This window comes from Ixodes scapularis, unplaced genomic scaffold, assembly GCF_016920785.2.
Source record: "Ixodes scapularis isolate PalLabHiFi unplaced genomic scaffold, ASM1692078v2 PGA_scaffold10__122_contigs__length_95168666, whole genome shotgun sequence".
In the NCBI taxonomy this organism is placed as follows: domain Eukaryota; kingdom Metazoa; phylum Arthropoda; class Arachnida; order Ixodida; family Ixodidae; genus Ixodes; species Ixodes scapularis.
Genome location: NW_024609836.1, coordinates 36,753,671 through 37,042,028, shown reverse-complemented (window position 1 = coordinate 37,042,028; position 288,358 = coordinate 36,753,671). Strand labels below are relative to the sequence as shown.

The 288,358-nt window shown below is 46.0% G+C and overlaps 3 protein-coding genes and 28 non-coding genes across 31 annotated transcripts in view; 6 read left to right on the top strand and 25 right to left on the bottom strand.

The window, feature by feature from the left end:
• LOC120839771 overlaps positions 1 to 2,302 on the bottom strand; it is a gene marked incomplete at its 3' end in the record, with an annotated part of 8,947 nt that extends 6,645 nt beyond the window's left edge. The window contains exon 1 of the mRNA XM_040210149.1: positions 1,955 to 2,302. Coding sequence (XP_040066083.1) covers positions 1,955 to 2,223 — 269 coding nt within the window. The remainder of the gene's footprint in view (positions 1 to 1,954) is intronic.
• Positions 2,303 to 6,232: 3,930 nt separating this feature from the next.
• Positions 6,233 to 6,314, bottom strand: Trnal-uag. The gene has a single exon. It is a non-coding gene; the product is annotated as a tRNA-Leu (tRNA).
• A 12,041-nt stretch (positions 6,315 to 18,355) lies between these two features.
• On the bottom strand, positions 18,356 to 18,437 carry Trnal-uag. Its single transcript has one exon. It is a non-coding gene; the product is annotated as a tRNA-Leu (tRNA).
• A 30,663-nt stretch (positions 18,438 to 49,100) lies between these two features.
• On the bottom strand, positions 49,101 to 49,182 carry Trnal-aag. Its single transcript has one exon. It is a non-coding gene; the product is annotated as a tRNA-Leu (tRNA).
• Positions 49,183 to 49,252: 70 nt separating this feature from the next.
• Positions 49,253 to 49,334, bottom strand: Trnal-aag. Its single transcript has one exon. It is a non-coding gene; the product is annotated as a tRNA-Leu (tRNA).
• A 7,090-nt stretch (positions 49,335 to 56,424) lies between these two features.
• Trnal-aag lies at positions 56,425 to 56,506 on the bottom strand. Its single transcript has one exon. It is a non-coding gene; the product is annotated as a tRNA-Leu (tRNA).
• Positions 56,507 to 60,120: 3,614 nt separating this feature from the next.
• On the bottom strand, positions 60,121 to 60,202 carry Trnal-aag. The gene has a single exon. It is a non-coding gene; the product is annotated as a tRNA-Leu (tRNA).
• A 5,861-nt stretch (positions 60,203 to 66,063) lies between these two features.
• On the bottom strand, positions 66,064 to 66,145 carry Trnal-uag. The gene has a single exon. It is a non-coding gene; the product is annotated as a tRNA-Leu (tRNA).
• A 5,034-nt stretch (positions 66,146 to 71,179) lies between these two features.
• Trnal-aag lies at positions 71,180 to 71,261 on the bottom strand. The gene has a single exon. It is a non-coding gene; the product is annotated as a tRNA-Leu (tRNA).
• A 70-nt stretch (positions 71,262 to 71,331) lies between these two features.
• Positions 71,332 to 71,413, bottom strand: Trnal-aag. Its single transcript has one exon. It is a non-coding gene; the product is annotated as a tRNA-Leu (tRNA).
• A 70-nt stretch (positions 71,414 to 71,483) lies between these two features.
• Positions 71,484 to 71,565, bottom strand: Trnal-uag. The gene has a single exon. It is a non-coding gene; the product is annotated as a tRNA-Leu (tRNA).
• A 5,251-nt stretch (positions 71,566 to 76,816) lies between these two features.
• Trnal-aag lies at positions 76,817 to 76,898 on the bottom strand. The gene has a single exon. It is a non-coding gene; the product is annotated as a tRNA-Leu (tRNA).
• Positions 76,899 to 76,968: 70 nt separating this feature from the next.
• Trnaq-uug lies at positions 76,969 to 77,050 on the bottom strand. The gene has a single exon. It is a non-coding gene; the product is annotated as a tRNA-Gln (tRNA).
• A 70-nt stretch (positions 77,051 to 77,120) lies between these two features.
• Trnal-aag lies at positions 77,121 to 77,202 on the bottom strand. The gene has a single exon. It is a non-coding gene; the product is annotated as a tRNA-Leu (tRNA).
• Positions 77,203 to 86,044: 8,842 nt separating this feature from the next.
• Positions 86,045 to 86,126, bottom strand: Trnal-uag. Its single transcript has one exon. It is a non-coding gene; the product is annotated as a tRNA-Leu (tRNA).
• A 70-nt stretch (positions 86,127 to 86,196) lies between these two features.
• Trnal-uag lies at positions 86,197 to 86,278 on the bottom strand. The gene has a single exon. It is a non-coding gene; the product is annotated as a tRNA-Leu (tRNA).
• A 70-nt stretch (positions 86,279 to 86,348) lies between these two features.
• On the bottom strand, positions 86,349 to 86,430 carry Trnal-uag. Its single transcript has one exon. It is a non-coding gene; the product is annotated as a tRNA-Leu (tRNA).
• A 4,899-nt stretch (positions 86,431 to 91,329) lies between these two features.
• Positions 91,330 to 91,411, bottom strand: Trnal-aag. Its single transcript has one exon. It is a non-coding gene; the product is annotated as a tRNA-Leu (tRNA).
• Positions 91,412 to 91,481: 70 nt separating this feature from the next.
• Trnal-uag lies at positions 91,482 to 91,563 on the bottom strand. Its single transcript has one exon. It is a non-coding gene; the product is annotated as a tRNA-Leu (tRNA).
• Positions 91,564 to 91,633: 70 nt separating this feature from the next.
• Positions 91,634 to 91,715, bottom strand: Trnal-aag. The gene has a single exon. It is a non-coding gene; the product is annotated as a tRNA-Leu (tRNA).
• A 70-nt stretch (positions 91,716 to 91,785) lies between these two features.
• Positions 91,786 to 91,867, bottom strand: Trnal-aag. The gene has a single exon. It is a non-coding gene; the product is annotated as a tRNA-Leu (tRNA).
• Positions 91,868 to 96,407: 4,540 nt separating this feature from the next.
• Trnal-aag lies at positions 96,408 to 96,489 on the bottom strand. The gene has a single exon. It is a non-coding gene; the product is annotated as a tRNA-Leu (tRNA).
• A 70-nt stretch (positions 96,490 to 96,559) lies between these two features.
• Trnal-aag lies at positions 96,560 to 96,641 on the bottom strand. The gene has a single exon. It is a non-coding gene; the product is annotated as a tRNA-Leu (tRNA).
• A 70-nt stretch (positions 96,642 to 96,711) lies between these two features.
• Positions 96,712 to 96,793, bottom strand: Trnal-aag. Its single transcript has one exon. It is a non-coding gene; the product is annotated as a tRNA-Leu (tRNA).
• A 20,139-nt stretch (positions 96,794 to 116,932) lies between these two features.
• On the bottom strand, positions 116,933 to 164,966 carry LOC8027919 (calpain-A). The gene is made up of 18 exons (XM_029986613.2): positions 164,751 to 164,966; positions 160,094 to 160,163; positions 154,281 to 154,539; positions 150,847 to 151,015; positions 149,209 to 149,274; positions 148,387 to 148,475; positions 146,970 to 147,047; positions 143,075 to 143,250; positions 142,067 to 142,230; positions 137,280 to 137,497; positions 132,482 to 132,524; positions 129,917 to 130,127; positions 128,453 to 128,511; positions 122,459 to 122,527; positions 121,015 to 121,093; positions 120,022 to 120,135; positions 117,202 to 117,260; positions 116,933 to 117,104 (listed from the first exon to the last, which is right to left on the bottom strand). Exons 1-18 carry the CDS (start codon positions 164,964 to 164,966, stop codon positions 117,078 to 117,080), a joined length of 2,166 nt encoding a protein of 721 aa, XP_029842473.2. The 3' UTR covers positions 116,933 to 117,077.
• Positions 164,967 to 169,146: 4,180 nt separating this feature from the next.
• On the top strand, positions 169,147 to 169,228 carry Trnal-aag. The gene has a single exon. It is a non-coding gene; the product is annotated as a tRNA-Leu (tRNA).
• A 2,892-nt stretch (positions 169,229 to 172,120) lies between these two features.
• Trnal-aag lies at positions 172,121 to 172,202 on the top strand. The gene has a single exon. It is a non-coding gene; the product is annotated as a tRNA-Leu (tRNA).
• Positions 172,203 to 175,672: 3,470 nt separating this feature from the next.
• On the top strand, positions 175,673 to 175,754 carry Trnal-aag. The gene has a single exon. It is a non-coding gene; the product is annotated as a tRNA-Leu (tRNA).
• Positions 175,755 to 180,828: 5,074 nt separating this feature from the next.
• On the top strand, positions 180,829 to 180,910 carry Trnal-aag. The gene has a single exon. It is a non-coding gene; the product is annotated as a tRNA-Leu (tRNA).
• Positions 180,911 to 185,278: 4,368 nt separating this feature from the next.
• Trnal-aag lies at positions 185,279 to 185,360 on the top strand. The gene has a single exon. It is a non-coding gene; the product is annotated as a tRNA-Leu (tRNA).
• Positions 185,361 to 236,121: 50,761 nt separating this feature from the next.
• On the top strand, positions 236,122 to 267,831 carry LOC8042046 (lactosylceramide 4-alpha-galactosyltransferase). The gene is made up of 6 exons (XM_040210112.1): positions 236,122 to 236,127; positions 236,299 to 236,508; positions 248,540 to 248,627; positions 251,635 to 251,891; positions 257,614 to 257,817; positions 267,388 to 267,831. The coding sequence occupies exons 1-6, from the start codon at positions 236,122 to 236,124 to the stop codon at positions 267,829 to 267,831; spliced, it is 1,209 nt and encodes a 402-aa protein (XP_040066046.1).
• The last annotated feature ends 20,527 nt before the right edge of the window (positions 267,832 to 288,358 follow it).

Below are 288,358 nucleotides of genomic sequence, written 5' to 3'. Positions count from 1 at the left end.
AAATCCCACGCAGTCAAAGTGCCGTGCGCTTATGTAGCCATCGACGAAGACACGTGGTGTCCCTTGCTCGAAGAAGATTGGCAAATCCAGTACGACGATCGACTTATCGAAGGAGCCGTCGCAGTCGGTGATGACTGGCAGATCCTCTTCGGCGATGCCCGGCGGCACGTGCAGTCCGGTGATAACCGTCGTAGAAGGTTCGGGTACGTACGGAAAAGCATCCCCTTTAGTGACCGCGCCGAGCGGAGCAGTTGCTCTGAGGGACGTAAGAACCTGCGTGAACAACAGTAGTGTTAGCTGCATGTCGCCAAGCGTGACGGCTCCAAATCCCACGCAGTCAAAGTGCCGTGCGCTTATGTAGCCATCGACGAAGACACGTGGTGTCCCTTGCTCGAAGAAGATTGGCAAATCCAGTACGACGATCGACTTATCGAAGGAGCCGTCGCAGTCGGTGATGACTGGCAGATCCTCTTCGGCGATGCCCGGCGGCACGTGCAGTCCGGTGATAACCGTCGTAGAAGGTTCGGGTACGTACGGAAAAGCATCCCCTTTAGTGACCGCGCCGAGCGGAGCAGTTGCTCTGAGGGACGTAAGAACCTGCGTGAACAACAGTAGTGTTAGCTGCATGTCGCCAAGCGTGCCGGCTCCAAATCCCACGCAGTCAAAGTGCCGTGCGCCTATATAGCCATCGACGAAGACACGTGGTGTCCCTTGCTCGAAGAAGATTGGCAAATCCAGTACGACGATCGACTTATCGAAGGAGCCGTCGCAGTCGGTGATGACTGGCAGATCCTCTTCGGCGATGCCCGGCGGCACGTGCAGTCCGGTGATAACCGTCGTAGAAGGTTCGGGTACGTACGGAAAAGCATCCCCTTTAGTGACCGCGCCGAGCGGAGCAGTTGCTCTGAGGGACGTAAGAACCTGCGTGAACAACAGTAGTGTTAGCTGCATGTCGCCAAGCGTGCCGGCTCCAAATCCCACGCAGTCAAAGTGCCGTGCGCTTATGTAGCCATCGACGAAGACACGTGGTGTCCCTTGCTCGAAGAAGATTGGCAAATCCAGTACGACGATCGACTTATCGAAGGAGCCGTCGCAGTCGGTGATGACTGGCAGATCCTCTTCGGCGATGCCCGGCGGCACGTGCAGTCCGGTGATAACCGTCGTAGAAGGTTCGGGTACGTATGGAAAAGCATCCCCTTTAGTGACCGCGCCGAGCGGAGCAGTTGCTCTGAAGGACGTAAGAACCTGCGTGAACAACAGTAGTGTTAGCTGCATGTCGCCAAGCGTGCCGGCTCCAAATCCCACGCAGTCAAAGTGCCGTGCGCTTATGTAGCCATCGACGAAGACACGTGGTGTCCCTTGCTCGAAGAAGATTGGCAAATCCAGTACGACGATCGACTTATCGAAGGAGCCGTCGCAGTCGGTGATGACTGGCAGATCCTCTTCGGCGATGCCCGGCGGCACGTGCAGTCCGGTGATAACCGTCGTAGAAGGTTCGGGTACGTACGGAAAAGCATCCCCTTTAGTGACCGCGCCGAGCGGAGCAGTTGCTCTGAGGGACGTAAGAACCTGCGTGAACAACAGTAGTGTTAGCTGCATGTCGCCAAGCGTGCCGGCTCCAAATCCCACGCAGTCAAAGTGCCGTGCGCCTATATAGCCATCGACGAAGACACGTGGTGTCCCTTGCTCGAAGAAGATTGGCAAATCCAGTACGACGATCGACTTATCGAAGGAGCCGTCGCAGTCGGTGATGACTGGCAGATCCTCTTCGGCGATGCCCGGCGGCACGTGCAGTCCGGTGATAACCGTCGTAGAAGGTTCGGGTACGTACGGAAAAGCATCCCCTTTAGTGACCGCGCCGAGCGGAGCAGTTGTTCTGAGGGACGTAAGAACCTGCGTGAACAACAGTAGTGTTAGCTGCATGTCGCCAAGCGTGCCGGCTCCAAATCCCCACGAGTACCTCAATTCAAAGAATTTGATTGCTTCCGCAATTTCTTTGTAGAACCGGAGGCACTTAGCTGCTTTCGGTTGCTCCAATGTGCCAACCACCCACTGGCTAAGGTGCGCACTCCCAAGACTCTGGAATGAACACCGCGTGATCGCATCACTCGAGTCTCTAAACAAAAGGAACCGACTTATTTTTACTTTGAGGGCCACGTGCACCAAGGCGAATCCCCCAGCCTGAAGGCTAAGAAAGAGATTTGTGCGCCGTGTTTTCTCCATTGGCGACTGCCAAACAAATGTTGCGAAGAGCCGATGGGCCTTTGACACCGTGCTGGCGTCGATTGGAATAGCCTGGGCTGCGTACATCAAACTAGGAAAGGGAACAGTGTTACACAAAAAGCTTCTCTGGATAAGATGGATTTGTCTCGTGCGCCATGGCAGCAGCGACGCTCTCATCTTCTGGAGTTTAACCGACCACGTTTCATGGCTAGGAGGCGTCAACGTGAGCGGCACGCCAAGGTACTTTTCCAGGGAGGACGACCACTTCATCCCTAACACACTTGAAGGCTTGCAGACCCAGTTACCCAGCCACGTACCTGTAGATTTGGCTAGGTTAAGACGAGCTCCTGACACGGCACAAAACTCTCGAATTATGTCCAAAGCCCTCAAAAGCTCCTTCTCTTCGGAAAAAATAATAGAAACATCGTCTGCGAATGCCAGAATTTTTAGTTCTTTAGTTGGCAGTTGAAGCCCTCTAATTCCTTCATCTGTTTTGATAGCCTTGCACAGTGGCTCCAAGTACAGCGCAAAGAGCAGTGGGGACAGCGGGCACCCCTGCCTGACAGACGATTGTACACTGATCTTTCCCGTTTTTTTCCCATTTACTAATATCTTGGTGGATATGTCGGTGTAGCACAGGCGCACCCAATCGGAAAGAACGTCGCCTACGTTGATGCGTTTTAGGATTCTGAACAAGAATTCATGGTCCACCCGGTCGAAGGCACGACTCAGGTCAATTTGAAGGACCGCAAGGGGCGTGTTGAACGCTTCTGCCGCTTCGCATACTGTTCGCATGGCGTGGAGGTTGTGCGTAATTGACCGTGACTTGATCGCATAGGTCTGGTGATCTCCGACCACTTCCGCAATACCTCTCTCCAGCCTTCGAGCTAAGATTCTCGTCAAAACTTTATAATCTGTACACAAGAGACTTATTGGCCTAAAATTGTTTACTGAAGGTATGTCATTGCCGGAATGCGGCTTGGGAATGAGCACCACAAGGGACTGGCGCATGGTGGGTGGTAAGAGCTTTCTTTTGAATATATCTTTGAACACTTTCTGTAGGAGAGGTGTCAACTGGTCTAGAAACTTCTTATAAAATGCCGAACCTATGCCATCGGGCCCGGGTGACTTGTTTGACGGCATTTTCCGGATTGCCCACCGAATTTCGCTTTCCACAATTTCAGTGTTAGTACGTTCGCGTACTTCTTCGCTTGCTTCCTTTTGAAGCTGCTGTAGCATGCTTTCCGCAAGACGGCCATCGCAGGCGTCTTTCTTTTGAAACGTTCGAACATATTCCTCGTAAAACACGTCTGCAATTTCCTCCTGCGTGGAAAAGCTCTGTCCGTTTTCGTCTCTTATCTGCCGGATAGTGTTGCACTTGATTCTTTGCTTCTCAAAGAACTGAAAAAGCTTTGAAGGTTGTTCGTCTCGCTCGACCAGTTTTTCCCGGCTCCTCACCACAGCTCCCATGTACCTTTCTTTCATCAGAGTCAAAAGCTCGCATTTTATGGCTTTTATGTCTTCTCTAAAATTTCCAGGCGATGAGTCGTCTGCCGCAATGAGAGTTTTTAAATTATGCAACAGTTCTTTTTTCTTTAAATTTCTTTCCCTGGCCTTTCTTTCCCCATATGACATGGCTTCACTTTTCACTTCCACCTTCAAAATCTCCCAGCTTACAGCATCAAAAACCGAGTTTTCGGCTGCTAACCGCAGTTTTTCTTTTATGATGGTTGAAAACTCGTCATCTTAAAGGAGGCTCTCGTTTAGCTTCCAGTGTCCGCTAGTATGCGGAGTTGAAAGATGGCTTGTGCCAGCCCTCCACTCAAAAGTTACTAAGCCGTGGTCTGAGAAAGGAACAGGTGAAACATCGTAGCGGGCGTCTTTGAATTCAAATTCGTCCGATATATAAATTCTGTCCAAGCGCGCGCTGGAATCACCCTGCCAGTGGGTGTAGCGTTGCGTGTTGTTAGGACGCGCAAGTTCAATTACATCTATTAGATTGTTTTCCTTTAAAACCGAACGCAGAACTTTCACACTATTAACTGCCTGCGCCCGCCTAGGAAAGCGATCTTCGGAACTGTCAACACAATTGAAATCCCCGGCTAGAATGACCTTCGCTGGCGTATCAACTACCGAGTTAATCAGCTCAAAAAAACTTTTCCGCTCGCTCATGTTGTTTGGCGCGTACAAGCATATCACCCTTATCAAAGTGTTCGCTAAATTGCAGTCGACATAGCTGATTCTGCCGCAATCGTCATGTCCTATATCAGGGCATACTCTCAAGAAATGTTTCCTGCGAACGAACACCGCGCATCCGCCGCTCTTTCCGCTCGAGTGCGAAACAAAAACCTGATAATGTCTCTTGAAAAATTCACGCGTGCTTTCTTCTTGCTCCCTTGTTTCGATTTTAGTTTCTTGGACACAGGCTAAATCGATCCGCTTTTCTAGCAACAAATCTAAAAGCCATTGCTTCCGCATGGAAGCGACGAGACTTACTACATTAAGCGTACCAACGACTGTCATGATTAAGTTGTGGGATAGCCCATCCCGCCTGCCCGGGGTGCACAATAAGCCTCCCTAGAGTGTGAGCTAGCAAACAAATCAGACAATTTTTCCTACCGGTTGACGTATTTCTGGGAAGTCCTGGTTTGGGATCACGTGGTGTTCAGGGCAGATGCGTTGTCAAGAAACGACGCTCCGACTTCGACCGGCTTAAGGGAAGATGGAACAGTGTCCGTTTTTTTCCATCGCTTGCCACTCACGATGGTGTAGCGTTGGTCGGCTGCGTTGTTTCGCACGGTTTCCTTCACCTTGCGCTTGATTTTCGTTTCGCTGCTTGAGGCCTCCCCGAGCTCCATCTTGTCGTCGACCGGTACCGGAGCCTGGGGCTCCGGCTGCGTTTGCAGGACGGCTTGTTCAGAGTGAGGCGTGGTGCTGTCGTCCTGGAGTGGAGCCTGTCGCTCCAGCTGCTGCTCCGGTTGCTGTTGGGAAGGTGGGTGCGTGGCCACAGAGGATGCGTTGACTGAAGCCTCCTGACCTCCCGGAGTCCCCGAGCTCTCGGGGCCGCCAGAGATGCCCGTCTCGTCCATGTCGCCCTGATCCATGTAGTGCTCGAACTCGTCCTCTTGAACTGCCATTCTCGTTCTGGAGGCGTAGCTCTGGACGCAGTCGTCCTCTTCGTGCCCGAACGTGCGGCACACTTTGCACCATGGCGTCCGGCATTGTTTCCGCAAATGTCCAACCTTCCGGCATCGGAGACACAATGGTGGCCGACCCGGAATTGACACCAACGCAGGGCCTCCCATGACGGTGACTTGGTGGGGGATGGAATCCACCGTGTTGCCTTCCTTCAGTTCGATCGTAACGGTTCTGGTCGTTGTCTCTATTTCTTCAAAACCAGGTCGGCGCCATTTGTCCCTTGCGGCTTTCTTCATTTTGCCGTAACTGGTGAACGCTTGCACGACTGCTTCATCCGGAACGTTCGTAGGCAGCCAGTGTACCTTGAAGGTCTTCTCCCTGGTGTTGGGGTCGATGACGACGCACGTTTTTCCCTTGATGACGAGTTGCCGCACTTTCACCATTTTTTCCTTCGCCAACATGTTGTGCAGAGTGAGTATCCAGACGTGATTATATTGGACAGCACCAAACCCGGCAATGTCCTTGAGGTTGATGGCTGACTTCAGTGCGTCGGCGAAGTCGTCGATTTTTTAGGGTCTCCCCGACGGGTCGCAGTGCAAAATGACAGCATTAAAAGAAGACCGACCTGTTGGCAGCGTGGGCAGAAGCATCCTGTATTCCTGGTGGGCGTTGTTTCCTGGCTGAACAGTTGATTCCCGGCTAGTGCTAGCCGTTATCGCCGCTCCGACGGAGCTCATGATAAGACGTCCGTTGCGCTCGGCAGCCGGAAGTCGAATCCTTAGACCACTCGGCCACGCTGCCGACAAGGGTGGTATAAAAGTACGGTGCTGCGGTGAAAGTACATTCGTAACGAATTCACAGGCAAAACATATGGCAGCGATGGGATTCGAACCCACGCCTCCGAAGAGACTGGTGCCTAAAACCAGCGCCTTAGACCACTCGGCCACGCTACCGACGAGGGTGGTATAAAAATATGGTGCTGCGGTGAAAGTACATTCGTAACGAATTCACAGTAAAAAAAAAATGGCAGCCGTGGGATTCGAACCCAAGGCCTCCGAAGAGACTGGTGCCTAAAACCAGCGCCTTAGACCACTCGGCCGCGCTACTTTTTTTTTCTTCTTTATTGCCAGTAAGATTTATTGTAAGGACAGAGGATAAGAGACACTGAACAAGTTCTGAGACACCTCAGCCGAGTTTCGGCTGACACAGAAATATTAACAGGATCTTATTTCAGATAGTGCGTCTAGGACAGGCAGCCAATCGGGGTCGTTTCCTAGAGCCTTATACGTTTCCTTTAATTGCTTGATACTTTGTGTAAAGTACTGGCACACTGGTCGAACGTCCAAGTCAGCATGTCGCACTGCCATGCGGCACTTCCATATGCTGTGCAGTGCAAGAAGCATAATTAAATCGCACGGCACACAATGCGCATTATCTAACGGTAGAAAGCGTATTCCGTGCGCGGTTAATGGAAGATCTTTCTTTCTTAAGAGTTCCACTGCAAGACATCCCAGTAAAAGACAGCATCCCAGCAATACAGGAAGACATGTTCTATGGTCTCAGGCTGTTTGCACAAGAAACAATTTATGGTCCAGGGCACAAACACGCCCTTCTCATGAAGCCGCGTTTTAACGGGAAGTGTGCCGGTATGAAGTTGGAAAAAAAAAGGTTTTTGTGTTCGCAGGGACCACCATTTTGTTTTCACTCGACTAAGTACATCGTTACCGGGTAGAGCACAGTACAACGTGCGATAGATGGGAGGCGGACGAGACGACTCGGTCAAATCTTTCGTCAATCTTTTTCGCGAAACAGTACCCAGATATTCGAGGGAAAACCTCGCGGCTAGGAATTTGTAAGCAGCGACTACTTCTTTTAAAAAGGGGCTCAGTGGTCCATTTGCACCATCAGCGGACGAAACAATAAATTCGGGTAAAGCGTCACAAAGCTGCACCTGAATGACAGTACGCAAAAAGGGATCACTTTGATCACGCAGAAAAACAAAGCGATTAACAACTTGTCGTACGTAGAAAAATGTGCGCAAATGATAGGCCACCCTTCCGAGCACGCCGAAACAGGTTTGTTCGGCTGATGCGCTCCCAGGAGGAGGCCCAAATTACACGGCAAACACCTGGTGTATCTTTTGCACGTGAATACGCGTGCAGTACAGTACCTGAAGCATGTACCAGAGGTTTGCTACAAATAAATAAATTACACACAGTTGCGCGTGCAAAAATCGACAAGTGGCGTCTACCGCATTGTATCGTTTTTTCACGTAACTTAGTTGTCTCAGTAGTCCACAGCTCGTTGCTGTTTCGATAGTGATTTAGCGGGACTCCCAAGTAACGGGTCGGCAGGGTTGACCATTCAATGCTTGCAAATACATTTGGATTCGACGCCCACTCGCCATTGCCAGAACCCTGAACACTTTCCCCAATTCACGACACAACCTGTTTGAGTACAAAACGTTTTAGTAATTTTGACTACTCTTCTTAGACTCTCCTTGTCGGCGCAAAATATTGCGATGTCGTCTGCGTATGCAAGCACGCGAACTTCGCATGTATTTAAAGTAAACCCACGGTCACAGCGATCATCAATAATACTAAGACAATAGGGTTCGATGTACAACGCGAAAAGTAATGGTGAGATCGGGCATCCCTGTCTGACAGATGAGTTCACCGGTATTCGTTCGCTAACCCGCTTATTTAGAATCAGGTTCGTCGTACAGTTGCGATAGGCCATTCGTACCCCCTCTAATATGATTGGCCCTACTCCAATATGCTCCAAAATGTTGAAGATTATGGCATGTGATACACGGTCGAATGCTTTTTTCTAAATCCACCTGCAACATCGCAACCTTCCGTAGCTCGGAGTCGCAGCATTCCAGAATGCTGCGCGCTACATGAACGTTAGTCACACTGTTAGCAAGTGCCGTGTATTTGGTGAATATTTGGGGTGAAAAACACGCTATTTACACAAATTACCATAAATTTACACGATGAGTAACGGATAATACGTTCAGATATCATGCGAGGTTCTAAAAAACGTGTTTTGGTTCGGTCATACACGCATAACCGTGTAGCCGACCTCGATAACACGCATCGCCTCCGGCGACGACCGCGGCATTGCCGGCTATCGAAGCACCGGAATGCTTGGGGACACACTTAGAAAGGACCGTCGAGACAAATGCCGCGGAAAGAAACATGTTTCGGAAACAGATATGCACCAAAAGCAATTACGCCATGTCGCGGGACGTTGGCGAAACCCACGCTTACCGTGGCTCGCCGCCATTTTCTGGTCGATGGCAATGCGGCTTCCCTCATGTCGCCCATGTTTGCATTTAGTTTAGGGCTCTTGATAATAGTTTCTTACACACCACAAATAAAGTCATGGGTCCAATTATTCGTTCAAAACAGTTAAAATGGATATAAAAAGCGTGTCTTCGATGTGAACACGTGACATTGCAGTTGGTTTCGTTTTTGCTTCAACCTTCAACTGCTTCAACTGCAAGCGATCTGGCCGATCTGGCCATGGCAAGCGCAACGTCGATGTACGGTGGAAGCAAGAGCCGGTTGGCTTTCGTTCTTTTTTGACCGGAGAAATTTCTGGCAGCCGCTATTGTTTTGGTTTGACGGGACGCGAGAAGCTTCGCAGTTTGCGAGCACATAGTGAAGACGTGACCGGAGAAGTGCCCCTGTGATGTTCCCGGAAGACGGAAAGTACCATTCGTCGTGTGTGCTTTGAAAGCGAGGGGAGTCACGGGTCCACGAGTGCGCAACCACAAGCCAAGGTTCACGACAGCGCTGCGTTCTTCGGCGATCTCGTTCTGTTTGGGGCAACACGGCGATGCGAGAAAGGGCCGAAACGTTCGTGGTGTGTGGTGCGGTGCTTGTAGGTAGAAACCCGCACTAACGCGGAGCTCATATTGGTTGTTGTGGGGTTGCGTTTGACGGGTTTAGCCCCGTCGTCGTCAGCTGATCCGGTCCAGCTGGTCGGGGAGGACGCAGCGAGCGCTCTTAAAAGTAAATCTTCCTTCGTTCCGTTTCAAAATGTGGAAGATTCCCGACGCATACCGTGAGTAAAATGCTGCGGACGTTTTCAACAAAATTACGTCGTTTTAATTGAACAAGGGACTTCGGATAGTTTCCCTAAATCTGCCGTTTCTATGCTTCGTGTCGTTAGACTGCATTTGCACAGCGACGTGTTCGCACAGCGACGCACACCGCTCGAGTAGATGATTCGGTCCCGCAAACGACCGGTTATACAGAATTTCAGGGAAACTTAAGTCACCACCGATGTTTTCCTGTAAATCTCGTGTGACTCGTGTGAGTTTCTTGCGCTCATCATGCGGTGTGAATAAACTAGGGCAAGATTTTCTACCTGCCCACAGATGCATGAACTGAGACCAATTTTTTACGTAGAGAACATAGTGGTTTTTCTTTACGTTGGGAAGAGGCCCGAATTTGTCTCTTTTCCCTCTGGCACTGCCTCAAGTTTCAAGTTGCAGTTTCAGTAGACATACCTACTAACAGGTACAAACTGCTCTAAAGCAGGTAAAAGACTGGGAAGTCAGGACGGTGCGGACACCGTGTTTTGCGCTTCTCGCAAGGTGACTGACGCTTTTGCGAGGTATGCGGAATATGCAAACGATTTTGTTACGCCCTTCGTTTGCGTCTCCAGAAAAAAGAATAAGATTATTTACAAATTTAGGCGCAATCACAAGCCAAGATTTACGATAACAGTGCGTTCGCTTCGGTGGTCCGTGTAGTGGTATTATACGCTGCTTTCTGCAACACCGCGTCATGACGAAGAGCTGGAACGGTCACGGTCTGTGCTGGCCTCCCGGTTGACAGAAACCCGCATCGCCCGCATCGGCACCGAGTGCACTTGGGCTGTTGATGCTCGAGCATTTCATACGCGGCTTGTCGCCAGCTGATCCTGCTGCTCGACGGTGAGGAAGCGGCGAGTGTGACCTCTGAAGTAAATGTAAATCCTCGTTCATCCAGTTATCCAGTGTCAAAGTGTGGAAGATGTCCAACGTGTACTGAGGGCGGGAACTACGAGCGTTTTGCCTTGCTTTTATAACCGAAACCAGAGCAGCGAGATAATTGCCTTGCGTACTCCAAAATGACGCAAGCAATATGTTTCAACAGGTCGAGTACGTCACCGCGGATGTAGGCGAGACTGTGCACTGTTTAAACGCTTGCAGTATCCACGAGTGCTACCAGAAAAACGACGTCAACAGAGAAGGAGCTCGCGATTTTAGCATAATGCAGTGCCACGGGCTCGTGAATTTTCATGTGGCTATATAGAAATATTAAAAAAAAAAAAAAAAAAAACGCATCAGCGCCACATTAATGATCACGAATAACACCGGTCACAAACTCCCAAGCCTCACCGCTTCGCTCGACACCAACACGACATACGACAACAATCTGCATCAAAACGCCCCAAAAGTGAAGGCGTCTGCTCCCGTACGCGTACTACAACTAGCGGAAGTGAAGTGTTGGGCGGATGTCCTTCACAATAATATATATAAAAAATGCCTTGCGCAAGTATAATTTCCATTGATTATTGAATACGTACTGATAAAATCCCAATCATTTGTTTTTCTATCTGATTCAAGCGAGTCGGACTGCTCATAACACTGGTCGAGCATGAAAATAACAAAAATTTGAACTTTTTTCATGGCCGGTTTAAGATTTATTGTTAGTACATCGTTGTTTTTCGCAAAGGACTAATTTTACAGATTTTGCCTCCATACTTTTTAAATGCAAACAGTTCTTACATACAGCTGTCCATTTTGCCGTGTTTTGTGTCTTCTTCTATAAATCGGTAACGGTCAGCGACCAAAGAGCTCACCCGTACATGTCAAGCATATATACGCCGCGGGGAGAATCCGTTGTTAGTAGGAAGTGTCGGGCGTAGTGTCGGTGTTGTGTTTGTTTATGTGTCGCTGCTGTGTCCTACGTGGTGCTCGTGTTGTCTGTGATGTATCTAGAGTAGCAGTCTACTCGTGTAGTTCCCAGCGAATTAACCGACTCCTGCTTTTTTTTTCATTGGTTGCTAGAAATCGCACTAGGTGGCGCAAGTTACCGTCCGATTACAAGAGTTTGCTTGAGCAATTTATCCATGTAAGTTCAATATTCGTTTTTTTTTTTTGTTTTTGTTTTTGTCTAGCGGTTTTGTCGTAGCTGCCGACGCCACCGACCGCCGACGATGCACGTACGTACCTTTGCACGTAGCTACGTCCGCCGCTCGGAGACTGTTTACTGTGCATAAAAGACATCGAACGAGAACGAACGCGTCCTGTATGCTTTCAGTTCGGCTGAAAGGCGCGGCTGGCTGGGCTCGTCCCTCGCCTGTTCTCGGCTGCTGGCCGCCATGTTTCATAAGGAACACGTTGAACCGTGCTTCTCGGAAGGCAAACACGGTGTAGCGTGTTAACTTTACACAGCACCTCATGTGTAGACGAAAAACACAGATGGCTCCGTGTAAAACGAACACGTTTCGACGTGTCCGCTATGGGACAACGGTTTACACGTCTGGGCGTGTTATTTTTGCTAACAGTGCAGGATAGTGCGACTTTTATGCTACACGTCTGATGCGGCCCTACAACACTCGTGATCACTCGCTGCAGCCTGCTGGCGTGGACTTTCATTAATATTTTATAATCAACGTTAGTCAGACAATAGGCCGGTAAGAGGTCACGCTGCGTAGTTTTACGGGGTCATCACTCTTCGGGATTAGAACAGTGTGGGTACGCGAAAACGAGGGGGGGGGGGGGGGGGGGTAGGATTTTTTGTTCGTAAGCTTCAATAAAAACGTCAAGTAAGATGGGAGCAAGTTCAGATTTAAAGGTCTTATGAAAGAGCGCAGTCAGCCCGTCAGGGCCCGGGGACTTATTCGGTGACAGGTCGTCCATCGCTTTTGTTATCTCCGACAGACTGAGCGGCGCCTCCGAAAACTTTTTATTATCGCAACTAACAGTTGGCATTAAAGATAAAAGTCCTCCATCTAAACCTCCTGATTGAGGGGCGTGGGAACTAAACAAATCAACATAATGTTCGACAAACGCCTTTTCGATAGCGCTTGCCGTCGAATGACACACCACCTTGGTATTCAATTTCTACAATGTCTTTAGAGCATGAGTATTTTTTTTCCGCAGCTACCATTCTTTTTGTCAGCGCTTTACCAACCATTAATTTCTCTGCACGTGCACGAATTGCCGCCCCCTTTACCGCTCTTGCTCTAAAACTTCAAGTCGAGCTTTCAGATTATTGATGTCTTCCATTAATTTGCCGGGAGTGCGACACTCGTCTTGTAAAAGCTTTTTCGAACACAAGCGCATTTCACCCTCCTGCCTCCTTTCCTTGTGCTTCATAGCGCACGAATTCTCGATCGCGCACATTTTAACTTCCTGTTTAAACATTTCCCACCTCTCGCCTGCACCGTGCCCCCTACGTTCCACCGCCTGCCATGTTGCCTTAAGTGTGCTAACGAATGATTCATCGCGCAAGACCTTGGCGTTGAGTTTCTACAAGTCCCACGTAAATGATGACGTCTTTTTTGATTCTCCTAATCAAAAGCTGACAAGGCAGTGATCACTAAATGAGACATAATTAACAAAATAATTACAACATAAAGAAACCAGTTCAGACGAAATGTAGACACGGTCTAATCTAGCGTGACTGTCACCCTGAAAGTGAGTATACGACATAGCCTTCGCACTTGGTGCACAGCAAGCAACACCCTCGAGCACGAAATCCTCAGTAATTTCGTTTAACGCGAGAATACTAGCGTCGTTATACCGCACACGGTTCTACCGGTCCACTGCTCGGCACACACAGTTGAAGTCACCCAAAAAGATAATGAGACGATCGCACTGAAAATGTTGATAAGCGTTCTAAAAAAAAAAAACAAAAAAAAACAGACGGCGTTCGTCTGACTTGTTTGGCGCATAGACATTGATAACTCGCCACTCGTAGGCTAGGACAGTAAAATCACACAAAACAAAACGCCCAGATGAGCATGTCATAACTGCTTGCACAACTACGCCTTAAGATTTCTTCAGAAAGAGGCAACAACCTGCAGAAAGACCAACCGCATGACTTACACAGACGCAGTACCGTGCCAAAAAGGGCTGCACCATGTAGTTAGTGCTTTCCTCACTTTCTACTTTCGTCTCTTGGATGGCGACGATGTCCAGTTCTTGTTCAGTCATCAGCCGGTAGAGCTGTCGTTGCCGACGTCTAGCCACCAGTCCCCGGCCGTTGAGCGTGGCCATACGCAGGGGACCTCCGAGAGTGACTATCGCAAAAGGAAGGTCTCACTACAGCACAAGGCACTCACCCCTTTTAACACGGTATATGGGAACACAACCGGGTTTTCATTGCGACCGTGCGTCTTCCCGGGGGAGTGGGACAAGCGTCCGCGGCCGGCTCCTCGTCCTTTCTTGGTTTGCCACCCACTCTTCCTTCTCTGAGATTGCTGATGCGACTCGACGTTTCTCAAGACCACTTCGCAGTGCCTACGCTTGACCGACGCGCCTTCTGAGTCCATGGCCACTGCGTCCTCACCGTCCGAAGCACCGGCCACGCCCCCTATAGCTGGTGACGCTGGCGACGGTGTCTTCTCAGTAAGCTGCGTGCTGCCCGTTGCCCCCTCCGGCTTAGGGGCAGGGTTCGTTGTTTGGTCCTGTGGGGCACCCCGCTGCACCGTGGTGATCTCAGAGGTAGGCGGGGATTCCTTAGGTGCGATATGCCAAGTTGAAGGAGTCGCCGCCGCCTCTGCTTCGACCTCATTCATTAAGTAGGTCGCACCCGGGTCTTCAAGGTTCTGGCCAGCGACAGCTCGCGCGTAGGACCGCACACAGTCTCTGGACTTATGCCCGAAGGCTCGGCACTCTTCACACCTTGGTATCTTACAATCACGTCGAATGTGTCCTGTGCGGCGGCAACGTAGACAAAGCGGCGCTCGCCCTGGAACTACTACCAGCACATTCCCGCCATTGATACGGAACTGGTGTGGTAGAGACTCGGGGGTCAAGGAATCGCGGAGCACTATCCTCACGGTGACGGTCGTTGAGTCGACGTCCACGAGGCCTTCTATCTTCCATTTTTCTCGAGCGACACCCTTGACCTCGCCGTATGGCTCAAAGGCCCTCCGGATGGCATCGACGGACACTGCAAAAGCCACTCAGTGAGCCTTTACTCTCAGTTCCCGCCTGACAGGGTCGACGATCAGGCAAAGCCGATTTTTTACCTTCAAGTTTCTTGCGGATAGCAGCTTTTCCTTGGCCTCACCGGTACGCAGCTTCACCAACCACACGTGGCCCATCTGGTAGGCTCCAAGTCCTGTTATGTCCTCCCTGACGCCCACCTGGTTGAGGGGCCCGACGAAGTCCTCGACTCGATGCGGTCGACCGCGGGTGTCCGCGTGCAGCACCAGGCTACACTTCACTTCGTCGCCTGTTGGCAGTACCGGCAATAACACGGCATAATCGTTGGGCACTTCGCCGTGTACGGCGTCACCACGGCTGGCCTCAGCCGTTATCGCTATCGCAGAGGAGCGATCCGTCGTGCGTCCGCTCGCTATCGCTCACTCAAGCCGAGCACTACCAGACCAACCAGTCGGCCACGCTACCTTTTTTGTCTTCACTACCTTTATTTCAACAGAGAGTACAACACATTGCCGACAATGACAAACTACATCAACCAGATAGTCCCTGGACTGCGACTAAGTTTAAAATGGTTTCATTGATACCAGCCTTTTCAATATAGGCACCCACTCAGGCTTTTCGGTTAGCGTTTCATACACTTCTCTTACATAAATAGCACTCTCAATTAAATATTCCCTTCCTTGACGGGGGTTAACATCAGCATTTCGTACAACCCTCCTAGTCCTCCATAGGCCGTGGAGGCCCAACAGCATAAACATGTCGTAAGGCACACCCCCTTCGTTGTCGACAGATAGGAATCGAATGCCATAATTTGTTAATGGTAGGTCCTTTTTCAGGGTACGTTGCAGAATGTCCCACAAAAAAACAGCATTTCATCAGTCTAGGAAAATATGTTCTACAGTTTCGGGTTTTCGACATAAGAGACAGTTGACTGACCATGGCACAAAAAGGCCCTTTTCCTGCAGCCAGGGCGTAACAGGAAGGGTGCCACTGTGTAGCTGGAAAAAGAAAGTCTTCACAGTTGGCCTAACCGGCATTCTTTTAAGCCTTTTTAAAACATCTTTTCCTGGGCCCCCTCAATATAAGGAGCGGTACAAAGGTATTAGCAGCGCAATGTCAACCAGATCTTTATATAAGCGCTTCCGATTCGACAACACTTAAATACTCCAATGAAAACCGTACTTTTAAAGACTGAAGGCTCGGACCACTTCATGCAAAAAACAACGTAGCCCCACACGTTGAACGGTACTAGTAGATACAACAAACTCAGGTAATGCATGACACAGTCTGACCTGCAAAACAGTTCGCAAGAAATCATCTTTTTGATCCCGAAGAAAAATAAAACAAGAAACCACCAGCCGAAGCAACAAGTGAACAATCCGAAGTCCACCGTTTCGCTCAGAACGAAAAAAAATTTGTACGACTGCTTCCCTCCCAACCCGAACCCCATACGAAAACTGCAAACACCCTATGAAACCTCTGAACATTCACTCTCGACATCGACAGCACCTGTAGCGCATACTATACTTTTGCCACAATAAACAAGTTGCAAAATAATGACCCTGCAAACATTGAAAGATCTTTACCACCCCACTTTGCTGTTTTTGCCCGAACTTGCTCAGTCTGCTCCCTCCAATAGTCTCCGGTATCACGATAATGCTCCAGAGGCACGCCAAGGTACGTGGGCGGCAAAACAGTAAAGTGAATGTTTTCAAAACTATCTGGTATGGATTCCCAACAACCGTGCCAGAATCCAACGCATTTGCTCCAATTTATGGCACTACCTGCCATCTTGCGAAACAAGGCAGTTTCTTTTACCACCTCACTAACACTTTCTGTATCCTCACAAAACACAGCTATATCGTCAGCGTAAGAAAGGAGCTTGACTTCACTTGAAACCAGCCTAAAACCACGTATCCTTTGACTATGAAGGATCTTTAAACAAAAGGGCTCGAGATAAATGGCTTACAATAGAGGAGATAAAAGGCACCCCTGTCGGACCGAGGACCGAACTTCCAATTTTTCACTCACTTCCTATTGACGATTAGGCTTGTAAAACACTTTGCATAGGACATTTTTACACCATCTAAAATAACTGAACCTACATTCACGTGTTCCAATATGGAAAAAAGTGTATCGTGTGCTACCCTATCAAAGGCTTTTTCTAAATCCAGTTTCAGCATGGCCACTCTACCGCCGAAAGCGTCACAACACTCTAAAATACTTCTGGCCACGTGAATATTTGTAAAGATTGTGCGCCCTTTAATGCAACACGTTTGGTGAAGCCCAACAGTGGATGTTATTATAGTTTGCACTTTTCTCGCCAAAACTTTCATAAAAATCTTATAATCTACGTTGGTAAGGCTTATTGGGCGATTTGACTTAACCGATAACTGTTTTACAGGGTCTTCACTTTTGGGAATCAAAGTGGCATGAGTTCTCCGGAAAGATGGTGGCATTTCTTTTACCTCGTACGCTTCTAGTCGCACACGGTGTAGAGCCTCAACGATAGGTTCTTTAAAAGCCTCGTAAAAAGCTGCCCCCAAGTCATCGGGTCCGGGAGACTTTCCTGTGTTTAGATCATCAATTGCTCTTTTTATTTCTAGCACACTTGTCGGCACTTCGAGGACTGTCTTAACCTCCTCATTTAATTTTGGCAATAACGGTAAAAACTATTTCGAAACCTCCCTCAACACGTATCTTGTGCCCTAAAAGATCTCGATAATATTCACAGAAAGCACGTTTAATAATTTTTTTATCACGGGTGATTTCCTTGCCGTATTGTATCTCTTTTATTTCGTTTTGTATGGCATATTTTTTTCACCACTCAGTGAGCGCTTAGTCGGTCTTTCTCCCGCCCACAATCGTTCGGCTCGAGTTCTTATCACCGCTCCTCGGTAGTTATCTGTATCGATAAACTCTAGTTTGCTCTTGACTTCGCTAACTTCTTTCGCAAACTCTCCCGGTTGAGCGCTCTCCATACATAAAAACTGGAGCTGACATTGCAGTTCTTTTTCTTTTGCCCTTTCTTGCCTTTTTAAAAAACTCGCCCATTCTATCGCATTAATTTTAACTTCTTCCTTAAATAGCTCCCACGATGTTCTAAAGCTTCCAGTCTCAGCCTCCAGCAGCTTTTGTGTGCTTTCCTTCACTCCGCTCACGAAGGCATCATCTTCCAAAAGCTTATCATTAAATTTCCATAAATCCCAGTTAAAGGCCTTTTTATTTTGTTTAGTTACTAGCGTGAACATTACCAAGCTGTGATCACTGAAAGATACATGTTTAACGTCATAGGTCTGACAGAGTGGGGCAAGTTCTGCTGATATATAAGCCCTATCAAGCCTGGCGTGGCTTGCGCGTTGGTGATGTGTGAACTGGCCAGGTACATTACTTTTCGACAGAACCCACCCAACGTCCTCTGAGTTACATTCTTGCGCTAAGGTATTCAATAACATCGCGCTCTGATCACGTACCGGCAACTGCTGTACTCTATCTCCGGCAACGCACACACAGTTAAAATCTCCCAGGAAGGTAATAAGTTTATCAGAGTTAAGAACTTAAGATAAAAGGCAACTTGTTCAAAAAAAAAAAATACCATGCTCACTTTGCTGATTTGGCACGTAGACACATATCATACGCCATTGCTTACCAGGAAAAAAAATCGCATACAATCGAACGCCCATTCGTACAAACAACAACAGACTCTACCACAATTCCTACGGAATTGCGACTCGGCCACGCTACCGACGAGGGTGGTATAAAAGTACGACGCAGCGGTGAAAGTACTTTCGTAATGAGTTCAGAAGGCAAAACATGTGGCAGCGGTGGGATTCGAACCCACGCCCCCGAAGAGACTGGTGCCTAAAACCAGCGCCTTAGACCACTCGGCCACGCTACCGACGAGGACGATATAAGAGTACTGTTCTGCGGTGAAAGTACATTTGTAACGAGCTCAAGGGCGAAACAGTTCAAGTTTAAAAAATAAACAAGAAGCTGTTGAAACATTTCTAAATGACCTAGATCACAACTTCGATATCTTAGCTTTTACTGAGACCTGGTTTTCCGATTACTCCGATATTGTTGATTTTACGAGATACAGATGTACATCGCTATCTGGGAAGATTAGGAGAGGAGGAGGAGTGGCGGTATATGTAAAACAATGCCTAGGTTATGATGTGTAAGCCGTATGTGTCAGGAGGAGGTGTGTCCTGTACAGGCCTCCTCAAGGCAAAACACCTATGTTTCTCAAATACCTTGAAGATACGCTAGAGTTTTTTGTGCAGACTGGTATACATGTTGTTCTTTGCAGTGACTTTAATATAGTGATATTTGGCATTACTTTGGCCTAGAAAATGCAGTGGAAGTAGCTACCAGGGTGACGGACGTGTCTGAAACAATGCTTGACTTGTGTTTGACCAACTACCAAATGAATGAACAAGAGGCAGGTGTACTAATATCGGGCCTTAGTGACCATTTACCGATTTTTATGTTTTTCACACCTTACTCGACACAACGCAAAGAATCACCACCATGCACACCGATTACTTTTAGATTGATAAACGGGAATAAAATTACTTTTTTTCAGAGGTTAGTTTTAAAGACAAACTGGAACAGTATTCTAGAATTAGTTGACCCCAATATAGGATACGACGCATTTATAACGACTGTGAAGGAGCTTTACGAGCGAGCGTTTACTATGACGGAGTTCAAAAGAAACAAGAAATCAAGAAAACCATGGATTGACGCCGCACTTCGCAAAAGAATGCAACATCGTGATAAGCTTTACGGCTTATCTACTAAAACGAGGTATCCGAATTATTTATGTAAATTTAAAAAGGAGAGGAACAAATTATCTCACGACGTTAAGCGAGCACGAAGCAATTATTATGAGAACAAATTTGCAGACATCTATCATTATTCTAGGAAAGTCTTGGATACTGTTAACACCCTTATGTCAAAAAAAAAAAAAAAAAAAAGCGGTATTACCGAGCTTACTGTCGCAGGCATGCCATTCACTGGGACTATGCTTGCTGACGAATTTAACAAACACTTTTTGGAGTCTGGTGCATTGAGTAGAAATACTTCAAACATTACTGATTACGAACGTTATATCACATCTAGCACAGAAAGTTCGATTTTTTTGTTTCCAACTGTGGAATTAGAAATGGGCAACTAATACAAAAACTAAAGAATAATAGCGCTTGCGGTGAAAACGGCATAAAAGCCAGACCTATAAAATCAGTTGCCAACTTGATTAGCCAACCACTATCCCATATATGTAACCTAGTCTTGGGCACAGGTGTATTCCCAAGTAAATTAAAATTTTCTAGGGTATCAGTAATACATAAAGGAAAGGATAAAAATGATTTAACCAATCATAGACCAATTTCTGTTCTATACCAGTGTTTTCGAAAATTATAGAAAAAGCTATCAATGAACGATTTCTAAACTACTTTAAAAAGACAAATCTTATATCAGAACAACAGTACGGCTTCCAGAAAAAAAAGTCGGCGGAAATGGCACTGTTAAGCATAAAAGATAAAATAATTGCTAATTTCGAACACCAACCGTATACACTAGGCGTATTCATTGACTTAAAAAAAGCGTTCGATTCAATCAAGCACGACATGCTATTGGGAAAACTTTATAGATGTGGGATTGGATGGAATTCGCTTAGCCTAATAAACAGTTATTTATCAATCAGTTGCAATATACAGACGTTAATAACGCGAAGTCAAATATGGGTAAAATAAAGTATGGTGTCCCGCAGGGCTCTATCCTTGACCCGCTGTTATTTTTAGTGTATATCAACGACATAAGTAACATACCGCTTTCTGGAGATATAATTCTTTACGCTGATGACACTAATATATTTTTTTCTGGGATTGAGCACCATACCAATAAGTGGCTCAGGAATGTATCGTTATGGCTCACAGCAAATAAGCTAGAATTGAATACTCAAAAAACTAAGTATATTATTTTTTGACCACGCAATAAATGTGTCGAGCAAGAAATCCTCATACAATATTACGGCGAAGTTATTGAAGGGGTTGTTTCGCAGAAATTCCTTGGCGTTTTGTTTCACGAAAACTTAAGGTGGTCTTTTCATGTAGACAAACTAAGAACCGAGATCTCGCGCTCCATTGGTCTTATCTGTAGAGTTAGACATTTATTGCCACGTCAAATAAAGAAACAGTTATACTACGCATTGGTTTATTCTCGTTTTAACTACTGCTTACTTGAATGGGGAACTTCAACAAAAACAAATATAGACAGCCTATACACACTGCAAAAACAAGTCTTGCGTTTAATAGAAAATGCACCGTACAGGAGTCATACTGCTCTGCTTTTCAGAAAGCACCAGTTATTAACATTGGGAAATGTTATAAAAAGATTATCTTTAATCATCCATATTCAAATGAAGTCCGAGCCAACACCCTTCTTTCAACAGTACCTTTGGAGAGAACATACTCACTATCTTAGATCCAGAAACTACACAAGAGAAAAAGTACGCACAAACTACGGAAACCAAAATCTATCTAACCAAATACCCATCCTTCTAAATGACCATCCTTATCTGATGGCTATAATCGAAGACAGTGCATCAATTCAGGCTTCAAAAAGAAACATGAATATGTACCTTCTGTCATATCAAGAGTGACCGCGTTCTCAGTTTTTTTATTTGTTTTTTTAAAGTGTTATGATATGCGCTGTGTCATGTTTTATGCTTCTTTTTTTATCAAAGCAAGTTATTTGTTATTTTCTTGACCTTTATGCAGTACTATCCTGTGTGCACTGTCGTGCTTATGGTTTTCATATGGTTGTTTACGTTTCGCAAGTTTTCATTATTCTGCCTTCGTGTGTGCCACGCTGAGAGATGTGCGGCTGCGGGGGGGGGGGGGGGGGGGGGGGGGGGGGTCGACGCCTCGTCAGGGATTTAGTTGCCTTCTGCGACGGCCCCTAGACAACTGTCTGATGTCTGTTGTCTGAATAAAACATTGAATGAATGAATGAACATATGACAGCGGGGGGATTCGCACCCAAGCCCCCAAGGGACTGGTGCCTTAAAGGGATATTTCAACGAAATTTGAAATATACCCGCCGTGTTAAAAAGTAGGTTGCATATGATTTACAATATCCGTAAATGACGATCGCACGTTTGTATTTTGAGCCTGGTGGCTGTATTTTTCGTTATAAATGGCCCACTCTGGAAAGCGCTCGGAGAACGGCCAGCGGAGAGCATGTGACACCCAACGCAATCGTGATGTTGTTCGTCTCGGGACGAACAAAGCCACGGCGAGGCTAACGTCGAGATGATGGCCTAGTCATTCCAGCCACCGAAGTGGCTGCTTTTCGTACGAATTTTGAGTGGCGGGTTCTTCTATAATCTTGTAGGGGGACAATAGCGACTTCTGGGACACGCAAAAGGCATTCTCGGGAAGAGGGGAGTTCCTTCTCTCGTCGTTGCCGGAGGCGAGACAGTTACCGTCATTAGCTGTCAAGGTTCCTAGACGGGTATTACAAACGAGGTGTTAGTGACATCTACCAAATACTCATTCCTAATCGTTTAATTCGTTTTAAAATTCCTTTTCGTGACTTTTTAAACAAGGTATTGGTGTCTTCGATATGATACTTCTCCTTTGAATACATATAAACCAAAAAATGAGCGCCGAAATTCCGTGGTAGTATCCCTTTAAACCAGCGCCTTAAACTTTTCGGCCACGCTACGTTACTATTATTTTTTAATTACTTTTATTGGTTTACACAACAGGTACTAGCTTCACGGCTAGGTCATGCAATACATTCCTTGCATCACTTTTTAACACTCACAAATCACTGTATGTCTGAAGCAATGCACATCTAATTTCAATGAAGACCCCGGTGACAGTACATATGCCTTCGAAAAATTTCAGATCTATACAAGCTACAGATTTTTAATTCACCAGACCGGATGCTCTTAGCAGCGCAGCCGCTTACACATTTTCCGCTTAACATCGTTGCCTGTTCTCTCTTTCTTCTTCCGGTATTTGGTTCACAGCTCTCAGTACCCATTCTGCGGGCTCTCTAAGAAGCAGCCAGGCTGTTATCAAGCGCGGAGCAGCCTGAACCATAAGTGTTCTACATATCCACAAGGCGTGTAGCGCCATATCACTACCAAACCTTGAAATTCTTGAGAGGTGTCCTGTTCAAAATGTAAGATATTTAAGGATGCCCAGCATGGCGCGAACGCAATTTCTATAATACCGAATATCTCCCCAGAAGCAGAAAGTGTTTTTGCAATCTAGGTGGACATGTTGCAGGGTTTCCCTCTCTCCACAAAAACAGCAGTCGATGCCTAATGGCATGTAGAAGCCCTTTGCTTCCAGCCACACTTTCACCGGCAACGTTTCGGTGTGGAAATTGATGAAGAACTGTTTCGTACTTGTGGGCATGCGCAACCTCCTGAGGCTCTTGAGGACGTCCTTTCCCTCGCACTTACCATACACACCCTCCTGTACAACGGTAAAAGAAACACACTCTAAAAAAAGGGTGTAAAGGGGTGTATCGTTACACCCTTTGTCCCATATAATACATCCCAAAATTTCATTTCGACGTACTGAGCCCTATAGTCGAAAAGACGGCCCCAAATTTGACGAGGGGTTTGATAACGGTGCGATATAACTTATTAAATAGCTTGTATTCAGTAAAACGTACATTAGTTATTTTAATAAGTTTTTTTCACACGGCTATCAAGCCCCTCGTAAAATATCGGACCGTCTGTTCGACTGTAGGGCGCTGTACGTCGAAGTGAAGTTTTGGGGTGTATTATATGCAGACTATTACGTAGTTCAACTACTCTGCTCAAGTTACTGTAGTTTAACTACTTTTCCAGGTAGTTGAGTAAGTTTCAATTACATTTTTTTTCGGTAATTAGTAGTTTAACTGCTTTTCTGAGTAACTTCTGCTCATGTTACATATTACTTTTGAATTTTAGTGGTTGTTTTGCCTATCAACAAACATTCCTGCACAAAGGAGATAAGATGTTCGAAGATCAGCTGGTATTTGCAAAGAGTGGGAAGCATGTGGCGTAGGAAGGAGGGGGGGAGGGAGAAAATGATTTGGAGACTCCTAAACCGCCCAAAAATGTTCATAATATCCCCCCCCCCCCCACACACACACACATTGCAACAACAGTGCTACGAGGCCCGGGGAGCGAACAGACACGACGCAAGAGAAGGCCGAGTAACTGCGGGATTAGCGCCGAAGACTGGCGTTTCTCTGTGTCCCAAAGCTCAAGGAGACTTCATCCATTTGAAGAAAGGGCTGGTCCCCGGTTCTGCCTAGCGCAGAAACTCTCGCCCAGTACAGGAGGTGCACACACTGTGTCTTTACCCAAAGGCGGCAACAAAATGCAGCACCTTCTCTGGAACTCGTCTGGTGCTCCCGCAGTTTGTGCTGTACTTGAAGAGTCGTGTGCTAAAGGGCAACATAAAGATTACCTTTCTGCGTTGCCTTTCCTCCCAAAACTCAGAATATGCAGATCTTCAAAGATTCAAAGATCGTTGGAGAAACCTGCAGTAATTCCCCCAACGTTTTAGAGCGCAGCTCTTAGGGGCCCGTTTCCGGCTTGAGCGGCGTCGGCGTCGGCGTAACCGCGCGGTGCATCATGGGAAATGTCCCATAATGCACCGCGCGAGCCCCCCACCGGGGTCACGTGACCTCGTGGGGGGCACGTGACCCCCCCGAGGTCACGTGACCCCGGTGCATAATGGGAAATGTCCCATAATGCACCACGCGAGCCCCCCACCGGGGTCACGTGACCTCGTGGGGGCACTGACCCCCGAAGTCACGTGACTCCCCTGAGGTCACGTGACCCCCGAGGTCACGTGACCCCCCGAGGTCACGTGACCCCCGCCGATGTCGCGTGACCCCCCGATGACGTCATCGTCACGGATGACGTCACCGGCATCCACATCGTCATCATCACTGATGACGTCATCATCACTGATGACGTCACCGGCATCCACATCGTCATCATCACTGATGACGTCACCGGCATCCACATCGTCATCGTCATCACTGATGACGTCACCGGCATCCGCATCGTCATCATCACTGATGTCGTTACCGACATCCGCATTGTCATCGTCATCATCACTGATGACGTCATCAGTGACGTCACTGATGTCACCGGCATCCACATCGTCATCGTCATCATCACTATGACGTCACCGGCATCCGCATCGTCATCGTCATCATCACTGATGACGTCACCGGCATCCGCATCGTCATCGTCATCATCACTGATGACGTTACCGACATCCGCATCGTCATCGTCATCATCACTGATGACGTCCTCAGCGACGTCACTGATGACGTCACCGAGATTCGCATCGTCATCGTCATCATCACTAGTGAAGTGATCAGTGACATCACTAATGACGTCATCGGTACCCGCATCATCATCGCCACTGATGACGTCATCAGTGACGTCAGTGATGACATCATCGGCATTGGGGGTCACGTGACCCCCAAGGTCAACTGACCCCCCAAGGTCACGTGACCCCCCCCCTGGTTTGTTTAACCCCCCCCCCCCCCAGTGCCCTTCCCTCCTCCTCAAGAGCTGCGCTCTAATTCGGCGTTACAGGGAGTTGCAAGCGGCTTTCACTTTTTTATATGAAAAATAATAAACTAGCAGTGTTGGGAAGTATTCTATGTTACATAGTACTTAACGTACTACTGTTTAGGAAAATTTTACTTTACTTGAAGTCAATTTTCTGAACATGTACTTGTATTTTTCGAGGAAAGTAAAACTCCCGACTTCAATGTACATTCCCCAAATTAAAAAAAAAGAAAGAAAAGAAAATGGCGGTATTGTTGTGTGAAAACGCGCTCTTTCAAGGCGTCGCCTGGTCATTTTTCTGAGTGAAGCAATGGCGGCTGTAAGACCGATGGAAATAAGTGCCTTATAAGTTGATTGTGTCAAATAGCTCGTCAGCGAAAGTAAAACAACTACTCTCCGACGACTTGACCTTATACAATATTTTCTGCCATTTCCTTAAAAACCTGATGCACCTCCGATTACTCCTGGAGCAATTCATATCAGTTTGAATAAAAACAACAAAAAAACACCATATAGAGAATGAAGGGAATGCTTGTACTTTACCTTAAGATATATTGTATTTTAGAAGGGTGTGTACTTGGGCTAGTTGGTTATTCATGAATAGGAGGTAAAAGCGCTAAAAAACGACGGACAAGTTGAAGAATAGGTTGAAAAGCGCTCTGTGGTGTTCGTCATTCTTCAACTTGTTAGCGCTCTGTGGTGTTCGTCATTCTTCAACTTGTCCGTCGTTTTTTAGCGCTTTTACCTCCTATTCATATATTGTATTTATATACGTTACTTCAAGTACGTTGCACCCGGTATACTTACTACTTTACTTGAAGTACATAACCTCTAATTCACTTTGTACTTTACGTAACACTGTAACGAAGCAAATACTGTCTAAAATATCAAGCTCAGGCAGTGATAAATAAACCTCAAAGTAGAAATGACACATTCGCAGTACATAATTGACCAGACAAACAAAAAAATACAAAAAAATTAGGCACGCAGAAGCAGAACCAGCAACCCTTTCTTGAAAAAAAAAAAACAAAAAAAACAAGCCGATTCATATTTGGCTAACACAATTTTGCTAACGAATCAAAACCTCTGTACTTTCTTTTTACCATACAAAACATAAAAGCAACTTAAAAGTAACTTCAAAAGTAATTCGCTACTTTTCACGGTAATTAGTAATTTTCTCAATTACTTTCTATTTGAGTAATTTCTACTCTGCTCAAACTTCTTCTGATGTCAATACTCAGTAACTTAATTACTTTTTTTGAGTAACTTGTGCATGTCTGAATATATGGGACAAAGGGTGTAACGATACGCCCTTTTACACCCTTTTTCTTGAGAGAGCACGGTGTTCATTGCGTCCCATTAGGGTTTCTTTCTAGTTACTTGCAACAGGCATTCCCACGAAAACCTTGCTTTGAAAAAAGATATTGCTTCTGCGATCTCCTTGTAGAACGTCAACTGTCTCGACTTCTTCGGAATTTCTTCCGCGACAACCACCCACTTGCTTAGGTGTGCGACTCCGTACCGCTTTAGCGCTGTTTGCGTGATTCCTTCTCGGCGGTTTCTTAAAAAAAACCAGAAGCGCTGCTTCATTAGTTTCAAAAGAACAATACCCAGGCCGAAGCCTCCATTCATAAGTTCCAAGCATAGGTTAGATCGTCGGATCTTTTCCATCGGTGACGCCCAAATAAATGTGACGAATAGGCGATGAACTTTACTGATGACGCTGTTGCTAACTGGGACTACTCGTGCAACGCAAAGTATGACCGAGAACTGGACAACGTTGCAGACGTAGCTGCGCTGGAGTGCGTTTATCTGCCTTTTTCGCTAAGGAAGAAGGGACATGCTCATCGCTTGAAGTTTTGGCACCCATGCCGTGTCAGTCGATTTGGGAGACCCCGGCTGTACTCCTAGGTACCTATTCATGCACGGGGACCACTTTAGTCCCAGCAGCACTTCTGGGTTGCACGGCCAGTTGCCCAGCCACGCTCAGGTGGTCTTCTCAAAGTTGACCTTCGCTCTAGATGCAACACAGTACTATTCCAATATCTTGAGTACCTTGGGTATTTCGTCTGACATTGTGATAGCAACGTCATCCGCATAATCTAGCACTTAGAGCTTCATGTTGGACATCTGAAGACCTTTTATGTTCCTGTCGGAGCTGAGCGACCGACACAGAGGTTCTAGATAAAGGGAAAAAAAGTGAAGGGGACAAAGAGCACCCTTGTATCACCAAAGCTTCTACTACAATTTTGTTTGTTTTTGTCCCATTTATCAAAAGTTGAGTTGAAATATTCGTGCGGCATATCCGGCTCCCTATAGTATGAACTGGGGCCCACAATGTCGAGCAGTCTGTAGAGAAAGTCAAGAGTTCCCCTATCAAACGCTCCACTTAAGTTAAACTGAAGAACCGCAAGTGGTGTGTCTGGCTGGACCGCCAATTCACAAACCGTCCGCATCGTATGCAGGCAATCTGCGATTGACCTCCCCTTCTAGCCGTAGGTCTGGTGATCCCCGATAACCTGTCCGAGCCCTATCTCTTGTTTCTTTGCAAGAATTCGCGCCAGGATTTTATAATCCGTGCATAAAAGACTTATAGATCGGCAGCTGCCCACTGTTGGAGTTTCTTCAGCTACGTGAGCTTTAGGAATGAACACTGTCAAGATTTTTCGTTTACTTGGCGGTAGCAGATTGAGCTTCTTGATGTCCTGAAAACCCCTCTGAAGTAGCGGATTTAGCTGTTCCGAAAACTTTTTTTAGAAGCCACTGCCAATCCCGTCTGGCCGTGGAGACTTGTTCGATGTCACATCTGCTATTTCTCTTACTTTTTCACTTTCAGTGTTTTTGGAATTCATCATTTCCAAGAGTTCTTGCTTTATTTTTGGAACCTGACTAAGGAGGGCGTCGAGGTGCGATGTCTACGTTTTTTTTTTTTTTTTTAAACAGCGTCTTGTGTTTTTTGTGAAAGGTGTCTTATATTTTCTGCTGTGAATCCACACACCTGCCGTTCTTATCTGCGATTTTTCAAATTGCGTTTGCACAACCTCGTTGCGTTTCAAACGTTTGAAACATTTTTGATGGTTGTACGTCTCTCTCGAGAATTTTCCCTCGTGACCTTACCATCGCACCTCTATATCGCTCTTCCAGAAGCGATAGAAGCTCTTTCTTCAAACTTTTAATGTCCCCTAGGAAATTTTCCCGAAAGGACTCGTTCGCCTTAATCACGGTTACTAAGTTCGTAATCAGTTCTCGCTTTTTCGCTTGTCGTTTTTTACCTTTGTATTCGCTGTACGCTATCGCGTCATCCTGGAGCTGCTGCTTTAAGATTTCACAAGAGACTGCATCAAATGCAGAGGATTGCTGCTCCTTGCACAATCTTCTTAAGTTTATCTGCAAGCTCTTTATCTTTCAGAATGCCCTCATTTATTTTCCTGTGTGCCTTTGCTTTCTTTTGGATGGGGCGTGATCCATTCGGAACGTTTAGTAGAAACATAACCAAAGCATGGTCAGAAAACTCGATGGGGTTCACTGCGTAAAACGAGCGAGAAAAAATGAACGCATTTGATATCAGTGTTGCGGAATGGGCACCCCCATTCCATTCCCATTCCATTCCCGCGAATTAGAGTTTTCGACAATTCAATTCCTTTCAACTCCTAGGAATGGGGAAACTGGGCCCATTCTCACTCCTGGAATGGCTGAATCGTTCCATTCCATTCCTCTAATTCCTAAACGTAAAAATTGGCACTTGACAGCTACATTGTGTTGCCGGCATAAGCAGCATAAATCTGACATTATTAAACGCAGAGCCAATGGCAAAAAAACAACAAAAAAACTATGTGCCTCAAAAATGCACCGATTTTACTAAGCCGAGCGCTGGTGGCACAAAGTGTTTGTTTACCTTGTACTAGAAACATCGAAAAAGCCCCTTGATATGTCGATGCTTGTTTAAGACATCGGTCTCGCGACCACGTGGCTCGCAACAAACAACAAAACTTAAATCCACTAATTCTTTTTCATTTTTTTTCAACCTTATATTGCATTTGACTTTTAGGGCTTACGCGGCCTGCGTGTTTGTTTGATAAGACCATAAAAATATCCAGTTCGTGCGTGGCGCAGAAATAAGCTATATTACCGTATTCTTCAAATACCTTCACAACAACACGGCTATAAGGAGTATTCACTGGGCGCCATAATTGTGGGTGCTGTCTAGAGCGCATGCTCAGAACGAGCCCCCATTAATAGGCAGCTAAGACCGGCCATTTTGACGGTGTGGAATGCACGTTGCCAAAGAACCGTGGAAGCTCGCCATCAGCACGCGCTCAGCGGTCGCGCACACAGCTATGGCCGCCAGTGAATACTTCCTATACTTCATTTCACCTTATGATGTACCGCCAGAAATGCTACAAGTGCGAGCTCCTTGCTCTAGGGCACATCTCGACGGCACAAGCTCTCGTGCATTAAGGACAGCTGTCAACGCTATGGGCTCGCGCTTCTAGCCTTCGTTGCGGTATAACATAAGGTGACACGGAGTATAGACAATTGCAAGCATGGCGCCACAAGTGGTGCCCCATGCGTGCAAGCGCGTGCAACGCGCGGGTGAACGTAGCTTTGGCAAGCTCGTAATCGCACGGGCGTGCCTGCTCGAGCAGAGACATGGCGGCGGCCAGTCGCTCAGCTTGCAATCGTCTATAGTACACTACTGGAAGCGACTGTCCAGGGTAACGGGATTGAGTGTCGCGTGACCCTGGCGCGCAGCAATGCGCCGTGCGTGTAGTCCCGCTCGCGGTGCTGGATTGCCTGGGGTAACTCGTAGCGTCCACAGCGGTCCATCGCAAGGTGAAACAAAGTATGCAGAGACCCTACACCGTGGCAGAGACTAAAGTCAAAGGAAACGAGCGGGAATCCGCTACCTTGCTTGTAGCCTTAACCCACTTGAATGTAAAACATATAACACAGAAAGGAAGATCAAGTAAAAGGTAGATTTACGCGTAAAATTGCAGTCTGTATATATAAAAAAAAAGCAAGCTTCGGAGGAAAGCGCAAGAAGAGAAGTGAATCTCGCTTTGTTTTAATGCCCAAGCAAACCCACATTTCGCAGTTCAAAGGAGTGCGCGCGAATGAGCGTGGAAGGCAGCGGGGTAGGCCGCCTGCTAAACAACGCTCCTCGAACTATAACAAAACAGTAGTAACTGATCATATTTCGGCTGCGCGCGAGTCAACAAGTTATCACAGCTCTGCGTGCGAGTTATGAGTCGCCCCCCCCCCCCCCCCCTTCCCCCGCTCCCAGATCTCAGTCTGTGCGCGCGTGCCTTCTTCATGCCGCCAAAAAAAAAAAAAAAGTACGATGAGGATTCGCCCATGGCGGTTTCCTCCTTTGCTTCTCCCTTCGTTTCTTTTGCTTCTTGCTTAGTTTCTTGTTTCGCTCTCATTTAACGCCACTGAAGACCGCCGCCTGCGCGTCTGTAAAAGGCGCCATTGCCGCCCCCCCCTCCGCATCCTCCGCTCTCTGCCCCTTGGTTTGCGCTTGTATTTGGTATTAAATTTTTTGCGTATAAGTCTGTTAGGGCTCCACGTGGGCTAGCAGTTTCACACTCATTTTATTTCTGAGCAACTGTCTCGCTGACTGCTACGTAACCGTAAAAAAAAAAAAAAAAAAAAAAATTGATTGGGTGTTTATTCTATTTTCATTCCATTCCGGGCTAAAGGCATCCGATTCCACTCCCATTCCATTCCCCTCTACGTTGCTGCCATTCCATTCCCATTTCATTCCGCGGTCGCGAAAATGCAGAATGATTCCGGAGTCATTCCAACTCCGGAGTGGCATCTCCGCAACACTGTTTGATATATAAATTCGATCTAAACGCGCTTGCGAGTCACCCTGCCAATGCCTATACCGGAGTGCGTTATATGTACCATCTCCCCAGCATCGACTAGATTGTGCTCTTTCAGCAAGTCACGCAAAGCAGCCGCGCTAGCGTCAGCAAGCGCTCTTCGAGGCAGTCTGTTGTTAGCTCTGAGAGCAGAGCATGAAGTCGCCGCATAACAAAATGCTTGCAGACGTGTCAAGCACCTGATATAAAGAGAGGAACAAATTATTTCTATCGCTTTCGTTATTTGGAGCGTAGAGGCAAACCAACTTTATCATGGCTTTCGAGACTAAACGATCAACAAAATTTATCCCACCATCCGTGTCGTAGCCGGTATCGGGGACAATCTGCGCAAATGACTTCCGAAGTGTAAATCGATCCAGCTGGAACCAGCTGGGAATAGATTATGAAACTGGAAACTACTTCCACCTGGAAAAAAATCCAGCTGGAAACAGCTTCATTTTCAGCTGGAGTTGAAACTGTTTCCAGCTGGAAATGGAACTGTTTCCAAACGGAAATGGAACTGTTTCCAACTGGAAAGTGAACTATTTCCAACTGGAAATGAAGTTGTTTCCAACTGGAAATGAAGGTGTTCCAGTTGGAATTAGTGCAGGATCCAGCTGTAAAGGGAGCTAGTTTTGGCTGGAAACTCGGATATTTTCAGCAGAAATATTCACAAGTATTTATCAATTATATTTTAGTACGAGATACAACCAATAAAGTGATTCCCAGTTTAATGTGAATGAACTACTTCAAAACCACAGCGGCATTGCACTTGCAATTAAATGTCACACAAAGCTGTGTTGCATAACCAAACTCAAAATATGCACTCAAGACATTCTGTATTCCCTTTCATGTTTATTGCACATCCCTTCAGTGTTCACTGCACTAGTAGGAATCCTTGAGGTCCCTCCTGAGGTCCTGGATCTTCTCTCCCAGGATTTTAGGGACGTCCTCGTAGCACAACATTAGAACTGCATACTTCAGGTGCTTTTGAAGTTGGCTTCACCATCTTCTTGGCATGTATCAGGTGCTGGCTAAGAATTGAATCAAACTGGCGCTTCTTTGCCAAGGCCTCATTGTTTTTCTTCTTCTTTAGGCCCTTCTAGAACAGGTATGCACATTGTTCTACATATATCATTCACATTTTAAGTTTGAAAGCAATGTGGAATGGTCTAAGGGCAGATAAAACTCTTAGACTAAAATTTAATCACAAAACGTACGTTCAGTTTGTTATAAACTAAAAAGCAAAAATATACAGTACATCCTTCTCCTTTTGTGTTCAGCATGCTGCGTCATCCTCGCTATCGAGATATGAGCCATTCAGACGTGGGACTGGCACGCTTTTTTGTCTCGCTATTTCTTTCAATTGTTTTGGTCTCTGTATGGGGAAATTTGGGGATCAAGAATACAATATGTACAGAGCTTCTATAAGAACAAAAGAGATTTCTCCGAAACCCCTAGTGTACTAAAAAGTGCTGATCTAGAGCTTTAATCTAAGTCATGAAAAAGTTCCTAAACAATATTTTACTGAAATAAATCGCATAAGGGTAAATCGTACTTTCCGGCAAACAACGAAGAAAATGTCGTTCATGACTAGATTAGGAAATTTAACAGACGTGTATATGGGCTGCAGTTTCGATCGGTTTAAGCATCATATCGGCGTGCGTTCGCGTATCCCTACTGCGGGGGTACGTTAAAGACTAGAGGTGAGCAGTACTGCATCGCCTGAATTACTTTTCTGCAGCGTGAACAAGTGACGTCTATTTCTTAAAGGTTGTCCAACCTCACGGTGTCTAGCACTCGCATGTGCTTTCTTTTCAATGTGCACATTATGCAACTATTGCTCTAAAATTCTTTCCTACTAGTAGCAGTGTTCGTATGGTGTAAGGACCGGTGTTTAGGGCATCCACTGGATCACTCCAGAAGCACTTAAATGTTTTTTTTTTATTTTTTAAGTCCGTGTAGTTCCGTGGATGGAAATCGTAGATGTCGGACACAGGAACCGCATACTCCCATGATTGTCACTGTCCGTCACAAAACGAACGAGGGCATACATATCACACGAACAGTGCGTCCCGGAAAACGAAACTGTTTCACAATACTATATGGAACTGATGAAAAGCTAATATAATTCAAGGCAGCGATATAGAAATAAAACAAAGAAAACGCGCCACACGGATGTTACGATACATGATCGCCGAGACAAGCCATCCAGGCAGTTCAACAATGGATTGGAATGATTTCTAGTTTTGGCTAGCTTGCGACACCTGGCGGGAAGGTTAAGATACAAGAAGAGCCGTTTGACCACCGTATATGCAAGCATAAAATACGGGAAGTTAGGCACCTGATATGTTGAACTGTTATTACAAAACTATTTATGATTTTTGTTTGTTCCGAGCTATAATCACCATAAATATGAAAGCGAATTTCGGCACCACTGGCACGGCATAAACATGTGCATAGCGGCTAGTTTGGTTCATAAGACCGACTGCAATCCAATCCGAGAGCTGGCGTGCTGTGATCGTGGCGAGTGTGGTCCGTGTGCAGAGATCCGCGTGCAGAGACTTTTGTGTGGACTACGTGTGCGGCAGCCTTCTAGAGATGCTTCCACGTAAGCGTCGACACAAGCAGTACATGGAGCCCGGCTCGACGAGCCCCGTCCCGAAAGGTACTGCATCCTATTTGCGTGATGAGCCTAATGAGTAGGCCCGGAGCAGAGCCTCTGCAAACCTCGCCGCCTGTGTCAATTTCGAGTAATGTGTCGGCTCTGGATAGAAACTCTGTTGAAGATGAGGAGGGAAATGCAACTGCGCACAAAGCCAGTGCAGTCGAGAGGAGCTCGCGAACACGGCCGTACAAGACTCCTGCGAAATCGGGGCCTGCAATGAGCAGCAGCAAAGTTGCGAAGAAGCCGACGCTGAAGATTCCTTTTCTCTCAGGCAGATTTTGGTATACCGTTTCAAGACTCTTGCACAGTCAGCGTAGGTGATGCATACATAATGATACTTGACCATATGATTCGAACAGGCATGAACTGGTCATAGGTCGTTGATTTGCAGCAGCTGATAAACAAGCTCGTACAGCAGAAGGTGCTTCCTGAGAGCAAGTATATCTTCACAAAATTTTTCGGAGTGAGCTCTTCAGCAATGATCTTCCGTTTCTACTGCCAGAACTGCATGAATCATCATCATCATCATCATTTATTATCCTTGAAGGCCCTTACGGGCATTACACAAGGGAGTGGTACATTTGTTATTATTTTCCTTAATCGAACACTTCCGCACACAATTTTAACACAATAGAAGAGGAAACTAGTCGGATAATGAAGATATGAAAGTGGTTACAGAGGCGGCAAATTTATGTGTGTCAGTTATGGTAACAATGTCATTTGGTACTGTGTTCCAATCGTTTATTGCCAGCGGTAAAGTTGAATTACTGTATGAAGTAGTTGACGAAAAAATGGGCCGCAACTTGCAGGAGTGGTCAAAGCGGGGGAAAATCTGCCACGGGGGTAAAAGCAGAGATTCACGAAGAGGCATGTTATAGTGAAAGATTCGGTGAAGGAGAGAGAGACGGGACACTCGGCGCCTCAATGAAAGCGTGTGAAGGTTAGCTGCTTCGCGCAATCCAGATATGCTCGTGAATGGTGAGTAATCAGAAAAAATAAAACGAAGAGCCCTGTTTTGGATGGATTCAAGTTTGTTAGATAGGTAAGATTGCCAAGGGCACCACACAGAAGAAGCGAATTCAAGCTTAGACCGAACCAAAGTTGAGTATGCTAATTGTTTTATCTCTGGTGTTGCGGGTTTCAGGTTTCGGCGCAAAAAACCGAGGGTACGGTTTGCGCTAGCTACTATATTACTGATGTGAGACGTCCATGAAAGGTCAGATGTTAAATGAATACCGAGATATTTATATGAACTGCAAACGGTGATGGGGGACGCGTCAAAATGGTAAGAAAAAGGTTGAAGAACACGACGAGAAAAGGAAAGGGATTTACATTTGTCGAAATTGAGAGTCATCTGCCATTTATTGCACCATTGAATGACTTGTGAAATATCTGTTTGCAAGGTATGGTGATCGCCGAGCGAGAGAATGGGCCTGTAAATTACGCAGTCGCCTGCAAATAACCGAACTGATGAGGAGATGTGCTCATGAATATCATTGATGTAGATTAAAAAGAGTAAGGGCCCGAGTACACTACCCTGAGGGATGCCTGAGGTTACCGGGCACGAGGGGGATTTAGAGTTATTAATGGTCGTGTACTGGGTGCGGTTAGTCAAGAATTCGGATATCCAATTTACGATAGTGGGATGGATCTTAAATTCGTTAAGTTTTATTTTAAGACGTCGATGAGGGACCCTATCAAACGCTTTAGAAAAGTCGAGAAAAATGGCGTCAGTCTGAATGTTGGTATTAAAAGCTGCGTGAATGTCATGAAGAAACGCCGTTGGGTTTCGCAAGAGTACGCTTTCCGAAAGCCATGTTGGTGATTAAAAAGGAGGTTGTTATCTTCCAAATAATTGATTATATTGGAGTAAAGTATGTGTTCCATGAGCTTAGATGATACGCTAGTTAGAGAGATGGGCCGATCACATCGGACAAACGTCTGGTGACATTGAAGAAAGAAGAAATGTGGACGCCGAGTGCTCACTCTGCATGAAAAAAAATATACTCGTATAGAGCTGATCCGAAAAGGTAGCTTCCTTGTTTCCTTGCCATTGGAAGATCAGTTGAAGTCTTTGCTTTCAATTGCCTCAATAAGTTTAGCACTCCAACTTGAGAACCATTGCTGCACGAAGGGAAGGTGAGAACAGCACACTGATTGACATCACGGATAGTAAGCTGTACAAGAAAAACTAGAGCAGCTCCAGATGTCGTCTATGGACGTCACTGTGAGTGTGAACTCGCACAGAAGTCCAATGTTTAAGTCTTCGAAATACTCTATCTGGCCAGTGCGACTAACTTTTAACGAACTTCCACCCTCCTTGCTCTGGAGTAATGTGACGATGCCTCTGTTATGGTACGGAAAATCCCGTCCCAGCGTGACACTGTTGCTGAAAGCATTCTCGGACCAGCTGGACAATCTCAACAAGAATGGACTCGCCTGGAAAGCAGATGAAGAACGTATGCACTCCCAGGTAAAGAATTGTGATGTATTCAAAAATAAACTACAATGATGTAATCCATAATAGAGACAAGAGGTATATATTGCCGCGCGCTGTGCCGGGAAATCAACGCTCGGTCACGGAGCTCTAGAACGTTCTCGTTTATTCTTGTTCCGGCGCAACTTGTATCCTTTATTCCTGCTTTCTTGTTCTAGAAAGTGCGTATTCATTCTCGCCCCGAGCGCGCTACGCTCGAACCTTCTCCGCCGAATCTTCGAGATAGTGACTCGATCACTCTTCATAAGAGGCCGCCAGCGACCTTGTCGAGTCAGTTTTCGCCTCAGCGTTCGATCGTGCTGCTTCGCCGCCTTCGACGCCCGCGACGCTCTGTTACTATCATTCTTTTTCCTTTCATTTTCGGGCACAAGTTCGCCCCATTAAACGTTCAGTTTACTCGGTCATTCACCGCCTCGTCACTTGTCATCCATGACAATATGAATGGAAAGGGATTTATAAAACTAGATTTGAATTCCTTCTGGCAGCCATTATTCGGATTTGATATATGAAAATGCTTTGTAAACTCGCTTCTAATACGGATATATAGTTAAATACCCGAATTCCTCATAAAGCTTCCAACTTTTATAATTATGGCATAGTACTGTCAAGGTTCCAATAAAGGTATCTTCTATTTCATTCTTTTTGACGTTTGCTTAAAAAAACTTAAAACAATTTTTCCATGACTGCCATTTGGCCATGGTCAGTGTCCGTTTAAAAAAGACAAAACTTCCGAGCTCAGCACAAAGTTTCTAATCTTGATGACAAAGATATGCACACACAACCTAAGCACAGTGGAAGGCAAAGAGTGCATGCTGGACTTAGCTTCTACTTTATTTTTATCCTGTCACAGTTTTATATGCAACGGAGTTACGGAGCTTCGAATGAATGAGGCTATTAAACATTTAACATTTCTTCCCAAAAAAGTTTTTTTGTCTTTGTTGCTATGCTAATGCACCAGCCAGGGCTTCAATGCAGAATGTACGACAGTGCAATGAATATTTTGGTTGCAGCAGGTGGTATCACCCAAAAGGGTTGGTGGAAGGTGAGGAAATTAATTTAAAACAGTGGGGCCATTGACTGCACTGTAAACCTGTGAAGTTCGCAACTTGCTAAAGGTTTACTGCATTCCTTGCATACGCTATCAGATTTAATGGAAATTCCAAATTTCTATAGGGTCGTTTTACAAAGCACCATTTCGCTTTCGGAACATACTTTCCGAATGAACTGGTCAATTTCTTTTGCCAGATTTCTTATTCATTTGCATGTAAGTGATTTTTTGCCAGCATTGTTTTCAGTGTTTATAAATCTTAGAAGCGCACAGGTTCATGTTTACATGACTTGAGCCCATGCTTGCATGGTTCTGTCTCTCATCGAAGACGAATTGGTTGTATCTGCTGGGGCCATTTTGCCACAATCGAGATTTCTATTCGTTCACCGTCTCATCGTATCTTTGGATAACGACTGGCCCGTACGAGACTCGAATATCAAGCGATGCTCCTTAGTGTCCCTGACCACACCGGGTGACGTGGTTCGTCACAGTGTAAAAGAACTCATGCGATCTTAGAAACTGAATTCACCGATTGAAAAGTACAGGGCGAAGGTTTGAAAGCATGGAGTCCGGTGAGATTTTGAGTCAGATGTTTTTCAGGAGAAACAGCCCTTTTTGGTTTAATCCAATTGCAACATTTAGTTTTATTACATTACAGAGACTGTGAAGTACCCCGTGGATGTTTGGCCATCTCCAGACAGAACAGAACATGCGGAACAGAACATGCGGAAAGCATCACACAAGGATGGCCATGTTCGTAGTGTGAACGGCCCGTCTCCACTGATTAATTTGCAGGATTTTGACACTGTTTGGCCGTTCTCTGCAGAATGCCTGCATTGGGTACTTGTGGGCGTCTCGAGGCAGCTCACAAAGCTATGGCTTTTCTGCCCTGGGGAACCATAGTACATTGGAGATCCAAAGAAGCTTGCTTTTATTGACAGCAAACTTTGTAGTATTCGGTCTCCACAATGTTATAGCCGCCTTCCAAGGTCCCTGATGTTTAGGAAGTTGTGGAAGGCTGCAGAGTGGCAGCCCTGGCTGCTTTATTACAGCCTCCTTTGTCTGCGGGATGTACTTCCTGCTGCATATCTAGAGCACTGAACACTGCTTGTGACAGGAATATTTCTTCTCCTGAAAGAAGAGGTAACGCGAGAAGACATTTCTATAGCTATTTAAACTCTCGTTCAGTTGGTTGTTAAAATGCAGTTCCTCTACACAAAGGTTGCAATGGCATACAACATACATCTGCTGCTTCACCTTCCAAAATGCGTTGTGTAGTTTGGCCCCGTCTGGGCACACTCGTGTTTCAGTTTTGAAAGTAACATAGGAAAGCTTTTGAAGCTTGTAACTTTGTTAAATGGAGTACCCGTTCAGATTGCATCGCGAGTTTTGCTGAAGAGTAAACTGAATATGTGCAAAACAAATGGTGATATCAAAGATCTTCTTTCTAGTATATAACAGCCACTGCATGAAGGCACCAGGCCTTTGGGTAAAGCAAAAATAGTGGAAGTTTCGTTCAGAATATTTTTTGAGAACAGCACTGGCTGTGAAGGCAGTCAGATTCGCGATTATGAAAGGATGGTTGTGAACAATGAAGTGTCTCGCAGCAACAAATACAGCAGGCCAACGAAAACAGGCTGTGCAGCAGTGCGGCTAGGGGATGGAACGTATACTGAGATAGACAGAATAATCTCTTTTCATAGATGCAGCGGTGAAGTGCAGCTCTTAATATGCTCGAATGAGTATACGGTGCTGTCTTCATTGCCACCAGCTCAGTTGAAAGAAGTGGTGCAATGTCCACAAAAAGAATTCTGAGAGTTGATAAACACATGCGTCCATGCATATTCATGGACTTTCAACAAAACTACTTTTGTAATCTAGTGAATCAATACGAATGGTCAAAATTTTCCTGTCATACGCTGTTTCTAGCTACTGGTACAACTTCCACAAACAAATGCATGAAATGACTTACTCTTAGTGAAGACCTAAGTTTTTGTAAACTTAGCAATTTGAAAGAATGTGCAGTTCATTGATCATGCAAATAAATAGCCCTACGGTAAAGAACACAGAACATACCATGCTCTATAGCAAAAGCTTTCTGAAACTTGCGGTTTTCAAAATTTGTGAAATATCTAGCACACAAAAATGAGGTTGTTTACAGCATCTTAAAGACAATCTTGAAATAATACAAGTCAAAGATTAAAACGTAGTTTATTTTATGTTTATAAAATGTCAAAGATTAGAATGTGGTTCATTTATGTTCATTAAAATCACAGCACATTCGAAATCAATGCAATTTTAAAATTTCCACAGCTAGCTCTGCAATAATGTCAAAGTGATTTGCCCTGTGTTTTTTGTTTCCTAAACATTTTTGCGTTCATGCTTTATCACCGGCGTAGTGATTTTTTTAACCGGAAGAACACACCTCTAAAACAAGTGTCCAGTGTTTGAGAAAAGTAGCAAATGTAAACTGCAGGCAGGATATGTAGAGCTGCCAGTGCTGCTGTTCTGCGGTGGAGGTCATGTTCTACTCGTTTTGGTGACAAAAACACCAGATTTGTTGAGTCATAGATCAGTGGGAACATATGTGGTTTTTTGCCTGTGTTTTTGAACTCGCATGACTTGATGTGTTCACCAGCAGCAAACTTGCACCCACGGCATTATGCTTTACTAGCCTTCAGTATGTTATCCTGAAGTTAAATTTTCATGAGCTTTTTCTGTAACCGTGTGTACGCTGTGGTCGAGATGTGTATAGTTGTACTTATGTCCATTATATTTTATCAATTACACTTGTAGTTGTGAAAAAGGATTGGGCACGTCGGCACACGTTCATTTTTTGCCATATTGTCTATAAACATGAATATAATGGAATTATATTCTTAGGTCCATCCTAGTAGACTGGTGATATATGTTATGGGACGAAAGTTTTATTTTGTAGAATAAATCGTTAAACACTGCCACCCATCTGTATAAAGATTTTTTTATTTATGACCTTATTAATAAAAAAAATAAATTGTTTAATCAAATATGTCTTTTATTTTCGTTTGGATTACTGTTTCAGGAATGAAACCTATTATCGAAAACTATCCCACTTGTCCTTGGCCTCTCTCTATAAATATTTTGGGCTGATATAGTCTGCAACTCTACGTTTTCAAGGGCCGTCAACCAAAATTTGTGTATCCCAGCTTAAACTGGAGTTGGTCGAGCTGGGTCAGTACTTCAGCTGGAATTTGGGAACTCCAGTTGGAATGTTTCCTACTCCAACTGGATTCAATACTTTTCCAATTGGAATGTTTCTAACTCCAACTGAATTCAGTACTTTTCCAATTGGAATCTGTGCAACTCCAACTGGATCGAATACCTCTCCAGCTGGACTGTTTTCAACTCCAACTGGATCCAGCTGGAACTTGACGACTCCAGCTGGAAACATTCTTTTCCAGCTCTTTCTGACCGGAACCATCACACTTCCAGTTGGGACCAACTGGTTCAGCTGAAACCAGAGGTTACATTTTTGCCTGGGCTAGCTACGACGTACAAACACTAGCCACCCGCCGCTTTGGCCGACTGCCAGGGATGCAAAGACTTGAAAGTGCGTCTTAAAGAATTCTCGCGCTTCGCCCTCCCTTTCGGGCGTATCTAGTTTAGTTTCCTGTACACAGACAGCATCCAGTCGTTTCTCAAGCAAACTGTCTAACATCAACTGCTTCCATTTGCGGGACTCCAAACTCACAACGTTCAATGTTCCCACCAACAGTGTTTGTGTTCGTTACCGCATTTCTAGATTCTCACAAATTAGAATACCATTCAATAAAGAAAGCTGCAGGGCAGCCACAAAGCCGACCACAAGAAAGTTATTGTTCATAATCTGGAAAGCTGATCGATCGGCACACTGTTCTGCTGTCTATCCATCATTAAGAGCAAAGTCCTCCAAAGCCGACGCTCCGACCTCCGTCAGTCGGAATGGCGGCTGCGGGCCCTCGGTCTTTTTCCAGCGTTTGCCGGTCACAAGCTAGAAACGCTATTCCGACGCGTTGGCCTTTGATGGATGGTCCGGCCGCTTCGCAGCGCCTTTCTTCGTTCCTGCCTCCTGGTATGCTTGACCGCTTTCAGCTTCCATTGCGTCGTCTGGTTCAAGCTCACTTTCGCGGCACTGCACCGAAGCTTTGGCCGCCGCAGCCTTTCGCGGCTGACAGTGCTTTTCCGATTCACCTGCCTGACTGTCGGCTTGCCCCCAGCAGGCGTTCCCTCGGTGACCTGATGTTCATTTTTCTGCTTGAAGGGTTCTGCAGTAAGCACAGGCTTGGACCTCTCCAACGTTTGAGGACCCTGAGCTGTCGCTGCAGGTTCACCGATAGTTTCTTCTATTTCATCTCGGTCCATTAGGTTCTCAAGATCCTCGTCAAAGCTGGCAGGTATTGTTCTCGCTGTGTAAGTTTGGGCTCTATTCTCCTCCTCGTGTCCGAAGGTGCGGCACAGGTTGCACCACGCCGCCCTGCACTGTTTCCTCATGTGTCCCACTCTCTTACAGCGCATGCACATTGTTGGTCGGCCTCGGCTAGAGACCAACGCTGCATTCCCGAGAATATTCACCTGGTGAGGAATGGCGTCGAGTGTTGTGTCCTCGCTGAGAACCATGGTAACGGTCCTCGTTGTCGTCCCGATGTTATCCTACCCCGGCCGGCGCCACCTTTCACGCGCGATGGCCTTGACCCTCCCGTAACCTTCAAATGCTTTTTCACCTATTCGTCCGGGACATATATGGGAATTCAGTGCACCTTGAACGACTTTTCGCCCGGGTTTGGGTCGGTAACGAGACACTTCCTTCCCTTGACCTTCACTCCTTCCACGTGGACGAGTTTTTCCTTTGCGGCAGCATTGTGCAGGGTGAGCATCCACACATGGTTGAAATGGAACGTCCCAAGGTGAGCAACGTCCTTCGTCATGTGAACCACGCCTCTCAAGGCCTCACCAAAATGGTCGACACAGTACGGTCTCGCTGAAGGGTCGCGGTGAAGAAAAATTGAGCTGAAAATTTATTTACCTGAAGGCAGCGGAGGCAAAATACTCCTGTAGTCCTGCGAAGACGCGTGTGCAGTTGGGACAGAAGAAACCCGGCTGAGGCTAGCTGTAAAACTCGCTCCACTGGAGCCCATGATTCGCACGTCCGTCAGCGAAGAGTGTCGGAAGTCGAATCCGCCTTAAGGGGTGTCCAAACAGGACACTACAAAACGCACGACTCCGACAAATCGTAAAAATTGAAGCGGACGCTTCTATTTTTACGATTTGTCGGAGTCGCAAAAATATTTGCAGGAGTCGTGAAAATTTTCACGATCACGGCTTCTCTCCTCGCCTCCTCCACTTTTCTCTGACGTCACACGCCACCTGCATCTGGCTCACCTCGCCAACGCCCTCACGTACCGCCGTCGCCTCGGCTCGAAGGCCGAGGCGACGGTGGTGGATTTGGGATATTCCTGCGTCGAAGGGTGCGTTTCGACCGCCTCGGAACAGCTTTCTTTGTCGAGATTCACTTTCGTCGTGATGGCGTCCGACGGGATTCCGTATTGTGAGCGGAGGACTTGAGCGATTGACCGACAGCCAACAAAGCGTGTGAGTGGCGCCCCGGACCCACGTGATGAGCAGAGCAAGGCCGCCGTGGAGGAAGCGAGGGGGACATTTGTCGGAGGGAAGTTTCCCCCCGGGAGCTTTGACGGAGGGAAATTTACCCCCGACGGCCGGAAGCGGAGCGCGGCACGATTTGCCGGAGTCGTGAGTTTTGTAGTATCCTGTTTGGACAGGCCTTGAGACTGCTCGGCAACGCTACCGACGAGGATGGTATAAAAGCACGGTGCTGTGGCGAAAGTATTTTCGTGACGAGCTCAAAAGTTAAACATATGGCAGATATGGGATTCGAACCCACGCCCCCGAAAAATCCGGTGCCTAAAACCAGCGCCTTAGACCGAACGAGGATGGTATAATAGTACGCTGCTGCGGTGAAAGTACTTTCGTAACGAGCTCAAAGACAAACGATATGGAAGCGGTGGGAGTCAAACCCACGCGGCCACGCTATTTTTTTTCCCTTGCCTTTTTTTTTGTTCTACAGGTTTACTTCTTCAATAAAAGGTTAAAACATAAGCCAACTTGGCTAACGAGGAAAGGGACACATGGTTCAAATCGTCAGAAATCTTTGAGGGTCGCAAGCTTATCAACTAGTGAAAGCCTGTCAGAAAGCGGCTGCTGAACCTTATAAATTTCTTTCAGGTAGCACATGCTTTCAACAAAATACCTATGCACAGGACGCATATTAATATCTAAGCGCCGTAGCGCCACACGACGCTGCCACAGACTGCAGTGCAACGAGCATAAACATGTCGTAGTAAACTATGTCTCCACCTTCCACAAACAGGTACCGTATGCCATACGGCGTTAAGGGGACAGCTTTTTTAAAGTTCTTTAAAGGACGACCCCTCTCCCCCTCAAAAAAAAAGAAGACAACAAAACAAAAACAACAACACAAGAACAAAGAACAACAACAACAACAGCAAACACCACATCCCTGCAATCTAGGAATACATGTTCTATGGTCTCAGTATTTAACACTGCAAACAGTTTGCAGACCATGCTAGTGGTATGCCCTTGGAGACTAAGCAGGCTTTGACAGGGAGCGTTTTACTGTGCAGTTTAAAGAAAAACATTTTTGCAAACATGGGGACTATCATTTTCTTGACTCGTTTTAAAACGTCTTCTCCTGGTGCTGCACTGTACAAAAATCAATACAAGGGAGCGGGAAATAGCGAGTCGATCAGACCTCTCGACAGCCGTTTACGGGGCATTCTTAACAAATATTCTAGCGAAAACCGCGCTCTTAAAAACCTATATGCGTCGATGACTTAATTTAAATACCCTCGAATCAGGCCGAAGAAGCCACTAGACGCCACAGTAAATCGGGCAGCGCGTCTCATAATCTCACTTGAATCACGTTACGTAAAAAAAGGTCCCTTTGGTCTCGAAGGCAAATAAACCTGTTCACGAGCCGCCTGATGAATAAGTGAGAAAGGCAAAGACCTTCCTTTTGAGTCGGCGGAAAGTATTTGTTAGAGTAGTTCGCTCCCAAACTGAATTCCTTATAAAAACCAAAAACACTCGGTGCATACGTTGAATGTTATTTTGTGAACAATGCAGCACCTGTAGCACGCACCATAAATTCGCAATAGAAAAAAAAAAAAAGGACTTGCATATTGTGGTTCGAGAAAACAGACAAACAGCTTCAACCCGATTGTCCCCCTTGAGCTTAAGGCTTCTGTTTCCTCGCGCCATTACTCCTCATTGTCTCGGTAGTCCTCCGAAAGCAGTGTTGTACACGTTCCTCAAAAAAAAAAAAAAAAAAAAAAAGGAACGAAAGCTTGTTCCTCGTTCCTTCTGATATTTGGAACGCGTTCCCGTTACAAGTTTCATATCTAGAAAAGAAACTCGTTCCCGTTACAGTTAAAAAAATGGAACGTATCGTTACATATACGTTACGTTTGTATTTTGCTGATTACCATATTGAGTTGGATCGAACCAAGTTTTATATTTTTTTATCTATCCCATCAAATGCCAACATAAGAATTTGAATGCCGTGATGGAAAGGCACCTGGAGAAGAAAACAAGCGGAAGCCAGAGATTTATTTCATGATATATTAACCCCTAAAAATCTCAGCTTTTAACCATATTCATGTTTGTGGTGGGCTCTGCAGGCGAGCCAAATGTACCGTTGCATTGCACGAGCGTTTTAGTACAGCCTCGTACGTTTCAATCAAACAAAGTCCTGTGTTCGAACTTAACAACAGTTGCTGATAGATGTTGCTGTCTGAAAGACGAGCAAGTGCAGAAGAGGGTAGGACTATTAGGAGGTCAGTCTTTAAAACTACAAGTCCTTTTTCGTGAAGGTTGGATTCGTTGTTCAGTTTGAAGGAGAAGTTTGAAGAAGGGGAGAAGGAATAACGGTAAATTTTTGTGTATTTCTTGAGTGACTAATGTTCGGGATAGAAGAGTGCATTCAATGTCTAGAGACTAGCAACCTGTTCTTTTGTTTTAACTGTGGTTCTCTTTGTGCAAGTTCAGTGGCGGCTGTAGTCAGCCTCAGGTTTCTTCGTGTATGAGGATTTGTGGAAGCAAAGCAAGTAGCTGACTTTGAAACGTCCGTCTTTCTGTGCCTTTCCCTTTGACTAAAGGTTTTAGGTTTTTTTCTTTGGGCTGCAGCCGTGGGCGCTAAAAAAATAATTAATATCCACTAGCTTTCATGTGCCCAACTGTTACCAAGCGAGGACCACACAAAATAAACCCTAATAAAAATAACCAAAATGTTAACGAGATTTGGCTCTTCGTAAAGACATTGTTTTTATACTTTTAAAATTTCCCTCTTAGAAATAAATTAAAAACTACCCCAGTGGAGAAAAAAAGGAACGCCGTTCTTTTTTCCGTTCCAGTTAAAGTGTAACGAGTTCCCGTTCCAGTTCCACTGATGCCAAATGTAACGGCGGCGTTCCTTCGTTCCTCCTAAAAGGAACGCGTTCCAGGAACGCCGTTCCGTACAACACTGTCCGAAAGGTACGCCAAGATAAAGCACGGGCGTGGCGGACCAGACAATACGTTCAAACACCATCGGCGCTGACGGCCGGTCGCCGTGCCAAAAACTGGTACACGTATGCCAGTTCACTGAACTACACGTGTGTTCACAATAAAACCCTAGTTAGATCAATGGATCTTTTCACACTTTCCTTGTCGGTACAAAAAATAGCTACGTCGTCCGTGTATGACAGCAGACGAACTTCGCTCGCTTGCAAACAAAATCCTTTCACATAACTATCCCGTATAACACTTAAACAAAAAGGCTCCAAGAAGATACAAAAAAGCAGCGGCGAAACCTTGTCGCACTGATGAAAAAAGGCGAATCCGTTCGCTAACACGCTTGTTGATAACTAAACTGGTGGCGCAGTTACGGCATGCCATGCACACGCCATCACACATAACTGATTCAAAGTTAACGTGCTTAAAAAATATTTGTGGGGCTTTCGGTTAAAAGCTTTTTCGAGGTCTATTAAAATTTCGTAATCAACATTGTTCAGTGTTATAGGACGATCGGATCGTACATGGGGGGGGGGGGGGGGGGGGCATAGAAAGGGAGGAGGCAAAGCTTTAAGGCGGTACGTTTCAATAAACAAACGAAGCAATAAAGGTGCAATTTGGTTTTTGTAGGATTTATAAAATTCCGTTCCCGGGCCATCCGGTCCAGCGTTTTTCCCGATTGCAAATGCTCTCTTTTTCAACATCGCACAAGAGTATTGGCTCTTCTACTTTTTCTCTAAGGTCATCGTCTAACCTCGTCATTAAAGGCTCTCAAACCTTGTCGTCTTGTCGCGCGATAACTGAAAAGATCCTGATAATATTCGGCGAACGCGTGTTCCATGGTCTTTTTTATCACTAGACAGCACTCCTTGATACAAGACTTCGCTCATTTTATTCTCACGTGCGTACTTCTTTTCCATTCCCAAAGCTCGTTTCGTTGGTATCCACGTCAAGCAATAACCGTCTCAAACGCGATCGCACCATGACTCCCTTATAGCGTTCGGTATCAAGAGCTTCGAGTTGTTTTTTCAACCTGATTATGGTCTTCTGAAAACAGGCCTGATGAACGCCATTTTTGGCGCATTAACTCCTGCAGCAAGCAGCTCAGCTATTTTATGCATTTTGTTTCCTCGTGTTTTATACAAATCATCTTTCGAGGGCACTTTATCTCTTGTTCAAAACGCTCGCATTTTGCACTGATACCACCAACTGTTCGAGTCAAAAAGCCGAGATTTTCTCGAACACTACCTACGAAGGTATCGTCACCTAATAACTTAGAATTAAATTTCCACAACTTCCAACTGAATTTATTGTTAGCTTCCCCGGAAGAATACAACATAAAAAAAAAAAAAAAAAAAAAAAAAAAACAACGAGGCATTGATTACTAAAAGACACGTGATCCACTGCGTAATTTTTGCTTATCGCGATAAGTTCGAGGGAGACGTAGGGCCTGTCTGAACACGTGTGGCTAGCTGATTGGAAGTGTGTAAACTATAGACACCTTGCACTAGATGAATAGTGAGCAACGTCTTCCAGTTCAGGCCGCTGCATCATATCGCAGAAGTATTCAGAACTGGCATCTTTATATCGTGCTCCGTTCAATCTATACTCTGATGCCTAAACGCTCTTAAAATCCCACAAAAAAGGGACTATGCGATCGTTTTAAACAAATTTAGTAATATTTAAAAAACAAAAAGGAAAGTTTTTTTTTAACCCGGTTAGGAGCCTAAATACACACAACGCGAAAAGTGGAACTACAATAAGAAAAATCACAAAGTACCATACTACCAGACTCAGAACTGATAACTTGTCCAACCGTTCAAACATACTTTTTAAGCAAAACACCCTCCGGGCATCCCAAACGCGTGACTAACGCATGCCTTGTACTATGACCCTAAAACCTGTAGGATGCAGTTATCCGGTCTACACTTTCTATCTTTGATTTGTGCACAGCAATAATGTCGTGGTCTTTATCGGCAAACACGCGGCTCAGCTGACATTGCCTGCGTCTGTATAGTGCCCACACCTAGAGATCTTTCAAGCATAGGCGTTAGGTGGAAGCCCGGTGGGGAATACAGAACAAGGTCATACAGTGACGTGCCGAGGACACTTACCGCATCTGCTCCTTGTTACGCGTTAAAGGCCCAGACTGGGTCTTGAAACGTCCTATCTTGCCACACCACTCGCGTTCCAGGCGCCTCAGTCGAGCCTTCCGCCCCGCCTGATGGTGGGCCCTCCAGCGCCTGTTTGGCGCTCCCTGTCTCGACGTCCATGGCGTTGCTGTGGTCGCCGTCCTTAGAGGCCACGGTGTCCTCTCGCTGAGCGAGTCCCGCCTTGGAGCTAGAGGTCCCTTTGGTTTGATCGGGCAGAACGTCTTGGCTCGCCTCGGCGGCCATCTTTTCTATCGGTGCTCTCTGGCCACTGCCGCCTCGTTTCGTGGTTCCTGCGAAAGTGAACTCGACGGTCGGCTGCCATCTCAACTCGTCCTCGTCCTCGTCCATCAGCAGCTCGGATGCTACAGTGTCGGTGTTTCATTCCCGAAAGCCCGGCACTCCAAGTACCGAGGCGCTCCGCAGTCCCGACAGATACGGCCCGTGCTCCGGCAGCGCAGGCGTATCGGTCAGCGTCCGGGGTCGACGACGAGAACCGCACCTTCGAGAATTCGTAGCTGGTGTGGGAGGCTCTCCAATGGTACACCTTCGTTCAACAGACTCGACGTCCATGTAGCCTTCAAACTTCCAGGTCTCTCGAGTGATATCCTTGACAGACCCGTACGGCTCTAAGGCCCGCCGCACGAAGTCCTCGGGACGTAAAAGGTGACCCAGTGGAGCTCTATGCACAGCTCCCTTCGGCTGGGGTCGTCGACGTGGCACAGCTTGCCCGATACCTGCAGATTTTCGGCCTCTAGCAGTTTCGCCTTCGCCCCCGGCGTGCGCAACTTGGCAGCCAGACGTGGCTAATCTGGTAGGCACCCAGACCCGCCACATCCGACAGAACGCCCACCTGGTGCAACGGCTGCCTAACATCCTCGGTCTGGTAGGGACGTCCTTCAAGGTCAGCGTGGTATTTCACGCTGACCTTGAATGACGTTTCCACGCTGTCCTCGCCGTTTCCCCTCCGCCGGGCAGGGCCGCCTCCGCTGACGGAGAGCGATTCATATCACGTCCGCTCGCTGCCGCGTGGAATCCCCCTCGGCCACGCTACCGACAACGACGGTAAAAAAGTATGGTGCTGCGGTGAAAGAACTTTGCAACGAGCTCAAAGGAAAACCATATGGCAGCAGTGGGATTCGAACCCACGCCCCCGAAGAGACTGGTGCCTTAAACCAGTGCCTTAGACCGCTCGGCCACGCTACCGACGAGGATGGTAAAAAAGTACGGTGCTGCGGTGAAAGTACTTTCGTAACGAGTTCAAAGGCAAAACATATGGCAGCGGTGGAATTCGAACCCACGCCCCCGAAAAGACGGGTGCCTTAAACCAGCGCCTTAGACCGCTCGGCCACGCTACCTTTTTTTTTTTTTTTTTTCTTTATTGCCTGGTTTAAACAGAGCATGAAACACCAACACATACACTCAGAGCATTGCTAAAATCGCCGGCCGCTCCTTGGCTGGCGTGGGTGGATTAAAAAGGTTTTAAAGCAACCAGCTCGTCCAAAACAGGGAGCCATTCAGGCTGCTCCCTCTGCGCTTTGTACATCGCCCTTATATGCACAACACTCTCCACGAAGTACTCTCGGACTGGACGCGCATCCACGTCCGCGTGACGCACAGCCATCCGCGTTCGCCAAATACTATGGAGGCTCAAAACCATGAACATATCATAGGGCACGCTGCCGCTCTTGTCGACCGGAAGGAAACGAATGCCGCGGGGTGAAACAGGAAGATCCTTTTTTAAAGTGCGCTGAAGGATGTCCCAATGGAATATGGCATCCCAGCAGTCGAGGAATATATGTTCCACGGTTTCAGGTTTACGGCATAACAGGCAATTGGTCGTCCAGGGAACAAAAAGACCCCTTTCCTGAAGCCAGGTTTTAACGGGTAGCGTGCCGCTATGTAGCTGGAAAAAAAAACTCTTTGCGGACGGCCGAATCGGCATTCTTTTGACCCTTTTCAGCACATCGCTACCAATGTCCGCACAGTACAATGAACGGTACAGAGGAACAGGCAAAACCGTGTCCACCAGGTCTTTGTACAAACGCTTTCGCGGCACCAAGCTCAAATATTCTAATGAAAAGCGCACCTTCAGAAATCTAAAAGCCAAAACTACTTCACGCAGAAAACCTTGGATCCTCCCGCATTTCACATTGTCAGAAGACACAACAAATTCAGGCAATGCACTACTCAACCTTACTTGCACAACATTGCGTAGAAATGGATTTCTCAGGTCACGCAAAAAAATAAATCTAGATACCACCTGCCGTAAGAACAAATGAACCAGGCCGAGACCGCCACTTTTAACTGAACGAAACAGGTTTGTACGACTGGTGCGTTCCCACACCGAACCCCAAACAAAGACCGCAAACACTCTATGGATTTTCTGAACACCGGCTCTCGACATGCACAACACCTGCAGCACATACCATATTTTAGCCACAATAAACAAGTTACAGACCGTTGCGCGAGCAAACATCGAAAAACCGTGTCCCCCCCACTTAAGTGTCTTCGTTCGAGCCTGTTCCGCTTCGTCTCTCCAATACTGTCTTGTGTCTTGGTAATGCTCGAGTGGCACCCCGAGATACTTAACAGGTGCACGAACCCACTGAACATTCTCAAAGACTCCTGGCTTGCTTTCCCAGCTACCGTGCCAAAATCCCAGGCACTTGCTCCAGTTAATGGTGCTTCCCGACAGCTTACAAAAACAAGCAGCTTCTTTGACAACCTCACGTATACTATCGGTGTCATCACAAAAAACGGCGATGTCATCCGCGTAAGAGAGAACCTTGACCTCACATGAGGTCAAGCGAAAGCCGCGTATTTTCTCGTTCTGAATAAGCTTTAAACAAAACGGTTCTAGGTACATTGCGAACAACAAGGGTGACAACGGACACCCTTGCCTGACCGAGGACCGGACTTTAAAACTTTCGGTTACATTTTTGTTAACAATGACACTAGTAGAACACTCCGCGTAAGCCATTTTAACACCTTCTAAAAGCACTGAACCAACATTGGCATGTTCTAAGATGCAAAAAAGAACCTCATGCGAGACACGGTCAAAAGCCTTTTCTAAGTCCAGCTGTAGCATAGCAACGCGGCCTTCAAGTGCGTCGCAACATTCTAGAATGCTTCTGGCCACATGAATGTTGGTGGCTATCGTTCTTCCCTTGATGCCACATGTTTGATGGGGGCCTACAATTATTGTTATTACAGCTTGCAGTCTCCTGGCCAAAACTTTCATAACAATTTTATAATCAACGTTAGTCAGGCTAATCGGTCGATAAGCCCCTACCGATAATAGTTTTGAAGTTTCATCAGTTTTGGGCAGGACCAACTTGAATAGGGGGGAGACCTGTCTATCGCGCGCCCCTCCTAAGGGAGAGCTACTGGAGCTCTAGTTGGCGTTGCGGCTACGAGGCGGCGCGCAAAGCCCCCCCATCGATTTGAACTGGAAAGGCTGCGCGATTCACGGTGCGATACTGAAACCGATGATTTTGTCTTACAGGCGTCTATTATTTAGCACTGGTGCAGCTTATGTGCGCAAATATTTCATTTTATTAGATTCACACAGTAATAATTAAAAAAATATATATATATAGCTTTTTTCACTAATTACAAAACAAATTTTATGCGTGCTTTTTCATAGAAGTCCTACACCTTCAACACAATTCGGGAAGTCGGTTTTTCCTTTTATGACCTACTTTGCCTGGAGCTCCTCCATCATGTTTGATGCAATGATCGTCAGAAAAGGCCTCGTGAACTTCCTGACGACGACTGCAGCCAGGGCCGGTTCTGTGATCTTGTCAGTCGTTGACTCCACAGGCAAATAGCAGGTTGCTCGCAATTGCCGGCAGAACCCTTTTAGTAAACGTCAGCAGTGGCTTCCTCGGTGCAAATAACCCCGCCTGGGCAGAATTGGCTGCGCTCTCAAACGTAATCAGAAAGTTGACGAAGCGGGGGCTGGGGTTGCGCGGTACCCCACGGTCCAGGTTGTATGCTATCGTAACGGTTGTGCTGTTGTGTAGAGGGGACTTGAGCTGGTGCAAGCACCTGTCGCTGGCAATGTTGTCTTCAGCCGCCCTCACGAGGAAACCTCCGATGTGTGCCTCCGCGCTGGTTTGCAATCCTGGAGCTGGAAAACCTACCAAAAATTTTGTTTTGCGTTTTTTTTCTAGTTTTAATTTGTTATAAACAATAAAGTGGTTCCTTATCTGTTAACGTCTGAAGTTCCTTTAAGAAGTGTTGCAAAATATTCTTCATATTTCGTGGCGGAGCAGCAGGCTGCAGTTCTGGCTTTTGCAGCAGCGCACCGATATCGAACTGTGCCGCTCCGTTGTGGAATGCCCGTGAGAACCTACAAGGATAATAAATGATGATGATGATGATGATGATGATGATGATGATAACAATTTTGTGCAGAGAGGAGAGGGCGCCTTAGGCATCCGTTCAGCCCCACCGCAGAGAAGGGCGACTCTTCTCTGTGTGAAGAGAACTTGGACGTTAAAACGTGCTTGACTCCTTGGTCCAACAGATTGCGTGTGCACAATACAGTAGACAACGTTCTGATTGCTAAGGCTTCGCGCGTCTCGGACGTTAGAAATACGCTGAACGACGGTGCCGTTCTCTTCCAGTTGTCCACGCACTCGAAGAATCTGTTTTCAAGCGAAATTATCGAGGGGTCCATCGACTCCACCTCGGCCCTTCTGAGGCAGTATTCCTTCCGTTCACCGGGCTCGCCGTCCGTAGCAGATAAAAATCTTGTGTCGCCATGTATAACTGTTACAATTATCCTAAAAAATGAATTGCACGCAAAAAAAAAAAAAAATACTTTTTTTTTTGTTTTTGCGATGGTGGTGCATGCGTCGCCGGGTTTGTCGATCGGATAAATCTCGAACACGAAACATCGTTGGCACCGCACTGTTTTTTTTTTTTTTGTTTTTTTTTAATTCACATTTTTTTTATCTTCATCTGCTGTAAAATTCTGAGAGCATAGGACAGTGCCCCCGCTATCACTTGGGCGCCATTGGGAGTTCTTTTCACATTTAAAAGAAAAGAACGAAAAAAAAAAAACATTGAAACATGTCCTGAATGCCTTTTTTCTTCTAATATAATATGACGCTATTATTTTTATTTTTCCAAATGACTGAGATGAAAAAAAAAAAGTCGACACTTACCCGCTCTTGAGATTCTTTTAATCCATTCTGCGGATACTTGGTGATGGAAATTTGTGAAATAGAAATCATTCGCCCTTTTTGTTGTGCGAGGTACACAGCGGCACGCAACAGTGCACCATTTACCCGCAGTTCGAGTCGACACTTAAATTTTCGTATCGTAACACACAGATTCCAGCGGCGTAGCCACGTCGCTTCGGTGTTTCCCAAGGCGTCCCGGACTGGATCCGGGAGGGAAGGTAGGGGGGCTCCGAGCGCCACCACGAGCGTTCGTGAGGAATGCGCGTACTACTGAGCCGGCGCTGAGCCTCCGTTCAGTAGACAGGTCTCCCCGTTATTTAAGTTGGTCCTGGTTTTGGGAATCAGGACAATATGCGACCGTCGAAAAGACGGGGGCATTTGCTTTACCGCGTAAGCTTCCGTGACTACACGGTGCAGAGCCTCGGCCACCTCAACTTTAAACGCCTTGTAGAAGGCCGCGCCTAGGGCATCAGGCCCAGGGGACTTTCCTGGGCTTAGCTCATCGATAGCTCTTTCTATCTCACGGGTGGAAATCGGTGCCTCGAGACTAGTTTTCACTTCGTCATCCAACGTGGGCATCAGCGGAAGAAACACGCTTTGGAACCCTTCCTTGATATGTCTTCTCTTCCCCAGGAGATCACGATAATGCTCAACAAAGGCACGTTCTATTATTTTCTTGTCATCGGTCACTGTATTTTTGTACTCTATTTCCTTTATCTCATTTTGTCGGGCGTATCTTTTTTCATCAGCAAGGGAGCGCCTGGTTGGTATTTCGCCCGCCCACAATCTTTCGGTGCGAGCTCTTATGACCGCGCCACGGTAACGTTCTGCGTCGATAAGCTCAAGTTGGCTTTTGACTTGTCTGATTTCCTTAGTCATCTTTCCTGGTTGCGTGCTTTCGGCGCTTAGCAGGAAATCTAATTGGCACTGGAGTTCCCTTTCATTTTGTGTTTCGCGATGTCGCAGAAAAGTTGCTCGCTCAATCGCGCTAATTTTAATTTTCTCTTTAAATTCCTCCCACGTAGCATGAAAGCTGCTAGCTTCAGCTGTAAGCATTTTTTTTAAACTTTCATTAACACCCTTACAAACGTTTCGTCTTGCAGGAGCTTGACATTAAATTTCCACAGGTCCCAGTTAAAGCGCGACTTCGTGACTTTCGCACCCAATGTGACCATGACCATGCAGTGGTCGCTAAAAGAAATGTTTTTAACTTCGTAATTTTCAATCAACGGAACGAGACCCGCCGATAAGTATACTCTGTCCAGCCTCGCGTGGCTTTCACCTTGAAAGTGCGTGAACTGAGGGAAATTAACGTTAGATAAAACATTCGCGGCGTCTTCCAGATTGAACTCTTGTACAACCGTGTTAAAAAAAAGCGCACTCTGATCGCGAACCGGCGAGTTTTGCACCCTGTCCTGTGGGGCACAAACACAATCAAAATCACCCATTAAAATTACGAACCTTTCACAGTTAACGTAACGGGCAACGCGCTCAAAATACATGCGGCGGTCATTTTCTTGGTTAGGAGCGTACACGCATATTATCCGCCATTGGAACCCGGAAAAAGTAAAATCACAAACAATTAACCGACCAGTTTCGCAGACAATTACAGTTTCTTCTACTATACCCAAAGAATTCCTAAGAAATAAAGCACAGCCTCCCGAAGTGCCAACGGAGTGGCACACGCATACATTGTAACGCGACCTGAAAGGTTGCACCATGCGACCCGTTTGCTCTTCGCTTTCAACCTTCGTTTCTTGGACAGCGAGGATGTCTAGATCGTTCTCTAGGCACAGGCGGCTTAGCTGATATTGCCGCCTCCTCGCTGCCAGGCCTCTAACGTTTAGCGTGGCCACGCGAAGGGCTGTTTTAAGTCGTACTGCCATCTAGGAGCTAGGGCACACTCATCGCACGGTGCGTACCTTCGGTTTGCCGAGCCCTCGCGACTACGAAGACGATGTTGCTGGCGGTCTCCGGTCCGGCGGGATGTTGGGCTTCGGCTTGAAGCTCGATCGACGTACCGGGGCCGTCTTTAAAGGCGGCTCGTCCGAGATGACCGCGCTGGAAGCACTTCCCCCGTCGTCGTTCGGTTCACGTACCCTCTTGGCGCCAGCACCGCTGGCGCTTGCTTCCCCGACGTCCATGGTCTCGGGCCCTTTGCTGGTTGCCGCCACGGGAGTTGAGGCCGTGTCTCGGTTAGCGCCTTCGTCAACGGGTTCGTTTGCCGGAGCATTTGGCGACGACGGCTCGCTGCAGCGTTGTGGCCCGGCGCCTTTCGCAGAGGCTTCGGAAGGAGGGGGCGTTGCATCGGCAAGCAGCTCGTTACCTCCCCCCTCTGCGGCTGCCTCAGCATCGACCTCGTCCATGATGTGATCAGCCGTCGGGTCGCTTCCCACGGGCCCTGCTACGCTCGCGTAGGACCGGACACACTGGCTCTCGTCGTGGCCGAAGCGTCTACAGAGCGTACAGCGCGGCACCCGGCACTCTCGTCGAATATGACCCGTGCTCCGGCACCGAAGGCAGAGAGGCGCCCGACCAGGAACCACGACGAGCGCCAGGTCCCCCGCGACGCGTAGCTGGTGGGGGAGGTCCTCCACCGTGACGCCTACCTTGAGCCTGAGGGAGACCGAGCGCGTCGTCGACTCCATATCAGCACAGCCAGGCACACGCCACTTGTCCCGGGTGACCTCCGTCACCTTTCCGTACGGGGCCAGGGCTGCCCGCACTTCGTCATCCTTGACGTTGTGCAGCACCCAGTGAAGTTTCAGCCGTGTGTCCTGATTGGTAGGGTCGACGACGACGCATCGGCTTTCCTTGACGGTGAAGTCAGCGGCGTTCAGCATCCTCTTCTTCCCCTCGGCGCTCTTAAAGGTGACGGCCCACACGTGGTTCATTTGGTACGCCCCCAGGGCCGTCACCTCGGGGAGCAGTGCCAAACGAGCCAGGGCGTCTCGGAAGTGTTCCATGCGGTAGGGCCTGGCTTTTACGTCGCCATGAAGAAAAACTGTATTCAGAACGGCAGAACCTGTCGGCAGAGTCGGCAAAATTACTTGACAATCGTTCGACACAGTCATCCTGTCACCGCGGCCCGCGTGGGCCGCTGATACCGCTCCTGCGGAGCTCAACATTCCGCGTCCGCACGGTTCGGCTGCCGGAAGTGGAATCCTCCTCGGCCACGCTACCGACGAGGATGGTGCAAAAGTACGGTGTTGCGGTGAAAGTACTTTCGTTACGAGCTCAAAGGCAAAACTTATGGCAGCGGTGGGATTCGAACCCACGCCCCCGAAGAGACTGGTGCCTTAAACCAGCGCCTTAGACCGCTCGGCCACGCTACCGACGAGGATGGTACAAAATTACGGTGCTGCGGTGAAAGTACTTTCGTAACGAGCTCAAAGGCAAAACATATGGCAGCGGTGGGATTCGAACCCACGCTCCCGAAGAGACTGCACTCTAAGAAAAAAGGGAGGAGAAAGGTAGCAAAAGCGACAGTTCCTCCTTGTTGCGGACAAGTTGCCCAGAGAAGGTAGGAACGGCAGTTCAGATGAAAGGAGGAGGGCGAGTTCCTCCTTGTTCAGTTGGCGCAGGGGTAGAACATCGCGCTACTGACCAAGTGGTCAACGGTTCGATCCCCAGAAAAGTGTTTTTCTTTTTTTTTTTGTAAAGTTTTTTTATTTTTTTATTTTTGTTTACCAAAACACACATAAACAAACCCAGACCGATGAAAGGAAAATTAAAGTCCTTATTATTCTCCGAGACGTTTTCCTCCTCCAGGCAGACCGGAGAAAGCTTTCGCCCTCCCGACCCATCTTCTTTCGGTTTCGTTTTTCGAGCACATCGCGCACGTCGTTTAATAAATTAATGTTGAGTTGATTGAGCTTCAGCGGCAGCGAAAGCCGCCTGTAATTCCGTCTTCTGGTCCAAACGTGCAGAACATTTCGGTTGCATTGACGTTTTTACCACTAATTTTATAAAACGAGCTAACGAAGCCGCTAGAAACAGCGAAGTTCCGGAGCAGTGCCAGCAGCGCTACATACACTGGGTAAGACGGCCGTCTCCAATTAGCGGGACACACGCGGAACTACAGCAGCGAAACCACGAGGAACTGTGTCGACGTTTTCGACGTTATGGAAATCGCGGGAACTGTGTCCAAGGAAGGCAGGTTTTCCTGCCGGCTGCCTGGGTGCCTTCCGTGCTGAGTTCGGTTCCGTTGTCCCGTGCCGAGTGCCAACCGGCGTTCAACGTGATTCTTCTGCGTGTCAGCAACATCGTCAACGTGGTTCTGTATTTCTTCGTGTCAGCGACATCGTGATGGCAGTGTTGTGGGTTGTGAACAGAAGACTGGAATTATCGCCGATGTGACCGTGTGTTCGCGTATCAGTGGTGTAACAACAAGATGAGATGACGTAAACTGTCGGGCATTGATGCCGCTGGTCGGGCCGTTATCGGAGGGGCCGGGGTGTCGCAGGATGACATTCCGCTTTACATTAAAGAGTTTAAAACCACTTGAAGGATTAGGTGCAGTCGATCGACGTGTGGATAGTCATGTTGGAACGCTGGTCTGAACGGTAAGCTCCTATCGTACAGTGGCCAATGTGACTGTCGGTCCCCGAGAGCAATTGCGCTCTGGGAAAAGACAACACTACGAAAGTATGACGAAAAGTACGTATATTTATAATGGAAGTTTAGCATAAAAAAAAAAGACAGGCAAAATCGAAAAAAAAAACACAAAAAAACGCTATCCTTTATTTTACTCTTTAAATATATTACGGTTCCTGTAGAAACTGCCCTCTAAGTGGCGCGCTGGGATGAGGGCTAGAGGTTTTCGAGCTCGCAACGGCGCAGCTCCGTACACTTAACAGTTGTCGCAAGTCGCGGCTTTGACTGCATTCAAGTTGATCGAAAAGCGATTTCTGTGCCCGTGAAGCATCACTTCCAGCTGAGTGGATATCCGCTCCACAGAGATTAATTCAAGACGGCAATTGCAGCTTTGCGCGAACAGCACAAATAGAAAAACGAACACTACAATATAAATACTGGCAACGAAGGGCCATGCGGGAAAACAAACTCATGGCTTGGAACCACATCGGAGCGGCTCGATTTATTGGCTTTCAAATAATTATGGCATGATCGAGCGTCTTCTTTTTAATAAGAGATTCATCCCCTGAGCCATTAAAAATAGCCTCAGATGTATGACATTGCTGGAAAAAAATGAACATGTTCGGAATATTTTTTTTTGCTTAGGGAGTCACCGAAAAATTCCGTACGTTCAAAACGACCACTATAAAAGACGGAAACGCAGTAGTGATCGGGGTAGTGTGCTGTTGTATTGATGTTTGTATGTGCGATGCCTGTGTATGCGTTCAATATATGTTGACCTGATGTTTGTAGTGTGCGCAACGTGTCTACATGTGTTAGAGATTCCGAAAAAAAGGAAACGCAATTGTGGCGTAAGGAAATAAAAATATTTTTTTTTGTAAAACAATAATTGGGCGGTACCTAGCGCCACCTAGCCTAGCTACGTGCGAGGATGGATGGATGGATGGATGAATATGGCCCTATGGCCCTTTGGATCGGGCGGTAGCTTACGCCACCTAGCCATTTTGTTTTACCATTTAAGCTTAGAATATTTAAATGTGAAATCTATATTCACTCCGCAGTGCAAAGAAAGTGAGGCTATGAAACCCCCTTGCCATCAGAGAATAAGAAAATACCTAGTTTTCTCTCGATTTCTGCCACCATTCACTTAATCTTTGCTTGGTAATCTCTACAGTCTTGAAATCCACTCTCCCTTCGCTGTCTATAAAACCCAATGACTTTATTAAATCTATGTTGTCTTCGGTAGGCATAGGGTGAAGCCCTTTACAGTAGAGTATCAAGTGCTCAGCCGTCTCGTCCTCCTCTCCACAAGCAGTGCACACTGTATCAATTTCCTGGTACTTCACTCTGTATGTTCTGGTTCGCAGAACACCCGTTCTTGCCTCAAACAGCAATGAGCTTCCCCTAGAATTGTCATAAATGCTTTCTTTGGCAATAACTCTTTTGTTTAATCTATAGCTTTCCAGAGCCGTCTTTGTCTGCATTCCCTCTAGCCACCGATCTCTTTCTGTGGCCTTAACTTTCTTCTTAACTGAGACTTGCTCTTCCGTATCTTCGCTATAGCCCAAAAACTTTCCTCTTAATTTCCTAGTGCGCTGTCTCCACTTGGTGTCTACACCCCTCATGACCCTGCCATCTGGTGGCAAGCGATTTAACATCCTTTTACGCTACGCGGCTACGCCATAATTTCGTGTTACCGTGCTGAGATAAGCCAAGAGGTTGCTTCGGATTTTTTTTTTTTTTGAGAGCGGCTTTTGGTTTTGCGGGCGAATGATTTTCACTCCTCCGTGATGTGCGGTTGACGCAACGGTTGACGAAGGAATTGTGGCTCGAGGAATAGCAAAGGTAGGACATAAAGTGCGCGAACTGAGTGCCGGTTGTCTCCGTTGAACATCGCAGTGCTGACGATGAGAAGACTGAGTGACTGCATGCTTTCGAAACGTAAGTTTCTTTACCTGCAGGGGTAAAGAAACTTCGGAAATAAATACAGTTCGCGGAAAGCTCGTGTTACGTTTTTATTTCCTGCTCCTCTCGCTTCGTGCAATAGACTTAGTGTTCTCGTTCAGCCTTACCGAGCTCGATTTGCTCGATTCGTGGCCGCCATAATGAGATGCAGTCGACGGAGGAACTTTTCCTCCCCTGCTTAAGGGACGAAAGTTTCTCCCTTTCTGAAGGAAAATATGTGTCAAGAGCGTTCCTCCCTTTAGGGAGGACTATACTGACCCTTTTTTCTAAGAGTGTGGTGCCTTAAACCAGCGCCTTAGACCGCTCGGCCACGCTACCGACGAGGATGGTACAAAAGTACGGTGCTGCGGTGAAAGTACTTTCGTAACGAGCTCAAAGGCAAAACATATGGCAGCGGTGGGATTCGAACCCACGCACCCGAAGACACTGGTGCCTTAAACCAGCGCCTTAGACCGCTCGGCCACGCTACTTCTTTTTTTTTCCTTTATTGCCTGGAACAGGACAGTGACATTCACCATCACTCCGTACTTCAAACAACAGGGATAAAAACGAGGACATCTGTCAGCTCGGCTGGTGTCAGAAATGCTAAAAGTCTTTTAGGGTAGTTAGCTCCTCAAGAGCAGGAAACCAATCAGGTCGTGGTTCCTGCGCCTTGTACACTTCAATCAGAAAACAGATATTTTAAACGAAATACTTGCGGAAAGTGCGTACATCAACATCTGCGTGGCGTACAGCCATACGGCACCGCCATATACTGTGCAGGCCCAGGAGCATTATCATGTCATACGGCACATCGTCCGCTCTTTCTGTGGGTAAAAACCTAATTCCCTGAGGCGTTATTGGGCGGTCCTTTTCGAGGGTCCTCTGAAGGACGTCCCAAAAGAAAACCGCGTCCCAACAGTCGATGAAGACGTGCTTAATAGTTTCTCGCTTTTTACACAAAAAACAGTTATCGGACCAAGGGACCGGTATACCTTTCTCAGATAACCAAGCTTTAACGGGGAGTGTTTCGCTGTTTAACTTAAAGAAAAACGTCTTGGTATAGGCGGGGACCAGCATTCTTTTAACGCGCTTTAAAACATCTTGCCCTGGGCCTGCACTGTACAACAAACGATACAAAGGCATGGGGAAAAGCGCATCCATCAGGCCTCTCGACAACCGTTTACGCGACACACCGGACAAATACTGCAAAGAAAAACGTGCTGTTAAAAACCGATACGCACCAACAACCTCTTTCAAGTATCCGCGTAAACCAGGGCAGATGTCTACATTCGTCGCCACCACAAAATCTGGCAGGGCACTGCGCAGCCGCGTCTGAATAACTGTACGCTAAAAAGGGTCTTGCTGGTCTCTAGCAAACATAAACCTGCTAACCAGTTGTCTTATAAACGAGGTGTGAAAGACCTATACCACCAGCTTTGACCCTACGAAAAAGATTTGTGCGGCTGGTTCGTTCCCAGGCCGAGCTCCAGATAAAAACGACGAAAACACGATGGATCCGCTGAATGTTAATACATGAACAATACAAAACCTGCAACACATACCAGACTTTTGCAGCCAGAAACAAATTGCAAACAGTTGCCCGCGCAAAAACGGATAAACCTTTTCCCCCCCATTTCTCGGCCTTTGCACGCAGAACTTCAGTCTCATCCCTCCAGTACTGATCATTGACGCGGTACTGATCTAAGGGTACTCCAAGGTAACGCGCCGGCGTGTCGGACCAGACAATACGGTCAAAAATATCGGGTGCTGAGGGCCAGTCACCGTGCCAAAAACCAATACACTTCTGCCAGTTGACTGCACTACACGTCTGTTCACCAAATAGTTCTGTTAACTGTACAGCCTTGCTCACGCTTTCGTGGTCAACACAAAAAATCGCTACATCGTCCGCGTAGGACAAAAGACGGACCTCAGTTTCCTGTAGTCTAAACCCACGTATCTGACTGCTATGAATGATGCTCAAACAAAAAGGCTCCAGAAAGACACAAAAAAAGTAGCGGTGAAAGCGGACATTCCTGCCGCACGGAAGAAAGTAGGGGAATGCGCTCACTAACAGATTTATTCACTACGAGACTGGTGGCGCAGTTCTTATACGCCATACGGATGCCGTTGTATAAGAGAGACCCTACATTAACGTGTTCTAAAATCGAAAAAAGAATCTCGTGCGACACACGGTCAAACGCTTTTTCTAAATCCACTTCTAGCACCGCGACCCTACAGTGCATGGCGTCACAGCACTCTAGAATACTGCGGGCGACGTGCACATTTGTTACAATACTTCGGCCTCTAATGCCGCAAGGTTGGTGCGAACCGACGATGACGTTAATAACCATTTGTAGGCGTTCAGCCAATACCTTCATGAAAATTTTATAATCAACGTTGGTGAGTGTTATTGGTCTATACGCTCCAACAGAACGGAGTCGCTCGGGGTCCTCGCTCTTTGGAATAAAAATCGTATGCGTACACAAAAAGGAAGGAGGCAAACAACCAAGGTCGTACGCCTCAGCGAAAACGCATTGCAATAAAGGTGCAACTTGATCTTTAAACGTTTTGTAAAAATCCCCTCCTAAACCATCTGGACCGGGCGACTTTCCAGTCTTTAAATTATCTATCGCTTTTTCAATCTCCCACAGCTCTACTGGTTGTTCTAACCTTTTTCTTGCTTCATCATCGAGTTACGGCATTAACGGCAAAAAGGACGTTAGGAACTCTGCTATCTTTGAAGCACGATAACTGAAAATCCCTTTGTAATACTCAACAAAAGCACGCATGATGACTTGTCTTTCACTCGTCAAAGACCCTTGATACTGTATCTCGCTTATTTCATTCTTGCTATACTTTGTTTCAGCTTCCGTCCGAGCGCAGCCAAAGCTACGTGTGGCCGGAGCCAATCACACGCCGGCAATAGGTCACGCGATCTCGCCCGCACTTTTGTATCACTCCGCTGCGCCGCCGTTCGACCGCGCCGCCCGCGCTAGCCGAGTATTTCGTCTGCTACGGGTGCATCAGCGATATCGTCTGCTACAGGTTTAAAAAGTGCCCTTTCACGTTCCGAAACTTAGTCACAGGGGATGTCAGTACGTAGGCTGGCCGCTGGCATCTGTGTCCGAGCTTTCCACCTGTTCGGCATAGTTTCGAGTTGTAAGTACACGTTGCAAGGTCCCCGATGACCGGGCCATTGATGTTTCCTTGTATTGTCTGGATATGCTAGGGCTCGAGGCGCAGTCCTTTCCACCAGCTTCTCGGCGTTCAGTGTGATCGGCAGGTAAAGGGGTGCCCTGATTTCGCCGCGTATCTGAATTTTAGTGGCCCGGACGCTTTGCGTGTTTACAACGCATTCGCGGTACGACGCGGCCTGAGTCTTCTGCCGAATTTGAAAGACAATCATCACGACTTCTCGCGCCTGACGCCCAAATGTGCCTTTGCGAAAGGGCGTTTTGAAGCGACTCGGTGAGAAAAGCAGCGAAGAACATGATTCGGCGATTACGGGAACGAAATCGCGCAGAAAAACCGAGCGCTGCAGCCGTGTTGCCAGCAGATATACATGTTTTCACTAAACTACATGCATTTACATATAATAATAGAAACAAACTTTAGAAATCTGATTCCTTTAGTTGCAAATCATTCCCAGCAATACGCATCTGGAACATTGTGCAGTGTTTACGCACGAAACAGTTATTTTAAAAGAAATTACTTTTGTGAACTACTTTGCGGTGCGTAGGAATGCTCTTCTCAAAGTTGCGAACCGTCCCTCAGCCTTTGGCTGCGCTCGGATGGAAGCTGAAACGAAGTATAGCGTATCTCTTTTCTAACCCCAGGGCTCTTTTCGTGGGTAACTCCCCCCGTGATAAACGCTGTAAACATGCTCGAACCATGGCCCCTTGATAATGTTCGGTATCAAGGGCCTCAAGGCGTTTCTTTAAAACACTGATGTCATCGGAAAACAGCCCGGGTGATATGCTCTCCGCGTTAAGCAAATCTTGTAGCAGCCCCTTTAGCTCCGTAATTTCTTTTCTTTCCCCATGTTTTAAGGTAACAGATCTTTCAATGGCGCTCATCTTAAATTCTTGTTTTAACAGTTCCCATTTCGCCCCGGCACTTTTTCCTTCTTTTACTTTATCTAGTTGTTCGAGACTTTTACGCACCTCACTCGCAAAAATATGGTCTTGTAAAAGCTTCGAATTTAATTTCCACAGATCCCAACTGAAATTATTGTTTTTTTCCTTTGAAGAGCCCAATGTAAAAGAAACAAGACAGTGGTCGCTGAAAGACACTGGGTCCACTGCATACGTTTTACAGGACCTGACGAGTTCCAAAGAAACATAAGCTCTATCCAACCGTGCGTGACTAGCACCTTGGAAGTGAGTAAAAAATAGGCAGGTAGGACTTGATGCACACTGACCCACGTCTTCCAATTCACACTTCTGGACCATATCACTTAGAAAAATGGTACTCGTATCTCTATACTGCGTGCTGTTCAATCGGTCACGCGGCTCGCAAACGCAGTTGAAGTCCCCTAACAAAATGACAAGTCTATTTGTTTGGACGAACTCGAAAATGTTTTAAAAAAATACTAATCTTTTTTCCGCCTTATTAGGGGCGTAAACGCACAAAATACGAAACAGTTTACTTGAAATGGTCAAATCGCACAGGACCAGGCGACCAGACTTGCAACTAACAACTCTGGTCACAGACCCAAGAGACTTCCTGATAAATAAAAGGCATCCCCCCGACGTTCCCACAGCGTGACTGACGCATACATCGTAACGTGAATCAAAGAGCCGCACCATGCTCTCCGTCCGGTCTTCGCTCTCTATCTTCGACTCTTGCACGGCAATTACGTCGAGGTCTTTCTCAATAAACAAACGGCTCACTTGGCATTGCCTACGCCTCGCGTTTAAACCTCGCACGTTTAAAGTGCCTACTCTCAAATGTCTTTGAAACATAAAGAAGGGCTAGAGAAAGACCAGGCGGGGAGCACGGTGCTTACAGTGTGAAGCAGGCAGCAACGTGCCGAGAGGACTCACTGTGGCTACTCCTTGTGGCGTACAGGAGACGCGGGCCGGCTCTTGAACCGTCCCACCTTCCCGCACCACTCACGCTCGAGGCGTCTCAGCTGTCCTTCCCCACCCCTGGACGGCGCATCATCCAGACGACGCTTCACTGTAGTGGTTTCGACGACCATAACGTGGTCGTCGTCGCCACCCTTGGCGACCGCGGGCTCCCTTCCTTGGACGGCATCCACTGGTGCTTCCGGAGTCGCCATTCCATCCCTCGCCGAAGCACCACTGGTTCCTTCGAGAGCCGTCTTGGGCGATGGCTCCGTCTGAGAAGCGGCGGTCTCCGTCTCGTTAGGGCCTCCCCTGGCTTCCTCCGAGTCGGGCTGCCCTTGAGGCACTGTCGGGGTCGCCGATGCAGCCGCTTGTTCCGCCTCTTCTTCGTCCATCAGAAGCTCTGTGGACTCCGCATTGGTACTGCCGCTGGCTGCACGGCCGTACGTCTTGACGCAGTCCTTAAACTCGTGTCCGAAACCGCGGCACTCAGCACACCAGGGTGCCCTGCAGTCGCGGTGGATATGCCCAGTGCGACGGTACCGGAGACATTTCGCCGCACGCCCGGGCACCACGACCAAGACGTTTCCACCGCAGAGACGGAGCTGGTGCGGCAGGCTCTCCAGCGAGACTCCCTCGTTGAGGGTGATCCTCACGACGAGGGTCGTGGACCCAACGTCGACGAAACCATCCACCTTCCACTTTTCCTTCGCGACTTCCTTGACGGTCCCAAATGGTTCGAAGGCGCGCCGAATAGAGTCCACCGGCGCGTCGAACGAGACCCAGTGAAGCTTACCGCGAAGCTCAACCCGATTCGGGTCGACGAGCTGGCTCGTCGAACCTTTCACCTGAAGACTCCCTGCTTCCAAAAGCTTTGCTTTCGCTTCCGGAGTTTTCAGTTTAAGCAGCCAGACGTGGCTCATCTGGTAGGCGCCCAGACCCGCCACGTCTGACAAAACGCCCACCTGTTGCAACGGCTGCCTGAAGTCTTCAATCTTGTACGGGCGCCCGTCGAGGTCAGCGTGCAAAACGACGCTGAGCTTTGCAGCATCACCGGTGGGCAGTGTCGGCAACTGCATACGATATCCCTTAGCAGCAAAAGACCTGTTATCACCGCGGCCGGGCACGGCCGCCACCGCTTGCAAGGAGCGATCCATATCACGTCCGTCCGCTATCGCGACCGGCAGTGGAATCCCTCGGCCACGCTACCGACGAGGGTGGTATAAAAGTACGGTGCTCCGGTCAAAGTCCATTCGTAACGAGTTCAAAGGCAAAACATATGGCAGCAGTGGGATTCGAACCCACGCCTCCAAAGAGACTGGTGCCTAAAACCAGCGCCGTAGACCACTCGGCCACGCTACCGACGAGGGTGGTATAAAAGTACGGTGCTCCGGTGAAGGTCCATTCGTAACGAGTTCAAAGGCAAAACATATGGCAGCGGTGGGATTCGAACCCACGCCTCCGAAGAGACTGGTGCCTAAAACCAGCGCCTTAGAACACTCGGCCACTTTTTTTTTTTCTTTATTGCCGGTTTTTGACAAGAACAGAACAAAGCACTGTAAAATGATAAAAACTATGTTGGCCTTACGGCGGCCAACATGGCAAGGTTAAAATTAACTCAAATGCATCACACTTTCCAGCACGGGTAGCCAGTCAGGTACACAACTTTGAGACTTACACACCTCTACAATTTGCAGCATCATTTCGCAAAAGTACTCGTGAACCTGTTTTGCGTCAATTTCTGCGTGGCGCACGGCCATGCGTGACTTCTAAATGCTATGAAGCCCCACAAGAAAAACGAGATCGAACGCTACGTTATTGTCGTTTTCAACGGCTAGGTACCGAATGCCACGTGGGTCCAAAGGTAAATCCTTCTTCAACGTACGTTGGAGAATGTTCCAAAAGAAAGCACCGTCCCAGCACTCTAGAAACACGTGCTCTACCGTCTCCGGTTTCTTGCACAAAAGACAATTTACCCCCCATGCAACAAACAAACCTTTCTCCTCCAACCATGTCTTAACCGGCAGCACTCCAATATGCAGTTTAAAGAAAAAAGATTTCACACACGGAGGCACTGCCATTCTCTTCACGCGCTGAAGCACGTTTTGACCAGGGCCCGCACTATACAGTGATCGGTATAAGGGAACAGGGAGAGCAATATCAACAAGATCCCTATACAATCTTTTCCGCGGCACTTCACTTAAATACTCCATAGAAAAACATGTGCTCAAAAACTGTGTTGCTTGAGCAACCTCTCGCCAGTAACCACGGATTCCTCCGGCGGGGGGATACGCAGAAGAAACAACGAAATGTGACAAAGCTTTGCCTAAGCGCAGTTGACACATCGTACGTAGGAAACTATCCTTCACATCACGAACAAAAATAAATCGGTTTACCACTTGCCTCAGGAATAAGTGCGCTAATGACAAGCCCCCGGATTGGACACGCCGAAAAAGATTCGTTCGGCTTGTCCGCTCCCAGGTCGATCCCCAAATAAAAACGGCAAAAACGCTATGTAATTTCTGTACGTTGACGCGCGAGCAGTGTAACACTTGAAGTACATACCACAATTTGCTCACAAAAAACAAATTGCACACCGTGGCACGTGCAAACATTGACAAATCCCTGCCCTTCCATCTCTCGGCTTTGTCGCGCAGCTCTACAGCCTGATTTCTCCAGTAAAGATCACTATCCCGATAATTTTCTAAAGGTACACCTAGGTATTTTGGAGGCGTTGTTACCCACTTCATGTTTTCAAATGCACTGGGCGCCGAGTCCCATTCACCATGCCAGAGGCCAAGACATTTCTGCCAGTTTACCGAACTACCGCTATATTTGCAGAAAAGTTTAATAGCTTTCACTGACTCGCTTATGCTGCCTTTATCTACACAAAAAATGGCAATGTCGTCAGCATATGACAATACGCGCACTTCACTCGATAGTAGTTGAAACCCATGAATTCTTTGGCTATTAAGAATATACCTACAAAAAGATTCAATGAAAATCAGAAAAGAAGGGGGGACAAAGGGCACCCCTGGCGCACAGCACGATGGACTGGGATACGTTCACCAACAGCTTTGTTTACAATAAGATTAGTAGTGCACCCTTTATACGCCATACGCACGCCCTCAAGAATGACAGAACCTACATTTACATGTTCCAGGACATTAAAAAGAAGCTCGTGCGACACCTGATCAAAAGCTTTTTCCAGGTCGATCTGGAGTATTGCGACCACACGAGCCATACAATCACAGCATTCCAGCACGCTCCTAGCGGTATGTATATTTGACAGAATTGACCGCCCTTTTATTCCGCACGTCTGGTGGGGTCCAACCACATCTTGGATAACCGACTGTAATCGCCTGGCCAGGATTTTCATTAAAATTTTGTAATCGACATTTGTTAGACAAATGGGGCGATAGGCCGATACTTGTCTCAATTTAATTCTATCGTCAGTTTTCGGGATAAGGACCGTGTGAGAGCGAGAAAACGAGAGTGGCAGCATTTTTTGGTCGTACGCTTCATTAAATACCTGACTTATCAAAGGGCTTATCTCACGCATAAACACCTTGTACAAGGACGCACTAAGGCCAGCCATCTGGGCCCGGCGATTTCCCCGCATTTAATTCGTCTATTGCCCTTTCAATCTCATCTACAGTAATTGATTTTTCTAACCTGGACACAACATCGTCATCCAAACGCGGTAAAAAGCACAAGAATTCTTTTTTGAAGTTGTCTAAGTCTACAGGAAGATAAGAAAACAGGTTTGTATAAAAATCACAAAAAGCGCGTTCTATTTCCGCGAGTTCACTCGTCACCACCCCGCTAATCTCAATTTCTGCTATCTCATTGCGGGAAGCATATTTCTTTTCCATCCCGAGTGCTCTCTTTGTTGGCGCTTCGCCCAGCAACATTTTTCCTGCTCGCGCCCGTACTAGTCCACCATGATATCGTTCTTTATCCAAGATTTCAAGCTGGGCTTTGACGGTGCAGATATCATCTTTGAATACGCCGGGCGTACGGCTTTCCTCACCAATCAAAATCTTAAGTGTGCTGCGCAGAAGTTCTTCCCGTTTTTTTACACCATTCTGAATAGCGCTTCCTCGCTCCATGGCTATCATTTTAACTTCTTGTTTGAAAGTATCCCATTTAGCAGCATAAATATTTTCATTTTGTTTCATTAACTTTTCGATGCTGTCTTTGACAGCCTTTACAAAAGTTTTATCGTCCAAAAGTTTACTATTTAACTTCCACAGCTCCCAAGAAAACTTCTTTCCCTTCTCCTTGGCTTTGCCAAGAATGACAGAAACCAGACAATGATCACTAAATGAAACCGGGGTTACACAGTAGCTGGAGCTCAGAGGCATCAGCTCTAAGGAAATATACAACCTATCCAAACGGGCATGACTAAATCCTTGAAAATGAGTAAAGCGACAGTTCAAAGCATCCCCAAAGACTTCCCCAACGTCCTCCAACCCATATTCATTAACAATTTCATTTAAAATGCTGGTACTCGCGTCTCTGAAAGGCGTTACACTGGATTTATCTCGCGCGGAACACACACAGTTGAAATCACCAAGGCATATTGTCATACGGTCAGTGTCAAAATAAGAACGAATAAACTTGAAAAATACTTTCCGCTCTTCAGCGTTGTTATGCGCATAAACACAAATTATACGCCATTCTAGGCACGAAAATGAGAGGTCGCAGACGATCAACCGCCCCGCATCACAGGTCGTAACTGCCTGGACCACTGCCCCTAAACTCCGCCGCACAAGCAAGACGCACCCTGCCGACGTCCCTACAGCGTGGCAAACGCACACGTCGTAGCGTGCCCTGAAAGGCCTCACCATGCACTCGGTCTGATCCGCCCCCTCAACCTTGGTCTCCTGTAAGGCTACAACGTCGAGGTCGTGTTCAACGACGAGGCGGTATACTTGTCTCTGCCGTCGGTGGTCCGCGAGCCCCCGCACGTTGAGGGTCGCCAGGCGTACAGGCCGTTCAATAGGGGCCATCGGCTATCGGGACCAGACCGAGCGTACGGGGCTTACCTTCGTCGTCGTTTTACAGGGTGGTGCATTCACGCAGAAGTTCACTGAGTCAGTTTCACCCGGCCCTTTGGTGACAAGGACCGCAACCGACCGTCCTTGCCTCTCCGGCCCTCCACCAACCTCCACTTGTGCTCCAGCTGGCGCAGCCGTCGGTCCCGAGAAGACTCCGTGTCGTCGAGAAACGGGCGCTTTGCAGAGCCTTCCACAACGTCCATCTCTGGCCCAGTGGGGTCTGCGTCAGGAGCCGGAGCCTTGCCTGTCTCGTCGTTTCCGGAAGACGTCGCCGACTGGACCTCGTCCGCCAGTGGCGAAGGGGGGGGGGGGGGGGGGGGCCTCCGTCGCCGGCGCCGCAGGAGGCGATGCGCTCACCACCTCAGGGACGGCGCCAGGCTCGCCATCCTTCGCCCGCTTGGTCGTCGGTTCCATGGGTGCTGCCACTTTCTCTGCCTCCTCTTCATCCATGAGGTGGTCCGTGTTATCGTCACCCGCGCCTCGTCCTGCAGCTCGAGCGTATGTGCGGACGCAGTCGGCCCGCTCGTGGCCGACGGCACGGCACTCGCTGCACCAAGGGGCCCGGCATTCGCGTCGAATGTGGCCTGTCCTACGGCACCTGAGGCACACAGGGGCCCGTCCAGGCACAACCACGAGCACCATGCCGCCGCCCAGCCGAAGCTGGTGCGGCAGACGCTCAAGGCTGACGCCCTCCCGCAAAACGAGACGCACGGTGCGGGTTGTTGACTCGACGCCGTCGAATCCTGACACTTTTCACTTCTCGTACGCCACTTCCTTCACCTCCCCGTAGTCGTAGAAGGCCCGCTGGATGGTGTCGTTCGTGACGCCGAACGACACCCAGTGCAGCTTAATACGGATCTCCTGTTTGTACGGGTCGACCACGACACATTTCCGACCCTTCACTGTAAGCCGCCCCGCCAGAAGTTTCTGTTTGGCCGCGTAGGTCTTCAGGTCTAGCAGCCAGACGTGGGACATCTGAAATGACCCTATCTTGGCCACCTCCCCGAGGACACCTGCTTCGCCCAGTGGTTGCCTGAAGTCCTCTATGCGGTACGGGCGACAAGCGATGTCGCCGTGCAGCACGACAGCGTTCTTCATCGATTCCCCTGATGGCAGTGCGGGCAAAATCATCCTGTAATCTTCGTCTCCGGAGATAATCGATTCACCGCGGCCGACGGGGGCCGTTATCACCGCTCCTGCAGAGCACATGATTCTGCGTCCGTCCGCTTTCGCAGCCGGGAGAAGAATCTAGACCACTCGGCCACGCTACCGACGAGGGTGGTATAAAAGTACGGTGCAGGTCCATTCGTAACGAGTTCATAGGCAAAACATATGGCAGCGGTGGGATTCGAACCCACGCGTCCGAAGAGACTGGTGCCTTAAACCAGCGCCTTAGACCGCTCGGCCACGCTACCGACGAGGATGGTATAAAAGTACGGTGCTCCGGTGAAGGTCCATTCGTAACGAGTTCATAGGCAAAACATATGGCAGCGGTGGGATTCGAACCCACGCCTCCGAAGAGACTGGTGCCTTAAACCAGCGCCTTAGACCGCTCGGCCATGCTACCGACGAGGGTGGTATAAAAGTACGGTGCTCCGGTGAAAGTCCATTCGTAACGAGTTCAAAGGCAAAATATATGGCAGCAGTGGGATTCGAACCCACGCCTCCGAAGAGACTGGTGCCTAAAACCAGCGCCTTAGACCACTCGGCCACGCTATTTTTTTTCTTTATTCAGCGTTTTAAAACAATAAAAACGACTACCCAGCCCTTGTAGGCAGCCGTACAATTAAAATTCTTTCATTCTCATCATATCATCAAATAGGTTTGCCCATTCCGGCAAACTCTCAATGTATTCATAGACACTCTTCACCTGGGTTACCAGTTCAATCAAAAATGCTCTTGCCCCTTTTGGTGGGTGCTCGGCATGTCTAACCGACATGCGAGATTTCCAGAGAGTGAATATTGCTAGCAGCATAAAAAGATCATAGGGAACATTATCTTCACGTTGAACAGCCAGAAAACGTATATTATAGGATGTTATGACTAATTCTTTCTTCAAAGTCCTCTTGAGAACATCCCATAGAAAAACAGCGTCCCAGCAGTACAAAAAGGAGTGCTCTACTGTTTCCGGGACTTTACATAGTGGGCAGTTGACGCCCCCAGGAACAGGCAAACCTCTTTCCCAATGCCATGTTTTTACCGGCAGCGATCCAGAATGCAAGCGAAAGAAAAAAGATTTTGCGGTTGGAGGTATTCTCATCTTCTTAACTCGGCACAACACATCATTTCCAGGTCCGTTTTCATATAGTGAACGATAAACAGGTACAGGAAAAACACTTTCTAGTAGGTGCCGGTACAGGGTCCGCCTTTTAACGGTGGCCAAGTATTCCAAAGAGTACCGTACACTCAAAAAACGAAAGGCGGCAACTACTTCCTTAACAAACCCAACCATCTTTGCTGGGGAACCGATAACGGACGATACAAAAAATTCTGGCAAATGACTGGTAAGTTTCGTTTGAAACATGACTTGTAATAATGGGTGTCTTTGGTCTCTCATAAAAATAAAACGCGATACTAACTGCCTAAGAAACAAATGAGATAGCCCAAGACCGCCTTTGAGCGGACGAAGAAAAAGGTTATCTCGTCGCATCGGTTCTCCAGTACATTGCCAAATGAACAGCGCAAAAACTCTATGCATTTTTTGAATATTGCAGCGCGCACAGTATAGCACTTGCAAAACGTACCAGAGCTTCGCGGTTAAAAAAATATTACAAGCAGAAGTCCTGGTGAAAATAGACATGTTACGACCCCTCCATTTCTTCGTGCGTTCCTTCAAATCCTCTATCACACCTTCCCAGTAAGGCGAACTCTTTTCCATGTGATTCAGAGGAGCTCCCAGGTATCTACCTGGGGAACATGTCCAATGAATCTCCTAAAAAAAAAAAAAAAGCCGGCGCATCGCCCCCCTGCCCGTACCATATCCCGAGACATTTATTTTTGTTAATACTAGCACCTGTAGCATCACAGCAAATTTTGCACAAATCTAAAACTTTTGCAATGCTAGTCTTGTCCTGACAGAAAAAAGCAACATCATCAGCATATGCCAGTACTTTCACTTCCACGTTCCCCATTGTGTACCCCTCAACGTGCTCGCTTCTGATAACACTTAGACAGAGCGGCTCAAGGTAGAGACAAAATAATAAAGAAGACATGGGACACCCCTGTCGCACAGAAGATAGGACATTAATCTTTTCTGACAAGGAATTGTTACTGACAAGACGCGTCGTACAACCTGAGTACGCCATCTTGACTCCTTCAAAAACAATGTTACCTACATTGGCTTTATTTAGAACCTCCCACAGCACCCGGTGGCATACTCTGTCAAACGCCTTTTCCAGGTCAATTTGAATCATCGCTACCTGGCTTCCCTCTGCTCGAGAGTTTTCGAGAATAGTCCTCGCGACATGAATGTTCGTTTGAATTGCCCTCGCTTTAATTCCACAGGTCTGATGGTCATGGTCCCCAACTAACTGGCATATAACGTGCTGTAGTCGTCTCGCCAACACCTTCGCTAAGATCTTATAGTCTACGTTGCTCAACGCAATAGGACGGTAGCTCGATACCTTACGTCTCTGGGCTTCGTCTTTAGACTTGGGGATCAGTATCGTGTGCGATTGTAGGAACGAGGGCGGAAGCGCTTGACGTCGATAAGCCTCACGGATTACTTCGAAAAGGAAGACCGACAACTGGTCTCTGAAATGCTGATAGAATTCAGCGCAGAGGCCGTCTGGACCTGGCGTTTTATGAGCAGCGAGGCTCTCAATGGCTCGGTCAATCTCCGACTTTGTGATGGGTTGTTCCATCCAGTCCTTTGTTTCTGTGGACAGCTCAGGTGCTATCTGGAGAAGACCTTTCAAGGCGGCTGTTTCTTTCGGCTCACCTTTGTCTCCAAAGAGGTTCGTGTAATGTGCAACAAATGCTCTTTGAATGCCGTCTTTGTCCTTGCAGATGACGCCTTCTTGGTCCAAAGCGGTTGTCTCTTTTGCCAGCGCAAAGCATCTTTCATCCGCCAGTGCTCGCTTTGTGGGCTGTTCGCCGAGCAAAAACTTCTCCGCCCTCGCCCGCACAACCGCACCACGATACCGATTATTTTGAAAACGTTGCAATTCACGCTTAACTACCTTTATCTCTTCAGCGTATCTACCAGGGCACTCGCTATCGTCTTTGAGAAGCGCGAGCAAGTACTGCTGCAAACCATTTTCTTCTTTCTTTGATACGTAGTTGGCGATGGACGACTTTTCTATAGCTAACAGTTTAACCTCCTCTTTAAATAATTCCCACTTCTCAGTGAAACTTAAGTATTTATTTTCGCCTAATTTATCTAAAATATTGATCACTCCATCAGTAAAGCTTTTATCCTTGAGGAGGTTGACATTAAATTTCCAGAGACCCCAGCTAAATTTTCGTGCCGATTTACTTTTTTTCCAACCGTTACACCTACGAGACAGTGATCGCTGAAAAACACAGGTTTGACAGAGTGTGCCACTGTAATAGGGCCTAATTCCGCGGACACATATATGCGATCTAATCGCGCATGCGATGACTGCTGAAAGTGGGTGAAACAAAGTTCCTCACGTTCGACGTGCATATCCGCAACGTCCGTCAACAAATACTCATCCAAAATATCTCTTAACAAGGTACTACTACTATCGCTAGGCGATTTCGCTGATGCCCTATCTTGGACATTACACACACAATTAAAATCTCCTAAAAAAATCATACATTTTTCGCAATTAATATATTCTGTTATCTGACGAAAAAAAAGCTCTCTCTCACAGTTTCTGTTTGGGGCGTAAATACACAATACACGCCACTGCAAACCCCCCAGCAAAAAGTCACAAAATATCAGGCGACCCCCACTATCTGTAGTGACCTTAAGGTCAGTGAGCGCAATACGCTTCGAAAGAAACAAAAAACATCCCGCAGATGTACCGACAGCATGGCTGACACACACTTCGTACGCACTTAAAAATGGTCTTAATGCGAGTGCAATTTGATCGTCCTCGTGCATTTTTGTTTCTTGGACGGCAAGGATATCGATGTTTTTCTCGTTTAAAAGCCTTTGCACCTGGTATTGTTTTTTTCTGGAGTTAAACCCTCGCACATTTAATGTGGCGCAACGAAAAGGTTGGTAACGTTCAGGTGTCATTTAAGAAAAAAGGCATTTAAACGATCTTTTGCCAAAAGGAAAGGTTCACCCGTTTCAACCAGTTTTATAACTAAGCATATACGAAAGAGTCCGAGTGTCATTCACTCACAACGAGTCCTTGCGCTGGCGACCATCCGCGGGGATGCGGGGCTTGGGCGGTGCTCTTCGGTGCTTCTTGGGTCCCATGTGGTGCCAGGGCAGTTCGCCCCCGCCTTCGTCTTCGGGAGCGGTCTCGGCGAGAGCATCGTCCAGCTGCCGCTTGCCAGCCAGGATGGCTTCGGCATCCATGGCTTCCGCTGCTCCGCTGTCGTCTTCCTGGGGCTGGTGGTCGTCCCCGGCGTTGGCCCCGGACATTACCGGACTTTGCGTCATCCGGGAGGAGGGCTGGGTGGTGCTAGCCGCATTCTTCCCAGACTCAGCGGTCGTCGCTAGTGGTAGGCGTCGCACTCGGGTGGAGGCCTCGACCTGAGTGGTCGGGCGGACGTCCGGGCTCGTGTTCTTGGGATCTGCGGTGGGGGGTGTGATTCCTCCGGCTGCGTCTTCCGCCTCCGCCTCGTCCATTTGCAGGTCGCTCGTATCGTTGTCCACCCGTTTTTGCGCCATGGTAGCGTAAGTGCGGACGCAGTCCGCACTCTCGTGGCGAAACCGGTGGCACTCCGTGCACGGGGGACGTGGCAGTCTCTCCTGATGTGCCCCTTGCGCCGACAGCGGAGGCACAGAGGAGCTCGTCCGGGAACCAGCACGAGGACTTTGCACCCCTCGAGACGAATCTCATGAGGGATGTCATCCACCGTGACGCCGTCTCTCGGGGTCATCTGGACGACCCTCGTGTTTGTCTCAACGCCCTCGAAGCCGCTGACGTCCGAGACCTTCCCGTAGCGCTCGAGTTCTCGACGTACAGCTGCAACGGAAAAAGAGTAGCACAAGTGACCGACGACCGGAGCGGCAAAATCGCGATACGCGGCGCTATTGTTCCCGAGCGCGCCGATAGCGAGAGTGACAGTCATGTTCCATGTCGCAACGCGGGGGCTGCCGCCAGAAAGCTGCCCATTCTAAAGCCCGCATCTCATCTCTCAACTTTCTGCCAGCCACCCCCGCATTGAAACATGCAACATGACTGGCACTCTCGTATCGGCGTGCTCGGGAACAAAAGCGCCGCGTGTCGCGATTTTGTCGCTCCGGTCGTCGGTCACTTGTACTACTCTTTTTCCGTTGCAGCTGAACCTGACAACTGGACACGTCGTAAGGGACCCAGTGAAGCCGCAACTTGACCTCGGTGTTGGCGGGGTCAAGCACCAGGCACCGCCCACCTTTGACACGCAGCTCCTTGGCGTCGATTAGGCACTGCTTCGCTGAAAACGTGTGCATGCGAAGCATCCACACGTGGTTCATCTGGTGGGCGCCCGCCGACGCCAACTCAGGAAGCACCTTCAAACGCAGAAGTTCCTCTCGAAAATCTTGAATGCGATACGGCCGGTTGCGGGCGTCGCAATGTAAAAAAACCGAATTTTTAGCGATGCATCCGTTGGGCAGGGGTGGCAAATTATAGTCAGCGGAGCCTTCAACATCAGATAAGCCACGGCCAGATACGGCCGCTGATACCGCTCCTTGGGAGCTCGTCATCCTGCGTCCGAACACTTCGGTGGTCGGCCACAGACTTGCCGCGCCTTAGACCGCTCGGCCACGCTACCGACGAGGGTGGTATAAAAGTACGGTGCTGCGGAGAAAGTACATTCGTACCGAGTTCAAAGGCAAAACATATGGCAGCGGTGGGATTCGAACCCACGCCCCCGAAGAGACTGGTGCCTTAAACCAGCGCCTTAGACCGCTCGGCCACGCTACCGACGAGGGTGGTATAAAAGTACGGTGCTGCGGAGAAAGTACATTCGTAACGAGTTCGAAGGCAAAACATATGGCAGCGGTGGGATTCGAACCCACGCCTCTGAAGAGACTGGTGCCAAAAACAAACGCCTTAGACCGCTCGGCCACGCTACCGATAAGGGTGGTATAAAAGTGCGGTGCTGTGGTGAAAGTACATTCGCAACAAATTCACAGGCAAAACATATGGCAGCGGTGGGATTCGAACCCACGCCCCCGAGGAGACTGGTGCCTTAAACCACCGCCTTAGACCGCTCGGCCACGCTACCTTTTTTTTTTATTTCTTTATTGCAGGAGGAATGCAAAAACGGTCATGTCACTTTAAAAAAATACTCTGCAAGACTTATTGCAGGGTACATTAAAATCCTCGCATTTCGAGGAGCGGTTTACAAATTTCTAGCCACTCGGGTTTCGTTTTACGGTTTGAAAAAACACTTTCCACTTGCTTAACAAGGCTGAAAAAATAATGATGCACTTCTTTCACACTAGGGTCGGCATGACGGACCGCCATGCGCGACCTCCAAATACTGCACAAACCCAACAACATAATCATTATCAAAAGGTATGCCATCATCGTTACTCACATTCAAGAAACGTATAACTGATTGGCTAATGCACAGTTGTTTCTTCAACGTGCGCTGGAGCACATCCCAAAAAAATACCGCATCCCAGCAAAAAATGAAAATGTGCTCGATGGTCTCAGGTTTTTTACATAAAATACAGTCTACCGACCACGGAACATCAACACCCTTTCCTTGAAGCCACACCTTAACGGGCAGTGTATTGGAATGCAGTTTAAAAAAGAACGTTTTAACGGAAGGGGGAACGCACATATTCTTCACTCGCTTGAACACATCTTGGCCCCCGCTACAGACCACAGTTCTATACAACGGGTTTGGAAACAAACTTATCAATAAATCGCGTGTAAGTGTTTTCTTGCTAACAGCAGACAAATACTCAGAAGAAAAACGGGCAGACAAAAATAACACTGCATCTACCACCTCCTTTTGATATCCCACTAATCTCTTAAGTTCGCCGCCATGGGACGAAACGAGAAAAGATGGTAAATGAGGAGACAATTTGGTTTGTATAAACGTACGTATGAAAGGATGCTCTGGTCTCGTAGAAAAAAGAATCGGGACACAATCTGTTTGCAAAACAAATGCGAGAGACCGAGACCACCGTGACGAATCCGATGGAAAAGATTGTCTCTCCTCATCGGCTCCCACTTTGAATTCCAGATAAACGTGGCAAAAACACGGTGAAATTTCTGCACATTCAAGCGAGCACAATGAATGGCCTGCATCACGTACCATAATTTTGCAATGAGAAAAATATTACATACTGTCGCTCTGGCAAATATGGACAGCTCACGCTGCTTCCAACGGGAAGCGCGTCTATCCAGGTCGGCGGCGACTCCCGACCAATAGGATTTGCTTTGCCTGTAACATTTTAGTGGCACACCGAGGTAAGTGCATGGTACACGGTCCCAACACACCCCTTCAAACACCGAAGGGGTTGTGGCCCACTCTCTGTGCCAAAACCCACGGCACTTGCTCAAATTTATGGCTGCCCCTGTAGCCTTACAGAAGTCTCTTGCCAACTTCACAGCCGCGCTAATACTTGGCTTATCGCTACAAAAAACCGCGACATCATCTGCATAGCTCATGACTTTTATCTCCTCATTTTCCATCCGGAATCCGTGACATTGATTGCTGTTCTGAACACTTAAACAAAAAAGTTCCAAATAGAGGTTAAACAATAACGGCGACAAGGGACATCCTTGTCTTACGGATGTTCGCACACGTATCGGTTCAGTCAATTCCCTGTTCACAATGAGCCTAGTGGTACACTCTTGGTACGCCATTTTAACCCCGTCCAAAATACGCTCGCCCACATTCACGCGCTTTAAAACATCAAAAAGGACATCGTGCTTAACACGATCGAAAGCCTTATCTAGGTCCAGTTGAAGCATGGCAACTTGGCCCATGCCATCGTCACATGCCTCCAAAACAGTTCGGGCAACGTGCACATTCGTCAAAATAGATCGACCCTGTATTCCACAGGTCTGATGATTTCCAATGAGCTGGCAGGCAACACTCTGGATCCTCCTCGCTAGGATTTTAGCAAAAAACTTGTAATCTACATTACACAGAGTTATCGGGCGGAAACCAGTGACTTGACGTAGTTTCGCAACGTCATCGCTTTTGGGAATTAACACAGTGTATGTACGTGAAAAAGACGGCGGCAGTACTTTCCTTTCGTATGCTTTACAAATGACTTCTAAAAAAAGGGGAGCGATTACGCTTTTGTATTTCTTATAAAATTCGGCGCATAGCCGGTCCGGTCCTGGCGTTTTCGAGCTCGGCAAATCGTCTATTGCTCGCTCAACCTCTTGAAGAGTGATCGGCTCTGTGAGGTTTTCCTTCTCCTCTTCCGTTAGTTGCGGCAGGGACTCTAGAAGTTTTCCACACATAGGGTCCTGCCTTCCTTTAACTTGGGTTTCAAAAACTTGCCTATAGTGTGCGACAAAAGCCTGCTCAATACTACTAGGGCTCGTGTTAATCACTCCGTTGTACTCGATTTCGCCAATTTCGAAGCGCGAACCTTTTCTCATCCGCCAAAGACCGTTTAGTAGGCTGTTCTCCCATCAAGTACTTCTCTGATCGAGCCCGAACAATGGCTCCGCTGTAACGCTCTTGATGAAAATGCGCCAGGCGTTGCTTAACAGTTTCCAAATCTTTAAGAGCTGTGCCGGGTCGCTCACACTCAGCTCTTTACAGAGCTTGCAAATCTTCAATTAAGCCACGTTCGTCGCAACGTGCCTCGTACGCTAAAATCGACGACCTTTCGATAGCGAGCATCTTCACTTCCTGTTTGATGAGCTCCCTTGTCTCGAATATATCGTCCCTTGCGGTTTTAAAAAACGTTTTGAAGACGTTATCTACCGCTGCAAGAAAACTTTCATCATCAAGCAGTTTTGTGTTAAGCTTCCACAGCTTCGAGTTAAACTTGGCCTTCGGCGGCGCTTTTTCGCCGATCGTTGTCGAAATCATGCAATGATCCGAAAAAAACACTGGTGTGACGCGATACTTTCTTAACATTGCTGCCGCGGAGGCCGATACGTATACTCTATCGAGGCGCGCATGAGACGACGCTTGGAAATGGGTGAAACGAATCTCGCTCGTTTCATTCGTCACCGTTCCGGCGTCAACCAAGTCAAAGTCTTCAACCAGTTCGCTTAAAACTTCCGCACGCTTGTCACTACTCCGCCTCAGGGGCGTTCTGTCTGCTGCCCTTACAACGCAGTTAAAATCGCCCAACAACACAATCGTTTTATCACATTCTACAAAACGGCGTAAGCCAATAAAAAAGGAAACACGGTCTTTAACCGTACTAGGCGCATACACACAAACAATTCGCCACTGAAAAGACGCCAAGGAAAAATCACACATGATGAACCGCCCTTCCGTGTCGGTGGTTACAGCTAACTCCGACAAGGGCAGGGACTTTTTAAGAAAAAGAAAACATCCGGCAGAAAAACCAACCGCGTGGGTGACACAAACTTCGTACGACTGCAGAAAAGGCCTAAGCGCACTAGCAACCTGTTCCTCCTCAGCCATTTTAGTCTCTTGCACCGCTAAGAAATCGGGTTTCTTAGCGCCTTCTCGAAAGTCGGGGGGGAGGCCTCGCGTGGTGCTACGGTCTTCTCCATTGGCGTCGCCGTGGGAGGGGGTGCCGCGCTGCCTGGTTCAGGAAAGCCTCCAGCCACCTCCTTCTTGTCCTTTACAGGCGAGATTTCAGTCGAGCCGTCCGCTCCAACAGGATGGCTGCAGGGCTCACCAGACGGTGAAGCTTCGTCTTGTTGTCCCTGGGCGGAACGCTCAACCTCGTCGACATCCATGGTTAGGGGCGAAAGGTCTTCCGCCGCCGCTCCACCAGTTACTCGGGCGTAGGTCTTTACGCACTCCTCTTTCTCGTGGCCGAAACGTGAGCACACCGAGCACGCGCGAGACACATGCGCGTCAAAACTGTCCGATCCGGCGTGCGAACTATCGGGAAGATGGCTGCTCCGAATCGCCGCACAGGACGGTTCGCGACACATGGTTTCCGACGCGTCGTTGCGTCGCTCCGTTCAGCTCCGCCGAGTTTCGGGTGTCCCTCTACTAAATGGATGGATGGATGCTAATGGCTATATTTATAACGGGCGGTAGCTCGCGCCACCTAGCCTAGAACACTAAAATACTTCTCTCGCCCTTCTTGGTTTTTCTGACTTTAAAACAAACATAATATTTTTATTACCTTCTATTAAAGTGCGCGTGTGTGAAGATTTTCCGTGAGGCTGTTTTTCTGCTCAAAATCACTTAATCGCGAAGGACCGCAGCGGACATTAGAGCCATCCCAGAGAAACGAGCACTGCGTAAAAATCACGTGACTACGTACCGCGCACATAACCAACATAACTGCGTCTCTCCCGAAGCTCACATGACATTGGAATGGCTCGTAGCGTCCGCTGCTGTCCATCGAAGGTGAAACGGAGTATATTCGGGTTTCGACGGGCTCGATCGGTCCCAGAAGGCAGGCTTGCTTTGGCGCTCGAAATCAGCAGCTCGTTTTGTGCGCGCGGGAAACTCGATGGCGTCCGTTTCCTTCACCACCTCGACTCGCCTCGCGTGACGCACCGCGCACCGCCACATCCGCTTCCCCGAACCACGTAGCGCCTCCTCGCCCGATCGGTCCGAAAGTCACTTGACAACATGACCTTCGCCATCCGTGCTCATTGGCTGCGGCCACTGCGGCCTTCCGAAAATCGGACCGTGCGTGCGGCGATATCTGGCAAGTTGGACGCATGCGGGCGCCGGACGAAGCCCCCGTCCGACGCTCCGGTGCGATGAAAACCCTCGCCCTCGGACGTCGTTCCGGCGGTTCGCACGTCGGATCGCATTGCTTTTTCGCGCATGTGTCTCGCGCTTTAGGCACGCGGCAGTCGCGCCTGATGTGCCCGGCACGCTTACAGCGCAGGCAGACCGGCGCCCTCCCCGGGATTACGATAAGGACGTTCGCCCCCTGAAGCCGCAGCTGATGAGGCATTCCGTCGGGCGTGACGCCGCTCTTCAGCGTCATGCGTGCCACCCGGGTAGTCGACTCGATGCCCTCGAATCCCTCGACGCGCCACTTCTCACGTGCGACTTCTATAACCTTGCCGTAGGGTTCCAAAAACTTGCTCACCGCGTCGTCCGTTACATGATACGGGACCCAATGGAGGCGTAGACGGACTTCCGTGCTGCTGGGGTCGATGACGACACACCTCAGGTCCTTCACCTTCAACTCTTTGCAGTCGATGAGCCGCTTCTTGGCTTCCGGCGTTCGCAGCGTGGCTAACCAGACGTGGTTCATCTGGAAAGCACCGAATGCCACAATCTTCTGGCACAGTCACCGTGCCAGAAACCCACGCATTCATCAAAGTTCACCACGCTACCAGTTTGCGCACAAAAGTACCAAACCACATTTATCGCTTCACGTACGCAGTCTCGATCGACACAAATAACAGCGACATCATCCGCGTAGGAAAGAACCTTTACTTCACTTGACTGCAATTTATAACCACGAATATTACTATTATGAATAAGCTTTAAACAAAAGGGCTCTAAGTAAAGCGCGAACAGTAGTGGCGAAAGCGGGCAACCTTGCCTTACAGAAGTCCTAACTTTGATACCTTCGGTGACTCCCTTATTTACAATCAAACTAGTAGTGCAATTTGTATATGCCATCTTCACTTTCTCAAGAATAACAGAGCCAACGTTCGCATGCTCTAGAACACTAAAAAGTACCTCATGCGAAACGCGATCGAACGCTTTTTCTAGGTCGAGCTGCAGCATCGCCACTCGTCCAGAAAAAGCATCACAGCACTCTAGCACAGATCTGGCCACGTGAATATTTGTAGCGATAGTGCGCCCTTTAATACCGCACGTCTGGTGCGGTCCCACGAGACATTGAATCACGGATTGCAACCGTCTAACTAGAACTTTCTTAAAAAGCTTTGTAATCCACATTGGTTAAACTGATTGGTCTATACGCTGATACAGACAGAAGCTTTACTGGGTCTTGAGACTTGGGAATGAGCACAGTGTGCGCCCTTGAAAACGAGGGCGGCAAGTGAATTTCGTAGGCCTCGGCTAAAACCTTATACAGTGCAACTGCTGCCTCACTTTTAAAAGTTTTTTTTAAAAACCTGCCCCAAGGCCATCCGGCCCGGGTGTCTTGCTGGGACTTAATTCGTCTATAGCTTTTTTTAATTTCTCTAATACTGATTGGCACTTCCAAGCTTTCGCAAACCTGCTGATCCAGTTGCGGCCATCAATTACACAAAAAACAAGTTTTATAATTAGTGTCTGAAGGGGTACTGTTCCCTAGAAGATTGCGATAATGTTCTACAAACGCTTTTTCAATCACATTCTTATCGCGGGTTAGAGTGGCGCCCTAACTTATCTCCTTGATTTCGTTGCGTTTTGCATATCTTCTTTCGTCGCTAAGCGAGTGCTTCGTCGGGCTTTTTCCCATCAAATACTTTTCACTACGCGCCCGCACAATAGCCCCTCTGTACTTTTCAGCATCGATCATTTCCAATTGACTTTTAACATCTCTTATTTCTTTCGCGAACTCGCCGGGTTTCTTGCCTTCTTCGGCTATGAGCATGTCTAACTTGCGTCGAAGATCATTCTCTTTAATCTTCTTGTGATGTGTTATGACGCTACATCTCTCGATAGCGATCATTTTGACGTCCTCTTTAAACAATTCCCACCTTTCCCCCCAATTTTCTTGGTCATTCACACCCAAATTTTTAAACACTTCTTTAACTCGAGAAATAAAAGGTTCGTCATTAACGAGACATCCGTTCATCTTCCACAGCGCCCATTCCCAACGCGGTGATTTCTTCTTGTTCCCAAGAGTAAAAAATACCAAAGCATGGTCGCTAAAAGACACGTGTTTCACCTCGTAATGGTCGCAAAGGGGAACAAGTTCAAGTGAAATATACGCTCTGTCAAGCCTCGCATGGCTATTGCCTTGAAAGTGGGTGTACTGAACCCCTCCTTTAGATGCACAAACAGTGACGTACTCTAATGTATTTCTTGCAATAATTTCACTCAAAGAAAAGGCACTGGAATCTCGAAAACGCACTTTATTCGCTCTATCCTCTGGAGAGCAAACACAATTAAAATCGCCAAGAAAAATGTCGACCCTATTACAGTGGAGATACGTTTCGATACTTTCAAAAAAAACTTTACGCTCACCTTCTTGGTTTGGCGAATAAATACAAATAACCCGCCACTCGACGTTAGAAAAGGAAAAATCACAATACACAAAACGGCCAGAGGAACACAAATGTACGGCCGTTTCTAAAACACCTACTGACCGGCGAATGAATAAACAACCACCTCCGGAAAAACCAACCGCGTGCGAAACGCATATATTGAAAAGAGACTGAAAGGGTCGCACCATACGGTCCGTCTGTTCAGGGCTTTCGACTTTCGTCTCCTGCACGGCGATTATGTCAAGCTCATGCTCGGCAAACAGGCGGCTTAACTGGTATTGCCGACGTCTCGCTGAAAGGCCACGCACGTTAAGCGTGGCGACTCGTAGGGCAGACTCTAGTCTAACAGCCATTAAAAATAAAAGGGACGGACCGTATGGCGCTTACCTCGAGTCGGGCGGCCCTCTCCTCTGACTCGACACACACCTTCCACGACTTACGCGCCACCACCGAAACCGTCGTCTTTTCTACGCCGTCATGGGGGTGGCTTGGCACCCCTGACTACACCTGCAGCAACATTCGGGACGGCGCCGGGACGGCGCCGGGCCGTCTCAACCTCGTAGGTGCCGTCTTGGCAGGCGGCTCCTCCTTGATCGCTGCCTCTGGGTCAGCGCCGCTGTCGTCCCGAGTCCGCTTTGCGGCGGGCTCCGGTGTCACGGCCGTCTCCATGGGCACGTCGCCTGGTTGTTCAGAGGAGGCGTCGTCGCACGCGTCGGCTGCCTTGACTCCAGGCCTCGACGCCTCAACGGACTGAACGTCCGGAGACTCGGCCTGGCTCGTCGACCCAGCACCAGGTGCCACGTTGACCGCGGACGTGGCCGTGCCGCGCTTGGGCGTCGCTGCCGCCGCTCTCTGCGATGGTGCCGCCCCGCTGACCGGTCCCGCGACGGCCTCCTCGGCGTCGGCCTCGACCATGAGATGCTCGGATTTCCCCTCGCCTCCCATAGGGCCCACGGCCGCCGCGTAGGTCCTTACGCACTGCGTGCCGTCGTGGCCGAACCGTCGGCAGACGTTGCACTTGGGGACGCGGCACTCCTTGCGGATGTGCCCCGTCCGCTGACACCGCAGGCAGAGCGGCGCTCTGCCCGGCACGACAACGAGGGCGAGTTCACCGGCGACGCGCAGCTGATGCGGGATGTCGTCGGGAGTCACGCCCCCCTTCAGGCGCAGCACCGCCGTCCGCGTCATGGTGCTGACGCTGTGGCAGCCGTCAATGTGCCACCGCTCCCTGGAGACGTCCAGGACCTTGCCGTAAGGCGCCAAGGCTGCCCTCCCGTCGTCGTCGCCGACGTTAAAAAGCAGCCAGTGGAGCTTGAGGCGTACGTCCCGGTTGTCCGGGTCGACGACGATGCACCGCCGCCCCTTGACGACGAGCTCCGACTCCGCCAGTAGTTTCTTGGACCCTTCGATAGTCTTGAAGGTGACGGCCCAGACGTGATTCATTTGATACGCCCCGAGGGCGACAACCTCGGGGAGTAGTCCTAAGCGAGCCAGCGCGTCGCGAAAATCTTCGGCGCGATACGGACGTCCCTTAACATCAGCATGTAAAAAAACCGTATTTACCACGAGTGATCCGGTGGGCAGCGAAGGCAGGATGACAGCGTATTCCTTATCTTCAACGTCCCTGATACCGCGGCCCGGCTGGGCCGCCGAAACCGCAACGTCGGAGCTAGACATTCCGCGTCCGATCGCTTCGGCTGCCGGAAGTGGAATGCTTGGCCACGCTACCGACGAGGGTAGTATAAAAGTACGGTGCTCCGGTGAAAGTCCATTCGTAACGAGTTCACAGGCAAAACATATGGCAGCGGTGGGATTCGAACCCACGCCTCCGGAGAGACTGGTGCCTAAAACCAGCGCCTTAGACCGCTTGGCCACGCTACCGACGAGGGTGGTATAAAAGTACGGTGCTCCGGTGAAAGTCCATTCGTAACGAGTTCACAGGCAAAACATATGGCAGCGGTGGGATTTGAACCCACGCCTCCGAAGAGACTGGTGCCTAAAACCAGCGCCTTAGACCGCTTGGCCACGCTACCGACGAGGGTGGTATAAAAGTACGGTGCTCCGGTGAAAGTCCATTCGTAACGAGTTCACAGGCAAAACATATGGCAGCGGTGGGATTCGAACCCACGCCTCCGAGGAGACTGGTGCCTAAAACCAGCGCCTTAGACCGCTTGGCCACGCTACTTTTTTTTTTTTTTCTTTATTGCCTGGAACAGGACAGTGACATTCACCATCACCCCGTACTTAAAATAACAGGGATAAAAACGAGGACATCAGTCAGCTCGGCTGGTGTCAGAAATGTTAAAAGTCCTTTAGGGTAGCTAGCCCCTCAAGAGCAGGCAACCAATCTGGTCGTGGTTCCTGCGCCTTGTACACTTCAATCAGAAAACAGATATTTTCAACGAAATACTTGCGAACAGGGCGTACATCAACATCTGCGTGGCGTAAAGCCAAACGGCACCGCCATATACTGTGCAGGCCCAGGAGCATTATCATGTCATACGGCACATCGTCCGCTCTTTCTGTGGGTAAAAACCTAATTCCCTGAGGCGTTATTGGGAGGTCCTTTTTGAGAGTCCTCTGAAGGACGTCCCAAAAGAAAACCGCGTCCCAACAGTCGATGAAGACGTGTTCAATAGTTTCTCGCTTTTTACACAAAAAACAGTTATCGGACCATGGGACCGGTATACCTTTCTCAGATAACCAAGCTTTAACGAGGAGTGTTTCACTGTGTAACTTAAAGAAAAACGTCTTGGTATAGGCGGGGACCAGCATTCTTTTAACGCGCTTTAAAACATCTTGCCCTGGGCCTGCACTGTACAACAAACGATACAAAGGCATGGGGAAAAGCGCATCTATCAGGTCTCTCGACAACCGTTTACGCGACACACCGGACAAATACTGCAAAGAAAAACGTGCTGTTAAAAACCGATACGCACCAACAACCTCTTTCAAGTATCCGCGTAAACCAGGGCAGATGTCTACATTCGTCGCCACCACAAAATCTGGCAGGGCGCTGCGCAGCCGCGTCTGAATAACTGTACGCAAAAAAGGGTCTTGCTGGGCTCTAAGAAACATAAACCTGCTAACCAGTTGTCTTATAAACAGGTGTGAAAGACCTATACCACCAGCTTTGACCCTACGAAAAAGATTTGTGCGGCTGGTTCGTTCCCAGGCCGAGCTCCAGATGAAAACGGCGAAAACACGATGGATCCGCTGAATGTTAATACGTGAACAATACAAAACCTGCAACACATACCAGACTTTTGCAGCCAGAAACAAATTGCAAACAGTTGCCCGCGCAAAAACGGATAAACCTTTCCCCCCCCCATTTCTCGGCCTTTGCACGCAGAACTTCGGTCTCATCCCTCCAGTACTGATCATTGACGCGGTACTGATCCAAGGGTACTCCAAGGTAACGCGCCGGCGTGTCGGACCAGACAATACGGTCAAAAATAGCGGGTGCTGAGGGCCATTCACCGTGCCAAAAACCAACACACTTCTGCCAGTTGACTGCACTACACGTCTGTTCACAAAATAGTTCTGTTAACTGTACAGCCTTGCTCACACTTTCGTGGTCAACACAAAAAATCGCTACATCGTCCGCGTAGGACAAAAGACGGACCTCAGTTTCCTGTAGTCTAAACCCACGTATCTGACTGTTATGAATGATGCTCAAACAAAAAGGCTCCAGAAAGACACAAAAAAGTAGCGGTGAAAGCGGACATCCCTGCCGCACAGAAGAAAGTAGGGGAATGCGCTCACTAACAGATTTATTCACTACGAGACTGGTGGCGCAGTTCTTATACGCCATACGGATGCCGTTGTATAAGAAAGACCCTACATTAACGCGTTCTAAAATCGAAAAAAGAATCTCGTGCGACACACGGTCAAACGCTTTTTCTAAATCCACTTGTAGCACCGCGACCCTACGGTGCATGGCATCACAGCACTCTAGAATGCTGCGCGCGACGTGCACATTGGTTACAATACTTCGGCCTCTAATGCCGCAAGTTTGGTGCGAACCGACGATGACGTTAATAACCATTTGTAAGCGTTCAGCCAATACCTTCATGAAAATTTTATAATCAACGTTGGTGAGCGTTATCGGTCGATACGCTCCAACAGAACGGAGTCGCTCGGGGTCCTCGCTCTTTGGAATAAAAATCGTATGCGTACACAAAAAGGAAGGAGGCAAACAACCAAGGTCGTACGCCTCAGCGAAAACGCATTGCAATAAAGGTGCAACTTGATCTTTAAACGTTTTGTAAAAATCCCCTCCTAAACCATCTGGGCCGGGCGACTTTCCAGGCTTTAAATTATCTATCGCTTTTTCAATCTCCCACAGCTCTACTGGTTGTTCTAACCTTTTTCTTGCTTCATCATCGAGTTTCGGCATTAACGGCAAAAAGGTCGTTTGGAACTCTGCTATCTTTGAAGCACGATAACTGAAAATCCCTTTGTAGTACTCAACAAAAGCACGCACGATGACTTGTCTTTCACTCGTCAAAGACCCTTGATACTGTATCTCGCTTATTTCATTCTTGCTAGCGTATCTCTTTTCTAACCCCAGGGCTCTTTTCGTGGGTAACTCCCCCCGTGATAAACGCTGTAAGCGTGCTCGAACCATGGCCCCTTGATAACGTTCGGTATCAAGGGCCTCAAGGCGTTTTTTTAAAACACTGATGTCATCGGAAAACAGCCCGGGTGATATGCTGTCCGCGTTAAGCAAATCTTGTAGCAGCCCCTTTAGCTCCGTAATTTCTTTTCTTTCCCCATGTTTTAAGGCAACAGATCTTTCAATGGCGCTCATCTTAAATTCTTGTTTTAACAGTTCCCATTTCGCCCCGACACTTTTTCCTTCTTTTACTTTATCTAGTTGTTCGAGACTTTTACGCACCTCACTCGCAAAAATATCGTCTTGTAAAAGCTTCGAATTTAATTTCCACAGATCCCAACTGAAATTATTGGGTTTTTCCTTTGAAGAGCCCAAAGTAAAAGAAACAAGACAGTGGTCGCTGAAAGACACTGGGTCCACTGCATACGTTTTACAGGACCTGACGAGTTCCAAAGAAACATAAGCTCTATCCAACCGTGCGTGACTAGCACCTTGGAAGTGAGTAAAAATAGGCAGGTAGGACTTGATGCACACTGACCCACGTCTTCCAATTCACACTTCTGGACCATATCACTTAGAAAAATGGTACTCGTATCTCTATACTGCGTGCTGTTCGATCGGTCACGCGGCTCGCAAACGCAGTTGAAGTCCCCTAACAAAATGACAAGTCTATCGGTTTGGACGAACTCGAAAATGTTTTCAAAAAATACTAATCTTTCTTCCGCCTTATTAGGGGCGTAAACGCACAAAATACGAAACAGTTTACTTGAAATGGTCAAATCGCACAGGACCAGGCGACCAGACTTGCAACTAACAACTCTGGTCACAGACCCAAGAGACTTCCTGATAAATAAAAGGCATCCCCCCGACGTTCCCACAGCGTGACTGACGCATACATCGTAACGTGACTCGAAGAGCCGCACCATGCTCTCCGTCCGGTCTTCGCTCTCTATCTTCGACTCTTGCACGGCAATTACGTCGAGGTCTTTCTCAATAAACAAACGGCTCACTTGGCATTGCCTACGCCTCGCGTTTAAACCTCGCACGTTTAAAGTGCCTACTCTCAAAGGTCTTTGAAACATAAAGAAGGGCTAGAGAAAGACCAGGCGGGGAGCACGGTGCTTACAGTGTGAAGCAGGCAGCAACGTGCCGAGAGGACTCACTGTGGCTACTCCTTGTGGCGTACAGGAGACGCGGGCCGGCTCTTGAACCGTCCCACCTTCCCGCACCACTCACGCTCAAGGCGTCTCAGCTGTCCTTCCCCACCCCTGGACGGCGCATCATCCAGACGACGCTTCACTGTAGTGGTTTCGACGACCATAACGTGGTCGTCGTCGCCACCCTTGGCGACCGCGGGCTCCCTTCCTTGGACGGCATCCACTGGTGCTTCCGGAGTCGCCATTCCATCCCTCGCCGAAGCACCACTGGTTCCTTCGGGAGCCGTCTTGGGCGATGGCTCCGTCTGAGAAGCGGCGGTCTCCGTCTCGCTAGGGCCTCCCTTGGCTTCCTCCGAGTCGGGCTGCCCTTGAGGCACTGTCAGCGTCGCCGGTGCAGCCGCTTGTTCCGCCTCTTCTTCGTCCATCAGAAGCTCCGTGGACTCCGCATTGGTACTGCCGCTGGCTGCACGGGCGTACGTCTTGACGCAGTCCTTGGGCTCGTGTCCGAAACCGCGGCACTCAGCACACCAGGGTGCCCTGCAGTCGCGGCGGATATGCCCAGTGCGACGGCACCGGAGACATTTCGCCGCACGCCCGGGCACCACGACCAAGACGTTTCCACCGCAGAGACGGAGTTGGTGCGGCAGGCTCTCCAGCGAGACTCCCTCGGTGAGGGTGATCCTCACGACGAGGGTCGTGGACTCAACGTCGACGAAACCATCCACCTTCCACTTTTCCCTCGCGACTTCCTTGACGGTCCCAAATGGTTCGAAGGCGCGCCGAATAGAGTCCACCGGCGCGTCGAACGAGAGTCAGTGAAGCTTAACGCGAAGCTCCCTCCGGTTCGGGTCGACGAGCTGGCACGTCAAACCTTTCACCTGAAGACTCCCTGCTTCCAAAAGCTTTGCTTTCGCTTCCGGAGTTTTCAGTTTAAGCAGCCAGACGTGGCTCATCTGGTAGGCGCCCAGACCCGCCACGTCTGACAAAACGCCCACCTGTTGCAACGGCTGCCTGAAGTCTTCAATCTTGTACGGGCGCCCGTCGAGGTCAGCGTGCAAAACGACGCTGAGCTTTGCAGCATCACCGGTGGGCAGTATCGGCAACTGCATACGATATTCCTTAGCAGCAAAAGACCTGTTATCACCGCGGCCGGGCACGGCCGCCACCGCTTGCAAGGAGCGATCCATATCACGTCCGTCCGCTATCGCGACCGACAGTGGATCGCTTGGCCACGCTACCGACGAGGGTGGTATAAAAGTACGGTGCTCCGGTGAAAGTCCGTTCGTAACGAGTTCACAGGCAAAACATATGGCAGCGGTGGGATTCGAATCCACGCCCCCGAAGAGACTGGTGCCTAAAACCAGCACCTTAGACCGCTCGGCCACGCTACCGACGAGGGTGGTATAAAAGCACGGTGCTGCGGTGAAAGTACATTCGTAACGAATTCACAGGCAAAACATATGGCAGCGGTGGGATTCGAACCCACGCCCCCGAAGAGACTGGTGCCTAAAACCAGCGCCTTAGACCACTCGGCCACGCTACCGACGAGGGTGGTACAAAAGCACGGTGCTGCGGTGAAAGTACATTCGTAACGAATTCACAGGCAAAACATATAGCAGCGGTGGGATTCGAACCCACGCCCCCGAAGAGACTGGTGCCTAAAACCAGCGCCTTGGACCGCTCGGCCACGCTACCGACGAGGGTGGTATAAAAGTACGGTGCTGCGGTGAAAGTACATTCGTAACGAATTCACAGGCAAAACATATGGCAGCGGTGGGATTCGAACCCACGCCTCCGAAGAGACTGGTGCCTAAAACCAGCGCCTGAGACCACTCGGCCACGCTACCTTTTTTTTTTATTTCTTTATTGCAGGAGGAATGCAAAAACGGTCATGTCACTTTAAAACAATACTCTGCAAGACTTATTGCAGGGTACATTAAAATCCTCGCATTTCGAGGAGCGGTTTACAAATTTCTAGCCACTCGGGTTTCGTTTTACGGTTTGAAAAAAACACTTTCCACTTGCTTAACAAGGCTGAAAAAATAATGATGCACTTCTTTCACACTAGGGTCGGCATGACGGACCGCCATGCGCGACCTCCAAATACTGCACAAACCCAACAACATAATCATATCAAAAGGTATGCCATCATCGTTACTCACATTCAAGGAACGTATAACCGATTGGCTAATGCACAGTTGTTTCTTCAACGTGCGCTGGAGCACATCCCAAAAAAATACCGCATCCCAGCAAAAAATGAAAACGTGCTCGATGGTCTCAGGTTTCTTACACAAAATACAGTCTACCGACCACGGAACATCAATACCCTTTCCTTGTAGCCACACCTTAACGGGCAGTGTATTGGAATGCAGTTTAAAAAAGAAAGTTTTAACGGAAGGGGGAACGCACATATTCTTCACTCGCTTGAGCACATCTTGGCCCCCGCTACAGACTACAGTTCTATACAACGGGTTTGGAAACAAACTTATCAATAAATCGCGTGTAAGTGTTTTCTTGCTAACAGCAGACAAATACTCAAAAGAAAAACGGGCAGACAAAAATAACACTGCGTCTACCACCTCCTTTTGATATCCCACTAATTTCTTAAGTTCGCCGCCATGGGACGAAACGAGAAAAGATGGTAAATGAGGAGACAATTTGGTTTGTATAAATGTACGTATGAAAGGATGCTCTTGGTCTCGTAGAAAAAAGAATCGGGACACAATCTGTTTGCAAAACAAATGCGAGAGACCGAGACCACCGTGACGAATCCGATGGAAAAGATTGTCTCTCCTCATCGGCTCCCACTTCGAATTCCAAATAAACGTGGCAAAAACGCGGTGAAATTTCTGCACGTTCAAGCGAGCACAATGAATGGCCTGCATCACGTACCATAATTTTGCAATGAGAAAAATATTACATACTGTCGCTCTGGCAAATATGGACAGCTCACGCTGCTTCCAACGGGAAGCGCGTCTGTCCAGGTCGGCGGGGACTCCCGACCAATAGGATTTGCTTTGCCTGTAACATTTTAGTGGCACACCGAGGTAAGTGCACGGCACACGGTCCCAACACACCCCTTCAAACACCGAAGGGGTTGTGGCCCACTCTCCGTGCCAAAACCCACGGCACTTGCTCAAATTTATGGCTGCCCCTGTAGCCTTACAGAAGTCTCTTGCCAACTTCATAGCCGCGCTAATACTTGGCTTATCGCTACAAAAAACCACGACATCATCTGCATAGCTCATGACTTTTATCTCCTCATTTTCCATCCGGAATCCGTGACATTGATTACTGTTCTGAACACTTAAACAAAAAAGTTCCAAATAGAGGTTAAACAATAACGGCGACAACGGACATCCTTGTCTTACGGATGTTCGCACACGTATCGGTTCAGTCAATTCCTTGTTCACAATGAGCCTAGTGGTACACTCTTGGTACGCCATTTTAACCCCGTCCAAAATACGCTCGCCCACATTCACGTGTTTTAAAACATCAAAAAGGACATCGTGCTTGACACGATCGAAAGCCTTATCTAGGTCCAGTTGAAGCATGGCAACTTGGCCCATGCCATCGTCACATGCCTCCAAAACAGTTCGGGCAACGTGCACATTCGTCAAAATAGATCGACCCTGTATTCCACAGGTCTGATGATCTCCAATGAGTTGGCAGGCAACACTCTGGAACCTCCTCGCTAGGATTTTAGCAAAAATCTTGTAATCTACATTACACAGAGTTATCGGGCGGAAACCAGTGACTTGACGTAGTTTCGCAACGTCATCGCTTTTGGGAATCAACACAGTGTATGTACGTGAAAAAGACGGCGGCAGTACTTTCCTTTCGTATGCTTTACAAATGACTTCTAAAAAAAGCGGAGCGATTACGCTTTTGTATTTCTTATAAAATTCGGCGCATAGCCCGTCCGGTCCTGGCGTTTTCGAGCTCGGCAAATCGTCTATTGCTCTCTCGATCTCTTGAAGAGTGATCGGCTCTGTGAGGTTTTCCTTCTCCTCTTCCGTTAGTTGTGGCAGGGACTCTAGAAGTTTTCCACACATAGGGTCCTGCCTTCCTTTAACTTGGGTTTCAAAAACTTGCCTATAGTGTGCGACAAAAGCCTGCTCAATACTACTTGGGCTCGTGTTAATCACTCCGTTGTACTCGATTTCGCCGATTTCGTTGCGAAGCGCGAACCTTTTCTCATCCGCCAAAGACCGTTTAGTAGGCTGTTCTCCCATCAAGTACTTCTCTGATCGAGCCCGAACAATGGCTCCGCTGTAACGCTCTTGATGAAAATGCGCCAGGCGTTGCTTAACAGTTTCCAAATCTTTAAGAGCTGTGCCGGGTCGCTCACACTCAGCTCTTTACAGAGCTTGCAAATCTTCAATTAAGCCACGTTCGTCGCAACGTGCCTCGTACGCTAAAATCGACGACCTTTCGATAGCGAGCATCTTCACTTCCTGTTTGATGAGCTCCCTTGTCTCGAATATATCGTCCCTTGCGGTTTTAAAAAACGTTTTGAAGACGTTATCTACCGCTGCAAGAAAACTTTCATCATCAAGCAGTTTTGTGTTAAGCTTCCACAGCTTCGAGTTAAACTTGGCCTTCGGCGGCGCTTTTTCGCCGATCGTTGTCGAAATCATGCAATGATCCGAAAAAAACACTGGTGTGACGCGATACTTTCTTAACATTGCTGCCGCGGAGGCCGATACGTATACTCTATCGAGGCGCGCATGAGACGACGCTTGGAAATGGGTGAAACGAATCTCGCTCGTTTCATTCGTCACCGTTCCGGCGTCAACCAAGTCAAAGTCTTCAACCAGTTCGCTTAAAACTTCCGCACGCTTGTCACTACTCCGCCTCAGGGGCGTTCTGTCTGCTGCCCTTACAACGCAGTTAAAATCGCCCAACAACACAATCGTTTTATCACATTCTACAAAACGGCGTAAGCCAATAAAAAAGGAAACACGGTCTTTAACCGTACTAGGCGCATACACACAAACAATTCGCCACTGAAAAGACGCCAAGGAAAAATCACACATGATGAACCGCCCTTCCGTGTCGGTGGTTACAGCTAACTCCGACAAGGGCAGGGACTTTTTAAGAAAAAGAAAACATCCGGCAGAAAAACCAACCGCGTGGGTGACACAAACTTCGTACGACTGCAGAAAAGGCCTAAGCGCACTAGCAACCTGTTCCTCCTCAGCCATTTTAGTCTCTTGCACCGCTAAGAAATCGGGTTTCTTAGCGCCTTCTCGAAAGTCGGGGGGGAGGCCTCGCGTGGTGCTACGGTCTTCTCCATTGGCGTCGCCGTGGGAGGGGGTGCCGCGCTGCCTGGTTCAGGAAAGCCTCCAGCCACCTCCTTCTTGTCCTTTACAGGCGAGATTTCAGTCGAGCCGTCCGCTCCAACAGGATGGCTGCAGGGCTCACCAGACGGTGAAGCTTCGTCTTGTTGTCCCTGAGCGGAACGCTCAGCCTCGGCGACATCCATTGTTAGGGGCGAAAGGTCTTCCGCCGCCGCTCCACCAGTTACTCGGGCGTAGGTCTTTACGCACTCTTCCTTCTCGTGGCCAAAAACGTGAGCACACCGAACACTTAGGCACGCGGCAGTCGCGCCTGATATGCCCGGCACGCTTACAGCGCAGGCAGACCGGCGCCCTCCCTGGGATTACGATAAGGACGTTCGCCCCCTGAAGTCGCAGCTGATGAGGCATTCCGTCGGGCGTGACGCCGCTTTTCAGCGTCATGCGCGCCACCCGGGTGCCACCCGGGCGCCACTCGATGCCCTCGAATCCCTCGACGCGCCATTTCTCACGTGCGACTTCTATAACGTTGCCGTAGGGTTCCAAAAACTTGCTCACCGCGTCGTCGGTCACATGATACGGGACCCAATGGAGGCGTAGACGAACTTCTGTGCTGCTGGGGTCGATGACAACACACCTCAGGTCCTTCACCTTCAACTCTTTGCAGTCGATGAGCCGCTTCTTGGCTTCCGGCGTTCGCAGCGTGGCTAACTAGACGTGGTTCATCTGGAAAGCACCGAGCGCCACAATCTCGGACAGGACGGCGCACCGCTTCAGTTCTTGCCGGAAATCTTGAATACGATAGGGGCGGCCTCTCAAATCGCAGTGCAAAAGTACTGAATTTAAAACAGTTGCACCCATTGGGATGGGAGGCAACACCAGCTTGTAGTCGTCAGTAGACGATGACGCAGCAAAAGTACCGCGGCCAACTGGGGCCGTTGTCGCAGCTCCGTTGGAGCCAGCCCTCCTGCGACCGTTCTCGGCGAGTGCCAGAAGCATAATCTCGGCCACGCTACCGACGAGGAGGGTACAAAAGTACGGTGCTGCGGTGAAAGTACTTTCGTTACGAGCTCAAAGGCAAAACTTATGGCAGCGGTGGGATTCGAACCCACGCCCCCGAAGAGACTGGTGCCTTAAACCAGCGCCTTAGACCGCTCGGCCACGCTACCGACGAGGATGGTACAAAATTACGGTGCTGCGGTGAAAGTACTTCCGTAACGAGCTCAAAGTCAAAACATATGGCAGCGGTGGGATTCGAACCCACGCCCCCGAAGAGACTGGTGCCTTAAACCAGCGCCTTAGACCGCTCGGCCACGCTACCGACGAGGAGGTTACAAAAGTAAGGTGCTGCGGTGAAAGTACTTCCGTAACGAGCTCATAGGCAAAACATATGGCAGCGGTGGGATTCGAACCCACGCCCCCGAAGAGACTGGTGCCTTAAACCAGCGCCTTAGACCGCTCGGCCACGCTACCGACGAGGATGGTGCAAAAGTACGGTGCTGCGGTGAAAGTACTTCCGTAACGAGCTCAAAGGCAAAACATATGGAAGCGGTGGGATTAGAACCCACGCCCCCGAAGAGACTGGTGCCTTAAACCAGCGCCTTAGACCGCTCGGCTTTTTTTTTTTTTTTTTTATTTATTTATTATAGAAGCATACATTTGGTACATACCGGCCACATGGCCAGGTCAGTGATTGCATACACTACTAGGCATGCACACTACTAAAAGAATACACGAAAAGTTTTGAGCCGAGAAAGAGAAAAAACAGACAAACAAACAAAGAGAACACTTGGTCCCACCCTCTTTCTAAAATCTTTCTTTCCAGGGCGGCTGTGCGCTGCGGGCAACGACGCTTTTTTTAATTTGTTGTTTTATCTGGAGCCAGGCGTGGTTGACATCGTCTGGTACTGTGCTAACTGCGCTCAGTGTCCACTCTGCTCTCTCCCGAAACAACTGCCACGCGGTTTTCCGCACAGACGCTGCCTCCACATGTAATGTCCGGCACAGCCAAAGCGCGTGAAGGGCCATCGCAACCAACGACTCAAACTCCACTCCCCGTTCCTCACCAAAGTACAAAAACTTGAGCGATTCCCAGCTTGGCTCAAAGTTGCATTCAAAAATATAGCGAAAATCCGCCCAGAAACAGAAGGCGCCCTTACAATCCAGAAACACATGAAGGAGCGTTTCCCGCTCACCACGGAAACTGCAGTTTGTTCCAATTGGAAGGTAGAAGCCCTTGTTTTCTAACCAAGTTTTCACTGGCAGGGTTTCTGTGTGAAAACGAATGAAGAAGTTTTTGGTTTTGGGAGAAACAGGGAGGCTGCGCAATCGCCTGAGGACGTCTTTTCCAGCTGATGATTCGAGTCCATTTCTGTACAAAGGAGCTGGAAACATGCTGCTGACTGTGTCCCAATAGAGTTTTTTTCTTTTTAACTTGCTGGAGATACTCCCACGAGTACCTCGATTCAAAGTATTTGATTGCTTCCGCAATTTCTTTGTAGAACCGGAGGCACTTAGCTGCTTTCGGTTGCTCCGATGTGCCAACCACCCACTGACTAAGGTGCGCACTCCCAAGACTCTGGAATGACCACCGCGTGATCGCATCACTCGAGTCTCTAAACAAAAGGAACCGACTTATTTTTACTTTGAGGGCCACGTGCACCAAGGCGAATCCCCCAGCCTGAAGGCTAAGAAAGAGATTTGTGCGCCGTGTTTTCTCCATTGGCGACTGCCAAACAAATGTTGCGAAGAGCCGATGGGCCTTTGACACCGTGCTGGCGTCGATTGGAATAGCCTGGGCTGCGTACATCAAACTAGGAAAGGGAACAGTGTTACACACAAAGCTTCTCTGGATAAGATGGATTTGCCTCGTGCGCCATGGCAGCAGCGACGCTCTCATCTTCTGGAGTTTGACCGACCACGTTTCATGGCTAGGAGGCGTCAACGTGAGCGGCACGCCAAGGTACTTTTCCAGGGAGGACGACCACTTCATCCCTAACACACTTGAAGGCTTGCAGACCCAGTTACCCAGCCACGTACCTGTAGATTTGGCTAGGTTAAGACGAGCTCCCGACACGGCACAAAACTCTCGAATTATGTCCAAAGCCCTCAAAAGCTCCTTCTCTTCGGAAAAAATAATAGAAACATCGTCTGCGAATGCCAGAATTTTTAGTTCTTTAGTTGGCAGTTGAAGCCCTCTAATTCCTTCATCTGTTTTGATAGCCTTGCACAGTGGCTCCAAGTACAGCGCAAATAGCAGTGGGGACAGCGGGCACGCCTGCCTGACAGACGATTGTACACTGATCTTTCCCGTTTTTTTCCCATTTACTAATATCTTGGTGGATATGTCGGTGTAGCACAGGCGCACCCAATCGGAAAGAACGTCGCCTACGTTGATGCGTTTTAGGATTCTGAACAAGAATCCATGGTCCACCCGGTCGAAGGCACGACTCAGGTCAATTTGAAGTACCGCAAGGGGCGTGTTGAACGCTTCTGCCGCTTCGCATACTGTTCGCATGGCGTGGAGGTTGTGCGTAATTGACCGTGACTTGATCGCATAGGTCTGGTGATCTCCGACCACTTCCGCAATACCTCTCTCCAGCCTTCGAGCTAAGATTCTCGTCAAAACTTTATAATCTGTACACAAGAGACTTATTGGCCTAAAATTGTTTACTGAAGGTATGTCATTGCCGGAATGCGGCTTGGGAATGAGCACCACAAGGGACTGGCGCATGGTGGGTGGTAAGAGCTTTCTTTTGAATATATCTTTGAACACTTTCTGCAGGAGAGGTGTCAACTGGTCTTGAAACTTCTTATAAAATGCCGAACCTATGCCATCGGGCCCGGGTGACTTGTTTGAAGGCATTTTCCGGATTGCCCACCGAATTTCGCTTTCCACAATTTCAGTGTTAGTACGTTCGCGTACTTCTTCGCTTACTTCCTTTTGAAGCTGCTGTAGCATGTTTTCCGCAAGACGGCCATCGCAGGCGTCTTTCTTTTGAAACGTTCGAACATATTCCTCGTAAAACACGTCTGCAATTTCCTCCTGCGTGGAAAAGCTCTGTCCGTTTTCGTCTCTTATCTGCCGGATAGTGTTGCACTTGATTCTTTGCTTCTCAAAGAACTGAAAAAGCTTTGAAGGTTGTTCGTCTCGCTCGACCAGTTTTTCCCGGCTCCTCACCACAGCTCCCATGTACCTTTCTTTCATCAGAGTCAAAAGCTCGCATTTTATGGCTTTTATGTCTTCTCTAAAATTTCCAGGCGATGAGTCGTCTGCCGCAATGAGAGTTTTTAAATTATGCAACAGTTCTTTTTTCTTTAAATTTTTTTCCCTGGCCTTTCTTTCCCCATATGACATGGCTTCACTTTTCACTTCCGCCTTCAATATCTCCCAGCTTACTGCATCAAAAACCGAGTTTTCGGCTGCTAACCGCAGTTTTTCTTTTATGATGGTTGAAAACTCGTCATCTTCAAGGAGGCTCTCGTTTAGCTTCCAGTGCCCGCTGGTATGCGGAGTTGAAAGATGACTTGTGCCAGCCCTCCACTCAAAAGTTACTAAGCCGTGGTCTGAGAAAGGAACAGGTGAAACATCGTAGCGGGCGTCTTTGAATTCAAATTCGTCCGATATATAAATTCTGTCCAAGCGCGCGCTGGAATCACCCTGCCAGTGGGTGTAGCGTTGCGTGTTGTTAGGACGCGCAAGTTCAATTACATCTATTAGATTGTTTTCCTTTAAAACCGAACGCAGAACTTTCACACTATTATCTGCCTGCGCCCGCCTAGGAAAGCGATCTTCGGAACTGTCAACACAATTGAAATCCCCGGCTAGAATGACCTTCGCTGGCGTATCAACTACCGAGTTAATCAGCTCAAAAAAACTTTTCCGCTCGCTCATGTTGTTTGGCGCGTACAAGCATATCACCCTTATCAAAGTGTTCGCTAAAATGCAGTCGACATAGCTGATTCTGCCGCAATCGTCATGTCCTATATCAGGGCATACTCTCAAGAAATGTTTCCTGCGAACGAACACCGCGCATCCGCCGCTCTTTCCGCTCGAGTGCGAAACAAAAACCTGATAATGTCTCTTGAAAAATTCACGCGTGCTTTCTTCTTGCTCCCTTGTTTCGATTTTAGTTTCTTGGACACAGGCTAAATCGATCTGCTTTTGTAGCAACAAATCTAAAAGCCATTGCTTCCGCATGGAAGCGACGAGACTTACTACATTAAGCGTACCAACGACTGTCATGATTAAGTTGTGGGATAGCCCATCCCGCCTGCCCGGGGTGCACAATAAGCCTCCCTAGAGTGTGAGCTAGCAAACAAATCAGACAATTTTTCCTACCGGTTGACGTATTTCTGGGAAGTCCTGGTTTGGGATCACGTGGTGTTCAGGGCAGATGCGTTGTCAAGAGACGACGCTCCGACTTCGACCGGCTTAAGGAAAGATGGAACAGTGTCCGTTTTTTTCCATCGCTTGCCACTCACGATGGTGTAGCGTTGGTCGGCTGCGTTGTTTCGCACGGTTTCCTTCACCTTGCGCTTGATAGTCGTTTCGCTGCTCGAGGCCTCCCCGAGCTCCATCTTGTCGTCGACCGGTACCGGAGCCTGGGGCTCCGGCTGCGTTTGCAGGACGGCTTGTTCAGAGTGAGGCGTGGCGCTGTCGTCCTGGAGTGGAGCCTGTCGCTCCAGCTGCTGCTCCGGTTGCTGTTGGGAAGGTGGGTGCGTGGCCACAGAGGATGCGTTGATTGAAGCCTCCTGACCTCCCGGAGTCCCCGAGCTCTCGGGGCCGCCAGAGATGCCCGTCTCGTCCATGTCGCCCTGATCCATGTAGTGCTCGAACTCGTCCTCTTGAACTGCCATTCTCGTTCTGGAGGCGTAGCTCTGGACGCAGTCGTCCTCTTCGTGCCCGAACGTGCGGCACACTTTGCACCATGGCGTCCGGCATTGTTTCCGCAAATGTCCAACCTTCCGGCATCGGAGACACAATGGTGGCCGACCCGGAATTGACACCAACGCAGGGCCTCCCATGACGGTGACTTGGTGGGGGATGGAATCCACCGTGTTGCCTTCCTTCAGTTCGATCGTAACGGTTCTGGTCGTTGTCTCTATTTCTTCAAAACCAGGTCGGCGCCATTTGTCCCTTGCGACTTTCTTCACTTTGCCGTAACTGGTGAATGCTTGCACGACTGCTTCATCCGGAACGTTCGTAGGCAGCCAGTGTACCTTGAAGGTCTTCTCCCTGGTGTTGGGGTCGATGACGACGCACGTTTTTCCCTTGATGACGAGTTGCCGCACTTTCACCATTTTTTCCTTCGGCAACATGTTGTGTAGAGTGAGTATCCAGACGTGATTATATTGGACAGCACCAAACCCGGCAATGTCCTTGAGGTTGATGGCTGACTTCAGTGCGTCGGCGAAGTCGTCGATTTTATAGGGTCTCCCCGACGGGTCGCAGTGCAAAATGACAGCATTAAAAGAAGACCGACCTGTTGGCAGCGTGGGCAGAAGCATCCTGTATTCCTGGTGGGCGTTGTGTCCTGGCTGAACAGTTGATTCCCGGCTAGTGCTAGCCGTTATCGCCGCTCCGACGGAGCTCATGATAAGACGTCCGTCGCGCTCGGCAGCCGGAAGTCGAATCTCCTTAGACCGCTCGGCCACGCTACCGACGAGGGTGGTACAAAAGTACGGTGCTGCGGTGAAAAAACTTTCTTAACGAGCTCTAAGGCAAAACGTAGGGCATGTTCGAGATCGTTCACTTCTGCACTTTGTAAACGGGGGATATATTCGGGTGCACGTTTCTGTAGCATCTCAGAAGATAGGAGTGTGCTTGGAGAGCTTTGGTCTGCGCTCAAGGCGCGCAGCGCACGGGTGTCCACAGCTTCTGACTTTCTTGCTACGAAAAGTGGTACTTCGGTAGAGTAAATGCAGAACCTGTAATACGGGTTGGAATAGACGATAAGACCTTGACGTACAGCGGCTGCCTACTGATCATTGTATACGTAAAGTGTAGGGCTTTGAGCGCAGGATCGAATTTCTGGGTCAGGCTTGGGGAAAGGGGGGTGGGCTGAAGGGGGTGTTTCGCAAAGAGATGTCACTCCAAGAACGAATTTAACGTCACGGATGGATGTGACGTCAGAGATGACGGTGATTGCCATTTCACCAGGAACGAGGCATATTTCCATAAGGAACAACAAAACAAATATATGCTATTTTTCACTAAAAAAAAAGTGTGACCTTGAGATCTGGAGAAAAAAGGGGGGGGGGGGGAGGCGGTTGGTCGTACCCCTTTCCCCTGTTTCCTCTGCTTTTAGAGCGCAGCTTTTAGGCGCCTGTTTACGGGTTGAGCGCCACCGCGGTCGGCGTCGCCGTAACCGCGCGCGTTGCATTATGGGACGTCTCAGTTTTCCCCGCTAAATTTAGCGGGGAAACTGAATTGGTGTTGAGGTCACGCGACGTCAGTTTCGCCGCCACATTTAGCGGGGAAACTTAACCTCTTAATTTTAGCGCTAAAGTTTTCGCTAAATTTCCTGCTAAACTTAGCGTCAAAATTTTCGCTAAATTTCTCACTTAGTTTAGTTGGGAATATTTAGTTGCTAAATATAGCGGGAAAAATTTTCGCCAATTTTAGCGGAAAAGTTTCTCCGCTGAGGGAAATTTTTGCCAAACGTCTCGCTAAGTTTAGCTGGAAAATTTTCGAGAAATTTTCCGCTAAATGTGGCGAGACGTTTAGCAAAAATATCCCGCTAAATTTAGCAGGGAAATCTTCGCTAAATTTCCTGCTAAATTTGCGGGGGAAATTTTCCGCTAAATTTAGCGGGGAAGATTTCGCTAAACTTAGCGGGAATGTTTCGCTAAATTTAAAGGGAAATTTAGCAAAAATTTCCGGCTAAATGAGAGGCGAGGAGGAGGGGAAGGTCGGAGGTGGAGGAGATGTATACCACCTTTTCCATACCCTCCCCTCCTCCTGCTGAAGAGCTGCGCGCTATTTTCTCATTACAGAGAATTGTAAACGCCTTTCATTTTTAAAATCCGCCATTGCTCGAGTGCACATGTTTGTAGGGTAAGAAAGGGGGGGGGGGGGGGAATGAATCGCGGGGCAATATGCGACAGTTTGTGTTTAGCACCATTTATCTCCTAGACAGGCCATCGGAGTACGCCAAAACTTCACCGAGAGGTACCGTGACTTGTACACTTCGCATGTGCAAAAATTTAGAGCTCTCGGCAGAGTGTTCCAGATAAAATAAATGCGTAGCCGAGGTTGACGTGTTTCGATTCAAGGTTTCGATTCAAGACCTGCACCCCGGTCGGCACCCACTTTCCGCCAAGGTTAGCATTAATTTTATTGGTACGCTCTATTTACTCCATGTGGACTAAGTTTTAGCAATCTGAAGCTGCGTTTTTAACTAAATAATCATTTACGTAACAGGATATGCGCGGGGCAAAACGCGACAATCTGGCATTTTATGACGCGCCTGTTAATAACGCACCAGTCTCCGGGTTGCCCCTTAGCCATAACATTGTTCTCCCTGTGTCTAGGATGGTCCAAACGTAAAAAAAAAGTCTAAGGGTTTTATAGCGCGAAAGTGACACTAACAAAGCTATTGAAAGTGTCAAGCAGCAGCGTCACTCCCTTTGCAATGCTGCCACACTTTTTGGTGTACCAAAGAATGCGCTTCAAAGGCGAGCCAAACGACTCGGGGAATGTGAAGAGCGGCGTCTTACAAAAAAAGGGCTGCGCTACAGAAGGTGCGTTCTTTCCGATGTTTCAAGTTCGAAGAGCATTTCTTTTGTACCTAACGTAGAACAGAAAAAAAATATGAAAGATATTTACAAAACCCTGTAACGCCGAATTAGAGCGCAGCTTTTGCGGAGGAGGAGGAGGGAAGGGTACTGAGGGGAGGGTATATCCCTCCTCCGTCCTCCTCATCCTCCCTGCTATTCCTCCTCTACCCTTCTTCCTTGTCCTCCTTCTCCCCTATTCCACTTTTTCCTCCCCTCATCCTTCAAGCTCCTCCCCTCCTATCCTCCTCCCCCTCCCTCCTCTCCCCCTTCTCTTCCACCTTCTCTCCTTCTCCTCCTCCCCTCCTCCTCCCCCTCCCCTACCCGTCCTCCTCCCCCTCCCCAACCTCTCCCCCTCGTCCTCCCAATCCCCCTCGTCCTCGCGCGTTGCATCATGGGAAATGTCCCATAATGCACCGCGCGGGATCCTTTGACCTCACACATGTCGTCACGAATGACGTCACAAGGGTCCCGCGCGGTGAATTATGGGAAATTTCCCATAATGCACCGCGCGGTTACGGCGACGCCGATCGAGCCGGAAACTGGCGCTTAACAGCTGCGCGCTAAAAAAGAACAAGCAGGTCGGAGAGCAGTGATGTTCTAAATTCATCTCCCCAGAATGCAAAGCTGATGTTAATGAGACCAACCAAAAACCGGCCTGCCGGTTTTTGGTTGGTTTCGCCAACAAGAAACGTTGTTGGTTTCGCCAATAAGAAACTCCGAGCAAAAAATATTTAAGGTCTTCATTTGAGTCATTCTAGAACAAACTGAGAGAGCTTGAAGTTTGATGTATTTTTATGTGAATAGGACACCTGCGCGAATTACGAAGTGTAACTGGCGCAGCGCTGTCTGTGTCTTCTTGAGCAAAAAGCGCAAGAAGACAGTGCTGCGTCTTCTTGCGCTTTTTAATCAATAAGAACTAAAATTATTTAATATGCTTTCTCAGCTCACTTGCTGGTGAATCCGCGACGTCGTCGTGGCCGTTAAACCAGGCTATAACAGTGGTATTGGCCAAAGCCAAGCAGCAAAAGAAAGCAATCGGCAACTGAGACATCGAAAATGGAGAGCCGACACATAAATTGTGTTTTTCTTTTTCTGTTCACATTTATATATTTGTGCACCAGAGAGGAGGCTTGAATGATTGTTCTTGGGCACGTAATATAAATAAATAAATAAATAAATAAATAAATAAAGCTTCTGTCAATACTAAGGGGTGGGAAACGAAACAAAGGACTAACAGTACACGATAAATGACCTTGCTTGAATTAACTTTCACCACGAAACCAAGCATTCCTACGGTTATATATATATATATATATATATATATATATATATATATATATATATATATATATATATATATATATATAAGTCAAAGATGCATACTGTCGGAGTTACTAAATCGAAGTTTATTACGACGTTTCGAGCGGGGACCGGTCCCCGCTCGAAACGTCGTAATAAACTTCGATTTAGTAACTCCGACAGTACGCATCTTTGACTTATTAACTCTTCCGGGTCCATTGTTTTTATATTTACCTTACTTTACCTATATATATATATATATATGATATCAAAAGCAGTCGTAGACGTAAGAAAGTCTATACCTAGATAATAATAATCGAGTGGAGCACAAAAACAATGTACAGCTTGTAGTTTTTTTCAAACTCGGTACTCAGCGCCTTGTTCGTCTACCTTCTTGTTCTTGTCCGTGTCCTTGCGCTGTTTTAATTTTTATTAGGTACACCGGTCCTAGAAAAACCAGAAGAACCCATGCCAACACCTATTTGGCGCATAGATTTCATCCGAACTTGCGGATCAAAACCTTTGTTTTTAAATGGGTCGGTCAGAAATTTATATTTTAAAAGTTTCTTACCGAAAAAGGGTAGTCAAAATTACCCATTTTTTAATAATTTAATTATTGACATTTTTCATGACAAAGGCGAAGTATCGTGGTAGATTAAGAACGTTTGCTAGTCGTAGATCACAGTTCGCTCCTAAATGCTTTTCCGGAACCAAAAAAAAAAAAAAAAAATCAGGAGGAAAAAAAAAAACAATAAAAAACAACAACACTCTATTGCATCTAAAGCCGAAACGACGAACAACTATACTCGTTTTTGCCCCAAGAAAAAAAATAACGATTTGAGCATTGTTCATGTGCTTATATGATTTGGTTTACGGAGCAAAAAGCGATGCTTTTGGCGTTTGAAACGCGTACGTCTTGATAGCAATTATCTAGTCTAAAATGAACCTACAAATATCTTAATTCTCCACATAAAGGGGAAAATTCGTAATGCTCCGCGAGTAGCCGGACTTTTTTTTACTGCAGTTCTTGAGTTAAAAACGAGTAATTATTTTGTTTCTTCTTTTTTCGTTGGGCTGAAGAGTGTTCATATGTGTTTGGTTTTTTGGTTTTGGTCTTCAGCGGGTGTATTTGCATGCCGCCTAAGAACGCGCCATCGTAAGAAACTCGTTGTAATTGGTGCAATCGAGATACAATGACCAGCATATTTGATTTCGGATTTTGAGCCATTCTTGGCGCGAGACAGTAGGCGGTAGCACTTAGGTTAGTATTACTTTATGTACAATTCGAGCGGCTGCATTCACAGTGGTATCAGCATCCCCCTTTCCGCTCTTATAATCTTAACTAAATTTTACCATACGCACTTAGAAATAACGGGGGTGTAGTATTTACACCCCGTTGTCTCATATATAACATCTCAAAAACTGCAATTCGACGTTCAGTCCACTAATGTCGATCCGACAGTACCAACATTCACAAGCGCCTTGATAGTCGAGTGATACAACTTCCTAAAATATCTGAGGTACGCATTAAAGACTACAGGAAAATAATCGAGGTTTTTTTACATATTTATTCATTTAAATGCTGCAGGTAGCGGCACTGCCCCAGCAGGAGGGGGTTACATTAGGAGTGAGAAAACTAAATGCACAAATGTATTTATTTATTTATGTATTTACAATACCCTCAGGGTCATTAGGCGTTAGAGAGGGGAGTGGGTGTTGAGTACAATGGTTGATAGTGCTTCTCGGAATATGTTGGGATCCCTAATGGTGACGATGTCTTCGGGAAGGTCATTCCAGTCCACAATTGCATCAGGAAGAGGGGCGTGCTGATGTGCTGTGGAAAAACACTTTGGCCGGGCTATTTCGATTGCAGTGATCGAGTCTGAAGGAAAAATAAGCCGGTGGGGAAAGAAGAGACTGATTTAAAAGTGTTGAATAAAAAACTTTATACAGAAGGCAGAGACGGGATATTTTTCGACGGGTGAAAAGCATTGGGAGAGAGAGATTTGATTTAATGAGGGAAACACTAGAAAAACTGGGGTAATCAGACTGAATAAAACGCGCAGCACGGTTTTGAACAGATTCAACGTAGTCTGTTAATGTAGTTTGATGAGGGTGCCAGATTGAAGATGCGTATTCTAATTTAGACCAGACTAGGTCAAGATAGAGGAGCCGTTTTAGTTGAGAAGGGGCGGATCTGAAATTGCGAAGAAGGAAACCCAAACTTTTGTTAGCGGAACTATTCGCATCTATACTCTCAACAAATAATGTCGGCAAGCATTTTCACTGTTCAATTGTGTTTGGAAAGAACACTTTTTGAAATTGTTCTGTGCTGGCAAAGCATGGTCGAATCACTTTAGCGTGATTTATTCTCGTTAACATGTGAAGAGCGGGAAATAAATACGTTGTACTCGATAAGCCAGATCTGCCTTGGGTGTTCTGCAAAACCTCAGTGTTCTTAAGGCGAAAGCCTTATATGTCCCATTACGCGAAAAGGCGTCGGCGTTGTCCCCGAAAGATGGCCATAAAAATCCGTCATCGAGCACGCTCCGCTCAAGGTCAAAGCGGACGCGCCTCACAAATAAAACACAAGAAAAGCACAGTAACGCAGATGCTTCGTCACGGAAGCCGTGAAACCGGTGGGGGCGCCGCGCCTGCGCACTGGGGGAGCGTGATGTCACCGTCGGACTATATGCCTTTCGCATTCCTACACGTAAACTGTCTTAAGTATCTTCGGCGTGTTTTTTTTGTAGTCTTTGGTACTTATATTAGCTATTTAGTGAGTTTTATGACGCAGCTATCAAGCCGCTCGTAAAGGAGTTGGTGTCGTGAGTTCGACGTCAACGAACTGAACGTGGAAACGTAGTTTTGGGGTGTTATATTAATAGAGAGTTTTAGTAATACGTATAGGGGCAAACGCAAACCCCCTACGTTAGCGTTAACGTTGCGTCGACGGAAAGTTACGGAGCGCGTCGAATACGCACTTTTAGTACAGCGAAAGAAGAACGCATACGTAAAGACTTGTAGCGCCATCTAGATGTGCTCCTGTAAACTGCTTCAAACAATCGAAGGCGGGTATTCGGTCAAGCCAATCCAAAGCCCCGATTCTCCTCGCTTTGTTACGGAAGTGCGTGTTTCGTGTGCCTGTTGTGTACGTGTTTTGTCTTTTTTTTTTTTTTTTTTTTTTTTTTGTACCGACCGCACGGTAAATGCCTTTTTGGGTTCGACGGCGTCGCCAACGTTCTTGGCTATCGACACCCATCTTTGTGGGTGCTCGAAAGGGTTCGTCGCGTTGACTTCTTTGAGCAGGTTGATGTCATCTTCAATGGTAAAGCGAACACTTACAATGCGCGTAGCACTTCCGCTGGTGTGCCTCACCGCCGCCATTTTTCAAACTGGACTAGTCTCGCGCTCTCCCGTGCGCGACGAGAGCAACGAGATGGCACGCAGGGGACCGCTATGCACGTTCGCAAAAATCGATAGCGAGCGTACGTACGCAAGGCTCGCCGCAGTACGTACGTATGGCGCATGCGCAGTGTGGAGGACGCAACGTTAACGTTAACGTATGGGGTCTGCGTTTGCTCCTATACGTATTACTAAAACTCTCTAATCACTCAACCATAATAACCCTCAGAAATAGGGGGTGTAGTACTTACACCCTTTGTCTCATATATGGCATATATGGGAGAAGGGCTGAAAGTACTGCACCCCCTATTTCTTAGGGTGTATAAAGGTTAAGTGAATTCTCTGCTGCCTAAACCAATCACGTACATACAAAATTAAAAAAGAAAGCTGTATCACAGCGCGATTACTGGGCGTGATTGGGTTCAGTCATCGACCAGCAAACCCACAGATCCGATCAGCGCCGCGACGATGTATTTTTTGGCTACTATGATGTCAGACCACTGCGGTGGCGCTGCTGTCGGCACCGCGCGCATGCGCAGACGCTTCACTTTTCTCGTATTTGGTTTCTGCGCGCGCACTTGGCTCGTCTGCAATCGGCGCTTTTTTCTGTATCGATTCTTGATGAGAACTATGGTGCCTGGAACGCGTCTCCGACTGGTGTGTTTACCGCGTCCAAAGAAGTGGTCCCTCGATTTCCGCCTGATGACGTCATATAAGGGTCATGCTGTCGCCGATCGCGATCCTATCGGCGTCCCAACATCTGTAGGGTATGTGGCAGACGCCTGTTCTGCTAAAGGTCACTCTCCAGTGTGGCAGTCCACGGAATCTTAGGCAGTCAGAAGTTGAGACGCCGTGACGGCAGCGACACCCCCGTTCGGTCGTGCTACTGGCAGCTTCTCGTGAGCATTTCTACGACCAACCGCCAGGATCGCGACGTGCCACGGCATGACACTTCGGCTTCTGTGACGTCATTTGTTGCCACCTTGGGACCCCTTTTGATGCATAGGGCGCTGTACACGCCAGTCAAGGACGCGCTCCAGGCACCGTGATAGGAACACATAAAGTTAGGCTCCGCGATCCGCCTCGCAACGCACCACTTTGTTTCTGAAATTTCATTTCATTTATTGTACCCTCAGGCCTGAGGGCATTACGGACGGGAAGAGAACCAAGATAGGGTTAAACCAACAACTTATTATAAATTCAACACACTCAAAAACAAGAAGGTTATATCAATAGAAATATATTAGGCAATGACAAAAATAATGCTTGGAGAAAGGGAACAAGAGCCGTCACAGGAAAAACACAAATCTCCAAACACAGCTAGGTGACTGGTGCGCGACCGAAAAAATCCGCCTGGTCCGGGTATCGAACCCGGTTCAATACCCGGACCAGGCGGATTTTTTCGGCCGCGCACCAGTCACCTAGCTGTGTTTAGAAATTCGTGTTTGTCCTCTGTCCCCCTTGTTCCCTTTCACAAGGATTATTTTCGTCATTCTTGCCCAGCTCGCTTGCCCCTTTGCATTTAATTGCATTATAATCATATTAGGCACTCTTGCCAACAAAATAATTGGTGATGGCACATTTGAAAAGCTCAGTGTCCGTGATGGCAGCTACCGACCCGGGAAGGTAGTTCCACTCCTGGGATGCACGAGGAACAAAAGATAAATAAAACATTGTTGTGGTTGAACTTGGGTTACCCACTTTATGCTGATGATCAAGACGAGAGGTAACATAAAATGGACGAGAGATTAGTACGTCGCGTAGTAAAGAATTATGGTGATACATTTTATGAAACAAGGAAAGGCGAGAAACCTTTCGACGTAGGGATAACGGTGACAATGAGAGTTTTTTTTTTGTTCTCATAGAGGTGACGCTGGCAGTGCGGTGGTAGTTACTTAAGGTAAAACAAACACATCTGTTCTCAATTGCTTTTAATGTAGTTGTATAACAGTTGCTTGTTCGGGATCCCTGATAGAAGCTGCAGATTCTAACTGGGGGCAAATTAAAGTTTTGTAAAAAATTATCTTACGCGGAACGGGGGTTAATGAAAAATTGCGTTTGATATATCCTAACGTGCGGTTAGCACTAGGAGAAATATGCTGAATACAGGATTTCTACGACAGGTTAAAAGTTATATGTACGCCTAAATATTTTTATGGCCGATGCTGTTGAAATATTCGCAAATAAATATTTATATCACGATTTATATGACCATACTGTTTAAATATTTTATTTTACTTATACGTACTCTAGCCCCAGTAGGGCTATGGCAGGAGTGGGAGTTATACGCAGACGGTCTAGACATCACTATAGTCCACTGTCAACGGCACACATAAATTCATCTGGTTGTAGTGATCGGATGTTTCCTGGTAACAAATTCCAGCGTTCAATGGTCTGAGGAAAAAACTGTATTTAAACATATCAGTACGAGGATGAAAAGGTAAAATGTTTAATTCGTGGTGGCTCCTAGTTGCAGTTGGCTTGAGAAACTTTATGTAGCCATCTAAAGAGTCAAAACGTTATGAGTCAACTATGAAATACAAAAACTTTAGGCGCTCACTACCACGACGCTCAGAAAGAAGTCTTAGGCCTAACATGGAGAGGTTAGAAGAAGGAGAAATGTTTCTGTCATACCGATTTCTTTTGAACTGATTTGACTTGATTTATATCGGACTGTTTTTAGGGAAACCAAATAATAAAACTGTTGAAACTTATTGTATGGAAGCGGGCTTCCCGACAAAGAGGAAGAAGAAGCGGGAGCTCGAGGAATAGAATGGACGAGATGGATCGAGGCCTGGCCATGAGCGGACGATGCCGGACATTTTAATGTAAACATTTGTATATAAATGCTGTTGTTGGCTTCATCTACTAACGACCAGTCAGCCGTTATTTCAACATGGTGGCGAAACCCGGGAGAGGGCTTAACAAAACGGTGAGAACCTGATTGGACCCATCAACGGAAGGTCACAACAGCCAACCTATAGCAACGATCGACCGGCAAGATGAACAAGATTTTCACCAATGCAACGGACGCCCAAGACAATATCACCCTCAACGATGTCGACATCAAACACCTTCTGCAACAAAGATCTGCATTACGCACCAAGGTAACGACACTCTTTGATTTTCTGGAGAAAGCAATGCCAGAAACAACGACAGCCGGACAATTTAACGAAATCATCGAGATGCTAACACACTATGAATGTCAACTTAAGTACCTGGATGATGCTATTGAGCCATTCATACCCAACGAAGAACTTGAAGAAGAATACACTCACGTCATAGAACTAAACGACCGCATCGTAGGACATCTATCAATGCTGATGATTAAAGCACAACTAGTCAATCAGCAGGTCACAAAACTGGAAAAAATAGAGAGAGAAAAGCCAAAATGATCTAAACAACGTAATATATCAGATAGGAGTTCCATAAGACCACATCTCGTGAGACAAACTCAGCCTTACAGCAGCAATTATGAACTCGGAACTGTCACCGGTGTGACAACAGACTACGCTGACGATCGTCTAGTCACAGAACATAAATCAGAGCAGCAGACGAAGGACAGATGCGCATCAACTGGAACGACAAAGGTGACCAATACGCTACTGGACGACAACCCCGTACAGGCGACTTCATCGAAGAACATAGTCTACATGCTAACTGGTGAAGAAGTCATGTCTGGTTTCAAGAAAGAGTATGAAGCCGGCACTCACAGAAGTCCTCACATTCAAAACGAAGGCGAGTTGAAAACAAAGAAGAATAGAGTCAGAAAAGCACAAAAAAAATAGGAAGAAACGGAACCGTGCCAAAGCAACTAAACAAATAAATGGAACCTTCTTGAACAGGAATGTCAAACGACCTCCTCAACGAAACAAGCAATTTAAGAAGCTAGGGAGACTATACGAGCAACGAAGCACAAAACAAAGAATCGGCATACATCAGCGCCTAACGAGAGCTATAAAGGAGATTAGGAAAAGAGCGTATCGTACACCTCGCGCCTTGTCCCGTCCCCGTGGTTTTAATACACGTGGCTGCACGATTGACTTCCAGATTCAATGGAATGAAGGATGGAAGACTAAATCGCTCGCTCCCACAAGGCAAGACATCGTCGCTGAATTCTATGCAAATGGCAGACATGAAGTGACACAGAACAACCTAAACGGCAATGATAAAATATTTGCCAGGCTACCAACGCGACCTTCCGGGAAGCATGGACGTCCAGAGAAGGTCAGAATTATCTTTCTTCCAACTTTCAACTTTAATGCAACGGCACATCAGCTATTTCTTCTTCTTGCGGGGGGGAGTGTGTTGAAACTTATTGTATGGAAGCGGGCTTTCCGACAAAGAGGAAGAAGAAGCGGGAGCTCGTGGAATAGAATGGACGAGATGGATCGAGGCCTGGCCATGAGCGGACGATGCCGGACATTTTAATGTAAACATTTGTATATAAATGCTGTTGTTGGCTTCATCTACTAACGACCAGTCAGCCGTTCTTTCAACAAAAACCATATTCGACGATTGGGTGAATCAAACTTTCAAAAGTTAAAAGCTTAGTACCTTGAGGTGCCACCCATAAGGTACGCCGCAGGTATCTAAGTCTTTTGAGAGATTTGTTACATGTCGTATCATTGTGCTTAGACCAAGATAAATGAGGCGTGAAAAGAAGGCCACGATATTTATATTCAAAAACTCTTTCTAGGCATAACCCGTCAAATGAATAATTGAACAAAGAAGGTGGTGAACGCCTAGAAAAGGTCATAAACGGTTTTACGAAACTTCAGGTTCATTTGCCAGGTTTTTAATCCACGTACAAAAATTCACAAAAGAATTGTTAAGAGTTATATGGTCATCGGTGGAGTTTATCACGTGATATAGTACGCAGTCGTCAGCGTAAAGTCGTATCTCCGTGGAATTATATCGTGGCAAATCATTGATGTATAACAAGAAAAGCAGCGGTCTAAGAACTGATCCTTGTGGAACACCTGATGATACATCAACTGTACTAGATTTGGATGAGTTAAAGTGGACAAACTGTGACCGACGAGAAAGAAAACTGGATATCCAGTTGACCAGGTGGTGATTATTTAGAATTAGGCTAAGCTTGTGTAGAAGTTTAGAATGAGGAACTGTGTCGAAAGCCTTTGACAAATCTATAAATATCGCATCAGCTTGACTACCGATATCAAGATACTGACCAATATCATGAACAAATTCTCTTAGTTGTGTCACAGTACTATAATCGCGTCGAAAACCATGTTGGAAATCGCAAAAAAATATTGTTGGTTTCGAGAAACTTCATTACATGCTTGTAGATTATATGTTCCAATAATTTGCATGAATGTGACGTTATAGAAATTGGTCTGTAGTTTGACAGTGATTGTGAGTTGCCAGATTTGTATAAGGGAATGATCTTTGAGAGTTTCCAAAAGATGAAGGAACTGTGGCCGTTGACAGTGATTTCTGAAAAATAACCGTGAGATACCGACTGCACCAAAGGGAGTACCGGAAAATAAATGAATTAGAAATGTCATCAGGACCAGGACTTTTTTAGTATCTAACTTCAAAATCAGGTTTAGTACACCCCGAACGTTCACATCTATGTCGTCAAACGCAGACTGCGAAACATGAATAAAAGGAAGAACTTCGAAATTATCAACTGCAAATTCTGACTGAAAGTATCTATTGAACGCTGTAGCGATTGTCAGCGCGTCCATGGTAGTTACGGCGTTAATTATAAACGAGTTTTAAGTCGTGCTGCCTGGTAAAATAGATTTACAGAATTTTCGAGGGTTGCTTTTTATTAAGTTTTGCAATGTAACTCGGAAATAGAAGTCTTTCGCGGAGTTAGTTTTAAGTCGGAGTTTCTCCTTAGCTTGAATAAACTGAGCACTCTTAACAGGGTCAGCGCAACGTTTTCCACGCCGCACTCTGCCGACACGTCGCGATAAATGTAAAAATTCCCTTGTTACCCAAGGAGTGACAGTGTTCTTTTAGTTTTGAGTGACACAAATCGCTGGATACACGATTTAACCAAGTCTTCAAAAAAAAAAAATGTAACGAGTACATTTACGTCACTGGAAAAACTAAGTTGTTCAATTACTTCAAAGGAATAGCTTAATGAGTCAATTATGGACACGTCATCGGCACTGTTAAAATCAGGAAAAGTGTGGTAAACAAAACGCGTTTTAGGAAACGAATAAGCAACAGAAACAAAGACTGCCTTATAATCTGATATACCGTCAACGACTTCACATTCAAAATGGTTTTCTAGAAGAGGTATACTAAGAAAGACCAAATCTAAAACTGACGACTCTCTCGTGCACTCCTGAACGATCTGCTTTAAACCAAATGACAACGAAAAGTTCACTAAGTCTCTAGATATTTGAACGTCAGGACCAGATAGCGAAAAAGACGACCACTGGATACCAGGTAAATTAAAATCACCCATTAATATTAAGTTAGAAGAAAACAGGTTATGCTCGTACATGAAGTCACATAAAGCGTGTAACTGATCAATAGGAGAGCCGGGAGGGCGGTAGACAACGCCAACAACTAAAGATATTTTTTCCACATTAAGTTTGAACCACACTGATTCAATCTGGGGAGGGCCCTGTATTACTGAAAATTTAATATTGATCTTTAAAAAGAGTGCGACGCCACCTCCACGCCCGTACTTCCTATAACCTCTAACCACGCAGAAACCAGAGGGTGTAATTTCAGTGTCATATATGCCATCATGTAACCATGTTTCAGTGACTCCAATAATGTGAGCAGTGTGGGAAGATATTAGTGACAGAACATCAGGGAACTTATTTACTAAACTTCTGGCGTTAACATTCAAGACACAAAGGTTGTCACTTAAACCGTCTTTTAAACCGCGGCCGAGTGAACGACCACCAGTAGATGAGGCGGTGGTAGCAGACTGGGCAGTGTAGTAGGAACACTTAACCAGAGTGATAGTTTTATCCTCCCAATTATATCGCTCATTATTAATGAACACATGACTATATCGAAGGCGGGCGGAGGAGCCACTGTCGCGGAGAGAGGCCGATGCATCCCATATTTTCTTTCGAACAGAACGGACATGAACGGAGAAGTCTTCCGATATACAAATATCTGACCCCTTGAGCTTGAGAGAATTCGTCAATACTTCCATTTTTTTCGCGGAAATCAAGGAGTTTCATAATGACAGGACGTGAACGATCGTCGTGCTTTGGACTTATTCTATGGCGCCTTTTAATACGTAGGCAGTTAATATTCAGTTTATCCGAGAATTTTTCTGATATGTTAGAAAGTAATGACTCACTAGTTTCGTCTGCCCTTTCCGTAAGGCCATGCAAGATTAGGTTATTTCTGCGCGAATGGTTTTTCATGTCGTCATTCCTCGAGACGAGTCTGTCTACCATGTCAGACAATGACTCAAGTTCTATAAGCAGATTGTCACAAGATGTACAAGGGACACTTGGCGTGGCAGAAGGCGACTAGAGAGCAGCCACTCGTTCTTCAAGAGCGTCAAATCGGGAGTTAACTGACATGGAATAATTTGATTTCAGCTATGTCCTGAGCCATCTTTTTCTGGTCAGCCAGAAATTCAGCAAACATATCCGAAACTGTGGGTTGTCTCTCGATATCTCCTCCGTCATTATCGCTCTCACCAGAATTGGCAGCCCTCAAGTCCTCTGAAACCGAGCTGTTACTGGAACAGGACTTAGCAGCTACGTTATCTTGTTTTGTTTTTTTGCTGCTTTTTTTGTGGTCCTGGATTCGTTTCAACATCTCCACTCAGGAGAAGGCCATTATTGCCATACACCAGCTGCGAGCACAGGTCACCAAAACAACAAATACCGTGATCGTAACCACGTGAGCGAGGAAATAGCAGTGAAAAGCGTTCAATATGTGTAAATAAGTATTTATATGCTAATTTATATGACGAAATAGTTCAAACTCGTCATCAGCTCCTCTTTGGAAATAGCAGTTAAAGCGGAAATAGCGGTAAAAAGTGATTAATATCTGTAAATAAATATTTATATGACAATTTATATGACGAAATAGTTCAAACTCGTCACCAGCTCCTCTTTGGGATGCTCGAACTGTACACTGGAATAGAAAAAAATAAATAAATGCAGCTTCTTCGTTAATAATTGTTTATTTAACGTTCAACGCCTGGACAAAAAAAAAAAAAAAAAAAAAAAGTTTTGTGTTAAGGAAGATGGCCCCCATCTCTTGGTCGCTTCGGTGCCGCCGCCGAATTTCCGCCTTGCTCGGCAAGACGCTAACAATACATGGTGACCTTGAGCCACTGAAAGAGAAAAATAACAAGGACAATATCGGGAATTATTTTAGCCAACACCGACAAGAGTGCAACGTGTTTCGTTACGCAAAACCGAGTTGCTCACTTCATTCCTGGTGACCATGACGCAGTTCTCTTTGTCTTCATCCCACTCGTCGAAGATATCTGTGTTAGAAAGAAAATATCAGCACCCAGTGTCTGCTACACTCCGTTTCACCCTAACCGCAGTGAACGCAACAAGCCGGTGGAGGTAATCAAGATACGTCAAAGGGACATCCTGATAGTGCTCGTTACAAAGGTTTAGGCTAGACTTAGGCTAGGTGGCGCAACCTACTGCCTGGTACAAAGGGTATAAGGCTAGATGGCGCAACCTATTGCCCGTTAGAAAGGGTATAGCCATTAACAGCCATCCAACATCCATCCATCCATTTATCTATCCGTCGCGTTTCCCCGTTTTCTATCACGGGCTGAACCAATCGCGCCCAACAAATGTGTTTTGATCGTGTGCTTTTGTTTTTGTGCGTGATTAATTTAGTTTGTGATGGGAAATAGACAAAAACGACGAGCGCCACGACGATCACGTTTCCACGCTGCTTCACTGGCCTAATTGGATGGTAGCCTTGGCTTTGGTCGAACGTAAAGTGAATCGGACCATAAGGTAAAAGCTGTCCAATCAAGATTGACATAGACGACACGATAGTCTCGTCAATGCTGCTGATTGGAACGTGATTATCATGTGTGAAAACGCAAGTGTTTCGAACTATTGCCATCACCAGAGTCCGCGAGCTTACGGACCTTAAATTAGCAAAAATTAATGGGAGGGAATATTAATAAAGCTGTGTGGCCCAGTCCGCACACGCGTCAACGCTTTATTGTATTTAGTATGAATTTCTGAAAAAAAAACACAAAAACATCTTGCCACTTTACAAGGCTTCCAAGAAGACTTGCCAGCGTAGTTTTTCTTGTTCTATTTTCTTGTTATTATCTTTTTTTTTTAAATCCTTAGTCTTGTTTTTGCGCCCACCCCCTTTGAAAGTGTAATGCGTCTTCGAGCACTAAGTTTTATCACTATCCGTCCATTTTTTTTTTTATTTTTTTACAGTGGTGTAATAAAACGTGCGTCTCAGAGCAAACTAACATTCCGCAAGCTGGACGGAATCTTCAAGTAACTATGGCTTCCTTTAAAAAATTATCTTTATCTTCGTTGTTTTTGCTAGACTTTTTCTCGGAGCACAAAAGGGTGTCTTTTTTAATAGCTTTGTTTCCGACTTGATCTCTGTATCAGCGAGCATATTTTCGTTTGGTTACCTCACCAAATTAGGATATGACTATACCGGATATAGTCTGGCAGACACGCTGCCCGACCTCTTAGAGCTCGGGCAAAAATTGTGCTGGCAAATGGCCCCCCAGCCTGGGCCTGAAAAGCGCTACTCGAACGGCGTGCCTCCACCAGCCTTTGACCACGCGAACGCCCTTGCCGAAGACATTTCAAAATATTTTGCCGGGAAATGATTTCCAGAATCAGCCATAAGTGGTCTTAATGTTGGAGGTCCACGAATAGAACTCGCTCGCTTGTACAACTGTTTCTTCAGATTGCGTGTCTGCGTTTTTATACCTACTGAACGAGTTAGCAGAATTTTGATATTTCAGGTTGATTAATTTCGTGGTATATCACTTTCTTTTCGCTTCTATTATGTGATGTTTCCTTTTTGTTCGTATAGAAAATGTTAACGACGTGCTTTCACACTTTGTGTAGAGTTCTGTTTATGGCAAAAGAGTGTGGTGTGCACCAGTTTTAGGTACAGTGGTATACCACAGGTCTGTATTTGTTTTTTGTTGAGATCTTTCAACGATGTTTTTTTTCTACCTTGGCTTCCCCTTGGCGGCCGGTAGTATGCATAAATAAATAAAGAATGAATAAATGTCAGCTATGTTCACGTTGGCCATGCCTACCACATAGTTTGTCTCCTGCTGCTTGAAGACTATGGTGGTTACATGCCTGTGTTGTCGAAACTTTGGACATGTCTCGTAAACTTTCATTCAAGGTCGGAACGAGAACATAAAATAAGACATGCATTTAAAAACTAGTTTTCATATTTTACGTGCGTTCCAATTAAGGTTAATCTTACTCCTTGGAGTTTGGTCTTCTCCACAAGAATGAATTTTTTTTGTACGATTCGGCAACACAGCTACAAGCTAAGCATATGTTCATAGCTGGAAACATGCTCCATTAAAACCGTTTTTTAAACGGGGCACCAGAAATGCTTGAAAAACATTGCAAAAAAGACTGACCACACATGACGCGTGTACTCAAAGTGGTCTATTTCACGGGGTCAAAACCGCGCACTCTTTCACGAAGTGAGTTCAAGTCTAGTAAAAAAACACTAATTGCAATCGAAGTGTTTTAACGTGAAACTTAATTGGTTTTTGAGGGGTGGGGTCCAAAAACGTTGTGAAGCCGTCGGTTATCTTGGTGCTGATTGGAGGAGCCAGGTGTGACATCATGTATGGCATCATACCCAAGCTCAACTCTGATTGGCTGATTTTAGACGAATATCGTCGGTATCTTCATTCCAGGAACTTCTATCAGGTGTACATGCTACGCGTTGAGTTAGCAGATAAACTAATCGACGAAGAGCGCCGAAAGCGTAGGCTCCAGTCTTAGAAGAATAAGGCTAAACGAAGACGACTAGCTCGACGGGCCAGGTGGGCTGCTAAGCGATAACAAACCAACGCCCGAAGACGCGACCCCGAGTAACAACATATCGAATTAGACAGACAAGACGATGAAGACCCATGCACAACAGTCAAGACCAAACGAGCCAAGCAAGCATCCCAGAAGTAGCGAGACACCGAAAGGTTTCACGCGCAACACAACCGCCCAGCAGTTTGTTATGACCTTTTTTTTTTCTTCTGGTATACGTACAGATCATGCACATAAGTTTCACGGCGCAGCCGATGAAGTCTTGGAATCCGATCTTCCTGTCGTGTCCGTAGCGAAGCACCAGACCCTTGAGCACGTGCTGGTTTACGCTGTAGCCTGGATGAAGGTTGAAATACGGGAAACCTTAAGTCAGCCTTAAAAAAAAACGTTTTTTCATAAAAAATTGGTTGCCACTTTGAATCCTCAAGGAGGTTCTTTTTGTGCATTTTTCTCTACAAACTTCGGTCGCTTTCTTGTTTTGTTAACTGCAATTTGTGTATTTGGGCTAATTGTTGCGGACGTATAAGTGAAATTTGACCAGGTGCCGCAGGGTTTGAAAGAAAGGTTCCTTATCCGAAAATGACGGGCTATTCGACCCGTCCCAGTTACCCAATCTTGAACAGGTATCTTTGCGTTTGACGTAAAATTTCCTGAGAAGACGCCTAAGTAATGACACTAGCGTCTCGAGGCTTATAGGCATGTCGCATAAAGAAATGTAGTCGTAAATTCAATGTGAAATCATGACAGTTCCTTTTGACCAAGCACCGTATTTCTCGAGCGATAGTTCGCGGGGGCTCGTTTAGGTTGAAATATAACACACATACACAAAAGAGCTTTTCCTTATACAGGCCGCACCTGGTTCATAGTCTGAACCTGGTGCCCATCCCCCGCGTACAAGTTTTTCGTACGCGGCACACCTGGAATAATGCATGGTTTATTAGCTCCAAAGAAGCTTGTAGGGTTCCGATATCATTAACATACCTTGTAATTCAGAAAATCCGTCACGTTTCGTCATAATGTATACAGTCGATGAAACAAATCCTCGTGTACTCTGAACCTGTAGATTCTCCGCGCCGCTTAAAATTTTAATCTTCAAACACGTATAGTCCGTCGACTATTGCCCGGAAAATACGTAATCTGGCAAGAATACAAAAAAAAAAAAAGTAAAAAAAAAACGGTACGCGGGCGGTTTTGCTTTTATCTTTGTAACCTCACCTGCATTGCGAAGCGCGTTGCGGAGCTCGTAGGTGCTGAGATAGCCAGTGCAGTCCTTATCACTCTCTTTGAACGCGGCCTGAAAACCATAACAAAATGGATACCATTAGAGGTGCTCTAATGGCTGCACCGTACATAAAACGATGTCAAGATATTCATATGTCTGTAGTTTGCTTTGGAATCAACGGGATGACGCTGTCGAAACAGTTCCCCGTGAGATTTGAATTTGTTTCGCACTAAAAAAGGAAGCGTTTTTTTTTTTTATGACAGGTACATGTATTGATTATTCTAATGACCGTTGCCGTGTTTGGCCACGCTTTTACAAAACTTTTTAGAAAAAATTGGGTGGGGACGGGGTTGCGGTTTTCGTGGTACGATGTTCATGAATTCATTCCCACTGATTTGTTTTCTAAAAATAAAAGCCGTAGAAAGCTAGAACAATTTCGACCCTACAGGTGAGTTAAACGTCCAGGGGATAAAATATAAGAAGCTAATTGTAACGAAATGACGGATTACTATGCTAAACTTTTTTATTAGATATTTAGTTAGGAAATATGGACACATTTATTTCTTTTTGGTTGAAACTGGCCGAGCTTCATCGGGAACTACTAAATCAGTAAATAAAATAAAATAAAGTACAACTTTCAGCCTTTCCACTTTGGTGACGAAGGAAGACCAGCGGAGCTGTCAATGGAAAGTAATGGTCGACCGCAAGTTGGCAAGCCAGAGTGGAAAGGCTGCCGCCATCTGTGAGCGACGGTGGCAACCAGATACCTGGCTTGCCGCCGTCGCTCATAGATGGCGGTAGGTGTCCTAAGTTCGGTGTCTTCATTTCTTTGCGGGGGACACGATCCTGGGGAAACTATCCCTTAACAGCTCCGCTGTAAAAAGGTTTGGAACGCATCGGAGCGCGGTGGTGAGCTAGAGCTACCACTCGTGCAATATGTGCAAGGTTGGTGGTGCAAACACTCAAATCTTTAAAAAAAAAAAAAAAAAAAAAACGAAAAAAACCGCACGAGCGCGTTGAATTCGGGTGCATATTGACCCCCCCCCCCCTCCCCCCTTAAAAAAAACAACAAACAAAACAACGATGCAGGTGCATTATATATTTCTACAATTGACTAATATAGTGGTTTTCGATGATGCTCTGCAAGTTTATAATTAAAACCACATGTTTATTTCTTTAAGAAAAAAATGAATTAACACATTTTAGTTAATTATCCGACGGTGTATACAAACTCAGCTCAATAAGGCGTTTGGAAAGCCTAAAAAATAACTTCTTCAAAACAATTAACATATTAAACATAAAAAAGTGATCTTGATTTTCGCTTTGAGCATCTCAAAGAAATATGCCATTCGATCTTGGTTACATTCGATCGCTACACCTATGCTAGCTGTATATGTGCATCAATGAAAACAAAATCACCGTAGTAATTGCACATACCTCCCATTCTTTGATTTTCTTGTACAGAAATGCGAATTCTTCCACCGAAAGCTGTCCTGTGTAGTTGTCCTATAGTGCAGCGGTCAAAGATGAATAACGTATTCCAGAAGCCGGTGATATGTTCAATATATGACAGCATGGCACAGAGATCTCATATTTAATGACTGAAAACACACAAAGCGTTTGCAATTTAACGGCGGCCGCCTTCTGGGCGAATTGGTCGCGAGTGCACGCGCGTAGCGTTGTCGCACGGAGAGGGGGAATGGGAGCGGAGGGGTGGAAACGCTTGTAGACGACCAACGGTTTCGTACCCTCATCGCAGCTTGCATTGCAAACACGGCCTCTAAACCACCTGACCTCGATCGAGCGATTGAAAACACTATGTAATCTAGGCACCTCGACATGACACGCAGGCTCAGGTGACGTAATTGGTTGCTACTGCGGGACCACTTTCGTATAGAAATTGAAGGAGACGATGAGGACGTCGGAAGACTAAGCTCTAGTTGGAATGCCCTAGTGAGTACACTCCTTTTCACTTCAAGTGTGCGCGTTGCAGGAGCTACAAGAGCGAGCTCCGGGCTTTCAGCGTCCTTGCCTAGCACGCGCGTCCGTGCAGTGCAAGCACTGTTCAGGGCCGCATGCTCGCGCTTGTAGAAACGGCTGCGTCTGTAGTTTAGGCTGAAACGAAGTGTAGACGGGAAGCCAGCTACCTTTGTCTCTGTGAGTAGAGAGTAGAGTAGAGAACAGTGGAGCAAAGATAAAGTCAGCTAGCTTTGCGTCTACCCACTAGTGATTCTAATCAGAGCTCGGTGTTCTGCCGTCTCCTCCGCGCTCTAGTCTCCTCCTTTCGCTCAGTTTCAACCCGCATAGGACGCTAAACAAAACAGCGGAAGACGCGTTTCAAGCATCGTAGAACTGATGAAGAATAAATGTTTGGGCAAATTGTTAGGCCATTCTGTTGGACGCGTGAAATGTTATAGCGTCACAAGCGTTTAGCGGTAGTTGCATTTCGTGGCTGCACGGATATGCAATCGGTGTCCCGTAGTGTGTGTTTCCCGCTAAATTTGGCGGGGAAGCTGAATTGGTGTATAGGTCTCGTGACATCAGGTCGCGTGACGTCAACTTCCTCGCAAAATTTTGCGGGGAAACTAAATTTATGGGTAGGTCAAGGGACGTGATTTTTTTCGCTAAATCTAACGGGGAAACTGAATTGGTGTGGAGGTGATCTGACGTCCATTTTCCCGCTATATCTAGAGGGGAAACTTAATCCGGCTTCACATCAGCCGGTTTCCCGAAATCCGGAGCAACTAGCCACGCGACATGAAGTCATGTGACATCATTTTACTCGCTAGATTTGGCGGGGAAATTGAATTGCTCCTGAAGTCAAAGGAGACGTAAATTTTCCCAATAAATCTAGCGGGGAAGCTGAATTTGTGTAAGTCAAAGTGACGTCAAAGTGACGTCACTTTGTAATTTGCGCAGCGGTATTTGTAAGTCAAAGTGACGTCGTAGCGCAGAAAGCGAAATTGGTGTGTAGGTCTGTGACGTCCTATAGTGCAACACTGCTCGCGTTGCATTATGGGCTGAATTAGTGTTGAGGTCACGTCACCTCAATTTTTCTGCTAAATGTGGCGGAGAAACTTAATTTGGTTTCACAAAATTCGGAAACACAAGCCAAAGAACGTTTTACGTCAATATCAAGGGCTTAGTCCGAAATTCAGGAATACGATGCGTAGATGATTAATAAAATAAACATATATATCGAATGGCACCAGCGACGCTTATATCTCAGCCCCTCTGCCCGGAATCGTTACTTTCAGAGATTATTTCAAAGAAATGACCTTATTAAACAAATCTCCGCATCTAAAAAAAGTTTACTCAAGAAAAGAGTAACGATTTGTATGTTTGGGTGCCGTGTTTGCAAATATTTCAACTGTACACAAAACATATATACAAAGTACATTCGGCACTACCTCGTGCCGGCAAAGGCCTCTTTGATTTCAAAATAAATAATCTAATCATCGATTAGCTGAGAAAAGGTAGCGTCGAAATAATAAATGACAGAAGCACGTCGTCCTCATTTTGTATCTATTATATCATCACATGATCATCATCACTAGACGCGGCGCCGCGTGCCTCCATGGTACGGGCTGTTGCCTTTGTGCGGTGCCGCCGCTCTCTTGAACAATGATTATTATTATTATTATTATTATTAGTCAAGTCAAGGCAGGGGCTTGTGGGTCAAGTCCCACAAGTCCCTGCAGGCTTAGACGGCCCAATGATTGCACACTGTCATGTGCCTTGACGAATAAATATGATTAAATTATTATTATTTAGAAGTAAGGTGGAGGCATGCTGCAGGAAGTTACGAACCGTGCTCTATCCACTAAGACGTCCAAGTCGAGGAGCTAACAACTGACTTGACCTAGACTTTATAATGTAATTGTGCGTCGTCTGAAATCCGTAGGTGAGCATTCGATGACATTTGTTTTTCAGACGTGACACGAGCGTTCTTTTTTAAACCTTCACGGAGTTCCCGTGCGAGCAAGCGCCACCAAACAGACGCGGTTCATCGACATACAGTACCAGAGAAGCGTGAACAGTTTTGTAAACGGCCGAGTTTAAGGGTGTGGCAGCTATGTTGATTCGGTGCACAAAGGGCTTCCGCACACGAAACGATTTGGGGCGCTCGCAGCAAAAAGTCAGATGTTCGAAATTTGTATCCGATTTAACGCGCGCTTACGATTTCAGCGAGCCCACCAGCGAGGTTTCCGTGCGGCGTATTGGGAAATGCTCTGGGAGTAAGTCAGCGGTGCAATTTCGGCACTCTGGTGAGTTTTCACGAACGTCACATCGCTTGGTTCAGACAAGGGCTAGTCTTAGGTAAACAGGCCTCGGTGGTTCACGCGTTAGCTCCCAGATTGGCTTACCCGATACGCGTAAGAAAATGTGGGAACCGGTTAAAGGCTAACGCGTAGATCACAGGGTGCCCTCCTTTCTCTCACCTCATGAACCTGGCGATGTGACGTTCGTGTAAATGCGCGAACCAGAGCGCCGAGATCGGCCTGTTGACTTAAAGGGGCAATCAAGTGCTCAATGCAGAGGCTTGTTTTAATGGCATATTATTTATTGGGCTTCAGTCAATGTAAATGACCACTTCGAGACGACAAGACATTCTAGTAATCTCGCAGCAATAGAAATACAAGAGCACTATTTTATCTTTTCTTTTTTGGGAGGGGGGCATTTCTGTATCCCCACCACCTCCACAAAATTTGACTCATGAAAATAGTTCATTGCGTGGAGATTCCAAACGTTACCAGCATTGCACTTTTTAGGCGTGTTATGCTCTGTATTATTACAAAAGCTTTAAGTCTTTGGGTGCAAAAGACGTAATAGAGCAATTTATGTTTGAAACCGACGTTTGATGGCGTTCCCTGGTGTCTGCTGCAGGGCGCAGAAAGAGGGGCGTATGACAATCTTTGATTATATTACTAATCGAAAACTCACACGCCCCTGAGCGTAAGTTCGTGTTTGCTAGGGTGCTTAGGAGCCCGTAGATAGAGTTACTACCATAATTAGAGGATTTCAGGATCCACTTGACTGCCCCATTAACGGCTGTGCAAACAGGACACAGCAAATGCCGTGGATAATAAACAAGGCAAGCGCTCTTTTAAAAAAGTTGCACTGAGCGCGCGTTTTTTCAGTGATGACGTTAACCTACCCCGCGTCACTGTCGTCTACTTCGCTTTCTTGTTTTCAGAAGGTTGGGAACTGACAACAGTCAAGGCCTTGGCGACAGCCAGCAGAGCGTGTGAGTGGTTGTCTGGACGTACGTGACGAGCACACTCCCAGCCTTTGTCCAAGGACAAGGGCGGGAGGTAGCCTCCTCCTCCTCCTCCCCCCCCCCCCCCCCCCCCGGCAAAAAGGAACATATCGAAGCGGGCCGGAACCGGAAAAAAACCTACACTTCCGGTACAGCAATGCTGGTTGTAGAAACCGTGTTAAGCCTAGGGTGCCTACATGTTTCCGCTCCGCTTTAGGGTGGCGCTAACTTCTCGTATCCCTTTCCCAGATCCTCTCCCACCTCCATTTTTTCCCACTTCTTATTTGGCTAAACGTAAACAACGTTGAGTTTCTGTAGTCTCGACACACCGGCAACACTGTGGGGCCACTTCCGTGTCCGTTCATAAGAGGAGTCGGAGGCTCAGCGGGATGGCGTGGCTGTCGCTCTGTTTATTCGGATGTTTCGTATTTTGAGGTTGCGAGCAGGAAGCGTGCGTTGCTTTTACCGAAACGCGAATTCCCGCGTCAAAATGGAACGCCAAGACCGGCATTGAACGCCGAAATCACGCCGTCGGAACGGGAGCGGTGAGCACTCCCTAGCCCTAACGAGGATTAGCGGCTTAGTCCGAGCGCACGACCGGCGAGTGTGACAAAATGGTCGACGAAAACAGCGGAGGTTGCCATGGTAACGAGGTAGGCAACACTCGTTTGTCGGCAACAGGTACCACAAACGTTGTCGCCACCCTAAACAGCGGAGCGGCGGAAACATGTAGGCACCCGAGTTAAGACAACCCACAAGCGTTTCCTAACACACTGCCGGGTGCTAGGCAGCACGGCTTTCCTTCTCGCCTTTCCCATCAGCTTTTCCCCTTTCATGTTTTCGGAAGGATCGGGACCTCGTACGAATAACGGCAGCGGAGGCCTTAAAGGGGCCCTCCGGAGCTTTCTGCGATCGTCTGTTTATGTTGTTATATTGCGTAGTAGGTGCAAGCTAATATGTATACAAAGTTTTAGATTAAAAAACCGTTTATTAAGCAGATGGCAGAAGAAATATATCGGGACTATTTTCTCTTGGAAGACAATCCCCCATTCCCTGCCCATCGCTAAAACTTGACCAATGGAAATGCTGCATCTCGCGGTGAATGCGAACGTTATTATTGCGACATTTTTTAAGCTTGTTGTAAATTAGAGTTTGAGAAAAACGTAAACTGATTGTGGTGCGGGAAACATAGTCCACAATTATCGCTCCAAAACCAGCGAACTATGTTTTCTCCCTGCAAGCGTGTTGCTAGGGGGTGATGCATCGGCGCGTCGGCTCGTCTGCTTCCCGGGGCGTCCGCAGGCGTGCGTTTGCGGGACACGTGTTCCTTCTTCCCGTGGATCCCGACTCCGAAGCCAGCTTTGCGATCCTTCCACGTCAACGAGTCAAACTTTTCCTTGTCATCTGTGGAATGCGACTGCGTATTGCGGTAGCAGCGCGACGGTGCGGTGCGACGAACGACGACTGCCGAGCACGAAGTCCGGGCAGTCCGGGCTCCTTGACGAAGGTCCGCGCGTGTTCGAGAGATTCCTCCGCGGGTCGGCGGTCGGCCGCGTTGGTGACGCGCAGTGACGCCGGAATCCTTCGCTTGCTATTGGCTGGCACGTAAAGAGATGCCCCTCCCGTTTTCCGGGGTCATCTCAGAAAGGGGGGCGTGCCGGGGACTTTGAGAGCAATTTTAATAGGGAAATCCGCCGTGCATGACCGTAATTTTATGATTTTTAGGATCCCTAGGGCCTGTAGATTGAGTTACCGCCATAAATAGACCATCGCAGAACGCTCCGGAGGGCCCCTTTAACTTACAGTCTGAGCAAAATGTGTGAGTGACTGTGTCCAGGGACCGACGTCATGAGCACATTTCAAGGACGTAAGCGAACGCCCGCTTTCACCTACGACAGTAATCCTTCGAAAGCGAACCGGAACTTCCGGTCCCGGTTCGCTTTCGAACGAATGAACTTCACAGCGCGACTGTGTTTTTACCATTTCTGTGAACCGGAAGCGGAGGTAAAACCTACTCTTCCCTCCGGCAAAAGTCGTGCACGACACAAGTCCGAGGGAATCGTTTCCTGTGTGGAAAGACCTCAATCATGAGGTACTCGGCTGTGCATAACACGGTATTGTTGTTGACCGGCCTAGCAACGGGTTCACTAATTCACCGCCGGAAAGGATACGTCGATGAGGGCCACCATACTCCTGCAGATGTCCAGGGAGAACTCTTGAGGATTGCCGTCTGTAAGTTGAGGGTTACCAAGATGTCTTTCTCAGGCGAAGTCGACAGCAAGCGGTGAAAAGTGAAACTACGGTTGATGTCTGTAACGGGAGTTGCGTTTCCTCTCCTGCCTTCTCCGCTATTCAGATGAGTCGAGGAGGAGGACGCAGAAGAGGGAGTGCGACTCTTTTTGCGGACGCGAACCGCAGTTTAAACATATTCGACACTGCGTGAGGAGACGCCCAGAGCTCTTCTTGAAAGAGGTCAAATGGAACAAAAACCAAGCGTTCTCAAATGGCCCGTCTGCTTCTTGCACTAGGGTTGCGGTGATATCAGAACACCAAGTTTTTATTGTCGGATTGAAAAAAAAAAAGAGTGTGTAGACTTCCAGGCATCTAGAATTGAACTATACCCACTATCCTTCTAATCAAAACTAACCATAGCTCGGCGTCGTTCTGACGTTACTGCAACTCCTGCTCAAGAACAAGACGACTTGCTCTCCGCATAAATCAAACAACCGTTCACAGATGAACGTACTATGCTCTGTAATACAGCACCTCCATTTTTTTTACCTGAATCATTGCCCACCCTTTGAAATATGTTATGTTTTAAATGTTTGGGCTCTATAAAGACACGTTTTTTTTTTCTGCGTATATAAAGCCTTTAAAAAAAACAATATTTGAATGTAACTGAACAAAGTTGTAGGTTTAGAATACATTAAAAAATCATCAATACACCGGTTTTAGTAATAAATTTGGTGAACCTGCTTTAGAGCAGAACGTAATGGCGCAAGTGAGCTGGTGTATACTAAACATTTAGGCTTTGATTTAATTTGCTGGAGCACTATATATCTTGCCGACGCAAAGTTTGGTTAAACATTTTTATTGGAGAAGTGTATTTACTAAATGTATAATCGCGCCTATAGCGTAATATATCGAAGAATTCCTTTCTATAGTGAATAGAATCACAGTTATACCAACCCGAAACTATGGCAGAATAATCTCTTAATACCTCTTGAAATAGAAAAAAAAAAGGGCACAAAGCACTTTTACACTCAAAAGTTGTTTGCGTTATCTTTTGTGTTGTGAGTATGACTTTTTGTGTTCAGCGGTTTTGTAGCACTGTTATTGTGCGTGTATAAGGAGGATGATAAAATACATGCATTAGCCTAGTTCCAGACGTTGTCTGCCTTAATTTTTTTCTACCACTGCATACCTTTTCCTTCTTCTGCCACAGTATTGGGTAAATATTACTATGTTAAACTTTCACCTCCTTGATTGCACACTTGCTGAATTTTTGGTGCCAGCGTACTGTTTGAGCGAGCTGTAAAAATGTATAACCTATGATAACCCAAGGATCTTCGGTAACTTACAATTGTGCCAAGACCACAATTAGGCTAGATGAAGCAAGAAAAGAGTAGCATTACCTCTTTCAAAAACCTTCTTGAGTAGACTTTGAAGCGACTCGCAGCACACTTTCCCCTCATCGCCGGCAACTTCGTTAAACATTCGCTTGAGGTCTTCGTCGACTTCGATTTCTTCCTCTTCCTTGCTTCCTTCCCCACCGTCCACTTCGTTCTCATTTTCCGTCGGCTTTGCGCCGTCATCCTCTTTGTCAATAGGGCACACGTCAAAGATCTGCAGGGCATAAAACCCACAGACTAAGTCAATCATTTATGGCAGCCTTTTTACTACACACGGTCATAGCCTCCTCTATACTATCAAAGCCTTGCAGTTCGACAACGGAACCATAGAGTGCCCGGTCGCAGATTTGAAGTGCGAGGATCTGGTAGCACAGAGCATCAAAGTTCCATATCTCGGGGAACCTTAGGGGAACCTGGACGTCAGCGCACAGCTTTTGCAGCGGCGAGGACCCGAAACACACTTGTTCGCTCGGGAGAAGTGTGTTTCAGCGTCTCGCCGCAGTGGGGCGCCAGTCACGTGGCTCTCCTCTCATCCGTTGTCTGCCACTCCACCTTTTCCATTTCGGCGGCCGCTTCTCGTGGCGATCTGCCAGGCTTCGTCAGTATATAGGATGCTATGACTGGGTATTCTAGAACGCTGGTTGGTCGCAAGATAAATTTGCAAAAATAGGCTAGTAAAGTTAGGGCGATGAAACCTTTTACGAAGGTGTACTAGGTGGTACATTTATTATTCTTGAATTTCACGAGTGTAGGCTTCTAAAGAAATAATCAAAGCCTAAAATATCCTGCACAAAACGGAAATAAACCGTCTGGTTCATGGTGCTACTCTCACACGGTTCCATAGATGCTCCAATCTTCTGGAACTGCTACAGGTGTTATCTCAAAGTGTTCTTGTTTTATGTTTGAAATTTGTGCGTATCAGCGTCAACCGGGTTGTTATCGGTTTCCTTCCTGTACGCATTAATAACGGGATTTAAATGGATAAATTTTTTAAAATTTTTACAGACACATGCATTTATCAAACTCCAGTATAATAAATGAATCTCCTTAGGAGATATGTCCGAAAGGATTCATTCATTTGCGTTGATTAGATTATTTATACGAATTGTTTTACGTCCGAATATCGCTAGGAAGCACATTTTACACGGGGAGGGTACAAGGGATCCAATCCGCTTTGAATAAATCTCAGCAAAGAGCTTTTGTATGCTCTGACATTTAAGGCGGTGTTTTTTTTTTCTTTTTTTTTTATTTGCAAGGAGCTTACTTGTCTTAAAAAGTTACAATACAAAATAAATATTTAGCATATTATATACACCATTTTGTGCCCATAAAAAAAAAAAAGAAAACCTGTGTGCCGACGTTTAGAACGTTTGATTTAACTGGAACAACGAACCGGGGCGAACAAAAACGTTTGTAACTTCGACCTCGGTCCCTGTTTTGCCCAATAAAACACTGCAATGACCCACGGGAACGTGTTTTTTTCTTAAAGTTTTGTTGTCAAGAAAGATTAACTTAGAGCCATATAAATATTTTGTTAGTTAGTTGTAACATTTTATTGAGACAAGCATGCTTTTTATATATTTTTTGTTTAAACACGTATACCACACGGCCGCATCTTTGTGTTAAATAAAAGTATCCGAGTATTGCCAATAAATAAGCTCATTTATTGGCTCTATATCCGAGCATGCACAATCTTTATCTTCATCCTCTTTTTTTTGCGCATATTATTGTATAGTGCGGTACCACAGGACTCAATTGTGAACTGAAGGCCTTTCTGTGGTGCCACAACCCTCAGGTTTGAATAAAGACATTATTGTTATTATTGATTTTAAAATTTATTGAAAGTGGATTTTTTATCTGTTGCGCCCACGCTGTAGATACAATATCATTATTTACTCTACTACGTCGATTTCGTACTGCACCATATTATATCATCTCATAATATAAAAGAAAATAAGTGAGGAGGCTGAAGTATAATATAACAATGTCTGCATACCAACTAGCCCAAACTTCTACGCTAGTCAATATGACTCTATCTAGTCGTGTCGCATCGTTCGCCGTACTGTAAGAAGTGAAAATCTTACGGTGAGAAACCACCAGACAGCGGAAGTTTAATCAATAATTTCGCCGAGAGACTTCTCCTGACGGTGTCTCTTGGCGAAACTGTTGATTAAACTTCCGCTGTCTGGTGGTTTCTCACCGCTAGTTTTTTACTTGGTACAGTACGGGGAACGATGCGACACGACCAGATAGAGTCATATTGACTAGCGTAGAAGGACGCCGAAGAGTATTAAGTAATGCAGTCGCACTTCGAAGCGTTGTCTGTGTTTTAAAGCATTTAGTGAGTCGACGTTTCGGCCTGCTGTGTCTTACATCGTCCTTCAGCCTGAAGAAATTAGATCTTCCATCAAAACGTCTTGCGCTTATCCGGGGCTCAATAGAAGATTTCGTTCTTCATGACTTACAAAAACTACACCACGATTCAATATGGACAATTATTATTGCGTTTCATACACAAGGAAAGCAGAAAGGGCTATCACGTATACAAGGGCACAAAAGGTTACTGACCGCTGGCGGCTTCTCGATGATTCCGGGGGTTTCGTCGTGTTCCCTGCAGTCAGAGTAATTCATTCGGTTGGTAGATTAATTTGCTGCTACATATGGTTTTATTATTTCGCTAGTTTTGAAAAATAGTCTATGTACATCAGGTAAAATGTATGCTTACGGTGCTTTTCTTTCATCCTTAAAAATAAATGACAAACATCATAAGACACGAAACACTGAGGAAATAGGTTGAGATTAAAAAAGTAATCATAAACAAACAAATCTATTAAAGAAAAACAACGTTGATATGACTTCCGTGTCGCGAGCTGTAACCTCTGAAAACAGCGAGTATGAAAGTGCAGTGGCAAAACTATACATGTTTTAGCATCGTATTTATTATAAACAATTATAGACAATTACTGGGTTTTGTCAAAAAATTATACGCAACGCGTGGCTGGGCAATTTAGCGACTTTATGGATTGAATGATATTGCCGTTTTTGAATATTTTCCTCTTATTTGAACAAGGAGATTTATCGAATGGCTCCTCGTGTGCAACGCGTGCTTTCAACGAGTAAAAGGCGAGCTCATTACAGTTCGTAAATAGCCAACGGTGACGCCAGGATGTGAATGTTATACAGAGCAAAGCGGGTAAAAATGCGGGTGCATAAATGCTCATCATTACAGAAACGTTGCTTCTATAAAGACATGGAACTGGGAGAACAAACAGTTGTTTTGTTGCGCCGTTTTCTTTTTCAGGAAGGGATTTTTAGGCGCAGTTATTAAAACCTTTTAAAAACCTCGTCAAGCTATATTGGCCGTCGCTATTGTTTGGATGCGAAGTGTATTATTGGATCCGAGACTCGTCGCCGAGTTTCGAACTCAGCCGAGTAAACGCCGAACCGTGACGTCACGCAGCCCTTGTGTCCAATAGATGTTCCAAGTGGACACCCAAACAATGGAGGAACTCTGATAATAGCTGAAGCAGCTCCTACGTGGATTACGCGAACGTTGGAAAATGGTCTATTCGAGAAATAAATTGCGGTTAAGAATTGATTTTTCTTTTACACTCAGGCCTGCGTTTAGATTGCTAAAGTTTATAAGTTCAAAGAATTGCTTAAAGGGACCATGAAATGACCTTTTTACTTTTTACAGACAACTTTTACATTAAACCGTCAATGTTCACTGAATGCCGAACAGGCATCCGTTTTCGTCTCGGTTTATTAACTTCTACACAAAAAAATTATTGAAATATCGACTTTTTCATTCTCTCCAACTGACCGCAAAACAAGCCGTGACGTAAACCGTTTCCGGAACCGGAAGTTCTCTCGGCAATAGGAGAATGGGAGTGTTAGCGGCAACGAGTTGGGGTGTGCCGGTAGGTTTTACTGCGCTGATGTCACCGACGTATTTCCTGAATCGGCGCCTCTCATCGCCGCATCGCAGCTGAGCGAAATTCAATGAGATATGTTGCGCTACAGCGACAGCATGGGACTAGTCCCATACGCCGGTATGCCTGTTGGGAAGTGCAGCGAGTCTTCCGGTGAAGACTCCAGAAGTCAACCACCCTGTCATTGTTGGCAGAAGGGCCGGCCCGTGTCAGTCGTTTGCAAAGCGACGTAGATGGCGTTTTTCGCGGCCTCGGAGATGCAGGAGCGAGCCGACGTTAAAAAAGATACGTTTGAACTACGAGTGTCAGCAAGAGCCACGTAAATACCTGTTTACACTCGGAGCGGACGCGCGCGTTCGATGGAAGTGCTGTATTCGCGCTGTTTGTAAGCGCTTCGGGACCGTTCTTTTACGATTGCAACTCGATACTGACGCGACACTCGGCAAAGAAAGGTTGGACCGGGGTTGTACGTATACCTCCCACGAACTGTTATAGCTCGACAGTGACGTGTAGTCTGTCAGAATAAAAATGGCATACCAATAACAAAGTGTACATACCGTGTTACGAAGGTAATCCATACGGCGTTTATTTCAGCTCTATATCACACAAAACAAGAAGATAGAATCGACAAGAGTCCCTTTTCGACGAGTGTTCGTCAACACTGCCTCGGAAAACAAGGGGAAGAGATTGACCTCACCTCTTAATCTAGAATTGAGGTCAGTGATCAAACTATAATATGGGAAGGGTCCACAAGGGTCGCGCGGGCATATTTCATTTAGCACGCCAGCCGATCGTAGGCAGACGGTCTTGCGACGAAGCAACGCAGCGCCGAGTCGGAATGCCTGCTAGGCCTATACGCTTCGTCGGAGTCGGTGGATCCAGCGTTCTTGTTCGTCGTGGTCTGTTTTAAGTACTGTTTTCTTGCTGCTTGAAGTCGGCACGTGCGGGAAGAACACGTAGAAAAATAAACGTTCAGTCAGTCAGAGTTTTGAGAGGAAGGAAAACAAAGAAAATAAACGTTCGTCGGCCGCCGCCATTCAAGTAACTGTCGGCCCTGCCCTACTGCGCACGCGCAGTAGTTGCTTCGTTTACCACACGATAGATGGCGCTTGGCTCTCAGCATTATCAAATTTGGCAATTTTCGCCACACATCTCTAATTATGCTACAAAATGTGGATCTGAATATTATTTAACAAAACTTTTAGGAAACATTCGCCGGCTATTTATTGTTTACGATCGCGGAGCTGGTGAGGTAGGCTCTTACCCAATAGGCGACCTGGATTTGGCTGACGTGCTCCATTTCCGCGGATGCATCGTAGTGAACAGGCAAAGGAAGGAAGGCGCAAAAGAGTCCAGTTTTCTTTTAAAAGTTCTATAGCAAATAATTTTTTTTGGCTCCCTATTTTTGTGTTTTTGTGTTTCTTTTCACACCTTTTACGACGTGCGGTGGATGAAACTCGATTTTAAAATCATTTCATGGTCCCTTTAAGGCCCGTACAACCGAGACACCGAGGACATCGAAATGGCTAAATGACCGTACTACCAAAAGCTGGCTAACTCCTTGTCTGCTTGCTAACAAGTAAAATACGCGGCACATCAGTTATAATGACAAGAAAAGTGCCTGCAAATGTCATCTGCTGTATTAGTATCAGTTTACTGGTTTCATACTGGGGATAAATAACGATTGTTGCAGTAACAAAAAAAGTTAAGCGAGGAGCAGAGCTGCAAAACGAGAAACACTATTTTACGAATTTGCGAGTATTAGAGTAATTGCTCGACCAGAGTAGTTCGTGCAGGCACTGGAGGAATTATGCGTTGAAAACGGCAAGAATTAACGAGTCGTTGAAATTCAAGACACAATAGCGACTTGAATCGTATTCCAGCACTCTCGTTCAGCGGTGTTCGCACAAAAGAGAAATTCCGGGACGAACGTGCGTGACGTCAACAAAGGGTGTATTATAACTTCCTCCTCAACTTCATCACTCACACGGGCAAGGTGCCGGTGGGACGGACGTGCGCTCTAGAAGTTCAAACCTAGAAGTTTTCCACAAATGGCACCATCATTGAGGAATTTAGCGGCGTATACCGTAGACGCCAAAACGCTTTAACGACAAAATATTATTGAATACCATCTGATCCGCCGCCAAAACCCGGAGTGTTTCTACCGCCTGGGCATCCCACCGCCCCTCAGCCGCGGACCTGACGTCGCAGCGCCGCTTCGCCATAGTGCGACGATTTTATAATATGTGAAGGTTAGCGGAGAAATCCGCGGAGAAATCTGTTGGATATCTTGTTCCTTTGAGTAGGCCTCCCGCACCGAAGCTTTAAATTATCTACGGAGCCCTCGTTTCTGGTCCTGCAAGCCCACCTTATTTTGGCGCCAGAGGTTTTTTCTTTTCTGAAGTTTTTGTAGTGCTGAAGAACGCAAACTTTTTTTGCACACTAGATTTGACCTCGCAAAACGATCTAAAGTGATGCATTCATGCCACCACCACTAGATTACTACCATAGCCTCCTTTATTTTAAAAAGCCTTCAAATCGCGAAAAAAATGGCCGCTCTAAAGGGGAAAAGGGATCAGAGAAAGGGGTGCTCGCACGGGAGTCCTCGGGCAGCGCCAAACAATCCCCAGCGTTAAAATCCGAAAACATAAACAAGCTCCTTTTTTTTTTTGGCGAAAATCAAAAAAATGTTTTGTCGACCCTCCACTGCCATTTCTCGTTTCTCAGCGCGCCGGTAGCCTCTTTTCTTTTTCTCCGTTGTGGTTTGTTGTTATTTCACGAAGAGGCCACCGCGCCTCTTTTTTGGCGCTTGTTGAGGGACCACCCCCAGTAGTGGCTCTGAGCTATATAGCATATCGGTAACCGTTCGGCGCTGCTGCTCGCCTTTTCCTTGCAGGACGCGGCTCAATGTGGCTCCGTCGTGGAATTGACAGGCTTTCTAGAATAAATGAGGCCATGGTACCACTGAGGTCACGGCAATTTTATTATAATATTTTTTTTTTTTTGGCTTTGCAATGCACGAAACGATGTCTCCAAGCTCGCGCTCTTAGCGTTCTAGCCTTGACCTGTGGGACGGAAAGTTTGAACTCTGGCTATTTGTTTCCATTTTTTCCGTGATCACGTTCGGCCTCAGGGCGGGCCCGCTTTTACGCGCGTGACAGTTTCAAACCGATTCCGCCTAGAAGACAAGGCTTGCACATGACGTCATCGTTGGAGGGTCTCCGACCCGCCCTAAGCGGCAAATACGTGAAGCTCTACGGAAGGCCACAGGCGCGTCCGTCTTGGCGTCAACGCGGGCTAGCCTGGCGCTTGTTGTGGAATGCTTCACGACGTTTTCATTTAGGTGGAATCGTTCAAACGCGTAAGACGCTTTTTGCGCATCGCCCTACGGTCAACGCAGGAGGCCCGCCTTAAGAAGGAGATTCGAGTCGTACTTTGAGATGCTTTTCTTTTCGGTGTAGATTCTGAGCAGGAACTCTCCGGCCAAGTCCGGCTCTTCGGTGGCCGGGATGACGCAGAAGTTGCCCGGGAGGAGCAGGAACCGCTTCGTCACCTCCCGCGAAGGCCGGAACTCTTCGACCTCGGCCACCTTGGTGTTGTCCTCCAGGTACTCTTGGGTCAGCGGCACGGGACACGAGCAGGGATCCTCCACCTACCATCACATTTAAAAAATGTGCGGTACTCATTACAAGTAATGAAATTACGCAATAACTGGAATTCCATGTTTTCGGATAAATCCGAAAAACTCCAGAAAATACCCGCCAATAAAAATTTGGTCAATTCGGATTTACCCGATAAACTCCGAATTCTGTTGTGCCAACGCACCTTCCTCCCCCCCCAAAAAAAAATAAATAAACAATATATATATATATATAAAGACGGTGTTTTGCAATTAACTTTGAACAACGCACAGCGTCAATGGTCCCGAGAAAATGCCACCACAGTTATCTCTCAAATCTCGGATTGTTGAAAAACGGGGTCTTACCGCTTATCTCGTCAAGGCTCAGGGGGACATGTCATTGTAGTTTCGGGTCACGACGAAAGCCTCTGTATTGGTTTCCAGTCTGGGTCATACTATTTACGTTTTAAGAGGAAGGAGAGGTTGTGTTTTTGTAATAGTTAAAGCTACACAACCATAGAGATTGCATAAAGTGGGGAAAAGGGACAGTTGAAACTTTACCATTATACATCCTTTACCACTCCACCTCACGCGGCCGCGGCGTAGCATGGAATAGGATGGGATGAATATGTACTTCCCAGCAACTAACTCCAGGAGTTTACTTTTAAGATATCGACGTTTATCGGAGCCACAGATGTGTGCAACTTTTGCTGGGAGACAAATTAATATTGCCAACAGTGTTGCCAGATTGGGCTATTTATAGCCCAGTTTGAGCTATTTTTCTTTTTTGTCGTCGACATTTGGTGGTTGGCTATGTGGCTATTCTTTTATATTTCTAGAGAAGCTGCGAACTTTTCTCGAACCTCAGTTTCGTCGTCGACATTTGAGGTTCGACTAGTTAATTTTCGAACTCCTAATCAGTTTTGAAAAGAATTGTTTCTTTTTTGGCTAGTCGAGAGGAGAGAGAGAAAGGAGAAAGGCTTCAAACTTGTCCAAATTTCGTGATTTTCCTAATGCGCAGAGAAGCAATGTTTGCGGAGTTCAAAATAACGGTCTCTCCACAACTCAGTGGAGCAAGCCAAGCAAACAGATTGCACTTTTACCGCAGTCCCAGTAGCGTGTCTTCTACCCGGACGTAGACTGAGCCTTCCAAACGCTGCTTTGGTGCCTATTGTGAGAATCCTTAGGCACCCAAGTTTGTAAAAATAAGAAATCTGCGGTTTCACCGCTAAACCATTGACTACCTTCCAAATTTCAGTCGTTCCCCACCTCAAGAAAAGATAACGCAAACATAAATAGCGTGAGCCGAATGGGGGACACTCATATTCTACAGAAAGAATTTATTGGCTGTAGAATTAGTAACCCGTGTAGGCTGCACAAGTGTCTGCGAAAAGCTAAAATCTGTGCAGAAGTTTAAAAAAATCCTTACTCTCTGCGGAAATTGGGTTAAGGAAAGAGCAGTCGCTTGCCCAAACAATGTTTGGATAATTGAAGTGTCCCAAGGGTATTTACAGGCACATTTGGGAAGCGGACATGGATCGCGTTAACGACACTGTGAAGCTCGGCAACAAAATTGGCGATCTTTGTGAGAGGGCGATAGCAGACACCTGAAACATACTTGTTATAATTTATACATACAAAAACCCAAATTATCTCGAGGTCAGTGACCACATTAATACAGAATAACGAAATAAAATAGGCGACAGCAATGAGAACATCGCCTCCAGCCCTACTCTCTCTCTCTCTTGACGATATATTTTAAAGTGTTTTTTACAATGTTCAATTTCAGAGTTACGGATTTGCTTGTTAACCAGGTTTCGGTTAGAAAAAAAACTATGTCAGCACTAGATGAGTCGATTATTGAATACAAGTCGTACTTTTTGGCAACAACACTCATGATATTGGTAGACAGAACGGAAACGTTATCACAAGGCAAAGGTTGAAGATAACCATTAACCCCCGCGACATGCTATTGAAGATTTGTTATAAGGGAAGGATTTCCATTTACTTGGTCATCGGAGACAGGCGCGATATAATTGGTTTTAGTTGATAATTGAATACTGTTAATCAAGTGATCATAAATGTAGCACTCTCCGTTGACGAAAGCTTGTTATATCTCAGCCTGAAGGTTGAGTTTAGAGAGATACCAAATTAGACAAGTTTTTCTCCAGCCTGGCGCGTCGCGGGACAGAAGTCCTTATTGACCGGCGTGCCTGCAGATTTTAAATTTGAGCGGGAGGCTATATATGTTTCTCCCAGCTTATATGAAGAAAACTTCACAATGACAGGTCTATATCTTTTAACCGAGAAGGACCCGAGTCTATGCGCTCGCTTAAAGTCTCCTGGGGCAATTTGAAGGTTCACCGTACGTTGAAGCATGTCAACTATTCTATTTTCCGTTTCCGCCGATGTCTCTGATCTTGAATCGTCTACACCAAGGGTGGCCAGGCTGACCCGGCCTAAGAGCCCCAAATAAAACCACGAAACTTCCAAGAGCCGCGGGGGGAAGCAGGGGAGGGGGGGGGGGGCAAACTTTTTTTAGTACAATAAACGAAACTCAAACTACTTTCAATATACCCGAATCAAAAGCAGTCCAACTGTGCGTAAGGCAGCAGTAGCACAAGTCTACCGAACCGCAACCTATCTTTCAATTAAAAATACGTTCCATTTATCTTTTTGGGGAAGTGCTTCGTGTGACCGGGAGAGAGTGTGTATGTGTGTGTGTGTGTGTGTGGGGGGGGGGGGGGGGGTTAGGGTAGGGAGCCGCGAGCCGCACTTTAACGCGCGAAGAGCCGAAGCTTGGCCAGCCCTGGTCTACACCATAGAACAGCAGGTTTTCACGCCGTTATATACCGTCGAAGTCGTCCAAACGGTCATTCAGGGAGGCGTTCTCTCGCTCGATGGATTTTTTAAAAGGGCCAATTAAAGAAAAAAAAAAAAAAAAGAAACACAACGCAGACTGTTTTTTTTTTTGTTTAAGGGGTCTATACATATTTTTGACCTCGCCATTTTCCAAGCTTCTTTCATAGATTGAAAACTTGATTGGCCGTCCCAAGTGCATGGTGGAAAAGTGGACACTTCAGCTTTCTTACGGTGTAGATGGTTTAGATGAATCGCTTCTGCTTCAAACTAATATGATGCAGAGGCTAGCTCACTATTTGGATTTGGTACAGCCAGTTTGTTTCCAAAATGTATATGCGTATTTACAAACAAAATGCCGTCTCTCGTCCTCCGAATGACTTCCGGTTGCTTGGTAGACAAGACTGGCGAGTAATTGTGTAAGTGCTGGAATGCTGAAGGGTAAACAAAAAGCGACGAACTCAAGTATTATAGCTAAATCTTTCTGCTCTGCTATTCAACACAGTGGCGGTCCTAAGGGGGGGGGGGGGCGAAAGGGGCGACCGCCCCCCCCCCCCCCCCCCCCCCCCCCAATATCGATCGCTTTTTATAATCTTTTTTTATTTTACAGCCAAGCAAAAAGAGAGCACAGTCGGTCTTGATTGGAGGATCTGTGAGCTCGGACGACGTCTTCACATAGGGACGTAGGGAAGGAGACCCCTTTAAAAAGAGCAGACTCATTGGAGCGGGTGTGCTCTTTGAAATCTAATTTCGCCAAAAATGAATATGGTGTAAATATGGTGAAAGAAGTTTTGAAAATTACTTCATTACTTCAATTATTGCTCATTTTCATTAGGAACCTTTCACTGCACTTTTTATATTTGTTATATAAAACCCCAGTCCTACGACACCTTTCAATGGAAGGTAGTAACATTTGTGAATAAATAAAAAAAAGTATATGTAATGTTGTACGATTGTGCACGTGTCGAATGTATTCAGCGCTAAAGCTATATTGCGAGCAAAGGTTTACATGTTGCGCATTTCCGACTTGCAAACAGTGGGACTAATAAAAAAAAAAATCTTTATTCACAAAAAAGTGTGGTGGCTCTTTTTTTTGTTATTTTGGGCAACAATTTCGCCCCCCCCCCCCCTAAAACTAATGTCTGGGACCGCCACTGATTCAACACATAGCAGATGTTCCCACGCATTGATTATGCTGGGTGGTCTTGACACGTTCCTGGTCTATAGTTTCATTAAACACCACAGTTATGCTTTCCAATGTTCATTTTGCGCACTGCCTTGACTTCTGCTGGCTTTGCCTAGTAGCAGGAGATGCACTCTAAGAAATGATGCCTCTTTAGTGGTATACAAACGCTATTCCAGAGACTTGCAGCCTTGACTTCTGGAAACTGTTGCACTCGTAAGAATTGTTCGGTTAGAAGCGTGAATTTTGAGGTGCAAATGTGCAAATGAACAAGACATATTCACATTGGTAGAAATTATGGGAATTTGGTGAGCGAACCCAACAAGCCGTTTCTAACTTAGTAAAAATAATGGAAAATGAACTAAACAATATTAAAATGTAGCCATTACTATATATTACTGGGACATTTTGGCTTTTATTAGCACAATGGTCAGTACAGTCTAGAGAACATGTAATTGTTGAGCTGGGCATAAGACGAAAGGCGCGAATGTCGTTGAGTGAAGAAACCTTTTTTTTTCTGAAAATATTCGGTCCCAATTAACTAAGAATCTTTCGCTTACCTCATACAAAGCAAATCCTATGCTGCGAAACATTCCCTCCGTGGCCTCGAAGACACGCCGGTCCTTCTGGAGGAGGGCGACGATGACTGTGCATTCTCCATCTTCGTTGTCGTCGTCGGGCTCCTCCAGCGTGATCATGTACTGCGGGTTCGTGGCAAACTTCTCTGCGATTAGAGAAACGCGACGGGAGACTCAAGTACTGTTTGTTTAACGCCGGGGGAACCGGTAAGGGCGGCGCAAAGAGGGTCACGTAGAAATTATGGTATTTCTAGAGTCCGTTTCACTCTTAAACTTAGATCACGACCCATGAACGTGAATTCTCATTTTCATGCAAATTATGTGTCAATATCATTTGACCAATATATTATTAAATAAATGACCCAATGAATCAAATAATAAAGCAATCAATGCATCAATCTTCCAGCCGATCAATCATTAATCAATCAACAAAAGTAATCAGTCATTCAACCAACAAATAAATTAATCAATCAATCAGATTCAATCAACCAGACAATACATCAATCAATCAATCGACCAGTAATCAATCAATCAATCAATCAATCAATCGACCAGTAATCAATCAATCAATCAATCTTACTTCTGCCGCAGTCGACGCTATGCGGAGCACAAGTTTGTCTGCTTCTTTTGCAAGTGTTGTGGTGACGTCAGAATCCCGAGATCTGATTGGCTCTGATCGAAAGACAGTGGCTAGAATTCAAGGCAGCTTGCTTTGAGGTCTCCCCACTATTCTTCAATTAGAACCAATCAAAGCTCGGCGTTCTGACGTCACGTACCAGATTCACTGCAAAGGAAGCAGACGAACTTGAGCTCTGCACACGATCGAATACAGTCAATCATGCTGCGTCAAAAGGGCATCGTCACAAAGCTCATACTTCTTGTGCGTTTGCTATAACCGGCTAAACCCATCATAGAAAAGGTAAACATAACCAGCAAGGCGGCATTGAAAAAAAAAAAAAAAAAGGGTTCCAAATGCGGACAGCCACTTACCCATGTCACTGGGGCCTCCCCCGGCGTTGGAGCCCGGTACCCAGGCCCCTTCGAACGTTGACATCTCCCATCTTTTTGAGGCACTTTCGCCGGTCGTATGGCTGCTCAGGGTGTCAGGGCCCAGGTGGCAAATGTCGAGCAGTTGGAAGTGCTTTAGAAAGTCTTCCATGGACATCCTGTGGTAAGATGGCAGGCAGGTTCAAAGCTCGACGTTTATTTTCAAGCACTCCCCACGCAAAAACTCGTACATGCAAAGAGAGATGAACATAACATTGTGGACACGGGCAGGCGCGTGTCTGATTTCGTGTTCCCGCCGTGTTCGTCGTCTTTTTTTTTTACGCTTACAAGTTCCCTGAGCATCATGCATCAACTAGCCTAACCATTATATAGTCTCCGTGAATGTGGCAAACACACCAGTGTAATACTGGTTAGATATATTAGAAATATACACAAAATCTATGAAAACAGATTGTCGAGATCAGCGAGTCACATGTAATGCTATAACAACTGCAAGAAAATACATATACGTAAAACATTGACCATCGTGTGCTTTATTGTATTAAAACTTCAATGATGACGTGGTGTTTGCGCTCCTTTGCTAAGACAGTGATTCTCATACAAAAGTATTAAAAAAATATAAATTTTTTGTTTGTTTCAGAATTACATCTCAATTTACCGTTATAATAAAACTTTCCGTTACTGACAGTTATAATAGAACTTTCAGGTCCTAGCTCCAAACAGGGTGCCCTGTACTGATCTGGGACAGAGCAAAATCGTACAGGATGTATTATCTTTCAAGATACGCACGTGCGATAAGAAAAGCATATTGTAAAGAGCTTCCCATGCCAGTTCAACACATAGAATAAGAGAAAGTACAGAACGGGAAGACATAGAAGTTAACCTGCGTATTGTTCCAGTTGACTCTATACTGAGTGCCGGGGAAGTGAAATGGGGTGGTAAAAAGAGATGTGTAAAGAGGAGAGGAAGGTAACACTGGAAGGCCTAAAGGTTACAAAACTACGACGCTATCAACCCGCCTGTGTTCACGATTACCAAGGTTGATCCTAAGTAAGCAGAAGTCCACGTAACACATAAGCAGCCGGTAAGATAAATAAAATGAACAGCACAAAATAACGTACAAGGTGGCCACAGTAGACCTTACGCTGTAAAACGAACCGGGAAAATCAGCACCTGCATACAAAAAGCTCAAACTTTCACCGAGTGTGCATGAAGGTGGTGGATATTACCTACTAAAATTTCACGGCGTAGTTTTTCTTCTCTGAAAAATTAGACCAATAAACTTGCCAAACTCAATGGCGGACGTTTACGCAGACGATCGGGTAAGCGAGGAATGTAACTTGTGGCGCCATCATCCGATAGGCGCTGCGAGCAGACGACGCACTTTGTTGTCTGCTAGCTGAGCCTATCGGGAGATGGCGCCAAGGGTTACATTCATCGCTAACTCGGTCATCCGCGAAAACGCCCGCCATAGAGTTCGCCGAATTTGTTGGTGCAATATTTTTAGAGCGCAGCTCTTAGGCACCCGTTTCCGGCTTGAGCGGCGTCGGCGTCGCCGTGGCCGTCGCCGTCGCCGTCGGCGTAACCGCGCGGTGCATTATGGGTAAATTTTCCCGAAGGAACCCGAGGTCCTTCCGAGGTCCTCCCGAAGGAACCCGAGGTCCTTCGGGAGGACCTCGGGTTCCTTCGGGAGGACCTCGGAAGGACCTCGGGTTCCTTCGGGAGGGCCTCGGGAGGACCTCGGGCTCCTTCGGGAGGACCTCGGGAGGACCTCGGGTTCCTTCGGGAGGACCTAGGGGGGGGTCACGTGACGATGACGTCATCAGTGACAATGACGATGACGATGCGGATGCCGATGACGTCATCAGTGACGTCACTGATGACGTCATCAATGACGATGACGATGGCGATGCGGATGCCAATGACTTCATCGGCATCCGCATCGTCATCGTCATCATCACTGATGACGTCATCGTCACGTGACCCCCCCAGGACCTCGGGTTCCTTCGGGAGGACCTCGGAAGCACCTCGGGTTTCTTCGGGTGGACCTCGGAAGGACCTCGGGTTCCTTCGGGAGGACCTCGGACGGACTTCGGGTTCCTTAGGGAGGACCTCGGGAGCACCTCGGGTTCCTTCGGGAGGACCTAGGGGGGGGGGGGGTCACGTGACCTGGGGGGTCACGTGACGATTACGTCATCAGTGATGATGCCGATGCCGATGACGTCATGAATGACGTCACTGATGACGTCATCAATGACGTCACTGATGACGTCATCAGTCATGATGACGATGGCGATGCGGATGCCAATGACGTAATCGGCATCCGCATCGTCATCGTAATCATAACTGATGACGTCATCGTCACGTGACCCCCCAGGTCACGTGACCCCTCCCCCCCCGAGGTCACGTGATCTCCCAGGTCACGTGATCTCCCAGGTCACGTGACCCCCGAGGTCACGTGACCCCCCTTCCTTCCGAGGTCAACTGATCCCCCCAGTACCCTTCCCTCCTCCTCCTCAAGAGCTGCGCTCAAATTCGGCGTTACAGGGAGTTGTAAACGGCTTTCATTTTTTTACACGAATAAGACTACGTTTCGAAATGTAGGTGCCTATAGACCTTTCCAGCGGCAGTCTCGAACGAAGCGATTTACAGCGGGCGTCCCTGGTTTTGAGAGGGTACGTCAGTGTTGCCCGACTGCGCTGAGCTGTGGGTTTTGTAGTCAGGGGGCTGTGGCAGCCTGCGTAGGCGCGCTTCCCGGCGCTGGTGGAGGCTAAATTGCCGTGTTATATTTTTTATTTTGTGTTCTATGGCGAATAGAATTTCTCGGGGTTTTTAAGAATGCATTGTACTATTTTTTGGGAACAAAAATTAAGAAATAAAAGCTGTTTTGGTGAGTCCGTGCGCGACAGAACAAATGCAACCGGAAAATTTGTTTCATTTTATGTTGATTTTTTTACGGCACCGTACACTCAGCTGTGCCAATTTAGAAAGGTCTTAGCCGTCAAAAATATTTAACCACACAAGATATCGGAACTGCATGGATATTCCCCGCCCACACCATGAAATTCAACGAGTATCATCAATCGAACAACATATAGATATATTGTATGTACCCCACGGTGCCGCGTTATCCGAACAGGACTTGAGAAAGGTCTCGAATAACACAGCATGTCCAATATACAGTGCCGACGATCGCCAATAGTTACTCCACGACAACCGGACGGAATCCGGTGTGTTTTGGGGAACATCTAGAAGAGAGCTGCTTTTTCGCACAGCTTCAAAGCAAATGAACGAACGTGTCTATTTCGTCGCCACAACCCGGACCCGACCCTATCAACTATTTTTCGCGAAGACCCGGAACATAGCCGGGAAGGCTTTTTGGAGATTATCTCAACATGAATAATCCTCCAAGAACGTCGAACTGCCTGCGTCGCGGGCAGCTTGACGTTCGCTCTCTTCGTTCGTTTCCTGCGAAGGTCGAGTCCCTGGACTATTCCCTGGTTCTCACAGTGGAAGATAACACACAAAGGGTAAGCATCCTAAACAGGCGAATAAAGTAAAAACTTCCAAGAAAAGCCGGCCAACTCCGAATGCACAATGCAGGTGGGGAGTCACGCTGGCCGGGCTTCCACAGCTCAGGCGGGTGCCAGAAATTTCTGGCTGATAGGGGTCGCTCGATTCGCAAAATGGCGGCGGCCAGAGCGCTCTTTTTGGAAAGGTCTATATTTCCGGATCGCTTTACAGCGTAAAACCCACGGTGGCCGCACTATGGTATATAGGTGCCCCGGGATGAAGTGATTAATTCGGGTGCCCGATTCCCGACCCGCATTATTTGGACGAAGGGCATGCACGAAAGGAACCCTCTGGTGTGTCTTACCAAAACTCCCCGTCAGTTTTGATCACCAGTCCAAGCTCTTGTTTTTTCTCCTCGCTGACTTGCTCCCATTTTTTGGACCTGCGGAGCGTCGATGAACATTTCAAAACAACCATACAGAGTAGTACTATGGTGCCTGAAGCGCGTCTCCCACTGGTGTGTTTATAGCGTCCTATCCCGCCCATACATCGCGACATCGTGACTCCACTATGATGTCACCAGGCGGAAATCGAGGGACCACTCATTTGGATGTGGTGAACACACCGGTGTAACACTGGTTATATCAGTTGCCATGCCCAATGACCATTTCCATGCGTATCGCAAGTTCGTGTGCTTCTTGCACGGGGGTTGCGACGATGTCAGCACGCCAAACTATTATTTGCATCTTGAAAACAATGGTGGGTAGACTTCAAGCCATCTACCATTGATCTCTACACACTATTCTTTCAATTAAAACCAATCAGAGCTCGGCGTCGACCTGACGTCACCGCAATCTCTGCACAAAAAGCAGACGACTCGCTCTCTGCATGCAAAGAGAAAGAGAGAGAGAGGAGGATATAAGAGCGTACGGCGACGTCAGGGAACCGAGCAGTGGTTGGAAGGACAGCGGGAAGACGCCAATGCTGGCGCTGTCTTTGCATCTACTGGGAATATTGTGACGTCACGCCACGTCACACTGCGACGTTACGGCGCACCATGACGCTACGTGACACAATGACGTCACGTGGCGCTGCGACGTCACGTCAGAGAGGGACGTTACGTGACATTGCGGTATCACGTGGCACCGTGACGCGCGCAACGCTATGACGTCGTTACGTGACACCGGGATATAGATCAACACGGGCAGGAAAGATCCGTGACGGGTTCGCATATAAAGCCACGTAACGCATAGAAAGCCATGTAAAAACCATTCTGGTGGTATCCCATGCTGTCTGGTGGTAGTTAGTAGGAGAAAATTGGCCTAGAAGGGGCGGGAGGAATCATATGTTTGCCTCTTTAAACTTCGGCTAGGTGGCGCAAGCTACCGCCTGTTACAAATGGTATAGCCATTAACATCCATCCATCCATCCACGGTCGAACTGCTCATGCACCGTACAAAAGACACGGTGTTCGCCGCAGACATAATTACAGAATTATCTGAGGAACATATTTGTGGACACTTTTGTGTATGGCCAATAGAGAGTTTTAGGGAGGGAACCGTTTTTGCACATCCCTTACGGTACGATAGGCCCCGCATGCGCTACCGCAGAAGACTCTCCCATGCGCAGTTCGTACCTGACGGGCCATCGCGCACCGTATCGAATGTGCAAAAACGGTTCCCTAAAACACTCTACTGTCTGCAGACTGTCTTTTGTATGATGTATTTGCAGTGTGACGGCTGCTTAAGGCTATCGGCTTAAAAGTCGTTCCCGGGACTCACTTGTCTCCCCAGGGTCCCTTCCATTCCGAGCTGCCCCAAGGATTTCTCAGCCGTACCAGTTCGACGGTTCCGACGTCCGGCAGAGTCACCTGAAGACGTCCAGTACATGTCAAGCAATGAGTGCTCTATTACAACAGCGTTGCCTTATAGATATAATAATATTTATTTATTTTAACGGGCTCAAAAACAGCTAGTGATTCTTGAATGCGGTTTACAATAAATGTAAGACAACTATAAAATAAAAAAACCGACATATTTAAAACGACGCAAGTAATATTGCATCGAGATTAGAGCGAAATTTTGTTACATTACAAAATATTGCGAGGAGGGGACAACCACACTCGTTAAATGTGGACAGGCCTCAAGCACGTTGGAACCAGGTTTGCTTCGTACGTATATGCCCTTCAATCACGTCTAAACAGAGCTTTTGTGTGACCAATATGACCATCATACAAGGAAGAAACATGCCTCAGACACTGTACGCGGACTATCTTTTGTATGGTATATTAGTGGTGCGACCACGTCCTTAAGGGTACAGCCCTGGGATAAGCTGATTTAAATCCTTAAGGGTTATAAAGTTCTTAGTGCGTGTAGATTCCCCAAACTCATTAGTATTCTTTTTACCAGTGTAACGCTCGTATAAAAACCACCGACTCTCCAGCGCTTTGTCCGTGCACTTTTTTTAATCGTCCTTTCAGTGCTCTGTCCTTGCACTTCTCTTACTCGTCCTTTGTCAAATGTTTGCGCTGTTTTTACGTTTGAAGATGTTCAACCAACTCGCCCAACTTACCGCCTTGTTGTTCTCCTACAGAGTCGGCTCACCTTGTTGACGCCTGTCAGGCTGTACTCGTGCAGCACGGAGAGTCCCTTTCCACCTTTTTCTTCCTCCTGATGTTAGAAGAAATGTGAACACCAAGTTGAGGAGGAGAAGAAAATATGGTGCCATTCGTTTTTAATCAACCACATTAACGTCCATTACGGCAGAAAATCGTCCTCCGGACATATTGACACCTGGAAGCCTATGGCATGTGCTGGTTCGTCGTGACAAACGTATGCACGACATTTTTATAATGAAAACTTCACACCCTACGTTGTGAAAAAGACACCATGAAATCTCACTTTTAAGAGGTACTTGAAACCGCTTTTTCGGAAAAAGGAAATCATTCCACAATACCGCGCTGCCTTGATTGATATTGCATTTCCGAGTTTTTTTCCGTGTCATTTTGAATTTTGCGATTTATTTTAAATGGTGAGAAGCTATAACATTGCTGCTAGATGAGGTAACGCTACTACTACTATTACTACTAGTGCTACTACTACTACTACTACTACTACTACTACTACTGCTACTACTACTACTAATATTAAACTCCTCATTTCAATACATAAATGGAGGGCAGTGTATAAACAGCTTGACGGAGTCCCCTGCTCCCTTGCAGTCTCAAAATACAGAAGTCAAAACAAAGCAACAGCGTAAAGAAAAACAGGCAGAACACAAAATGGCTTGTTTAAGTGAATTTCCACTTCCTCCGAACACATTTCAGAACGCGCAGAATCCTGAATCATCCTCCGAATCTGCCCATCAACAAGCAATACATTTTATTGGTGTTGCGTTCTTTGAGGGACGTAAAGTATGTAATCACTCGATGAATAGGTTTTTTAAATAATTTTTTTAATCCTCATGCGTAATGAAGGTTGACTACCTGAGACCGCCAGTGATCACTACTTTAAAAAAATAGATTTTATATCTACTGATGAAGGTTGATAAACACAGGTCTACGAGACCCGTTTAAATGATGTTACTGCCTACCAAAAGCCACGGACAGTCAGGCTACCTAATCATCAATAAAACTCATATTTCTGCACCTACCCCATCTATAGGGCAACGTCTAAAACGCAACAGCCCGAGCCCATCTAAAGACAAGAGCTTTTGAAGGAGGGTCTTTGGCGGTAGGAGTGGAAGCAATTTGCACAGAAGACTGGCATTGGCCATTACTTGAGGCATTATTATATTCGCCGTGAGAATCTCACTGGGGGAGCTTTCGTTTTCCTCGCTATGAATAGTGCACGCGACCCACGCGATTATATTTTAATTTTCATAGTACATAGAAGCTTGTCATTGGACATACCTGCACCAGCAGAGGAAGCTGAAGTACCCTCACCCCGGGTTGCGAAAAATTCCACTAGGCGGCTATACTTAAACCTCTCGCCGCGAATACGCCAAGCAAGATCGGTCCAGTAGCAATATAAACAAACACCTTCAGCAAAAAGCAAAACGAACGTTGTAATAAATTTTCCAAAACTTCATTGTTCCACTGGGACGTTCTGATAGTTGACAAGACAAAACTGATCGACAAAACAAAATCGCCACTCAACTCCCCTGACGTGCACTGCACCGAATGCAACGTTTCAGTAGTTGACAATATAAAGTATGCAACCCCCAGAGGGTTACGCACTCACCAGAATGGAACAAGTCAGGAGAGAAGACCTCTCAAAGGCCTTTTGGAGGGTCTTATAAAAATCCTTGTGTGGTTCGGACAAGTCAATCTGCTCTGACAGTCCTCCCGTGAAGGTGAGCATGGCCTCGACGCCACTACCTCCTTCCAGCGCAGCATAGCCCCCGTGGAGTCTACAAATAGGTTGTTAACGAAAGGTCAGCTGGAAATGTCAAAGTAACGCACTACTGAATATGGTGACTCAATAGTCGTTAAGACCTGGCACATGACCAGCGGTTTAGTGACTATCAGTGGCATTCGAACGCCAAACGCCGAACACCAGTGCCCGGCGTTCGAACTACGGAGTCTGCGCGAGGAGCAGACACTGGCAGTTAAGGAGCGCGGGTTTATGCACTTGCGCTTGCTTTCGACCGAGTTCTTGTAATCCCTTATGTCGGGAGAACCCATTGGAATTCTGTCGCCATCTGAAGGGTGGCCGTGAAAGTGCATTTTTACTAAACCGATTGATTTGCGGTATTTGCGACATCAAGCGCAGGTACAACCTATAAGAAGTGCCGACGAAAATAATCCCTGGAGAAGGGGAATAATGGGGGCAAAGAACAAACACATATCTCCAAACACGGCTAGGTGACTGGTCCGCGACCGGAAAAATCCACTTCGTTCTGATATCGAACCAGGGACCTCTCCATTTCCGGTGGAGCCCAAAACAGGGACTCCTCCATTTCCGGTGGAGCGATACCCGGACCAGGCGGATTTCTTCGGTCGCGTACCAGTCACCTAACTGTTTTTGGTAGGGAGCCTTCATGTGCGCTTTGCTAGGGTAATGCCACCCTTTGTAATACCACTCGCCGACAAACCAGCAGCCATTTTGTTCCTCGGCGATTATCCGTGGGGCTTATAACCCTCCCGGAAACAAGCACCTTATCTCAGAAGTTCGGAGCAGCGTTGTGGAACCCACGGAGGGAGAATTAGCATTTTCCCCCTCTATGGGATTACCGATGGACACAAAGGCCACTTCCCGGCGCACGGGGAAACAATAAGAGAAACAAAATGGCGGTGGAAGAGGGTGTGGGAAAGGGAAACAGGCAGTTGGCATCACTCTATGCGAAGCGCACATGAAGGCACTCTAGTTTTTGGAAATTTGTGTTCGCCCTTTCTCACCCTTGTTCCCTTTCTCCAGGGATTATTTTCATAATTCTTGTTCAGCTCGCTTGCTCTTTTGCATTTAATTGCACACAGTGGTCGTTTATAAAATTGTCAAAAGTAGTTGAAGCCAACATTATTAGTATGATTCGCAAAATACAGGTTGTTTGTTGTTTAGTGTGTAATAAAATTAATTAAATAAATCAACAAAAATAGTTTAAGGGAAAGAAATGGAAGGCGTAGAACGAAATACTTGTCTCCCAAAGTTGGGGACAGCTTTCTCGTCCTGTTGGGAAAAAGAGAGGGGATAACAGATTTAAGTGGACAAAGTTAAAAGTGGGAGAAAAGGTTGTTCATTCAGGTTCAGAGTCTAGAAGACAGTTCCGCTGCTTCCACGAAGTCCAGCACCGCCTGGAGCGCAGCTAATCGCTTGGCCCGTGCACCTGTCGTGAATGGGAGTTTTCGCGTTGTGTCGGCACTGATGTCAAGCTGGCCGTTGCTCTGAAGTAGTGCTTTTCGGGATCCTGATACCTTGGACGTACCCAGAAGATATGCTCCATGTCTTAGGGTTGGTTGCACGAGCTGCAAACCGCTGTGTTTGATTGTCTGAGCAGTTGCGCGTTTGAGCAACCTGTTCTCACTCTATATGTAGCTACGATTCTTGTCTATAGCTGAATGTTTTCTTTTGTACCAGAAATGGGGGAAATCCAGCTGCCGTCTTAGCGTTGGGGTGTTATTTTGTAATTTTTGGGTGGATTATGGTGTGTGCGGAATTGTACTTCAGGGCAGTTGTTGGGCAGGTATCTGCGTACTCTGCTAAGGCGAGACCATCTGCTTCCTCGATTCCCAGTATTCCTACGTGCGATGGTACCACTGAAAGTAAATTGTGATGCCCGCATTGCTTGCTTTTCGCGTTACTTGGGCAATCGATTTCGCAACTGGACACGCTTTGTTGAACCAATTGCATTAGAGCACCTTTTGAGTTAGTGAAGACTGCAAGGCTTAGTGAGGAAATATACGGGAATTGCAAGTGTTCTACTCGATAGATGGCGGCAGTGTATTCTCTCGTCGTAAGAAACCACACGAGGTGGAAGGACACTCGGTCGTAAGCTGTCGGAAGTAAATTAACTTGCCTTTTCCTAGTGAAAAAGCCATTTGTATGATAAATGTCTTGTGTCCAATAAACACATATGCATCATACAAGATACATAGGAACATAAGAGAACATTGTAAGAACCATATAAGAACTATATAAGATATATAAGAACATATAAGAACCATATAAGAAACTTGTGAGAAGTTTGTTATATTGTTCTGATATGTTATTATATATGTTATATAGTTCTTATATGGTTCTTATATGTTCTGATATATTTTGCATGATGCATATGTGTTTATTGGACACTAAAAATTCTCATTCAAATAAATTTTTCAATAGGGTTCGCCCTTGCGAACCCTTTAGTCTTTTCAGTCGGAGCTCGGCGCTCTGACACCACCACAAGCTCTCATATCCTCCTCTGCCTCAGTTTCTCACTGTATAGAAATAAAAACGGAGACACTTGGTATATTCGGTTGGTCGTTTTCCAGTGCTCCAATCCTCTGAATCGGATCTGGGAGATCGAGGGGCGTCTCCAGATCCCAGTCAGAGGAACGGCGCCTCACCCGAATGTTTGGCAACCTTTTCGAGTGCCCAGAGCACAGACACGGTGCCGGATACGAAAGGTAAATCTTCAGCCGCTCCACGGCCATCGCGCAAGTTCCCGGCCGAATTATGAGGATATAGCCAATACCATTGTCAATACTATATTTGTAAAATTTAGCATCCCTGCACGTCGCACCACCAGCGCCACCGCCGCATGTCCGCACGCCCGCACAAAAAATGGCAGCCTTCGGTGAGGACGCTGGTTTTCGCTGCGAAAGTCTCCTGCCCTCACTGTACAGCACAGCGGGGTCGGTACGGTCTTCAAGCATGGCGGTGTCCAACGCTAAGCCTCTCGGCCTTATTTGTTTCTTTCTGTTTCAACCCAACAGCGGAAGTGGGTAGAGTCACGTGACCGTTCTTCTGGCACGCGCTCCCACCACTCCCACTTTGAAATCAGAGCGCCTCAAAGCTCTACGCGTCAGAGGAAGGCGCGATTCGAAAACCTGAGAGCGCTCTGAAATAACAAGCCGAATATACTTAGAGCGCCCGTCTTCAAACAGTCGAATGAGCATCGGCTTTTCAGAGCGATTCAAAACGCTGGAAAGTGGCCAACCGCATACATATCTCTACCGAGGACTGATGAAACAACTTACTTGGCGAAGGCTTTCTCAAGGAGCGCACTCCAGAACTCGTCCTTGGCGCGGGAGCACATGAAGAGGAGTTCTCCGTCCTCGTTCACGGGAAGCCTGTCGTCCACAGACACATCCACCCAGCGGTTGTCCTTCCACAGCCGGAAGTGGAAGATGCCCGCGTACTTGTCCTCGTCGAAGCTCTGGGGTTCCGGGACAACGCGGGCCAGAAGGTCCTTGTGCATAGCCAGGATGGCCGTTGAGGCCACCATCCAGCAATTACCTGAGCAAACAAAACGACATAATAATTATCTTCGATGCCGAACGCCAATAGGTACAGTATCATGTTGAAAGTCAGACGTGCGCACTATAGCCAACGAGAGGGTTAGAAAGGTGGGGAGGAACTTCAGTTTGCCCTCCTCCAGCGCGAGCTCTCTATCCTCGGCAACGCTTGCGCGTCTCGTGCTCCTTGAGCGCAAGTGCTCGCAGTCAAAGGACGGTGGAAGGCATGGAGCACGTGCGTGCTAGAGGCTGGTGTTCGAATGGGCAGAAGATCGAATGCATACCTGCATTCGATCTTCTGCCCATCTTTATCGAGCTTGTCCCCATGGCCCGCTGTTTACCAACGCAGCATAACAAAGAAAGTGAACCTCGCCTAACACGGCCTTGGCACGAGCGCTTCTCTCTGACCAGTGCTTTGGTCGCACGAGGAGAGGCCTTTGAAACGTTTTATTCGATTTCTCTGATAAAAAACAATATGTTTGTTGCCCCCCTCCTCCCCCCGCTCCCTTCCTTCCCCTGCTGAAGAGTACCGCTAGAGGCGCAAAGTTTCGATCTCCTTTCCAATAGCGGAATGGACGTAAAACCTGGTTTAGACAGTTGCGTTGGTTTCGTTCAGCGCGACCGAAGCGACAGCAATGACAAAGTTACCGGGAGTTGTGTTCGTAGTACACAACAAGGAATGCAAAAACTGGCTTGGTGAAGCAATCATGAGTCGCGGTTGTCCCGGCGTTCCGGTCGTTGCTATCTTTTTGGTTGGTCTGAACGAAACCGATAAAAATGTGTCAACCAGCCTAAGTAGCGCAAAAGGACAGACAAGAACATGTACGCGAAGACGGGACGAGAGCTGACTCTGGTACCCGTGGCCATGTCCTCGTCTTTCCTTCATGATATTTGCGTTCATTATTTAGCTCACATTAATACTTTAGTGCCCAATAGTCTTTTTTTCTTTAGGTTCGGCATTACCGCGTACTTTTAGATATGTAGCTTTATAGGGCCAATCAACCTCGGGAGCCACGTAAGCACGAAATGTGTACGTAGGTCGGTCAGCCCGTGACCACTGAACGATATTGACAAAAAGCGGCAACCGGTGCCAGGCATTGAATCCCGGTTGCCGGCGTGGAAGCCAAGTGCGCAGCCGACCCAGCTACGGAACCAGAACCCAGGAATGGGAGGAGTAGAAACAGAGGGCGTAGGAGAGCGGGCGGAGGGGAGGGGTGGAGAAAAGAGCATACAAGAAAGGTACTGTAGAAAGAGCGGGCGAAACGAGGAGTGAAAATATCAGGCAACGGCACTCTCTCTTTCTTGGCTACCCAAAAAATTCAGCGAAAGGCTCTTGTATCAGGGTGGTGCCGAACGGAATCGCACGCAGAGTCACAAGGAAGACAATGATGTGACCTCATCGGTTTCCGTAGAAAATCCTGCTCTAGAAAGCACCAGTACTAGAAGCGCCACCCCCCCCCCCCCCCTCCCAAGGCACTTATAGACTCAAGGCTCGTTCACACACTAGCATTTGACTACGACCGACTCAGAAAATACATATTTTAAGCCTTTTGCGACGCCTTAGACCCTGCAGCAACGCAGCCGGTCGTAAACCGTCCCAAGATGCCTAAAAAACCAGTCTTGATTCTCATTCTGTCGTAATGAAACGCAAGTGTGTGAATGGGCCTCAAGGGTCATCCTGACCTAGGCACCGCCCGAACAAGGTGTACCGTCAACCCTATAAAGCTGCTACATTTCATACTTCTGGCAGCGCATCAAGCGCCCTGAACTATCTCCTCCGGGAAGTTGCATGGCGTAGTAGGTCAACCCATGGTCTAGACAAAAGAAACGTAAGGAGAAGCTTTTGACGGGTATACTTTGCGATTAATTCTATGGTCTACTTATTGCTGAATGGCGTAATAACATTGACTGCGGAGCAATAATGAGATTCACAGGGCTTGCTATGTTCTGCGTTCCTTCACATAGGTCAGTGACTGCAGAATACCGGGATATGCCCAACTTTCTGGACCAGAGTATCGACAACGTGCGCGACCAAAGGCGTGCTGTGGTTTGTCTTCCGCAATGGGTCAAACTCTCACAATGGCGTCTTGAGCATGAATTAATCATACTTTCATTAATGCACGTATTAAGTATGTTAGACTGTCAACTTCGACGGTGTCGGTTTAAAGGCCGACGACCAGTTCGCGCTTTCCACTTTTCCCTCGCTCTCTCCTCTCTACCCTTCTACCATGTCCACCGTTGCCTGTTTCCTCCTCCCCCTTCGTGAGGAGGCTCTTCTGCCTTGCAGAATTTCGAGTCTCGTCGTCGGCCTTTAAGGACGTAATCACTACCACGTTCTCGTGTGCTTGTTAGACGCCACTCAAATTTTCGCTGGCGACCGAATTATCCTGGTTGTGATGCCACATATTTGAACAGTGAGAGGGAGGTACCGAAATGTCTAGTCGCCAGGAGCGATGGATTGTCGTTTCTGAACCAAGTCTTTTGGGGAAGCGACAGTCGCTCGTATGGGAGACGCGGCGGCGGCGTGCGGTCGGCCTGCGATCAAAGTTGGCGCTGCGGTGCACACGCGATAACTTCCTTTCTTGGAAGCGCGCGCGCATGCGCTGCATATTCGTCATGTGCCTGTCGATGGAACACGTAACGTTCAAAGGTTCAAGAGGCTTCCGGTTGTCCGAGCTCAGTGGACAGTATTGGTATACGGTGAGCGCGAAGTGAACGATATGTTCCTCCCAGAACTCACGCTCTCTGCAAGGCCGCTTCTCCGCATCGTTTAGAAACATTTTTGTGCATGCGATCTATTTTCCACAGATAAAAAAGTTAAATGCTAAACAACAACAAAAACAACAACAACAACAAAAACAACAACAACAACAACAAACAACAACAACAACAACAGCGATACTCTCTAGTTTTGCTGTTTAGCATACTTACTGGAGGAATAAACGTACTCGTTAAGAGAAATCCCTAGGAGTTCGCTTCCCTTCGGAGCGCGCGGATAGCCAGTCAGGCAATCACTGCGATCGGCAGGAAAATGCCGGCAATTTACAGGACGCCGATAACATCTTCATTCAAAAGTGTTATCTGCACAGATCGCAGTTTATGAAGAATCGTGTTCTATAGACCTCGGTATTTGTTACGTTTCTTATACAGAACATGATCATGATTGACTGAATACGTATGTTACGATAGAAAGTAGACGTGAGGGGCCTTCTTCATTACATATGGCGTCTATTACTTGAGTAAATGCGGTAGTATAATCTAGATTACACCTGGAGAGCTTCCGAACCGACGAAAAAAAAAAAAGCACACCACCGCCACCACCACCACCACCACCACCACCTTATTCATCATCATCATCATCATCAAGGCCGCGTGACGATGAAAACCAATCAATTAAATGGCTATAACTTGCTTTTTGCGTTATTCGCATATTTATTAATAAAACGTCGGCCGTCGTGCAACTGGCTGGGCTAGAAGAACGGAATCTGTATCATTGTGTGGCAAAGGGCGAGCGGATGCCTGTGCAAGACAACGACAAGCATCTGGATATTCTACTCATTAGTATGAGAGAATATATAGCGAAACATCATCTACACCTTAGAAAAACTACTGTGCGAAGTACCAGCGTTCTTTGCGCGTAATCGTTGGACCTGCAATCGTTTTCTTGTAACAAGAGAACTATGGAAAGGAGCCATGGTACACCGGCTTTAACGTTTCCTGACGTAGTTGTGTGCATTTTCGGAGACCTGCGAGACACACCGGAACGCCGGCAGTGAGAAGTCCAAAGGCAGGCGCCATGCTCCTACGGAATGGTCGCCAACGAGGTTGTCGAAGGGGATCATGGCTGGTCGTCGTTCGAAGTTAGAGAAGCAACTAAGACGGGCGGCTGCGATTCATGAAACTAAGTCGATGTGCCAAGCAACTGTTCGTATGCATCCACCTGACAGGAACGCAGACCGAGTGAAGGAAGAGACTATACCAGCTGGAAAAGATTTAGGGCTTCTCAGTACCCGCCGCTGCTGTAGAGCAGACGTGGCAAATGGGGGCGACGAAGGGAATGCGTTGTGAGGCTCGGCAGAGGGCAGAGGCGGCCCGGTCTAAGTCAACACTGGAGGTGTACAATCTCTGGAGAGGTAAATATCAGAGGAAGCCTTGTTTGACAATAGTCTGGGCAGCCACCTGCTGTTTGATGCACGCGGGGGGGATGAGAACGTTGGTGTATCGTCAGCGGTTTGATCATATGGTGGAATAAACATCCTATCGAGCATGCGGCGAAACGCCTGAAACCAGCGAACACAATCTGCCCTCATGTCCAAGCTTACTGCCAGAACACACTGTAAATGGGTGGAAAACGCCAGACATGAGCAGCCATGTGGCGAGGGCCTCCCACGCGACCAATTTCTGGTGGAAGCGCTAGGCTTCCGAGTACGGGGGGCAACGCAGGGTGCAGAAACTCGCAAGATTTAAGCAGGTGGCTGCCCTAGTGAGGAGGTAACGTGCACAGCAGAGACGCCGAAACCCAACTGGCAATGCAGGGACGCCGTTGAAAGGGCAAAAACATGGCTGAAAGATTGATGGCGGAGGACGCAGGAGTGGTGAAAAGTATTTTTGTTCTTTTCTATTTTGGCTAGGTATGAATGCGATTTCAACGCCCTGCTTCAAAGGGAATAGCCTCAAAATCATCATCATCATCAACATCGTCATCATTATCACCACCACCAACAACAACATATCAGTTGCTCGCAGCTGGGTAGGCAGGTCGGGCGCTCGGGGCGAGAGGTATGACGACGAGAAGTAACGCACTTATCGACTCTGAGATGCTTATTGCAGACGCCGCGCCGGGAAAGACTCGTTCGCTTCGCTAAAGTGCTCGTTCGTGGTGCTCTTCCCGGAAAGATTGCCCTATGCGTCCAGACTACCGCGATATCAAAACGGTACACTGCTTTGAGGATAATGATTCACGGAGAAGGGGAACAAGGCGGGGAAAGTACAAACACAAACTCCAGACACAGCTGGGTGAGATGAATAAGAACGTGAGATAAGAGCGTGAAAGAAAAACTAAAACTCGAAAAGTAACGTCCTGTTGCAGAAAAGACAGAACAGAGGAGAAAAAGCAAGTAAAGCTTTTTTACTAACTAAAAAAAATATGAAGCTGTTTTTGTTCTATTACGGCGGGGTTTACTCAATAAAGCAGTTGTTAATTAAACAGCACTTCATGTTTACAGTAATTATTTCTTACAGAAGGTTTGATGAATCAATCTGTCAGGAATATTTTATAAATAAGTAATTTAAATAAAGTTTGTGTGATTTAAATCAAATGAATCAGATTTAAATAAAAAAATCTGATTTATTAGTTTTCTTTTTAATTATAATTTTTCCAACGCTGTCTTCAATATAACTGTACTAGAATCAGGTGTGAAAACTATACAGCTTTCGGACAATAACAAATTAGTCATGTTAATGCGAAGAGCAGTTATTAATATTTAGTAAATATATTTTCCCGCATTTTCGGCAAGGTACGTCTTATATCGTAAGCTTGAATATATAGGACCTACCTAATTCTCCCTGCTTGACGTCGAAGCGGGAAAATCCGTCCTTGATGAACTGAGGATTCTCGCAGAGCTCCTGAAAAGTGTGCAAAAATACACGCAATGCGTAAGCTTTTGGTAATGCAGTCATGCCGAGGATGTCCACATAAAAAGGTGGGAACGACAGCGGCTGAACTTGTGTGGGTAGCACGTTACTCTACCTGGTGTATCCAAAACAGCTTTTTAATCTAGTAGGATAGTTGCTTTCTTCAAATTCAAATTAAAAAAATACGTTTACAATTTCCTGTAACGCCGAATTAGAGCGCAGCTCTTCAATGGGGGAGGGAGGGTACGGAGGAGACAGTATGCTCCTCTACGTTCCCCGCTAAATTTAGCGGGGAAATTTTTCTGCTAAATTTCGTGGGAAAATTTTACCCTCGTGACGTCACACGTGACATCTCGAGGGTAAATTTAGCCGGAATATTTTTCCGCCAAAGTTAGCGGAAAACGTTTCCCGCTAAATTTAGCGGGAATATTGGCAATGTTAGGTGCGTGTGACGTCACGTGACGTCATACGTCACGTGTCTTCAAGACTGACGTCACACGGGACGTCACGTGTGACATAACGAGGGTAACTTCGTGATGTTACCCTCGTTAGCCTCGTGAGGGTAACCCCTGTAACCCTCACGAGGACAACCCTCGTGACGTCACACTAGACGTCACGTTTGACGTCATTAAGGGAAACGTGCCATAATGCAACGCGCGGTTGCGCCGACGCCGACGACGCCGCTCAAGCCGGAAACTAAGAGCTGCGCTCTGAAATTGTTTTATACAGACAAGCGTTTAGGAGGAAGGGGCAAAACTCCAGTCATGCCGCCTGAGTATGCCATATCCTCTTAACGGTTCAGCAGCACAGCAACGAAAAAATATAAAAATGAAAAAAAAAAAAATCAAAATGTTATTGAATATATAATTGAACAGATATAAAATGTTATTTAATATTTTATAAGAATACACTACACAATGGCAGTTCTTAAGTGGCAAAGCTATTTCAATATTCAACGCTAAAGTTAAGAAATGTATTTTTAAAAGATTTTATATCTGCACGTTTGTGGAGCTATGCATAATTTGATTCTGGGTTAGTGTTTAGTAGCTGTGATATTTGATGAGACTTTTTTTCTTTTGTGTACCACAGTTTGTGCAGGCTCTTGATTGGTGGGAATGCATGTGGCGTAATGTGTTTGCTGTTGTTCTGTTCTGTTAGTATAATTGTGATGAATGCATTGGGGATCTGATTCTATTTTATGGAACATGTTTATTGGCAATTTTTGCGTGCGATTGTTATATTATTGAAGAGTATTGAATAAAGTCTTCGTCTAAGTACGCAGAAAACTGGAACAGTCCTCATGAGAGGTCATATAGAAAACACGTTTTTGAGCGAGATAGTTAATAACCAGCGACATTTTACACAAGGTATGCCACATCGTATATTTTCTTACTTGTTACTTTTCTTAATATGCGGGGTTGTTGACGAATCCTTCAAAAATCCCTAAAAATCGAGTGGTTGGGAAGAAAAGAAACGTGTGATTGATAAGAAAGTTATAAGGCGGGTGTAGCGTCTTACGGCGTTCCAAGAAAAACGCTCAATTTGGACGCGTTTTTACGTTTCGGTTTTCTATAGGAGCGCATCTTTGCGCCAACAGTCTTGCCCCCCCCCCCCCCCCCCCCCCCCCCCTTCCCGGTGACCATACTCCCTCCATCCTATAAGGAAAATGAGGCGGTAGTATCACGCCTCGGTCACGTAGAGTCAAGAGCGTTAGAGCAAAGATGCGCTACGACAGAAAACCGGAATCTACAAACGCGCCAAAATTGAACGTTTTGTTTTTGGAACGCCGTAAAGTGCGGCACCTGCCTTGTATATTTGTAAAACAAGCTGATTTAGGGGTTTTTCGATTATAATCGGAAAGTTTTTATTTGAAACCATATGTTTATTTTCAATAGTCAAAAGGTAACTAGTATATTTTAGTTTACTATTTAGCTGATTAGCGCGTTTTAGAGTGCGGCTCTTAGACGCCCGTTTCCGACTTGAGCGGCGTCGTCGCCGGCGTCGTCGTAACCGCGCGTGTTACATTATGGGAATAATGCAAGCGGGTGTAACTGCGCGTTGCATTATGAAAAAAAAAAAAAAATTCCCCGCTAAATCTAGCGGGAAACTTTTCGCTAAATTTTAACGCTAAATTTAGGGGGAAATATTCTCGCTAAATTTGGCGGGAATATTTTTTCGCTAAATTGATCGGAAAAACTTTTTTCGCTAAATTTAGCAGAAAATGCTCCCCGCTAAATTTAGCGAAAAGAATTCCCCGTTAAAGTTAGAGGGAAAATCTCCCCCGCTAAATTTATCGGAAATATCTCACCGCTAAATTTGGCGTGAAATTAATCGAAAATTTTTCCCTAAATGGGAGGAGAGCAGGAGAGGAGGAAGGGAGGTTACAGAGGTGTAGGAGGGGCATACCCTTCCCTCAGTACCCTTTCCCCTCCTCTTCAAGAGCTGCGCTAAAAAATTGTAAACGTCTTTAATTTTTTTTTTCGATTCCCGACAAAATTGTTATGGCTGGCAGTTACGTCCCGGTAATATTTTTTTTTTCTCAAATACCCAATTTTTGTTATTTTTGAATCTCGGCGGTATAAAATTTATACGATTTTCCACGGCTACGCCAACGTGTTTCACACGATGGGCTGTGAGTCACATTACTGTCACCTGATATAGTAACATTACTGCACGGAGTAGATATACAGGTAATTTCTTCTTTGCCTCACATACTTTTTTAATAGGCCATGAATGCTACACCAAAGGCGCGAGAGTTGTACGGCGAGGTGGACATAATGCAGGGCGCAATCGTCAGGAGGAGTCAGTGAATTGGCTGAAATTTGTTTACTAACTTTTTCATCAATTGAAGATAAACATACAGTTCAATTATAAACTTGCCCACCGTCATTGAAAGCCACCAAATCAGTAAATTTTGGGAAGACTTGGAAAACGTGGGCAACGCGGTTGTGCACCAAAGTTTGAACTTGTGCTATAAGCGCAAGGCTGGCGGTGCGAAATCAGAGATACCAAGTAAGCAATGAAATGCAGCAACCCACCAAAGACATGGAAGGATGTCGCCAAACCCTTCCTTTCTTACTCTGATCCTTCAATAACCGAACACGAGACGCTCTTTCTGTACTCGTACTACTTTATCCGGTGACACAGAGTGTTACCGGATAAGCTTTTTCGTGAGCATAAAGCTGTGACAATTAAGCATTTGTACAACTATCGTTTGATGGGAGTCTACAATACGGCAGTAAAACAAAATAACAACTTTTTTCTTTCTGTACTGTTGGGCTTGGAGAGAACAACCCCGACGTATGAAACTAGTGAGGGCCCCCTGGTGTGTTACTACTTCCCACACGAACTATGGGCTAACTTCTTTAAAACATACACTACCGTCACTTTTAAATGAGCTCGAAGGTGAAAATATTGACATTACTAAAAAATCAAAGGGTATGCTACGCGAAACGCTATTGGAAAACAGTGTTAACGACTTTTTTTTTGTAGATAATCGATGCAAGAAGGTGTAGTACTTTGTTTTTTGCTTGTCCTGTTTGAAATGTCTCTGCTGCTTTGCTACACGGAGTAGGTCCTCGTCAAGCTGCAAGCCACGCAGCTTTTTGCCCTATCTCCCTTTTTTGTAAATAAAAGAAAATAGATTATTATTATCACAAACTTATATGCGATTTGTTTGTGTAGGTATAAGCCTTAACTACGGAAATTCGCCAGGAAAGCTATATTTCTGGCTAAATTCAGTGACGAGAATATTGAAAGTTGTCCTCGCTTGCGCGTATATTTCGATCGTGTTACACGTCTGCGGGCTTTTCAATGCAGTTTCGCCGATCGTACAAATATTATGGAGCGACTGAAAAGGAGGTGAGGACTTTAGACATATTTATTTATTACCCTTGTTATTGCCATCGACGAAGCAGGTCAGAGTCACAAAATGCGATGAATGTGAATCACCGTATTATAAATCCTCAACGATCAGACATTGTATGAACAAATGCATCTCGGTGGGGAAAAAAAAAGTTATCACATCAACTGAATGGTAGTCGGTTGACTCTCAGAGCAAAGGAATCCCAAAGTAATTTTATTACCTTCTCCAAGCACTTTATAGTTGCTTTAACTACTTTTTACGCTGGTAATTTGGGTCGCAATTAACTAAATTTCAAAGGAAGTATAGTTGTAATTACAATAAATGATATTTCTGAAGAAGTTTACTCAAGAATGGGTAAAATTGTATTAAGGTTGTAACTTCAGAACATGGAAGTATATTGAAAGCGAAGATTAAAGGCACTATTTCGTTTTTATTTAATGAAAAAAATTCATTAACCCTGAGTATACCAATTTTTACCAAGGTAGTGCTTATCTTGGATAACTAATCACTCCAATTGACCCTTTTCAAAACCACGCGCGCTGTCTAGCGGCTGATCTGCCAACCATCCAAGGCCGCCATTGTTTGGGAGCGTACCCCTGAGCGTGGATTCGACACGAGGCCTACGTCAACAAGAAATGGCGACCGCCAATTTTGCTTGACGTTTTTTGTTTTCTTGTCTTTTAGGGTCTCTTATAAAAGTCTTAGTGGCATACCCGCGGTCTTTTCCAGAGAAGTTTTTCTTCGGGCGTTTTGCTGCCGTACACGTTGGACACGTTGCACGAAAACTCGGGGTCCTCGAAGAGTGCCTTCTTCTGCCGGCACGTCTCGAACAGGACATCGTAGTCTTGGGCCTGGCCGCTCAGCGTCTTGGTGCCGGAGTTCCGTTCTCCGAACTGCAATTCGTCGAATGCAGGGCGGAGGATAAACATCAAGGTCTCACTGGTCGTGCATCATTACCAAGGCTTGAGCCGTTCACGAGCAAAACAACAACAACAACAACAACTACAACAACAACAACAACAACAACAACAACAACAGCAAATACAACAACAGAAACAACAACAATAGCAACAACAACAACTATAACAACTACAACAACTACAACAACAACAACAACAACAACAACAACAACAACAACAACAACAACAACAACAACAACAACAACAACGACAACAAGAACAGCAGCAGGAAAAACGGCAAGAAATAAGTGAATGAATTATTAAATGTTGATAATTTAATCTGTGATTAAAAGCAGAATTTGAATCTGGTTTTAAATCAAACCGGTTTTACATTCTGACCTATATAAAACAAAAATAAGAAAAAAATAATCGTAGAACTATATTTTTATTTATCATTTGTTTAGCATTTGATGTGGCAGGCAAATCTTACTGTATTTAATTTTAAAAAAATCATCGGCCAGGAACAATTTATGAGACTGAACGCGAGCGAAACTTATTGTGTTGTCTGAGCAAATCAAAACGTTGAGCATTCTTTCGAGCTTTCAACTCCTTGCGTCATTTATTTAGCGTCCTATGCAAGCAAATCAGAATGCGAAAAAAAAGAAAGAAAAAGGAAGCTCGTTTAGTTACTAAAAATTGAGACTGTTTTTCTTGTACTCTTGCGCGGTTTATACAACGAAAGTTGTTGGTTATACCGTACTGATAGTAATTCTTTCTTCCGCATTGTTTTCAGTCATCGGACGGATTGATAAATCAATATGCCATGTGTAAAAATACATCAAATATAAAATAATCACGATTTTATAGCTGTGATAACAATTATGTAAATATGATTGAAATAAATCTGATTTTTATCGAACGAATGCAATTTATATTTTTTTATCTTGATTTTTTTACCAAGATTTCATGTATTCTATCTACTGGCTGTACCGGCGAAAACCAAGGACCAACTTGGTACATTCAGGGTCGCGAACATCAAAAAGCGCGAAGCACAAGGATCGTGGTAGAAGACAGCACGTGCGATTTTTGAATTTCCTTCGCACTTTTGATTGTTGTTCTTGTGCTTTGCGCATTTTGAGACTCGTGATGTGTAACCAACTAGGCTAACAGCTAATTGTGTTACAGTCAGGGTGTTGAGGTACAGTAAAAGTAGAAAGCAAAATAAATTCAATAAAAGGGCCGTATATTCGGGGGGTTTCACTGCGTCGACATTGCTTGTGTTTTATGAAGGCTTCTGTTTTTATCCCTAGCCAAACACCCCTCTTCCCTCTTTGGAAACAGCTTTCTTATTTTTAAATAAAAAATAGTCACTTTTAGTTTGTTTATGTAATGTAATTTATGACATAAAAAGTAATTGTATGGCATGCTCATGCGTGAATGTGAGCTATGCATGCGGTCTGCACATGCCTACAGCCACGATTAAGTGTAAGGTTAAGATAAACCGCAATCGAAACTAGATAGAAAAAAAGAGATGATACAGAAACGCAGTGAAATGTGCAGGGAAATTTCCAATTTATGCGGAGAATAATCGCCCAAAATAAAACACTTTGCGTTTGTAGCCACGAAAAATAATCGTTGAGCGAGATAGAAGACGTCGCTGGTTTGTTACACTTACGAATGTCTCGAACACTGGGGCCCCTAGAGAAAATAAATCAACACGAATAACAGCCGATTCTGCGCAACAAGTTCTTTCAATGAATGGCAGCGTTTTGATAGACATTTATCCGACACTGGAGCCAACAAACTCGCGTCAAGCTGCATAAACTCGCAAGACATCCTTAAGTGCTCCACAGGGGCAATACCCAGCACCTCGTGTACTCCGTTCGCACCTAAGCTGACAGTGCGGCAGGAGCTGCGTGCTCAATGGACCAGTCATGCCGAGAGCGGGCTTAGGTGATGAAAGGGAGGCGTTTGATTGGTTCGGTCAGATCGTAGCGTCCACTGGCCTGTCATCCTAGAGTTTGAATGCAGATTTGTACGTAACGCAGTTCGAGTAACGCGTACCTTGTACTTAGTTACTTTATTCGGTAACGAAGGAATGGCCTAGTTACTTTAAAAAAAAAAAGTTTAACCCCTTAACTGTTTTGGAAGAGCCTACAGCACGTCGACGTGGAGCCGTCCCCAAACCGTTCAGGACGAGAATGCCTCACCTCATTTTCCCGGTTCACTCGCTCAACTGTTTTGGACTTACCAGGCTCGCTCAAGGCCTAATTTGAAAGATCCGCCAACAAATGGCGGCACTGATGTTGTTTTTAAAATTTTGCTCCCCTGTTTTTATTGTGGCTATAAACTTGATCTTGAAGGCAACAAATGTGATTGAAAACAACGATTAAGCAGTTGAGAGTCAGTAAAACGGTTAAGGGGTTAAAAGTAGGAACGAGTGACGTATATTCGTTGCCTTTTAATGAGATAACGTGTAACAGTATTTAGTACTTCCTCGAGGAGAACGTGTACGATGCAAGCAGCTTACTTATACCCGTTTTCACCTCAAGAAAAAAAAAAAAAAAAAAGGTTTGCGCATTGTTTAAACGCGGCGGGAAGCAGCTCTCACGAGATTTGGCTGTCGGGTAAAAAAGCGATGATTTTGGCGTCTGTAGCGTGTACGTCTTGATAAGGTAACATGTATCTAATCTAAAATTCACTCACCTATACCTTAATACCAACATAAAAAGGTAAATCAAATCAGTAATCATCCGCGAGGAGCCGGACTTTTTTTACTATGGTTCTTGAGGTTGACAACGGGTATAGTTCCCCCCCCCCCCCCCCCCCTTTTCCCCCAGCTCGCACCTGTAGTTTGCACAACGAGAAATCGCTAGATAGACCGCATAAAAAAGACGTGCAGAACATATGTCAGTATTGCCACTTTTACTCCTGAACGAACCCGTTTTAAAAAGCAAGGAATTAATAACGACGACAAAACTGGAGGCGGCTACTGCTTCATAAGAACGACACATGGAGTGAGAACTATTATTTTCAAGTTGAGCTAACGCGTTCCCTTTGAGTCGCGATAACGAGTAACGTATTTAGTTATACTTGTTTAGTTTGTAGCGACTAACGGTAGTTAGTCGCTACAAACTTTCCGTAGCGTGCACTTTCCGTAGCGTGCACATGTCCGGGTGAACAGAGTGCTGCGTGTGGCTCGAGGATATATGTCCGGTTTAATCTTTGGGTGACCTCAGCTCCGAGTGCCAGCAGCGATCGCAAAGGCAGCGCCTTCCTACCAATATCTCGTTTTTTTTTTTTGTATTTTTCCCCCATCTGCGAAGCTGGCTCTTGTCCAAAGCGAACGAACCACAACATTCCCTCAATAGACGTGCCAACGCGCCAATTTTGCGTGAAAAAACATTAAGATAAGCGGGAGACCTTACTAGCTTATCCCATTCAGAGTTCAAAACATCGTGGCCGTGGCACTTGTACTCAGTTGATTATTTCCAAACACCATTATCCATAATTATGGTGTTATTGCAGGAAAGTGTTTATTTTTCTATATTAGTCCTATAGATAAAAAGGAAACAGTAGACTTGAGAACGAGCACAAACACTCACATTAATACGTGCACCTGAGCGCATTTGTTCCTTTTTTTCTTTTAATATCTCAACTTTCCGCTGCCGATTTCTTCTCTAATGCCCTACGATAGGGCCTACCTATGGTTAAATAAATAAATAAATAAATATCGTATGCAGCAGTTTATAACAAAACGAACACCCGCACTTTTACAATAAAAGCGAATAGGGCAGTCAAAAGTATACGCAAAAATACGTCTTCTTAAATATTTTAAGTTATTTTTCATAATTTTGAGAAGAAAATACAAAATCAGCTATAGAAATGTTATAGCGGAAAAGCAATGCCCAATGTTACTTGATCCAAATGACATAAAAGCCTTTCTCTCAAATATTTTTTGAGTCCAAAAGATCCCTAGAAAAAAAGAATAAAGAGTTAAGTTATAGAACCTTGAAGCACAAAGTGAGTTGCGAGGCATCACTCTGTTATTTACAACGTGCCTAACAACAAAAATTGACGACAACGAAAGCTCTCTGCTCTGGTATGACTAGAATGAGGCGAACATTTTCTCCGCAAGAACTGGTTCTCCGGTCGACCTCGATACAATAGGCAACTGTTCGAATATACAATCGTCTTGCTCGACGGTATCGGTAGCGTGGCCGAGCGGTCTAAGGCGCTGGTTTAAGGCACCAGTCTCCTCGGAGGCGTGGGTTCGAATCCCACCGCTGCCATAGTTTTTTTGTATTGTCAGTATAGAACGGTATGCTGCTGATACCATTCAGTGCTTGGTTGGAAGGTCATTTGCTCATTGCGTACCTCGTGCGCTCGTTTATGCGTAAATTTAGACAACGTGTTCGAGCTTTCCCCCAACCTCAACGAATGACGCACGCCATTGGCTACCTCGCCATTCCGACTTTCCTTCGCGTTCTCTGGGTTGTGTATGTTGCCCTCCAATTTGCGTGGCCTTCCTCCAATTCCGGTGACCCCAGGACGCATTTTGGTACACTTGCTCGCCGAATAACAGTCGTTGTTGAAATGACATTGTTGAAGTGTAATTTACTTGTTTTTTTTCCAGCTTTGAAGTTCTTATTCTATTACTCTCTTTATTTTTTGGTACCTTCTGAAGTCTCCGTTTCACTTTGTGTTGTACTGCAGCCGAAGCTACGAGTTATCTTGGCCAGTCTATCAATAAAAGTGTGCAGTGTGGCCTACCCGTAGGGTACAACTGCACGGGGAAGCACGATGTCACGTGGCAGGGTGAAAGCACTGGATTGGCTTTGATGGCTTGTAGCATTGGCTGCAGTATATAGCTTCATGCATCGCTGCATTCAGTTTGTCGCGTCACCGTATTTTTCATTTCTGTTGGTGCTCACAAAGTAAACGCAAACATAAAAAAAAAAGTCGAGATGGCGCGCGGTTAATGTTACGCCTGAGCAGTATCACGCAAGCAAACGCTGTTAAGATCTTAGTTTAAAGGCGGTTAGCTATGCGAGCAGATGATGGACAGGGGTTTGCATGCGGTCAACGGAACAACCTAGGCCGTGTTCCAAATCTTACCCAAATGGATTCGACTTACTCCGGCGGGTCGTGTCACGTGACAACACCGATTGCAAAACGCTGGACGCGGGTAGGTTTTAGAACGCCAAGGTACCTCAGAGTGAGATCGAGTAAATTTCGGAACACGGCCCTAGCAGACGACGCTCGCTCCGGAAAAGTGTTGTGCGCACGCGCCTAGTCTCTCCCGTGTCGCCGTATCCCTCCGCGCCACAGCGCTGGCCGTCCCGGCGGTCGAAGCTCGCTGGACATTATTAAAAGCTTGGGCCACTGTAGATTGTATATTCCCCTTATGACCGAACGAGTTTGGTACGGGGCTCGGGCAGAGATGCTCCAAAAAGTATTAGGGAATACAAATACTGAGATTCCAGTATTTTAGGGCACAAAACACAGATACTTGAATCATTTGTCTTTTATGAAATACTTCTAAAAAAAAAATAAAAACGATGAAAAATTATTTGGGAATACAGATACAGATACTTATCAAAATACGTCGGTTCCCCAACGGTGCTACGTGGAAAGGGTGTAGGTCGTGGCGAATGCCAAATTTAAATTTATGTTTGTGCTCCTTTTTTCCGTCATTATGTGCACTTCCCCTTCCCCGGAACACTTTATTTATCATTAATAGCGCTAAATAAATCTGTCATCCCCGGTGAACCAGATAGTTACTGAGCAGTAAAGACTGCGTGCTTTGCTTGACGAAAAGCGTCTGCACGAAATGAATCCTGTTTTGCTGAGAGGGCGCACCTCAAACTGTCGAGCTTCTGAGTCACCCATAATGTGGGTAGATTGAACAACAGAGCCGCACCTTTTCTCCACTGAACTCCTTTACGGCGTTCGTTCTGCTAAATTGGAAATAGTGGAGGGCTTTGTGAAAGTAGCTTGTTTGTTATTCTTGCAAAAAACCTTCTTTAAACAAGTTTTCTTTACACTTTTGGTTACTTTGGTGGACCATGTTGTAGGGCGGGTTTATGTTATAGATTCGCAAGCAGCTTGCACCAAACAGATGTTTTTATCTTTTAAATTTATCGTAAAAAACGGCAAAAAATGTAACGAGACACCTAAGTCTGGCAAAGTATTGCGATTCAACTTGGGATACATTGTAAATGTATTTCACTACTGAAATACAAATGCATTTTTCAAACGTATCTCGATACAGAGACACAAGTACTAGAAAGTATCTCTAAGGTACTGTCGCGGTACATTTGTATCGCAATACTGCGTGGGTTGGAATGCTTCAAGAAGAAAAAGGCACTTCAACGAAGGACTCTTTTCCTTCTGTGTGTCCTTGCTCGGATCACGACCGCCACCCAACCGATTTTGATCTTCAAATGTAAGTGAGCAAGATGTTGCAGAATAGTTTACATGTGGGCGATGCGAATGTCCTTGTGGGTGAGCAGATAGACGCATTTTTCACACATATACATGGCGTCCCCCGAAAAAACAATTTACAGTTTTTTTTCTTACATCAAAAATAAACAGAGTCATCGCCGAACGCTCATTCTCCGCTAGCGTTAGAAGTCCCAGCCAGATACCGTAGTCTCAGCACTAACAGTTATCTCATTCAAAAGATAAAAGTGATTTTCTAGCATTTTCAATGGAAAAACGACGGCGGACAGAGCTCTGAAATACACGGAGCTCTATAGCGCCAGTTATTGAAAACGGGCAAAAATGGCCCCCATTTTCCTTGTTAAAATTTCAGAAATCATAACTTATTAATGAGATAACGGTTCGTGCTGAAATTTTGGTATCGGGTTCCAACTTCTAGCGCTAGATTTTGGCGGGGTATAGCGTTCGGGAATGCATAGTGCTTTTTGCAATAAAAAATACAAAGAAAGTAAAACACTACATTTTCTGTACTTGGCCTGACGCTTGCAATGTGAAAAAAACGGGTATGTGAAGTTCTCTTCAACAAAAAAGCTCCCTAAAACAACAGTTAATGACACTGTACCTCTGTGCTCTGGTATGACTACAATGAGACGAACATTCACCGCAAGAACTGGTTCGCCACTCGACCTCGATACTATAGGCAACTGTTCGATTTTACAATCGTATTGCTCGCCGGTATCGGTAGCGTGGCCGAGCGGTCTAAGGCGCTGGTTTAAGGCACCAGTCTCCTCGGAGGCGTGGGTTCGAATCCCACCGCTGCCACATTTTTTTGTATTGTTCGTATAGAACGGTATGCTGCTGATACCATTAGCTCATTGGTTGGAGGTTTATACGGCATGCAAGCTCATTGCGTACTTCGTGTGTTCGTTTAACCGTCAATTTAGACTACGTGTTCTAGTTTTCCCCCGACCTTAAACGAATGGTCTCACACCATCGGCTACCTCGCCTTCGGCCTGTCCTTCGCGTTCTCTGAATTGTGATGTTGTCCTCCAATTTGCGTGCCCTTCCTTCGATTCAGGGGAACAAAGAGCGCATTTTGTAGCACTTTCTCGCCGTATGAGTGTTCGTTGAAATTACTTTTTTGAAGAGTAGTTTGCTTGTTTTTTCAGCTCTCAACTTCTTATTCTATTAATCTCTATATTTTTTATTACTTTCTGAAGTCTGGTGATTGTTAAAGATGATCTTGTTGCTACGTATGTTGTATTAACTTCCCTTTGTAGGTTACTACAATATTCGTGAGGTAAACTGTTCGTGCTGAAATGGCAAACAGAAGCCGCTTAAAAGTGTTTTATTGGTTTAATTTTAATCGTACACGAAAACTTTGTTTTTTTTGCCAGCAATGAAAGCATACTTGAGCAATAAACAAACGCAGTAAATTTTACAGGTGCTTTGTATAGACACGTGTTTGTGCTATTTCAGTAGGCATCCAGAGTTCACCAGCGCATCGAACCGGAACGTGACAATAGACCCTTTTCAAAATCCCAGCGACGTGCAACGCTGACGTTCGGCGCTTCTCGGTCACGAAAGCGTGCGACTGGATCTGAGTCATCGCAGAAATGCTGAGTCAAAGCTCGTATTCGGCACAAGCTGAGCCGGGTTCTCACCAAACGCTGACATACCCCTCGTGAGCTATTGATACTCAAAACACGTGCCCCCCCCCCCCCCCCCCCCCCAAAAAAAAAAAAAAAAAAAAAAATAAATAACGGACGCGGATAATTGAATTGAATTGAACTGGTTTTAATTAGACTTTAGGTCTAGGGCCAACAGGGCAAAAGACAGATTGATTCTGCCCGACGTGGGGGGCACGTTGAGACCGCACTTTCGACCTAACGTCTGGCCGCGCGCGCGTGCTACGAGCCATCGAACCCAGTTCAAGGCCGTGTGAGTGTTACATGACCTTGGAGAAGGAAGTCCCGTGAAGCGCAGAAGCCGGCTGCGATTGGCGGTGGTGGCTCGCACGAGTCCACCGCGGCCGTACGTAAGGTGAAACTGAGTATAGCTACGATAGATGGCGCGCACTTTCGAAACGGCTTTAATATTGTATTTCTGTGTGGAGGGTGCTATAGAACAGGCTTGTCGAAATTTCGGTTCCCGATTCGGAAAGAAATCGTTTGTGATTAAAACGCAGAAGTTGAGCAACTTTGTCCTCGTTTCTCGAGTGCGAAAGAGGTCGAGCCTCTTGTATAGCAACATTCCGTCTGCGTATGACCGAACGAGTTTGGTACAGGGCTGGGCAGAAATACTCCAAATTGTATTCGGGAATACAAATACTGAGATGCAAGTATTTTATGGTCCAAAGCACAGATACTTAGATAGGTTTCTTTTTTTTTGAGCGGTATATCCTTGAGATACCTCTCAAGAAACGTCGAAAAAGTATTTGGGAATACATATATCGATACTTATAGAAAAACATGTGTTATCGAACGGTGCTACGTGGGGAGGGTGTAGTTCGTGGCCAATGCCGATGGCAATTTATGCTTGCGCTCCTTTTTTGTGTCATTTTATACACTTCCCCTTTCCTCGAACCCTTTATTTATCATTAATGCCGCTCAATAAACGTGTCATCCCTGGTGAACCAGATAGTTACTGAACGGTAAAGACTGCGCTCCATGCTTGATGAAAGGCGACGGCACGATAGGAACCCTGTTTTGCCAAGAGGGCGCACCTCATACTGTCGCATTAAATACTTCCGAGTCACCTATTGTGTGGTTAGATTGAACAACAGAGCCGTGCCTTCTCTCCACTCAACTCCTTTACGGCGTTCACTCAGCTAAATTGGAAAGATTGGAGGGCTTCGTGAGAGGAGCTTGTTTGTTATTCTTAAAAGAAACCTTCTGTGAACAAGTTCTGTTTAAAATTTCGGTGACTTTGACGTCAAGCTCCTTCACAGGATTGTCAAGCTCCTTGCACAAAACAGATGTTTTTATCTTTTACATTTATCGTAAAAACGGCAACAAATGTAACGAAACACCCAAGTCTGGCAAAGTATCGCGACGTACAACTTGGTATACATTGAAAACGTATTTCACTACTGAATAACAAATGCATTTTTCAGACATATCTCGATACAAAGATGCAGATAGATACTCGAAAGTATCTCTAAGATATTGTCATGATAGTTTTGTGTCGCGATACTGCGTAGGTTGGAATGGTTCAAGAAAAAATGGATTTTTAACGAAAAGCTCTCTTCCTTCTGTGTGTCCTTGCTGGGATCACGACCGCTAACCAACCGATTTTGATCTTCAAATGTAAGCCTCGCCAGTCAGCAAGATGTTGCAGAATAGCTTACATGTGGGCGGTAGGAGTGTTCACACTCCCAGCGCCCACATGTATACGCATGGCGTCCCCTCAAAAACAATTTCCAGTTTTTTTTTTTTTAAACCTAAAAAATGAACTTATTCATCGGCAAACGCTCATTCTCTTCTAGGGCTAGAGGTTCCTAGCCAGATGCCAAAGTCTCAGCACTAAACGTTTTCTTATTCAAAATATAAAAATATTTTTCTTTATATTTTCAATGGGAAAAGGGGACCGAGAGAGCTCTGAAATACATGGAGCTCTATGGCTCCAGTTACCAAAAACGGACAAAAATGGTCCCCATTTTTCCTGTTTAAATTTCAGAAAATCTTAACTTATGAATGAGATGAGGGTTCGCGCTGAAACTTTGGCATCTGGTTCCAACTTCTAGCGCTACATTTTGGCGGGGAATAAGCGTTCTGGATTGCATAGTGTTTTTTGCAATAAAAAAAAACCGAAGTAAAGTAAAATACCAGATTTTGGTAGAAAAGGGGGGGGGGGGGGGGCGCACTCTGTACTTTGCACAAAGCTTGCAATGTAAAAAAATAAAGATAAAAAAAAATAATATAAAAACAGGCACCGTAGAGTACCGCGCCTCCGCCCGTTCCACATTAAGCGGCCATTCCCAAATTTGGAAGATCGGAGAAAATATCCTCAGTACATTCATATGCAAAATTGATGACCGGACAAGAACCCAACCCCCATTTTTTCTCAGTAGTCTAAATTTTGAGTGGGCACTTGTCCGGTGTTTTACGGTATGTGAAGTTGTCTTCGCCAGAAAAGCAGTTCTAAAACGTGCGTAAAACAATAGTTGTTGACACTGTACTTAACCTGCTTTGGTATGACTAGAATGAGGCTAATATTCACCACAAGAACTGGTTCTCCGCTCGACCTCGAGGCAGCCGTTCGAATTTACAATTGTCTTCCCCGACGGTATCGGTAGCGTGGCCGAGCGGTCTAAGGCGCTGGTTTAAGGCACCAGTCTCCTCGGAGGCGTGGGTTCGAATCCCACCGCTGCCATTAGTTTTGGTATTGTTAGTATAGAACGGTATGGCTGGTGATGCCATTAGCTAAGCTGCTGGGTTTGAGGTGTATGCGGCATGCAAGCTCATTTGCTCGTTGCGTACCTCGTGTGTTCGTTTAACCGTAAATTTAGACCACGTGTTCTAGCTTTCCCTAGACCTCAACGAATGACGTCACACCGTTAGCTACCTCGCCATTTCGCCTTTTCCTTCGCGTTCCATGGTTTGTGGTTGTTGTCCTCCGATTCGCGTTCTCTTTCTTCGACTCCGGTAACCCAAGGGCGCATTTCGGAGCTCTTGCTCGCTGTATGACAGTCGTCGTTGAAATTACTTTGTTGACGAATAATTTACTTTTTTTTCGGCTCTCAAGTTCTTATTCTATTACTCTATATTTTTTTAGCGGTTTCTGAAGTCTCGTAATCGTTGCAGATTATCATCTTTTTGCTACGTATGTTGTAGTAACTGCCCTTTGTAGTTAAAGGGGTCATGAAACGCTTTTCCAACTTTTTCCTGTTTCGCTTTCCTCCTCAACTCATAAATCGCGCATTCCGCCAAACAGTTCAAGAAGACGAAAAGAAGGGGGGCCCCTCTCGCTCGGAACCTGGTTTGTGTACCCGGAGAGAGCCATTGTCCCCATAGAAGATTAGCCCGTCGCTCCAAATTCAGACAAAAGTTTCTTTCCCTACCCCGTTCACCCCTAAGCTGACAGTGCTGTGGAAGCTACGTGCTCCTTGGGCTAGCCACACTTTTGCCACGTGAGCGTGGCAAATGTGGCTGCAGAGAATGAGGTCAGGTGATGAAACGGAGGCGGCTGATTAGTCCGGCAAGCGCGTAGTTTCTACCACAATGTCAGCTTAGGGGTGAAGGGACTAAATGAGGTCCGGTTTCGTGTGACGTCAGTTTGGACCCGACGACGCGCTTTTGGGACCGCGGATGTATCACAGTGAAGAGGCAGAGAGGTTACGGAGGGGAGGAGGTACGAAATAGTCCGCTGTGTTTTCAAAGTTTCGCACTGAAAGTCAGGCTTTTGACTTTCTACTTTTTTTCTTCTGGCCCACTGAACGATATGCTATTAGTAAAATCCCAATCTAAAATGATTTATCCCAACCCAAAAATCGTTTCATGGGCCCTTTAATGCGATTTTCCCAAGGGGAAATTGCTGATGCTCAAATGTCAAACAAAAGTCGCTTAAAGGGCAACTCCGCTCAATTCCGAATAATTTAGGCTTACATGTGATTCGAAGTCACAAAGCACTACTAAACAACTCTACGTCTTCGGATTCGCGAAATGTGGAATATTACTTGTGTAATCTTAATTTAAACATCAGGTGATACCGAAACCGAAACTTCGGTTGCGTCAGGCAACATTGGTCTCGGGTCGTCAGAGCCATGGCCACGTCACGTCGAACCACGTGGTCTTGTGACGTTCGGGAGGAAGCGAGAAACAGGACACGCGACGCGCGGGCAGGTCGCTTCGCATGGCGTGGACGGTGATGGCCAACACCGCCCTGGGGAGAGGGGAAGGGGAGAAGACGAAAGAGGAGAAGGGGAGCGGAGAAACAGACCGATAAGCGCGCAGGGCAGCGCAAACTAGCGCATCCGCGTTACGGTGATCACGTGAACGCCCGGTCAGCCAACACTGAGAGGAGAAACTCATGACGTCATCGTTCAATTTCGCTCTGAGAAGTAAAAACAAACAAAACGTGAGAATGACGTAGTCATGCCTCTGACGTAGTGGCTCAACGTTGGCCGCTCCAACTCCGTGGCATTGACTGCACTGATGATTGCGCCTCGCGCCGCACGCTAGAGTTGGCAGATTTCGGCGACTTGGCTCGCTTGAAGGTTTGCTGGCCAGTTTATTAAATATATAAACGGAATTAGATCGCAATATTTGACATGGGGTCTTCCTATACGATAGTGAAGAGGGCTACATAGTTTTCTAAATATCAAAAATGAAGCGGAGTTGCCCTTTAAAAGTGTTTTATTGGTTAAATTTTAATCGTGCTCTAAAACGTTTTTTTTTTCAAGCAATGAAAGTATACTTGAGCAATAACCTTACGCAGAATTATAAAAAGACACGCTTTTGTGCAACTTTAGTGGACATCGAGGGTTCACGAGCAATCGAAGCGGGGCGTGACAATAGACCCTTTTCAAAATTCTAGCGGCGAGCAACGTTGACGTTCGCCATTTCTCGGTCACGAAAGCGTGCGATTCGAGTCATCGCAGAAATGCTGAGTCAACGCTCGCATCCGACACGAGCTGAGCCGGGTTCCCACCAAACGCTGACACAACCCTCGTGTGCGATAGATACTCAAAGCACGTAACCCCCCTCCTCAATTTTTTTTAATTTTTATTTTGGTGAAGAAGGAAGAGCAGGCGGAGCTGAATTATGTGCCGCCATATATGAGCGATGGCGGCACGCAGACAATCTGCCGCCGTCATTCATAGATGGCGGTAGCTGTCCAGAGGGTTCTGTTGAGATGCATTTGTCCACGGACACGAAACTGGAGAAACTATCCCTTAACAGCTCCGCTGTAAAATAACGGACGTGCATATTTGACTTGAATTGATTTGATTTGTTTTTATTTAGACACTAAGTCTAGGGCCACCTGGGCAAGAGGCAGATTGATTCTGCATGACGTGGCACCATCAGCCGTTTGCACTGCACTTTTGACGTAACGTCTGGCCGCGTGCGCGTTCCACGAGCCATCGGACCCAGTTCAAGGCCTTGTGAGTGCTACGTGACCTGGGAGAAGGAAGTGCCGTGACGCGCAGAAGCTGCGATTGGCAGTGGTGGCTCGCACGAGTCCACCGCGGCCGGACGTAAAGTGAAACTGAGTAAACGGCTTTAATATTCTCTTTCTCTGTGGAGGGTGCTATGGAACAGGGCTGTCGAGATTTTGGTGCCCTTATTCGCAAAGAAATCGCTGGTGAATAAAACGCAGAAGTTGAGCAACTTTGTCCTCGTTTCTCGAGTACGGAAAGAGATTGAGCCCCTTGTATAGCAACGTTCCCCTCTGCTTATGACCGAACGAATTTGGTGCGGGGCTGGGGCAGAGATACTCTAAAGAGTATTCGGGAATACAAATACTGACATACAAGTATTTTAAGGCCCAAAATACAGATACTTAGATGCATTTGTATTTTATGGAACGGGATATCTTAGAGATACTTTTGAAAAACGGCGAGAAAGTATTCGGGAATACAGATACTGATACTTATAGAAATACATTGGTTCTCGAACGGTGCTACGTGGGGATGGTGTAGTTCGTGGCAGATGCAAATGACAATTTATGCTTGTGCTTCTTTTTGTGTCATTTTATACACTTCCCCTTTCCTCGAACCCTTTATTTATCATTAATGCCGCTCAATAAACGTGTCATCCCTGGTGAACCAGATAGTTACTGAACGGTAAAGACTGCGCTCCATGCTTGACGAAAGGCGACGGCACGATAGGAACCCTGTTTTGGCCGCGAAAGCGCATCTCAAACTGTCGTATTACATGCTTCTGAGTCCCCCATATATTGGGTAGATTGAACAACAACGCCGTGCCTTCTCTCCACTCAACTCCTTCACAGCTTTCGCTCTGCTAAATTGAAAAGAGTGGAGGGCTTCGTGAGAGGAGCTCATTTTGTTATTCTTGCAAGTACCCTTCTGTTAAAGAATTTTCTTGTTTTTTTTTTAACTTTGGTGTTTTTGATGGATCATGTTATAGGGCGGGTTTATATTATAGACTCTCAAGCACCTTGCACGAAACAGATGTTTTTTGTCGCTTAAATTTATCGTAAAAACGGAAACAAATGTAACGAGATACCTAAGTCTAACAAAGTATCGCGATACAAGCGATACATTGAAAATGTATTCTACTACTGAAGTACAAATACATTTTTCAAACGTATCTCGATACAGAGATACGGACACTCGAATGTATCTCTAAGATACTGTTACGTTACATTTGTATCGCGATACTGCCCAGCCCTGGTTCGATATACACGTGGGTTGGAATCCGTCAAGAAGAAAAGGAATTTCAACGAAGAGCTTTCTTCCTTCTGTGTTTTCTTGCCCATATCACGACCGCCATCCAACCGATTTTGATCTTCAGATGTAAGCCTCGCCAGCGAGCAAGATGTCGCACAAGAGTTTACATTTGGGCGATGGGACTGTTTTTGTCGGTGAGCAGATGGGGGCATTCTTCACCCATATGCATGGCGTCCCCCAAAAAACAATTTACAGGTTTCTATTTCTTACCTCAAAAATAAACTTAGTCATCGCCAAACGCTCATTCTCCGCTAGCGCTAGAAGTCCCAGCCAGATGCCGGAGTCTCAGCACTAACAGTTTTCTTATTCAGAAGATAAATGTGATTTTCTTTATATTTTCAACGGGAAAAGGGGAACCGACAGAGCTCTGAAATACATGGAGCTCTACGGCGCCAGTTAAAGAAAACGGGCAAAAATGGTCCCCATTTTCCCTGTTAAAATTTCAGAAAATCTTAACTTATGATTGAGATAAGGGTTCGCGCTAACACTTTGGCATCTGGTTCCAACTCCTAGCGCTGCATTTTGGCGGGAAATAAGCGTTCCGGAATACATAGTGCTTTTTGCAATAAAAAAAATAAAGATTAGGTAAAATGCTACATTTTGGGGGAGAAGGGGGGGGGGGCACTCTGCACTTGGCCTGAAGGTTGCGATGTAAAAGAACAGGTACCGTAGCACACCGCGCATCCGCCCATTCCGCATTAGGCGCTCATTCCCAACTTTGCGAGATCGGAGAAAATAGGAAGAGTACATTCATATGTAAAAGTGACGAGCGGACAAACGCCTAACCCACATTTTTTCTCATTACTCTAAATTTTGAGTGAGCACTAATTGCCCGGTATTTTACGGTGTGTGAAGTTGTCTTCACCAGAAAAAGCAGTTCTAAAACGTGCCTAAAACAACAGTTGATGACACTGTACTTCTCTGCTCTGCTATGACTAGAATGAGGCGAATATTTACTACAAGAACTGGTTCTTTGGTCGACCTTGATACTATTGGCGACCGTTCGATTTTAGAATCGTCTTGCTGGACGGTATGGGTAGCGTGGCCGAGCGGTCTAAGGCGCTGGTTTAAGGCACCAGTCTCCTCGGAGGCGTGGGTTCGAATCCCACCGCTGCCACTTTTTTGGTATTGTTAGTATAGAACGGTATGCTGCTGATACGATTAGCTGCTCGGTTGGAGGTGTATACGGCATGCAAGCTCATTTGCTATTTGCGTACCTCGTGTGTTCGTTTAACCGTAAATTTAGACCCCGTGTTCTATACTTTGTTTCGGCTTCCGTCCGAGCGCAGCCAAAGGCTGAGGGACGGTTCGCAACTTCGAGAAGAGCATTAATTCCTACCTCAAAGTAGTTTACAAAAGTAATTTATTTTAAAATAACTGTTTTGTGAGTAAAAACTGCACAAGATTCCGGATGTGTACTGTTGAGAATGATTTGCACCTAAAGGAATCAAATCTCAGAAGTTTATGTTTTTACTAATATATGTAAATGCGCCTGGTTTGGTAAAAACCCGTATACCCGCTGGCAACACGGCTGCAGCGCTCGGTTTCTCTGTGCGATTTCGTTCGCGTAATCGCCGAATCATGTGCTTCGCTGCTTTCCTCACCGAGTCGCTTCAAAACGCCCTTTCGCAAAGGCATGTGTGGGCGTCGGGCGCGAGAGGTCGTGATGAATGTCTACTTTCAAATTCGGCAGGAAACTCCGGCCGCGTCGCACCGCGAATGCGTTGTCAACAAGCCAAGCGTCCGGGCCACTACAATTCATACAGATCAGGGCAGCCCTTTACCTGCCGATCTCATTGAACGCCGAGAAGCTGGTGGAAAGGACTGCGCCCCGAGCCCTGGTATATCCAGACAATACAAGAAAACATCAACGGCCTGGTCATCGATCAGAGACCTCTCAACGTGTACTTACATCTCGAAACAATGCCGAGCAGGTGGAAAGCTCAGACACGGATGGCAGCGGCCAGCTTACGCACTGACATCCCCTCTCACTAAGTTTCAGAACGTGAAAGGGCACTTTTTCAACCTGTAGCAGACGCTATCGTTGATACACCCGTAGCAGACGAAATACTCGGCGAGTGCGGGCGGCGCGGGCGACCAGCGGCGCAGCGGAGTGATACAAAAGTGCCGGCGAGATCGCGTGACCTATTGCCGGCGTGTGATTGGCTCCGGCCACAAGTAGCTTTGGCTGCGCTCGGACGGAAGCTGAAACGAAGTATAGACCTTTTCCACAAGGGTGCCGCCATCTTGAATTGTCGTCACCTCCAGTATGGGCGAAAACATTGTTTTGCCGTCGCCGCGCCAATAGAAGAAATTTAGGATATAAGCGTGACCGTCACACATCCTCGTCTTGGCTCCGCTCTAGTTTATACTGGTTACAGGTTGAAACGTTTTATTATTTTTTCGTCGCCCATACCGGATACGCCTGGCTGGGGACGAGAGTACACGAAAGAGGTCTCTAGCTTTCCCCCGACCTCAAAGAATGACGTCAAACCATTGGCCACCTCTCGCCATTCCTTCCCTTTCTCTGGGTTCTGTCGTTGTCCTCCAATGCGCGTTCTCTTTCTTCGACTCCGGTAACCCAAGGGCGCATTTTGGAGCTCTTGCTCGCCGTATGACAGTCGTCGTTGAAATTACTTTGTTGAGTAATAACTCACTTGTTTCTCGTTTTTTTTTTCTCAGCTTTCAAGTTCTTATTTCATTACTCTCTGTATCTTTTAGCACGTTCTGAAGTATCGAGATCGTTGCAGATTATCATCTTTTTGCTACGCATGTTTTTATTAACTGCCCTTTGTATGTTAATACAATCTTCGTAAGGGGAAATGTTCGTGCTGAAATGGCAAACAAAAGTCGCTTAAAAGTTTTTTTTAATTAATTTAATTCTAATCGTGCGCGAAAACTTTTTTTTTTCTTTTTTTTTGTAAGCATTGAAAGTATACTTGAGCAATAAACTTACGCAGACAATTTTCCACTGTAAGTAGGTGCTTTGTATAGACACGTTTTTGTGCTACTTCAGTGGACATCCAGGGTTCCCACCGCAAGCTGACACAACCCTCATGTGCGATACATACTCAAAGCACGTGCCCCTCCCCCCCCCCCCCCCCCCCCTTTTCTCCCGAACAAAAAGAACGGACGCGGATAATTGAAGTGAATTGAATTGGTGTTTATTTAGAGACTAGGTCTAGGGCCAACAGGGCAAAAAGCAGGTTGATTCTGCCCGACGTGGCACCATCACCCGTTGGACATTGCACGTTTGCATAGCGTCTGGTCGTCTGCGCGTGCTACGAGACATCGGACCCAGTTCAAGGCCATGTGAGTGTTACGTGACTTTGGAGAAGGAAGTGCCGTGACGCGCAGAAGCTGTCATTGGCAATGGTGGCTCGCAGAGTCCACCGCGGCCTGACGTAAGGTGAAACTGAGTATAGCTACGATAGATGGCGCGCACTTTCGAAACGGCTTTAATGTTCTTTTTTTCTATGGAGGGAGCTATATAGAAAAGGGTTGTCGAGATTTTGGCGCCCGATTCGCAAAGAAGTTATTTGTGAATAAAACGCTAAAACGCAGAAGTTCAGCAACTTTGTCCTCGTTTCTCGAGCGCGGAAAGAGTTCGACCCCTCTGTACGTTCTATAGCAATATTCCCCTCTTCTTATGACCGAACGAGTTTCGTATACGGCTGGGCAGAGATACTCCACAAAATATTCGGGGATACAAAGTAAAAGTGTTTTAAGGAAAAAAACAAACAGATACTTATATACATTTGTTTTTTTTTTATGAAAGGGGATATCGTTGACATATTCTGAGAAAAAAAAGGCGAAAAGTATTTGGGACTACAGGCACACCTTCTTATAGAAATAATTGGTTCCCGAACGTTGCTACGTGGCGAAGGCAAATCGCAATTTATGCTTGTGCCGTTTTTTGTGTCATTTTATACACTTCCCCTTTCCTCGAACACTTTGTTTATCATTAATGCAGCTGAATAATCATGTCATTTGTGGTGAACCATTTAGTTACTGAACCGCAAGGACTGCGTGTTTTGCTTGACGAAAGGCGTGTGCACGAAATGAACCCTGTTTGGCCGTGAGAGCGCATCTCAAACTGTGATCTTATATGCTTCGGAGTCACCAATACTGTGGGGAGACTGGACAACAGCGCCTTACATTTTCTCCACTCAGCTCCTTTACAGCGTTCACTCTGCTAAACCGGAAAGAGTGGAGGGCTTTATAAGAGGAGCTTGTTTGTTATTCTTGCGAAAAACCTTCTTTAAACAAGTTTTTTTTTTTTATTTTGTGACCTTAATGGACTATGTTATGGGGCTGACTTATAGATTCTCAAGCATCGTGCACCAAACATATCTTTTTATCTTTTAAATTTATCGTAAAAACAGCCACAAATGTAACGAGATACCTAAGTCTTGCAAAGTATCGCGACAGAAGCGATACATTTAAAATGTATTTCACTACTGAAGTACGAAAACATTTTTCAAATGCATCTCGATACATATACTGGAAAGTATCTCCAGGATACTGTCGCGACACATTAGTATCGCTATATTTGCCAGGCCTGGTTTTATATACACGTGTGAAAGGGCACTTTAACGAAGACCGTCTTTCTTCTCTGTGTTCTTGCTCGGATCACGACCACCAGCCAACCTATTTTAATCTTCAAATGTAAGCCTGGCCAGTGCGCAAGATGTCGCAAAAGAAGTTACATGTGGGCGATGCGAGTGTTTTTGTCGGTGAGCAGATGGACACATTCTTCCCTAACATGCATGGTGTCAGCAAAAAAAAAAAAACAAAAAAAAACAGTTTATTTTACATAAAAAAATAAAGATACTAATCGTCGAACGCTCATTTCATGCTAGCGCTAGAGGTGCGAGTCAGATGCCAGAGTATCAGCACTAACAGTTATCTTATTCAAAAGATAACACTGATTTTCTGACGCGTTCAATGGGAAAATATCGGGCGACAGAGCTCTCGAATACATGGAGCTCTATCGCTCCAATTACCGAAAACGGGCAAAAATGGCCCCTACTGTCCCTGTTCAAATTTCCGAAAATCACTTATAACTTATAAGATAACGGTTAGCGCGGAAGCTTTGGTATTTTTTCTGACTTCTAGCGCTACATTTAGGCGGAGAGTAAGTGTTCGGCAATGCATTGTTCTTTTCGCAATTAGGAAAATAAATAAAGTAAAACACTACATTTTGGTTGGGGAGCGGGGGGGGGGGGGGGGGGGGCGGGGGGTGGAGAGAATTTGTATATAGGCTAAAACTTTCAAAGTAAAAAAGAAAAAAAAAACAGGATTGTAAAGTGGTTATTATAACAAAAATCTGTTCTAAAACGTGCCTAAAACAACAGTTGATACCACTACTTCTATGCTCGGGTATGGCTAGAATGAGGGTAATCTCCACCACAAGAACTGGTTTTGCACTTGATCTCGATACTAGGCGAGCGTTCGATTTTACGCTTGTTTTGCTCACGGTATCGGTAGCGTGGCCGAGCGGTCTAAGGCGCTGGTTTAAGGCACCAGTCTCCTCGGAGGCGTGGGTTCGAATCCCACCGCTGCCACAACTTTTTGTATTTGTTAGTATAGAACGGTATGGCTGCTGATACCGTTAGCTGCTTAGTTGGAGGTTTATACGACATTCAAGCTCATGGCTCTTTGCGTACTTCGTGTATTCGCTTAGTTCGTGTATTCATTGTCAGTGCGGTAGGACACCATGGCATTAAGCAAAACTTCGATACGTTGAGTTTTTTTTGTCCTAACTTTATTGGTATAGGGGTTTTCTCTAAATATGTATATGTTTTGTGCTGTTTATGTAAAACGGTATGATGTTGACACCATCGGTATCGACTACTTGAAAGAGCAATCAATTTACTTTTACTCTTTCTAGGTAAATAACGCAATCAAGAATTACAAAATGCTTATTTTTATTTTATACGTAACAGGTCTGCTTGCAGCCCGCACCATGCAAGTCCGGGCACACACATTATTAAAGAAGTATTCAGTCTGATATTTTCGGAATTATTGCTCAATGCGAGCATCTGGCAGAACACTGCCGCTAGCGTAATCGAGGCAACAAAGCTAAGTAGAGGTTCTTAAGCTGAGCTGCAAGTTTAATATCTTCTGTCGTTTATGCACATTGTGAGTTACCTTACAGTGTGCACAAACCTTCCATTCTTGTACGAACCTCCAAATTGGTACAAGGAAGCAGAGCGAAGAAGCAAAAAGAAACAAAACCAAAATATCTCAAACCGCTAACACGAAAAATAGTGGACTGGCCACCTCTATCCGGCACGAGAAAAACACGTTTCTGCGACCCCGCGGCACTGTACCAGCAACAGCTATCGATATAGCGTGTTGCCTTCGTTCTACAATCAGCGTCGACTGTGTGGCTCCCGACTGCCGGACAACGTCCTGTTACACTGCAAATGCACGGCAACCACGCGAACATTCCGCAAAGTTTATCTCTGTTTGCTCGTGGTAAGGCGTCGCTGAAAGGGATTTATACGAAGTATTTTGGTGTTCGACCGTTTACTATGTTTCAAAATTTACCTGTGTTTGTGATCTTAAGAATAGGCGCAGCCATTACTTTCCTCTCATTATTTTGCCCCACTGGAATTCACAGGTTACCAAAGAGGAGAGACCCAAATGGGGAAAGACAAACCCGCTGCTCTTTTCATGGTATTGGTTGGCGAATGAAGCGATTGTTTGGTTTTAAGTCATATCTGTAAGAAAATTAACCCAAAATGCACCCTTAACATATTTTTTTTTCAACGAGTCAATCAGCTGATGTGTCAGTGCCCTGTCAGATATTGCGTCTCGTTAGGTGGTTGTGTTTCCTTGGACGGGAAAACAAATATGTTTCTACGGTCCTCTTCTTGCCGCCTTGTGAGTGCGTGGGTTAAAGGCTCGTTTGGGAAACCTTTTTTCAGGTTGTGATACATCTTTCGATGACAGGCAGGGATTGAGTTAATGCTTCGATCAACAGCAATCATGTTATCTTCTCTCGTATTCATTACCTTTTAACGAGTCAGAAGGAACGAAGTTTCTGCTGTCTCAACGATTGTCACAAACTTGCTTTTAGAAACATGTTTTCGAAGAAGAGGTACTCCACAGTTGCAATCACTCAAAGCGTTCGAGGAAAGGAAGGACAAAGAAAACGTATCCATCAAAATTGCACAAAGCCGTAGATACGCAGAGGTTTGGCATGATGCCATTAATCGAAAGCTTTAGCGTAAATACTGGGCACACCTGACAGAGAAAACAAGCTAAACTTATTGTTTACATTTTGTACGAATAACCCGGTGATCTACGTTGATGCTATCCACAAAAATGGATCTTATTTTGAAATGAACCCATCAACACATGTCAATGTATTGCTTCTAGCCTTTCATTGAACGTTTGATTGAATTCCAGGTTTTAGATTGTACGGATGAAATAAAGGCCTGGAAGTACGCAAGGTTTTGAGAGTACAAAACGTTCTTCGGGACAATTTGCTCGGGACCAGTGCCTCATTACGCGAGAGACGCTGTCGCAACAACTTATTCTAAAAAAACTGTTATTTGCGACAAACGGGTGGCACGCAGTTCCCTTTCGCGTTCTCACTTCAATCGAAATGTGATATCAGTGTCCCAGAGCAACTGAATTGCAGACCAATTCTTCCGAGCTCTGCCCTTCTTTGCATAGGGATATTTTTTGTTTCTGAAAGATATTTTCAAAAACAATAAAATATCATGGGTGAAAACTTTTTGTCTTTATTTCATACAAACGGCTTCTTCTGACTTCTAACACCCCGACCAGGGGGGGGGGGGGGGGGGAGGGGATCGTTTAGGGGGGGGGGGGGGATCGTTTAATACCATTTAGAAGACGAGGCTTGTGCTCGTTGTTGTCTCACAACGGTGTCGTGCTTGTTGTTAGACGATGCAAGACACGTTGGTAACGATCCTGACGCCAGCTAGGTGGCACTACATAGATCCACTATAGTAAGTTACAGGTCAAGAAGGTAGCCACAAATGCCCCTCAAAGGGATTCACATATCCCTCCGCCACCTCCGCATCTAATCGCGTCCTATCGTTTCCGTGACGTCGCGGCGAACACGGGAGGAGGGTCTTGCCTTCCTGTAAATATCTGCCTTATCTTTCGATTTTGACTTAGCGTTGTGGAAGCCACGAGAGGAAAATTAGTTTTCCCCCTCGGGGGTTACGTTCCTCCTCCGATGGATACAAAGGCCATTTTCAAGGGGGTCGGTTCCCTCTCCTATGAATACAAAGGTCGGTTTCTTAAAAAGTGGGGGTCGGAGACCAGTTGGGGCATCACTCTGTAGCCAACATCTATCCATTGAAGCGGAACAATGAGCGTTTCCAGTGAACTCTTCTTTCGAGTGCGGAATGATTTGAAACAGGCGCATCACACTTGTAGGAGGAGCTTTTCTTACCTTTTTGGACTTGTAACCGACTGTAGTAATGCCGTTTAGGAGGGATAGACCCTGTCTCTCTGTCTCTTAGGTAATACTTAAAAAAAAACTTTCCTGCGTAAAAAAAAAAAGAAAAAAAAAAGTTAACAAGAACATTAGTTTTCACTATACCTTATAGGTCTTGCTCTTGTCTCCGCAGTGAGCCATAATGCTTTATATTCTGCCCCAGCCGGTCCGTAGACAAATCGAAGGAAACAACAGACTTGCGTGCGCGAATAGCGCGCTTTCCGTTGGCAGTGCCGCCGGCGTCAACACTGTCTTTCGACGAAGCGCAGCGCGGCTCAAATAGGGTAGATCAAAATAGTCCCCCTCTCCAGCGTCCGTCGGGGAGAGAACCCCTTTGAGTCGACGTCTTCTTTATCTCGCCAATGCCAATTATGCGGTACCCCTCCGGGGGCTCCTTTCTCGGCCGGGACAGAAAACAAGACGAACCGCCGAGGCCGCCTCTTCCTCCTCCCCCGGCCGACAGCCGAAGGAAAGGCCGCCGACCGCGGAGTGATTAGTCGCGTGCCTCACGACCGGAGACAAGTGTGTCTCTCGGGGAGGACGGAACGCCGTGTGCATCAAACATCCGGTGTTCTCGTCGAGGACTCCGCGAGCGCCTGTGACGCCAACGAGTTCGAACAGTTTGAGTCTAGGGTCGGCTTGCTAGAAACAGCTTCTTAGCCGAGGCAGTACAGGTTATAGAGAGTTTCAAGTAAGGGTACCGAAGGCTTTGGATTCCGCGTGCTGCTTGGGGAGTCGCACTGCGCAAATGCAGAAGTTCTGCGCGTGTGCGTTGCGACACCCCAAAGCTGCTTGGTGGATGCAAAGCGTCCGGGCCCCTAATTCTTTACACGTTGTCACCTAAGGGAAAGGAAGGCAAGTTTTGGGCATTGTTCATACGCCGCACGAAGGAGTTCTTGTTTTACACGAGCTTACTGGCACTATGGGACCCAAGTGCACAGGCACGCAACACCACTGACCAAGAAACTCCTTTGTTGCGGTGTCATTTCGAGAACGAAAACAAGCGTTTTTTTAATCACTCCTTCGCAAAACTCGATGACGTAGCTGGGGAATCGCAGTATCCCCCAATGACGATATTTGAATGCGGCTCATAGATTGGACTCGAGCATTGAATGAGCACTCGATTTGGGCTCGTGATAGTCAATAGCTCGACAAGCATTCAGGTAGTGGCCTGTGTCCAACCGCTCCAGTGATGACAATAGCCTAGTGTTTGACAAGATACTCGACAAATTTATTCAAGATAAATTACTAAATACCGGCTTCATAAAGTATTTAGAGTACCCCTCAAGGTAGTTTTCCTGCTAAAATCTTGAATATAGTAGAAATACTTAGAATGTAATTCAATTACTTTCGAAGATACCTTCACATTGCCCATAGTGCATCGAATTCGGTGGCACTAGAATGCTTTATTTGCAAGCAACGAAAGTAAACAAAAGAATCGTAGTTATATTTTGTGTAGTGTAGCCCCAGTAAAAAAACAGCTTCACTGGCGCATGTTACAAGATATATTTAAGGCAAATGAGCAAAAAGAGGACACCCAGCCTATAGTTGCCTCGCTAAAAATAACATCTTCTGAAGCGGTGGTTGTCAAATGGGGGTCCGCGGACCCCTCGGGGCCCCCGAAGGCCTTCTTGGGGTCCCCTCAACCCTCAACCTAAGCAAATAAATTTTTTTTAATGCTGGTTGTTTTTGCAAAGTAGGCTAAACCATGTGCACCAAGTGAGCAGAGTTGATTCTTTTTCGTTTCAGAGCATCACGCTTTGTGTTCACTCACTTAGTGTTTTTCGTTTGCTACTTTTGTGTCATTATAACCGTTCAATCCCCTCCTCCCCCCGCTGGATAGGGTTCCCCATCACTTCAGCCGATCCTGAAGGCGCCCCCGAAACATCAGTGTTTGGAAACTTTTGTTCTAAGGGATTTATGCCGTGCACCTTGTTTGCACCGCTTTACTAAGCGCCGCAGTCGCTATATTTGGAGTTCACTTTAAACAAATCGTATATGCATAAAATTACGGCTGAATAGCAAGGAGGGCTCACGTGTAGTACAGTATGGCGGCACTTGACGCGTCTTTCCAAAGGCACCCTCACACCGGTGATGCTATCTAGTCGCGCGATAACTTTCATTGCAAAAGCAATCATCGAGGAAAAAAAGTGACGCGTTTTGAGCAGTCACTACCTGACCCGACTTAGCTTTCACTTACAGAAAAAAGTGGAAGACCCGCTCTCCAAGCAAAGGGTTGGGCAGACGATCTAGAGTCATGGACTCTGAGTGACTAATTGATTGGGTACGACCTGATCGCTTTTTATACGACATGCGTGACCCTGGCTTTAAAGACATGCTGTTAAAAATAATTACCTTCGAGAGAGCTCTGTGTCTCGGTCCCTCAGCCTGGGAACAAGGTTCGCCGGATACCCCTCGGTATCTCGGTGGCAAAAGATTTCGCGGCCACCCAGAAGCCTCTCCTGGGCGTTGTCGTCCACACAAATATGCACTAATTGCGTATGTAAGAGCATTTGTCGCGTTTCTATTTCAGTGTCCAGCATGTCCGCCATGGTTTTGATGCACACCCAACCACAGGAACCGGAACCGTAGTGCACACACTAATCCGCAGTAATAACCGTCGTACAAGAAGCGCTAACAAGGCGCTACTCAAGCGCTAACAAGGCGCTATTGAAGCGCTAACAAAGCGCTAACAAGGCGCTACAAATGCGCTAATCGCACGCTATATTTGAACTAAGTCACGCGATAGGAAGCGCCACATGAGCGCTCTTTGGAGAGCTCACGTATAGAACTAACTTAGCGCTCCACTGTTTGTGTGAAGAGGCTTTAGTGAGATTGGTCTATTAGCTCTTGGGAATGCTATAAAAGGGGCCATGAGATACGGCTTGTTCTTATACGAATCGAGTTCGCGAACTCAAATAATTCACTGGAAGCACTCAGCTGACTTGGTTATTGGTCCTCAATATGAATTTACGGCTATAACAATGCTATCGAGGGAGTCGAAGACTGGAAGAATTCTATCAGCAGTTGTGGCACCAAAATAGAGAGGAACTATCAATTATACATGTTTTGAAGTTAGCGCGTTTGTATATACTGTAAATGCTTAATTTTCTGCCAGTCATAAAAGAAAATGTAAGGATGCGTCTCAGGAAGTGATATCATTTTTAAAGAAAATAACTTTCACTTTAATTCGAACGCAGTGAGTCTCCAAAGCCAAATATAACTACGGTTTATAGATACAGGAAGTTGTCAAGTAAAGAAAACCGTGATTTTCAACCCGGGTAAATAAACTATGCACCGCAGAAAGCTCAAACTCTGTGAGAATGTGACGCTAGCAGTTGGAATAGAACATGACGTTACAGAGATAAAAAGATAATTGAGAAAAACGAAATTTCTTTATGAGCCGCGATGTCCACCTGAGCTTAATTCTGTCAAAACAAAAACTGACGCTGTGAACACTTGTGCGATTTCTATGACTGAAAAAGATGTGTCGGCAAGAAATAAAATATTGTTTGGTTTTGCTTGCTGACAACTTCTTTTCACCGAAATAGATGTTACAGGCACCCACAATGCCAATTTTTGTTTTGACGATATATTTTTTTTGTAGGACGTTGGCTCATGGTGAAATTTCGTATTCATAAATTTTGTAGCACAGCTTAAAACATGCTCCGTACAGTCTAAAGCTTACTACAAATATTTCCTTAGTGATGCCAGTTCTAATATACGGCTGTGCTGTGTGCGACCTGCTTAGATATAACCAAATTGATAAATAAAAAAATGAAGAAAATGGCTTTTCGCTTTTTTTTTCAAGGTATGGTCGAACTGAGTCAGTTGCTTTCATACTGCAGGAACCAAAACTTACATAATTGTCTTTTCATAAAGAAATTACCCGACAAACATTTTTTAAGCTTTCTCGAAACCAGCTTACATTGACACTTCCCCATGTCTGCTACCTCGTTTACTAACTCGGCCTATGCGAGGAATACAGAATATAACCTTTCAAATGCCACGTGTAAACAATAAAAGTAGTAAATATTATATTTTTGTTACAACTGTAAAACAATAGAACGAGCTGCCGGTTGATATGATGAACATAGAAAATATTGCCGCCTTTGAGAAACGCGTATTGAACAATAGCTTCAAGAGACCGCCAATCATTTTTCCTTCGAACATTCCAAAAAGATGTACCAAGTCGAATGTCACAACTTTTACTCGCGTACGTGTATATAGCAATGTGACATGATTTTTTTTCCTTCCACTCATGTAACCGCCCCTGAAGAGGGCGAACAGTATTGATAAATCAATAATACGATAAAGAAAGTTATCTTGTCATCCAGGTAACGTCATGTTCACGAACTCCAGGGTTATATCCCAACTGCTAGCGTCACATTCTAACGAAATTCAAGCTTTCAGCGATGCAAAGTTTTGTTTACCCGGGCCGATCAGAACACGAGTTGGTTCTCTAGGAAACTTCCTGTATACATTGTTCCGCATTTTTTTAAATATAATTTGAAGGTGTTTTTATGGTGTGTAATTTTGGGGTCGATAAAAACTAAATTGGTGCTTGACCGAACTCATATGCATCAAAAACATATTAAGACAAGTGCATGGGATTACCCAACCTCTAGGATACACGCGCGTGATTCGAATACCTGGCACAAGGTCCGGACGACCTGTTGATGTTATCTTTTGTTGTCTGAATGTACCAAGATTCCAGGTGGAGACGTTTACGCCTGTGTCTTTCCGTGCCCAAGATCTCGCTTTCGTCGAAGGACACTCGCTGTTACCCAGTTTCGCTGCGTGTTCAGTGAGGGCACTGGCTTGGACGTCGTTCTTCTTCACGTCGTATTTGTGGCGGCGGAAGCGTTCCGGGGAGTTCTTTGTTTCCTCCACGTAAGCAGCAGGGCAGTTCGCGCACGGTGTTTTACCACCCCTGAAGCAAACATAAACAAAAAAGGCACAGGGACTTGCACTTTTGACACTGCTTGGTTGGTCCCATTAGCGCGTAGAGTCGGCTGCGTCCTGACCTAATCTGAAACGAAGTTATAGTACTATGTTTTTTGCCGGAAACTCACTTCCCCCTTATCAAATGCGTCTGGTACTCAGACGGGCATTCGCTCGCAAAACGCTCTTGATCGCGTGGTCCTTGAAGAGTCGGCTTACGGTCTTGATATCCAGATATTTGTGATAAGAAAAAGCCTCGTGTGGCGACAGACACGAAATTATTATACCCCTTTTCACCTCGAAGGGGTCATGCAACGACATAATGCTTCTCCCTTTGCACAGGGTTACTGGTACTAGAGTTACTTCAGTCTACTCGCACGGAACGCGATTGGCCAAGAGGCCTCTTTGTCGCGGTGTAAGATACCCTCTTCAAAAGTCAATCGGACAACATAGGCGATCGCCATTTCTTGAACATAAAGCGTGGTATTGGATCTGAGTTATGGTCGAAAAATAGCGCAGCACTCGTTAGAGGCAGGAACAGAGAGGAGTTCACGCAAAACGCTGATGCAGCCCTTGTGTCCAATGCATGCTCACGGTATGTGCCCAAAGAATGGCAAATCCGCAGCTTGAACGAGTTGGTGGAACATGTTGCCGGCTTCACAGCGCACAAACAGCACACATCCACTAGTATTCGGGACAAAAGCAGGACATGCACACCGCGCTGAACTAACAACTCTATTTTGTTTAACGTCTATGTTTTCCTTTACGTCCATTAGACGAATACACCAAATTGTACGCGATTTACATGTGGCCAGGTAAACAACGTTGAGGTAAACTAACCTTTTTTTGACAGGGTGAAAGAGTACTAACACAGTTATCGTAAAGCCTTACGATATGTTCGGCTTCAACGATCTTCCTCGTCCTATGATTACCATGGCTGCTTAGGATGGTGCCGCTGTGTAGACGTGCCGCAGGCCCGCAATTCCGGCAGTCAAGCTCCGGATGTCCAGAGTTTGCATTGGCGATGTTGCAGTGTTCGCAGAATCGAAAAATAAGACCCCTTACCAAAAAAAAAAAAAAAGAGAAATAAAAGAAGAAAATGAACATGCAGGCATACGAAATAGGACAAAAGTCGCAGAAACAAAATAACAAATATTTTACAGAAGGACAAAACTAATTTAGGAGGGATTCAAATGAAGACAACGATGGCTGCAAAACAACACTTTCAGAAAGGTTACTCCAATCAGTCCCCGTTCGCGGGAAAAAAAGTACTGGAAGCAATTATTATGTGATCGAAATGAGTTATTATTAGGGTCATGCCTCCGTCGAGTAGCGTAGCCTGATGAGAAGTGTATTAAGTGAGTCACATCCATCCTATAATGTTCATTTATTAATTGATACTAACATTTTAGTCGAGAATGCCGATTTCTGAGAGATAATGACTTTAAGTTAGCTCTGGTTGGAAGTACGGTTATAGAGGTACGTCCAAAGCTATTATAAATGTAGCGAGCTGCCTTTTTCTGTACACGATCGAGCTTGTTAATGTTTAGTTTGGTGAAGGGATCTCAAATGATAGCCGCGTAATCTAATGTTGGCAAGACCACAACTTTATATGTTAGAAGACGCAAGGAAGGGGTAGAAAGTTTTAGCGTCCTTTTAGGAAAGAATAACTTCCGAAGAGCATTTGTCAAAAAATCAATCTGTTCTGTCCAAGTTAGATTATAAGTGATCCACAGTCCAAGGTATATATATCGTGTTACGTCTGATAAAAGAACATTATTAGTATAGTAAACAGAGGTCAAAGGATTTCTTTTTGTGAGTAATTCTTATAAAACAGTTTTTTCAAAGTTAATGATAATTTACCACTTTATACATCATTCCGTGATATTTCGAAAGCTCTATTTAACAAATGTTGATCGGAAGCTCTAGCTATTTCTGAGTAAAGTATACAATCATCAGTGTATAACCTGATTTTTACCGGAACATATTTTACTATATCATTAATAGGCAACAAGAAAAGGAGAGGTCCAAGCACAGTGCCGTGGGGAACGCCAGAGTCAACAGAAAGTCTGTCATAGCAGTGTTCACCATAAACAACAAATTGTCGACGATTTGAAAGGTCTGCTGAAATCCATTTGACTAACTGTGTGTTCTTACATATTTTTCCAATTTGTATAGCAACCTTTTGTGAGAGACCTTATCAAACGCATTCGAAAAATTCATAAAAATAGAATCAATACGTTTTTCATTGTTTATCGCTCAGGAGAAATCGTGAACAGTCTCAAATTTTTGAGTTATTGTTAAAAACCTGTTCGTAATCCATACTAATTTTTAGTCAAGATGTTGTGTTCGTCTCGGAATTTTGATAAATGATTATATATTACATGTTCAAGAAGTTTACAGAGAGTTGAAGTCAATGAAAGTGGACGGTAATTTTGCATGCACTGCTTGTTTCTGTTCTTATGAAGTTGTTTGACTCTGGTCGTTCTCCAGTCGTCTGGAATCTGAACTTCGAACAGCGATCTTACAAACAAAGTTTTGAAACCCATTCAGCATACCTGGATAAAAATGCATTGGGGATACTATCAGGCCCAGGTAATTTTTTACATCCAATTTCAAAAGCATATTTAATATACCACATTCACTAATTACAATATCAGGCATAGGCGATAGTAAGAATCAAAATTTGCTAACACATCATTGTGTTGTGTAAACAGCGATCTAAAGTGTTTATTAAATGCGCTTGAAATCATTTTTTCTTCATGGGTCAAGTTAGTACCAATTTCCAAAACATCACAATCCCTAGAATGTGGAGATATTAATCGCCAAAATGTTTCCGGTGAAGTAGATATGAAGTTTGGCAAAGATTTGCCGAAATAACGACTTTTATCAACTCTACCTTGGGTTTTAAGTTGCAAAGCAAGAGCAAGAAAGTTTCAGTCAGTTCTAACGGGTCGGCGCTTGTTTCCATTTTCTTTTTCAATCGTCTCAATTGTCTTTTTAACTGTAATGCCATTCTAGAAATTCAGGTGTTTTTTTATTCTGCTGTTTTATAATTACTGGCACGAAACGGTCAATATATCATACAACAATTTTAAACGAATTCCAAAGATCATTTACATCATCAATACTGTTTACAAAATCGTCTAAATTAAATGAAAGCGTGTCTATAATAAAGACATCATCTGCACAAGAAAAATTTGGATAACACTTTGACTTGTTTTTTCTATTTACAGAAACATCTTCTGGGGTTTTCAATACTGCTTTGTGATGAGAAATCCCAACGATTGCTTCATATTTAAATTTAAAAAAGTTGTACCGCCCACAAAAACAATGTCAAGTATAGGTGCAGAGTTTCCTTGGATTCTTGTGAAATCTTCGACGACTTGTAGTAAGTCAAGTTTAAAGGCGATGTCTAATATTGCTTCCCCTAAGTTATCATTTGTTGTTTCGGTGAAAAATTGAACCAGTCAACGTTTAGCGAATTAAAATCTCCTACCAAAATAACCCGATCGCCAGGCTTCACATGTGTATCGATATACATTTCTGAATTGTCTAGACTAGCCATAGACGATCCAGAGGGTCTATAAAATGCCCCAATAACCTATTTATATTTAACATCGTACGCTTTGCAAAAAAATACACTCGGTATCAGGTATTTCAGGCATGCTTACTATATTTAGGAAGTTCATAAAAAGAATACACACACTTTCACCCTTACTACCATGGTCTTCCCGGAGTGCACTGTAGCCAACAGGGACAAACTCGCTGTCGTATATTGTATCATTTAACCAAGTCTCAGTCAGAACGGCGATATCAGGATCATGACAGAGACAAACTCTGGCCTCGTCAAGGACGCGTCTACAATTGATATTTAACAAGCGCAGTGATCGAGAAACACTTATACACCGTCATTTATCTGTTTAGCTTATTTTGAAGCGTGAACCCTTCCCTTCATCCCCTCCAAACAGCACACCACCCAAGTTCAGCTTATCATAAACTAGTTTAACTTTTGCTTCGTTTTCTTTCTCTTTAGCCGCACTTTTCCATAATTGCTTTCGAATTTCGCGAGCTCTGATTGAGACGTCTACAGATATCGATACCTTAGTGCCTTTTAGTTTATAAGATGACCTTAATATTGCTAATCTTTCCCGGTAATCGATTAACTTGAGGATAGTTGGACGTATATACTGCATGTCCTTTACATATATATGTAGAAGACACATTGTAGCATATTTTGTAGAAGAAATGAAAAATGGCACTTATCAAAGAGGAAAATACTATTTTTTTTTCAGAAGTATCATAATTAATAATATAGTTAGTTAGACCTTAGGTCCCCCTCAATAATTACACAAGGAAGACTTAGTACAATGATTTACACAGCAGCACCGAGGAACAGACACACACACAAAAAAAATTGAAAGGATACAAGACACGTATCCAAAAATATCATTCGGGGGAATTTCGACATTCACAATCGGGGTAAGAAATACAAAAAGCAGCCCCCAAAAACGTGAATCAATCCACAAGACTGTCTTACAAGTTTAACTTAGAGATAGGCGAGCCAGTCAAGCTGCAGCACGTTCAAAAAATAGACAAAAGGCTGATGGTAACCACGAGGAGACTAGTAACCTGGGTTGGCCGTTTCAATCAGAAATGGCCAGGTGTGGTGGTTTTTTAAAACATATGTACAGGTGATCTTTTGCTTACCTGCAACTGCTACGCAACCCACGTGACTGTGCCGCAGGTGCCTTGACCAGTGCAACGTAAGTGCAGAGCAGAGATGGCAAATTACTTTCAAAAAGTAATTAAATGACTGTACAAATTTCTTTTTTGGAAAACTGCAGAAGCGTAATTAAATTGCATCATAAAAAACCGCAGACGAAAAATAATGACATTACATTACAATTACTTTCCAAAAGTAATAAAATGACTTTGACAGGTCTTTTTAATACCTTGAGGCAGTAATTCGTGGTAATTTCTTTACGACATATGTACCAAAACTCATATCTTTCTGTTTACACCGTAACAGCCTTATGCGCCTCACAGTGAGCCATACTGAAATATCGTTTCGCTGGCGCACACGACTAAAGTGTTTAACCTGAGTAATAACTTCTTGTCTAGATGTGACTTAAAGACAGTCGACTCACCGGTTTCGCAGTTCATTCAACCGAGTCCTTAGTTTAAGGGTGATATGTTTCCGTCTTCCTGATTTTGAAGAAGTTATAGTTCGCGTCAGTAAGTTAAGTCGGGCTATGGGAGCTCGTTCTCACCAAGATTTGTCATGGGAAACGTTTCCCTTCCGACTCGGACGCAATCAAGTCCTATAGCCCCAACAGCTGTAGTTGACCTTTTCCCGGTCTTTCCGCTCAAGGACTATTTTTCCCAAACACCCGAAGAGCCAAGGTATTGCGCGTTGTCACATAAGGGGGCTGGATATTTGCTAAGTTGAAGCATCACCAGTTGAGGCAAGGGATGAGCGAGCTTCCTAACATGTGCACTTTTACAACAAACCGGTTGCGATATTTGCTCGTTTGCTTGCTCCCGAATAAGCTCCACAGGGAAAGGCAGACAGGCATACCGCGAGCGGCACCTGCTTCGCTTGATTCTCTACCGTATTTTCCGACTAGTTTCCGGCTTGAGCGTCGTCGCCGTCGGCGTCGGCGTAACCGCACGTTGCATTATGGGACGTTTCCCATGATGACATCACACGTGACGTCACGTTTGACGTCACAAGAGTCACGCGTGACGTCACCACGCTTTGCATTATGGGTGAATTTCCCCGCTAAAAAAGTTCCCCTCTAAATATAGAGGGAAAGTTTTCCCGTTAAATTTAGCGGAAAAAGTTCCCCGCTAAATTTAGCGGAAAATTTTCCCATCAAAATACAGAAGGAAAATTTTCACCCTAAATTTAGCGGAGAGAATTTCCCGCTAAATTTAGCGGAAAAATTTCTACGCTAATCAGCGGAAATTTTTCCCAACTAAACGTAAAGAAAAAAAGTCCACGCTAAATTTAGCGAAAAAATTCCCCGCTATATTTAGCGGAAAACAGTTCCCGCTAAGTTTAGCGGGACGTTTTCCCCGCAAAATTTAGCGGAAAACATTCTCCGCTAAATTTAGCGGAAAATGTTTCCCGCTAAATTTAGCAGAAACATTTCCCCGCGAAGTTTAGCCGAAAAAATTCCCCGCTAAATTTAGCGAAAAAAATTCTCCGCTAAATTTAGCAGAAATCTTTTCCCGCTATAGACCTTTGCAAAAGCAGCGCTCTGGCCGCCGCCATTTTGCGAATCGAGCGACCCCTATCGGCCAGAAATTTCTGGCACCCGCCTGAGCTGTGGAAACCCGGTCAGCGTGACTCCCCACCTGCATTTTGCATTCAGAGTTTGCCGGCTTTTCTTGAAAGTTTTTACTTTATTTGCCTGTTTAGGATGCTTACCCTTTGTAGGTTATCTTCCACTGTGAGAACCAGGGGATACCAGGGCTCATAGCCTGCTCGGCCTTCGCAGGAAACGAACCAAGAGAGCGAACGTCAAGCAGCCCGCGACGCAGGCAGTTCGACGTGCTTGGAGGATTATTTCCGTTGAGATAATCTCCAAAAAACCTTCCCGGCTGCGTTCCGGGTCTTCGCGAAAAATAGCTGATAGGGTCGGGTCCGGGGTGTGGAGACAGAATAGACACATTCATTCATTTGCTTTGAAGCTGTGCAAAAAAGCTTCTCTCTTCTACATGTTCCCCAAAACACGCCGGGTTCCGTCCGATTGCCGTGAAGTGACTATCGTGGACACTATATATTGGATATGCTGTGTTATTTGAGCCCTTTCTCAAATCCTGTTTGGATAACGCGGCACCGTGGGGTATGTACAATATATGTTGTTCGATTGATGAGACTCGTTGAATTTCATGTTGTGGGCGGGGAATATCCATGCAGATCGGATATCCTGTGTGGTCAAATATTTTGATACACGGCTCAGAGTACGGTACCGTAAAACGATGAACATAAAATGAATCAAACATTCCAGTTGCATTTGTTCTGTCATGCACGGATTTGCCAAAACAGCTTTCATTTCTTTGTTTTTGTTTCCAAAAATAGAGCACTGCTTCCTTAAAGACCTCTATAAATTATGTTCGCCACAGAACACAAAATAAAAAAGAAAACGTGGCAATTCAGCCGCTACCAGCGCCCGGGATTGCGCCTACGCAGGCTGCCACAGCCCACTGACGAGAAACTCCACAGCTCGGCGCAGTCTGGCAACACTGACGTACACTCTCAAAACCAGGGGCGCGCGCTGTAAATCGCTTCGTTCGAGACTGCCGCTGGAAAGGTCTATAGACCATTCCATTTAGCGATCCCTGGCCGGCACCATTTTGTTCGACAGCAGCGCCCTCTCCACACATCCGGGAAGTTCAGCGGGTTCGGCGGGGTAAAACGAGAGAGAGGGCACGCCGCCGACTCCGCTAGCAGACGACAAACCGGGAGGTTGCCGTTCTCCATCTTTGGGCTGTATCGGCGGGCTCTACCGAACATCGAACTCTCGCTCGTAGCTGCCGTTGTGAAGTTGTTCGCGTTCTTAGAATAGTTGTGGCTACTCCAAAATTATTCTATAGCTCTCTGTTGTTCTATTTTGCTAAATGATCAACTGGCATATATTTTTTCCGTTACTTAAATAGCAGTTGAGTCAGCCGGCAGTACTACCCTCAACTACTGCTTGTATTGCGGCAGGAGAGCACGTTTTATTTATTATTTCAGACTTCCACTCATGGTCGCTAAAGGCCCACACCAGTACGAACTTTTGTACAGTAAAAAAGGTACAGCAACCGGATTTACTCTTCGCCAAAGAGACCGGCCAATCTGGCACAGTTTTCCCTGTTTTTTTTTTTTTTTATTTGCACGCAGGTAACAGCGCAATTGGACCCTGTGGGTCTTTTTATCTAGCATAATATTACACGACAACTGGCATACCAAAATCTGCGCATCTGCTCTTGAAAGTTCCAAAATGACGCGATTTTAAACAGAGTTTGCACGCCAGCCGGACGCTAGCTACAGCCCACTCAGCGGAGCGGACGAGATGCGGGGTGAGAGGGGGAGTGCATTTTTCTCTCTTTTACCCTCTCTGCTATGACCCTAACGGAACGGTCTATATTTAGCGGAAGTTTTTTCCCGCTGAATTTAGCGGGAGAAATTCCCCGTTAAATTTCGCGGAAAATTTTTTTCTCTAAGTTTAGCTGACAACATTCCTCGCTAAACTTAGCAGAAACAATTTCCCGCTAAATTTAGGGGGGGGGGGGGGGGGGGGGGAGTAGAGGTAAGGAGGGACGCCTTTTTCCGAGGCGCCCCTCCCTCCCAGAGTGCTCTCTAGCTAGCGATCCCTCTTCAGACGTTGGAGTGCGAAGCGGCGCAGGGGTCACGTGGTACGTAGTTTTGTTGACGGTGGCGGCAGCAGTCGTGTGCGGTGTGCGGTACGACGGCGATGGATATCTGGTTGTCGGCAAGGAGGACGTGCTCCGTTGAATTGACGTGACAGGAAAAAGGTGACCACCTGAATTCGCCAAGAGTATGACAACATGCTCCATGCTGTGACGTCATATAGGTCTTCCACCGAGTGATAATACTTCGCAACGGAACTCATGATTGCAGATCATACGTTAAGAGGTGTTCGTTTGTTGGTGGTGGGCTTTTGATTTCTTTGCAGTTGTCATACCACATGTGGAATCGTTTAAGGTTGGTGACTTGAGTTGGTTCCATGGACTTTAATGTAATGACGCCGATTTCCCAGCTAAATTTAGCGGGAAATGGACTTTCTGAAGGACGGATAAACGGACGGACATTGAAAAATAAATAAATTGAGCGTTCCGCTGAAAATAATTGTACGCTTTAAAACGCTTCAGGAATTTCTATTTCGTCTTATTATTCTCCCTTTTGACAAACGTAGTTAAATTTGAAAATAGGAATACAGCCGTTGCGTGCGTGATCCCCTTTCTTTTCCAGTGGAGAGCCAAGTGCGCCCCCACCTCTTCACCGCCAATTTGTCAAGGAAAATGTTATTTTTTTAGGTATACATTCATTTAGTTAATTTTCCTTTGCACCCGGAAGGACGGCACTAAGAGGGTTTACATGTTGCAGGGATTGTCTCCATAGTTCCTTCATTTAGCAGAAAACTAGTCTTTTATTCCATTACATCCTGCCGACCAGAACTGTTCAATGTTGTGTGGAGCTATACTCCGTTTCACCTTCAGTCCGAGCGCATCGGATGCTAGGAGCCATCCCAGCCAATCCAGCGTGGAGAGAGTGTCATGTGACCTTGAGCTCCCTGCGTCGCTCCGCCCAACCGGCAGGTCACGCGATTTTCTCCCGGCGCTGGATCGGCTGAGATAGCTCGTGGCGTCCACTGCGCTCGGACTGAAGGTGGAACGGAGTATAGGTACTGAAAAAGAAAATGTGTTTCTAACTGCTACCGCACGCTCCGCACGACTGAGAGAAACGTACGACAACGAGGCTGAGGAGATAATAAATCGTTCATCATATTTTTCAGTTGCGAGGGTTAACGGTGGTCAAGGAAGCATGTTTTCCTGGATTCGGCCTTCGCCGGGTAACTGCGTCGTTGGCGGGATGCCAAGAAGTGCAGCATTGGAAGAGGCCTGCTGGAATTATTTGAGCTTTGTGAATAAGGAATGATCGCATTGCACATTCATTTCAGTCCTCAGGCAACTTGCCACCAAGCGGTATGTTACAGGCATAACTGTAACGCCGTATACAGACAAACAACGAGATACAGTCCGCGAGACTGATAGCGCAAACGCGACTTCGGCACTAGTTTGCATTTTACTTAAAAAGGGTACTCGAGGACATCAATGTTTTCCACCTCGGTTAGTACCAAAACTGAGCTTAGTAGTTTCGATTACAGCCCTTCAATGCTGAGAGAAAATACACACAAATAGAAACAAAAAGAGAGAAAGAGAGAGAGAGCGAGACAGAGACAGAAAATAATTGGCAGTTTGGCGAGAAAAAAAAAAAAAACCGTTAACGGCTTGTTCGCGTTAACGGGGCCGTTGAGAGTACATGTGCACCTTCGGATTCTGCAAGAATGGTGGCATAGCCAGATATTCGTATGGCTAATTAGGAACATGGTTCTGTGATAAGATACACGTAAAAGTTTAGTAAAACATATTTTCGGTCCGTTTATGAAAAAAGAAGAGAGAAAATGCAAATATTCCTTTTATAATTAAGTTTATAAACGAGGGCAAAAATAGTTGTCAGCGATCTGCCGTGGTACACGTCGTTTTGGGTCCCTCGTGAGTTTTGACGTTGCTAATATATTATAACTATATGTGCCACGAAGATTCGAGCACCCTTCTATCAAGCTGCGACAGCCGAAACAACGTTATATATTTGCGGAATGGAGTTTGGGGTTCCGTGTGTTTTTTCATTACACTCCGTTTCACTTCAAGTACGACCGGAGTCGAGGATACGAGTCAATGGTCGGTCCAAACAGCGTCAAAAGGGCACCGTCACAAAGCGCTCCCCTTGTAGCACCCAATGTTGCACGAACATTTCCTGTGTGTTCTGAATGTTGGAGGAACGTTAAAGCACCATTCGGAACATTCTAGGAACGTTCGTATGCGAATATTCCCTGCAAGGTAAGCTGCTCAACATTCTGGGAACGTTCGTTGGCGATCATTCGTGTGCACAATGTTTTTGGAACGCTCCCCTTCGAACATTCATATGCGCAACATTCTTAGGAAGTTCGCTTTCGAACATTCCTAGGAAGTGCGCAGGTGAAGTCAACTTTATGGAGCTCTCACGCAGCCTGTGGTTCGAAACATCATCTATTATACACCACTTTGTGCCAAAAATATGCAAATTAGGTGGAGTTTCTGGAAACTTAGCATAAGGGATCAGTTTTCTCTTAGATGAGCTTACCGAGGAATGTGATATAAAGTGCGGGAGAAAAGCAATGGTTTACCAAACTTGATAATGAACTTTGACACTCACTGCGTACGTAGAGGAGCAGTTTTGAATAGACCAGAATTTTAGTATGTGATGTTAAAAACTTTGAAAATGGCGTTTCTCAGTTGAATGTGGGATGCCATGTATCTGTTCTTAAGCCCGGAGTGAGTAATCGGTAATGTATACAGCACATCTTGAATGAAAGACGTTGGCAAGTGACAGGTAGGAGAAAACTGTCATTAGTATGTATGTGCTCAAGGTGGAGCGCCGAGAAAGCGTAGCGGCTAGCTTGTGCTTGCGCCTTCTAAAAATTTGTTTCGACTAAAAACATCGCCCTGTGAGGAGCTTTATCGCATCAATATATGTAGTGCGGCTCATTGGGGCTGTAGCCCATGCAAGCCGTAGTTGTGGAAACTTTGTAAATAGTCATCAGAGAATGTTCCCTGAATGTTGCGATCTACCTACGCCACGTTCTATTCAAGGTTTAAAGGATGTCCCTGCATAAATATTTAACATTTCAAGAAAGTTACAGGAGTTTTTTTTGGATGTTTTCCTTAAAACCTTGTTAGTATATTGGAATGTTGATTGAATTCCCTGGTATCGTTCTATGCTATTCTCACAGAACGTTCTAAAAATGTCCATTAGAAAACATTCCCCGAATGTAGCGATAAGTGCCTGCGCCACATTCTGACAACGTTCATAGAATGTTCTTACGTAAATTTGCAACATTCCAAGAATGTTGCCTATATTTTTTTGAACATTACCGGTATGTTCTCAGAACGTTCTCATGCTACGTGCATTGCCGTTCCGCCTTCGCTGTCACCGGGAAAAAGCAATCCCGCACGATGAATGCGCTGCCACGCCACTGCGTGCATACTTTTTCTGTGCGTGATTGGTTGGGTCGGTATAACACCACACCCCCAAAAGCTACGAGTACCGCAACGATTAGCTTTTTGGCGCTGATTGATTGGTTCCATGGGATATCGTATAGCCTCGGCTGTGGTCGCGCACACCTATGAAAGAGTATAGCTTATATGGTGCGGATCAGTTAAACGTTTGGCAATACCCGAGTGCTATGGCAACGCGCGACGTGCTGTAATTAAAGAATGTTAATGGCTTGGCCGTCATGATCCCCCCACGAAGAAAAACACGGCATCATCAATTTATCCCATCTCTCGTTTACTTGGTGCCGGGGGCTATTTTTGCAACTCTTTTGACACAAAAGGGTGTGCCGTACGCCCTTTTTCCTCCTTGAGCAAAGGCTAAAAAGGAACAGCGTATATGTGCACGGGTCGAAGTTTTGTACGCTGTTTTTTGTGGTAACGGCTGTTGACAGTATAATAGTCCCGAAATTGAATACCTTGTCAAGAGAATTTAAAATGTATGGAAAGGGGGGTTACGCGATAGAAAGAATCTATGGTGTATATATGTATAAAGATATTATACACTTGCATGGAAATTTTTCGAAAGTAGGTATGTTGCGCTTATTTTTATGACAATTATTTGTTTCTTGAGACTGGATGCTAAGCACGCTGTGAATACTAAGTCCTCTGCCGCACCTCCTCAGTTTGTTTTTATTTTGTGATTCAAGTCCTTGTTTTCTTTTTCCTTACAATTTGACCAAAGTCATGTAAGATGGGTGTTGTGTATACCCTACATTATACTTTTCACGTGATGAGAACAAAATATAGAAATGAGCACGGACGATATTGTCTAAAGCGCGAAACTATGCGCAGCGCAAGTTCGTCTGCTTTTTGCGCAGGGGTTCGGTGACGTCAGGACGCTGAGTTCCTGTTTGATCAGATAGGAATCATAGGGGGTAGACCTCGAGGCAGCTAGCATCTAGGTCTAACCACTATCCTTAAGATCAGTGCCAATCAGAGCGCGTCGTTCTGACGTCATTGCAACCGCTGAATAAGAAGCAGACGACCTCGGGCTCCACATAGTCGCCGACAGCTTAATGAAAAGGAGGTCGTGGCAAGTTCCCATTATATTATTTTCGCTTCCAAGCCCATTTGATTGCAGTATTACCGGATAACAAAGCCGAAAAACAAATCATGAAGCAAGTACCAGGAGTATGGTTGGTGGTTGGTTGGTTGTGTTGTTTGCCAGACGTGACAATCGCCTCACTCACGGTGGGCAAGCAACCATACTTTGCGTATCTCTGTCAGTGACTACGCTCCAAAACTTATACAAGCTGGATCATGCTGATAAAGACTGGGAAGCACAAAACGTGTGATGAGGCTTTCTAGAAAAGAAGGGCGTCCCAGCGGTACCGCCTACTGAAGATTTGATCTCATTTCTGACACTCCATGAGATGGCGCAGCATAACGGGAATCTCGACGTGGTAAGATGTGGTAAGAATCTCGACGTGGTAAGATCAAATCCTGCCGGGTGACGCAAGTATTTCTTATATGGCTCCCTATACGAGCGTACGGCCGGACTGGAAGGGCGCGCTCTCTTCCTCTTCTTACGGCCTTTGCAATCGCCCGGGAATCAATGGCATTTTTTCTCCGTACGTAGTTCACTTGCTTGCCGCCAGGGCGCAACCGCCTCACCCCACTTCACCCAGTTGAAGCAGTCTTTGGACGACTACGGTGCATGTGTGGAGGGAATCACATCCTTGATGCAAGGGCTGTCACAGCAGCTCTTGATCAGATTGTCGAAGAAAAGGCCCCTTCTAAGCAAATACAGATTCTGAGCAGTTGGCAGCGGCTGTGCCCGACTCGGTTACCACTGACCTGAAAAAACTGAAAGGGCCTTGCGCTCCATCCGTGACATACTCTGGTCTGGTGTACGTCGGTGGCTCTCTGGTGAAACTGATTAGGGAGTTTCGGTGCGATGCCTGTGTTGTGCTATTGACCACGAGTAACAGAGCTGATCCCCTGTTCTTTTAATTGCAAGGCCAGGATAAAAGTGGACTTTATTATCCAAATCCTAGGTTTCTCGCACTTCTGCACAACATTGATGCTTTTTTAAAGGCTGTTAAGCACCTTCCACGTACAAATGTGCACGAAGTTTTGCAACTACTCATTGCACCCTATCTTGAAGACGCGCCAATCCTAAGTTGCCCAGAGGGCATTGACAGCAGACACTTAAAGCGCTTGGCTGGTTTAATTTGCAACAAGTTCCTCACAATACTTATGATTAACTATTCAAAGACGGTCACGGATTGAAACGAAAAATCAGCTGGATATGTGCACAAGCCCTTCGAGGAAGCACTTTAGGCTGTAATATGCACTGTACAAAAAATTGTACAGACTTGTACACCCTCGTCTAGAGCAGCTGACCGACTTCATGTACGGTCTATGAAATGATGATGCAGACCACGGCGATAGATAGATTGGGCCTGTTTACATTTCACGAGAGTGAACGAATTATTTATCATTTAAAGTTCCTCCACGTAGAAGGGGTCCGTCTCCTCCTGTTCTTGAGTTGCAACAGAAAGTCCTGCAAGTAAACTCCAGTATAGTTTTTCCGCCATTGCATTCGTTGTCGCTACTTACTACCTTTTGCTCCCGAATTTCTCTGAGATGTGCGTCAAATATGCACCGTTTTGGGCTCATCAGAAGCGTATTAGATAGTGGCTGTGGGTCTAAACGCAAGGATCAAGTGTCAAAGGCTATAAAAATCTTGGCGGCAAGTTGCGACAGCGCTGAGACACACTGTCAGACGCGCTCTGTGCACACAGCAAAGGGTAGCCCAGGGGTTAGGGGTGAGGTGACAACGCCCCCCGCGAATTGCGGCGGAAGGTGGCGATTGCCCCAAAGGCAAAGGCCGTAGGAAGAGAAGGAGAGCGCGCGCTTCCAGTCCGGCCGTGACGGGCGTTAACGCATTTCGGTGTTGTTGTTTTTTTTTTTTTTTTGTTACAAGGAAACGTTACAGAACTGAAAAAAAGTAGTCTAATAAAACAGATTCTAAGGTTAAAAAAAGAAACAAAAGACATGAAGTTCTTACTTTTTACGAAAGGACGGGAAAGATAGACCCGTTTCTAAAGTCGCCGACATCGCCTCACCGCCACTTTCTGCTCGGTGCTCACGCACTCTGAGCATGTGTGGGACACGAGGGCTACGCGTCAGTGTCCGGCGAATACTCGGATCCGGACATGCGCTTCGCGCCCAATGGATGGATGGATGGATATTAATGGCTATAGCCTTTGTGACGGGCGGTAGCTTGCGCCACCTAGCCCAAGTCTAAACAAGATCAACATTTGATTCTTCCCGCCCTTTTAAGACCAATTTTCTCCCCCTAGTTTTTACCAAGCAGTGTGGGATATCACCAGGATGACCTTCGGGGGTTTAGCAAAAAAACAAAAAACAAACAAACAATAGATATGTATATGGATATGGTGGCTTAACCCTTTGTATCAGGCGATCACAATTTTAACAAAACTGGATCTAGCCAAAAACACACACAAAAAACACCAAAGTTTCATTGCCATTGCTTCCTACCCTTCTCACAGTTTTTCCCGACCAGTCCTCCAATCTTCGTTTTGTGATCTCAGCCACCCCGAGGATGCCGGCATCTTTTTGCTGGCCGCGCTGGCCACCATGGTTTCGACCTCCCACTTCATCGACGCACGTCGTCTGCGTCGTCTTCTCCTGCCCTATCGATGGTGTCGGTCCCAACCTCTTCATCTCCAGTGCATGCAACAGCATAGTCCACCAGATCTGGTGGCATTGGTGCCCTTAGCTCTCGGCACTCCATTATGACATGTTGGGCAGTCTCCTCCTGCTGGCCGCATAGCTGGCACGTACCGTGCGTTCCCGGCGTGTACTTGGACCTCAGGTGGCGTGTCCTCAACACTCGACTTCGTGCCTCGCACAGCGCGCCACTGCCCCTCAAGTTGTTGACGAATTCCTCACGCAGAATGCTCTTCTTCTCCGCACCGTAGTCGGCGAGGGACGGCCACGCGCCGACCACGGCGACTCATCTGGTCGTTTCTGTCTCCTTTACGCTTTTCCGTACCCGTTTCGCCGTCCACAGACATTCGACCTCGTCCAGCAGCACACGTGGCACGTCATATTGCACCATAAGCTGGTTCACTCTCTTTATCCCCGGGGAATTGATGCTTCGATGGTGGATATACTTGAACACCTGGCGAGCCCATCGTTGTTCTGGCAAAGTGCATAGATGCCGCTCGAAAATCACTTTGCTGCTGGCTTCACGGTCTTCAAGGCAGGACCAGCCCATGTCGCCCTGGACGTACTCACTGATGGTGCTTCGGTGTGTTCCCAGCGCCAGGCGACCCACTTCTCGCTGCCTCATTTCCAGATGTTCTCGTGTGCGTGCCGACAGGCACAGCATGGCGTTGGCGAAGGTAAGGCCCGGCACCACCACCATTTTCCAGAGTGCCGGCACCGTCTCGTCGCGACTGAAACTCCACATTCTCCTGCATTCCAGGTAGCCCTTGTGTTTGTTCGCCGTGGTCCGCAGCTCGGCTTCATGTTGTTCGAGGTACTTTTGTCCCGACTGCAGCGTCACTCCCAGGTACTTATATTCGGTATTCCACTCTATCTCTTGGCCCTGAATGTTCACCCACTGCGACGGCTGCGTAGGGGCATCCTCTGTTTCCTGGGTGTCCCGTTGCGCCACCCCTGCCCCAAGAACTCCAGACTTGCTGGGGTTGAAGTTTAGCCCCAGGGTGGTTTCCTTTTAGAGCGCAGCTCTTAGGGGCCCGTTTCCGGCTTGAGCGGCGTCGGCGTCGCCGTTGCCGTCGGCGTCGCCGTTGCCGTCGGCGTCGCCGTCGCCGTCGCCATCGCCGTTGCCGTCGGCGTCGCCGTCGCCGTCGCCGTCGGCGTAACCGCGCGGTGCATTATGGGTAAATTTCCCCGCTAAAAATCTAGTGGAGAAATTTTTCCGCTAGATTTAGCGGAAAATATTCCCCGCTTAATCTAGCGGAAAAATTTCCCCGCTAAATCAAAATTCCCCGCTAAATCTAGCGGGGAAATTTTCCTCGCTAGATTTAGCGGAAAAATGTCCCCGCTAAATCTAGCGGAAAAATTTTCCCCGCTAGATTTAGCGGAAAAAATTCCCCGCTAAGTCTAGCGGAAAAATTTTCCCGCTAAATCTAGCGGAAAAATTTCTCCGCTAAATTTAGCGGAAAAATTTCTCCGCTAAATCTAGCGGAAAAATTTCCCCACTAAATCTAGCGGAAAAAATTCCGCGCTAATAGCGGAAAAATTTCCCCGCTAGATTTAGCGGAAGAAATTCCGCGCTAAATCTAGCGGAAAATTTTCCCCGCTAGATTTAGCGGAAAAAATTCCCCGCTAAATCTAGCGGAAAATTTTTTCTGGGGTCACGTGACCCCCCAAGGTCACATGACCCCCACCTGAGGTCACGCGACCCCCCCCCCCCCCCCCCCCCCCCGCCCCGAGAACAGGTAACCCTCAGTACCCTTCCCTCCTCCTCCTCAAGAGCTGCGCTCCAATTCGGTGTTACAGGGAGTTGTAAACGGCTTTCATTTTTTTCCATAGGTGTCCAGCAATTTCTGAAGCTCCTCTGCAGCGACTCCACCATAATCACCACGTCATCCGCATATATCAAGGCGTTATCCTCTGATCTACTTGCCTCCCCTCATCACCATAGCTCATGTTGAAACCCAAGCGACTGTCCTCCAGTTCTCTCTCCAGTCTTGCAATACATAACATGAAGAGAAGTGGTAAAAGCGGGCACCCCTGTCTCATTCCCCTTGTGGCCATTTCCCTACTGGTCAACCTGTTTCTCGCCTCTTTGTCCCTGTTTTTTGAGCGCTAAAATGTATTCCAAATTCCAAAACCAACTAGCCCAACAATCGACTCTACTGGCCTTTATGGGTCCGGTAAATCCCCCCCCCCCCCCCCCCCCCCCCGAATAACAACAGTGTTGTCTCTGTATATATCTTGGAGTAGGTCCCTCCATTCCACAGGCATTCCCAACTCCTCCAATACCGTCCGTAGCAGCCAATGGTTCACAGAGTCGTACGCCTTGGAAATGTCCGAGAAGCCGAGGTATAGGGGCCTCTGCTCATGGTTGGCTATCTCCATGGCTTGTGTAATCACGAACAAGTTGGCCTCTAGCCTCCTTCCCTTGCAGAATCGATTTTGGAGCTCCCCCACTATTCCCTCGTGTTCTGCCCTGCTCTATAGGCGTTCCTTCAGTACATGCATAAAAATCCGGTAGAGCACCGAGGGCACTGTTATCGGACGGTGGTTTTTCAGCATGAGCTTGTCTCCTTTCCCTTTGTGCATCATCCTGACCCGGGATCTCCTCCAGTCTTCAGGTACGTCGCCCGTTTCCGTCACAGAGGAGAGCCCCTCTCGGAGCCGTTCTCTGGACTTTCCTTCCGATTTCTTCAAACGGCCTGCTGGAATGTCATTTAGACCCGTTGCCTTGGGGCCATCGATGCGTTGCATGGCTCTGTTCAACTCGCCCTGGGATATAGCTCGGCGCTGCTGGGTACGTCCCGTGCTGTCCTTCAGAGGGTCTCTCTTTCTTTCTGCATATGGTTCTTCGAAGCTCTCCGCCATTGCTAGAGCAATGTGCCTGATACATTCCTAGCATCCTTTATTGTTGTCGGGTTAGGCTCTGCCCATCTCTCGTCACCTGTGACGTGTTGCCAGAACTTTCTTGGGGCATCTCTGCCACTGCTTCGCAATTCCTCAAGCAGTTGCCGGTCTACCTTCTTCATCTTTTTTTGCACCACAGTCAAAAACTCCAATCTTTTTTTCCTGGTATTTCTCCCATTCTTTAAGACTATCCTCTTTCTACACCCTCATTTTGACTGCTTCACCGTGCCTCCTGCATGCTGCTCTCCTCCGATCTCTTGCCTCTCCCACCTCTCTGTCCCACCATCTCTTTCTCCTTCGTCTCTGTTTCCGGTGTCCACTTTTTGCTCCCTTGATCTTTGTAATCCACTTCCACACCCAATTCAAAACGTCTGTGTACTGTCGGATGGGTTCATCCTCCGCCTCCTTTTCCAGCTCCTCCACCACTCTCACCATTTCCCTACTGGTCAACCCCTTAGGTGTCCTTAGCATCGGCGACTGTCTTATTATGTTTACCCCAAACTCTCATGACAGTCGGCAGTGATCACTTCCAAAACTCGCTGCGCCAGTCTCGTCTATTGTCATGTCTGTTAGGCTTTCATAGAGTGCTGGGACATAAGACAGTAGTCTATGCATGAGGAACGTTCCCGAACTGCTCATGTGATCTTCCCTTTACATTTGTCTGTCCCGTTTACCATCACTAGTTCTATTTTTTTTCATCCAACATAGGAGTTCCCGACCGGTATTATCTGTCCTCCTATCCAGTTCTTCTATATGCGCGTTAAGAACTCCAAGTATGATGGTGGGTAGGTTTAGTTCTTCCACGTCCTTCTGTAGGTAGGTCAGTTGTGCCTTGTTTGTCTCCTCGGATTTGTTTCCAGTCCAGAGGTACACTGTTCCGACCGCCATCTTCTTCTTTCCTATCTTCCGTGTCATCCAAATGTGATCCACACAGCTTCCCCTTTGCATTTCCCATTCGCCTGTAGTAGCCCCCAGAAATCCCACACCTCTCCCTTTTCGCTCCTCACCTTTTCTGTTCTTGCGGTGCCAAGTGAATTTCTCGTGAGCTGGTGGTACTTCCGAACGAGAAACGGCGACTATCAAGGTTGCTTGATGGACTAAAACAACAGTCTGCGCTAGCTGCGACACTCAGCATTACTTTCCAAAGTGCTTACGTCATGCTAAGTTTCGCAGCTCTTGCTTTATGCCTAAGTATGCAACATGTCCCCCAAAAAATTTGCTGTGTTCTTTACACCGTAATAATAAACTACGAATCATCGAAAAGACGCATTCTTTACCCAAATGTAACGCTAGCGGTATTAGCCAGATGTCCATGCTTCAAAAACCGCCACCCTAATAAAGATTTTTCAAAAATTTAATTGAAAAACGGGGCCCGTGTTAAAGTAACTGGCGCCATACTCTCCATGAATTCGAGGGCTCTATTTTCCGCCATTTTTCTATTAAAAATTAAAAGCAAATCGTAGATTAATTTTGAATGAGATAACGGTTATTTCTGAAACTTTGGCACCTTGTTCGGACCGCTAGCGTTACAGTTGGTCGGAAAATAGTTGTCTAACAATGGGTAGTTTAGTTTTGAGCTGTGAATTGGTTTGGGGGACACCTTGTACATTCAACATCGTGATCTGCCAAGTTTCCTCCGTAAATTTAAGCATTTGGCCCTTCCAAGTGCTTTAATAAAAAGCAGAAGTACTTACAGCAGTACTTCTAGTATGGACGTATGAAGCTTCTGGAGGCGACATGAAGCTACCAGAGTTAAAGCGAGAAGTGTTGAGGGACACGCTCCTTATGATGACCAAAAGCACAGCTGTTTTGGTCACCCTCGGGTGCCCGGCGGGAACTCAGGGTGACGAAAACAGCCGTGGTTTTGGTCGTCGTTGGGGGCGTATTCCTCCACACTTACTCTGGCTTTACTTCTGGTGGTGTCATGTCACCTCACCAGAAACTTTCTACCACTATGGTTTAGAATGTAGAGTCGACATCGACAAGACATGACGGGATGCTGCGTTAGACTGTGGGCTCGCTGGATCAGTAAATGCCCATCGCCTGTTTTGTTTTTCTCGCGACAGCAGGCCGGGAAAGAAGTGGGAGTCGCAAGTGAAGAGCGACCGCTCGAAGGTCACATAGAATCTAATAACAGACGAGATAATGCATGCGGGCCGACATATCCTGTAACGGCTGCTCTTGCTCCTTTTTTTTAGCTCGCATATGAGAAGTTCGCGTGTCATTTTTCAGGGACAAGCGGACGGCGTACACGACAGAATTCAAGCTGATAGCAAAGCTAGTTCCACGAGTAAAAAGGAATAGACGGAAAAATGTTAAAGCATATTGTCCTAAAGCCAGGGTCACAGAGCTTATACATCATACAAATGACAGTCTGCAAACAGATTTGAAAGCAAGTCACCACGAGATCCGTGCTTCGAATGATGCATGGCAACGAGTTCAAGGATAAACTTGTATAAGCAGTGTGACACCGACTTTAGGCTCCTCTTTTACTTCAGTCGCGTTCCTGTCGAAGATTTGTCTTGCGAAACGTAGAAACCTGACTCATAAAATTTACATTTATTTGCATATAGTCCGATGCATTGTCATAATGCTTGCTTAATTTATCCAGATTTATTTTATGCTCCAGTACGTGCTAGTGCCCGTTATTAAAGATTATTGCAGAGTTCAATGCGCCTTGCACTCAATCCGATGACAACTATTACGGAAATCAGGCGCATGGACGAAATAGCTTCCAATAGAAACAAGCTAAATTGTTTTGGTATTCATTCACTGACTCCGCTTACTTCGTCGAGGCTCTCGCGGGAGTGTTACAAACACACGCAACATGTCTGTTGAAGTATGACAATCGTACGCACTATTAGCGCACGAGTTATCGCGTAAGCAATTGCTCCTGGCTTCGCATCTATGATAGAAGTTCGGCCAATAAAGACAGCTTGTTCATCGGGATTCCATCCGGCGGAAGTTGCTTCATTTCGCGACGAGCATGGGATGCCGGTTAGCAAGCCATCTTTAATCCCCGAGCTCCAAGTTTTACAGTGACATTACAGCGATAGCTGTTCATGGGACACCTTCGCGGTTTCGCGCTTTCGACCGCGCTTCATATCAAAGTGGGCAATTTTCGGCACTCCGCCAAAAAATTCTACGCGCAGCAGATAACGCGATGACAAGAAACAAGATAGCACGCATGACAAGTAAAACAGAGCCCGCCGGGCGGCCTCGCAGTGCACTGGGCTATAGGTGCCCATGGGACCCACAATTAGCACAAGCGACCATTTCCGGGAGGTACGCAGATAAAAGTGCCTTAGAATTTTACGATGCATTATGTATAACAAACCAAGGCAAAAACAAGTGTGTTAGCGCCCCGTCAATGAACCGGACAGATACAGAGTTTTATTTTCTAGACGAATATCCAGAAAGATGGTATTAAGAGTGCGTGTTTTTTTTCAACAAACCTTCATTTAAAAACGCACTTTGTCTCGTCTACTTCCGTGTTCCTGTTTATTCCGTGTTTTTCTTTTAGCACGTGTAACTATTTGTACTGAAGATAGGTACGAAAACACGCTCCCCTCTTACGCAAATAGGTGAAAACGCTGTCTATCAATTACATCTTCGTTGGTTCCAGAATGCTACGGAATTCTCGTCCGGTGTGTTACTCGGTTTAATACGAAACGGCCTATGCGGTTAGCGCTTAGGTCGGTGCCCCGCTTGGACATTTTGCACGCCATGCTATACCGACCAGAGTATAGGTTATACACAATCTGATGGACTCAACCAAGCTGCGCCAAAAAGTGCATTGCTAGTTGTCTCGCGGGTTTTGGTGTACCCACCCCCCGCCCCCCCCCCCCCCCCCCCCCCCCGAAAAAAAAAAAAGGGCTGTCGCTTTTTTGCGTTAACATTGTTGCGCAGAGTACGATTCTTACGTCACACACACACACAAACATCAACAAAAAGATTCAATGTTTTATCCTCATTTTTAGAAATGATGGATTCAGCCAGCAAGGGCTGCATTGCCGTCTCTTGCTAAAGAACGCCATGATCTGTCTTCGAGCCGACGTTCACGCTAAGTGGCCAGAAGAGAAAAGACCTTCACCGCCGGCGCCGCACTAATTGCCGGGGGGAGACATCCGTTCAGACGGAGCTATTTTCGGCCGTGCCAGCTCTTGTCACAACATAGTTACCACGAAGCTCGCGCCGATACGGTCGGTGGCACTTAATGAGTGATCCGCCCGACTGGAAACGAGAGCAGTCATATGCGGCTATAGTTCGTACGAAGGAAAATTATAGTTATATAAAACTTTGCGAAGGAAAAAAAAATCGATTAACGTATTGTTTTTGCTAGACATAGACGAGATGGGACATAATCTTGTGATTGCCATACAAAAAAAAAAAAATTAAAACGAAAATGTAAAGTAAAAAGTTGTTCAAGACGAAAACAAGAATGAAAATTTATTAACAACTACACAAGTAATGTATTATAATTAAACGGTGTATACGGGTAGGATTATTCGTATGGTCTGAAATTATACACCATCATAACTTTTTTTGGTATTTCGGGTCTCTCGGGTCTGAATCTTTAGGGTCTGAGTGTCTCGGAACCGAACAATGAAATCATAATCGCTACATTGGCGCTCACTCACTCGAGGCTCTGCGGTACACTACGTACAAGTCTGAAGCCAAAAGTAACGAATTTGCTGTCAGGCCGAGTTTGTTTGGGGGGAAGTGGGGGGCATTTGTTTAAGTATGGGTGCCGCTTGTTATAAAATATATATATATACATATACAGGGTGTTTTTTTTTATTCTTACACATTTGTTTAAAAAAAACGTGAAAGCTACACTAATGCAGGTGGGTTATACGGCCAGGCGGACATTATGTGGGTGGCTAATCTTTGCGATAAGTCGGCTAATTAATTAAAATTAGTTAATTAACTTTTTAATTAGTGGAAATAGACATATGATTTCAATTAGAAACTTGTAGAGCATCATCGAAAACTACTAAATCAAATATTTTGGAAGGATATAACGCCGGGGAAGCATTTTACAGCGTTCTGTAAAAACGCTCTATTTTGACGCGTTTCTAGATTTGGATTTCTTATCGGAGCGCATCACCACGCCCGCGGTCCTGCTCCCCAGTGGCTGAGACGCGCAACACACGTGCGCCGTACTTCCCTCCATTCTACGAGGGAGGCGAGGAGGTGGCTTCGCGTCGCGACCACCGGAAAGCAGGATCGCGGGCGCGTAGATGCGCTCCGATAAGAAACCGAAATCTAGAAATGCGTCAACATTGCGATCTTCCAGAGCCTTCCATACTCGAAAGGACACTCCTCAGTGCGCACAGGTGGTGGAGCTCCCCCTCGCCGGCCCCTCTGGTCATGTGACATCCCGTTAACCAACAAGCTTCGAGCATCTCACTCCTCCTCTCCCACCCGTCAATCAATCTCGAGCCTCGGGGCCACGGTTTTATCTGGGCTTCACAAACAACCCAACACACCTAGCCTATAAGAACGTTTCACGTTAAAAGACGTGAGGCGCACCACACGTTACTTCCGAGGCGCCTCTGATTGGTTCAGCCGCAGGGCGACTCGGCGACCGGTCTTAAAATTTGCTCGGGAAGCGGATGCCTCGAAGCGGTCGCTCTTACAACTGCGACTGTCGTTTTGGCAGACAAGAAGTTGTCGCGCTACAGTTGCGACTTGGAAGTGTGAACGCGTCATTGATGTGTAAGACTCGACAATGGAGCACCGGCTGTCAGCCACCAGCCAAGGAGCATGCTATGTCACAAATAAAACAATCGACAACCTGTGTTTTTTTTTTCACCAGCACACGGTGCGTTAGAAGGGCATGTGTGGCTAAAGCGTGCTTCTCCGAGCTGTTTTCGCATTTCTGCTGGATGGAGAACCTTTTACTGCAATTGAAGATAAAGCCGGCAACAATAACTTTCAGCACCAGAAAGGCTAAAGTATGGTAAGTCTGAAGTACAGCGGTTTAGAGGAGTTTATTGTGTTCACTGCTCTCTCTCGTCCGTGCTTTCGTTGAGGCTGCCGATGTCGATGTCGCTGGAGTCCGCTGGGGATGCTGCAGTAGGTTAGTTCCTCCTGAAACTTTTCCTGTCTTGTTCGGTTTTTTCTGGCAAAGCTTGCTCTGTTCGCCGTTTGTTTGTGAAACCCTCGATGCGGGTTCGCCGTTTACTCTTCCGAATATGGATTTGGAGCAAGCGTGGATGAGTAGCCTCTACCAGAACTACTGTTTTGCGCCCGGAGTTAGGGCAAATAAAATAAACACAATTTGAAAAAAAAAAAAAAAAAAAAAATTAGTCAGTTTTATTTCGGTTAGTCTACATTTACTCGACCTAAATCAAAGTTTGATTTATATCATGCTCATTTTATACTGGAAAGAATAATTTGATTTAAATCTGCTGTATTTGACTTATGTAAGATTTCTTTTATCTAAGTCATATTAGTTTGATTTAAATCACTGTAGACAGAAAATTGTGTTTCATTCTATCACTGATAACAGTGCGGAAAAAAGAATGACTAGAAATGTAAAGTTTCATTAACAACTTTTTATTGCTGTAATCCCGCAATATTGGATAGTATTCAGTATGAAGGGATTCGCCAAAGTGGATAAAAAAAAACAGCATAATGATTTTAGTGAGTTAAAAAAAACTTCATTTTATTTTTTTCGAGCTCTGACCTAAATGCAATAAGACATTACTTTTCTAGTTTTAATTTATTTCTTTTGCGTCCTAATTTTGTTGCAAGAGGACGTTACGTAGCCGACAAACTAAGCGGGAAATATAAATTAAGCTCAACAGTCTTATTTGCTCAGAAGAGTACTTTTTTGGCTCGTTTTAGGCTTGATATAAATCTCTCGTGTTTAATACTTCTTTAAAGTATAAAAGAAAAGTAAATACAAAATATGTCGGGTTTCTTTTTGTGGAAACTGCTTTCTTTATTCTCTTGTTTATTGCCGAGAGGGGCGCAGAGACTAAAGGCGTGATGCCTGACGAAGGCTCCTGAAAAGAAAAAAAAAGTTCTTTTTTTTTTTAACAGTTTGATTGGGACACGCGTGTGAAAAAATTAATTTTACGGGAAAAACATTTTTTTAGAGCAATATTGACGGCAAGCTATTTATTCGACATTCTGGGCGCAAAGTTCATAACGTCACGGAATGGTCCTTCGCTCTTTCCACCTCAACATGAAGGCGAAGCCGATTCACCTCTCCTCCACGCGGCCGAAATGTCGAAAGGAAAAACAGGTGGAAAGAAGGTGACTACCAACTAAATCGCGTCTCGCACCGTCAATATTGCTCTAAAAGTTTTGTTTTTCGCGTAAAATAGCTTATTTGACACGCGTGTCCTAACCACACTGTTTATTTTTGTGTTATTTTCAAAAGCTTTTAAAGGTTTGTAAGCAGCATTGCTCATCTTTTTGTACAGAAACAACTAAAACATACAGACACTTAAGAAAAGAATATAAAATTATACAAAACTATGCAATAAAAATATACAGAACACTCGATATTTTTTAACATAAGCACACAGAAAACAAAAACATACACAAACTTCAGAAAAGTTTATAAAATTGTACATAGACTATGCGATCAAAAAAATATGAAAGCACTGAAATCTTAGAAATTCTAACCTAAAATATAATAAGTGGAAACATGCAAATATAATGATTAGAAGTCATGAACAACATACAAATAGTGAATATTAAAAAGCAACGCTACTGCCCACCAAAACTGTCTACATTTTTTAAATTGTAGAAAATTGCAATTAAAGTTATTTTAATATTTAATGGTATCTAAGATGTTTGAGGACTGAAAATGTTTTGTTAGCTTTCCGTATTTTGTGCATATTTTGGTGGTCGTTTGATTGTAGGCATAAAGTTGTTACTTGTTGCTTCCGGCAGAGCTTCAATTAGTTTTCACAGCGATTACTTGTAACAATTTAAAATAATGGAGTTGATTTGCCTTTAGTAGCTAATATTTGTCGAAAAGCGGGGCCGATGGGAATGTCTCTAGGCTTCCTCTCGTAGTTCTCGAATATTCGTAGAATCTTATTTTGTAAGACGAGCAACCTATTATAATATGTTGTTGATGTTGTGCCCCATACTAAAATGCGAAAATGGAGTGGGAATAAAAGAAATGAATAATACATATCTTTTTTAGCCCTAGGGGTATAAGTTTTTTTTTTTTAATTTTATATAGACATCCCACTGCTCACAGCTCAGAGCTCACATTATTTATATGAGTGTTCCAATTTAGTGCTTGATTTAACCATACCCGAATAAATATTTGTTCAGCAACGTTTTATATAACTTCGTTTTGGAAGTACATTACCATATTACTGTTGTCGCATTTATTTCTAGGCGTGAAAACTGTATCATTTTTTTTAACGTTTAGTAGCAATTTGTTATATTCGAGCAACACTGATAGGTTGGTAGGATAGCGAATTGCCATGGTTTCTAAGGACGGTTTTGAAGTTGGAGAAACGAATGCGTTAGTATCGTCTGCGTACATAACAAGTTTCGGTGATTCCATCATAGTTGTGTTATCGTTCACATAATTTTGAAATAAAAGGGGGCAGAATATAGCTTCATTTGGATCATCATTGTAAAACTCGTCTGATCTAAATCACAATTTACTTCATAGTGATTTGTATTCTCCACACAGCGTGAAAGAGGCATCGAAGTTTACAAATTGTATTTCGAACCTCAGTTTATAATCAGGGACTGCGTCCATGCAATCGATGGCAAGGAGGTGCGCATTCTGCGTGGAAGATCGCTGTCAGACGATGCTGTTTCCACGATACTTATGAATCTCTGGACATAAATCGGTACCTAATAAAAACGACGCCATAACCAAGGACCATGAAGAAAAGCCGATAAGGTATAAAACCTATGCGATGACCAGCAATGCGAAGAGCCATGCTGGACCCGCCGCTTGCCGCTACCTACATCGGCGAGACAGCGCGAAGAACAGTCGTCGGCCTCTGCGTCGGGAAAACGCCACCAGAAACAGCGATCCTAGAGGATGAACACAGTTTGGCGTTTTTGTTTCGACTCAAAACTCCCTCCGCGCACCAACTAAACTGTTACTTATTACTCACCATACGTTTGCGTAGCTGCGTAACTGGTACGCAACTGGGTAACTGACATGTAATGGAGTCACTGGTACGTAATGAAAAGTTAATCTGAGCAACTTGAAAGCCCGTGATGAGCAACATGCCCCTGCTGGGTTTTACTACTACAACGTACTACAACATATGACGCAGTAAACACGTTTAGAAGCGTGCAATTACTAGTCAGTGTAAGTCTAAATATAAAAAAAAAATACTTCGGGCTTATAATTTGTTTGTTTGTTTACTTGGGGGTAAAGAAGAGGAGGAAGCCTGGAGATATCCATTCATCTGAATGAGTATTAACCCCGGCAAGACAGAGTGGCGCCACATGACGGCTCCTCGTCGTGAAGTCGCCAGGATCACTGACCGCCTCTGCTCTTCGTTGGTAGCCTATAGGTTGAAGTGTATCGTTCTCAATTCATGTCTGTTCATTTGATCGAGAGCCTAGGGTTGTTTTTGTCATAACTCTTTCGTTGTACTTATCGGCAAGATGAAACTCAAGCAGCGTGACAACAGCGTGGACGACAGCGGCGTCATGGCCTAGGGAACAGGACCCAGCTGACCCAGCTTTGTGTTATCGTACTGATCACGACCAAGTCGGTCGTCGTCGTAATTTTGGAGGCTTGGGAAGTGACCAAACACGTAGATTCTGCCATTAGTAAAATAGCGCAAAACAACAAGGAAGGAAGGACCAGGTAGACAGGAAAGGCGCTATTGACAACTGATATTTAATACAGGCTATAAAGGAGGAGAAGAAAGAAGCAAGAAGTTGCTGATGCTGTTGCTTAAAAGAAAGAAACGTACACCCTCAAAGTTGTTATACGTAAAAATTTAAAATAAAATGTATGAAAAAGGTGAGTTGCTGATGATATCTGTGAGTGAAAAAAACCGTAAGAAATAAGAGAGAATGAAAGGAGGAAGCAATAATTTTGAAACAAAAGGAGAAAATTGCCGAGGTGCACGATCGAAAATCGCAGATGATAAAAAAGATGAAGCTTGAGACCAAAAAGGAACCTGAGGTTGCAGGCTGAACACTTGTAGTCAAGTCATATGATTAAGGTAGTAAAGTTCCTTGGGAGATAAGGCGATCGATGGGGCGCTGACGCACACCGCCCCGCGAGACACGATTGTTTGAGCTTCATAAAACTCTCGTGTTCTTTTGGACCTAAAACGTCTTAGGATTTTGGTTTGGCTAAACACTGCTGAGCACATACAGTCCCTTGCATGTATTGCAAGATGGCTGGCTGGTGACGATCTCAAGGCTAAGGCATGCTCTCGCAAACGTTCATTGATGCATCGGCCTGTTTGTCCCACATATATTTTGCCGCAGGTGAAATGTATTTCGTACACCACTCCTCGTTGGCAGTCGACGTATTGTTGCTGATGTCTTACTTTGCACTCAGCTTGCTGTGGTTGGAGATGGTTAATTCTCGGACACAACCACCTAAGTTTATCTGGTGCAGAGAGTGCCACTTGGACTTGATATTTAGAAGCAATCTTTTTTAAGTTGTGTGTAATCTGATGAATGTATGGCAGCACTACTGGTCGTTGGTTCTTCTCTCGTGTGCGCACTCGTTGTCCACTGTTGGTGAGTAATGATTCGGCGACTTCAAACAAAATCGAACTCGGGAACCCAGATGTCTTGAGGCGCTGCACTTGAGCTTGAAAACTCTCAGCCGCGGAATGTGTGCACGACTTTTTTAAGGCTGCACTCATTGTGCTTTTGACAATTCCTCTCTTGATGATTTTTAAGTGAGCTGAGTCGTACTGAAGCAGGCCTTTTTTGGTTCTTGGCGAGTATTTCCAGCAAGTGTGCCTGTTCTGAACATCAGATGAAGATCAGAAAATTGAAGGCTTAAATTCGTTGGAGTCTCATGGGTGAAATAGAGCCCTTGCCCTTCGCTCAAGAAAGTGGATTTGATGGTGTGGATTATTTGAGCTTCATTTTCCATGGGTCTCTTTGAAAGAAGCACTAGATAATCATCCACGTATCTGAAAATGCGTGAAACTTGCCCTTTGGTGAGTGTATTATCGATGGCCCGGTCACATTTTGAAAGGAAGATGTCGCAGAGGACTGGTGCCACACAGGACCCGATACATATGCCTTTCCTTTGTAGGTAAGACGTACCTTCTTACGTTACCACGGTGGCGAATAGGTGGAACCGTAAAAGTTCTAGGAAAGATTCTACCCGTATTCCACTTTAATTTTGAAACTTCGTAATCCCGTTGGCCTCAATACATTCGTTTACAGCTGTAAACAGCTTGTTGTGTGGGATTGAGTAAAAAAGATCCTCCACATCAAGTGAAAACCCGTATCGTACCGTTGCATCATTCAGTTGTAGGTGATGTATAACCACTTCAGAGTTAGAGATCAGGAATGGATCATTTAGCTTAAAATAATTCCTACAACGCGATTTTTTTTTTTACAGCGAAGCTGTTAATTGCTATTTTTCTCAGTTTCTTGTTTGTGGACAAAAAAATCTCGATTGATTAATTGATTGAAACGTTTTTATTAGCAGAAAATGAAATAACCGCCGTGCCGCTTGAAGTGTATTCATCTGGAACGGTGGCTTGGGAGGGAAGATAGGACCAAAGTGGATAGAGAAAAAGGATAAGGAAGGAAAGATAATTATATGTACAGGGGAAGGTTCGGCTGTGCGCACAAAGGCAAGCAGCGAGTCGAGAATGTGTTTTCGGTGATCGGGGGGCTTTGTGGAGTGTGGGCATGTCCATTCCGCGTAACTTGTGGGGCGATAGCTCGCCGGGTGCGGTGGCACCCAAACAACCGGCTTGGCGGTGGTCTGGTTGCAGCAGTCGCTCATAGATGGCGGCACATAGTACAGCTCCGCTGCTCTCGTTTTTCGCCAGAGTGGAGAGGCTGAGAGATTTTTTTTAGGCCTGTTGGAAGTAGACATTAAAATAGAACTCAATCGCGAGGAAAGGCGAGCATGTGTCGAACTTAGGCATTTAAACCGCCGGCTTTTTCACAGTTTGCTCGCGCTGCTTTAGCGACAAACGCGGAAAATAAAGTATACGTACAACATAATGCAAGGGTAATCCATACCGTGTTTATTCGAGCTGTACGTCAATGAAAGAAGCAAATAAAATCGACGAGTGCATCACTGCGATGAGTGTTCACTACCACCGCAAAACACTTCGAAAATGACAAAAGGACGACGAAGAGATCAGACTCACCTTCGAACCGGAAGATCTAGATCAAAGTCTAAATTGCTCATACAAAAAAAGACCGCAAAAAAAAAAAAAAAAAAGAAGACGCGCCAACATTTTTTTATTTAACAGGCTGGTGGTAAGCAGCGAGTGACGAGCTCTTTAATAGGCCTCCCCTGCTACTACGGCAACGGCCGCTGAAGTCGGTGGGATTGTTGTTGTTGCTTCGGCAATCCGTGGACCGAGCGGCCTTCACCAAGAATAGGCCTTTTCCGCTAGAGTAACTGTGTAGGCTCTGCTTGCAGAACCGCCCCGCCCCCCCCCCCCCCCCCCCCCCCCCCAAACAGAGCGCTTATGGCCTGAATGTCCAACGAGACTGAATGTCCAACGAGCCTGAATGTCCAATCGGTCACGTGACAGGCGAGACGGAATGTACAACGAGACGAAAGATCCAATCGAGACGGAATGTCCATCGAGTCTGAATGTCCAACGAGACGAAAGGTCCAATCGAGACGGAATGTCCAACGTGCCTGAATGTCCAACGAGACGAAAGATCCAACCGAGACGGAATGTCCAACGAGCCTGAATGTCCAACGAGTCTGAATATCCAACGGATATAGAATGAACCTTGCATAGAATTTAGAAGACATTTCTTTGTTGAATTGTAGGATAACTGATAGTTACGGCGGTGAAAAATGCGTTCGATGAAAAGGGGAACCGGACATTTCGGTGCGGAGATATCGGTACGCGATCATTTCGATATGTGTTCGCTTCGGCACCGGGCTTTTCAGTGCCGGGATTTTTGATGCACGGCTATTTTGGTATGCCGCTGAGCTTGTCCCACTGACGTTGCCTCTGTGAAGTCCCCAAAATGAAATTAAAATTATGCTCGTATATTCTGTAGAATTTATAAAATCCCCAACACAATTCATTTATTGTTCGTTTTATATATCTAGATATAAAGATGATTTCTATAATTAAAAAAAAGGCGTTTAAAAGGTCACACATGCTACAAGATCAAAGACCGAACTCGTTGGTTGACCATTGACAACCTGTCACGCGTTTGATTTTAGAAGGTCGTACCTCTGGAGCGGAAACAAATGTTCCTCAGCCACCGTGTTTCCGTATTGTACGAGTTGCTGTATTTTCTTATTCGTGTCCCTAGTCCCGCGAAGATGATGTCCCTCGCATGGGAGAAAAGCGCCTGATTGAATTTTTAGTATTATAATTATTATTAGGTGAAGTCGGTGTGGTATGTGTAATTACTCTAAATTGTAGTTTTTGTTTTCTTCTATTTACAGAACGAACGTGAAAGTTTTAGACATTTCTAACTGGACTTCTCGGTCCCCAGAAACAAAAATTCGATCTTCACATCAAAATCAGTGATAGAATACAACGTTCCTTCCATTAAGCCTTTGTGCAGCTAATCTCCTCAATTGGTGAGCTTTTGTCCGGTGATTGTGCGGAGGATTCGGCACATTGACGCTTATCGCGACGATTAGTTTCGCATGCTTCGGCCACCAAAGCGATTGCTGTCGCAGTGAACCATGTATTAAGCAACAAATAGGCAATAATATTAATTAATACAATACTTTTTTAGGGTTGGCTTCCGTCGTTTCTGCCTTTCCTGATCACGTGGCATGCAGCAATCGCACCGATACGCGCCCAGGTAGCATACCAAGGCTGCGATCAGATTTCAACTGGTTCTAACTCTGTGACAGAGCCGCTGCGAGAGTGCGACCGTTATTGATTCATATGCGTACGTTACAAGTGCACATATGACCACGGCATCAGGAGGTCAGCCCCTCGCTCGGTCTTCCCAAATTCCATAATGCTAGAGTTGCGAGTGAACATACTCACGAAAAACCCGAATTTTATCGTTTTCAATAACCCGGGTACGATTTACTATCGGACCCTTGCCAATTCTGAGGGCTGCATTTGTCATCCTCTTTTTTTTGAAAAGAAGGTCTCACTGTTGACCCCCACTGTCACCGGCAATCTACACACCCAACCCTAATCAATTCTTTTCGACAGTTCGACAAACGGGGACTTTCGCCCCATTCTTCATTCTGCGAATCGGGACGAATTGTCCTTCTTCCAGTTGTCCAGAGACCAATGGAATTTCTACGAAGCGACCGGATTCGTGGTGCAATACGCTTACCCTACAAGAATAGAAAGCCACGTGGAACGATCTATTGTTATATTCACACATGATGCAGGCTATTAGTACATCCGGGTGTGAACCTTCTGCTGCACGCCGAGATAGATGCGTTTGCTTCCCACCTACCAAGACGTCATGAAGTACCTTGACAGAATGGCGAGCTTTGGAGTGCTTCCAGACATGGGCTTCTGAAAAGAACTATGCACGTCACATGCAAAAAAAAAAAAAGAAAAGGAAAAAGAAGTTGCGCACTGTGTGATACTAGCATTATCGCTTTACTCACTCACATACAAACCTATTGGTAGGGAATGGATGCGTATGTAAACTACTGACGACTGAAGTGTACAGTAAGTAGTTCTCTGTTCCAAAGATAAACGAACAAAAATAAAAATTTCTCTCACACAATTGTTCCGCATTTACTCAGGAATTGTCGGGTCACACTAACCACCAACCCCATGCATTTACAGGCGCGTTAGATGTAGATTTTATTTAAAAAAAATATATATATCTATATTTTTTTTATCAGTGGGAAATTACGCTTGTGGAAACCCTTGATGCCTCGCACCCACAGCTCCCAAAGCTCCTTTTAAAAAAATAAATATTGACTCTGTGCATAGTCAGTGGCGCTGGCGGGCGGTCATGTGTTTGCGATGCGGATCTCCGTATGTAGCTCATCTATAGATCGAAACGGGCAGGGATGAGGACTGAACTAGAAATTCCTGGGTTCTGAAGCGCGGCTTTTATAGACGTCCCCCAATTGCGATCCACTAGAACACCCGTACATTGCATCCCTATTATATATTTCAAATTGGCTGATCTATGTCATCGGAATATTCCAAACATTTGAACTGTTAATATCAAAGGAGCGTTTGGCGTCGTAAAATCGACACCCTTAACCGATTGGTACATAGCTGCGCATCGGCACTCAGCTAAATAACCATCAAGCCTTCCTATAGATGAAATTATAATATTTGTGTCTGCTGCGTTTCTTTGTCGGTCCGCAAACGTCGGCTTTTGTGGCTCGACATTTTAGTATGATGTAACTACGGCAATGCCTGCAGGGACGCGCACTAAATATACACACAAGTCTGTACATTTAGGAGGGCAAATTATTCTAGCACGTGACAGGCGAGACGGAATGTCCAACGTGCCTGAATGTCCAACGAGACGAAAGATCCAACCGAGACGGAATGTCCAACGAGCCTGAATGTCCATCGAGACGAAAGATCCAACCGAGACGGAATGTCCAACGAGCCTGAATGTCCAACGAGACGGAAGATCCAACCGAGACGGAATGTCCAACGAGCCTGAATGTCCAACGTGCCTGAATATCCATTATTGGATCTTTCGTCTCGTTGGACATTCAGGCTCGTTGGACATTCCGTCTCGTAATCCAAACAGAGCCTATATTGTTACTCCAATTTCCGCGAATGTTGGGTGCCATCTTTCGACAAGCAGGAGAAACTTTCTGATGGCCTGCCTTGCTTCCGGTTCTGCCCGCTCCAAGCTATGTTGGCCGTCTGAATGCAGTCGGTAAACGCGCTCAGCGTTTGTTTTTTATCTACCCCTCGCGATCGACGAGCACTTCTTTTTTTTTTTTTAAATTAATGTGTTGACTACAGACGACTTCGTCCGTTTGCACATTTTTTCGAATAAATGGACGAGGTACCCCGTGGTGGCGCCCGTTCTGACTGACGGCACTGTTGAAGCTTTCTTGGACCAATGAGAAAGTACAGACGGTTACATTAAACTAGGATTTGTGTTATTTGCAGTACCGGCAGTAAATTAAAAAATGTTCGAGACCAAGTTACAGTTGAGGCAACCTTTTTTTTTTTATTTATTTCGAGCTTATTTGTTTAATCTGCTCGAAAATGTTAATTGACAAGATGTATTCTCACAAATATGAATCCTCACCCTAAAATTGTCCGAAAAACTCGGCGCCTGCACGTACCAATGACAACTTTTCCTCAAAGTTGTATATTAGTGGTTAATTTGACCTTGTGAAAGTTAGAAGTGTTGCTTCTTTACAGTATAAAAAACGAGACCAACAAACTTGCCCGGGTGAATGGCGGACTCGTTCGGGGACTATTAAGTCATTTGCGAGCGCCGATGACCCTGGCAAGTTTGTTGGTCTCGTTTTTTATTGGAAGGGAGCAACATTTTGAAATTTTACTACGTCGAATTCACCACTGACATATATTTTTAATAAATATTTAAGATATGCACGTGCAGGCGCCGATTCCCAAATGAGCCTTCCATATTGAAAAAAAAAAAGACAAAAACAGCACAAGCTGGTCCCAGCATCCCAGTTTCATGCTGGTCCCAGCATGCCCAGCTTGCCGTGATGGTCAAGCTGCTCCCAGCACAAGCTGGTCCCGGCACAAGCTAGCATCCCAGCTTCATGCTGGGTTATTGCTCCATGCATGCTCAGCTTGCCATGCTGGTCAAGCTGGTTGGATGCTGGGTCGTGCTGGGTGAACCGGTCATGCTGTTTAAGCTGGTGTACTTACTTTCCCACCAGTTTAACGAGCTTAAATTAATATACAGGATAAACAAGCCAAACTTCAGAATTTAATATTTTCGTATTTGCGGCCTGCTTATTTGAGCTAAGATGCCAAACATCCTCCGCGTTGACACAGTACCAACCGACGCACAGACAGTCTTTCTCGGTGCAAAACAAACAATGCTATTAAAACTAGATTGCTTATCTCTCAACACGAAAAATACTAGAGACACGCCAAAAAGAGGCAATAAAATTAAAAAAAAAATACTACACAGATAAGAGAAGCGAACCTGGGTCCAGCCAGTAATGCGGGCGAAGCGGCCCCTTGCGTAGTCGGCAGGCGAAGAAATCCGTGTGGCTTGGATGGCGTTGGCGATACTCCTCGGCACCACCGTCATTCACGAGCACACACACGTTCGAAGACATGAAACGACGCCTCAGTAGGGACGTCCGACATCTTCCTAGATTCGATGTCCGAAACAAACACAGTGCTTATAAAAAGATTTAAAACAAATCACTGAAGGAGTTGTAGATAACAAATATAATTGTGTAAAATGTCCATTATAGAGCTAGATTGTGTATTATTTTCTCGCTATTATTAGCGTTCCCCTTTTTACAAATGTGGTAGTGGTCACAGCTGGCTTGAGTTTGCGCTTGCCACTCATGAAGCTGTTTCAGCTGCTGAAGGATACTCAACTCGCAGCACGCGGCTGTAGAGTACTCCGAGCATAAGTGAGCATGTTTCTAGTGACACTAGTTCTCTCGTCACACAGCTCGCGCCATCTGAGCTTTAATAGCGGGCACCTTCTGCGGAGATCAGTAGCATGTACTTATGTGCTGCCTTATTGCGTGGCGAGGGGGAAAGCGGAAGGAAAGGCGGAGACGGTTTGCAGGCGATCAACGCTTTCGTCACCTCCTTGCTGATCGTATTGCAACTCCGGCGCACAAACCACGTGACCTCGACCGAGCAGTTGGAAACTCTCTGTAATGCGGGCTCTAAAAAGTCTGGAGTACCGCTGACTCTCCTGCTAGCTGCAGCGCCCCTAGTGGTCCCCAAAAGTTTCATCACAGATTTTCCATTGCGGAATTTAGGCGCAAGACCCATTTAACGGGTGAAACGTGCGGAATTCATGCTGTTGACGAGGAAAATACTGTCTGACATGACGCCGTATGCGCGCCATGGCACAGAGGGGCGCACGTTGTAATAAAAATCTTCGCCATTGCGAAAAAAAAAATTGGGATGTGTGTATGTTTATAGGCGCTTTAAACACGCGCCAGATTGAACTTTCTTTCTTTCTTTCTTTCTTTCTCGAAATTCCCTTTATTCTAAAAGTTATAGGCAAATTAAAATTACAAAAACAAGCAAAAAATGACCTCCCTCGCGACGTCCTTGGTTGCTTGAGAGTGGCCGTGAACTAGAGGAGAAGTAGTGAGCTCATCGAGCGCTCACGGCTGCCGCAATCCGAGTCGACGGCGCGAGAGGGCGCCATTGAAGTGTGTTCTGGATAGGCTGTACGCAGCGGGCAGCCAGAGCGGCTCTCATTGCATTTGCTGCCCGATTAAATACTAATTCTGCATGACACTTCATTGGCCACAAACGACAGCAAACACGGGGTAAAGATCAGTTCAGAACGGAAGCCACTTCGCGCTGCCACACCGCCAAAGGGCTAAATCGCCAGCCAAGCCCGCGCCGAGAGCCTTGGGAACGCTCGGAACCGGTCGTATCCTCGAGCCGGTATACGACCGCAGCGCCGCCGCATACATCCGGGACCTTTCCGTGTCGGCGCCTGATCCCACTATTCCTTTCTAGTATGCGCCGCTTTTTCCACCGTTTGGTGGCGGGTATGTCGACGGGTCATTTCTTGTTTCCGTACTTTACGAACTGCATTCGTTTCTTTTTTTATCTAAAATACGGAACAAAAACTACTTTTATAAATAATTGAAACGGTTCCCACCACTTATATTTTGCATTTCGACTAAAAAGAAGGTCTTAGCGGCTCTGACCAGTAGTAAGCCCAGGACCAAAGACGTCACATTTTGCGCGCTTTCGGTACCGCGGGTCGCCCTCGTCGGTGGAGGAAGTTTCCGCGTCGTCCGGTTAAAATATGACGCACTGATATTTATTTACTCTCTCCGTGCCCGCTGGCTTGCCCGAACCCCAAGAGACGCGGAAACCGCAAAAAAAGGTGGACGCTTAAATATGATTTCAGGGCCCCTTTATTAAGTGCCTTCATGTGCGCTTCGCATAGAGTGATGCCAACTACCTGTTTCCCTTTCCCACACCCTCTTCCACCGCCATTTTGTTCCTCTCATTGTTTCCCCGTGCGCCGGAAAGTGGCCTTTGTGTCCATCGGTCCTCCCACCCGAGGGGGAAAATGCGAATCCTCCCTCCGTGGGTTCCACAACGCTGCTCCGAACTTGTGAGATAAGGTGCTTGTTTCCGGGAAGGTTATAAGCCCCACGGATTATCGCCGAGAACCAAAATGGCTGCTGGTTTGTCGGCGAGTGGTATTACAAAGGGTCGCGTCACCCTAGCAAAGCGCACATGAAGGCTGCCTAGTTTTACCGAGATACCGAGCCATTGAAGCGGGCGTTGACGACCCTACACAGAGGGCTATGTTGGGGACAAGGACTCAGGAGCAGCTAAAATGGCAATAACCTGTCTTGCCCTGGCAATGAAGAAGTGAAGCGAACGAAATAAGACGAAACAAAAACTGAAAATCGGTTATGGCGGCACCGATGCACAGATGCCTGAAAGCGTTTATGCAGCCTAGAGTTTGTTCTGCCTCGACGGGCGACGACTCTCCCAGCTGTAGATGAGAAATTTAGCCAGTGCTGTACAACCGCTAGCCTGGGGTCTTTAACGTGCACCACGCAGTAGGGATACACGACCGCAGGCCGGTACGATGCTCATTTAGATTAAAACGGGCAGGGGTAAGGATTGAGCCCAGGATTCCTTAAAGTCCCTTAATGTTTCAAAACTAGCACAAGATGCATCGATGCACGAGGCACGTGCAACGTGCAGCCCTTGGGAAGGTCATGGCGGCACAGCGCAGCACTGAGTTATATTTGAGACGCCATGTACTTTACCACCGTGACTTTACAGAAGTGGAACGCGGCACGTGTCTCGAGCATTTCCACAACAATGAATGGTGTCACTTTTCCCAGGATAGAGGAGCTTTAGGATCCCTGGGTTCTGCAGCGCGAGCTTTCGGTCCACGTGCTCCGAGCTGGTGTGCGCTAGCCCACTCGGCCTCCTATCCCCCTCGCCACTGCGAGGGGCGCTGCGGTGTGCAGGCGAGTCGTTTTCATCGCCAATCTGGGCAGCCCTTGGCTCCTGCCCGTCACACTTCCCCTTCCAACCACCGTAGCTTCAGGAATTGCGGCTGCACGAAATCCAGCTTCACGACATCCTGACGAACTCGCCGAATAACGTTTCACGTTAAAATAGCGTTTAGACGAGCCGACTCAACCACAGCCAGGCCCCTGTAACTCTTTTTTTTTCCCGCGTCAGTCGTTTTTTTTAAAGTTTTTTTGCTGTCTTTTTTTTGTTGTTGTAGGAGTCTGTTCCACAAAGGCAAAGTTGTGCACAGATGTTTCACAATGCGAGCGCTGCTCTTGTTTCAAGACGCGCTTTTGGAGGCTTCGTTTGCCGTCGATTCAATCGCCAGCTGGCTTCCACAAAACACCGTCAATAAGAATATAGTATTTATTACGCGAAAACATCATTTTTTTGCCGTTGCATTTGCAGCTAAGGTTAGAGGCGCTCGATTTGGATGTTCCGTGTCTTGGTCGCGCGTTAGAAACTCCCCTTGACCTGCCGCAGTGATCGCGACTGTTGTCCTCCTGTGAAATGTCCGCTCTAGGTCAACACCATCTATAGAACTTTTTCGCTTACTCTCGTCCCCAGCCACCTGATAAGTATATTTGGTATGGGCGACGAAAATATAATAAAACATATAAAACTGGAAATAGTAAAAAAAAAAAAAAAAGAGGAGGGGTTTTCTAACAGAATAGGTGACGGCCGCGCTTATACCCTTGGCGTGGCGACGGCAAAGCAATGTTTGCGCTCATACTGGAAGTGACGATATTTCAAGATGGTGGCGTCCTTGTGAAAAAAAAAAGGTCTCTAGACCAGCTTAACTCACTGACGTCACGCCACTGCTCTGATGGCGCTGCTTTCGTCACTGCGCATACGCACATACGCTTCACTCTTCCCAAATTTCGGTTTCTCTATGCGTTGTGTTGGTCTATAATAGTCGGCAGTTCGACGATGGAGCCACGGAGTGCCCGGTCGAAGATTTGGAGCGCGAGGATCTGGTAGCGCAGAGCATCAAAGAGCCGTTCCTCGGGTTGGATGGATGAAGGGATGAATCCGGCTGAGCCCCTTGGATCGGGCGGCAGCTTACGCCACCTAGCCGTTTTGTTTCACCATTTAGACTTAGAATATTTAAATGTGAAAACTATATTCACTCCGGACTGCAAAGAAAGTGAGGCTATAAAACCCTCTTGCCATCAGTTAATAAGAAAGCATCTAGTTTTCTCTCGCTTTCTGCCACCATTCACTTCATCTTTGCTTGGTAATCTCTACTGTCTTGAAATTTAATCTTTCTTCGCTGTCTCTAAAACCCAATGACTTTATTAAATCTATGTTGTCTTCGGTAGGCATAGGGTGAAGTCTTTTACAGCAGAATATCAAGTGTTCAGCCGTCTCGTCCTCCTCTCCACAAGGAGTGCACACTGTATCAATTTCCGGGAACCTGTACGTCAGCGCACAGCTTTGGCAGCGGTGAGGACCCGAAACCCTTTTGTTTGCAAGGAGACATGTATTTCGGCGTCTCACCGCAGAGGGGCGCTAGTCACGTGGTTCTCCTTTCATCGGTTGTTTGCCGCTCCACGTTTTCGATTTCGGCGGCCGCTTCTGTGTCAGAATGTAGGAAGCTATGTGCAGGTACGCACTCTGCCAGGACAAAGCCCAGTCACACTAACGCATTGCGTCATCTAACAGTTAAAAAAAAAAAAAAAACACGAGTGAAAAATATAAAACTATCATTGGCAGAAACAGACACCAAAGTAATAACGTTATTAAAACATTCATAACAATGACAATGCTAAGCACAATGCTGTTTTAAAATGAATTGTAAACTATATTCATTACGTCGGACACGTCAGGAGAGATCTGTTTACACGGCTTTTGTAGCAATAATAAAGAAAACTCTATTTTGTAGTATTTGAATAGTATCTGGATGATTGTTTCATAAATAAGGTAACAAATGTGCCGATGTCGTATTTCCGTGGGTCGTCCTTAACCGCGGCAATTTGTAGGATTTGCGTCTCAAATTATATTCAATATTACTCCGACCGTATATCTCAATGAAGGTTGTTTGGTCTCTAATTACGTCATTTTCTATATAGTTAAAGAGTTTCAGATAAAATAATTGGTTAATCTTAAGCTAATTGTCCTTTATGAAACACGGAGAAGGATATGGCTTACGCGTATAAAATATTCGATACAACGTACTGTCATTTTTTTCGGGATAAAAATCCTTTTTAAATTCGTCTAAATTGTAGAACCAAGTACTAATAAACAACACTGGAGATGAGACTGTACTAAATAGTAGTATAACCGAAGCATTACCTAGCTTCGAATCAATGATGTAACTTTGTAAAATATGCCAATGGCTTGACAGATAGTGACACGAATCTTATTGATGAGCAGGTTCAATGATACATTTTCTTCATAAATAACACCTACAAATTTATAAACGGGGGACTTGACCAATTATACAAATTCAAAATTACAAAAAAATAGCGCATTTATTGAATGTGTTTCGTAGCTTAAATATCACTCATTTAGTTTCGTTAGCGCTCAACTTAATTTTGTCAACGTTTGTCATGACCAATATCTTGCAGCGAAGATTGTAAGCAAGAATGAATTGGCAAAACCGCTCCTCCGCTAAGGCCGAACCGGTCTTTTCGGTAAGCAATGACTCTTTTGGAAAGATTTCACTACCTGCAATAGACTGGTTTAGACATGATTATGTTCCCGACTTGGTTTGGCTTGTCATGTATCCGCTATGGATCAAACATTTAGCCGGTGCCGTACAATTTATCGCGCAGTGGTGGTAAACGACTGCACGCCTTCTACTGTTCTCATCCAGATTACAACGGACACGGGTTAAAATTGAACCCAACTAGCGAGATTATCAGTTGCTTGAACTGCGTTCGCTGGGATTGAAACACGGTTGTAACCGACCGCATACGCGAGGTGGAAGGCGCATCACGTTTTGGAAATGGTATATTGCCTGCAATCAAGGAGATTATTTTCACTACGCACTGAAGCATCTTTGCGCATGAGCTTCCCAGCTGAGCAAGCCGTCCTCCAATCATGGTGCGCCTTGGAATAAGGACAGCGAATGGCGAGCCCCAGATGCTCATTCACAGTGTGCAAATCGCCTTTTCGGTGTGGGAGACTTACCTGGACTTTGTTATCTGCTGGCCTCCTTCCAAAACCAGCAATGATTGGGGCTAGACATGCTTTGCAGACAAGCACCGACACTACAATTTTTCTAGAGTGCAAGAAACGCTGGACGGGGCCATACATTTTATTTATTTATTTTAAAGACACTGCCGGCCAACTTTTGATTGCCAAGGCCTGGAATAACCGAAACAAATAAAAAAAAAAGCAGAAAAAAAGAAAACAGCTGACACCATGTAGGAAGACGAGCAAGCAGCTGAGACCGTGGAGTTCATTCTAACGCAGAAAAATTCATCAGTGGCAATTCACTCTAAAAAATGTCTGTGCGTCTAGTTACCCGCAAAAGACTCAAAGACCCAATCTCTGCTATCTACGAATTGAGCTCAGCGAATGTTGAGGCAGAATATTCGTTTGGTTCTAAAAACGAAGTCAGCGCTGTGGCATTCCAAAATGTTACTGCCGTCTCAGTGCTTAATATCAGCACGAATGAGCGCTATAGTACACAACCACTTTTTTTCGGGACGGGCCCTCTTCTGAATTCTGGGACACTTTTCAAACCAAGGGTAATATTTGGAATTGCAAATTTTTTACTTGTTGCGAGCATTTAATATGGGATGATTTGAGGAAAACAGTTGATAACAAACGATAAATAACGAAAAGCGCGACACTTGCGATCATGACAGACTGGGATACGTCTCAAACTTGGGACTGCGTCGGTGTCTTTGCTCATGTTCGACTACGTGTCGCTCGTTCTTGTGTTGTTCGTTGTGTATCAGTTGTGGAGTGTGCAGAATGTTACATACATAATGCTTCATAATTTTTTTTTGTACATAAAATCGTGTCTCCTTCTATCCTTTTTTGTTATATCAGACACTGTAAGGTAGTGTGTGGAGAACAAACTAAAGAAACAAAGGCAACCGCTTGTGTTACTCGCGGAAGTTGCTGACTACAAGGAAAAATTTGGTGTCAAGGGAGATGTACGTGAGTGAATGGCGCCTGCCGACACTATTGGTCCTCATGCAAAAACAAAGCGACGTGTAAGTAAAGTTCATTATTTTGACATAACTTATCATATGACTATGTCGACGAGAGACGCATGTTGAGAACTGAGAGGTCCGAGCGAGGCCCACGCCTAACTTGTTTTGTTTCCAGGGCTTCAACGCCGATGCTTGCGAAGACAATGCCAGCATTGGTTACCACATGGCGGTGATGGAGAAGGAAGCTGCGAAAGTGACCCTTGATCTGGACCTTATAAAGGACCGGACGAAAATGACATTTAATACGCTACCTACGTTGATAACCCAAGGGGCTGGCGTGGGAGCTGTTCTGGACGAATTCCAAGCGGTCAAGATTGCCGGAATGGTAAGTTATAACTACTATAAACATTTGTTTAGCGGCGGCTCACTCTACTAACATCATGTAAATTTGACAGGTTCGCCAGGATTCCCAAATTGAGCTTGGCATATATATATATATATATAATCGGGGCCGTAACAAACAGAATGAAATCAGTTCAAGACTCTACACTGCTATTACTTAAGGGAAGGAATGTCGCCATCGACTTCCAAGATCTCAGCAAGGATATAGCTTGATAAAACATATTAGTACAGGCGTCACGACAGCTCAACTTTAATATACATATATATGATACCTGATTGGGCAAGGAATACGTCGCGCACATAAAGTGTACCTATCCCCATCGCGAGCATCCCCGGTTATGGCAGAGTATCGCCTGAGTGATCAGCGGAATAAACAGCCTGCTCTGCAATGTAAGGTGTGCAGTCGCTCCGCGAACACACCCCTCTCTTTGGTACTAAAGAGAGTGCGCGAACGCTTGCCAAACATTAAGCCGATATCTGTTTATACAAGCGCGACATAAGATAGACTTCGCTGCTACAAAGATGCAGAGTGGTGCAATATTGTTGCATAGTTTGCGTTTCATAATTAATCAAATAATATTGCTGAATATATTGCAATCAACTCAAAACTGGAGCTTGTTCTATTTGTTTAAAGACCAGAACTCTAAATACGATTTGTTGTAGAGAAGGACGTGATGAATATTGAAATAGCAAAATTATAGCCATCACAAGAGAGCGCCCGAGGGCGGCTTTGATGTGGTAGTATGAGCTGCTTGTTTCTACAAGTACGGGGATGGCTACCGCGTTGACGTGAATTATTAACGATTTGTCTGCATCCTGAATACGGAGATGAAATAGTCTTGAAGTACAAATTAAACGAGCTCTTTGTTCGCAGTTTACTGTATATCCGAAAACGCAGCTATTTCACTTCATAATAAATTCTTTGTTTTGTACATGAAGTCATTTCAAATGTCGAAATGTATAAATTATAAGTACAGATTATGTGTTTGCAGATAATCCAGGAAGTGTCGCCTTCCTGAACCCGCCATTGGTGTTCCATGAAAAGAGGCACCTGCTCTTTACGTCTAACAATGTGAATTAATTGGTCTCATTTATTTTTATTTACGTATGCTTAATATTTTTTATGAAAAATACAATTTCGAGGCCGTATTTAAACGTAATCAAGGTATGCTTTGATTTCAAAGGTACAGGGAATATAAACGACACGTAACTTGACCGGACCATAGAAATCCTCAGGTATAAATAAGGGCATGTATTTGATTGCATGTTATCTGTTTTGACAGTTGCAGAACGTTAGTGTGTTGACGCCGATCATTCTAGTCAAGGAGGATGCATTTTGGGTTTTCGTATTTCGCTCACCAGATGTCAGTATTTTTGTATGTTTGCGTTGAATAATAGGCAAAGTAAAATATGTAAACTGAACAAGTATCTTGATTTTTATACAGCGTGATTCAAGGAGAGGCCAGACTCCTTAAATCGACCGCAAAATTTGGTTTCTTAACCTATCGCGCTACGACTTTGTGCAGCGTTGCCTACAGATGGTGCATTTTTTTCGTAAAATTAGCAAAGAGCGAATCTACGCGAGGAAAAAGTAAAGAAAGAAAATGGCTTAGTTCCTATGGAAACGCAGCGACGCCACCGTTCTTCAAACAACACGGCGCCGTTTCGGATAGGAGACAAGAGATGGCGCAACGAACGCCGCCAACGAACGAGCATATGGCGCCGAGAGCCGGCGTCCGTAGCAGACGATCTTTTCGACTCAAAAGCGGTGCGCGTTCCGCAGGCGGCGACAGTCGCAGAAACAAAAACGGGTGCGGTAACAACTGCTAAAGACGCCGGCTCTCGGCGTCGTATGCTCGTTTGTTGGCGGCAGTTGGCGTCGCGACCGCCTGCTCTTGTCTCCCGTACGAAACGGCGTCGTGTTGTTTGAAGACCGGTGGCTTCGCTGCGTTTCCATAGGAGCTAAGCCTTTTTCTTTCTTTACTTTTTCCTCGGGTAAATTCGCTCTTTGCAAATTTTACAAAAACAAAACAAACAAAAAATAAAATGCACCATGTGCGGCCAACGCTGCACAAAGTCGTAGCGCGATAGGTTAAGAAACCGAATTTTGCTGTCGATTCAAAGAGCCTGGCCTCTTCTTGAATCATCCTCTATTTATTCGCTTTGGCCACTCAATAGACGCTTTTGAGAATATTAAAGATGTTCTAAATAATAGTAGATGACTCGCAAAGGGATCCACACAGATGGTTTTGTTAATCAAAAAAACAAGCCTCTATTGCGATATACGAATCAGGTTCAATAAAATGGTTATTGTAAGAAACTGAGTTACGGGTTTTAGTTGAGCTAGTTGATACATACTGTTGGTATGCTGGCGTTGTGAATGCCCAGTCCTTTCCTTAGTGTTCTTGTTTTTTCCGAGTTCAGCTGACATGATTGCCAACAATATTTTAAGAAGCCGCGAATTTTGGATTTATTGTCAAGTTGGCAAACACCCTTTATGGTACAATTAAGAATTTATAATAATGTGGCTGAAACGCGATAATGGATATAAGGCACCCATGAAACGCTCAATAAGAGAGCCAAATAAGATTCGATAAAAAACCAATGAAATTGTTATTTTAGAAAACCATAAATGGTTTAGAAAGATCCTATTGTAAGGTGGCCAGAAGAACCACTAACGGTTCTATACTGCACCGATGAACATCCAATAAAAAGATCCTAATAACGCTGCGCGAAGAACCAACGAAATCGTACTTTCAAAGAGCGCTAAATGGTTTCAAAAAGAACCCATAAAACGTTTAAGAAGAATCCAATTATGGTTCAGCCAAGAAGCTGTAAAAATATCTCTTTTAAAGTACCATTATTGAAGCCAAAAGTAACCATGCATAGGGCTCTGCTATAGATCCGAAAAATAATTAATTAAGAACCTTAAAATTGGGTTTATCAGAAGAACCAATAATGTGGGTTCTTTCCGAAAACTTTAGAGGTGCCGCTTATCGGACAAGTGAAATAACCACAAAAAATTCTTTCAAACATTTTTTTTAGTGTGTACAGTGGATGTTAAACAAACATAGTGTTCTCGCAGCCGATCATTTATTCGGATTTTGTCGTCCAGTCGGTTCAACATAGCATCGTCCACAGTCTACAGTGTAGGGGAATGCTATATGCAACGCCCGACAAACAAGAAACAAAGGGCCGCGCATGTTTTTTGATAATTTTTCCGCTTTGGCGCGAACCTTATAACAAATTTGTCGAATTTTGTAGGGGCTGATAGTACAACGGGCTCACCATACCTACTTGCCACTTGTTTCAGATTGTGCGATATTTCGTGTAGATATGGTATAACCGCCACCCGTTTTTTGTCAACAGGGCGCCTAGTTTTTTTTACCTCTTTTTACCTTCTTTACCAATGTTCCTATTACTTTTATTACTGCCTGATTTGGGACACTTGAAGGTTGATTTGACCCAAGAGGCTCCCATTGAGGGCATGGGCACATGACTATTTTAGAGCTGAAGTGAGGCAGGAGGTAGCTTTGGGGGGGGGGGGGGGGGGTTGACTCTCTTCACTACCTTGGAGTGCGAGAATGTGTAGAGAATAATACCTCTTTTTAGAACGGGGTGAGAATAACCAGCACAGGTGATTGGCGTGCGATCAGAGGAAAAAGGTCTAAGAATTGCAACACCCCTTTTTAGGCTACTGAAAAGTAAAAGTGAAGCCAAAACGGCATGTTTGAAAAATGTCCATAATCGAACTAACTATATCGTGATCCGCAGTACAGTAAAAGAAAATCATTAGCATATCTGAACACGTTGGAAACTGGCGTGGATTCAATAGCTAAAGCAATAGCACGGCCGATTCTCGCAATGAAAATAGCACCTAAGACTGGCGCGACACAGGACCCAATACACCCCGCCGCCCCCAATCTTTGTAAAAATACCCTGTTTTGCCATCCGACGAATGTGGAACCTAAATAAAACTGCATGTTGCTCAAGAAAACTGCCTGTACACACCCCACTTGAGTTCCGGAAAGAAAGTTATTATTGGGATTCAATGCAGGCCCTGACTGAGCTAAGTAAAGCATCACGAGGAATGGACTTGAAAAGGTATTGCACATCTACGCTAAATACTCTGTGGTTGGAAAATATATTTGTCATTAAGGTTTCAACTACAGTTTCAGAACTCTGAACCAAAAAGGGATCCCCAAACCGCAAACTGGAGAGGTGTTTTTCTAGATAGGCCGTCATTTGTCATTGCCTCGAACCCCTTTCAGTGACTATAGCTCGGAAAGGATAGGGTTTATTGTGCGTTTCGGCACTAAAAATACCTCCAGGATTTGTTAGTGCCGAAACCCGTCGAAGTTTTGATGTTGGCTGCCAAATCTGTCAATGAAAACCTCTCCCAGAGACGTAGGACTTGTCTCCTAACCTTCGTGTCTGGCAGCAGTGGTCGAAAGTTATTTTGCACGGCTGTACATGCCTTTTTCAATATAGGCGCCTTCGGGCATGATCAGAAAAAAACCTTTTTTTATCGAATTCCAAAACACGTAGTTGATTGTCCACCAAAACGTTAACCAGCGGCCTAGGATCCGGATTCTGCACTCGTTTCGAGGTAGTAAGAGTGTCAACACATTCGGACACACAACGTAGCCTAACCTCTTCATTGGTCTTGTATGACACTTTTCTTGCGAAGGTTAACTAGCAGCGCTGGAGGAGGTAGGTCCGGCTAATGCAAAACTTGGGGCCAAGACCAAGTGTTTTTAAAGTTTCAGGGGAACCTCAATATCTCCAAGGTTGGTGAGTCGCCCAGACGTTGCAACAGCTCTTTGCTTTTTGGGCTGGTTTTGTCGAACTCTCTGCCACGAAATCTCGGTGACGTCACCTACCGTCTCGCTCATTTTTGAAAACATCCTGCGTTGTTTCTAGAAATTGCCGACACTGACACCAAAGGCAACCCGGAAGCACTCCTTGAAGAACCGTGCCTGACGATAATACTCAGATCTTAAACTTCTGTAATCCCGTCTTGAAGGGCCCACCGGAGGTGTATGAAAGCCACTCAAACGAAGAAGCTCAGTTGGACCCTGTTTGATGTGGTACGATGCTACCCGGGCGCTGCACAAACCTTGGGCTGCCTTGTGGAACAGGAGAATAGGGTTAGTGAAGGGAAGCGAACAGATGACAGAAGACAGGTGACAGCAGTGCAAAATAACTTCTGACCGCTGCTGGCAGACGCGAAGAAGGTTTTTGCGAGAGTTTGTCGTTGACTGAGTTGGCAGCCAACATAGAAACACAAAAGCCAACGGACTGCACCTGGAGTTCTTTTTTAGTGCGAAAACGCACAAGAAAGCCTGACCTTTCCGAGCTATAATCACTGAGAAGGGTATGTGGCAACGACAAATGTCGGCATATCTCAGAAAAAAACCTCTACGCTTTGCGGATTGAGGATCACTTTTTGGTTCAGAATTCTGAAACTGGTGTTGAAACCTTAATGACAATGCATTTTCCAATTACAGTTAATTTAGCGTAGATATACAAGACCGTTTTTATTCTCTTCCTCATGAGCTTGTACTTAGCTCAGTCATGGCCTGCTGTGAACCCCAAGACGAACTTTCTTTCCAAAAGTCGTTTTTTTAAAATTGGTTGTGGGTATTTTTATGCAGCCTTGAAGTTAGTCTGCTTTAACGAGCGACTTGTCTCTCAACTGTAGATGAGCAATTTAGCCAGGGCAGTACAACCGCTTGCCAGGGATTTTTAACGTGCACCACGCACTAGTAATACACGACCGGAACTGAAGTGGGGTGTTCACACACAATTTTCTTGAGCTACTGCAGTTTTATTCAAATTCCACATTCGTCAGATGGAAAAACTGGCTATGTTGTGTTTATTGGTCCCGTGTCACGCCCGTTGTGAGTGACATTTTTCCTGCGAGAATTGACCCTGCTATTCTTTTAGCTATTGAGTACACGGTAGTTTTCAACATGTTCGTGTATGTAGATAATTCGATTTACTGTACAAAAAAACTACGGATTAAGATGTAGTAGTACGGTTATGGAAATATTTCGTACGTGCGGTTTTAGCTATACTTTTAGTTTTGAGACGAATAACTAAGGGGTTTCACAATTCTTAGATTTTCCCTCTTATTGCACGCTAATCTCTATTACTTGTCGTTGTCATCCCGTTCATGAAAAAAGACATTCTTCACTACACATCCTCGCACTCCAAGGTGGTGAAAAGAGGCAGAGCTATCTCTTGCACCACTTCAGTTCTAAAAAGTCATATTTCCATGCCATTAATGGGCGTTTTTTGGGAATAATCGATAGACTAAAAGTTTCAGGGTTCCCGAATCAGGTTTTAATGGAAGTGATAGGAACACTGGTAAAAAAAGGTAAAAGGAGAGGAAAACATTAAATGCCTTGCTCACAAAAAAAAAAAAACAAAAAAAAAAACGGATGGTGGTTGTATCATATCTACAAAAAATATCGCATAATCTTAAACAAGTGGCCAGTAGGTATGGCGCAGCCGTAGTACTATACTCCTCTAAGGAAATTCGAGAAATTTGTTGTAGGGTTCCTGTCAAAGCAAAAACGTTATTTAAAAAAAAAAACACGTGCCAAAAAAACAATAAAAAAACAAACAAACAACAACAACAACATGCACGGCTTTTTGTTCCCTGTTAGTCGGGTATTGTACAGAGCATTCCCCTTTCCTGTTGACGATGCTCTGTCGGACAGAATGGACGGTGTCTGAACGATGGGCTGCGAGAGTACAATCTTTCTTTACCATAAACTGTAAGAAGTTACCTTTCGGTACATTTTAAGACTTGCACGTGCTCACCATCTTTAGAAAAAAAAAGCCTCAATCATTGATCGCCTAAAAAGAAAAAACAAGCACTTGAGGTCGTTGAGGCGTTCACTATCTTGAATTTGGCCGATAGACCTATTGCTACATTACCCAAGCATCAAGGAGAATGCAGGGAACGGTGTTCCCCGCGCCGAACGTGTTGGCCTCGGCAGTAGTAAATTTTCTAAAGCAAAAACCTCAAACAAATTGAACCTTGCACGCGCGTTCGTCAACGCTTTATTTTTTGTTGTTTACCTCGAATCTTTTATACGGGGAAGGCGTGCGCGTGTGGCGCGTGGAACACCAATCCCTGCGTTCTCCTTGATGCTTGGGTAATGTAGCAAATGGTCTATTGCTGCTTTACTAAGCCGTCGGTTGCTCTGAGTGAAAAAGAAGTTGCTTTTTTTGCAACCAACAAACAAAGACCAAAGAACGTTTTGGTGAAAATACAAGAATCAAAAAAAAAGAAAGAATGAAAACACTTAGGGACAAGGAGTGAGAGCGCAGTTCTTTCAACTATAGGATTAGTTTCTTTAGTTTAAAAAGTGGGGAGGGAGATAGTACCCATTGAGAGAGATATAAGTAAATGTTCGTTGCTGGTTGAAAGAACTGTGCTGTCTGTCTTTGTCCCTAAGTGTTTTTATTCTTTTTTTTTATTCTTGTGTTTTTGGGACCATTTGACTGCGACTAAACTGTATTTTCTCTGGTGCTGGTGTCCCGTGTCATGAATGGGTTCCTGAAGAAACGTCACCGGAAAAAATGTCCCCGGAAAAAAGTTCCCGAAAAAATATTTCCCGGAAAAAAAAGGCTTCATCATTCTTTTCTTCACCTAATATACCAGAGTTGTGAGTACGCGCCTGTCTGTGTTCTATATTCCCTCCTCTTTTGACCTTGTCTTTTTGTGCGCGATTTTTCATTTTGTTTAGTGTTTGCGACAGTTCTTTGCTGCAAACTACGTCGGTTCAGGAGATCTTTCTCTAAATACGTCTGTGAACACAAAACGACTCATAATTAAAAAAAAAAAAAAGACTTAACACGCCTAGCGAGCTGCGCTCGTTCCGCACTCCGAAAACTACGGCAGCCATGTTTGCTAACGTTTCAATCCAAAGCGGAGGAAACCACCTCAGAATGCATTTGAAAACAATATTGAGTCTATCTTGATTATTTGCTTCTCAGAGGTACAAAAATAGTCTGTAAAAATGCTATTACGGCACGGACATACAAATTTACAACCAACCTTTCACACGCCAATAATTTTTTCGGCTATTGAGAGGGGATCTGGACATTTCGGTGTAGGGCGTTTCAATGCGGTCTTTTCGGTGTATGGACTTTTCAGTGCACGGACTTGTCGATGTACGGATATTTCGGTGCACGGGAAATCAAACTCACGAGTTGTTTATTTTTTTTTTTGTTAAACGTAATAAGCACTATTTTAGCTAAAATCTATTACTTCGCACTTTATAATTTTTTAGACTTGGTCATTCATTTACGGTCAAATACTGATATACCACCTAAGTGACTTTTTTAGGCGCAGTACCATCCTGCGTGAGGATTAGAGACATTATGGTTCGTTTTGTCGGTGCCTCTTTTCCAACCTACGCACTAGACGCATCACTTCGTGTTTACACGTTGGGTCGGTACAGACGTTCTGGGCGCCTCCTGTAAAGGTGTAGGCTTCGTTATTGGTAGTCTGTGTAGGAAAGGCCCAAACAGCAAGCTTGAGATTGTTGAAAATTACTCGAGACATGTGATGCGACTAGTGCGTACGTTGGAAAAGAGACACCGACAAACGAACCATTATGTCCAACGTCTCCAATCCTTACGCAGGATGGTACTGCGCGTAACAAAGTCACTTAGGTGGTATATCAGTAAGTGACCGTAAATGAATGACCAGGTCTAAAAATTGTAAAGTGCGAAGAAATAGATTTTAGCTAAAATAGTGCTTATTGTGTTTAAAAAAATAAAATAAGAAAAAACTCGTGATTTTAATTTTTTGTGCGCCGAAATGTCCGTGCACCGAAATGTCCGCGCATCGAAAAGTCCCACACAGAAAAGTCCATGCACCAAAAAGTCTGTGCACCGAAAAGCCCATAGACCGAAAGTCCGCACCGAAACGTCCGGGCAGCGGAGAAAAGATCACCAGAGAAAAGCTCACCGGAGATAAGCTTACCGGAGGAAAGCTCACCGCAAAACCGGCAGATGTGGGTAAGAGCTCACCGGCCTTTGAGTGGATGTGGAGAAAAGCTCACCGATCTTTTTAACTTAACGGGTTCTGCGTCAAACGTGGCAATTTAACACAATTCGGATTCGTCACTTCATTAAAAATATGTCCTCTTTTATGGAATATTCTTGAAGTTCATTGGGCATATTTACTAATTTCTCAGAACTTAGTAACCACCCATTCTGTATATTAATAAAGCCGCAAGTATAAAATTAGAACATCGCACACCGTTAAAAAGCACAAGAATTTATTGACAGCTGACAGTGCGTCGTCGGTGGCTCTGTCAGATAAAGAGGTTTGTTCTTTGCGAGCTAATATGAATAGCGGTGTGGTGAACCGTGTCAGCTCTAAACATTGTGTAGTGCCTAATAAATAAGTAGGTATCTGTTGATGTAAACAGTGTCGGCTACGCCTGTTTTCTTTCTGTTAATTTCACTAACAAACCTTTAGTTGCGAGAACAGCTTCGTCCCCTCGTGTTTGTTGTATTCACTCCGTCATCGTCGTTTGAGCGGTTTTCATCATGTATAACGTTTATCAACTCGCTCTAATCGCTACCTTACAAAAGACAGCGGCGCCAGTGTGCCGCTCTGAAGGTCATGGGTGGCTCGCCGTAGAAGGCCACTATCACACAAAGGCAGCGTGTGGAAACACCAGCACGAACGGCGAGAAAACGTGCATGTCCGAGGAAGAAAGAAGCCTCGATATCCTACTGACTTTTTTTATCCTGTTTTCAAAAGTTAACAAAAGCTTTAAAGAAAATTTCAGGCACCGCGTTGTTGCGCATTCGCTTTCGGATTTTCGGCATTTACAGTTTTGATTTTTAGGTTTTTTGCAGACATTATTAAGTTTTCAAACTTGCTCCTGTACTCCAAGTTCATGAAGTTTTCAGTTAGGCTTTCGTTGCCCAGAGAGTAAGTCACAGAAAACACTCGCCTGCAATTACTAATTTATGAGCAATATACAAAAAACGACATTTTCTTTTTTACAAAGCTGACGAATTTTTATGATAATAAATTGATATATGCAACGCATGTTCCAACAGCCTCTATATAAAAAGAAGAAGAAAATATCCGTGAGCTTTTCTCCGCATACGCTCAATGTCCGGTGAGCTTTTCTCCACATCCGCCGGTTTCGCGATAAGCTTTTCTCCGGTGAGCTTATCTCCGGTGAGCTTTTCTCCGGTGAGCTTTTCTCCGGTGAGCTTTTCTTCGGGATTCGAAACGCCCTACACTGAAACGCCCTAGACCGAAAAGTCCTAGACCCTATTGAGAGATGTAACCACCTTGTAAGCACGGGGCGGGGCTTAGCGGGCTGGGAGCTCCACCTTCGGCCCCTAAATTTCGTCTAGTGGCGCAAATATTTCTTTGAAAAATTATATTTTCCGTGGTAATACGTTTGTTGAATATACGCGTCCCTTATAAAGCCTTTAGAAATAAATTGTCTTTTTCATTGCAGTGTCCCTTTAAGGGTACGGCATAGCTGTTCTCTTCACAGTGACAGTGCGATTGGATTCAAACAACTTATCGCACACTAATAAAAAAAAGTTACTTTTTTGCACGTCGTTTATTTTCTTATTAAGTTATTTTTCATATCGATAAAAAAAATGGACACCTCCTTTCTTTTTGTTTTCTTTTGCAGAACCAGTTCTTTTTCGGCCGAGGTATGACGAACACGCTTCCCTTGCTTGCTCAATCGGCAATTGCACTCGTACACTCGGCGTCACCTACTTCGTGCTACCTTGCCAAGGCTCGCCTAGCATATGCAGAGCTCCAACTCTGTGAAAGCACATGACGCCGCAGCCCGTGTTACGTGTTATCTGTTTCGACACCGCTCTCGGCGATAAGAAGCGTACGCGTTATGCAAACGCGTACGCGCGCCTCCCGATAACAAAATTTGAGCAATTTCCTTTCAGACAATGTTCTCGGCGTCAACTATTTTGCGCTACATCACCAAGGCTCGCTAGCTTCCACAGTGTTCCAACACTGTCAAATCTAGTTGCGCTTGCGCGTGCGAACGAGACGCATGACAAAGTCAGCTATATTGACAGCAGTTTGGGGCTGAGACGTCACGCTGGCCTGGACGATGCTGCAAAAAATAGTTTACCCCGTGCATAATAATCGAGAAAAAACAATGCTATTTTAGGGGCGAAGCTCCTTAGGGGCTAGCCATGTCCGTATGTTCGTCCGCCGTCGGGTGCACGTGCTCCTGCTCGTGAGCTCACGCGCTCACGTGCTCACGAGCACGCGCTCACGTGCTCACGAGCACGTGAGCACGTGCTCCTGTGCTCGTGTAGGGGGAAAAAAGAAACAACCGCATCTCCACGTGGTGAATGATTTTGATTGGGGCGAAGCTCTGGTGGTGCTTGTCTGCGTAGACTGTGAGCCGCAGCATGCCGAGCCTTTCGTTCGTTTTCATCCATGTCAGAAAGAGAATGTGTGGTGTGGAACGTGGTTATATACGCATTCGAGCATTTGACCGCAGCGTGACATAAATGAAAACGAACGAAAGGCTTGGCATGCTGCGGCTCAGCGTCTACGCAGACAAGCACCACCAGAGCTTCGCCCCAATATACATCATTCACCACGTGGAGATGCGTTTTTTTTTCTCTGTTTGTGTAAGACGAACTGCTCGCTATTACTGAGTCGTCGCAATTGCCGCGAGATGACCCCAGTATTTGCACATCGACAGGAAAGGAATGTTGTGTGGCGGGGCGTCATGGAACGGAGCACGCGGCGAGCAAACACCTGCCCCACGTGTGAGTGCATACATACCGTAGTGCGCAAGCAGAGCCGTAACTTTCCGACTCGCCTCTGTTCGAGCTATGCTAGGAGTGAGGCCGTTCCAATCTGTTGCTCGTGTGTGTGTCGTTCGCAGCGAAGCGTGCTCGGAATGAATATTCAAGGTAAAAGACCCCTCGTTTTCTTTTCCTTCGGCCCTTTGGTTCATCGATTCAAGGGACCCATTCAACGGATAGCCTCTGCCGTCGTCATCGGGTGTCTGGTCCTGTTCGCTCTACACTCTGGTCGGGTCCACCCCAATTATCGTGAGTAAAGTTATCTTTTTTTTTTTTTAATATATCAGATTCCGTTCAATGAGTAGGGGCAAGGCGGTCGAGCCTATTACATGTTGTATTACGTTATACAACTTACACATCATGAGTCGTAACCTCACTGGAGTACGTGGGAAAATTTGAATGTGGGTTTTGGTGTCAACTTTATTTTCCGTTTTATCAATAGCTTTCCGAATTAAAAAAAAAATAATAAATAGCACGCCGAAAAGAGCAAACCACGGATATTGCAAAAGCGTATTCAACATAAGCAACTTAAAAAAAAAGAATCTAGAAATTTTTTTCTGGCAACTTTTTTTTCTTTCTTAGTCAACTTTACTGGTGGTTTTTTTTTTTTATAGCAGCAAGCCCGCAGCGAAGTGAACTTCGATGGCTAGAAAATTTAGTTAGTAAACATTTGATTTTACGCTTCATTGCCTGGGTGTATCGATACAAACATGGCTTATTCTTTGATATGCCGTGCTGTGGCTCACGCGATACACGTTCTTTTTTTTTTTAGCATCCTCATTTATACGCGATAAAACTTGATCTCGTCAAGAGTGTCGTTCTCTGTAACCCCCCCCCCCCCCCCCAAATTGGATACAAAACCAATTTGCGTAACCATCTAAGCAGTGATTCCATCGTAGCTATAAATGTATTCAGTCACAGATGTCAATAATTTTAATATCGAAATTTACTCTTCCGTGCATAAAATTTAATATTTCTAGAAATTAAAAATTTCTTTTGAGTATACGGCAAATAGAGGTTATGCCAAAACTAGCTTTGAAATTATCCAGCGTTCTCAAGTGGGTGACATCACTCATTGTAGCTTGCAATCAGCTTGCAGTGTAAAACAAAAAAAAAGATTGGTATTTTCCGCATATCTATAGTTTTGCAAGCGTGAATTTCCCCAGAATTCATTTTACACCATCAAAGTTCTTGTAACCTGTTGGAAACATGCTCTACTGCTCTTACATCACAACATTGTATGTCGCGTTTTTATGTCACCAGTAAAACACCTAAAAAAAAAAGCCGAATTTGGAGAGTTTTACGTGCCAAACCAATCAAGGGCATTCTCACATCCCGGTAGAGGATCGAGGATTAATTTCGACCACTGTGAATGTATTGACGTTCGACGAAAAATCACTGTTGCACGACGCTTTCTCCACTCGTCCATCAGATTACGCGCAGCTGGACCGGGAATCGAACCCGCTATCTTTGGAATCCTAAGCACTTTTGCTTCGGAGCAGACGTGTACACGTTACTGAAATAGAGTCACTAAACGGCGTTACTCGTTACTCATAAAGTAACTATGTTCGTTACCCGCTACTGGAAAATAGCACGCTATTTTTCTTGTTACTCTTAATTAGTCGTTTTCTATAAAGCAGCATAGCCCCCTCCAGTATTTGTCATTGTTGGCAATTCCTCGCTTTTTAACGCGTTTATTCGGGGATAAATATGACTATACTGTCCTACCTTGCGCACATTTTTGTTTGGTCTTTCTATACTCGTATTCTCCTCAACAAATGCAGTAGCAAAAGTTCGGCTTCTTGAGGAATGATGCTATCTTCCCCCTCCCTCTCTGCAATACATGGTATTGAAAACTCTTCTGATTCAGAGGAGCGCAGGAAAATCAACGATCGGTCTCAACTGATGAAATACCTTGAATTATATTGAAAAAAGAAAACACCTTGGGAGATCTTCTCTTACTTTTTTTTTTAAAAGATAAAGAACGTAGACATCGAAAACTTAGCCCCACTTTTTCCACTTGATACCAGCTACGATAGAAAAGTTCCGGGGCACATTTTCCGTAAAGAAAGAAAGCACCAATTCGATGCGCGCGAATCAGTCAAAGGTAAGGATTTCCACGTGTTTTTATGTCAAATGGCATTGTTCTGTGAACGTTTGGAGCTGCACTACACCAGTTTGTTTTGAGACTATGTCCGGGTGCAAAATGGCGAATTTGGCATAAACTGCAAACCAGAGCAAGAGCGATCTTCAAGTTTGCATCAAACTCGAAAGTCTGACGCGCATACCTATAAAATAATTAGGCAAGTTCGTAGCAAAAAAAAAAAAAAAAAAGCAGTGAGTCGTCCAAGGTGTTTTGAGTGGCACTTGCGCTTCAACAACGACAGAACGCCAATAGAAGACGAAGAGAAGGAAGGTGACTTTCCCCGACTTCCCTTCGTCTTCCTAGTGATGTTCCGTCATAGCATCCTATGGCAATCCCATTGACGGTTTTCGGCAGCTGTGCATGAACGCCGCCATAACTCACCTCAATGTTTACACCGCAATGTTCTTGTTCCCAAGACCGGCTTGGTATCGATTTTTCCCGTCTAATTTTGTTAGCCTGTTTTGCTCGGCGAGGCAGTAGAAGGTCTGTTATCCGGCGCGCGGGAAAAGCTTCTATTTCGGCCCCGCATTGAATGTGGTCCCGAAGCGACAACGAATGACGTCACAAGAGCCGAACTGTCATGCCATCGGATGTTGCGATCCTGTCTGTCAGGTCAGAGCTTTGCTATTTCTGTCGAATGGGGGCGCGTGCCATGAAGGGGTCAGGTCTCTATGGCCGGGTTGCCGAGTCTGCTAACGCACTGCATCTCGGAGCGCGTGGAGTGAACGCTCCTGCTGAAGAATACAGGAATCCCGGGTTTAATCTACACCTTTGCACCTTTCGATCTGGATGAGCATTTTCCATGCCTGCGGTCGTGTATCACCAGTGTGTAATGCACGTTAAAGACTCCAGGCTACAGGGTTGTGCACCGGCTAAATTTCTCATCTACAGCTGAGATACCAGACACCAACTGAAGCGGACTAACTTCCGGCTGTCTAGATATATACACAACGTAATTTTAATTTCATCAAGGACCTTTACAACATGGCGCTTTTATGGTGCCATTGGGCGGAAATCGAGGAATTCCTTTTTAGGGGACTGTAAGCACTCCAGTCGGAGGCGCATTCCAGGCTCAATAGTTGTAGTGAGCATGGCTTCACTTGCGTGCAGGTTATGGCGGCGACATCGTATTGCTTGAGACAACTGACCCAAGAAAGAGCCAGCCACGGAACATCTTCTTTCTGGAGACGAGCGGACGAGGCAACCTGGCCGGGAGGATGTCCTGCGCGGTCGAGTCTGCGGCGTTGCACCACACGGAGTGGACAGTCAGCCTTCTGACCGCAGAGAACTCGGAGAAGCCGCGAAGTCCCAGCCCCTTTTTTGACCTGCTCAGAGGAATAACCAACGTGAACATCCGTAGAATCAAAGTGAGTGTTGTTAAAATCAAATGATTGACGTCTCGAATTTGCATGTCGTTAATACAGAACAGAACCACGAGCAAGAAAACCAAGGGGTGCTCACAGCTTTGTGTTCGGACGGCCTGTACCTGACAGATCGCCACGGGATACAAGATACCAGAAGGCAGACATGCCCGTATACGGCGCTCGAATGTCAGGCAATGTGCAAGCAGCAGACGTCGCTCTTATTCGCTCTGATTGCAGGGGAACGGTGGGTAGAACCAAAGGCAGCAAGCCTCTGCGTCTACCCACTATCTGTCTAATCAGGGCTGTGCGCTCTGACGTCACTGCACGCTGTCATCCTTTCCCCTCCCTCATTTCCTCACCGTAATTGTACGTTCAGGTTACTCTGGTTGTGAGGCGCACAATCAAATAAAATGTCCAGTATGCAAAATGGAAATACCGTTGGTGCCAATAGGAGCTCATCCAGTCCGGTGCTAGCCGAAAGGGGTAAAATGCCACATAGTAGTCATTTTACATTTGTCTCAAATGTTGAAGCAGTTAAGACAAAAAAAATCGTACTTGGTATATTTATTGACCTCACTAAGGCGCTTGACCACATAAACTGTAATATACTTCACCTTAAACTTCACGCTTATGGTCTTAGAGGAGGCGCAGCATTATTAATTCAAGCTTATTTGCAGCATTGGTCTCAATGAGTTTGTATAAACTCTTCTTTTTTCCACTTGGTACTATTACAACAGGTGCACCCCAGGGCAGCATATTAGGCCCTCTTGTCTTTATACTTTACATTAATGACGTTTTTAACATAATGACATCAACAAAAATAATAGCCCATGTCGATGATATGACTTTACTTATTGCTGGTACTGACCCGACTGATATGGTTTCAGAAGCAAATAGCTTTTTTAGAAATTCGCAAAGATACATGGACGCAAATTGTCTGCCAATAAACCCTAATAATACTAAAGCGATTTTCCTTAGACCCAGAAATAAATTGATTTTTATGCCAACATATTTTCATCTAGACAACCAGAAAATAGAAGTTGTAAGTGAAATAAAATCTCTGGCTGTTTATTTTACCGAACACCTCACATGGTACATTCATATATTAATCACATCCGTACAAAAATAAATAGAGTAAATGGGCTGATAAATAAACGTGGATACAGCCTACCTTGCAATATTAAAATAAATGTTATACAATGCTCTTGTTGTTCCTCACCTAACATATTGTCATCCCATATGGGGTACATCTACAGGGTGTCACAAAAGAAAATTTACACGGTCTTTATTACCGCAAAAATAAACTAGGCATCACCGAACGCTCATTCTCCGCCCAAAGGTAGAGCTAGAGGTCACAACCAGGTGCCACAGTTTCAGCCCGATCCGATAACTTAATCCAAAGTTACAAGTAATGTTTTCTGAAAATTTCAATGGGAAAATGGCGGCCGACGGAGTTTTCAAACACATGGGGCTCTATGGCACCAGAAACCGAAAACAGGCAAAAATGGGCTCCATTTTCCCATTGAACTTTTCAGAAAATCTCTTATAACTTTTGATTAAGTTATCGGATCGGGCTGAAACTTTGGCATCTGGTTGTGACCTCTAGCTCTACCTTTGGGCGGAGAATGAGCGTTCGGCGATGCCTGGTTTATTTTTGTGGTAAAAAAGACCGTGTAAATTTTCTTTTGTGACACCCTGTACAAAAAATAACGTACTTAACCTCCTTCGTGCACAGAAAAAATCAATATTAGAATAATAGAAAATCTCGCGTGGAAGGAGAGCACTGCTAATTATTTTCAGCAGGTAAACATCCTAAATATATCTTTCCTTTACAAACTCAGACTCACATGCCTTTACAGATCTGTCCAACTCGCACCTTTATAATGCATTTTTTAAAATCTAAACACGCATCTCACAAGTCATAATACACGACATGCAGAACCATGGTTTGTGTCTACATCTCATACAACATCAATCAACGAGCCACAATCTCCCTCACTTACTAAACGAATTGATTCAATACCACGTCATGCCCGAAGTTGTCACCAAGTCCCACATAATCTCCCTGTTTATGATGTTCACTGGCTCTGACTAACAAATCTTAACCCACACGTTTTTTTGGTTGACCACTGCTTCATTTTCATTGTATGTGTGTAAATTTGTATTTGTTACTTCATTTTTTTAATGAGTTATCATAAAACATGTCATCGCTGCTCTCTCTGCCGCTTGTATCGGAGCAAAATCTCGTCAAGTTGCTGAAGAAAGCTTTTTGTCCTTGTCCCTCCGCTCCCTGGAGAGGAAATAAAGTATTAATATTATTATATAGTGTATGCGTGTCGCGGCCCACCTCTGTCTTGCTACAAATTTCCCGAAGGACCCAATACAGAAATATAGCGTTTTGGTCGCGTGTGTTTATGCCATGCAAACAGGCAACGCCGACACCCCAATATGTACGGACAAACTATTTTCGAGCACTGATGGTTTGTATAAAATATAGAGAGCGGAAGGGATATGCCATGCATGCTTTTTCCATGTGGTTTATGGGCGGTCACAAATGCACATTGCACTCTTTATTGGGAATTTTCCGATACTGTCATTGAAGAATCCTACGTTAGCATAAGTGGTTTTTGAACTCTTTTGCTCTCTTAGGGTCATCTATGTACCGAACGTGCCTCAGTGCTAACGCTGATTCATGTTCAGTGTTACACGTGCAGGCCACGCTAACTTTCAAAATGCGTGAAACCTTTTACAAAGTTAACTTTAAACTTTATGCACATAGTAGTTAAACAAAAATTGTGTGGTATCGAAAAGCATCGGATGACATTGTAGAGAGTCAAAATAGAAACGCGGTGAAAGGCGGCGAAAACACGGACGCAACTCATTTGCCAAGGCGCGACGGGCGAGCGAAGAAAAGAGCTCAAGTCAGCGAATAGCGACCGCGTCACGCGATTCCAATATGGAGGCACCCATACGACGGAAGGTGACAAAGTATGAGAGCTTAATTTCTGAGTTTATGATTTTTTTTTGTTTTTACTTCAGGTTAATTATATCAGATTGTATCGATGCTATCAAACTAACTCTGCAACAAGGGATGTTCCGAAATTTTGTTTTTTTTCCCCTATCACTTGACTTTTTCTTGCTCATGTAAGGCTTCCTAATAGACCATTCTCACGTGTGCGCGCCACCTAGTTACTGCTGCGGCAATGATCCGAGCTCGCCATTGTTTGTACACATACTATGAGCATGTATTGGACAAGAGCGCAACGTCAGAGTTCGGCCTGAGCTCGACTGAGCTTGTAACGGAAACGTGTGCTGCTTCAGGTCTCAACGAAAACTTGGATCCTACCATGTGTCGCGGTATGGGCAACCCCTTTCATTTGAACTCCATTCCGAGAGAGTTCCTGACAATTCCATTCCTTTTAGCTCACACACTTTTAGAAACAAAAAGTTCGTGGTATACTTACTAAAAGTTTACTAACTGCTTGTCACAGCGTTCACTAGGCACTTAGTAACTGCTGTTAGTATCGGCTAAGTTAGTAACATTACTAACTCAAGAAGCTAGTAACACTCACTAACTTCATCAATAGAACCTAGTATCTGTCTCTACCTTCATCCAGTAGCTGGCACTAAATTTCACAAAACCAAATAACCACTACTACCTCTAAGAGCGCCTGTTTTTACCCTTATAAAGGAAATTACCTTCCTCCTGGCGAAAAGGGGTAAGACTCTTTCACCTTTGTCTATGTACACCGTAATAACGAAGGAATTATTAAAGATGCTCGGTAACAAAAGTCGCTCTCAAAATTTCGAACATAGGTGGCGCTAGTTAACGTCAAATTCAAAAATTCAAGAAACGAAGAACGATTATTGCTTATAAATTTTATTTCCACGCTGCTTAAATGCACACATGGGCGCGTAATATACATTTAACATCGGCAAGAAATCGGAAGACGCACGCACAACACTCACACGACGACACGCTAACCCAGTCACAGCCGCCAACGGCTACCCATGCGACTTTTCTACAGATCATTTAAAATTATTCGGTTGGTACTCGTCTGGAAGTGATGTTACGAATTTGGTGTTGCTTTCGCACGACTATTGTTCTACAAGATTGTGGCTAAATATTCCAAGTGATGTATCTTTTACAAAGAAGTGGCGGCACACACAGCAATTATTTGTGACCAAAACTGAGTGTTCTCGTAAATTCCCAGAAACCATGTTCTCGCCCCCCGCATAGCAGCTGCAGTTGCTACCTGTGGCTTGTTTGAGGTAATAAATATCTAGTAAACTGTAATAATGGTCAGAAAGAGGTCGTAATTGCTTTAGTTACAAAAGTTTTACTACTTATCGCGCGTTTCATGTAGTAAACAGCTATAGTAAGAAGGTAGTTGCGGTCCAAAAAGGTACTAACAGCTGCAGTTACGAACATTTTACAAGTTTTTTTCTCAGAGTACAGAAATGAAGATAACGGGCCCATTCCCACTCATTTTATTATTTAAATATTTCCTGAAGTGAAAAGATTTTTCTTGGTAGCTGTGTTGTGTTACAGGAACAAATCAGCATAGAGCTGAAAGTCTGAAACGCAGAGGCACCCGCAAAAGTATGAAAAATGCTTTGGCAAAGCACTGACTCTCCTAAGCCGAATGGTGGTTGCAAAAGGCGCTTCGTAGCACTTGGTGTTACCACAGACATCGATCGCGCGATCAAACGTTAAAAGCTCGCAACACGCAAGAATTTAACGCCACCCACTATCCTCGCAAACAAACCGTATAACTTCCAAAGATACATGGTCGGGATGTTTCTTGTTTAATGAGGCTTTAAAAATGTCTAGTTTATGTGTGATGCATGAAGAAGCTGCCTTACTTTCTGCTTCGAATACCTGCACAACAGCATCCGCTAGTACGCTGTCAGAAGCGATGCTGCGTACACAGGTATACCTGCCCAAAATCTCTAGGCACTGTCGCAAGCACACAAAATGGACTATAAAGTGCAATTGTTACTGTGACACGAGGGACCGATATTATGGAACCTGCCTTAAAAGGCGTACTTTTGTGTTTGGCGTGCGATTCTTGCGATTTCTTATTATGTTCGGTCCACTTATTTATTTGTTTTCTACGCAAATATTAGGAGATCTGATTGCTTAAAGGCTACATGCTAGTTGTAGTACATGGTTACAACAGCAGCTTTGTAGGGTCGTGCGGTACCAGAAATGACGTTTTGTTTGTCTAAATTATATACTCATTTGGTTGCTTCACTGGGGGTGCGCCTCTTCCATCTTCGAAGAAGCATGTGAAGGTGAGACAATCAAACCGTCAGTCCCCTTCAATGCAATGATGCTGTTTCAAAAGCCACTTTGTCCATCTGCTAGCATTGCGCCAGCAGCCCGCCTAGCTGAGGATCGACACAGCTTGCATAAGAATTGAGCCACTATATTCCCATTAAATTCCGGACAAAAGGCATCTAATTCAATTTTCATTGCATTCCGGGGTTGCCCAAGTGCGGAATGATTCTGGAAGAATTCCAACTCCAGAAGTGCGGCTCTTCAACGCCGATCCAAGCACACACTTTATGCACCCCCCCCCTCCCCTTTAAAAAAAAAAAGGAAAAAAGAAACCGCCAAAGCTGTTTGATAACGTTAAGGAGAGGACCCATACCATCTAGAAGACTACGACTTGGTCACCAAGCAAATGCTTTATTTGAGGCCATCTAATCTTTGTTTCAGCCATCTGAAGTTTTAGAAGGGACACCGCTCAGTTCTTGGAATTTCTCGGTCGCCATGCGTTCGAGTCCTTACCGTGCGGTTCATCTGGCCGACGTTCTGCGACTGGCGGTGGTCTACAAGTACGGAGGCGTCTATCTGGACCTGGATACAGTACTGCTGCGGTCGCTGGAAGACCTCCACAACTGTGTCTCTCAGACGCCGACGGTGAGGAGAGACCGGTTTTGACTTTCCTATTATAGAGAGCTTTAGCAGATCGTTCTCACGACTCCGATAACGATACCCTTTTCCTAACCCGAACTCCTTTTCACATGCATTGTATCATCATCGGAGGTACCGGAACGATTTACTAAAACTCTAATATTGAATCGCTTATCGATGGCTAACGCAAATTATGGCGAATAACGTTGGTGTCGTATTTACTTCGTCCGTACCCGATGTACCATCCGCTGGAGCAAATTTCAGTAAATAAAAAAAAAGTTTTCCTCTAGATTGGCGGCACCTGGTATAAAACCCGACCCTGGTGCCAAATTCACATTTAAAAGTTAATATGAAAAGTGCACCCTAACAAATTACCGGCTTTATTATTTCAGGAAAAGGTTTGAATCGTATACATACGGGGTGGTATCAAAAAGGTCCGAGGTTGATTTTGTGGCATAAAATGGCCGCACAGTGATGCGCGCGCAGCAGTCGAAGGAAGGGGCCTTCGTATCACGTTATGCCAAAGGGCGTTGCTCTGTGAACATCTGGAGCGGCACTTCACAAGTTTTAATACGAAAGCATTAACTGTCCTATGGAGCGAATTAACAGGCGTTGTCAACTTTTGAAGCTGCGCAAAACGGCACCTAAATTCCCCTGCCCCAATGAGCGAAGCCTGTAGTTTGTAGTCTGTAGCAGCGATTTGATGGATATGCTCCCATTGGCTGGCGCGTGTCATTCTCTTAAAGGGGCCCTGCAATCATATTTAAGCGTCTACCTTTTTTGCGGTTTCCACGTCTCTTGGGTTCGGGCAAGCCAGCGGGCACGGAGAGAGTAACTAAATATCAGTGCGTCAGATTCTAACCAGAAGTCGCGGATACCTCCTCCACCGACGGGGGCGACCCACGGTGCCAAAGCGCGCGAAATGTGACGTATTTGGTCCTGGTCTCACTACTGATCAAAGCCGCTGAAAGCTTCAGTTTAGTCGAAATGTATAATATAAGTTGCGCGAACCGTTTCAATTAGTTATGAAAATAGTTTTTGTTCAGTATTTTAGATAAGAAAAGAAACAAATGCAGTTTATAAAGCGCGGAAACCAGAAATGACCCGTCGACATACCCGCCACCAAGCGGTAAAAAAGGCGCCGCATACTAGAATGGAATAGTGGGATCAGGCTCCGACAAGCGGCGAGCGTAGAAAGGTCCCGGATGTACGCGGCGGCGCTGCGGTCATTTCCGGACTCAAGGATCCGACCGGTTCCGAGCGTTCCGAAGGCCTTCGGCGGAGGTTTGGCTTGCTGTTTGGCCGTTTCGCGGCATGGCAGCGCGAGGTGGCTCCCGTTCTGAGCTGATCTTTACCCCATGTTTGCTGTCGTTTGTGGCTAATGAAGTATCATGCCGAATTATTGTTTACTCACGCAGCAAATGCAATGCGAGCCGCCCTGGCTGCACGCTTGATACAGCCTATCCAGAATATGCTTTAGTGGCGCCCTCTTGAGCTGTCGACACGAAGTGTGGCAGCCGTGAGCGCTCGCTGAGCTCACTACTCCTCCTCTAGTTCACGGCCACTCAAGTGGCCAAATCAGATCAGATCAGAATACGTTTATTGATCAGAACTTCAGCTTGGGCGAGTTGGTAATTCATGATAATGCTTCACAGTGTGTCTGATCTTGTGCGCTGTGAAGCATTATCACGTTTATTGAAATCAAGAATTGCGGAGGGTTGCCTTTCACTCGAAAGGGAAATCTTCGCATTGCGGTGGTTCATGAAGTTGGCAACTTCATTCTTGTATGATTATGAGGTAAGAGGTGATGGTGTGATGGAACATATGGAGGAAGCTTAAAGAGAGGACGCCAACTCTCCCTTGGACACGAAGTCCAAGAGAGACCGGAGAACCTCCGTCCGTCGTTGGGAGTCGCCCAAGAGATACGTCCAGTCCGTTAAGTTTTGTGGCCGATGGTCTGCTGGGAGCTTCTCGATGGCTTCTGTCCTGGGCGAATCGAGGGCCTTGCATTCCCATAGGATGTGTTCCAGGTTGGGAAGGGCCTCGGGATCTTTGTATCTTTGGCACCTCGGGTCCGGAGGGACCGCATAAGGCTGTGTCTTACGTAACTGGGAGAGGGTAATGTGGTATTGGATCTTGGAGTGACCGCACCCCCAGTGCGAATACGCCGAAGCAGCACCATCTCCCTTCTCTTAAAAACCTTGTCTAGGATGGGGACACCTCCGGTTCCGAGGTTTCTTGTAATGCTTTCTTGCGCGCCCTCCGGGCTCTCCGGAGTGCCGTGGGATCGTAGGGCTCCTCTTCGTGTTTCTGGGCTAGTTGTGGGGTATCATCGCAGTCAGGCGCTAGCCGGGACGGCAGTGATGAAATTCTCATCCCGTGCTGTGCCGCTGCGTGAGCCACCATGTTGCCGGGGATTTCTTCATGTCCCGGGATCCAGCGAATGCTGATTCTCGTACCGTGATTCCGGAGGAGTCTCAGCGCCGTTTGAAAGATGAGATCGATAGTGGGACCAGAGGTTGCCTTGTGTTTAGTCAAGTTTTTGACCGCCTCTTGCGAGTCTGTGTAAACTATAAGGTTTCTTCTCTTGTTGGGGATACCCTCGTAGTTGACTAGTGCCATTAGGATGGCCCTTTCTTCCACTAAGTCTGGCGTGTTCATGGCGTCGCGGCCCGAACCCGCTATGACGTCGAAGGGCTGGTCACCGCTGCCTTGGTAGAATACCGCTGCCGCTGTCCGACCCCGAGGGCCCGCCGCCCCGTCGACGTACGCTATGGTGTTGTTGTCGTCCGACTTAACCGTCTTGACCTCAGCTATGTGTTGTTTTACAGATTCTTAACGTCTCTCTTTGTTCTTCTCCGGGTGTATTCTTCTGGGTATGGGCTTCGTACCGTGAGTGATGCAGACCATCTCCCATGGTGGCCTAGCTTGGGGGAGGGGAGGGAGCTCAGGGAGAGTGATGTCCATGAACTTAGCGATCGCCCTGCCTTCTTCTGTGTGATGCAGCCACGCCATCTGTGCGTCTTCAATTTCTGGCAAATAGACGCATTTGTGAAGCTCTTCTTTCTTTGTGTTTCTCGGTAGCCCTAGAATGGCGCGTCGCGCGTCATTGAGCATGGCCTTGAATTGTTTTTTGTGGCCCTTTGTTAGCTTGTAGAATCGTGCCGCATACGTGACTTTCGAGACCAACGTGGCCGTCACTAGTTTCCGTGCCGTTTTCTCCCCAGCACCGCCGAGCCTATGGGAGATTCCCCTCACTAAGTTGAGGCCTTGCTTCCACTTGTGCCTGATCTCGGTGAGCCATTTGGTAGTGTTGTAGATAGCCTAGTTGAAGTTGTCCCTGAGGACTTTAATAGAGTCTTCCTTTGCTATCGGGTCTCCAGCGAACGTGAGCGCGACGTCTGTTTGTTCCCGACCTTTTCCGAAGACAGTGTACTTTGTCTTCTCTGGCGAAGGGAACATGCCCACTTCCTTAAGAAAATCAGCAATGGTGTCCAGTCCTTCTTGCAGGGCGGCCTTCTGGTTGTCCGGCGTACCTTCATGGGTCCATAACGTGACGTCGTCGGCATATGCCGTTGCGTTCAGCAGTTGAATCTTATGGAGTCTCCAGAGCAGGGGCGCCATGACGATGTTCAAAAGTGTTGGCGACAGCACAGCTCCCTGTGGGACTCCAATGTTGTTCTCCTTGGTGGCACCTTCGCGCGCTTCCTTTCCGTACCTAGCCTTGACTCGGTACTTGCGGTCGGTGAGGAAGGCTTCACGAAGTCCAACTGTTTGCCAGTGAGCCCCTGCTCCTCCATCTTATTGATGACAGATGCGTGGGGGACACTGTCAAAAGCCTTCTTAATGTCAATTGACACGATGACTCGGAGGTTCCGTTTAGTCCTCGGCAGATCGACAACGTCGTGATAGATCATTGCGAGGCTGTCATGCGAGCTGAGATTGGCGCGGAACCCAGTCTGCGTGGGGTGAAGGATCCCCTTGCCCTGCTGGCGTTCTACTGGATTCTTGCCAACACCATTCTTTCCATGAGTTTTCCTATAATGGACGTCGAAGAGATCGGTCGTACGTTCTTGGGATCCGTAGCAGGCTTCCCAGGCTTTGAGATTGGTGTGACCACCGAGGTTTTCCACTCGTCCGGGAGCACGCCTTGTTTGATCTGTCGGCGCGATTTTCAGTTCCGTGCGTCCACAGCATTTGGGCACAATATTCGCTCTTGTGGTTTCGACCGCACTGATGCAAGACTTTGCGGTCAGAGGTGACACCTCGGGACTAATCCCCCCAAGTGTTGCCGGATACGCGATGCCTGGTGTGAATGCATCGGAATTCTGAGAACCACCGAGTTTCCGTGCCCACCTTATCAGTGGCTGTGTGTAATGTTCCGTGGGGTCCAAGTTGACGTGATTGTCATGTTCTGTTCGTCCCTGGCTGTGGAGTCATGAGGGTGATCCCGCTTAATTGCGTGCAGTTTTTGCCGGACCCTCACACCGCCATATCGGAGTTTGCGCTTCGGGCGGAGATTACTCTCGAGTTGTCCCCATGCCCGGAGAAGGGGCGGGAAAGTGCGTGCCCTGCGTTGCCGCTGGGCATGGTACCGGTTCTCCGCCGTGTTTGTGTACGCGTTGGGATGCGAGGGCGTGCGGAGGGATAACGGGTTAAGGCCCGTTCACACTCTTGCGACCGAGTACGACTGAAAGAGACGAGATCTCTTAAAACTTCTTAAATGTTTTTAGAATGAGGGAACACACTGGCATTCTGGCGCCATCTATGCGGTGACCCTGGAACTGCATTTTACAAGAGCGAAGGTTTTGCGGGATTTCCGAGGTCAAATGTGCGTAATACCCATAGAAAGGCTCGTTTATAACATTGACAAAAGTTTTTCGAGCCAAGAAAGAAAGGATAATGCGAGAGATATAAAAAAAAATATGCCGGACCGCCGAGTTTACACTGCTTCCCAATAGATGGCGCCAGTGTGTTTTCTGGTTTAAGAAGTTTTAAGGAGCCCAGGTTTAAGAGGTTGCAAGAGTGTGATCGGGCCTTTAGGGTTAAGGCCCGTTCACACTCTTGCAACTGAGTCAGACCGAGAGAGACCAGACCAGTTTTTAAGCCTCTTGCGATCTCTTAGGACCAGCTCCGCTGCAGCGCATCCGGTCCTAAGAAGTCGCAAGAGGCTTAAAAACCGGTCTGGTCTCTCTCGGTCTTACCCGGTCGCAAAAGTGTGAACGGCGCTTTAATATCCGTTCACACTCTTGCAACCCAGTACGACCGAGGGAGACCAGACCGGTCTTTAAGCCTCTTGCGATCTCGTAGGACCAGCTCCGCTGTAGCGCATCCGGTCCTAAGAGGTCGCAAGAAGCTTAAAAACCGGTCTGGTTTCTCTCGGTCGTACTCGGTTGCAAGAATGTGAACGGGCCTTTAGGGGGGAAAGATGGCTAGGTGGGGAAGGAGCCGTTCTCATGTAGCGAAAAGCCTCACGGGGGAGGTGGCGGTCTTGCGATAATGGGACGAGTTGTTCATAGTTTTATCCTGTACAGCTGCGCGGGAGGCACGGGAAAACGTACGGTTCACGTCGGCGGGTGCCCGGGAAGCCTAGAAATCATGGAAGCGACGTGGCCGTCAGCGGCTTATAACTGTTGTGCGCTAGGTCAGCCCGTCGCTGTACAAATTAAGCAGCCTTTGCATGAATGAGCAGCGGGTGTTGGAATCCAGCGGTAAATGCGGTAAACACTTCAACGCTGCGGAAACGGTTTATGCAAGACCAATATAGTTTATTAACTCGTCCATTTCCAAGATCGTTCGGTTAGATTATACGGCGCTTTGGTGTCGCGCTTGTAGCGCGGAAGAGGAGAGGCGCGTGCGGGGTGCTTACATTGTTCGAACACGGCCAGTCTTTTGAGTTGCAAGAAGACTTTTTAGTTATGCTGTGTTTTGACTTGGTCTGGGGCGGGCTTTGTGCCTATTCTGCTGCGTTCATCCAAGGGCTCGTTGCTTGAATTGAGGATAGAAGAGTTTCAAGACGCGCAGATGAAGTACCTCCACTGATCGATCCTGGCCGACCTTGAAAGTCGCAAGAAGACTTTTCAGTCATGCGGTGTTGTGGTTTGGCTGGGGGACAATTTGAATGTGCATCAATGCGTTGATCGCAACTTTTGAGCTTGTGCAGGGGCCAGGACTCGCAGTGGTTACTCCACTACACTTCGGTGCGTACCCCCGTTGCACGCTCATCGCTCTCGTCTGCAGATTATCCCCGATCAGTGACGCGGCAACCTCTGGTACACAGCCAGACGTTGCGGACAAAGCCTTGTCAGAAGGACGTCCAATAGACTTGCTGGGCGCACCATCCGGCGTATCAAAACGTTGTCCCCTTGTGCTGGCCTCAGTGGCCGGTACCGCGGGACACGGGCCTCTCGGGGTAGTGGTTTTCCAAACCGATGCCGGTATCCTGCGTAGCGTAGTCGCGGCTTGCTTATGGCGTAAGCAGACGCCATAAGCAGACGGTAATCTGTTGTGTTGATGTTTTGTGTTTTAATCACAAGTGATTTTAGCTGTGAGGAAGGCGAATTCTGTTGTCGGAGAAGCGATTCTCTAGCGCTCTCGAATATTATGTAGCATTTTAGTAGAGAGCGATTGGGTTGTCTCGTATAAGAAGAATGCTTGTCTAATGGCCACACATTTCGACAATAGTTTAGTGTTCTTGCATGCTTCCTGACTTGATTAATAGCTTTATTTTTGGGTACGTCTTTTGAACATGTAGCCTGACGACCTTGATGAGAGTATGCTTTATAGTTTAAGAACGAAGAGCTTCGCTTGTATCTTGTGGCATGTCCACTGAGCTGAAGATTTGGTTTCGTCACGCAGTACGATATTCAGTGCCGCGATTTGTTGGCGTTTGTTTTCCTGTCTGGACCACTGGGGTGAAAGGAACTTTCAATTTTGGTGTATTGTGTGCGACTTAGCGCCGGTGCGCTGTGAGCGATGGTGCTCTGTGCCCGCTGCTGGACTGTGCGCTTCTTGGTCGAGCTTCTCGGCGAATGAACGGTCCCCGTGGGCTTGCCTCGTTTGGCACCCTCTCCGCGATCATCAATGGTGGTCGCCATTATCGGCGACAGTGAGCTCCCGTGCGGTATTTGGGTCATCTGCGCCACCTCAACGTGTGACCTTCATGACCCCCGGCCCTCGGTCTGAGGAGGGATGGTGTGGGGTCCCGTCAGCCCCCATCTGGTTGACAGCCGGACGCCGGCGCCTGGGGACTCCCTTTCGGATGCCGCCGTGGCGAAGACGGCGCCTTTGAAGCTTGGTGCCTGAGTGCCTCCTCCCTCGGGACCCTTCTTGAAGACGTTGGCGGTGTCGGCGGTGGACATATCCTAGGACCCCCCTCCCGGACAGCGTCGGCGCCCGAGGCCCTGCACATGCTGCGGCAGAGCGAGACGGGGAGCTCCAGCGAGAGACCGCCCACGATGGAAGACAGGAGGCTCCAGCCTGTCTGATGCACGCTGACGGGGGGAACAACGAGGAAAGCTGGGCGACGGGAGATTTCAGAAAAACTCTTGCGCGGGAAACGGGCCTCGACGGACGTTCGCGCTGGGTGGCGACCGCGACGTCGGTTCGGGCGACGGCCCGGTGACATGGTCCGGACTTAGACCCCGGATTCGACACTCGACGGCGACGTCTCCAGTATGCGGTGTGGACTAGCACCGCGCGGATGATCGGGATGCAACAAACAGTGGCGGCGTGCTCCCTCCAGGCTTTCTCGATCACCTGTCCCCATCCCGAAATCCCCCAGCAGAATGCGAGTAGAATAAACCAGTTCTGCTGAGAGCTATGCGTTTGCTGTGTCAGGTTCATCCGGAGACAGGGGCCCGGGGAATCGGACGAGAACCCTACAGGGTTCACGACGCTGACTGCGTTGCAACCAAACTTTCAACCGTTTACGACCAGGGAACTCACGGGCACAGTCACGTCATGCATCGGGCAACCCTGAAACCCCCCTGATCTGCAATTTAATCTGCACTACACTGTGTTGTGTCAGAGCATAACTTATATTCGCGGTGTCGTATCACCACGCGCTTCGTTTTCCTGCATTGATCCCGCATGCCATGCATTTGATTGTAATCGGCGCTGCTACTAAAAAGGGCGCACCGTTGTACTGTTGTGTTGTTGCGCGAGCTGGGACTGATTTGAAAATGACGAGGACGATGTGTTTATGACGATTGGAACGCAATGCTTTTGGCCTTGTATGTATAGTCTTGTGCTTGGATGTCTGAGTAAGTAAATGGTTGACTCAAACGGAGTTTCTTAATTACAACACACTGAATGATTGGCAGTATTTGCAAGTTTAATTTGACAAAATTGTCTATAAAAATATCGTTTAAATTATTATTAGACTTCTTTCGCGCCCGCGAACAAAGAAAAAATAACCTGCAAAAAATTAAGAAATATAAAGAGCGAAAGTACAGGGTGTCACAAAAGAAAATTTACGCGGTCTTTTTTACCGCAAAAATAAACTAAGCATCGCCGAACGCTCATTCTCCGCCCAAAGGTAGAACTAGAGGTCACGATCAGATACCAAAGTTTCAGCACGATCCTATAACTTAATCAAAAGTTATTAGTGATTTTCTGAAAATTTCAATGGGAAAATGGAGCCCATTTCCGCCCGTTTTTGGTTTCACGTGGCATAGAGCCCCATGTGTTTGAAAACACCGTCGGCCGCCATTTTCCCATTGAAATTTTCAGAAAATCAGTTATAACTTTTGATTAAGTTACCGGATCGAGCTGAAACTTTGGCATCTGGTTGTGACCTCTAGCGCTACCTTTGGGCAGAGAATGAGCGTTCGGCGACGCGCTAGTTTATTTTTGCGGTAAAAAAGACCGTGTAAATTTTCTTTTATGACACCCTGTACTTATGCGAGCTGATTATAAAACATAATATGAACCCTGAAAGCAAAAGCTTAGATTATTGATCAGAAGTACATACTGAGATTTGAAGTGTTCTGCGGGACCTTCCAATCGATGGCGCCAGTGTGTTATCTCTCGCTGTGAGCGGTCACAATCGATTGCAACGCACTCGGTGATACTCAAACGCAAATCTTCTTAGCTGCGGTAGCACTGCTTGCACATAAATATTGCGGAGCGCAGGATCGTGTGCTTCCTCTGCAGGAGTTGTGGGGATGTCAGAACGACCCCGAGCTCTGATTGGCTCCGATTGAAGGATAGTGGGTAGACCTCAAGGCAGCTTGCTTTGAAATCTACTCACTATCGTTCAGTCAGAGCCAATCAGAGCTTGGCGTTCTGACGTTATCACAACCCGCGCAAAGGAAGCAGTTCAACTTGCACGATCATAGAATTATCTGAGTACGCGCCTGAAATATGTTCGATGTATGTTTCTTTCATGTATTCGTCGAACATGTCTGAACAAATATTTTCTATAATCCCTATATGACAAGACTCTCCTATAAGAAAACAAAACGCTCTCAGTCAGTGTCGGTAGGCTACCTTTGGTTTGGTGCATTAACAATGTGACCGAGGATTTAGTCCGTAATACTCTCAAAAACGACTGTCCTTTTTTTTTTTTTTCAGCATGAACAAGACATGACCTCAAATGCGTTCCTAATTTTCGACCGCCATCACCCTTTCCTCGAGGACTGCATGCGCCTGGTGCCTCCAAGGTACAAGCCACAGCAATGGGCGTCCATTGGTCCGACTGTGCTCAAGAAAGCCATCTTGTCTCGATGCAAGGCGAAGAGCATTCGAGAAGTCGTCCTCAACGGTTCCTGCCATGGAGTGCGAGTACTTCCTTTTAGCCTCTTCCTTCCGATCTACTACAAGGAGTGGAAGGACTTCTTTGATCCTAGCAAGAGTGCCCATGTTTGGCGCGCATCAAAAGACAGTTACGTCATGCATGTTTACAGCGCCCTGAGCTCGGAGACACCGGCGCCCTCGGGTTGCGCTTACGCGCAAGCGGCCCAAAAGTATTGTCCGCTCAGCTGGAATTATTCCATCTCGACACTAGGGTTTTTCTAGATGTAGTACCTTAATCCCTGTCAACGGGAGCATGGGAGTGCGTGGCATTGTGCGCTATAAGAGCCATCTAGGGGCCCGATGCGCAATTGTAAATAGAGTGAGACGCATGCGCTGGAGTGGCACGGCGGGCCGTTCAATTGTTCTTATACGCGCACGTCAATGCTGCTGTATATTCTCTAATGAAGCTGCTCGGAATGGTGTCTAGATGGAGCGAGAACTTAAATTACTATCTTCTGCATTTGCGTTAAAAATGTCTGCTCAAAACGAATTTGCTTCTACTGCCTGGAATTTTCTTAATTCTATGAAATGTAAGCGTATTGAAGGTGTCCAAAGGCGTTTTATTTGCTTAATTTATGAGCAAAACGTCGGAAACAAACTTGAAGCTTAGTACAGCTGGCGGCTATGTGAACTGGGTATCTACACACTTTCGCAAAAAAAAAAGAGACCTTCATGATTTCTTATTTTTACACTAAATTTTAAATGGCAAAGTGCCAGGTTCTAGTCCATTACCCACCTTAAGCTTTTGTATGCCTTCTTACTCTTTGGTGTCAAAGGGACTCTTTCATGTTGGTGGGTGCTCCACGCATCTCATGTTAGTGGGCACTTCACCTTTAAGGTTGGTGGGAGCTCATCTTCAATTTACATATGTATGCTTTTTTTTCAAGAGCTCCGCGATGTTAGGAGTGTCTGGGGTGTGCAGGTTTCTTTTTTAAAACTTTCTTGGGTGTTTTGGTGTGTATTGTGTTAAAGCGTTTGGTGTGAGTGGTCTTGTTTACTTTTGTAGGCCGCACCACCGAGAATGCATGCCGCTCTGCTGGGAATCAATAAATATACGAAGAAAGTACCCGACGCCATGCTCTCCCGTGTTCCCGCTAACTAGGATTAAGCTAGTACGTACCTTTTCTGTGGATGCCTCCCGGTTCTGTGCGACCGGTGTCTGACTGGGCGACACATTTGAACTCACAGCATTGAGCTCTCAAACAATCATTACTGGAAATAAGTACTTTAAGATTTAAATATCATAAGCTTGGGAAGTATGAAACATGTAGCTGCTGCTTCCATAAATAGGTCTGGTCAAAGGAGTATGCAATAATGTACAATTGCAAAATCCTTCACACTGTGATATTTTTGCTTTTAAATGTGGCATTAAAAAGGATTGTCTAGTTGTGTGCTTTAATTTTTTTATTGAAGAAAAATTTTTTATTTGTTTTTTTTCTTCAATACCGCAGTTTTCAACATGCTTCATATATTTCGAAGTTCAGCGCGTATATCCCCTGTACGTTCAAGACACGAGACATGGAAAGTTTGGTTAAGGGGGCCATAAAAAATAGAAAGCAGAATTGGCGACGCACATGCCGAAAGCGGATAGATTGGCAGTGTTCAAATAACATCCCCTGACCAACCAAGAGCTTTGAATAATTTTGTATGGCGGCAGTGAGCGAAAAACTGTCGAGCCCAATCAGTTAATTTGTCTGAACACCATGGGAGTTATTAAGTCCTGGTGCCTAGAAACAGTGGGGCATGTAACAAGTTGGTCAGTGGACGATGGAGAGTATATTTCGCTGCTTTTTCCCAAACCTCAGATCAAACATGTAAAGCAATGATGGGACTGATAACCACTGAACCATTTTTTTATAAATACCAATAAACACCGGAAATTAACTCCCGAGCAGACTTGTATTGTACTCATTACTAGTGAAAACATTACTTAAAATTTAATATTTTTTATGTAATTTATTAATCTATTGAACGCTTCGGTTTGGAAGTAACCGAGCAATGGTGTCCCGATGACCGGGGAACTGTCGCCATCGAACCCCGTAGCTTTAATTAAGTTTGGGAGTTAAAAACAGAGAAGAAATGCAGGCACCCAGCACAGGCAAAGCCTCTCATCCGGGACTCACGTTTTCTAACACTCCAGCAAGGGGGAAAGTGCCGGTAGCCTTTTCCCTTTTTTTCTCGCTCTCAAATTGGCGCTACTCACGATAAAATGTATAGAGACAGCTTAGTCAATGAAAGGAGCGTGCAGAGCCAGGGTGTGCACCAGACGCAGATAGAGGGCTTGACAAGCTCTCTTGGCCAACCAGAAGCCTTAAAGAATCTCCTGGCTATAGTAGCGAGAAACAGTTTTAATAAGTGCGTAAGTGTTAAATGTAGTAACTCTTCATGGTTATGGTGCACGCAATGTTTCGATTATGGTGATGCAAGAAGATGCAAAGAAAAAATGTGCCACTTGATTTCTATTTTGCTCAAACGAAGTCTGACCGTTTCGACGGCAGATTCGTGGCACTCGGCGCCTGGCGTATGGATTATGGAAATCGTTCTGTTGGTCGCGCATGCTTTCCATATCTTCTATATCTTTATATGTATGTTCCAACGTGATGTTGCATGACCGCGATTGAAACATCATGTGCACCACATGTTTAGTCACCGAGAGTTACTTTGAAGCACTTATCAATTATTTTTTTTCTCGCAACCACCGCCAGGCTATTATGCGCAGCTTTTGGTTGGCCACAAAGCATTTGTGAAAACGTTCTGGAACACGCCCAGCCCACCTTCAGCCAATGGTGCTTCCTCATTTGCCTCGTATACAACTCAATGAATAATTAAACTCTCTCTATATACGTCTCTGAACCAGAGGACACATGAGCAACAAAAACGGGTGCTGCATGGCAGTTTCCACAGCAACCTGCGCGGATGCTGTGATGTGGAGGCATGGCTCTACGTCGGAGCGTTCATGCAAGTTGCTATGGAACCTGCAGCGCAATGACCGTTTTCATTACTCATGGGTCCCCGCTTTATAGTCCATAATAGACAACTTTTTTTCTGTTTGAACACACCTAACTTTATTTTAAGGTGTCATGTGCTGTCTAAACAGTCCCCGATAAACAACATTCTTGAGCGGTGAATAAAACTGTATAATAAATTTCAGCAAGTTTCATGAGTGGCATACGTGCTATGATTAGTAGGCCTGTGTAGAGGTGATCATTAAATATCTGTTTTTTGTGTGTAGTCATCCATATAGCAAATCATAATTTTTCTTGCAACATATTTATTTATTTATTCATATTACCCCTAAAGGCCCTCGTGAGAGGGTATTACATAGGGGGGGTACATAAATCGTTCCAATAGGAACTAGTGCACATTGAACAACATATGAGAATACTAGAAAACAATCAATACACTTAATAATAAAAAGAAAATAAAGGATACACTCAAAAACGAATAAAAAAACATACACTCACTCATCACACTGCAATAAAGCTGAGTCAAGGTAAAAACAAAATAGTACACATTTGCTCTGCACGTTCCGGAAAAGATGAAACAACAATGTAAAACAGCAAAAGTTAGATAGCATCAGTATTTTGAATTTGTTCTTGAAACTTCGTGGTGTCTTTTTCTGAGGCAATGTGCGATGGTAGATTATTCCAATCGATTGTGGTACGTGGAATGAATGACCGGGAAAAGGCAGATGACTTACAAGTTATGCGTTTAACTTTGTAGGGGTGATCGCGGCGTGGAAAAATAACGGCAGGTGGCTCGAAGAAATCACCGTGAAGTGACGCGTGGTGGTAAAGTTTATGGAAAAGAGATAGGCGTGAAAGTTTGCGACGATGGAGTAGTTCGGGTAGCTCTGCTCGGCGTTTTAGTGCTGTGACGCTGGAATGGCGTGAATAATCTGAAAATATGAAGCGAGCGGCACGATAATCTTCCGATAATTCGAGCTTTTGGTGAATCATGCAAAATTCGTGGCTTCCTGGAGTTTGAATTAATGAGAGTCTACTGTATGTCACGTTCAAATTAATGGTTTAGCTTCTTGGGCTTAATGGAATCCGAACCTTTCTCCACTGGCAGTGCATTGAAAGCAAAATATTACAGCAATATTACAGCTCTAGTTTCGTGCACTGGCACAGGCTTGTGCAACTAAGTCAAACTAGCATCAAAGGGAAGCTGGAGCACTTTTTAAGAAATCTGAGTTAGGAGTGGACTTCCATAGCATTTTGTCCCATGAATTCAGTAATCACACTAAACTTGGGTGAAACCCCAGTGAAGAAAGTCATGTGTATGAGAAATTTCTTGTGTCCAATAAACACATATCAATCATACAAGATGTATAAGAACACATGAGAACCATACTTTATAAGAACTACATAAGATATATAAGAACTATATCAAAAACGTATAAGAAACTTCTCACAACTTTCTTATATGCTGCTTGTATGTTCTTATATATCTTATTTAGCTCTTATATAATTCTTATGTAGTTCTTATATTGTTCTTATATGTTCTTATATGTCTTGTATGATTCACGTGTGTTTATTGGACAGAGAAAGTTCTCAAACAAATGAGAATTTTCAGTAGGGAAGTGAATGTAAACTATATTTATTTTGAAAAGATGTGCAGCGATTGCAGCCGGGCATGCAGCGAGTCTCTCTTCCACCTGTTATCTGTCCAAAGCGTCGTGATGTCATTGTTGGCACCCACAAGTCACCTTAATGGTGAGTTAGGGTTAGCGGACCCTGCCGATGACGTCACTTTTGCTAGTTTTTATCTCCGTTTTCACGCTCTGCTTTCTTCGGTGTGCCGCAACATGCAGGGCTACGCCGATATTGTAATTAACGATTACGACGCACCTACTAACGATTAAAAAAAACTTAAAATATCACTTTTAAGGTGCCCACCCTAAACCTTTCTGTTTTTTTTTTTTAATTCATAAACGTTTTTTGGTGTTTCTTTAAACATGCTGCCTATGAAGTACTGTAAACAACTCAATTTTCGCGAAAACCTCATTTTCGCGATTTTCGCAAATCGCATACAATTTGCAAAAATACGTCCCGCGAACAATTCGGGCAATATGTGAACGCTACGGAAGCTACACTCGATTCGCCAAAATTAGAACCCGCGAATAATTTTCGAATTTTCAGCTTTGGCCCGATTCGCGAAAATTTGAGCCCGCGAAATTTATGTTGTTTACAGTGTTTCATTAACCTGAAATGCTATATTGTAATCGACTTAATTTTCGCGAGGAACAAATGTTTGCGAATTTGGCGAATCGCCTACAATTTGCGAAAAATAGGTCCCGTAACAATTCCCGTAAAATGTAAACACATTGCAATCTATATTGAGATTTCACCGTGTGGCGAAAATTAGAACCCGCGAATTATTCCAAAACTTGAGCTTTACCTAAATCGCGAAATATTGAGCCCGCGAAAATCACAGTACCTTTTTTCAGCTCAAGAACCATAGTAAAACAAAATTTCCCACACTAGAGTTAAATTAGAACAATGAGAGCAAAGTTGTTTCGTTAAGAGGTGCTCACCAGATAGGCATCGGTGGAATCAGGCACTGACTTATTGCTCTCAGAACTGAAGAGCTGGTTCTGTAAAAAAAATGTATTGTTCACCTTCCTGTGCTTATTTTGTGCAGTTGAAAGAGACAAAAGATACTGTTAAAAATTAGAAATCCTTCTGATGTGCTACTGTTCAAGGCTGCTAGGAGCAGGTTACGACACTAGTGCTCTATCAAAACAATTAGAGACGAGCTGTTTCTTTAAAGTAAAAACATTATTTAAAATTGGAAGTGACTTTTACCTTCAAAGTGCTATAACACATAAAATGTAGTAAGAGAATTTTTGTTTATTTTAAACTGAATGTGTATATAGGCGACATGACGACAGATCAGGCGACATCAGTATTTCTGCCAAATTTAGTAGGGAAACTGAATTGGTGCATACGTCACGTGATATTCATTTTTCCGCTAAATTTAGCGGGGAACCTGAATTTCTTTGTAGGTTGCATGACGTCAGGACACGTGATATAAATTTTCCCGCCAAATCTAGCAAGGGAACTGAATTAGTGCATAGGTCAGATGACATTATTATTTCCGATATATTTAGAGGGGAAACTGCGTCCCTGCATAGGTCACGTGACGTCTATATTTTTTCGCTAAATTTATCAGAAAGCTTGAAATTGTCTGTAGGTCCCGTGACAACAATTTTTCTGCTAAATTTAGAGGGGAAACTGAACTTGTGTAGAAGTCACGCAACAGCAATGTCCCCGCTAAATTTAGCGGCAAATGCACGGATGGATGGACAACATTTTGGGATTGGAGGGTAATGTTAAAAAGCACTTAATGTTCAAAAAAATGCTGCTCACCTGATGTGCATCTCTGGAAACAGGCTTTGACTAGCAATGAATTATAGCCCCAGGACTGAAGTGCTGTTTCAGTAATGCCTCCTGCACAAACAATTCAAATGTAAGAACACAAGCCCCAGAATGTTCTTGCCATTCTGCTTTCCCTACTTTTCTGTGCATTTAATTTATTTAATCCCTTGGCAAATCCTAAAGATTTCGAAGTGCTTATCCTACGTCCTTTTGTTAGAACCCGGTTCATGTTGCAGAAACTTGGCCGAATGGGTAACTTGGAGCATTCATTGTTCGTCGAAACACTTTTCCTTTCACCCCCTCCTGATCTTGACAGCAGAAACTCCTCTCTCTTGATCATGGCCATTAAGGCCTTTTCACAGATCATACACAGGAGGTAGGCACTGCCAATACAAGTTCATGTCTTCACTTTGAGCATGGAATAAGCATACGTCTGCAATCCACAATGTCTGATCTACGGAAAGTTTTTGTTTTACCAAGACTCGTATCATTCCATTGTCAAAGGAGCAGGCACTGTTAATAAAAACTTAATTTCATTATACTGTTTTCGGAAACAATAGTTCTTTCTTAATTAGGATCAGTCGGTCATACAGGATAATTAACAAACAACGGCAGATTCACATGATGGATCGAATCGCAATTTTTATCCATGGACCGTTTGTCACGTCACCATCATGTCGGCTATTCCCACGATTTAAACCTTGTCAGCGGACGCCCAGACCTGTAAGGGCAGAGTTGCTCTTCACACGGAGGTTTTTGGCGGGTGAGTAACAGTAAAAGCGTTTACGGTAGAGTACTAACAGCACAGCAATATTTTGTTTTAGAATAAGTAGTAGTGCAGCACTGTGTTTTGTCATTCGCTGTTTCATTTTGTCGACCCATTCCTATTTTCCACTCGTGAAAGAAGCCGCAAGAACTTTGCCCAGCTGACGCGCCGCAGGTTCAGGTACTCCTCCAGGTTGGTGTCAATAAGCTTCTATCAAAACTTGCCTAGCACGCTGCAATCTTTTCTGCACGTCCACCCAGTTTTTCATCCAGCAAGACCTTTCTTACGGCTCGAGCGTGCTGAAGAGTGGTGCACAAGCAAGCAATGCGTAAAGGCATTTCCAAATACCTCTCTGCGACCCGAAGACTTCATCGCTTTAATGCTAAAGCCTCCTGGAGCAGGACTCTACTTGTGTCATGTGGTTAGTAGAGCTAGTGGTGCTTCATGCTAAGCCTGTCACGATGCTTTGTCTCGCTTGGTATGTAACAGCGGCACACGATTCTTTTTCATGATAGCATCGTGATCATAGTCGCAAACATCACTTCTGACCTTAGAAAACGGTGCCACAGTGCGATGTTGGCCTTTCGTGGAATTGCAGGGCCGCGAATAGATTCAGTCTCTCCTAGCTGTCATGCGCTCGTCTCCGCCGTGTGGACGCACTTGGGGGACTGACGTTCCGTGGACGTCTTGCAAGTGATCAATCCATCTGCGGATAAGCTCGTCGTGTTAATCGGTCATAAGTAGGCTGCGAATTCTGCACTCACTTAACATTTATGTTGACGTTGCCTGCACGTCATGAAAGGCTGTCTCGTATCCAATTAGATATTCTCGAAAGAATGAGGAAACTACATAAGAATGTTGCACACTCTTCCCCTTAGCCACTGAACTTTTTTTTCCTTTAAATTTAAGTTGTTTTTCCTAATGTTTTTTGCACGTACGGCCCAGGCCGCACATGTCTCCACAATCGGTAGCCATCCTTAAAAACCTGTAAAAAAAAAATGCGTGCTGCCATCTCTGAGCCGCAATGAAAACTACGCTCGGAACAAACCTGGTATGCCCAAAAGAAAAACAAGGAGCGAGGTACGGTGCGCCGATGAGCTACACTCCTTCTAAACGGTTTAGGGACGACTCTATAGGTGGACGAGCTAGGCTTGTCCAAAACGGTTAAGGGGTTAAGGTGCACTAGCACCGTCCAGGTCGGTCTCGTTTTTGTTTTTGTTTTTCTTTTTTACCCTGATACTTTCCCTCGATCTCTTTCAGCAGCGCCTCGGCAACTCCAAGCTCAAGTGAAGTTGGATAACCGGCATCTCTAAGTCGATTACCCTGCAGGCTGAAGCTGTCACGCACAACATAGTACCATGATTTCTGAGGTGCTGCCAGGAGACAAGACGAAGCAATACCCCTTTTCACTAATTTGGAATGTGCCAAATCGTAGGCAAGGATTCCCTTTTTGGAACGCGGGTGGTAACTTTAGCACACATGGTTTCCCGTGAACTGCAGTCAAAATCTTGGCTTACTGCAAGCCGATAAAGAGGGAGGTCTTGTCGTGCTCCCGAAAGAAAAGTTAGAGGCTAAGTCTCGGGACGCTATTCAAAAGATCTTTAGGCTAACACCCCCTCAACCCCAAAGAGGTTAAGAATGCCGCTCTTAAGTGGATCAGTGGCCTCCAATTGCCTACGTTGGAAAAAAGCGTCAGGCAATGTAAGACAGAGTACCTTGATGTATTCTTTTCTACAAACCTCATGAGCCGGGCACGCCTCGGCGTGCTATTGTCACAGAGAGGGTTTCATGGCAGAAACAAGTCATCCTATTTTTGCAGAAACACCTGAGCAGTGTGGAGCTGAACGATCCTTTTCTGGTAGAAACAAAACAAAACAAAACTCGCAGATCGTAGTGCAGTTTCTTCAGAGGGACATTACGGGGGAGGCTGTAGAGTTCTCTGTTGACACAGAAGATCTTTTTTACTCGGTACCTCGCGAAGAGCTGTTTGTTGCTCTACGTGAGAGCATCGAGGAAAATGGTGTTGGCGGCTTCCAGAACGCTTGTGGTGTAGGGGTGGATGGTTTTATGGAACTTCTGAAGTTTTACCTGCAGTATACCTTCACTTTTTTTGAAAGCGGTTATTATGTGCAAAAAGAAGGTATTATATAGGACCTTGCGTCGCCCCTGCCCTTTGTGACATTTTTTTTTAGCGAAGTTCGACCGGAAAGTTTAGATTTGCTTGGAAGAGAAACAAGTGTGTAAGCTTGTCCGGTATGTGGACGACTATCTGGTGGTATGGCAACGTTCTGACAATCTTTTGATGCGCCAGGTTGTCGAGAGTGTGTTAAAAATGTTTTGAGACAACTCAAATGGCATTGCAGAGCCTAGACACAAAGTCTGAATAAAGATATTATGATTAAAAAAAAAATTCAGCCTTTTCAGTTTCGTGAACAAGGAAGACCAGCGGAGCTGTACTCGATACACTGTGTGCAGGCTTCTTCGTCGTCGTCTGTTTTTCGCGCTGTTTCCTACGACGAATTCCCACCAACGCGCCCAACTATCCATTCTTCTATTATAGCCGGAAAGGTTGCTACGAGCGACGGCGGAAACCATACTGGTTGTGTGCTTGCCGCCGTCGCTTATAGATGGCGGTTGCTGTCCAGGTAGGTTTGTGTCGACATACACGAACACGATCCTGGGAAACCTAGCTCTTAACAGCTCTGCTGGAAAAAAAGTTCACTCACGAACTCCCGCACGGCCAGTTTCTCCAATTTCTAGACTTGAGACTGCAGTTCACGGGGAACCATATGTGTTGGAGTTACCACCCGTGCTCCAAAAAGGGAACCCTCGCTTACGATTCGGCACATTCCAAATGAGTGAAAAGGGGTATTACTTCGTTTTGTCTCCAAGCGGCACATCAGAAGTCATGCCACCACGTTATGCATGACGGCTTCAGCCTGAAGGTTAATCGACTTAGAGACGCCGTTAATCCAACTTCACTTTCGCATGGAGTGGCCGAGACGCTGCTGAAAAAGATCATGGGCAAGTGTCAGGGTAAAAAAGAAAGAAAAAAACAAAAACAAGACCTCAGGTCATCCCCTATTTGAACAAAATTTTACATAGCTTAAAAAAGGTGGCAGACAGATTTGATGTGCCACTTGTGTTTTCGGCGCCTTGTAAGTTGGCGCAATTATGCCCGTGGATTCAGGAAAAAAAGAACGACGCGCGCTTATGCACCGTCAATCATGCCAAAAGGTTTGTAGAGTGTAACGTGGGCGTGATGTACAGAATACCGTTCACATGCGGTAGGGTGTACACCGACCAGACAGGACAGTGCATAAATGAGAGGATGAGCGAGCATGACCTGGCTTTGCGCTCAATACCTGGAGGACACTTGCCTCTTCATTGCAGAGACTGTCTGTGCAGCCCAACTTTCAAAATACACGATCGAGGGAAGGGCCCGTGAAAAAGCTGCGAGGGAAGTGCTTGAAGCGCATGCTATAAAGAAAGAGGGCACTGAATGCTGCGTCAGCCAGCCGTCAATTTTTCTGAATTAAAAAAGAGTGATTTAATTGACGCGTAATGATGAGTGACGCCACTGAGTGATAAAGTGTATTTTTATCGGAGATTGTTTGCTTTAGCTGGTTTTAAATAATATTTCAGTTGAGAGTAAGCGCTCGTCCTGTTCGCCTTCCTTTTTTTGTCTTCGTCTTTGTTAGCGCTTTTAAACTTTGGATAACCCAAACTATTGCTACAAAACATTCTTTCATTTCATTTGTCATACGAAAAAGGTTGGTAAAAGGAACTTTGCCCGGCTGACATGTCGCAAAGTCTGGTTCTCATCTGCGTCAAGAAGCTTCTGTCGAAACGAGTATACCACGCCGCAATCACTTTGAAGCTCCAATCAACCTTTCACCCGACAAGACCTTTCTTGTGGCTGTGGGGTTCTGAAGGCACGAGCGCAAAGTGAGTGAAGGCATCTCCAAATGCCCCTTTGCGAGCCCAGGACTTTGTCGCCCGTACGCCAAAGCCTTCTCGAGCAGGACCATGCTTGAGCCTCTGTCATGCCTTGGTTTAGTATGATGCAGTGGAAGGTAGAGGCACGCGTTCCCTCTCCCATTTTGAGCGCTGAATATAGCTGTGCGCGAGCTCTCCTCCTCTCCCCGGAAATGCGATGAAAAGTTGTCGCGGAGTATAGTGGCGCTTCGCAGTAAGTCTATCATGGTGTTATGTCTCGGCCTGCAAGTAACAGCGGCGCACAGTTCTTGTTCGAAGTAGCAAATGTCGATTTCAATCCTGGACAGCGGTGCCACAGCGGGATCGTGCAATGTTAGGGTGTCGCGGCACTATGGGGTCGCGAACATATTTGGTTCGTCCTGGCTGTCATTTACGCATCTGCTCCTTCCTGCGAATGCGATTTGGAGACGGACGAACTGCGGACATGATCAACCCGTCGCGTGATTTAGCGGTAAAATTGACATCAAGTGACCTCAACACCAATGCAGTTTCTCCTCTAAACTCAGCGGCAAAAATGATGTCTCATTACTTTATGCGACGTGACTTATACACAAATTCAGCTTCCCCATTAAATTTAGCAAAAACGTTTATGTGACGTGACATGATGTCATGCTAGATTTAGCGGGAAACTTAACTTCCCGTGATTTACAGACACATTCAGTTTATCCGCTAACTGTAGTGGGAAAATCGACACTTGACCGGCCGGAAAGCGTCATTCTCCATACTCCGCGGACACAGACTCAGAGTATCTCTAAACGTTTGGGATCCGACGTTTCACGCATCCGGAACAATTGCCTAGCAATTTGCCCCACAATTGTTTTCTTTTGTGAACAGGATTTAAGTATTGACACCCGGTCCGTGGGCGCATCTGTGCCGTCTTGGAAAGCTCTGCTCACACAGGGAGGTTTTTGTGCTACCTGTTGTGCGGACTTCCGGCCCGCCAAATTTAGGGGTTAAACGTACGCACGCCGGAGTACCCCTTTAACGTTAATTTTGCCGATAACTTTAGAGGAGAAAGTAGATTGCCGTATTGGTCACGTGACATCGATTTCTCTGTTAAATTTAGAAGCTGAAATGAAATTGGCGTGCAGGCTACGGGACGTTATTTTTTCCGCTAAATTTAGCGGCGAAATTGACGTCGCGTGACCCGCTGTCACGTAACCTATATACACCGTTCCGACTTCCCCCGCTAAATTTCAAATTTGGCGGAAGAAAATAATTGGCGCGTACGTCTGTCAGGTCCCATAATGCAACAGTGCGGGCGTTGCATTATGAGTAGGATTCCGTGTTTTCATATAAATAAAGAAATGTCCGAAAACCATTCGGGGGTAAATTTTCCGTCAATTATGATTTATCCGAAAAACACCGAATTTCGAGGTGGCAGTGACAAAATAAACGGCAAAAAGGACGGAGCTTTGCAACAAAACTTTATAAGAGACACGTTCCGTGATCCTGAGGAGATTCCACTTCGGTTTCCTTTAAAATTTAAAAACAACTGACAAAAACGGCTTTGCCTTTTAGCACGTCGAGGTTCCTTCGGAACAACGGGTTGTGGCACACGGACGTTACTTATTATGCTTTCGGATTTTTTTAATTTTACGCAGTAAAATAAACTCCGAATTTCAAACAATTATGAATCTAACATATATAAACTCCGATAACCCCCAACTACCTAGCAAAAAATAAACTCCGAAAAACACCCTCCGAATTTCTCGAGAAATAACTTCCGAAAACACGAAATCCTAATTATGGGACGCCACGGTTGGGGGGGATCGGTGGCCGAGTGGGCTAGCGCACACTAGCTCGGAGCACGTGGAGCGAAAGCTCGCGCTGCAGAACCCAGGGATCTTGGGTTCAACTCCACCCCTGCCCGTTTCGATCTGGATGAGCATCGTACCGGCGTGCGGTCGTGTCTATCAGTACTGCGTGATGCACGTTAAAGACCCCAGGCTAGCGGTTGTGCTGCTCTGGCTAAATTTCTCATCTACAGCTGGGTCACTTGTCGCCCGTTGGAGAAGACCAAGTTCTAGGCTGGATAAACATACACACAACCCAATTTTTCGGACGTCACGGGCAACGGCTTCGCTAGGGTGGCTAGAAGCGGAAGTGTGAAGGGCGCCGTGTGCGCGCGATAATAGAGAGGCTCGCGAATCGCGATGAAAATTATTCAGAGCCTAGATCCAAGAGAGAGCCCATCTCAGACCACGGGGAGCGTTTGCTATTTGAAGTGGCCCTGCAATCATATTTACGCGCCTTCCCTTTTTGCGGTTTCCACGTCCCTTGGGGTTTGGGCACGCCAGCGGGCACGGAGAGAGTAACTAAGGATAAGTGCGTCATATTTTAAATGGACGACGCGGAAAGCTCCTCCACCTACGGGGGCAACACACGGTGCCGAAAGCGCGTGCTATGTTACGATATCGTGACGTTTTTGGTCTTGACGTTACTACCGGTAAGAGCGGCTGAAAGTTCTTTTTTTAGTCGAAATACAAAATAAAAGTGGCGCGAACCGTTTCAATCATTTATGAAAGTAGTTTTTGTTGAATATTTTAGATCAGAAAAGAAACTAATGTAGTTTAGAAAGTACGGAAACAAGAAATGACCCGTCGACATAACCGTCACCAAGCGGTGGAAAAGGCGGCGCATACAAGAAAGGTGTAGTGGGATCAAGCACCGACGAGCGGCGAGCATAGAAAGGCTTCAGATGTACGCGGCGGCGCTGCGGTCATATACGGGCTCGAGGATCCGACCGGTTCCGAGCGTTCCGAAGGCATTCGGCGAGCAGGTCTGGGTTGCGTTTTGGCCGTTTGGCGGTATGGCAGCGCGAAGTGGCGCCCGTCCTGAACTGATCTTTACCCCGTGTTTGCTGTCGTTTGTGGCCAATGAAGTGTCATGCCAAAATAGTCCTTAATCGCGCAGCAAATGCTATGCGAGCCGCCCTGGCTGCCAGCTTCATTCAGCCTATCGGACACATGCTTTAGTGGCGCCCTCCCGAGCCGTCGACACGGAGTGCGGCAGCCGTGAGCGCTCGCTGAGCTCACTATCCCTCTTCTAGTTCCCGGCCACCCAAGCCAGGAACAGGGATGCCATGGAGGAGGTTGTTTTTTGCTTGTGTTTGTAGTTTTAATTTGCATATAACTTTTAAAATCAAGCGAAATTCAAGAGAGAAAAAAAGTTTCATTGAGTTACTACGTTTAGTGCGCTCAGGTTCGGTGCAAATTAAAGACCAGCCAAAAAGTCGTTGGAGAGCCCCTTTGAGTGAGGGAACCTTCTGCGGAGATCAGTAGCATGTACTCATGTGCTGCCTTATTGCGTGGCGAGGGGGAAAGCAGCAGGAAAGGCGCAGACGCTTGCAAACGATCAACGCCACCTTCTCGCGGTACGTATTGCAAATGCGGCCCAGAAACCACGTGACCTCGACCGAGCAGTTTGAAACTCTCTGTAATGCGGGCTCTAAAAATTTTGGTGGACCGCTGACTCACCTGCTAGCTGCAGCGCCCCTAGTGGTCCCCAAAAGTTTCATTGCAGAATTTTTATTGCGGATTTTAGGCGCAAGACCTTTTCAACGGGTGAAACATCCGCAATTTATGCAGTTGACGAAGAAAATACTGTCTGACATGACGCAGTATGCGCGCCATGGCACAGAGGGGCGCCAGTTGCGATGACAATCTTCGCCACCACGAGGGACGCTGCAGTCTGTGGCCGAGTGGTTTTCATCGCAAATCTGAGCAGGCCTCGGCTCCTGCCCGTCACACTTTCCTTTCCAGCCACCGTAGCTTCACGAAATTCAGCTTCACGAAATTCAGCTTCACGAAATCCAGCTTGATGAAATCCTGGCCAACTAAACAAATAATGTTTCGCGTTAAAACAGCGTTTAAAATAGCCGACGGATCCACAGCCAGGCCTTTGTGACTCTTGTTTTTCTAACTTTTTTTTTACGTGTCATCCGTCTTTCAAATATATTTTTTGCTGCCTTTCTTTTTTTGTAGCAATCAATTTCCCACAAAGGCAAAGCTGTGCACATATGTTCGACGATGCGAGCGCTGCTCTTGGTCCGAGACGCGCTTTTAGATGCTTCGTTTGCCGTCGATTCAATCGCCAGCTGGCTTCCACAAAACACCGTCAACAAGAATATAGTATTTATTATGCGAAAAGATCTTTTTTTTTTTCTTGCCGTTGCACTTGCAGCTAAGGTTAGAGGCGCTCGATCTAGATGTTCCGTGCCTTGGTCGCGCGTTGGGAACTCCCCTTGATCGGCCGCGATGATCGTGACGGTTGTCTTCCCGTGAAATGTCCGCTAAATAAACACCATTTATAGACCTTTTTCGCTTACTCTCGTGCGCAGCCACCTGACAAGCATATTCGGTATGGGCGAGGAAGATATAATTAAACAATTTAACCTGCAAGTAGTATCACATGCAGACAGGGGGGGGGGGGGGGGGGTCGACAACGTTTATGCCCTAAATGTATTCTATTGACGTGGCGACGGCAAAACAGTGTTCGCGCTCATACTGAAAATGACGGTATTTCAAGATGGCGGCGCCCTTCTAAGAATGGTCTCTAGACTACTCAACTCTCTGATGTCACTTCACTGCGATAATGGTGCTGCTGTTGTCACTGCGCATACGCACATACGCTTAACTCTTTGCTAATTTCGGTTTCTCTAAGCGGTGTGTTGGTCTATACACTCCGTGCAACGCGACTGGCTCGCCGCCGCGCGGCCGGTACCGAAGGTAGGCAGTGAGAACCCCAGAGAAAACGAAACCGAAACCACGCCGGCGTACGTTGGTACGCATTGAAGTCGGAGTGGTGCGGTTGCGCTGGGTTCACAGCATGAAGTGCTGCCTGTGCTGCGTCATTAAGTGCTTCAATAGTTATGCGTCGTATCTCGTGGAGACAAAGTTTCACAGTTTTTCACCTCGCCGATGTTTTCTGGGAGAGCGACAGCGATGGAGCAGTGCCGTACGACGCGCGAAATTTGGTCTCCCGTTCATGTCTGCCACTGTGTCGGCACGGCTGACATATTCTACACTGCCGCTTTGCGCTCTGCGTTTGTTTTCGTACCAGTAACGCCTACATGTGTCAGCGCCGATGGGACGAACTGAAATGCCATCCCACACTCGCGGGTATGCAGTGCCAATTTCGTTGGAGGAATGCCCTCCAAAGAAGTTTCGCCCCATCGTCCGTATCGATGATATTTCCGGACAAGTATGGCACGCAATCTGTACTTCATGAAGAAAGAATCGAACGGTAAAAAAAGTGACAAAATATAAATCTAAAGAAAACAACAATGAAACTCGGAATCACTGGAGAATCGACGTTTGAGTATGGAAGTTTATGTGGTGTGCTTTCTTTCTTGATCAGCCTCCTTCTGGATGTGGAAACGCTGACACCCCGAGTACTGTAGACAACAATTTAACATTTTTTTCCTCGGCTTTAGAGCCACCTATTGCAAAGTGGTTCGAACTGGAAGTACCGTCCACTGGTCCCTTCCTACCTGTAAAGTGTGCACCTCCCACGATGAGTGGTATTATCTGAGAGCCTTTGACGGTCAAAGCCAGTTTCCATTTAGTTACGCCGCCCAAATTAAATTTCCACCTGGTTTCGCTATGCCAACTCTTTTTGTTATAATAAGTGTTATGCCAAGTGACGGTCATGTCAAAGTACCTGTGCGCCGAAAATCAGCACTTCGCACAACAGGTTATTACACAAAAGCAGACCGTAAAAGCCCTTGGCGGCCAAACCGTGTTTTGGCCGACAACTTTGTTTTCTCGGCTTTAGAACCACCTTTCGTAAAGTTGTTTCAATTGGAAGTACAGTCCACTAGTCCCTTTCTACCTCTAAAGTCTCCACCTCCCCCGACCAGTCGTATTCTCTTGACAGCCTTTTCATGGTCAAAACCGGTTCCCATTGAGTTACGCAGCCCAAACCAAATTTTCACCTGGTTTCCCTATGCCACCCTTTTTTTGTATAATAAGTGCTGTGTCATGTTACTGTCAAGTCCAAGGACCTGTGTGCCCAAATCTGCACTTTACACAGCCCGCTATAACACAACATTTTGGGTCAAATATTGGATATCCCGTACAGCTTTATTTCTTTATTTATTAGAAACTTAACTTTCACACCTGCTGTCTTAAAGAAACTTGGCACTCTTCGTGCACAAACTTAGTGAACACCTAACTCACCTTCAAATATCATCGTTCCAGCAGTCCCGTTTACAGCGACGAGCGAATCAAATTTCCCACTCAGAGCAGTCATGGTGGCGGCCGTCTTCCTTTTCGGAAAATTGCTCCAACTCCTTTTTCGGCCGCAACTGGAGAAATTACCCCTAATAACGACTCAAACTCAATAGACGCTTTACACACGCGCCAAATTACAGCCGCCATTGCTGACCTTCTCTTCTCTTACCGAAAAACTGAGCAACTGAAACGGTAGTTGACGATCCTCTACAAAGGCCGATGCTTTAGAAAAGGACGCAGTTGAATCTAATATGGCAATAACCTGGCCTGCTATGGTAATGATTAAGTAAAATAAACGGAATAAGAGGAAACAAAAACTGAAGGTCAGTTATGGCGGCGTCCATGCACAGCTGGTGCAAAGCGTCAATATATAAGAAGTGGAAAACAGCTGGATGCCCTTCTTAGGTCTACCCCAGCACTCATGCAACGTCACCCTCAACTTATCGGCTCAAAAAGCAAAAGTTCCGTCCGCGCGCGCTTCCGCCGCCAAAGCTTGGCATGCGAAAAGACGCCGCAGGCTGCTGAACGCGCCTCACAGTCGAACGCCAGCTCCTCCGCTAGCGGCGCTGCGCGCGTTTTTCAAAGCGCCCCCTATAGTTCCCGCACGGAGTGTATAGTCACTGGAAGGACGAGAGGGACAGGGAGCTTCTTCAGTTTTTCCGTGCCTTCAGCACCTCGTGCGTCCCATTCCTTCAAATAGGCGCTACGCGGCGTCCAACTGATCCTCGAAGAACGCGCGCCAGTAGCTCAAAGCACGGTGAATGAGAACGAGAGCGCGTGCCCTGGAAAGGCCGGGCATTCGAAGAAGACGCCGCTGTCGTCCTCGTCTCGTCGGTGACTATTCGCGACTCCTGCGACCTATAAAGGGCGCCATCACCAAACAAAGATGACGCTGGGAACAGGTCACGTCGGCTCGGCCGGGCCGCCTGAACGAGTGGCGCTTTCAATTTAACAGATTTTCTTTTGTTTAATGCCATATTTGATAGGTATTTGAATTGCGACGGTTAAGTGTAGCCGGCGCACATAAACTTGCAGAGCATAGTTTTGTTTTCCCACTGCTTCTTGTTCTTTTCATGTCAAACTTTTGTTTCGGATATTTCGTTCAAAAACGAAACTATGGGCTCCGGAGAGAGGGCAATAGACTCTAATCAGTTTTGACCAGCCAAGGAAAGCGGCAATGACTACAGAATAGTTCCACCAAGAGTTATTTTCAGCTAACTCGCATGCCTCGACCATGTGACTTATCTGTCTGCGAAATAGTGCTTTAGCGCTTATCCGCGTTTTAAGAAACAGCTCCAGTTGGTTGCTCGGTCAACAACACAGGCTGCAGTAATATTACGAAAATTAAGCAAGCGATTCTAGAGCCGAAGAACAAGCTAACCCGCTGGCGTCCCACTAAGCAGCTGATACTCGTATTTCAATTCAGGTTTTAGTAACAATCAATAAGTCATTTTGACGAATATTCGGGTTATGTATTATATTACGTACTATGGCCCACTGAAGATATATTAGTATATTCTTCGGGTTGAAATATGAGCTGCGTTGACTAGCTATTAGGTGAACTGCTGAATAAAACTATATTTGACAGAGAGAGAGAGATACTACTTAAAATCAGCCAAATGGTTCTAGCCGGCAGCACGGGGACGAAGGCGTACAAACAGAAGGGAGTCTTTGTCGGAGATTCACGCAGAACCCCACTGCATTGAACTTGACTTCGAATTATGTACGGAAAAATTGAGTATTTTTGTTTTGTGGCCGGACAACCTGAGCAATGTAGACGTATATTGCTGCTGGATTCGACGGGGGCATATTATAAATATTCGAGGCATGATGTATCATAATGTCATGGCAGCTTCTAACTTTGCGAGACGCGTCCTCCACCTTTTGAAGGTAGACAATTTCCCTCATTAATCGTACGCAGCGAGGAGGTTTTCCGGTATCAGGTAATTGCGAAATCAGCCCAACTCCGCCGAACTCTTTAGGTGTGGTCCAGAGGCTTTTTTGGCGAAAAGCGGCCAAGATGAATAGCCAACTCACCGACCGGCGTGGGTGGCCCCCACAATCTTCAATCTAATCAAACACAACCAAACTTAAGAAAAGCAGCTATCGAACTTTCCCATTCACTTGACTGCAACGTTGGTGTTCCCTCCAGTGAAACAACTCGTATGTCGTCCTCAGCGCGACACCGTCCCAGAAATGGGTTCCTTATGGCTTTCTGGTACACAGATCGCGACCGCAGTTGCTGCATTGTGCGTACTGCGTCTTCCTGAGTGGCAGCTAGCCGCCGTTCTCACCGCACGAAGTCGACAAGATCGGATCATGGATTGTCCCCGTCGCTGTATCCTCCGTACCGTCGTCAACTTCAGCCATGCAAACAACCTTCGTCCAGCCACCCTGCGTTCCCTGGTCACCTGACCAGCGACAACAACGGTGCGCATTTAAACGCCTACCCGAGCATCAGCCAGTTGGGCACGACACCGTCCCAGAAATGGGTTGATTATGGCTTTCTGGTGCACAGGTGCGTCCACTCTATTCTACTTATCGTGACATTAGCGTGTGTTTGATAGCGGTGTCATGCCCTCGTAGGTTGTACATTGCTTATCCGTCCGTGAAACGAGTGATTGCATTGTACTTTATGAATTTGCTACTACTTTGTGGTGATGTCGAGTCAAACCCAGGCCCAGATGATGTTAATCCCAACATGGTAAGCGCTTGCAATGACTTGGCAACTGAAGGAAGTAGGAAATGGAATGCAGACGGCTAAGCTCGCTTCTCGCCAGCCAAGCACAAATTCTTTCGGAGATTAAAAACCTCCAGAATAAGCAATACGGGGTGGATGAGGTGCTGAGCTCGCTTAAATCTAAAGAGGAGCTCATCGAAAAGAATTGTGCTGGATTTCGGGAAGCTCGATAGAGCATAGATATTCTATCCAAAGTAACATCTGAAAATTTGGCCTCATTTCATCATCTTCCCGAAAGATGCGAGTACTTAGAAAACCCGTCACGGAGAAACAACATCTTCCTCTTTAACATACCAGATTCCGCGGAGGACACTTTGTGGCGAGTGGCCGAGGAAAAGACCATGAAGTTCTGTAAAGTAATGCTTGACATCAATTTGGAACCTAACGCGATTGAACGTGCTCATAGGATCGGCAATTTTCGTGGTGAGGATTCTGTCCCGACACTGCTCATCGTAAAATTTAACTACTACAAACACCGGGAACTGGTACTATCAAGAGGAGTAAGACTAAAAGATATGCGCTTTCCTTTCAGTGAAGATTATTCAAAGTATATCCGCATTGCACGCAAGGCGCTTATTGATTTTGCAAAAAGATATGAATTAGGTCTTTAAGCTAAAGCATGACA

Excerpts from the sequence above, each read along its gene's own strand:
- LOC8027919 (XM_029986613.2), bottom strand. The coding sequence starts at position 164,966 with ATGTTTATCCTCCGCCCTGCATTCGACGAATTGCAGTTCGGAGAACGG. Across the intron at positions 149,275-150,846 it reads TCCTGACTTGTTCCATTCTG|GAGGAAGAAAAAGGTGGAAA; the intron begins GTGAGTGCGTAA and ends TTCTAACATCAG. Across the intron at positions 148,476-149,208 it reads GCCTGACAGGCGTCAACAAG|GTGACTCTGCCGGACGTCGG; the intron begins GTGAGCCGACTC and ends GGACGTCTTCAG.
- LOC8042046 (XM_040210112.1), top strand. Across the intron at positions 248,628-251,634 it reads TCGGGTCCACCCCAATTATC|GTTATGGCGGCGACATCGTA; the intron begins GTGAGTAAAGTT and ends ACTTGCGTGCAG. Across the intron at positions 257,818-267,387 it reads GTGTCTCTCAGACGCCGACG|CATGAACAAGACATGACCTC; the intron begins GTGAGGAGAGAC and ends TTTTTTTTTCAG.